Source organism: Pan paniscus, chromosome 15 (genome assembly GCF_029289425.2).
Source record: "Pan paniscus chromosome 15, NHGRI_mPanPan1-v2.0_pri, whole genome shotgun sequence".
Lineage (NCBI taxonomy): Eukaryota > Metazoa > Chordata > Mammalia > Primates > Hominidae > Pan > Pan paniscus.
The window spans coordinates 64457544-64695123 of record NC_073264.2 but is presented as its reverse complement, the minus strand read 5'-3'; the positions used below and the strand labels follow the sequence as shown (position 1 = coordinate 64695123).

General features: G+C 41.1%; 2 protein-coding genes and 2 non-coding genes across 10 annotated transcripts; 1 reads left to right on the top strand and 3 right to left on the bottom strand.

Moving 5' to 3' along the window:
• Window positions 1–44022: 44022 nt before the first annotated feature.
• On the bottom strand, window positions 44023–46718 carry LOC130540784 (loricrin-like). Its single transcript, XM_063596233.1, has one exon. The coding sequence runs from the start codon at window positions 46699–46701 to the stop codon at window positions 46285–46287; it is 417 nt and encodes a 138-aa protein (XP_063452303.1). The 5' UTR covers window positions 46702–46718; the 3' UTR covers window positions 44023–46284.
• On the top strand, window positions 46536–217350 carry PPP2R5E (protein phosphatase 2 regulatory subunit B'epsilon). Of its 7 annotated transcripts, none has more exons than XM_003831620.6 (14): window positions 46536–46729; window positions 49832–49992; window positions 133836–134032; window positions 165566–165667; window positions 172107–172199; window positions 192004–192134; window positions 193429–193488; window positions 194782–194890; window positions 196684–196737; window positions 196842–196892; window positions 198977–199096; window positions 204136–204263; window positions 206548–206649; window positions 212600–217350. In XM_003831620.6, exons 2-14 carry the CDS (start codon window positions 49836–49838, stop codon window positions 212697–212699), a joined length of 1404 nt encoding a protein of 467 aa, XP_003831668.1. In that variant the 5' UTR covers window positions 46536–46729; window positions 49832–49835; the 3' UTR covers window positions 212700–217350. The 7 variants fall into 7 exon arrangements, with proteins under 7 accessions (XP_003831668.1, XP_008955223.1, XP_057155701.1 ...); XM_008956975.5 differs by having other exon boundaries at window positions 49829–49992; XM_057299718.2 differs by lacking the exon at window positions 46536–46729 and having other exon boundaries at window positions 49833–49992; window positions 206548–206634.
• Window positions 108321–108462, bottom strand: LOC112437109 (small Cajal body-specific RNA 20). The gene has a single exon (XR_003025771.1). It is a non-coding gene; the product is annotated as a small Cajal body-specific RNA 20 (non-coding RNA).
• LOC112437030 (U6 spliceosomal RNA) lies at window positions 109865–109971 on the bottom strand. The gene has a single exon (XR_003025703.1). It is a non-coding gene; the product is annotated as a U6 spliceosomal RNA (small nuclear RNA).
• Window positions 217351–237580: the final 20230 nt, after the last annotated feature.

Below are 237580 nucleotides of genomic sequence, written 5' to 3'. Positions count from 1 at the left end.
GAATCCAAATTCGTACCTTTTTTCTTTTTGGGGAGTTGGGGTCTCACTGTGTTGCCCAGGCTGGTCTTCAACTCCTGGGCCTGGGGGATCTTCCCACTTCAGCTTTCCAAGTAGCTGGGACTACAGATGACTGCCACCCCACCCAGCTCTCCATTTTTTTGTTCTGCAAATCTTCAGCTTGTCAGCTAGTTACCTTCAAGTTCATAAGATGACTGTAATAGTGCCAGTGATCATGTCCACATTCAACAACATCCAGTGGAAGAGGGTCTGTTTCTTTGCCTATGATTCTTGTTTTTTTTTTTTTTAGACAGAGTCTCATTCTGTTGCCCAGGCTGGAGTACAGTGGCACAATTAGCTCACTGCAGCCTCGAACTCCTGGGCTCAAGTGATCCTCCTGCTTCAGCCTCCCAAAGTGTTGGTTTACAGGTGTGAGCCAATGTGCCCAACCAGGAGAAAATCTTGTACCTCTTGTGAACTCACTTTCAACACTGCTTTAGTCCAACTACCACCACAATTACCACTGAGCCTCAAACTCTTTCCCCAACTGGTCTCAAGTGGCCCCAACAACTCATGTCCTTGCCTAATTAGCGAGCCTGTATTTCTGTATGCACACCTGTGCATCACTGCTCCCTTGCTCTCTTTAAGTGAGAAAATTCAGAAAGAAGCTGAAAACAAGGTCTACAAAATAGCAAGAATTAAAGGTAACTCTGATGTAGATAACATTATCTTGGCAGGGCACAGTGGCTCATGCCTGTAATCCCAGTACTTTGGGAGGCGAAGGCAGGCAGATCGCTTGACCCCAGGAGTTTGAGACCAGCCTGGGCAAAACAGCAAAACCTCGTCTCTCTCTCTCTCTCTCTCTCTCTCTCTCTCTCTCTGTCTATATATATATATATATATGCACAAAAATTAGCCTGGTGTGGTGGCGCACACCTGTAGCCCCAGCTACTTGGGAGGCTAAGGTGGGAGGATGGCTTAAGCCCAGGAGGCAGAGGCTGCAGGCAGCTGAGATCATGCCACTGCACTCCAGCCTGGGTGACAGAGCCAGATCCTGTCCCAAAAACAAAAACAAAGATAACATGATCTTGAGCTGTGGAAATTATTAGATTGCATATTCTATTGGACAGTGGCACCTAGGTATTATTTGTTGTTTTTGTATTTGTTGCTATTTTTATTTACTTGAAATCTGCCTCTTTTTTCTTCTCTGATACTACTTTTATGAGTTTATACTATTAATTTGTTTTCTCTTTAAAGATCTGATCACGGCCGGGCACAGTGGCTCACGCCTGTAATCCCAGCACTTTGGGAGGTGGAGGCAGGCATATCACGAGGTCAAGAGTTCGAGACCAGCCTGACCAACATGCTGAAACTCTGTCTCTACTAAAATTACAAAAATTAGCCAGGCGTGGCAGCACGTGCCTGTAGTCCCAGCTACTCGGGAGGCTGATGCAGGAGAATCACTTGAACAAGGGAGGCGGAGGTTGCAGTGAGCTGAGATCGTGCCACTGGACTCCAGCCTGGGCAACAGAGCAAGACTCTGTCTCAGAAAAATAAATAAATAAAAGGCCGGGCGTGGTGGCTCATGCCTGTGATCCCAGCACTTTGGGAGGCCGAGGTGGGCGGATCACAAGGTCAGGAGTTCGAGACCAGTCTGCCCAGCATGGTGAAACCCCATCTCTACTACTAATACAAAAAATTAGCCGGACATGGTGGTGTGTGCTTGTAGTCCCAGCTACTGAGGAGGCCGAGGCAGGAGAATTGCTTGAACCTGGCAGGTGGAGGTTGCAATGAGCCAAGATTGTGCCACTGCACTCCAGCCTAGGTGACAGAGCGAGACTCTGTCTCAAAAAAAAAAAAAAAAAAAAAAAAAAAAAGATCTGATCACTGGAAAACCCTACCTTCCTTTAAAAAACTTGAAGTTCAGGGCTGGGCGCAGTGGATCACACATGTAATTCCAGCACTTTGGAAGGCCAATGCCGGCAGATTGCTTGAGCTCAGGAGTTTGAGACGACTAGCCTGGGAAATATAGTGAGACCCCATCTCTACAAAAAACAGAAAACTAGCCAGGTGTAGTGGTGTACATCTGTGGTTCCAGCTACTCAAGAGACCGAGGTGGTTGGATCACTTGACCTGGGAGGTTGAGGCTGCAGAGCACCGTGATCACACCACTGCGCTCCAGCCTGGGTGACAGGGAGAGACGTTGTCTCAAAACAAAACCAAAAAAAAAAAAAAAAAAACAATATCTGGAAGTTCAGCCATTGCTCTAAAGGAGTAACATATTCATCCAACTTTATTAGGTGACTTCCCCAATAAGTTATTGAAAGCAATAGTGTAAATATTAGTTGGTCCACTGTTATTTCACCATTATTGTACTAGCAGACTGGTCCACATGAAAACATAGAGAAATAAGAAATGAAATAAATAGGCTGGGCGCTGTGGCTCATGCCTGTAATCCCAGCACTTTGGGAGGCTGAGGCAGGCGGATCACGAGCTCAGGAGATTGAGACCATCCTGGCTAACACGGTGAAACCTCGTCTCTACTAAAAAAAATACAAAAAAATTAGCCGGGTGTGGTGGCGGGCGCCTGTAGTCCCAGCTACCTGGGAGGCTAAGGCAGGAGAATGGCGTAAACCCAGGAGGCAGAGCTTGCAGTGAGCCGAGATCGCACCACTGCACTCCAGCCTGGGCAACACAGTGAGACTTTGTCTCAAAAAAAAAAAAAAAAGAAAAGAAAAGAAAAAAGAAATAAATACATATTACATACATATTTGCTTTCAACTGCCTCTTACCAGCTGGATTACAAAGAAAACCAAAGCCAAGTATTTTCCTTCCTTCCTTCCTTCCTTCTTTCCTTCCTTCCTTCCTCCTTTTAAGACAGTGTTTTACTCTGTCATTCAGGCTGGAGTGCAGTGACACCATTTACAGGCAGGCATCACCATGCCCAGATAATTTTTGTATTTTTTGTAGAGACGGTTTCAACATGTTGCCAAGGCTAGTCTCGAACTCCTGATCTCAAGCAATCCACCCGCCTAGGCCTTCCAAAGTACTAGGATTACAGGCATGAGTCAAGCTCCGCTCCTAAGTATTTCAAGAGAAAATTGCACTAAAAATAATTGAGGCCAGGCGCGGTGGTTCACGCCTGTAAACCTAGCACTTTGAAAGGCCAAGGCAGGCGAATCACAAAGTCAGGAGTTCGAGACTAGCCTGGCCAATATGGTGAAACCCCATCTCTACTAAAAATACAAAAAAAAAAAAAAAATTAGCCGGGCGTGGTGGCGCACGCCTGTAGTCCCAGCTGTAGTCCCAGCTACTCGGAAGGCTGAGGCAGAATAATTGCTTGAACCCGGGAGGCGGAGGTTGCAGTGAGCTGAGATCTCACCACTGCACTCCAGCCTGGGCGACAGAACGAGACTCCGTCTCAAAATAATAATAATAATAATAATTCAAATAACAGCTTTTTGGTTTGGAATTTGGTATTCTAGTTGAATTACACTAACAGATCGTCAGGTTGTAGTTGTTTTGTTTGCTTTGTGTTTTACTGCTAAATTTTATTTGAACTGTTTTCTGTGACGAAAATGCTGAAGAAAAGTTTGTAGCCCCAAATCTGACATTGGATCAAATGCCTTTTTTAAGCTGAATTGTTTATTGTCAACTTGGCATCACAAACACCCCCATTTTAAGGGTTTCTCTGCATTGCAGAGAATCTAGGAACTGCGTTTCTCAGAACCTCTTTCCTATCCAGTTTAGTCTGGCACATCTACTAATAAGAGGCATTCATGTGAGTATTGAAAGGTCAAAAAGAAATGAGGCTATTATAGGCCGGGTGCAGTGGCTCACGCCTGTAATACTAGCACTTAGGGAGGCCTAGGTGGACGGATCACCTGAGGTCGGGAGTTCGGGATCAGCCTGACCAACATGGAGAAACCTCGTCTCTACTAAAAATACAAAAAAAAAATTAGCCCGGCGTGGTGGCGCATGCCTGTAATCCTAGCTACTCCAGAGGCTGAGGCGGGAGAATAGCTTGAACCCGGGAGGCGGGGGTTGCGGTGAGCCAAGATGGCGCCATTGTACTCCAGCCTGGGCAACAAGAGCAAAACTCCATCTCAAAAAATAAATAAATAAATAAATAATAAATGAGGCCATTATTATATAAAGACAAGTAAAGGCAGATAACTGGGCATATATGAATTTTAAGACAGCTTCTAGTTGAGCTTCTAGAGAACTATTTTTTATGCTGCTACAGATTATGATTTCGTAGAAGTCTGTGAGATTTACCACAAATTCAGGAGAAGGTCTTAAGAACTTAACAACTACCTACTCCAGTGCTGTAGGTCTGATATTTGATATTCTAGGAATTACAATGTTTATGTAAGCCTTTAATTGATTGTATTAAAATTATTCATGAAGGGGCTGGGCATGTGGTGCAAGCCTATAGTCCCAGCTACTCAGGAGGCTGAGATCGGAGGATCGCTTGAGGCCTGGAGTTCAAGGTTGTAGTGTGATGTGACTGCACCTGTAATAACCACTGCACTTCAGCCTGAGCAACATAGCAATATCTCATCTCTAAAAAATATGAAATTAATTAAAGAAAAATCATGAAAGGAGGAATCATCTTTGGGGAAAAATAATATCATCTGGGCCACGTGTGTGTGCACACATACACACAAATGTCTGACATTCAATACTAAATAGGCATGCAAAAAGACAAAACCGGCCGGGCGTGGTGGCTCACGCCTGTAATCCCAGCACTTTGGGATGCTGAAGCAGACGGATCACCTGAGGTCGGGAGTTCGAGACCAGCCTGACCAACATGGAGAAAGCCCATCTCTACTAAAAATACAAAATTAGCTGGGCATGGTGGCACATGCCTGTAATCCCAGCTACTCGGGAGGCTGAGGCAGGAGAATTGCTTGAACCCAGGAGGCGGAGGTTGCAGTGAGCTGAGATCGTGCCATTGCACTCCAGCCTGGGCAACAAGAGCAAAACTCTGTCTCAAAAAAAAAAAAAAAAAAAGACAAAACCATAGACTGATAATCTAGAGGGAAAAACATACAATAAAAGGAGATCCAGATATTAGCATTTGCAGAAAAAGGCTTAAAATAATAATTTAGGAACTTCCTGAATGAAAAAAAATTTAAAAATAATTACTGATTAACATGAAACATTTAAAAAGACGAAAAGGTGGATAATTTCAACAGTAACATTAACATATCTATAAAAATTCAAACGGACATTCTGTCACTAAGTTAACTCAATGGATGAATTTAACATCTAATCAGATGCAGCGGAAGACTAAGACAGGTCAATTAAAAATATTCAGAAAAGGTGGGGCACAGTGGCTCACGTCTGTAATCCCAGCACTTTGGGAGGCCGAGGCGGGTGGATCATGAGGTCAGGAGTTCAAGACCAGCCTGGCCAAGATGGTGAAACCCCGTCTTTACTAAAAACACAAAAATTAGCTGGGTGTGGTGGCAGCTGCCTGTAATCCCAGCTACTCAGGAGGCTGAGGCAGGAGAATCGCTTGAACTCGAGAGGCAGAGCTTGCAGTGAGCCGAGATGGTGCCACTGTACTCCAGCCTGGGTGACACAGCAAGACACTGTCTCAAAAAACAAACAAACAAAAACCAGAAAAGACATACAACCATGCATCACTTAATGATGGGAATACATTTTGAGAAATGCATCATTAGGCAATTTTGTTGTAAGAACATGATAGAGTATACTTACACCACCTAGATGGTATAGCTTACTGCACACCTAGGCTATATGGTATATCCAGTTGCTCCTAGGCTGCAAACCTGCACAGCATGTTACTGCACTGAATACTGTAGGCAATTGTAACACAATAGTAAGTATCTGTGTATCTAAACATACAGAAGGGGCCGGGCTCGGTGGCTAATGCCTGTAATCCCAGCATTTTGGGAGGCCGAGGCAGGTGGATCACCTGAGGTCAGGAGTTTGAGACCGGCCTGGCCAACATGGTGAAACCCCAACTCTACCAAAAATACAAAAATTAGCCAGGCATGGTGGCAGGCGCCTGTAATCCCAGCTACTCGGGAGGCCGAGGCAGGAGAATCACTTGAACTCGGGAGGCGGAAGTTGTAGTGAGCCAAGATCGCACCACTGCATACAGAAGGTGCAGTAAAAATACCCATTATGATCTTACGGGACTTCCATATATGTGATCTGTCATTGAAATGTCATTATGTGGCACATGACTGCAGAAGCATGGTGTGTATAAACCTTCCTAGCTTTTTGGGAAGCTTTGCTTTTAGGAGACAATATTTGAACTGAGACCTGAAAGATAAGGAGTTAAAAAGTTGAAGGCAGCACATTCTTGGCAGAGGAAACGGCAAGTATACAAACCCGAGGTAGAATTTAAAAGACTTGGATATATTCATGGAAGATGATACATTGTAACCATTCCCACCCTCATTTTTCTTTGAGAGGCTAAACAATATTAGCAAATAAGCTACATTTTTTATTTTTATTTTTTTGTTGTTGAGACAGTCTTGATCTGTCGCCCAGGCTAGAGTACAGTGGCATGATCCCAGTTCACTGTAGCCTTAAATTCCTAGGCTCAAGTGATCCTCCTGCCTCAGCCTCCTGAGCAGCTAGGACTACAGGAGCATACCACCATGCTGGCTACTCTTTTTTATTTTTATTTTTTGTGTAGAGACAGGGTCTCTCTGTATTGTTCAGGCTGGTCTCAAACTCCTAGTCTCAAGTGATCCTCCAGCCTCAGCTTCCACAATGGTAGGATTACAGGTGTGTGAGCCACCACACCCTGTCTGATATTGCATTATTGTCTAAGGAGCCCCTGCCTTTGAAGTCATCCTCCATTACACTGCTCTGATTATTTCCTTCCTAGCAATGATCACAGTCTATACTTTTGCTTACTTGTTTAATACCTGTCTCACTTGCTAAAATGATTGGGTCTTTGAGGGCAATGATCTTGTCCACTGTTTATTACTGTATCTGTTAGCCAATGCTTGACACTAATGAATACTTGTAGGGTGACTGAATCTTACAAAATCTATTCTTTCAGATTTGAAATTAATTAGCAGATTGAACAGCAAGAATAGTTTGTATATTTGTATTTGCTGTACACTAGAAGAAACTGTCCCTCTAAATTAAATAGTATGATATTGGAGAGAGGGGCCAAAGGAGAAACAAAGTCAAATGTTAGCAGTTAAACTTTTTTTTTTTTTTTTTTGAGATGGAGTCTCACTCTGTCACCTGGGCTGGAATGCAGTGGCTCATTCTCGGCTCACTGCAACCTCTGCCTCCCGGGTTCAAGCGATTCTCCTGCCTCAGCCTCCAGAGTAGCTGGGATTACAGCCACCCACCACTACGCCCAGCTAATTTTTTGTATTTTTAGTAGAGACGGGGTTTCACAATATTGGCCAGGCTGGTCTTAAACTCCTGACCTCGTGATTCGCCTGCCTCGGCCTCCCAAGCCTGCTGGGATTACAGGCTTGAGCCACCATGCCCGGCCAGCAGTTAAACTTGATAAACTAACCTGACGCCCTGATGTTGAGAAAGTAGGACAGACGGAAAAGTGAAGAAGCTGGAGCTGATGCCCCAATGCCCCACCATGCCAAGATATGGCCAGACATGACAGTGGGGAAGCCAAGTTATAGAGAAATCCATCGTTATCACCATGCCTTCCTTTTGAATCATGCTTTAGTGTTGGCAATCCTGCACACACATCATTGCATTTAACCCTTGCAAAACTCTTTGCAGTAGGAGGCATGATCTTCATTTTACCAGTAAGGACACGGAGGCTTAGAGGTTAAATGTAAGCCCGAGGTCACACAGCTAGGAATTAGCAGTGCCAGGTCTGCAACCTTGACCTTCTAATTGACTCCACTTCACCACCCTTTCTACCATACCCACAGCTGCTTCCGTATTAACTATGTTGACTTTTCTTTCTTTCTTTCTTTTTTTTTTTTTTTGAGATGGAGTTTCGCTCTTGTTGCCCAGGCTGGAGTGCAGTGACGCGATCTTGGCTCACTGCAACCTCCGTCTCCCGGGTTTAAGTGATTCTCCTGCCTCAGCCTCCCGAGTGGCTGGGATTACAGGCACGAGCCACCATGCCCAGCTAATTTTTTATTTTTAGGAGAGATGGGGTTTCTCCATGTTGGTCAGGCTGGTCTCGATCTCCGATCTCAGGTGATCCGCCTGCTCCAGCCTCCCAAAGTGCTCGGATTACAGGCATGAGCCACTGCGCACGGCCTGACTTTTCTTAAGAGACAGGGTCTTGTTATGTTGCCCAAGCTGGCTTTGAACTCTTGGGCTCAAGCAATCCACCTGCCTCAGTCTCCTGAGCATGTTAACTTTCATTTTTGTGTGTGTATGTGACAAGGTCTTGCTATATTGCCCAGGCTGATCATGAACTCCAGGCTTCAAGTAATCTTCCTGAATAGCTGGGATAACAGGCTCTAGCCACTGTACTGGAGTTAAAGTATGTTTTAAAAATTTATTTTTAATTGTGGGCTGGGCACGGTGGCTCACGCCTGTAATCCCAGCACTTTGGGAGGCTGAGGCGGGCAGATCGCTTGAGGCCAGGAGTTCAAGACCAGCCTGACCAACATGATGAAACATTTATCTACTAAAAATACAAAAATTAGCCCCAGGTATGGTGGCATGTGCCTGTAATCCTGGCTACTTGGGAGGCTGCGGCAGGAGAATGGCTTGAACCCAAGAGTCTGAGGTTGCGGTGAGCCAAGATCACGCCACTGCACTCAGGCCTGGGCAACAGAGTGAGACTCTGTCTCAAAAAAAAAAGAAAAAGAAAAAAAGAGAAAGAAAAAAAATTGTGGCAAACACATGTAATATAAAATTCACTCACTTCACCATTTTTAAAATGTAGAACCAGGTAATGTTAACTGTATTCACATTGTTGTGTAACAGATCTCTGGAATTTTTCATCCTGCAAAACTGAAACTCTGTACCCATCAAACAACTCCTTAGTTCCCCTTCTTGCCAGCGCCAGGGAACCATCACTCTACTTTCTCTGTCCATGATTTCGACTCTAGATATTTCACATAAGTGGAATCCTACAGAATCTGTCCTTTTATAACTGGCTTATTCATTCAGCATAATATTTGTAAGGTTCCTCCATGTTGTAGCATGTGGCAGGATGTCCTTCTGTTTCTAAGGCTGAATAATATTCCATTGTACGTATATGCCACATTCTCTTTAACTTTTCATGTGTTCACAGACATTTGGGCTCCTTCTACCTCTTGCCAGTTGGGAGTAATACTACAGTGAACATGAGTGTACAAATATCTCGTCAAGATCCTGCTTTCAGTTCTTTTGGATATATACTCAGAAGTGGAATTGCTGGATCATATGGTAATTCTATTTTTAGTTTTTTGAAGAATCATGTTAACTTTTAAACAAATAGCCCCATTCTCACGGACTGTAGTGCAATATGTGAAGAGGTGGCATATTGCCTTCCCTCTAATTAAATTGAAAATAGCAATCATGCTCATATATAACCATTAAAATATGTTTAAACTTCTTACTTAAGATGCATCAATTACACTGTTGGCAACTGTAGACGCTTTCATTTCCTCCCAGTCTCAGTCAACAAGCTGTTCTTTACTTTTAACAACGCCCTCCCCCAATATCAGGGTCACTAGAGCAGAAGATTCCTGATGGAAGGACCTGTGTTGTTCAAACTGTGCCCCAAGTAACTAGCACAGTAGTTGGCATAGAATAAGCACTCAAAAAGAATGGATACATGAACCAGTGAGTGCATAAATAAGAAGACCATGTTGCTAGGAATAGTGTAAAAAATTGAACCTAGCCCCAGGAGTGAGAGAAAAGTACCTCTTGTTCCAGCAAGCAGGAAGTGGAACACAGATGGCAAAGAGACATTTGATGACATGAATTTTGCCAGAATGATGATACCATCCCTAGGATGAATTCAGAGTAAAGCTCTGATGATCACATAGGATCATACCAGCCATGAAGATTTGAGGAGTTGGGAAACCCATGGAATGCTAATGATAAGGTCCTTTCAGATTAATGGGATTGTGTTCTAGGAAAAAAAAAAACCCCAAGGGAGTGCTAATAGTGCAGGACCTGCTTCCCCTTCTCTTCTGCCACACAGCATGGACTCTGGGGTTTGGGTGGGTGGGGCGAGGAGCATTGGAAGCAAAAGCATCGTCACACCCTAAGTGGAAGATTCCCTGCTGGCTAGCTTGCTGCACACGAGGCTCACTGAAGCCCTCTGATGGGGACTGGAGTGTGAAGTAAAGAGGGGATTCAACACACCAAGAGTAGTTATCGAGCTCTCCTGCTAAAGGCTGCTGTCTTTACATCTTTGCACTTGATACATAATCTTAGGAAATTAACTGGAGAAAATGGGATTACACTGTATCAATAGAAATTAAACTTAGAACAAAAATTGCATAATTTATAAAGGGTATATAGGCCCTGGAGCAAATTGTTCAGTGGAAATGATGCTGTCACATATCTGAAGCATTAATGAATTGTAAGTTCACTTCCATTCAAATGAAGAGATGAAATTCAAGAGAAAAATACCTTTTAACAGGCATATCCCCCCAAAGGGATAAAAGACAAGGTTGGGTTGCTTAGTGATTACATGAAATAGTTTCTTATTCCCTTAGTCAAGAGTTTAAATTTTACTAACAAATCAATACAGTGAATAGTGGAATCTTTTATTTATTGCTTTACAGAAGAGTCAACGTGGCTTAATAGAAAACTCACTAAACTTGGGCTCAGAAGATCTGCATTCAGATATTAGTATTGCCTGGACCACATTAGCCTTTTAGAGAATGATCAGTTTCCATCACACACACTGCCAACAGTGTGAGACAAATCTGACCATGTTTCTCCCCAACATAAAATTCTTCATGGGGATAATTTTATGCCTATAGGGCAAATTCTGAACATCTCTGTATAGTACATTCTTTCATTATTTGACTCCTTCTTACCCAAGCAGCCTTAACTTACATCATTTACCCCTCACTTCATGTCAAGCAATACTGAACAGTAGGTAGTTCTTTCGGGATACACCATGCTCATTCATGCTTACTCTGCTTGAAATTCTCTCTTCACTTATTTGGCAAACTTTTACTCATTTTTTTCTGTCTCTGCTTAACTGCCACTTCTGTACTGGCGTGGTGGCTCACACCCGTAACCCCAGAACTTTGGGAGGCCAAGGCAGGCAGATCGCTTGAGCTCAGGAGTTTGAGACCAGTCTGGGCAGCATGGCGAAACTCTTGTCTCTTTAAAAAAATACAGAAAAACTAGCTGGGTGTGGTGGTGCACACCTGTAGTCTCAGCTACTTGGGAGGCTGAGGTGAGAGGATTGCTTGGGCCCGGGAGGTGGAGGTTGCAAGTAGCCGAGATTGGGCCACCGTACTCCAGCCTGGTCAACGGAACAAAATCCATCTAAAAAAAAAAAAAAATTCAAACGAAGTGTAAAAAGTAAAAGTAAAACGTCCCTTAGAAACATACTCCCGACATGGGTGGCTCATGCCTGTAATCCCAGCACTTTGGGAGGTGGAGGTGGGTGGATCACTTGAGGTCAGGAGTTCGAGACGAGCCTGACCAACATGGTGAAACTCCGTCTCTACCAAAAATACAAAAATTAGCGGGCATGGTGGCAGGCGCAGGTAATCTCAGCTACTGGGAGGCTGAGGCAGGAGAATTGCTTGAATCTGGGAGGCGGAGGTTGCAGTGAGCCGAGATGGCACCACTGCACTCCAGCCTGGCTGTCTTAAATAACAACAACACCACATACTCCCAAAGATAGCTTTTGTTAATGTAAGAATAGGGACCATAAGTTCCCATCTTTGAATGTTCAGGACATAGCAATGCCTGGTGCATAAGAGTCTTGAATAAATAATGTTGAATGAATGAATTTATAAAACGGAGATGGTATAATTGACTGTACTAGCCAAGAGCGTTGTAGTGATGGAATCACGTAAGATAATGAATATGAAAGTTCTCTGAATGCTGGAAAGCATTATGTAAGTACAAAATTGTGTGATAATGGGCCCGACATGGTGGCTCATGCCTGTAATCCTAGCACTTTGGGAGGCAGAGGCGGGTGAATCACCTGAGATCAGGAGTTTGAGACCAGCCTGACCAACATGGTGAAACCCCATCTCTACTAAAAAATACAAAAATTAGCCGGGTGTGGTGGCGCACGCCTGTAATCCCAGCTACTTGAGGGGCTGAGGCAGGAGAATCGCTTGAACCTGGGAGGTGGAGGTTGCAGTGAGCTGAGATCATGCCACTGCCCTCCAGCCTGGCAACTAGTGAGACTCCATCTCGAAAAAAAAAAAAAAGGTGTGATAAGTGACTAATACCTCTGCACCTCATTTTATTTGACTCTTACTACCAGGCAAACTTAGTTTCAATAATGATGATGATAATGATGATGGCTTACGTTTATTGAGTACTTCTTATATCCAGAGCTTTATATTAAATATTTCACCCATATTAAATCATTTAATTCTTATAACAAAGGGTAAGGGATAGTCATTTCCACATTTTTTTCATATGAGGAAACAAAGGCCCAAAGAAGTTGTAACTTGCCCCCGCAAATCACAGAGGTAGTAAGTAATACAGCCAGAACTTCAACTCAGGCAATCTGGCATCTGAGTCAGCACTGTTAACCAATTCATATTACTGCCTCTTACACAAAGTCCTGAGGATGAGCCCTGGAGCTCATTCTTTCCCATCCCTACATTGCTTCTTGCTCCAATTTTGGAATCCTAATCAACTTTACTTCTGTAAACCTCTGTTTTCTTATATATAAAATGGACATATTAGTGGTTCTTATCTCACAAAGTTGTTTGCAAGGATTATCTCTAACACTGCCTGTCTAAGTTCATTTTGTGTTGTTATAATACAACAAACGGGGTAATTTATAAAAAAAAAAAAATTAGACCGGGCATGGTGGCTCACACCTGTAATCCTAGCACTTTGGGAGGCTGAGGCGGGCAGATCGTGACATCAGGAGTTTGAGACCAGCCTGGCCAACATGGTGAAACCCCGTCTCTACTAAAAATACAAAAATTAGCCGGGCATGGTGGTGTGCACCTGTAGTCCCAGCACTTTGGGAGACTGAGGCAGGTGGATCACCTGAGGTCAGGAGTTTGAGACTAGCCTGACCAATATGGTGGAACCCCATCTCTACTAAAATTACAAAAAATTTGGCCGGCCATGGTGCCGTGTGCCTGTAGTTGCAGCTACTTGGGAGGCTGATACAGGAGTTTGAACCCAGGAGGCGGAGACTGCAGTGAACCGAGATCATGCCACTGCACTCCAGCCTGGGTGACAGACAGAGACTCTGCCTCAAAAAAAAAGAAAGAAAAAAATTTTGCCGGGCACAGTGGCTCACACCTGTAATCCCAGCACTTTGGGCGGCTGAGGCAGGCAGATCACGAGGTCAGGAGTTCAAGACCAGCCTGGTCAACATAGTGAAACCCCATCTCTACTAAAAATACAAAAATTAGCTGGGCGTGGTGGTGTGCTTCTGTAGTCCCAGCTACTCAGGAGGCTAAGGCAGGAGAATTGCTTGAACCCTGTTCAAGTGAGGTTGCAGTGAGTCAGGACTGCGCCATTGCACTCCAGCCTGGGTGACAGAACAAGACTCCATCTCAAAAAAAAAAAAAAAAAAGGAACAAAATTATTTTGTTCATGCCTCTGAAGGCTAGGAAGTTTGGGAGCATGGTGTCAGCATCTGCTCAACATTATGTAAGGGCCTTCTAGCCCATTATCCCATGGCAGAAGGCTGAAAGGAAAAAGGGCACTCACATGTGCAAGAGAGAAATTGAACTCACAGCCTCAAGCCTTTTTATAATTGACATGAATCCATTCATGAGGGTGAAGCCCTTACCTAAACACCTCTTCTTAGCCCTCAACTCCCAACACTGTTGCATTGGGGATTCAGTTTCCAACACATGCTTTTGGGGGACACATTCAAACCATAGCACAGCCTCAGGTAGCAACGCCGAGAAGGCAATCAAACCTAGAGCCCAGAGTTAGTGATTGTTTATTATTATTATTGTTTATTATTATTATTATTATTATTTTATTTTTAGTAGAGATGGGATTTCAGCATGTTGGTCAGGCTGGTCTCGAACTCCTGACCTTGTGATCCGCCCACCTCGGCCTCACAAAGTGCTGGGATTACAGGCGTGAGCCACCGCGCCCGGCCGTGATTTTTTGTTGTTGTTGTTTTCTGTTTGTTTTTGTTTTGTTTTGTTTTTGTTTTTGTTTTTGAGATGGAGTTTCACTCTTGCTTGTCACCCAGGTTGGAGTACAATAGTGCAATCTCGGCTCACTGCAACCTCTGCCTCCCGGGTTCAAGTGATTCACCTGCCTCAGCCTGCTGAGTAGCTGGGATTACAGGCACCCACCACCACGCCTGGCTAATTTTTGTGTTTTTGGTAGAGATGGGGTTTCACCATGTTGGCCAGGCTGGTCTCGAACTCCTGACCTCAGGTGATCAGCCTGCCTCGGCCTCCCAAAATGCTGGGATTACAGGTGTGAGCCACCATGCCCGGCAGTGATTGTTTGCTTTGCAACAGATGCAGCAGCAAAGAGAAGCAAAAGGACCACACTGCTGCAAAAAACAAGCAATCCTAATCTAAAAGGAACAATTAATTAAAGATCTATTAATGAATACATTTGCATGGCCAGATTAATGTCAAGGTTCAGCACTCTAACTCGGTCCTTATCAGTCATGGCCAAGTAATGAGGCTCCTGTTAGAAAAAAAACATCCATATTGACAAGATGGGACACTTACTTCTTATTAATTCAATTATTTGGCTTTGGTCAATGCTAATGATGGTAATGGTTGATGGCTACATACACTAGGGAACCGTCAGAAATGGAAATAAAAATCTACAGCATGTCATACATGTAACTGCAGAAGAGTGAGTAAAGAGCAATGGAAACTGAGAGAAAATAGCACTTCCAGGTGCCTACAGGTGGCATTCAGATCCAGAATAGCCATCCAGGCTTACAGAAAACTCAATCCAACTTTAAAAGGAATTACCAGGCAGAGTGTTGCAGCTCTATCCAGCCACTTATACACTGTGTATAAGTGTATACACAGTTTTATAAATTCATTCATTCAACATTATTTATTGAAGACTCTTATACACTTATACACTGATTATAAATTAGCCTAGCCACTGTGGAGAGCAATTTGAAGATTTCTGAAAGAGCTAAGTTATGAGCTGGGCACGGTGGCTCATGCCTGTAATCCCAGCACTTTGGGAGGCTGAGGCGGGTGGATCACGAGATCAGGAGATAGAGGCCAGCCTGGCCAATATGGTGAAACCCCGTCTCTACTAAAAATACAAAAATTAGCCAGGTGTGATGGTGCACGCCTGTAGTCCCAGCTACTCGGGAGGCTGAGGCAGGAGAATCACTTGAATCCGGGAAGTGGAGGTTGCAGTGAGCTGAGATTGTGCCACTGCACTCCAGCCTGGCAACAGAGGGAGACTCCGTCTAAAAAAAAAAAAAAAAGAACTAAGTGATGAACTACCATTCAACCCAGCAATACCACTTCTGGTTATATACCCAGAGGAAAATAAATTTTTCTACCAAAAGGACTCATATGTTCATGACAGCTCTGTTCACAATAGCAAAAACATGGAATCAACCCAGGTGTCCATCAGTGGTGCACTGGATAAAGAAAATGTGGTACATGTACATCATGGAATACTATGCAGCCATAGAAAAAGAATGAAATCATGTCCTTTACAGCAACATGGATAAACTAAAGGCCATTATCCTAAGCCAATTAAGACAGAAACAGAGGCCAGGCGTGATGGCTCACGCCTGTAATCCCAGCACTTTGGGAGGCTGAGGTGGATGGATCACTTGAGGTCAGGAGTTTGAGACCAGCCTGACCAACATTGCGAAACCCCATCTCTACTAAAAATACAAAAATTAGCCAGGCATGGTGGCGGACACCTATAGTCCCAGCTACTCGGCAGGCTGAGGCAGGAGAATCTCTTGAACCTGGGAGGCAGAGTTTGCAGTGAGCCGAGACCGTGCCACTGCACTCCAGCCCGGCCAACAAGAGTGAAACTCCGTCTCAAAAAAAAAAAAAAAGAAAGAAACAGAAAACCAAATATTGCCTGTTCTCTCATAAGTGGGAGCTAAACACTGAGTCCACATGAACACAAGATGGGAACGGTAGACACTGGGGACTACTAGAGAAGGGAGAGAAGGAGTGGGGCAAGGGCTGAAAAACTACCTGTTGGCTATGATGCTCACTACCTGGATGATGGGTTCAGTCATACCCCAAACCTCAGTACCATGCAAAATACCTTTGTAACAACCTGCAGATGTACCCCCAATTCTAAAATATAAGTTGAAAAAGAAATAAATTGTTTACCACAATATAAAGATTGAAATTGCTCTAAAAATTTTACTTTTCTTTTTTATTTATTTATTTTTTTGAGATGGAGTCTTGCTCTGTTTCCCAGTCTGGAATACTGAGGCATGATCTTTGCTCACTGCAACCTCCACCTCCCGGGTTCAAGTGATTCTCATGCCTCAGCCTCCCAAGTAGCTGGAATTACAGGCATGCACCACCACACCCAGCTAATTTTAGTAGAGACAGGGTTTTGCCTTGTTGGCCAGGCTGGTCTCGAACTCCCAACCGCAGGTGATCCACCCACCTTAGCCTCACGAAGTCCTAGGATTACAGGCAGGAGCCACCGCAGAAAAAAGGCAGAGGAAAGAAGAACTCCCCCTCTTCCCCTTCAACGGAAACACCCATCTTTTCTTGCCCTTGCACATCAGAACCCCATGTTGTCCAGTCTTTGGACTGTAGAACTTGCACCAGCAGACCCCTATGTTCTCAGGTCTTTGGCCTTGGACTGAGAGTTACACCACTGACTCCCCTGGTTCTCAAGCCTCTGGACTTGGACTGAGCCACCCTACCTGCTTCCCTGGTCCTCCGCCTTTAGACAGCATGTCATGAGGCCTCAGCTTCCATAACTGCATGAGCCAATTCTCCTAATAAATCTCCTCTCATCTATCTGTCTGTCTGTCTGTCTACCTATCTATCTATTTTCCCATCCATCCATCCTATTAGTTCTGTTTCTCTAGGCAACCTAGACCAATACTTCAAGCAAACTGTCAGGCAGAGGGAACAGCTTTTACAAAGCAAGCAGTTTCCACTGCTTGGAGCAGAGACCTAAAATAACAGTGAGGCTGGGCACAGTGGCTCACACCTGTAATCCCAGGACTCGGGAGGCCAAGGCAAGCGGATTACTCGAGGTCAGGAGTTTGAGACCAGCCTGGCCAACATAGTGAAACCCTGTCTCTTCTAACAATACAAAAATTAGCCAGGCAAGATAGCGCACACCTACTGAAGTCCCAGCTACCTGGGAGGCTGAGGCAGGAGAATTGCTTGAACCCAGAGGCAGAGGTTGCAGTGAGCTGAGATCACGCCATTGCACTCCAGCCTGGGCTACCAGAATGGAACTCGGTCTCAAAAATACAAACAAACAAAACAAAACAAAAATTAAGATATGGCTTGTGTGCTATTCAAATTGCTCAAGGACTCAATAATTTGATCAATTCTGTAAAATGAGTTTTTGGATTTTCTGAAATAGAAAGGAGACCCGGGATAGCAGTGATGATGCCATGTTACTGCCTACCTGTGGGAAAGAACTGTCTCTCTGTTCCTCCTACTTCCTACCCCTTAAATGCAAAGAAATGGCAGCAAGAAAGAAGCTGAGGAAAGGACTACTAATTTAATCAATATTCATTGAAATAAATTTGTACTAAGCACTTGCTTAGTACAAATGCTTGTACAAGCATTTGTGTATGTGGCCCAAATCCAATCCATGTGATCATAACAGTCTATCAAAGCAGCAATGACACTGTTTCAGTAAAGAAAGTGTTTTTACGGCCGGGTGCAGTGGCTCACGCCTGTAATCCCAGCACTTTGGGAGGCTGAGGTGGGTGGATCACCTGAGGTCAGGAGTTTGAGACCAGCCTGGTCAACATGGTGAAACCCTGTCTCTACTAAAAATACAAAAAATTAGCCAGGTGTGGTGGCAGGTGCCTGTGAGCCCAGCTACTCAGGAGGCTGAAGCAGGAGAATCTCTTAAACCTGGGAGGTGGAGGTTGCAGTGAGCTGAGATTGCACCACTGTACTCCAGCCTGGGCAACACAGTGAGACTCCGTCTCAAACAAACAAAAAAAAAGAAGCATTTTTAGGCCAGGCAAAGTGGCTCACACCTGTAATCCCAGCACTTTGGGAAGCTGAGGTGGGCAGATTGCTTGACCTCAGGAGTTCAAGACCAGCCTGGGCAACATGGTAAAACCCTGTCTTTACTAAAAATACAAAAAAAAAAAAAAAATTAGCCAGGTGTGATGGCATGCGCCTTTAGTCCCAGCTAGTTGGGGGCTGAGGTGGGAGGATCACTTGAACCTGGGAGGCAGGGTTTCAGTGAACCGAGATTGTGCCACTGCTGCACTCCAGCCTGAGCCACAGAGTGAGACACTGTCAAAAAAGAAAAAAAAAAAAAGCATAGGTTGAGAAATAGAAAGTATTTCTGTTTGTTTGTTTTATAAGTTCATTTGATGTATTTGACAATCAGTGGTTAGTTCTCATCCACATTGACTGTAGATTTTTGAAAACGGTAACACGTACATGGGTAACCAAAGTATAGAGCTTGTTTTTTTTTTTTTTTTTTTTTTTGAGACGGAGTCTCGCTCTGTGGCCCAGGCTGGAGTGCAGTGGCGCGATCTCGGCTCACTGCAAGCTCCGCCTCCCGGGTTCACGCCATTCTCCTGCCTCAGCCTCCCGAGTAGCTGGGACTACAGGTGCCCGCTACCACGCCCGGCTAATTTTTTGTATTTTTAGTAGAGACGGGGTTTCACCGTGTTAGCCAGGATGAAGAGCTTGTTTGTTGAATTTTCATCCTCATTACGTTTTCTGGACAACCACACAGGGATACGGTATGGGACAATCTTTATTCCTTTGGCCCAAACAGCTTTGTTGAGCCTAGTATCAATGTGCACATCTGGAGTGCCCATCTCCTTCATGGCAAATTTTTGGATCTCTTCGAGTGCCCGAGGGGCACACTTCTTGAAGCCCACACCATGGATGCACTTGTGAATGCTGATGGCAGAAAGGCTCTTCTTCTTGCCATCCTTCTTTGCAAGAGCGATCCTGCCGGGCCCAAGTTGGAAAGCAAGAGAACTACAGATTGTGGGAGAAAGAAAGCAGCGGTTCCCTGAAGGTATTTCTTGAAACACTGGAGGAGAATGGAGCTAGCTCAAATGGGAATAGATGAGATTTATAGTCACTCCCCCATCCCTGCAACATATCTACTTTAAATTCTTGGTTATGTTAATTTGTAGGTCTTAAGGCATTACATCAAGACATCATAAATTACATTGGGAGCTAAGGTGAGGAGTTTAGCAAGATCTCATAACCTATCTGGTTCTCTTACCTATTAAATGAGAGGTCAAGACAAACTGAGTTATCAGGGACTTTTGTTTTTTTGAGACAGAGTTTCACTCTTATTGTCCAGGCTGGAGTGCTGGAGTGCAATGGCGCAATCTCGCCTCACCACAGCCTCCGCCTCCTGGGTTCAAGCAATTCTCCTGCCTCAGCCTCCCGAGTAGCTGGGATTACAGGTATGCGCCACCACACCCGGCTAATTTTGTATTTTTAGTAGAGACGGGATTTCTCCATGTTGGTCAGGCTGGTCTCGAACTCCCAACCTCAGGTAATCCACCTGCCTCAGCCTCCCAAAGTGCTGGGATTACAGGCATGAGCCACCATGCCGGGTCTATCCAGGTCTTTTCTGCTCAAACATTCCAGAAAGGAAAAGGCAGAGATAACTAATGATGTCAATGATAATACAGCAGTCTCTTCCCAAACACACTCCCAAGGTTTTTTTATCGTTGTTGTTGAGACAGAGTCTTAATCACCCAGGCTGAGTGTAGTGGCACCATCTCGGCTCACCAAAATCTCCACCTCTCCACCTCCCAGGTTCAAGCAATTCTCATGCCTCAGCCTCTCAAGTAGCTGGAATTACAGGCGCGTGCTACCATGCCTGGCTAATTTTTGTATTTTTAGTAGAGACGGGTTTCACCATGTTGGCCAGGCTGGTCTCAAACTCCTCAAGTGATCTGCCCACCTTGGCCTCCAAAGAGCTGGGATTACAGGCATGAGCCACCGCACCTGGCCTCAAGCTTTTGTAACGAACGGGTATAGCAAGCTAGAGGTTACTGTTGAGCACCTCTAGAGAGTTTTTCATTTCAGTTATACTTTCAACTCCAAAATTTCTATTTGGTTATATGTAGAGAAATAAGTATTTCTATTTCTTCATGTTTTCATTGAGATTTGCTATCTTTCTCATGCTTTTCTTTAGCTCTTCTTTTTTCTTTTCTTTTTTCTTTTTTTTTTTTTTTTTTGTGAGACAGGCTCCTGTCCTGTCACCCAGGCTGAAATGCAGTGGTATGAACATGGCTCACTGCAGCCTTGTACTTCTGAGCTCAAGTGATCCTCCCACCTCAGCCTTCTGAGTAGCTGGGAATACAGGCATGCATCACCACACCTAGGTAATTTATTATTTATTGATTGATTGATTGAGACGGAGTCTCGCTCTGTTGCCCAGGCTGAAGTGCAATGGCGTGATCTCGGCTCACTGCAACCTCCGCCTCCCGGGTTCAAGCAATTCTCCTGCCTCAGCTTCCTGAGTAGCTGGAACTACAGGCGCCCACCACCACGCTGGCTAATTTTTGTATTTTTAATAGAGACTGGGTTTCACCATATTGGCCAGGCTGATCTCGAACTCCTGACCTCAGGTGATCTGCCCACCTCGGCCTCCCAAAGTGCTGGGATTACAGGCATGAGCCACCATGCTTGCCGTAAAGATATTTTAAATATCTTACTTAAAGTTTAGTAAGTACAAAGTCTAGGCTTCCTCAGGGAGTTTCTATTGACTGTTTTCTCCCAGTGCCTGGGACACACTTTCTTGTTCTTTGCATGTTGTGTAATTTTTTGTTGGAAACTGGGGATTCAAAATAATATAACATGGCAATAATTGAAATTGGATTCCCTTCTCTCCCCAGGAGTTTTACTGCTGCTGTTTGTTTGTTTAGTGACTTCCTGAACCCATTTTGTAAAGTTTGTATTTTTTTTTTTTTAAAGACGAGGTCTTTCTTGGTCTTCCAGGCTGAAGCACGGTGATGCAATCAATCCTAGCTCATTGCAGCCTTCAATTCCTGGGTTCAAACAATCCTCCTGCCTCAGCCTCCTGAGTGGTTAGGACTGTAGGCATGCACCACCACATCCAGCTAGTTTTTTTCTTTTACTTTCTTCTTTAAATTATTATTTATTTTTATTTCAGTAGGTTTTTGGGGAACAGGTGGTGTTTGGTTATGAGAGAGGAGAAAGAAAAAAACCCAGTCAGGCAGGCAGTTAGGGTGGGTCCTCGGTTGAATCCTTTCAAACAAAAGAACAGCCTGCAGGCACAGGTAAGGGAACTTGCACAAGGGGGCTTGCCTAAGATATGCCCACAGTCGCACAGATAAGAAAGGTTACCCAGGTGACTTGCCCAGACGTACTTGCAATGGAAAATTCCATCCTCTGACACTTGCTTAGTAAGGGGAACAAAGCAATATGGAGTAACTCAAGCTAAGGGCTCACATGCGCACTAGGAGGATGGGGTAAGCTACCAGAAATTCACGCCTTATACAAATGAGATGCCCAGCCCGCACTGGTTTCTTATAAAAGCCTTTGCATTCAGCTGTAAAAAACGGCAGTCCTCTTCAGGTCCCCTCTCCGCAGCAGACAGCTTTCTTCTTTCCCTTATTAAACTTTTGTTCTAACCTTATCCTTGGTGTCCGTGCTCCTTAACTTTCTTGGTCGTGAGACAAAGGACTCTGTGTACTACCTCAGGCAAGGAGAGACTGCTACATTGTGGTGCATTGGCAAGACTATAACATGGATAAGTTCTTTAGTGGTGATTTCTGAGATTTTGGTGGACTCATCGCCTGAGCAGTGTACACTATACCCAGTGGCAGTCTTTTATCCCTCATCCCCCTCTCACCCTTACCCCTGAGTCCCCAAAGTCCATTATATCATTCTTATGCCTTTTTGTCTCTTTCCTTTTTTTTTTTTTTTGGAGACGGAGTCTGGCTCCGTTGCTCAGGCTGGAGTACAATGGCGTGATCTTGGCTCACTGCAACCCTCTGCCTCCCAGGTTCAAGAGATTCTCCTGCTTCAGCCTCCCAAGTAGCTGGGATTACAGGCACCCGCCACCACGCCCAGCTAATTTTTGTGTTTTTAGTGGAGACAGGGTTTCACCATGTTGGCCAGGCTGATCTCAGACTCCTGACCTAAGGTGATCCACCTGCCTCGGTCTCCCAAAGTGCTAGGATTACAGGCATGAGCCACCACTCCCAGCTGAGTCTCTTTCCTTTTTCTTTTTAAATTGTTGTAGAGATAGGTCCCACTGTGTTTTCCAGCCTGGTCTCAAATGCCTGGCCTCCCAAAGACCTGAGACTACAGGCATGAACCACTGCACCCAGCCAAGTCAGTATTCCTTTTCAAGGGTGTGGCACTGAAATCTGTTCAGTTAGCTTAGTAGTCAGCTGATTACTGGACACAGAGTTCCTCAAATTCCAGGAACCAATAAGTCTCGCAGCCTTTCCTGAGATACTGTGTGTGTGGGGGCCTGCCTTCAATGCTCAGGCAGGATTTTCACAACTCTGCCTTAGCCTTTACTTTCTGCTTGTGAAGGGCCTCAGGGTCTGACAGAAATGAGAATATAGGGACTTTCAGGCATTTTCTGGGCAAGTGCACAACTTTGCACATGCTCAAGGACTTGTAGATTCCAAGGAATGTGTTAAAGAGTTTTCCAAAGCCCCCTGTGGATATCTTATACCTCAGCTTTTGGAGTCTCGCTCTTTTGCCCAGGCTAGAGAGCAGTGGTGCGCTCTCGGCTCACTGCAACCTCCACCTCCTGGGTTCAAGTGATTCTCCTGCCTCAGCCTCCCGAGTAGCTGGGATTACAGGCATGTGCCACCATGCCTGGCTAATTTTTGTATTTTTAGTAGAGATGGAGTTTCACCATGTTGGCCAAGCTTGCTTTGAACTCCTGACCTCAGGTGATCCACCTGCCTCAGCCTCCCAAAGTGCTGAGATTACAGGCGTGAGCCACCGCACCCAGCCCCTAGATTCTCTTTTCGGGTTTTTTGATCAGCTTCTGGTTTGCTCCAGTTGTTATCATTACCATAGCAACTGTAATGTTAAATAATTGTTACTGATTGTTTTTGACCAATGCCCTGAGGGAAAAGACTTTTTGCACTGAGTTCTGAGTCAGATCAGATAAAGACAAGCCCTGTGAGTGGAGGTTTCCAGGGAACTGCCAGACAGGTCAAATAATGAGAATTCTCTGTGAATGGTGCTTTGGGGAGCTCTAAACCCATTTGGTTTTTTGTTTTGTTTTGTTTCGTTTTTTTTTTTTTTTGAGACGGAGTCTCGCTCTGTGGCCCAGGCTGGAGTGCAGTGGCGCGATCTCGGCTCACTGCAAGCTCCGCCTCCCGGGTTCACGCCATTCTCCTGCCTCAGCCTCCCGAGTAGCTGGGACTACCGGCGCCCGCTACCACGCCTGGCTAATTTTTTGTATTTTTAGTAGAGACGGGGTTTCACCGTGTTAGCCAGGATGGTCTCGATCTCCTGACCTCGTGATCTGCCCACCTCGGCCTCCCAAAGTGCTGGGATTACAGGCGTGAGCCACCGCGCCCGGCCAACCCATTTGGTTTTTTACAGTGGCTACTAGGCTGTTCGTTCGCCATGATACAGAGTAGTTGGTTTTCAAGATTACTGTGGACCTAAAAAGATGGGGATGAGAATAGGACAAGGTAAATTGTCACAAAGTTCACTGTTCTTACCAAGATTCAGCTATTTTTCTCGAATAAATGCTCCTGGACTTGCTGCAAAACGTTTGTTATTGTACAGTGTTCCAAAGAAATTGATTTTGACAATTTTTGTCAGTGTTTTCAGTGTTCTAATGAAAGAGTATATTTTCAAAAGTCTTCACTCTGTCATTCCCTCTGATGTCACTCCAGAACCTAAGGAAGATATACCTAGTGGTTTCTATATGCTTTGGATGGCTTTAGGCTCATCGCAGTTCTAGAGAATAACATGCAACCTGTTTCATCTTTCTAATATCACTAGTGTATTGTTACTCTTACTGTACATTGTGCACTGGAAATCCCTGCATCTCAGGTTTACTATTTGACAAGCTTTTCAAGTTTTAGAATACATTCCATTTATTAATTGAAACCCAACATGCTGTCTAAATTTGCATCAGTAGGGAAATTGATCTGGTTGTGGGATAGTGAAAGAAAGGGGAGCGATTCTAGATTCACATCTAATTTCAACTCCTCTTTTATGTCTTAGAAAGTTAACTTTACCCTTCTAAATCTGAGTTTTTTCATTTGTAAATAATATTACACCTACTTCCTGGGGTTATTGGAAGAACTCAGTAAGAGCCTAGCATGACTGCACAGGATAGGTGCCTAGTTAATACTGACCTCTCATTCCCTTCCACCTCTGCTAAATAAAGGGCTCGATTTCTTTAAAATTAGTTATAGTAATTAATACAGAAAAATAAAAAAGAGAAACTGAAAAATGTGTCAGATGATTTTTGTTGTTCATTTGGCAAATTGTATGTAATCTTCTGCCACTGCAATCAGCAATGTCACATTGAATCAATTTACTATTCAATTACTGAACCACTGGTAAATCAATCTCTCTGATCCATAAACCAACTCTCAATCATCTAGCTTTGAGATGACTCATACATTATGTCTCCTGCGTATTGGTGCTGCCTGGGTTTTGTGCATTTCTCTGCCCATTCACTTCTTTATCATGTAAAGTGTCAGTATTAAAACCACACAACTTTGTGGTCAACAGATTAGGAAATATGTATTTTGAAATTTAAGATCAGGCTGGGTGTGGTGGCTCATGCCTGTAATCTCAGCACTTTGGGAGGCTGAGGTGGGCGGATCACCTGAGGTCAGGAGTTCGAGACCAGCCTGACCAACATGGAGAAATCCCGTCTCTACTAAAAATACAAAATTAGCCAGGTGTGGTGGTGGTGCATGCCTGTAATCCCAGCTACTTGGGAGGCTGAGGCAGGAGAATTGCTTGAACCCAGGAGGCGGAGGTTGTGGTGAGCTGAGATTATGTCATTGCACTCCAGCCTGGGTAACAAGAATGAAACTCTGTCTCAAAAAAAAAAAAAAAAAAAAAGAAAGAAATTTAAGATCAAACTAAGTTTTAGAGCATCTTGAATGATTAGGGATTGTATACAAGCTTGAACATATACTCATTGCTGACTGTACTTTTACTTGAAAGAATGAGGATTGATTAATTCAACTAAGCCTTCCTAGTAAAGGAATATGACTTATATTGTCTTATATGCTCATTTTTCTCTGAAAGGCAAAACAGTCTTAACAAATGAGTTGATATTTGTGCAGTGGCTTATGACTGTAATCCCAGCTACTTGGGAGGCTAAGGTGGGAAGATAACTTGAGCCCAGAAAGTCGAGGCTGCAGTGAGATAAGATCGTGCCCATCTCCAAAACACAAAAACCAAAACCAAAAAACAAGTAAGTTATGTTTTTGATACTGCATTATTAATATTTAGCCTACTTTTCTCCACTAATGGATAAAACACTTCAGATTTCTGTTTGTTCAGCTTAGTTTATTGAGATGTAAAAGTAGAATGCCTGTTGCATGCAGTGGCTCATACTAGTAATCCCAACACTTTGGGAGGCTGAGGTGGGAGGATTGCTTGAGCTCAGGAGTTTGAGACCAGCCTGGGCAACATAGCAAGACCCTGTGGCTGCACAAAATTTTAAAATTAGCTGGGCATGGTGGCACACACCTGTAGTTTCAGCTTCAGTTTCTTGGGAGGCTGAGGTGGGAGGATTGCTTGAGCCCAGGAGATCAAGGCTGCAGTGAGTCATGATCGCACCACTGCACTCCAGCCTGGGAGACAGAGTGAGACCTTGTCTCAAAAAAAAAAAAAAAAAAAAGTGGAATACTTAGCGTGGCTGCTGCTCCTTTTACCAGCATCTGTTCTTACTGGCTGTCTCTCCAGGAAAGTTCCACTTACCTTCCTTTTCTTCAAATGTAAAAGTAAGCCGGGAGTGGTGGCTCATGCCTGTAATCCCAGCACTTTGGGAGGCCGAGGTGGGCAGATCACGAGGTCAGGAGATCGAGACCATCCTGGCTAACACGGTGAAACCCCGTCTCTACTAAAAATACAAAAAAAAAAAAAAAAATTAGCCGGGCGTGGTGGTGGGCACCTGTAGTCCCAGCTATGCAGGAGGCTGAGGCAGGAGAATGGCGTGAACCCAGGAAGCGGAGCTTGTAGTGAGCCGAGATCACACCACCGCACTCCAGCCTGGGCAACAGAGTGAGACTGTCTCAAAAAAAAAAAAAAGGTAAAAGTAATACATATTCCTCATAAAACTAAAGTGATATCTGTATTAATCCATTCTGGCATTGCTATAAAGAAATACCTGAGACTGGGTAATTTATTTATCTATCTATTTATTTATTTATTTTTGAGATGGAATCTCACTCTTTTTCCCAGGCTGGAGTGCAGTGGCCTGATCTTGGCTCGCCGCAACCTCTGCCTCCCGGGTTCAAGCGATTCTCCTGCCTCAGCCTCCCGAGTAGCTGGGACTACAGGCATGTGCCACCATGCCTGGCTAAGTTTTGTATTTTTAGTAGAGACAGGGTTTCAGTAAATTGGTCAGGCTGGTCTCAAACTCCTGACCTCGTGATCCACCCACCTCGGCCTCCCAAAGTGTTGGGATTACAGGCGTGAGCCACCACGCCCGGTGAGACTGGGTAATTTATAAAGAAAACAGGTTCAACTGGCTCACGGTTCTGCAGGTTGTACAGGAAGCATGGCTGGGGAAGCCTCAGGAAACTTACAATCATGTCTGAAGGTGAAGGGGAAGCAGGCACGTCTTACATGGCCAGAGCAGGAGGGAGAGAGAGGTGGGAGGTGCCACACACTTTTAAACGACCAGATTTCATGAGAACTCTGTCATGACAACAGCACTAGGGGGATGGTGTTAAACCATTAGAAGCTGCCCCCGTGATCTGGCCAGGCGCGGTGGCTCACACCCATAATCCCAGCACTTTGGGAGGCTGAGGCAGGAGGATCGCTTGAGTTCAGGAGTTTGAGACCAGCCTTGGCAACATAGTGAGACCCTGTCTCAAAAAAAATAAAATAGGCTAAGCATGGTGGCTCACGCCTGTAATCCCAGTACTTTGGGAGGCTGAGGCAGGAGGATCGCTTGAGTTCAGGAGTTTGAGACCAGCCTTGGCAACATAGTGAGACCCTGTCTCAAAAAAAATAAAATAGGCTAAGCATGGTGGCTCACGCCTGTAATCCCAGTACTTTGGGAGGCTGAGGCAGGTGGATCACCTGAGGTCAGGAGTTCGAGACCAGCCTGACCAACATGGTGAAACCCCATGTCTACTAAAAATACAAAAGATTAGCCAGGCGTGGTGGTGGGCACCTGTAATCCCAGCTACTCCGGAGGCTGAGACAGGAGAAATGCTTGAACCTGGGAGGTGGAGGTTCATCCATACTATAAAATACTAGGCAGCCATTAGATGTAAGGGAGATGTTTCGGGCCCACCCCAGAATGCCAAAAAAAAAAAAAAAAAAAAAAAAAAGAGAGAGAGAGAGAGAGAAAAGATATAAGGGAGATGCATATCATATGGAAAAGTGTCTCTGATGTCACATGAAAAAAGCCACAGCACTATAAGTAAAGTAGTATCCTATGTATACTAGGGAAAACTATGTTATATACACCCATACACATACACAAACACACACCTGTACATATCTAGAAAAGTATTGGAAGGTTATACATGGAACTGTTAGTAGTGAATATTTTTGGGCATGCACTGAGGTAGGTGATAAAGATTAAATTATACACTTGGGTAGTGATATGGTTTGGATCTGTGTCCCTACCCAAATCTCATGTTGAAACGTAATCCCCAGTGCTGGAGGTGGGGCCTGGCAGGAGCTAATGAGATCATGGGGACATTTTTTTTTTCCAATTATTATTATTATTATTATTATTATTTTGAGACAGAGTTTTGCTCTTGTTGCCCAGGCTGGAGTGCAATGGCTCGATCTCGGCTCACTGCAACCTCCGCCTCCCAGGTTCAAGCGATTCTCCTGCCTTAGCTTCCCAGGTAGCTGGGATTACAGGTGCCCACCACCACGCCCAGCTAATTTTTGCCTTTTTAGTAGAGACGGGGTTTCACCATATTGGCCAGGCTGGTCTCGAACTCCTGACCTCAAGTGATCCACTCGCCTTGTCCTCCCAAAGTGCTGGGATTACAGGCATGAGCCACCGCGCCCGGCTGTTTCTATATTTTGTCATTGAAATTCTGCAGTGAATATCCCGGGTGAACATTAGCAGTATTTTTGTAAGAAAGAGTTCTGGGGGAGGAATATTTTTTTCTTTTTTTTTGAGTTAGAGTCTTGCTCTGTCATCCAGGCTTGAGGGCAGTGGCATGATCTCAGCTCACTGCAACCTTCACCTCCTGGGATCAAGCGATCCTCCCAACTCAGCCTCCCAAGTAGCTGGAATTACAGGTGCATAGCCACCTGGCTAAGTTTGATATTTTTAGTAGAGATGAGGTTTCACCATGTTGGCCAGGATGGTCTCAAACTTCCAACCTCAAGTGATCCACCTGCCTTGGCCTCCCAAAGTGCTGGAATTATAGGCATGAGCCACAGTGCCTGGCCAGGGGGGAGGAATTTTTAAGGGAAAGACGTTCTAAGAATTTATGCTTAGTAATGAAAGAAATCTCAAAGGAGATATGGTATACTCTTGTGTCAAATCAACATATAACAAATTCATATAGATAAATCACAAAAGCACTAAAACTGTAATGGAAAAAATCAGCAAAACCCACCAATAGTCAATTTGCAGAAAAAGAAATACCAATGACTACTAAATACATGGAAAATATTTTAACTATTCTATCTCTGTAATTAACAAGATGAGAGGAGAAAGTGATGGTAATGTGGCAGAACTTTTTTTTTTTTTTTTCATTTTCATTTTTATTTTTATTGATCATTCTTGGGTGTTTCTCACAGAGGGGGATTTGGCAGGGTCATAGGACAATAGTGGAGGGAAGGTCAGCAGATAAACAGGTGAACAAAGGTCTCTGGTTTTCCTAGGCAGAGGACCCTGAGGCCCTCTGCAGTGTTTGTGTCCCTGGGTACTTGAGATTAGGGAGTGGTGATGACTCTTAACGAGCATGCTGCCTTCAAGCATCTGTTTAACAAAGCACATCTTGCACCGCCCTTAATCCATTTAACCCTGAGTGGACACAGCACATGTTTCAGAGAGCACAGGGTTGGGGGGTAAGGTCACAGATCAACAGGATCCCAAGGCAGAAGAATTTTTCTTAGTACAGAACAAAATGAAAAGTCTCCCATGTCTACTTCTTTCCACACAGACACGGCAACCATCCGATTTCTCAATCTTTTCCCCACCTTTCCCCGCTTTCTATTCCACAAAACCACCATTGTCATCATGGCCCGTTCTCAATGAGCTGTTGGGCACACCTCCCAGACGGGGTGGTGGCCGGGCAGAGGGGCTCCTCACTTCCCAGTAGGGGCGGCCGGGCAGAGGCACCCCTCACCTCCCGGACGGGGCAGCTGGCCGGGTGGGGGGCTGACCCCCCCACCTCCCTCCCGGATGGGGCGGCTGGCCGGGTTGGGGGCTGACCCCCCCACCTCCCTCCCGGACGGGGCGGCTGGCCGGGCAGAGGGGCTCCTCACTTCCCAGTAGGGGCGGCCGGGCAGAGGCACCCCTCACCTCCCGGACGAGGCGGCTGGCCGGGCGGGGGGCTGACCCCCCCACCTCCCTCCCGGACGGGGTGGCTGGCCGGGCGGGGGGCTGACCCCCCACCTCCCTCCCGGACGGGGTGGCTGGCCGGGCGGGGGGCTGACCACCCCACCTCCCTCCCGGACGGGGCGGCTGGCCGGGCAGAGGGGCTCCTCACTTCCCAGTAGGGGCAGCCGGGCAGAGGCGCCCCTCACCTCCTGGACGGGGCGGCTGGCCGGGCGGGGGGCTGACCCCCCCACCTCCCTCCCGGACGGGGCGGCTGGCCAGGTGGGGGGCTGACCCCCCCACCTCCCTCCTGGACGAGGTGGCTGGCCGGGCGGGGGGCTGACCCCCCCACCTCCCTCCCGGACTGGGCGGCTGGCTGGGCGGGGGGCTGAACCCCCCACCTCCCTCCCGGACGGGGTGGCTGGCCGGGTGGGGGGCTGAACCCCCCACCTCCCTCCCGGACGGGGTGGCTGGCCGGGCAGAGGGGCTCCTCACTTCCCAGTAGGGGCGGCTGGGCAGAGGCGCCCCTCACCTCCCGGACGGGGCGGCTGGCCGGGCGGGGGGCTGAACCCCCCACCTCCCTCCCGGATGGGGCGGCTGGCTGGGCGGGGGGCTGACCCCCCCACCTCCCTCCCGGATGGGGCGGCTGGCCTGGTGGGGGCTGACCCCCACCTGCCTCCCGGACGGGGCGGCTGCCGGGCGGAGACGCTCCTCACTTCCCAGACGGGGTGGCTGCTGGGCGGAGGGGCTCCTCCCTTCTCAGATGGGGCGGCTGGGCAGAGACGCTCCTCACCTCCCAGACGGGGTCACGGCCGAGCAGAGGCGCTCCTCACATCCCAGACGGGGCGGCGGGGCAGAGGCGCTCCCCACATCTCAGATGATGGGCGGCCGGGCAGAGACGCTCCTCACTTCCTAGATGGGATGGCGGCCGGGAAGAGGCGCTCCTCACTTCCTAGATGGGATGGCGGCCGGGCAGAGACGCTCCTCACTTTCCAGACTGGGCAGCCAGGCAGAGGGGCTCCTCACATCCCAGACGATGGGCGGCCAGGCAGAGACGCTCCTCACCTCCTAGACGGGGTGGCGGCCGGGCAGAGGCTGCACTCTGGGCACTTTGGGAGGCCAAGGCAGGCGACTGGGAGGTGGAGGTTGTAGCGAGCCGAGATCATGGATGTGGCAGAACTTTATCAAGAACTTAAAAATATGGCCAGGCACGGTGGCTCATGCCTGTAATCCCAGCACTTTAGGAGGCTGAAATGGGAGCATCACTTGAGGTCAGGAGTTCAAAACCAGCCTGGCCAACATGGTAAAACCCCATTTCTACTAAAAAAAGCAAAAAAAAAAAAAAAAAGCCCAGCGTGGTGGCCTGTGCCTGTAATCCCAGCTGCTTGGGAGGCTGAGGTCCGAGAATCGTTTGAACTCGGTAGGCGGAGGTTGCAGTGAGTTGAGATCTCATCACTGAACTCCAGGCTGGGAAGAATGAGACTCCATCTCAAAAAACAGCCACAATACAAAAAGAGCTTTAAAATATTCATATCCTGGGGCTGGGCGCAGTGGCTTAAGCCTGTAATCCCAGCACTTTGGGAGGCAGAGGCGAGCGGATCATGAGGTCAAGAGATCGAGACCATCCTGGCCAACATGGTGAAACCCTGTCTCTACTAAAAATACAAAAATCAGCTAAGCGTGGTTGCACGTGCCTGTAATTCCAGCTACTCTGGAGGCTGAGGCAGGAGAATTGCTTGAACTCAGGAGGTGGAGGTTGCAGTGAGCTGAGATTGCACCACTGCCCTCCAACCTGGCGACAGAGTGAGACTCCATCTCAAAAAAAAAAAAATTCGTATCCTTAAATCATGAATTCTACTTTCACAAATTTGAGGAAATAAAGATGTCATAAGTAGACACCCATTGGCTACATCTCAGGGCTACTGCTCCTACTCTTCTCCCCACCACCTCCAAGTGAAGAATCATCCAGCCCAAAATGTCAAGCTCCTTCTCCTCTTTTTCTCCTCCAATGCACATGGAAACAGCAGAAAGCCTCCAACACTCATTTTGTGCAGTGAGTCTCATATCCTGACCACATTTGATTGGACCAGGTGAGTGTACCTGAGCTAACCTGGGCTAGGGTCGCTTTCCCAGGAACTTTGAGTTAACACTAACGGATCCTCGCCTATGTTCTGGCTGCTCTATTAAATGGAGACAATGCAAAAATGAGAGCTTGACCTGCCATTTTGCCCAACCTAGCCTGCCCCTCAGAAAAAGTGAGAGGAGAATGACCGAAGCACAATCACAGCAAGGGACAGAGACAGAAAGGCCTGAGTGCTTTTCCATCCTACGGCTAGTCCCTGCTTGCTGAGGCTAAGTGCATCCCTGCCCAAAATCTTAATAGCAATTATCCTCCTTTGCGCGTGCCAACTCCAGTAAGTCCCTGGTAAAGCTCCTGCTGCTCCAACTCAAGAAAGAGAGCCCCAGATCCTGCTCAGTGCCTCAATATTGCAGAACAGAGGGAGTGAGGGAAATATTTAATTTCCAACTCTGAAGGTCTACCATGGAGAAGAGAGGAGTGGAAGGAAGAACTTAATACTGGTGGAGCACTTGGTAAAATGAAAATAAATATTCTTTTTTTTTTTTGAGATGGAGTTTTGCTCTTGTCGCCCAGGCTGGATTGCAATGGCACAATCTCGGCTCACTGCAACCTCTGCCTCCTGGGTTCAAGTGATTCTCCTGCCTCAGTCTCCCGAGTAGCTGGGATTACAGGCGCCCCTACCACACTCAGCTAATTTTTGTATTTTTAGAAGAGACAGTGTTTCACCACGTTGGCCAGGCTGGTCTTGAACTCCTAACCTCAGGTGATCCACCTACCTCGGCCTCCCAAAGTGCTGGGATTACAGGTGTGAGCCTCTGCGCCCGGCGAAAATAAATATTCTATGTGAACCACTTTAGACAGTTCCTGGCCCACAGTAAACAGTACTTTTTTGTTGTTGTTTTATTTTCTGAGATTGAGTCTCGCTCTGTTGCCCAGGCTGGAGTGCAGTGGCACAATCTTGGCTCAGTGCAACCTCCACCTCCCAGGTTCAAACAATTTTTCTGCCTCAGCCTCCCTAGTAGCTGGGATTACAGGTGTGTGCCACCACACTGGCTGATTTTTTGTATTTTTAGTAGAGACAGGGTTTCACCATGTTGGCCAGACTGGTCTCAAACTGCTAATCTCAAGGGATCCACCTGCCTCAGCCTCCCAAAGTGCTGGAATTACAGGCGCGAGCCACCGTGCCTGGCCTCTCATAGTAAACAATAATTTAAACAAACAAAAAGGAGGCCAAGTGTGCCAGGCCAGGCCTGAAGGAGAATTCTGAGTATAACCAGTATCACTGCCTCTTTTTCTCTTTTTATTTTTTCCATTTTTTTCCTCCTGATCATAAGATATTGCACCAAACTCTGGGCTTTCATAGTAATTAGTCCTTGTTCATAACATCTTGTAGTAGAGTAGAGTGATAGTATTTTTTTTTTTTTGAGATGGAGTCTCGCTCTGTTGCCCAGACTAGAGTGCCGTGTCACCATCTCAGCTCACTGCAACCTCCACCTCCCGGGTTCAAGCAATTCTTTGCCTCAGCCTCCTGAGTAGCTGGGATTACAGGTGCCTACCACCATGCCCGGCTAATTTTTTTTTGTATTTTTAGTAGAGATGGGGTTTCACCATCTTGGCTAGGCTGGTCTTGAACTCCTGACCTCGTGATCCACCTACCTCTGCCTCCCAAAGTGCTGGGATTACAGGTATGAGCCACCGCGCCCGGCCGAGTGATACTATTTATGTCTTTTTCATATTTGAGTTGCCCCAGAGTGCTAAGTAGGTACTCAAACGTATGGAATGTTATGTATGAGGGAATGATTAAATACAATAATGAAAGTTTGGTTAGGAAACTTCTATATGACGTGTTTGAAAGGCTTATGGAAATGTACTGATCATCATGAGATGATGAGTTCTCTTGAAGTTGAGCGTTTGCGACAGTTTGCCAATGAAGGCAGTGACTTTTAGCTAATTATAACTTGTTTCATTTTAGGGGTCAAGACAGCTGTGATTATATACTTTGAATGAGTCTCTTTGAATACTTTTTTTTTCAAAAATACTTTTTCATAAATACCCTGTTCCATTTGCCAATTGGCTTGTTAACTGGGTCATCAACCTTCCAAATCAGAATATATGCTTCCTTGACTTAGAAATGCCATCAAACAGAACATTTTCAAGTACTGGAGATGACTACTGCCTCTATCCTTGTTTTCAAAGCTCTTTAAACTGAAATTTCCTACAACATTTTCTGTTCATTAAGAAGAAAGTTGTTCTAATGCTAGGCCATGTTAAAAAGATAAAACTTAAGATACAAAAAAAGAAGCTTGATTTGGATTCACACTGAAATTTACCTCTACCTGCAAAGTGTGCTTCTCTCCAAAGATAGAATAGGGTTTCTTTATGTTTTTTGAAAAAGACTTAAATATCAAAGGAAATGAGTTGGAAAGGCATTATGTTTTCTAGATACTCTACACAGCACTATATATAGAAAAGAATGTGTCGAACAGGGGTCCCCAACCCTGGGCCACGGACCGGTATCAGTCCATGGCCTGTTAGGAACTGGGCTGGACAGCAGGAGGTGAGTGGCAGGCAAGGCGGTATTACTGCCTGAGCTCGGCCTCCTGTCAGATCAGCTGTGGCATTAGATTCTCATAGGAGCGCAAACTCTACCGTGAACTGTGCAAGCAAGGGATCTAGGTTGCGTGCTCCTTACGAGAATCTAATGCCTGATGATCTGAGGTGGAACAGTTTCATCCTGAAACCACCCACTCAAGTCCCCACACCCCAGTCAGTGGAAAAATTGTCTTCCACAAAACCAGTCCCTGGTGCCAGAAAGGTTGTGGACTGCTGGTATAGAGGATTTCTATGGGGAAAAGGTAGTAAACTAAGTTTAGAATTTCGGCACCTTTCTTCTAGTCAGAATTCCTACCCAAGCTCTGCCACTTACTAGATGTGTAACCTTGGAAAAGAAACTTAAGCGTTCTAGTCAGATGTGGTGGCACCTGCCTGTAGTTCCAACTACTTGGGAGGCTAAGTGGGGGATTGCTTGAGCCCAGGAGTTTGAGGTTACAGTGAGCTATGATTGAATCACTGCACTCCAGCCTGGGTGACAGAGACTCTGTCTCTAAAAATAATAATAAAGGCCGGGTGTGGTGGCTCATGCCTGTAATCTCAGCACTTTGGGAGGCTGAGGTGGGTGGATCACGAGGTCAGGAGATCGAGACCATCCTGGCTAACATGGTGAAACCCCGTCTCTACTAAAAATACAAAAAAATTAGCCGGGCGTGGTGGCGGGCACCTGTAGTCCCAGCTACTTGGGAGGCTGACTGAGGCAGGAGAATGGCGTGAACCCGGGAGGTGGAGCTTGCAGTGAGCTGAGATTGCGCCACTGCACTCCAGCCTGGGGGACAGAGCAAGACTCCGTCTCAAAAATAAATAAATAAATAAAATAAAAAAATATAAAAATAAAATAAAGAAACTTAAGCTTTTTGTATCTTAGTTTCTGCATCTAAAAAAGTGGAATAATAGTGCCTACATCAATAGGTTATTTTGAGGATTAAACAAGATAATACGGCCAGGCTCGGTGGCTCACGCCTGTAATCCCAGTACTTTGGGAGGCCAAGGCAGACAGATCACCTGAGGTCAGGAGTTCGAGATCAGCCTAGCCAACATGGCGAAACCCTGTCTCTACTAAAAATACAAAAATTAGCTGGGCGTGGTGGTGGGCGCCTGTAGTCCCAGCTACTCAGGAGGCTGAGGCAGGAGAATCGCTTGAACCCGGGAGATGGAGGTTGCAGTGGGCCGAGATCGTGCCACTGCACTCAAGCCTGGGTGATAGAGTAAGACTCTGTCTCAAAAAAAAAAAAAAAAACCAAAAAAACCCCAAACCAAACAAAACAAACGAAACAAAAACCAAGATAATACAAGTAAAGTGTCTGCCACAGTTCCTAGCTCATAGTGTTCAATGAATGGGAGTTATGGTGATGGAAGACTTGGACCATTGTGTCTACTTTCTTTACTTTATGATCTCATAAAAGGTCACAGTTAACCTCTGTATCTTATTAGTCTTTCCTTTGTCAGATGAAGAAAATAGTAGCCATATATTCAATTACTTGGATATATTAGTAGCAAATGACTTAAACACAGTGATAACTTGGTATATAGCATGAAAAGACCTGGCTCTTGGACAAACAGGATTCAAATTGTGGTTCCACTCATTACTAGCTGTCTGACATTGGGCAACCTCCTTGATCCTCAGTTTTCTTATTTTTGAAATGAAAATAATATGTATCTACAGAGTTAAGGCTCAAATTAAATACTGCATATGAAAATGCACTAAATTGCTATGCACATGCTTGCATTTATTTTTACCAATACCATATGAGATTTTTACAAGTACCATACTATGCATTGTCCTTATTGGTTTGTTTTGTTTCAATAACAGTGTGCTCAGATTTCAGTTTTCACCCTCTTTTGGTTGTCTTGCCCCTTAGAATGTGTTAGGTCTGATTCGTACTATGTTCATAGATTTTACCCAATTTTACTGATAGCTCAAAAACAATGTTCTCTCTCTATGATCGATAAGAAGCCTAGATGTAACACTCAACCATAGGCTGCATTTTCTAAAATATGGCCTTGGTGTATTAAGAGACTCAGTAAAAATAACCTATTGAAAAGCAGCATACAGTTTGCTAAATAAGGCTTATTTTCATGTTTAGTAGGTCATTGCACTATTCTTTCCTTGCGTTCTAGAAGGACTTAACTCTATATGCATAATTCCTTTTTAATTTTTTTTTTCCTGAGCTCCCTGTCACTTAGAAAATGCGTAGGTTTTTTTTCTTTTTTTTTTTTTGAGATGCAGTCTTGTTCTGTTACCCAGGCTGGAGTGCAGTGGCGCCATCTCGGCTCACTGCAACTTCTGCCTCCTGGGTTCAAGTGACCTTTCCACCTCAGCCTCCCGAGTTGCTGGGATTTCAGGTGTGCACTACCATGCCAGGCTAATTTTTTTGTATTTTTAATAGAGAGGGAGTTTCATCATGTTGGACAAGCTGGTCTTGAACTCCTGACCTCAAGCCATCTGCCTGCCTCAGCCTCCCAAAGTGCTGGGATTATGAGTATCAGCCACCACGTCCGGCCAAAAATGCATAATTCTTAAGAATATCTTCTTTGAGTCTAAACTTTTAAGAAAAACAGAAATCAGCCGGGTGTGGTGGCTCATACCTATAATCCCAGCACTTTGGGAAGCCGAGGTGGGTGGGTCATGAGTTCAGGAGTTCAAAATCAGCCTGACCAATATGGTGAAACCTCTCTCTACTAAAAAATACAAAAATTAGCCAGGCTTGATGACGCATGCCTATAATCCCAGCTACTCAGGAGGCTGAGGCAGGAGAATTGCTTGAACCCAGGAGGTGGAGGTTGCAGTGAGCCGAGATCACGCCACCGCACTCCAGCCTGGGTGACAGAACGAGGCTCCGTCTCAAAAAACAAACAAACAACAACAACAAAACCCAGAAATAAATTACACTTGATCAATTACATTAGGAAAGAACTCCTGGCAGGGTCACTTTAAATTATTCCCTTTCATGCTTAAGATTCATAAACGTTTCACTTAGTTCTCAACATTTAGAAAACCTCAGATTCAGGGTCTAAAAAGTAAACTGAAGCTTGAAGAGGTTAAGTGACTTGCCTGTCAGGATTCTTTTGGGTGTCCACTGTAGAAATCAAACTCTACAGTGGCTTAAACAAAAAAGGGAATTTACTGGCTCATATAACTGAAACTAGCTTAGGTATAGCTGAATCCAGCAGTTCCAACAAGGCTGATGGAACTTGGAATTTGCCAAAGTCTCTTCTAAAGGATTGGCTTCCTCTAGGATGAAGGAAGGAAAAGGGAGACAGTTATAAGTAGCTCTAATTTATATCATTTCATGGTTTCTGATCCAAGAGGAAGAGAGGCATCCCTCCTCCAGCATTCAAAAAGCAAATCTTGGGGAAGACCCAGTTGAGTCATGTACCCTTCTTGAGTCATGTACCCATCTCTCTGGGGGAGGAGGGAGGGAAGAGGGAAGCACCATGAGTAACAGTCCCATCAGAATCACATAAAGTGAGGGAGGGTGTGGGCCTCAAAGGAAAAGAAGGGGACGGTTGGGAGGCACATATTCAAAACACCAAGGCCAGACCACTATTAAAGGCAGGGCTAGGATTAGAAACTGGAATCTCAGTCCTGGTGCAGTTTTAGAGGTTACAATGAGGATGAGAAATAGATAAGCCTAGAGCAAAAATACTTGGAGCCTCTTTTATTTTTTGTGTGTTTGTTTTTTGAGATGGAGTCTCACTCTGTCGCCCAAGCTGGAGTGCAGTGGCGTGATCTCGGCTCATTGCAACTTCCACCTCCCAGGTTCAAGCAATTCTCCTGCCTCAGCCTCCAGAGTAGCTAGGTTTACAGGTGTGTGCCACCATGCCCAGCTAATTTTTGTTTTTTTTTTGTTGTTGTTGTTTGTTTTTTTGAGATGGAGTCTCTCTCTGTAGCCCGGGCTGGAGTGCAGTGGCGCGATCTCGGCTCACTGCAAGCTCCGCCTCCCGGGTTCACGCCATTCTCCCACCTCAGCCTCCTGAGTAGCTGGGACTACAGGCGCCCGCCACCACGCTGGGCTAATTTTTTTTTTTTTTTTTTTTGGTAGAGATGGAGTTTCACTGTGTTAGCCAGGATGGTCTCAATCCCTTGACCTCGTGATCCGCCCGCCTCAGCCTCCCAAAGTGCTGGGATTACAAGCAGGAGCCACTGCGCCCGGCCTAATTTTTGTATTTTTCAGTAGAGACAGGGTTTCGCTATGCTGGCCAGGCTGGTCTTGAACTCCTGGCCTCAAGTGATCTGCCCACCTTGGCCTCCCAAAGTGCTGGGATTACAGGCATGAGCCACTGTGTCTGGCCACCTCTTTTGTTGTTGTTGTTATTTTTTTTAGAGACAGGGTCTAATTCTTTTGCCCGGGCTAGAGTGCAATGGCATGATCATAGCTTACTGCAGCCTCAAACTCCTGGGCTCAAGCGCTCCTCCCATTTTAGCCACCTGAGTAGCTAGGACACATAGGGCCACCTGAGTAGCTAGGACAACATTTGTGTACTACCAGACCTGACTAACTTTTAAATTCTTTTGTAGAGATAGGGGTCTTGCTATGTTGCCCAGGCTAGTCCTGACCTCCTGGGCTCAAGCCATCCTCCCTCCTTGGTCTCCCAAAGTGCTGGGATTACAGGTATGAGCCACTGTGCCCAGCCTGAGCCTCTTTTAAAAGAATATATATTAGAATGAAGGGCCGGGTGCGGTGGCTCACGCCTGTAATCCCAGGACTTTGGGAGGCTGAGGCAGGCAGATCACTTGAGGTCAGGAGTTCAAGGCTGGCCTGGCCAACATGGTGAAACCCTGACTCTACTAAAAATACAGAAATTAGCCAGGCGACGTGGCATGTGCCTGTAATCCCAGCTACTCAGGAGGCTGAGGCAGGAGAATCACTTGAACCCGGGAGGCAGAGGTTGCAGTGAGCTGAGATGGTGCCACTGTACTCCAGCCTGGGCAACAGAGTGAGACTCCATCTCAAAAAAGAAAAAAATTAGAATGAAGCTAAAGCTCTGAAATGAAGTCAAATAACCATTTTGTTCAGTTTTAGAGGTAAACGGATGTTCTAAAATGGAAATCCCTGCTATTGCTAATGAATGCTCCCACACACACATTGTCTAATTTAGTGTGGAAGTAGATTGAGAGGCATGCCTGTGATTTCCCTGCTCCTTGTTTTCTTCCTGTCACAGGGGGTATGCCAGAAGAAAATTTTGAGGGGGAAAAAAACACTCAACAGAAAACTTCCTAAAGTTTAGTTTTTAGATGGCTAAGGAATTTTTAAAATTATTTTTTACGTTTTTATTTATTTATTTTTTTGAGACGGAGTCTCGCTCTGTCGCCCAGGCTGGAGTGCAGTGGCGCGATCTCAGCTCACTGCAAGTTCCGCCTCCCGGGTTCATGCCATTCTCCTGCCTCAGCCTCCTGAGTAGCTGAGACTACAGGCTCCAATCACCACGCCCAGCTCGGCTAATTTTTTGTATATTTAGTAGAGACGGGGTTTCACCGTGTTAGCCAGGATGGTCTCAATCTCCTGACCTCATGATCTGCCCGCCTTAGCCTCCCAAAGTGCTAGGATTACAGGCGTGAGCCACTGTGCCCGGCCTATGTATTTTTTTTTTTGAGACAGAGTCTTGCTCTGTCATCCAGGCTGGACTGGCACTATCTCGGCTCACTGCAACCTCCACCTCCCAGGTTCAAGCTATTCTCTGCCTCAGTCTCCCAAGTAGCTGGGACTAGAGGCATGCACCACCACACCCAGCTGATTTTTGTATTTTTTTGTGGAGATGGGGTTTTGCCATGTTGGCCAGGCTGGTCTCGAACTCCTGGCTTCAGTGATCCACCCGCCTCGGCCTTCCAAAGTGCTGGGATTACAGGTGTGAGCCACCACACCTGGCCAGATAAGGAGTATTAAAAATAAGAAAATAGACGACTGTTGTAATAAGTAGTATTTATCAAGCAGTTAATAGATGCAAAGCACTGTAGTAAATGCATAACATCATTTCAATTTGGTGAGTATCCTGAGTTAGGAATTGTTAGTCTGCTTATTTACAGGTGAGGAAACCAAGGCTGGAGGAAGGGGTTAATAATCTGCCCTATCTCCTGACTGTCAGAGCTAAGATAAATTTGGATTTCAGAGTGGGTTCTCACCATCATGCTCATTATTAGGTATAGCTTTAAGCTCATTTAATTGTGTAATTTGACTATTTTACAAACAAAATTATTGCTTGTGGTACATTATTTTGTATTTTATCCTGTATGAAATAAAGGGCACTTAAAATTGGCTTTCTTGCTGGGCGCGGTGGCTCACGCCTGTAATCCCAGCACTTTGGGAGGCTGAGACGGGCGGATCACGAGGTCAGGAGATCGAGACCATCCTGGCTAACACGGTGAAACCCCATCTCTACTAAAAAATACAAAAAAAATTAGCCGGGCGTGGTGGTGGGTGCCTGTAGTCCCAGCTGCTCAGGAGGCTGAGGCAGGAGAATGGCGTGAACCCGGGAGGCAGAGCTTGCAGTGAGTGGAGATCGTGCCACTGCACTCCAGCCTGGGCGACAGAGCAAGACTCTGTCTCAAAAACAAAAAAAACAAAAAAAAACTGGCTTTCTCTTCCTGTTTTTTTTTTTTCCAACTCTGCTTCCCTGTCCGTGATATAAGGTCTCTCTGTCTTGATCCGTCAGTGACAGAGGGCTCTCACTAAGGACAGCGCCAGGGTCCTCTGATAGTCATCTCTGGAATGCAGCTTAAACTGCTAACTAGGGAACTGGAACACCTAAACACTTTAAATCTCAAGCAATAATTATACATATTAATCACATGGAAAGCTACGAATAAGCCACAATCTTTGAAGCACATCTGAAAATGTAACTAGAGTATTTAAACTGTGACCCAAGAAAATGTCACTGCTGAGGATGTTTCCTGGTGGATAAATGTAACTCAAAGAAATATGACACCAAAATCCCTTGTCTGCAGTAGCCATGTGTATACTTTTTTCTTGTGTATACTCTTTTCTTTGAAAGGGCGTCTCGCTCTGTCACCCAGGATGGAGTACAGTGGCATTATCTCAGCTCACTGTAGCCTCCACTTCCCAGGTTCAAGTGATTATTGTGCCTCAGCCTCCTGAGTAGCTGGGACTACAGGTGCGAACCACCATGCTCGGCTAATTTTTGTATTTTTAGTAGAGACGGGGTTTCACCATGTTGGCCAGGCTGGCTGTGAACTCCTGTTCTCAAGTGATCTGCCTGCCTCGCCTCCCAAAGTGTTGGGATTACAGGTGTGAGCCACCGCACCTGCAGTGTATACTCTTTCTGTTTTCCTAAGAGGCAGCTACTGCCTCAGGCTTTCTCACCCTCACCGTTCTTTCCTCTCAGTCCACGACCAGCTTCATGTACCCCCCCACTCCACACACACCAAACTAGTCTACCTCTGATGATATCTAATCAGCATAGGTCTTTTCCTCCTCTACTGGTTGACAATTGTTCTGATGATGCTTCTACTTATTATTTTAGTTCTCCTTTAGTTCACCAGCCAGCCATCATTTGATAGTCAATGTCTTGGTCTCATCACGTGGCTAGCTCACTAGTAGGTTAATGATAAGCTCAGCTTTGATATCTGGGAAGTGAATGCTTTCATCTGAGAGCAATAGACTACATTTTGTCACTTGATAATGGCCTCTCAGATGGCTATAATGTTTTTCTTTTCATTTTTTTTTGTTTTTTGAGATGGAGTCTTGCTCTGTCACCCAGGCTGGAGTGCAGTGTTGGGATCTTGGCTCACTGCAACCTTCGCCTCCTGGGTTCAAGCAATTCTCCTGCCTCAGCCTCCCGAGTAGCTGGGATTATAGACAGCTGCTACCAAACCCGGCTAATTTTTGTATTTTTAATAGAGACGGGGTTTCACCATATTGGCCAGGCTGGTCTCGAACTCCTGACCTTGTGATCCACCTGCCTCGGCCTCTCAAAGTGCTGGGATTACAGGCGTGAGCCACTGCGCCCGGCCTAGAATGTTTTCATTCACAGGCTACATCATGTCACACTACAGAATCCAACTCCTGGGCTCAAGTGATCCTCCGACCTCAGCCTCTGGAGTAGTTGGGACTGCAGGCCTGTGCTATTGTGCCTGGCTTCCAAACTTCTTTTTTTTGAGACAGGTTTTCACTTTCTCTCCCAGGCTGGAATGCAGTGGCATGATCATAGCTCACTGCAGCATTGACCACCTGGGCTCAGGTGATCTTCCCACCTCAGCCTCCCAGTAGCTGGGACAACAGGAGTGTGCCACCAGGCCCGGCTGATTTTGAAATTTTTTTCGTAGATAAGGGGTTTCACGATGTTGCCCAGTCTGGTTTCAAACACCTGGGCTAAAGTGATCCACCCTCCTCAGCCTCCCAAAGTGCTAGGATTACAGGCATTAGCTGTGACATCCAGCCAAAAAAATTCTTCCAAATATATGTGTATTTGTCCATAAAGTATAGACATACGCTACCATCATTAGCTTAACTCAATCAAAATATACACTTAGAGTGAAGTTCAATTCTTAATAACAGTGGATATAGGCTGGGTGCAGTGGCTCACGCCTGTAATCCCAGCACTTTGGGAGGCCGAGGGGGGTGGATCATTTGAGGTCAGGAGTTCGAGACCAGCCTGGCCAACATGGTGAAACCCCGTCTCTACTTAAAATACAAAAATTAGCCAGGTGTACATGCCTGTAATCCCAGCTACTTGGGAGGCTGAGGCAGGAGGATTGCTTGAAACCGGGAGGTGGAGGTTGCAGTGAGTCGTTTGCGCCACTGTACTCCAGCCTGGGTGACAAAGCGAGACTCCATCTCAAACAACAACAAAAACAGTGGATGTAAATTTACATTTCAAGTAGCCTTGATTTTTTTTTCTAGTCAAAATTTGATTGAATTTATTAGATTGGTATTTTACTTTTGAAAAGTGGCTGTCAAAGATTTGATACTGGGCTGGGTGTGGTGGCTCACGCCTGTAATCCCAGCACTTTGGGAGACCGAGGCGGGTGGATCACAAGGTCAGGAGTTTGAGACCAGCCTGGCCAACATGGTGAAACCCCGTCTCTACTAAAAATACCAAAAAAAAAAAAAAAAAAAAAAAGATTTGATACTGAAGAGTCAGTTCTAACATTTTCTTCTTGTTCTCCCGTGGTTTATTTGCAAAGGACTCTTAGAGTCATTTGTCTGTTTTATGAGGGTTAGTTTAATTAAACTTAGATAACATAATCAGTAAGTCCACTTAGTTGAATCCAGAAACTGCAATAAGAAACTGCAATAAGTCATATGTTGTCAGGGGCCGATTGGGTGGGCCCACCACTGCCAACCCCTAGGAATGGGTAACTCCCACTTTTCCCTGAGGACATCTCCTATGCTGTTCTAGGCCAAGGCACCATTCCATGGACTGAGGGCAGAGCCATTCACTCTATATAAAATAGTAGTTGACCGTAATGCCTTTTAGATTAAAATTAAATGTAAATATATTTCCTAATACTTTCTTTTACTGCATCCAAAATAGATTGTCTTGCACTATTCTTGGAGTACCGAAATCCCTGGGATACATGGGAGAAATTACTGGTCCAGAGAACAATTTCTCACATAGGCAAGGATGTTTCCATTTTAAAAAACCTGCTCATTTCAGTTGCTCAGCCATTTTATAGAAAGTGAAATGACTTTGAAATGAATTGTCTTTATAGAGATCCATAATTTGCAAGCAAAATCCCCACTCTATGACATGTTCTAAGCAACAGCTGTGAGAATTTCAAACGTGCACTATGCTTTTAACAGTTCAACTGTTGCCAAGGGAAATTGAATTGGCTTCAAAATCTTCCTTGGTTTTAATTCTGAATTTACCCTCAATCAAAGATTGAAGAAAACAGGTCCTTGGCTGGGACACTGAACTTTCATGAAGACTGTACAGGATATTGAGATATGGAAATTTAAGGTTCTTGAGGGTAGGAACTAGACTGCTGGTATTCTATAGTTCATACTTAGTGGTGATGAACTTTATCACGGCAAAAGTGGGCACTAGCCATACAGTGGCCAATCATCTGGAGTCAGTAGGGGGAGACTGCTTCCATCTAAGAGTCATCTTTTCGTTTTCCATTTCAGTTCAAAGCAGGAATATTTTTATCTTTCATGGCACAAAATTATTTTTCCACTCAAGAGCCATTTCTGGGAGTGTGCAAAGAAAATTTCAAAACTCTAGTGTTTAACAACACAAACAGGAGAAATGCAAATGCATTTTTCGTTGTCACTTGTACATATGGTACATATAGTTTTATTTATATATAGCTCTATTCCCTAACCGTATCGAAAAGATGATATAATGCTGAGGGAAAAAACTAGGCTACAGATCGACACACATTATTAACATAAAAAGAAAAAATACTAAAAGGAAGTATGCAAATACTGTAAGTGGTTATCTCTGAGTTGAGAAAATACGAATGTTAATTTTTTTGTCCCCCCCCCAATTTCTAAGTTTTGAACAACTGGTACGCTGACGTTTGTAGTTAGCATTAATAATTTCTTTCTTCCTTTTTTCCTCTCAAAAAATGTATGTAGGGTGCATCCAAATACATTAATCCAAGAATATTATCTGGAAATGTACCATTTGGCCGTTTGCATTCACCAAGCATGCAAACACATCTCCAAATATCTCATCACTTGTTCTAGATAGATTTAAGTAGTCTTCTCCATTAACTCTTTCGGGTCCAACTTGCCAATTAAAATCTCGAAACTCCTAGTTTAGAGCTGGGGCTTTCCGAGCTCTGAGCAGTCGGCTGACCGGCGGGTTATTCTGAATGAATAGACTGCAAACTGTGGCGACAGCGTTCCCACCTGCATTAATTAAACGAGCGCTGGCCTCAAGGCTACAGGGGTTTGATATTCAAAACAGACGTTTAAGGAAAAGGAGATGAGGTGAGAGAGAATTCGAAGAAGGTTCAGCGGAGAGCGACTGCTGGGGGTTTCAAGGGACCCATTTACAAAAGCAGTGGCGCACGGGCGGGGGATCTTATTCCTGTCTACGCATCACAGGGTCCCGTCCAGAGTGGGACTCCCCAAACCCTGAGGGGCCACACTAGCTGCAGGGCGGGATCAAGTCTCGGGGGCTCCCCGACCCTTAGACGACCCAAGCCCTTGGAATCCTCCGGTCCAAGACGACCGCCGCCCAAAGGCTCCGCACAGCACGGAAAGCCAGCCCGCTGATCTGCTAGTCGCACACCTCCCGGAATTAAAGAGCTCCTCTCAGGCCCAGCGGCTTCTCACTTCAGCTGGCCCCACCGCCGGGCGGAAGCGGCGGCTGCACCGCCCGAGATCGCGGCTGCATCCGGGTTCCTCAAGCTTCGGCCCAATCCTCGACCTTCTCTCTTCCCACCCTCCTGTTTCTCCGCCCTCCTGCCGCCAATCCCTGATCAGGTCTCAGCCGAACATGCTGTCAGGGGAGTGAAGGCGGATACTGGCCAATGAGGCCTCGCTTCCCGTTTGAAGTCTCCAGTGGGCGGGCGCCGTAGGCGGGCGCTGCTGGCCAGAAGGTTCGGTTGCGCGTGTGCCATGGACTCAGCCGCCCGGTGATATTGACAATAGGAGAGAGAAAGGGGCATTGACTGGGACCCACCGCGGGTAGCGAAAGGTGGCTCTGGCAGCGGCGGCTCCAGCTCCTGCGGCTCCTCCTCCTTATTCTGTCCCCTTCTCTTGCTGCCGCTGCAGATCCAGTCTTCCTCCCTCCCTTCCCCCCCTCCCCACGTCGTCGCCGCCGCCGCCGGGTCCGGGGCAACGAGCTGAGGCGCCGCCCGCCAGGAATGTGAGCGAGGAGCCACCGGCGGAGCCGCAACGGGGTCGGTGCCGATTTGATGGGACGGGCCCGCGGGGGAGGATCGTGAGGCCGCCGCCGCCACCGGAACGCTGAGGTTCGGGTCCGGCCGTGAGGCCTAGAGGCTCCGCCGCCGCGGAACCGGAGGGACCCCGTACCGGACAGCCGTCGCCCCAGGCTCCCCGCAGCTGCCCGGACCTCCCCCTGCACGTCCCGGTCCCGCCGCCCGCCCCCGCTGCGGCCACCTCGCCCGTCTCCCGCCCCTCCAAGCCACAGATCATCTTCGGATTCTTCCCCAGAAGCTTCAAGGTAACTTCGTCCCTCCAGCACCGCGGCTCGCCCGCTTCCCTTCTTCCTCCCGGTCCTCCTGGGGAACCTATGGGTCACCGGCGTTGGGAAGGCCTGGCCGGGCAGGCGAGGGGTGCGGTGGGGTGGGGTGCGGGTGCGGGAGCGGGAGCGCCCGTCCCACTTGTCTGATTTACCTACAAATGCTTCTGATGATACCTCTCATTCACTCTGCCCCCTCCCCCCTTTTTCTCCACCTTCTGGGATTGGAGGCGTTTTCTTGCCCCCCTTTATCCACTGGCGGGGGCGGGGAATAAAGAGGGGTTTGGTGTGAGGAGGATTCTCTAGCAGCTTATCGTCTCCAGGGCTTGGGGTGTGGGTTAGGAGCAAAGGGAGTATGTAAGCATCCCCACAGACAAACCCCTTCCCTGTCTTTCCCTACTTCCCCTTACCCCCTTTGGATTATCCTGAGCCATGGAAATGCCCCATGCCTGCTGATTAGAGGATGATAAAGCTTCGGGAGCCCTGGCCCAGGGCGAAACCTGTTTCCCTGGGCTTTGCACGGACCCGCTGTTACCTTACGTTCAGTTTTGCAGTGCTTCAGGGTTGCGATCCTTGACGTTTATTCTGGGCCTCGGGCATAAGGGGTAAATGATTTTTTAAAAAGCTACCTATATATCGTCTGTAGAGATGAGAGATAAGGAATAAAGAAGAGACAAAAAGAGTGATGGAGGCAGAGGATTTACTGAAATTTTGTAGTGTTAGAGTTAGAATGAAGTCTAAATAATTCACGTACCCGATTGGAAAATCGGCCCCTAAATTTACAACGTACAAATAAGATGTGGAGCTTTTGGCTGATGCAGTCATTTTGATATTTTAAAGTGATCTTAACATCTATAGTCATTCATAGTTTGTGATTCTATTTTGAATCCATCACATTATATTAAGGCTAAATTAGGTAGATTTTTAAAAACTTTTTTTTTTTTTAAAGAAAACCAAAGAAGACTTCCAAATTCCAAACGTCAACATCATATGTGTGCATGTGTTTTAAAATGTTTTTGTTATTTTTACATTGTCAAAATCCACGTAATCCAGGTAACTTTTTATTCTCACGTGTTCAGGAAGAAATTCCCTTACTGTTTTATTTAGAAGTTAAAAACCACTTGTCTTGTCTATTGGAATGACAGGTGAGTAATTGCATTTCAGCATTTCCCCCATATGCATTCTTTCTATCCGAGTCTGCCATTAGTCTTGCATGAAGCCTCAGTGCCATGGAAATGATGGCATCTGTTTAATTTGGTGAATGAAATTAAGCTTAACGCTTGTTACTTTCAGGAAATAGCCTTAATTTTAATAACTCGAGAGGGTTAAACAATTCAAAAGTGGTATTCAGTTCCGTAAGTTTGATGGAATGAAAATTGGTATTTGATGATGAACTTCAAGGTCTAAACCTCAAGGGAACTCAACTTGGTTGTTTCAGTAGGCTGTGAATTTATGTTTTCAGTTCAACTTTGGTGCTTGATTTTCTCATAGTTTTTATTAAGCGTTAATAACGTAAGGTGGCTTCATTCAAAAAGAAGACATTTGAAATATTTTAATTATGCCTTTTATGTGTTTTGTTTAAAGTAATCTAGCCTGTCCTCATTTGCAGTGTGGTATAGTTTATCATAGCTAACATAGCACATCCCATTAAAAGTTATGCCTAGATAGTTTCAGTAGTAGTAAATTTCACCTTGCTGTGATACATTGGTATAGATTCTTGAAGTACACTAAGGGTTTTTCAACTCCAGAACCCATTCATAATATTAAGTATCTTGGGAAAATGTATCAATGGAAGTTTTCCAGTTACAGAATAGCTCCAAAAATTACTTGAAGATGTGAAGAGCTTTGCAGTTAGAAAATGGGCAGGCAGCATAGATTTCTTTAAGCCTAGATGAGTATCTTTAATGCTTATAATGGAGTGGCACAATACATTAGAGTTCTCATATTGTTTCCGTGATACTTAAATTATTTTCACTAAATTTTCATGTTTTCCTGTTAACATATGACTTTTCTTTTCTTTGTTTGTTTGTTTCTTTTTTTTTTTTTTTTGAGAAGGAGTTTTCCTCTTACTGCCCAGGCTGGAGTGCAATGGCACGATCTTGGCTCACCACAACTCCGCCTCCCGGGTTCAAGTGATTCTCCTGCCTCAGCCTCCCGAGTAGCTGGGATTACATGCGCCACCATGCCTGGCTAATTTTTGTATTATTATTTTTTTTTTTAGTAGAGATGGGCTTTCTCCATGTTGGTCAGGCTGGTCTTGAACTCCCAACCTGAAGTTATCTGCCCGCCTTGGGCCTCCCAAAGTCCTGGGATTACAGGTGTGTGCCACTGTGCCTGGCTTTTTTTTTTTTTTGAGATGGACTCTTGCTGTGCCCAGGCTGGAGTGCAGTGGTGCCATCTTGGCTCACCGCAACCTCCGCCTCCCAGGTTCAAGCGGTTCTCCCTTCTCAGCCTCTCGAGTAGCTGAGATTACAGGTGCATGCCACTGCGCCTGGCTAATTTTTGTATTTTTAGTAGACACAGGGTTTCACCATGTTGGCCAGGCTAGTCTCGAACTCCTGACCTCAAGTGATCCACCCACCTCGGCCTCCCAAAGTGCTGGGATTACAGGTGTGAGCCACCGGGCCCAGCCCTTTTTTTTTTTTTTTAAAGACGGAATCTCACTCTGTCACTCAGGCTGGAGTGCAATGGCGGGATCCTGGCCCACTGCAACCTCCGCCTCCCAGGTTCAAGCGATTCTTTCACCTCAGCCTCCCGGGTAGCTGAGTTTACAAGCACCTGCCATCATGCCCAGCTAATTTTTGTAATTTTGTAGAGACTGAATTTCACCATGTTGTCCAGGTTGGTCTTGAACTCCTGACCTCAAGTGATCCACCCATCTCAGCCTCCCAAAGTGCTGGGATTACAGGCGTGAGCCATTGCACCTGGCCAAGATAAGACTTTTCTTAACTGATTTTATTTTCTTTAGCACATATTCCCATTTTCATGAATATTGTATATGGGAATTTTAGAATTTGTATAACTCACATGTATGCTTCCATCTTGGGAATGTATGGGTTTATGATACTTCTTTCTCTTCAGTAGGGATATGTCCTCAGCACCAACTACTCCTCCATCAGTGGATAAAGTAGACGGATTTTCTCGGAAGTCCGTCAGAAAAGCCAGACAGAAGAGGTCGCAAAGTTCCTCACAGTTTAGGTCTCAAGGCAAGCCTATTGAGTTAACACCTCTGCCGCTGCTAAAAGGTAAGGCTCATGACCAGGTGATGCATTCTTTTTCAATTGATCTTTCTACATCTATATATAATTTCCTTTTTGTAGAGTTTTATATGTGTTGCAAATTGAAGGGATGGGATACTTCACATACATTGAAGTTACTAATGTGTGACCAAATATACCCACTCTCCTTTTTAAAGGCTCAATTTAGTCTGTCTTTGGGCAAGTTAAAAGAAACATTATCAGGAGAATATCTCACATTGATGAGTAGGTAAACTAAGTACTAGAGAAACTTTAAGATGTCTGGGTTTGTGTTTTTCATTTTTTCTTCTGTTGACGTTTAGGGATACATTATATACAATGACAACTACAGATTATGCTGTCTTAGGAAGTAGACCCTAGTAGAGAAGATGGTACCATTCATTAATTTACATATAGAAAATGGTATTTGGAAGAATTCGTTTTTAAAAATCAAGAAAAAATTGTCCATTTATAGTTGTTTACATGCACTCTTGTTTTCACATAGTACAAGTAGAAAAGATATACCTTTCTATGTACAAGTATGATGATCATACTTGTTTAGTATGATCTTTTCTTTGAAATTTGTTAATTTTTTAATTTTAATTTTTATCTTTTGAGATAGAGTCTCCCTCTGTTGCTCAGGCTGGTTCACAGCAACCTCCACCTCCTGGGTTCAGGTGATTTTCCTGCCTCAGCCTCCCGAGTAGCTGGGAGCACAGGTGCCCGCCACCATGCCCAGCTAATTTTTGTATTTTTAATAGAGACAGGGTTTCACCATGTTGGTCAGGCTGGTCTTGAACTCCTGACCCCAAGTGATCTGCCCACCTTGACCTCCCAAAGTGCTGGGATTACAGGTGTGAGCCACCGTGCCTGGCCTGAAATTTGTTAAAAACAAGTTTTTTGGTTTTTTTAATTTTCTTTTGAGACAATCTCATGCTGTCACTCTGGCTAGAGTTCAGTGGGGACAGAGTGAAAGTGCAGGTTGAGGCCGGGCGTGGTGGCTCACGCCTGTAATCCCAGCACTTTGGGAGCCCGAGGCAGGCAGATCACGAGGTCAGGAGTTTGAGACCAGCCTGGCCAACATGGTGAAACCCTGTCTCTTCTAAAAATACAAAAATTAGGCGCAGTGGTGGCACCTGTAATCCCAGCTACTCGGGAAGCCGAGGCAGGAGAATTGCTTGAACCGGGAGGCAGAGGTTGAAGTGAGCCCAGATCGTGCCATTGCATTCTAGCCTGGGTGACAGAGCAAGACTCTGTCTCGGGGGAAAAAAAAAAAAAGAAAGTGCAGGTTGGGGCTCACTGTGGCCTCTATCTCCTAGGCTCAAGTGATCCTCCCTTTCCCGAGTAGCCGGGATCAACTTCCCGAGTAGCTGGGACTACAGAAGCATGCCATCACGCCCAGCTAATTTTTCCATTTTTTTGTAGAGATGGAGTTTTGCCATGTTGCACAGGCTGGTCTCGAATTGCCATGGTGTTCCCATGCCAGGATTTAGGCGTGAGCCACCATGCCCGGCCCAACACGTTTTTAATATGAAGAATTTTTTCTAAATTAGGCATTTCAACTTTTGTTTGGGTATGTGGTTACTTTTTGTCCTTTTTAATTTTCATCATGTTTGCTTCATGTTTATGAACAGGTGTTGTTTGAAAAATATCAGAACATAGCTTTTATGGTGTGGAAACTATCAGAATTTACCTTTGAGGTGGATGTTTATGTGCTGAATACTGAAGAATGGGAGAAAGGGGATATGAACAACACAATGAGCTTTAGTGTGGCTTGGAGGAAACCAGGCAACCTGGTTTGCTAGTTCATTATTGCAGACTTATTTCTGTAACAGTTTGTGAAATCAGAAGGTATTATAAGAAAAACTGGAATGTAACCGGAAAAGATCCTCAAAATTTAGCTTAGGATATTTCAAGCTTCTATTTTTTCTATATGAATACTTTTTTTAAAAAAGGGAGAGAGATTCATAAATAAGATTCCAATGTTTATACAAAATTTTTGGAAACCGAATACTGATTACTGTAAAGATGATATATCTACCAGTCAGTAAAGATGAGCTCCTGTGAGCTTTGGGGGAGAAAATTTTGACTAGAGATTTTGCTGGTAAAAATGAAAATAGTCATTATGAGGCTTTGGAAAGAAAATGTAGGAAACACTGTAGATTGAGCTATGCTTGAAATACAAAGTTGGGAGACACTGATTTTTAGTAATCTATTTAATCTGAAGTAGATATGTAATGGGTGTTGACTTCTGTATCTGTAAAGGACTTCATTCTGAGGAAGCCAGTTAAATTTTTTTTTTTAGGATTAGAAGGAATTTAAAAACTTACACTAATTTCTTGGATCTTATGGTAAACAATTAAATTAGGACTTCACTGACCACTCATAGTCAGGGTATTGGTTTTGTGGGTAGTGAAAGAAGCATGCATGAGAAGAATTTGGACACATGCTTTAATGTATTTTTTCTTTAATGCTTTCATGTCTTTTTTCTCATTTTAAAAAATTATGGTAAAATATACATAACATGAAATTTACCATCTTAACCATGTTTAAATGTGCATTAAGTGCCTTGACATTGTCATGCAACTATCCCTACCATCCATCTCCAGAACCTTTTCATCTTCCCCAACTGAAGCTCTGTACCTATTAAACACTAACTCCCTATTTCCCCCACCAGCCCTTGGCAACCGCCATTCTGTTTTTTGTTTCTATGAATTTGACTACTCTAGGTACCTCCTATAAGTGATGCCATGCAATATTTGTCTTTTTGTGACTGGCTTATTTCACTTAGTCAAGTGTCTTCAGTGTTCATCTCTGTTGTAGCAGGTGTCAGAATTTCATTCTTTTTTAAGGCTGAATAATTTCAGTGTATATACATACCATATACTTTTTAATCCATTAATTCATTGGTGGACACTTGGGTTGCTTCCACCTTCAGGCTATTGTGAATAATGCTGCTGTGACCATGATGTACAGATACCTGTTTAAGTTCTGGCTTTCATTTCTTTTGGGTATGTACCCAGACGTGTAATTGCTGGATCATATGTTGAATTTTTCAGGAATTGCCATACATATTGCCACAGCAACTGGACCATTTTTCATTCCCATTAGCAATGCATGAGGGTTCCAGTTTTCTATATCCTCACCATCACTCATTTTCTGCTTTTTAATTTTTTGATAATAGTCATTATAATAGGTATGAAGTGGTATTTCAGTGTGATTTTGATTTGCATCGCCCTAATGATTAGTGATGTTGAGCATCTTTTCCTGTGCTTTTTGGCCATTTCTATATCCTTTTTCTCACTTTTAAAAGTGAAGTCTGCTAGTATTGCCAGTTTTCCAAGAACTCTGCTTTCCAAGAATGTGATTTTTTGAACTTGTATATTTTGCCAGTATGAGAGAATTGGAGAGTAACAGGACTATATACTCACAAACCTAATTCCAGATTGACTAACAGTGATTGTTATGTAGTAAGCACATTCTGGGTAAATACTCTGGAAAGTATTCTATAAATTAGAAATCCATCTCTGTCTGTAGAATAACATAAGGAAGTATAATCAGAAATAGACTTCAGTAATGTGTATTTGCTCTTGATTTTCTAGGAAGTAATTTATGGAATATAAAGAAAATGTAGGAGGAATTTCTTTTCTAGGATTTTATTTTTTTTGGCCATTGCCTTAAGAGAAACCAGGATAAACACTATATGCATGCTAAAGGATAGTTATTGATTTAATTTTCTATAGTATTGCTTTGACTAAATTGGGTTAATTTTATTTGGAGTACAGTATAAAATGTGGTTGAATTTTGTGAGTTGTTTTAAATAATGAAGTCAAAGAGGTGTCCTTAAGGTCTTTAATTTCAGGGGAGTTTGAATACGATAATTATACAAACAGTGATTATATAACTCATCTTTTTAATATGTCATTTTTGAATGCTCAGATATGCATTAATAACCACTCGTTTTGTGCATGCATTATCAGAATGTTTATTATATGCATCATAATCTTTGACTGATTTATAAATAATACTGCATTAATTCTTAGCGTTTTAAAGTCTGTTCACTTGCAAAACTGCAACATAATGTGAAGGGAAAGTTTTTGTTTTGCCCTATTTCTTTTCTTTTTTTTTTTTTTGAGATGGAGTTTTGCTCTTGTTGCCCAGGCTGGAGTACAGTGGTGCGATCTCAGCTCACTGCAACCTCTGCCTCTTGGTTCAAGTGATTCTCTTGCCTCAGGCTCCTGAGTAGCTGGGATTGCAGGTGCCCACCACCACACCAAGCTAATTTTTTTGTATTTTTAGTAGAGACGTGTTGAGACCAGCCAGGCTGGTCTCAAACTCCTGACCTCAGGTGATCCACCTGCCTTGGCCTCCCAAAGTGCTGGGATTACAGGCGTGAGTCACTGCGCCCAGCCTGTTTTGCCCTATGTCTAATAGGTGGGGTTGTGAAATCTGTATCACTGATGTTATTTCCTGTAGAAAGCAACACCACCTGTAATTCTGTATAAATCTACCTGGTTTTTCCGTATCTGTGTGTTAGGAAATTATAGGATGAACTTTGCAAAGATAGACATTTACATTTTCTCCATCTTTATATGCTTTTGTGAAAGTGTTTTTGGAGAGCCTTAACATTTTTGAGGCTGGGTATGGTGGCTCACACCTATAATCCCAGCACATAGGGAGACAGAGTTGGGAGACTCGCTTAAGCCCAAGAGTTTGAGACCAGCCTACACAACATAGTGAGACCTCATCTGTACAAATAATTTAAAAAATTAGCCAGGGTGGTGGTGTACACCTGTGGTCCCAGCTACTTGGGAGGCTGAGGCAGAAGGATTGCCTGAGCCCAGGAGGCTGAGGCTGCAGTGAGCTGTGATTGTTCCTCTGTGTCCAGTGTGGCTGACAGAGTGAGACCTTTGTCTCAAAATAAAAACATTTTTCTCTTTGAGTCTAAAAGATTCTTACTCATTCACTGATAGGGAAAACCTAGTAGAGGTTTAGTGCCTTACTTACTTGATAAGAAAGTAAAATCTTGGGGGAGGCCGACAGGGGGCGGGTCATTTGAGGTCAAGAGTTTGAGACCAGCCTGGCCAACAGGGTAAAACCCCGTCTCTGCTAAAAATCCAAAAATTAGTGGATGTAGTGGTGTGCATCTATAATCCCAGCTACTCAGGAGGCTGAGGCAGGAGAATCACTTGACCCCGGGAGGTGGAGGTTGCAGTGAGCTCATATTGTGCCACTATACACTCTGTCTTAAAAAAAAAAAAAGAAAGTCAAGACTTGGATACTTTCCTTACACTTACACGGCAGGACATGAAGCAAGCCTTGACTGTTATCTAGGTAAGTTGTTGAGTAAGACAGTCAAACTAAACAGTTAGGCAAACACACAAACACACACACACAAATTTATGTTAATAATAATCAGTGGTAGTAGCACCTGGCTGGGTGATTTATGTTCTCTCCTCACCCCAGCCTCCTGTGCCTCATTTCCTTGCGTTGACTTTAAGCGATTCTGTAAGTTTAGATTTGGGTGAACGTTTTCTGAAGAATACTGCCTCTTTGAAGATGGAATTATAGTGAAAGTAGCATTGTTATTTCTTTTGTTTGTTTGTTTTTTTGAGACAGAGTCTCGCTCCGTCACCCAGGCTGGAGTGCAGTGGCGCAATCTCGGCTCACTGCAACCTCTGCCTCCCAGGTTCAAGTGATTCTCCTGCCTCAGCCTGCCGAGAGTAGCTGGGATTACAGGTGTCTGCCACCACATTCGGCTGATTTTTGTATTTTTAGTAGAGACAGGGTTTCTCCATGTTGGCCAGGCTGGTCTCGAACTCCTGACCACAGGTGCGTCCGCCTGCCTAGGCCTCCCAAAGTGCTGGGATTCTTGGCATGAGCCACCGCGCCCGGCCGCCGTTGTTATTTCTTGTCTCACAATTCATTATACATTTCCGAGGCATTTTGCAGATAGTTTGTACATTCACTTTTAGATATTCTTACAACTATGATGACTAGAGGTCCCATTTAGCAGAAAGAAACCCTTTGCCTTTTTGGTGTTGATACTTTTTCTCTAGTGAAAACACTTGAAAAAAAAAACCCACCATAGTTTTAAGGTTCAGCTTACATTTTTATTTTTTAGGGTGACAATTTGTAAGAACTTTAAAAATTATAATTTGAAACTAGTTTTTGTGCCTTTTTTTTTTTTTAAAACGGAGTTTAGCTCTTGTTGCCCAGGCTGGAGTGTAATGGTGCGATCTCGGCTCACCACAGCCTCTGCCTTCCGGGTTCAAGCGATTTTCCTGCCTCAGTCTCCCGAGTAGCTGGGATTACAGGCATGCGCCTCCATGCCTGGCTAATTTTGTATTTTTAGTAGAGATGGGGTTTCTCCATGTTGGTCAGGCTGGTCATGAACTCCTGACCTCAGGTGATCTGCCTGCCTCGGCTTCCCAAAGTGCTGGGATTACAGGCGTGAGCCACCGTGCCCGGCCGTTTTCATGCCTTTTTAATGATTGCCTTTTTCGTCTATATCTGCTTTGTGTATAGTAAAGCAGGCACATGCAATATAATACCAGATTTTTATAATGAGTGAATGTGCTAAAACCTATTTAGAATAAGAATAGTCTCTTAAGAGGCCAGGTACAGTAAATAACTCACACCTTTAATCCCAGCACTTTGGCAGGTCGAGGTGGGAGGATTACTTGAGCCCAGGAGTTCAAGGCCAGCCTGTGCAACATAGCAGGCCTGTCTCTAAAAAAAAAATAAAATAAAAAATTAGCTGGGTGTGGTGGTACACGCCTGTAGTCCTAGGTACTTGGAAGGCTGAGGGAGGATAGTTCGAGCCCAGAAGATCGAGGCTGCAGTGAGCTGTGATTGTGCCACTGCACTTGAGCCTGGGCAACAGAGTGAAATGCTGTCAAAAAAGAATAGTCTTTTAAGGAATAATGTCATCTATTTTAGTGTTTACTACACTCCATGTCGTGATACAGTGTTGCATGGGTTTTGTTGGTCCTCAAGAGTCCTAGCTTACCACTAGCTGGGTTGCCTTGGACAAATGAGTTAACTGCTGAAAGCTTTGGTTTTCCTTGTCTGTAAAATGATGATGACATTAATAGTCAATAGATGTGACAGTGCCACATTCAGTAAATACTAGCTGTTGTTATTTAATGGGGGTTTCAAAAGTTAGAATATGAATAATATGAAATTTTTATGACATATTTTCCTAGTAAAAAGGTGGAAATTGGAAATTTCTCTGAAAATTATGAAGAGCATAATTTTGCAGCCACAAACGTTTTTCAACCAAAAATTTCAAAGAAGCAGTTTTTAAATATGGTGAATTTAATATAATAGCTATTCTAAACATCTTCACCTGGAGAGTTGCATCTACGGCATTAGTATCTTGCCATGTTATTTAGTGTAATGCTTTTTATTTTTAATTTATTCATTTTTTGAATAGATAATACAGCCATATGGTTCAAATTCCAAAGGTTACAAAAGGATGTGTAGTGAAAAATCTTCCTTCCATCCCTTCTCCTAGTTTCCCTTCCCAGAAGCAACCAGTCATTATACTCTTGTATAGTAGGTATAGAGATTCTTAAATCCTTGGTTGGATTTAAAATGCAATGAGCAGCCTAAAATTATGTGAACATTTTGTATGTGTGTATCTATTTTAAAAATGGGGAATCAATAGGGATTTTTCAGATTCTCAAAGGGATATCTGACTTAAAATGGGCTAAGATCTATTGATCTAGTTTGTACCTTCGACTAATGATGTATGTTCTTCAGGCATCTAAGATTCGTGTGTGTGTGTTTTGAGATGGAGGTTCACTCTTGTTGCCCAGGCTGGAGTGCAGTGGCCCCATCTCGGCTCATTGCAACCTCTGCCTCCCAGGTTCAAGCAGTTCTTCTGCCTCAGCCTCCCAAGTAGCTGGGATTACAGGTGTGCGCCACCACACCCAGTTAATTTTGTATTTTTAATAGAGATGGGGTTTCACCATGTTGGTCAGGCTGGTCTTGAACTCTTGACCTCAAGTGACCCTCCCACTTTGGCCTCCCAAAGTGCTGGGATTACAGGCATGAGCCACCGCACCTGGCCGTGTGTGTGTGTGTTTAAAAAATAACCATAAGCTTTACTTTCGAACTGAAGGAACATCTATATGTTAATAGATGTTAAAGTTCAGTTTTAGAACCTTTGAAAAAGTGTGGTAATAATTTTTTTGGGGGGAAGCAATTTTAAGATCTTGCACAAAAGCAAGTGCCAAACTATGTTATTTTTTTCTTTTTTCTTTTTAATTTTATTATTGTTATACTTCAAGTTTTAGGGTACGTGTGCACAACGTGCAGGTTTGTTACATATGTATACATCGCAAGGACAAAAAACCAAACACCGCATGTTCTCACTCATAGGTGGGAATTGAACAATGAGAACACATGGACACTGGAAGGGGAACATCATATACCAGGGACTGTTGTGGGGTCGGGGGATGGGGGACGGATAGCATTAGGAGATATACCTAATGTTAAATGACGAGTTAATGGGTGCAGCACACCAACATGGCACATGTATACATATGTTATTTTTTTCTTTCTTTCTTTCTTTGTGATGGGAGTTTCGCTCTTGTTGCCCAGGCTGGAGCGCAATGGCGCTATCTCGGCTCTCTGCAACCTCCGCCTCCCGAGTTCAGGAAATTCTCCTGTATTTTTATGTATGAAAGATTGTACCCAGTTGTAATGCAGAGATAATTTCATTCACTTTTAGGAAGGAATATATATATTTTAATATATCCTAATAGTTTGCTTCTGTAGCATAGGTAAAATTATTGTACAGAGTTTTATGTGGGCCAAAAGAAATTGGCCAGGCGCGGTGGCTCACACCTGTAATCCCAGCACTTTGGGAGGCTGAGGCGGGTGGATCACTTGAGGTCAGGAATTTGATACCAGCCAGACCAACATGGTGAAACCCCGTCTCTACTAAAAATATAAAAAAATTAGCCAGGCGTGGTGATGCGCACCTGTAATCCCAGCTACTTGGGAGACTGAGGAGAATCACTTGAACTGGGAGGCACAGGTTGCATCACTGCACTCCAGCCTGGGTGACAGAGTGAGAGTGTCTCAAAAAAAAAAAAAAAAAAAAAGAAATTGAGAGTCAGTGTACCTGATATATTCATCACTTAAAAGTAGGATAGAAGCTTGCATTCATATTCATCCCATTAAGAACTAATTACTTAATCCTGGCCAGGTGTTGTGACTTATGCCTGTAATCCTAGCACTTTGGGAGGCCGAGGCGGGCAGATCACCTGAGGTCAGAAGTTTGAGACCAGCCTGGCCAACATTGTGAAACCTCGTCTCTATTAAAAATACAAACATTAGCCAGGCATGGTGGCACGCGCCTGTAGTCCCAGCTACTCGGGAGGCTGAGGCAGGAGAATCGCTTGAATCCGGGAGGCAGAGGTTGCAGTGAGCTGAGATCACACCATTGCACTTCAGCCTGGGCAACAAGAGCGAAACTCCGTCTCAAAAAAAAAAAAAAACGGAAAAATTTCTTAACTTAGGGTTCATGGATTTCTGGTTGGGACAGTGTATATCTGGATGGGCTTCAGGGTTTCTAGACCCTCCTAAAATTATATGTAAAGTTTCTGTGTATGTTGCATTCTTTTTTGGAGGAGAGAATTGATTGCTTTCATCAGATTCTCAAAGATTCATCCCTTCCATTCACGTTCTGTCTCTATAGTTAAGAGTTTTTGGCTTAGACTAAATGGGAATTGTGTTGTTACTATTTTCTGAGTATCGTGTTAGCTGCTCTGTGTGCACATATGCATCTACCCTTACCATAAAACACTGTAAGCCATAAACAGCATTCATCATAATGTGCGTCCGTCCAGGATGTAACCTGGATATTTATATGCAAGACAGGGCATATAAATATTGAAGTGCCAAATGAATGTTCTCATAAGATGAGGTGGTCCTTTTCTACCTAGAATTTTCTTCTCCAACTTCTTATCATTCAAGTTTTAGCTCCAGTGGGACCTCCTTGGGGACTTCCTTGATGACTTTAAAAAATAGTCTTTCGGCTGGGCACGGTGGCTCACGCCTGTAATCCCAGCACTTTGGGAGGCCGAGGTTGGTGGGTCATGAGGTCAGGAGATTGAGACCATCCTGGCTAACACGGTGAAAACCCGTGTGTACTAAAAATACAAAAAACAAAACAAAACAAAACAAAAAACTAGCCGGGCGTGGTAGCAGGCGCCTGTAGTCCCAGCTACTCGGGAGGCTGAGGCAGGAGAATGGCGTGAACCTGGGAGGTGGTGCTTGCAGTGAGCCAAGATCGCGCCACTGCACTCCAGCCTGGGCGACAGAGTAAGACTCTGTGTCAAAAAAAAAAAAAAAAAGTCTTTGGGCTGGGTGCGGTGGCTCACGCCTGTAATCCCAGCACTTTGGGAGGCTGAGGTGGGCGGATCTATCTCAAAAAGAAAAGAAAAAAAAAATAGTCTTTGGCTGGGCACGGTGGCTCATGCCTGTAATCCCAGACTTTGGGAGGACGCAGGAGGATCTCCTGAGGCCAGGTGTTCAAGATCAACCTGGGCAACATAGTGAGACCCCTGTTCCTACTAGAAAATTAAAAAATTAGCTGGAAATGATAGCATGCACCTGTGTCTTGGCTACTTGGGAGGCCGAGACAGGAAGGAGGATTGCTTGCTCTAGGTGACAGCAAGACCCTTGTCTCTTGGAAAAAAAAGTGTTTGAAGTTTCTATTACTCTGTTGTTTCTTATAATCTTTAATTATTTTACTTCTCTGATATATCTCCCCTCCCCCATTAAAATATGATCTTCTTCTGTGTAGAAATCTTGTTTTTCTTATCTCTAGGGCTTAGAACAGTGCCTTGTACATAATTGGCGTTCAATAAATATTTCTTACTAAATGAATGAACATTTTTATTTCACATTTAGGTTGACTTAGTTGACTAATAAGTAATAAAGGCATTTATTTTTCCTTCATAAATATTTAAACACTTTATTTTTTTTTGCAAAACCCAGGCCAATTTTATTTTTAAAAAATAAAATTTTAATGCCAATTTTATTTTAACTTCTAATTTACACAAAATATAAACTTGTTTAATGAAAACTTTTTATTTTAAAAGGATCACATTGCTGAGTGTTCAATTAAAATCCTGAGTGGGTTTGTGCTTTGGTAATTCTGCATGTTTCAGGTTAAAAACATAAGTGGTATATTATACAGAGAGAATGGAGTGGATTTTATAGACGAAAAACTTAGAGTGATTCCTTTTACTTTGCAAATTCATCACTTTCATTTCACAAAAGTTAAAACGTTAAGTCCAGTGAAATCCCTCTGTTCTGCGTATTTGAGGACTGATTATAGCCTAATCAGATCACCAGACTTTATATAGTTTAAGAGAGAATAGCATATCTGAATATTATAATGGACTTTCAGAGCAGAGTTTTATGGGCAAATGTTCTCTGATTTGTAAAACTTACATTTTATAATAATATTGACTCATAATAGTAATTAGATTTTGTAGTGCTTGAAAAAGATCAGTAAAGTTTCTAGATATTTCGAATAGGCTAAAGTAGTTCTTTTGTTTGCAAGTGATGACATCCTCTTTTAATACTTAAAAATGGTTTCTACCTTTTGTATTTGAAGATTTTTTTTTTTGAAAACTTATATGGAATCTTATTTTTATGTTACAGTAGAATTAAGCATAGTTTCCCTCAGTAAGAATGTAGGCCCTGCGGTCATACATACCTGAGTTTGAATTCTGAGTCCACCATTAGAAGCCATTTGACTTTTTTTTTTTTTTTCCTACATTGTCGCCCGGGCTGGAGTGCAGTGACGCGATCTCTGCTCATTGCAACCTCCACCTCCCGGGTTCAAGCAATTCTTCTGCCTCAGCCTCCCGAGTAGCTGAGATTACAGGCACCCACCACCACGCCCAGCTAAGTTTTTGTATTTTTAGTATAGATGGGGTTTTGCCATGTTGGCCAGGCTGGTCTTGAACTCCTGACCGTGTGATTCGCCCGCCTCGGCCTCTCAAAGTGCTGGGATTACAGGCATTGAGCCACCACACCTGGCCAGGAGCTGACTTCTAAGCCTTGGTTTTCTTCTCTCTAAAACTGGGAGAGTAATAGAAGCCATATCATAGAGTCAGATTAAATTCCAGAAGGCAGGTAAAACATTTAGCCTAGTGCTAGATACATTGTATGAGTTGAAGAATATTGACTACTATAATTATAGGAAAAAGTACACAATGGCAAATGTTTACTAACGTCTTTTAGTTGATTTTTGTTCCTTTAACACATTACATGGATTCTTTGCATTTAAGGAAGAAAAATATGGAGTATATACAGCTGTGAGAATTATACTTTTAAAGCAAAAAGGAGAAACTAGTTCTTATGGAACAATCTCAGCATTACTGTTTAGTTAATGTCAGTTTGAGACAGATTTCTTGTTTCTGGAATCAGAATTTAAAGTGGCTAATGTAATTATTTTCAAGGGAAATTCCATTTATGGAGCATTACCAGGTAAAATTATTATTAGATAAACTTTCTTTTTTTTTGAGACGGAGTTTCCCTCTTGTTGTCCAGGCTGGAGAGCAACGGCTTGATCTTGACTCACTGCAACCCCCACCTCCTGGGTTCAAGTGATTCTCCTGCCTCAGCCTCCCGAGTAGCTGGGATTACAGGCATGTGCCACCACAACTGACTAATTTTGTATTTTTAGTAGAAATGGGGTTTCACTGTGTTGGTCAGGCTGGTCTTGAGCTGCCAACCTCAGGTGATCCGCCCGCCTTGGCCTCCCAGAGTGCTGGGATTACAGGCGTGAGCCACTGTGCCCGGCCTAGGTAAACTTAATTTGGAAGTTGTTAGGCTGGGCGCAGTAGCTCACACCTGTAATCCTTCCTAGCACTTTGGGAGGCTGAGGTGGGAGGATCGCTTGAGCCCAGGAGTTCAAGACCAGCCTGGGAAGCATGGCAAAACTCCGTCTCTACAAAAAATAGGAAAATTAGCCAGGTGTGGGGGCATGCTCCTGTCGTCCCAGCTACTCTGCAGGCTAAGGTGAGAGAATCACCTGATTCCGGGAGGTCAAGGCTGCAGCAGTGAGCCAAGATCATGCTGCTGCACTCCAGCTTGGGTGACAAAGTGAGACCCTGTCTCAAAAAGAAAAAGAGAAAGAGAGAAAGATTGAGAGAGAGAGAGAGAGAAAGAGAAAGAGAGACAGAGAGACAGAAAGAGAGAAAGATTGAGAGAGAGAGAGAAAGAGAGAGACAGAGAGACAGAAAGAGAGAAAGTTGTTTCCCAGGACAGGATCTTCAAACGTTTTTGTAATTGCTTACTTCTATCAGAGAATATAACTTCAGCACTCTTGTATTTGTCCTGTTACACAACATTAAAACATATACAAACATAGAGATGTTTAAAAAGGATGATATTGAAAAATAAGATATAGAGTTCTAATACTTTCGTGCCTCCATTTCTCTTGCCCATTCCCCAGCACACACACTGGTCTGGAACACAGCTTTGTTTTGATATTTAGATTCAAAGAGAGAACTTTCTCTTTGGGTTTTGAGCCATGTTAGTTTTGCAGCATTTTATTTTGAACCAGCGAAGGACATGAAGAGGGCCAGGCATGGTGGCTCACTCCTGTAATCCCAGCACTTTGGGAGGCTGAGGCAGGCAGATCACTTGAAGTCAGGAGTTCGAGACCATCCTGGCCAACATGGTGTAACCCCATCTCTACTAAAAATACAAAAAAAATTAGCCAGGTGTGGTGGTAGGTGCCTGTAATCTCAGCTACTTGGGAGCCTGAGGCAGGAGAATCTCTTGAACCCATGCGGCGGAGGTTGCAGTGAGCTGAGATTGCACCACTGCACTCCATCCTGGGTACAGAACAAAACTCCATCTCAAAAAAAAGACAGGAAGAATTGAATGAGAAACTTCTTTCTTAGTGTACCTTCTTGAGGTCTTTGCATAGGCTTTTAAGTTTATTGCACCTTAAGGAAACAAAATCTGAATTGAGGATTTTACCAGTTTAAAGAGTATCACAGATGGCTCTTTGTTGATGGCTCTTATCTTGTGGTCAGTGGGTGAGTTTTAGAGGGCCCTTGACCCTCTTGAAATTCCAGGGAGTATTTTGTATCTCTGTGCAGACTGACACTTTTCCGGACAAAGGTAGAGCTTTCATCAGATTCTCAAAGGAGTTTCTCCAAAGGCTAGGAACAGTTGCTTTGGGTGGTTGGCATGTTTTCTCACTCAGAGTGGAGACAGAATTTGTCATCTCTCTCTGTAGAAGGGAGCTCTCATGACTAGAGGTTTCTTCTCCTGTATGTCTTTCCTGATTTTTGATTCTTTTTGATACCAAATAGAATTTTAAAAGGTATTTGAAGGGAGAAGTTACTACATGACTGTAGTGTGTGGTTGGCTGGAAAATTTTGATCTGCATCATTTGAAAAATTAAGCTGGGTGAATAGGAATACCAGTGATAAAATTGAGTGTGCCTGTAAAGAAACATTTTTCTGGAATGGCTGTGGACCTGGGAGAATTTGGGAGGAGAAAGTCAGGTTGTTTCTGCTGGTAAAGAACTAGGTTAGCAATCAGTGAAGAAGAGCTGTCTGTTGGTTTTTCGGTGTGCCAGGCAATGTACCACATGGCATCTCATTTAAGCTGCACGCCCAATACCAAGAACAAGCGATGTTTGCTTTTAACTGAGGGCAAAGTAACTTGCCCACTCGTGCAGAGAGAGCCAGGGGTGGGACCCTAGGCCGGTCTGGCTCTAAAGCTGGTAACTTCCTTGTTGTGGCCGTTAGTCATAAATGTGTGCAGGTGAGAACAGCTAACCGCAATCTTGGTCATACTGTGCTGGGGTGATTTACTAAGACGTTTTTGCAAGTACTCTAAAAATTACGAGGAGACTGAAGGTGGTGAGAAAGCAAAGCAGAGAAGAGAAGAATGAGGGGAGCAGCCAGGCCTGCAGCAGCACTGTGGGTGGTGATGGGGAGAGGTGTGGCAGGCCGTGGGCTCTGGGCTCCTCAAGAAGGCTGGCCAGGCCAGGGAGCTGGGCACAAGGAGCGTCCCCGGGCCCCTGTGCAACTCATGCTGTGTCCTGGTGAAGGCATGTCAGTCATGTCAGTCATGGAATAGTAAGGAACAGTTCAGTAAACTGGTAGCATTCTGGCTGCGGTGTCCTTGAACACTCATCCCTCCATCTTTGGGGAACTCACTTATTGTAGGAAAGGGTCTGGGTTCAAGTCTAGGTGATAATCTTAGCTTTATGAACTGAGGTGAGTTATTTAAACGTCTTTGGAACTTCAGTTTCCCTTTTGGTAAAACGAGATTCATGCTGCCTAAGGTGGTTGTGAAGAGTAAGTGAGGCATTGTGGGTAAACTGCCTGAATAGTGGTTGGCTGCTTAATAAATATGCGTTCCCTCATCTCTCTGTTTGCCATTGATCTTTCTTGAAGTCAGCCCTGTGGACCTGGATCTTGTTTCAGAATATGCAGTGTTGTGAGAGAAGCAATCTGGCAAAAGTTCATCCGTTATGTAGGCACCATGAAAGACTTTTGTCTCACAGTGATGTTAAATTTTAATTTAATTAATTCAGGGCTGCTTGTGCCTGGAACACTGTTCAAAGTAAAATGTTAAAACATTAAAAAGAACATGTAGCAAATTGAGACTTGGCACCATTTCAGGAAAAATACTGTATTCTAATAAGGGAGATACAGACTTGAATTAACCTTTTACTGAAGTGCCCCCAGGAAACAATATCTGGCAATAGTAGGGCATACTCCTCCACCATATCTTATGAGGAAATATAGTGAGAATTCGGAGTAGGTTCAGGCTCCTAAGGGCTGTCTTCTACTAGCAGTGTAGGAATCACAGCTGTTGTGTGCCTTACACATTATAAGCACACAACACTGTTTTTGATTGAATGAAAGAATATTTATAGCAAAGGTGAAGAGTTTTTTTGAGGGTAAGAAGGCTACTTTTGATCTTTATCTCATCAAATTAATTTTTCAGGAAGATAGCCATGCATCAGAAGGAGTGGTGTTTTCCCCCAGTTTGTGAGCAAAAATCAAAAGGACTGGAAAGCAGATTGAAACAGGGGACTTTTTAAAGTAGAAGAAAGTTTCAGTATTCCCTGTTCTGTGAGGTGTTCTATACATCCATCTGCACTTGTCTCTCCAACTCCACCTACAACTGATACAACTAACTGGGCTCTTTTTTTTGAGACTGAGTCTTGCTCTGTTCACCAGACTGGAGTGCAGTGGCGTGATCTCAGCTCACTGCAACCTCTGCCTCCTGGGTTCAAGCGATTCTCCTGCCTCAGCCTCCTGAGTGGGATTACCGGCATGTGCCACCACACCTGGCTAATTTTTGTATTTTTAGTAGAGACGGGATTTCTCCATGTTGGTCAGGCTGGTCTTGAACTCCTGACCTTGTGGTCTGCCCGCCTCCGCCTCCCAAAGTGCTGGGATTACAGGCATGAGCCACTGTGCCCGGCCAACTAACTGGTGTTTTTAATAGTAACCCGTCTTCTAGAAATAATGCTCATTTCACTTTAAGAAAGTTTAAAGATATTTTAATCAAAAACAGTTTAGATGAAGTTCTGAAACTTATGTTGAATAGAGCTATATTGTATTATATTTAGATTTATGTCTTAACATTTTAAAAGGCAGTTCAAGTAACTGGGATTTATTTTAACTGTACTGGTTTAGTGAGATGTTCTAGAAATGGTATATGCTTTAGATACTCTTGGGCTTAGGAGTGGTAGACTGTATTCATACTCTTGAATTATGGCAAGATTTGAATAAAATACATTATATGCATGTGTTTTTCTTTTTCTTTTTTTTGAGACAGAGTCTCACTCTGTTGCCCAGGCTGGAGTGCAGTGGCGCGATCTTGGCTCACTGCAAGCTCTGCCTCCCTGGTTCACGCCATTCTCCTGTCTCAGCCTCCCAAGCAGCTGGAACCACAGGCACCTGCTACCATGCCCGGCTAATTGGTTTTTTTTTTTTTTTTTTGTATTTGTAGTAGAGACGAGGTTTCACCATGTTAGCCAGGATGGTCTCAATCTGCTGACCTCGTGATCCACCCGCCTCGGCCTCCCAAAGTGCTGGGATTACAGATGTGAGCCACTGCACCTGGCCACGCATGTGTTTTTCTAAACGTATATGAAGCAAACAGCTATGAAAGGAGTCCGCCTAGGACCTGGCTAACTCAGTCTCCTCCAAGGGCCTTAAATTCTCATTTTTATGATTGTTACAGTGGGCTATGCAGTTCAGTCCATTTATTCATTCATTCAACACATTTCTGTTGAGCCATATGATACACCAGACACTGTTCTGGGAATACAGTGATGAGCATAACAGGATTGGTCTCTGATTTTTGGAGAGATAGATATTAATCACCTGAACAGACAAAGATAGAATTCCAACAATGGCAAGTGCTTTTGGAGAAATAGGGTGGCCATTCAGGGAAGGTTTCTCAGAGGAAGCGATTATGCTGAGAGAAGAAGACAGGGCAGGCAGGTTGATAAGGTTCTTCTTGGCTGGGCGCGGTGGCTTACACCTGTAATCCCAGCACTTTGGGAGGCCAAGGCGGGCGGATCATGAGGTCAGAAGATCGAGACCATCCTGGCTAGCACGGTGAAACCCCATCTCTACTAAAAATGCAAAAAATTAGCTGGGCGTGGTGGCGGGTGCCAGTAGTCCCAGCTACTCCAGAGGCTGAGGCGGGAGAATGGCGTGAACCCGGGAGGCGGAGTTTGCAGTGAGCTGAGATTGCGCCACTGCACTCCAGCCTGGGCGACAGAGCGAGACTCCGTCTCAAAAAATGTTGTAGCTAGAGATCAGAGACTGGATGGGCTATTAAGGTTTTCTGGGGCCAAATCCTCAAGACTGAATTAAGAGTTTGTCCGTAGGAGCTAGGCGTGGTGGCTCACACCTGTAATCCCAGCACTTTGGGAGGCCGAGGCGGGCGGATCACGAGGTCAGGAGTTCGAGACCAGCCTGACCAACATGGTGAAACCCCATCTTTACTAAAAATACAAAAATTAGCCGGACATGGTGGCACATGCCTGTAATCCCAGCTACTTGGGAGGCTGAGGCAGGAGAATTGCTTGAATCCAAGAAGCGGAAGTTGCAGTAAGCCGAGATTGTGCCGCTGCACTCCAGCCTGGGCAACAGAGCAACTCTGTCTCAAAAAAAAAAAAAAGAGAGTTTGTCCTTAGGCCAGGCATGGTGGCTCATGCCTGTCATCCCAGCACTTTGAGAGGCCGAGGTGGGTAGATCACCTGAGGTCAGGAGTTCGAGACCCCCCTGGCCAACACGGTGAAACCCTGTCTCCACTAAAAATACAAAAAAAAAAAAAAAATTAGCTGGGCATGGTGGTATGTGCCTGTAATCCCAGCTACTCGGGGAGAGAATCCCTTGAACCCGGGAGGCAGAGGTTGCATTGAGCAGAGATCGTACCACTGCACTCCAGCCTGGGTGACAGAACAAGACTCTGTCTCAAGAGAAAAAAAAAGAGTTTGTCCTTGATCCCAAGAACATTTATACACCCTCAAATATACAACCACAGAATATATAAATCACCTCTAGATCCCCTACCCAGTCATAAGGAATAATATTTTCCCCTCATGTTTATGTATTTTTTTCTTTTTTTTTGAGACAGAGTCTCGCTCTTGTTGCCCAGCCTGGAGTGCAATGGCACGATCTTGGCTCACTGCAACCTCTGCCTCCCAGGTTCAAGCGATTCTTCTGCCTCAGCCTCCCAAGTAGCTGGGACTACAGGCATGTGCCACCACGCCTGGCTAATTTTGTATTTTTAGTAGAGACGGGGTTTCTCCATGTTAGGCTGGTCTCGAACTCCCGACCTCAGATGATCTGCCTGTCTTGGCCTCCCAAAGTGTTGGGATTACAGGCATGAGCCACTGCGCCTGGCCTCTTTTATTTTTTTTATTTTTTTATTTTTATTTTTTTAAGTGAAAGCAAGTTTATTAAGAAAGTAAAGGAATAAAAGAATGGCTACTCTGTAGGCAGAGCAGCCTGCATATTCTTATATTATACTTTTATTTTTCCATGTGATTATTTATAATAGCATTATGATGGAAGATTACTTTGAGGTAGTCTTATTGTTGGAGTTGGAATTTTAAAAAGTTCTCTTGTCATGGTAACATTGTGCTTATTGTATTTTATGATATTGTGGTTTCCATGCAGACAAGTCACTTCATTGCTTGCCTTTTAATAATATTGCTAATTTACTTTTAGACCATAAAAATGAAATGTACAACAAAAAAACATCAAGTCTCTTAAAGAAAAACTGTAAATAAAATCTGTGTGGGCACTGTGGCTCACCCCTGTAATTACAGTGATTTGGGAGGCTGAGACGGGAGGATCTCTTGAGGCCAGGAGCTTGAGACCAACCTGGGCAGCAGAGTGAGATCCCTGTCTCTACAGAAGAAAAAAAAAATTAGCCTGGCATGGTGATGTATGCCTGTAGTCCCAGCTACTCCAGAGGCTAAGGCAGGAGGATCCCTTGAACCCAGGAGTTTGAGGCTGCAGTTAACCATGATTGCACCACTGCACTCCAGACTGGGTGACAGAGTGAGACCAATAAATAAACAAAAAAAAAAATCTGGGCCAGGAATGTTGGCTTATGCTTGTAATCCCAGTGCTTTGGGAGACTGAGGCAGGAGGATTGCTTAAGGCCAGGAGTTCGAGGCTGCAGTGAGCTGTGATTGCATCACTGCAACACAGCCTGGGTGACAGAGTGAGATCCTGTCTCTAAAAAATAAAATTAATAAAATAAAATCTATATGTAGGCTCAGCTATATGTTCTATGGATGCCACTGTGTTATTAAAGTACACAATCTTAAGTTTTTATGTGTTTTAATTCCCTATTTTATGAACTACTGCTTGGAATAGTGGGGAACATAATGCAATAGAATTAATTCATTAAGAGAATAGAAGTTTAGAAGATTAGATCTAGAATTATTGTCAGTACCAACTGAAGTTCATTAAATGAGAATGCAAGCAACAGTAAAACCGCAGTTAGGTGAAGCAATTAACATCGGTGGTGTTATGGTTACTGTGAAGACTGGAAAAATAAATAATTGAAAGTATTTCAAATTTGACAAATTGAATGAAGTTAAAAATTGAATCCACCTCCTTGTCACTTTCTAATTTTAAATTTTCCTGAGCTATTATAATTTAAATTATTGAGAATTATCTGCACTGCATTTTGTGGGTGGTGAAAATTGAGTGGAGTGAGTGCTTTTCAGTACCAGTGCTTGAAGCGAAACTGGATTTGTGATGGTTTACGTAAGGAAGAAAGCATCATCCATGATTATGTCAGACTCTGACCTGACAGGGTCTAACAAAATAAATAAAGGACTGTGGAGTTTGGGGTTTTTGATAGTCAGTGCTTAAATGACCACTCTTGTACCTAAATAGTTAATGAATTTCAAAGTGTTTTTAGTCATTTCATGGCTAGTCAAGACAGTGTGCATTCCTGTGGGCCCAAATCTATATTTAATATCAAAATATTCTTGGTGAAATTATGTTTCTTCACAGTTTTACTTAATGGAATATTCTTTTTCATTTGTGTGTTAATGTAGGGCACTACACCTACATTACTTGACTAGGAGGATATCCTATTTTTATTTTTTTTTTTTTTAAGCAAGGCTGGTAATAATTATGTACTGTCATAACATAATTTCACCACCTCAGGGTGTCATAGTTAACAATTGATACTCATTTGTGCCCACAGATGCAAGGATAGTTGACCAGTTCTCTGCCTCTTAAATAATACATATTTTTTGAGTCATAAGACTTGGGTTTCAAGTGGATCCTATAAAGCTGATCTCTTTGTATGCTACGTTTAGGGAAGTGAGTGTTTGTTTCTAAAAATCTATTTAGTTCATCCGTAGACTAAATTGTTTAAGCAAAACAATATATCACTATATATTATATATTAGGTTTGCTATTGAGCTCTAAAAAGCATTCAGAAAGAATTTTTGAGTGAAGTAACATTTGGAAGCTGTCAAAGTTAGTACATTACTGAACCGAAGGATTAGCCTAGCCAAATATGAGCTGCTTTGCTCTATGACAGATGTGAAAGCATTGTGTTCACCTGTCTTCCCAGCTGGTGTGTGTTGAGATGGGGAGGTTGGAGATTGGGGAATTGGATGTGTGTGATGATCTTGGTATCTTGCCTGTGAAACATCGGGATTGGTGGTGGTTGCCAAATGTTGGAAATACATTGATGATACGTGGACAGATAGGAAATCGCTATTAACCTAACACCTTTCATTCAGTGGGAGCATCTAAAAGTCTTCTAAACAAGATCCAAAGAAGTTGCTAGGAGTTTTGTGAAAGTATCTTTGCAGCAGGTGGCTTAGAATGTGAATTTCATGTTGTGTTAAACATTTTTTCTTCATCTGTGAACTTTTACTTAAAGCTATTTTTATGAACTGAAATTATGGATTTGTTGCACGCATGCAATTTTGATTAGCAATGAAACCTATATTTAGTCTTTATTCTTAGATTTTTTTCTTTTTCTTCCTCATGGGAAGTTGTGGTTATTACAGTGTCCAAAACACTCATTTCTCATTCTTATCTCAAGATAATGAAGGTGGTCATTGACATGTCTTCAGTTTCTGTTGAGATAAGAAAATGTATTCACCCTTGTGGAATTTTCCTTTCATAAATAATTTAAATAAAATAAGTGGCTATGCCGGGTGTGGTGGCTCATGCCTGTAATCCCAGCACTTTAGGAGGCGGAGGTGGGCGGATCACAAGGTCAGGAGATCGAGACCATCCTGGCTAACATGGTGAAAGCCCATCTCTACTAAAAATACAAAAAACTAGCCAGGCGTGGTGGCGGGCGCTTGTAGTCCCAGCTACTTGGGAGGCTGAGGCAGGAGGATGGCGTGAACCTAGGAGGCAGAGCTTGCAGTGAGCCAAGATTGCACCACTGCACTCCAGCCTGGGCGACAGAGCAAGACTCTTTCTCAAAAAAAAAAAAAAAAAAGTAAAATAAAAATAAAAGAAAATAAGTGACTATTACTGGGTACAGTGGCTCACACCTGTAATCCCAGCACTTTGGGAGGCCAAGGCAGGTGGATCACGAGGTCAGGAGTTCGAGACCAGCCTGGCCAACATGGTGAAACCCCATTTCTACTAAAAATAGAAAAATTAGCCAGGCATGGTGGCAGGCACCTGTAATCCCAGCTACTCGGGAGGCTGAGGCAGGAGAATTGTTTGAATCCGGGAGGCGGAGGTTGCAGTGAGCCAAGATCACACCAGTCTGGGCTACAGAGTGAGACTCTGACTCAAAAAACAAAAAGTGTCTGTGAATGATAATGTTCACAAAAACAACATTTTGTGTATTTGAAGTAGGTATATAATGAGGGAAACCAAGGCTCCAAGAAATCACTGACAGTGCAGAATTCAGTAAGTGTGATTAAATTGGAATGTCAGTCAGAATTGTTTTCCAAGTTATCTTCTTGACTTGGTAGATGCTGAAGTTTCTATTCTACCTCGAGTTCTTACTTTTTATTCTAAATAATTTGAATAATTCTCAAAGACTCTGAAGTGAAAGCTTCAATCAGAGGAGGGTATTTCAGTTGTGTATACTGTTTGACTTCAACTTTATTGAAGCTTGAGATAGTGTCCCGTATAGTTGTTTATTTTCTCCCATCTGTTAACATTTTTGACATTTATTTTTTTCTTCTTTTTTCCCCTCTCTAAGTAGTTTTGCAGGTGGGCTTGCTTAGGGTTGTACGGAGGTATGGCCAGGTCAGAAATACAGAAGTGGCATGGGAAGCTAGGGAGACTGAAGATAAAGACACAGAGATATTGCATGTTCAGCAGGGTAGAGTTATGAAAAGAGGGATAGGTTTGGGAGCTAGGCAGAAATCTTAGAATTTTAGTGAATTTTCCTTGTGAGCTGGGTGACTTTGGACAGATGACCTCACAGCCTCTGTTTGCTTATCTGTAAAGTGGTGATAATATCGTCTACCTTGCAGGATTCATTTTAGAGGTGATATATGTGAAATGCCTAGAGTAGCAGCTAACACATGATAGGCACTTGGTAATTGACAGTTGTCATGATATTTCCATCTTTGAGGTCAGGGAAATGGTCAATATTCCATGTCCATTTACGATTGTATTCTTGCTGTCTAGGATAGTGCCCCCTCTCATCTTCGCTGCTTAGAGTACCTGCTGAGGGAAACCCTCCTTTCAGGCAGGAAAGGAATTCTTTGTGTATTTAAAACAGTGCTGATTCTTACTATAGTATCGCTTCTTACTCATTACTTTTTCTTTTCTGGTTTGCATCTTAAATATTCTTCTAGAGAGTCTCTCTCTTTTTTTTTTAATGAAGAGAGTTTTTGTGTAATGTAGTATAATAAACTGAACATAGTTTTAAAGGTAGAGATTTATGATTATGGCTTGCTGTGGTTAGCAGGAAAGGTGTTGCTTTGGACAGAGCATAGTCTGTGAAAGACCCATGAGTATCAAAGGTGGCCAAATGCTTTGAAAGACTCTGGGCATAAGGTTCCTTTTCTGGTTTTATTATCAATCTTTTCAATTGTGACTGAGAGCTGGCAGTGTCTGGCATGTAGGAGGTGTGGAATAAGTGTTTATTGAATGAATAAATATGATATTCAGATATAAAGATTTAGTGGGGTCTAAATTTATTGGGTAGTATTTATTTGATTAGATTTGGAGAGCGGAAATAGTATACAAACATTAAGTGACTTTTGGTGCAGTCTTGACAATAAAACAAACTCAGTTTCCTGTCATATCTGGGGCTTAGACTGGACAGACATTTGCTGGTTCACAAGAATTGCTGCTGGCATTAACCTGGCACTTTGCAGCTCTCCTTGAAATATGCCATAGAAAACATTGGGCTGGAGCCCAGGACCTAAAGAGCATAGTACCTTTGTGTCTGGGGGATGTGCAAGTGGAAGAGTGAGCTGTGGGAGAGAGTGTGATATTCTAGTCCTTTCTCTTACCCTGGCCCCTCTTGCCTTATAGGGATTCATATCAGCTCAGAGGCCCCAGTTCTGGCTCATCACAATTAATGAAAGATAAGCGCTATATAAGTTTCTCCTCTGGTCTTCTGTGTAGTTTCCCTTCCACTCAGATGGACACCCAGGCTCTCTTTATTTTTGTTTGATGTGTGTTCAGGAAATATAAAAAGCTTATTTTAATTCTAACTTTAAGTAAACAATTAGAAAGGAAAATTTCTGTTTGTTGTTGCAGGAACCCCTCCCCACCTCTATCCCCTGCCTCCCAAGCTCTATAATCTGTTCATTTTTTTTTAATATGCAGGAAGTGAATTTTAGGTTCTCCATGTTTTTATCCCTTCATTAGTGTGTATAATTAAGAGGTAACAGGATTTGATGTGGTTTTCCAAAGTTTTATGTAACATGAGAAGCACACTTAGTGAGTGGTTCATATTTTTGGAAGATTGTACAGTATTTGAGGGGAGATTTTCTTTTACCGGAACCTCATTTTCCAAGTTCTTCATTTTGCTGGGCATAATTTGATAAGACTTAGTCTATCCTTGTCCTTTTTACTTGAGGGCGATGCAGTGTGTATTTTGAATACACCAGTGCATGATCCTGAGGGGCCTTTCTTTGGTGAGTGTATCTTCAGAAACAGAGATAATCAGTATCCATCTTCAGGAATTTTCTTTCTTCCTGAAGACTCATTTCCACATGTCAAGTATAAACTAGGCCTATAAACTCTAGTGAGTGGTTTCATTTAACCATCCAAACAGTTTCTATTTCAGTTCCAAAAAAGGTAATTTTTTCCCCCCAGCCATTAAATAGCTGGGTTTTTTTGGTTGTTGTTGTTGTTGTTTTCTTGGTGGGGGGTAGGGGGGTGGAGAATGGGGTTTTCCACTGCTGCTGTTGGTTCTCTTTGGTGATAGGTGATGAGATGTTTCAGAAATCAAGCCATCTTCATACTAGTTGTTTAAAACTCAATATATAATACTAATGTTAGGTTTTTACAGAGTTTGGAAAGCTTGTGACAGAACATTTATAGGTAGGGAGGATTCTACTTAATTTATAGAGGTAGCTTGGAAGATATGTTTTAGTTTTCAAAATTACAGTATGTGACAATTAACTTTGTTTTTAAAATTTTTTTATTCTTTATATTACATTAGTTATTATAAGTAACAACAATTAATTTGGAAAAGAGAAATGGCCTAGAAGGAGATACGAGGAAACTTAACACTGGTCATCTTTGGGGAATAGGAATGGAAGGTTTCACTTTCTATCTTAACATTAAAAAAATTAATTAAAAACAGAAGGGTAGTTATGTGTCTCAAATCTGCCTTTCCAATTAATAGAAAGTAACAACTACTGAGAAGAAAAATGATATCTATAAACATTGGTGATCATCACATTAAGCCTTTGTATGATCACTTACAGAGTCTACCAGAGACTTTCAATACAGCATAAATGCTTTTACTCTTAAGTATTATTTGTGGTATGTATGTTTGTCCTTCTATCCTTCCATCCACCCATCATCTATCTCTACCCATCTATCTGTATCTGCTAAGGAAGAGAAGTGCAGCTTGGTTTCTTTTCTATAAGGAAAGAGCGTAACTGTTCCTCTATCTAGATGATCTTGAAAGAGCATATTATTTTTGATGTTTGGCAAGAGGGTAAAGTACTTAGTAATTTTCAAAAATAGTGTGTGGGACATTGAAAAGATAAATTGTATTGGTGTGAAATCTTTTATTTTCAGTGTTCTGAGATTCTTTTTTTTTTTTTTTTTTTACCACAGAGTCTCGCTCTGTCATCCAGGCTGGAGTGCAGTGGCACGATCTCAGCTCACTGCAACCTCTGCCTTCCAGGTTCAGGCGATTCTCCTGCCTCAGCCTCCTGAGTAGCTGGGATTACAGGGGTGCGCCACCACGCCCGGCTAATTTTTTGTATCTTAGAGATGGGGTTTCACCATGTTGGCCAGGCTGGTCTCAAACTCCTAACCTCATGTGATCCACTCACCTCGGCCTCCCAAAGTGCTGGGATTATAGACGTGAGCCACCACACCCAGCTGAGATTCTTATCTTGGTAATTTTTTGCACAGAGAACTCAGCTCTCTATCATACCACATTTTAATGAGCTACACGGTGATTTATGACTTGTGCTCTTTCCTTTTCTAATCAGCTCATCAACACCATACCCATTCTATGTCAGTTTACTTTAGAATTGAAATTTTGCCTTTTATATAATGCTGTTAGGTGGCTTGCATTGAATTTGGGGGATAAATAGATTTTGAATCAGCTTTTGCTGCTCAACAAACCACTCCAAAACTTGGTGGCTTAAAACAACAGGCATTTATTTAGTTCACCATTTTGTGGTTTGGCAATTTAAGCTGGGCTCAGCTGTGTGATGGTTCTCTTCTCCTCTGAGCTCACTCATGAACATCCCGTCAGATGGATAGTCTCACTCACATATATGACGGTTGGCAAGGGCTACAGGGATGCCTGGGCTTTGTGAGTCTCATCTTCCAGCAGGTTAGCCTGGGCTTCTCCACATGGTGGCTTGTGGGGTTCTCTAAAGCCTGGGCTTCTCCACTTGGTGGCTTCTGGGGTTCTCTAAAGCAGTAAGAGAGGGCAAATGCAAATGCTTAACAACTTTTCAAATCTCTGCATCATGTTTGCTGTTGTCCCATTGGCCAAAGTGAGTTACAAGTCCAGCTAAAATTCCAAGGATGGAGAAAGACTACCTCTTTGTGGGAGGAGCTATAAAATTATACTGCAGTGGCATGAACACAAGGAGGGAAAGAATTTGTGGCCATTTCTGCAATCTGCCATAAATGTACTTGGGACTTCCCACCTTGGTTCAATGGATACTGTCTTTATTTTGAAATATGTCTAGAATCCAACCACTTCTCACTATCTTCTCTGCCTCCTTTGCTACTTCCTAGTCCAAACCACTATCATCTTTTGCCTCCCAACAGGTTCCCTGCTGCTTCCACCTTTTCACGTGTGTTCTACACAGCAGCCAGAGCAAGCTTTTAAAAACAGAAGTCGGATTATGTCACTTCTCTGTTCAAAACCTTCCACTGGCTTCTCATTTCATTCAGAATAAAATTTAGATTACTTTCTGAGGCTACAAAACTTTACATGATGTGGCTCTTTCTTTGACCGCATCGTAACTCACTGCTCTTAGCCACACTCCCTCTTTGCTGTTTCTCAAACACACTAACAGGCCGTAGGGCTTTGCATTTGTGGTTTTCTCTACCGGATACTCAGCGTGTCTCCTTTCTTTACTTCTTTAAGGTCTCTGTTTATATGTCACCTTCTCAGAGAGGCTGTCAATGATACACTACATAAAATAACATTCTTGCTTACCAGTCTCTGGCTTGCTGTATTTTATTCCTTAGCACTTATCACCACCTGACAATTGTTTATTTTCTATCCCCTTCAGTTAGACTGCATGCTCCATGAGGGCAGTGACCTTGAGTATTTTGTTTGCTGTTTATCCCCAATGCCTAGAACAGTGCCTGGTGCAGGGTGTATGCCACCTAAGCCTCAGCAGAATCACTGTCCAGTGACATTCATCACCTGGTCTTAGTGGTGACTCTTCCCTAGAAGTGAGGTGAGGTCTGTGTCCCATTGTTGTTGGGCTGGAGGCAGCTGGTTTCCTCCTATTCGTTGATGCTCAGCTGGACCGGTGTTGTGATATTTAAGGAAAGTTTCATCCTATCCCTTTTTGCCAACAGAATTTTAATTTGATGACTTTGTGGTCATTTTTCTTTATAAATACCCATCTTCATGGATTTAAATATATAATCATTGTATGCTTATGGTTTACATAAATATGAGTATTCATATGTTTGTTTTTTTGAAGAGGGTGGCACATGGAGCAAACACTTTTTACTTAGGCATGGATGCTCAGGTAGTGGTGTTGATGCCTTCTTTGTGTACTCTTGAAATTCCTGCAAGCTCCCAACCCTTATTATACTCAGATCTACGTACCAAATTGCTCAGGTCCCAGTGGGCCAGACTTACTGCTGAGCGTTAGCTAACTCAGGGATAGAGTTGCTGTCCTTCAAGTATAATTTGTCTCTCAGATGACTTTCCCATAGCTGATTCTCAGGCTTTGAATATGGGTTCTGTTAGTCCACAGGCATTGACTCCATTTGCAGGTGTGTGTTTGTAACATATAGTCAAACCTCTAACATTTGGAATAATGAGATGAGATGAGAATGAGTAGGAGGAGGGGCAGTCTGGTGTAGTGAAATATCTGATGCACAGAATATTTAAAATTAGGCCTGGCCCAGCGACTCACGAGGCCTGTAATCCCAGCACTTTGGGAGGCCAAGGCACGAGAATCGCTTGAACCTGGAGGCAGAAGTTGCAGTGAGCCGAGATCGCGCCACTGCACTCCAGCCTGGGTGATAGAGCAAGACCCTGTTTCAAAAAAAAAAAAAAAAAAAAAGGATATTTTAAAATAAAGGTAATTCTATGATTTTTAAATTATAGCGCATGTCATAGACTAATACAACTGGGGTACGAGTCCCATAAGCAACTGTAATGGAAATATTTGCAGTCTACACAGGCCTAGAGAAGAAGTGAAGGATTTTAAGCAGCAAAGTCTGTGTAAGAGTTATTTGACTCAGACTTTGAAGGCTAAAGAACCAGATAAATCTAATTTCTTGAAACCTTTGATTTGAAAAAGTTACTGATTTTATATTAATGGACCTGAAGATGTTCAGGTGCAGATTAACTTGTACTTGATTAGAATCACATTCTTCAAGTATAAAATAGAAATTTTGCAGTGGAAAAGCTGAGACATGTGATTTCTCTGCCTGGCTTCTTCTGGACCTTAAGGTAACTTTCACTGGAGATGTCTCCCATTCCAGAAGTGGAAATTTATGTTTTGCTGCCCCAAAGCTGGTTGAATTAGAAAGCTGGAAGGCAAAGCAAGAGAGAGCTTTAAATATTTAGTGGAAAGAGGGTGCTGATAATGACAGTCAGGATTGTGGGTCTCTTCTGGACTCTGGCTTCTTACGAGAGGAAGGGTTAAGAACATCCCCTTTTGGGGAAGACAAGTTAGGACTTCAGTCCAGTTTTGCCGTTTACTATTGGAGTGATCTTAGATAAGTTATTTAATCTCTCTATACCTCAGTTTCCTTGGTGGTAAAAAGGGGAATATTGAGAGGGCTCATACCTTACAGTTGTAAGGATTCAATGCAGTGATATATGGGAAAGGCTTATTGTAGATGCTCAGGAAATGTTAGCTAATATATATAGAAGGCATATTTTCTGAAGAATTCAGGAAAATGATACCAGAAGGGCTTAAATGGGCACCCAGGACACAGTTTTATGTGCCATTGTGGTCCCTATGAAACTAGCGAATATATGCAGTTGTTTTGTGAGAGTGACAGAACAAAGAGTGACAGGCAGAGGGAGGGGGTTGCCATAGCATTGGGGTAAACAAGTGAGCCGCGTGGTCTAGAGAGGAAAGCATTTGTGTGCATAGTGGCTCCAAAGAGGTGTGTGAGGTGTGCGAGGAGGGAAGAGCACACACTTGGTAATGGGGGCCTGAGAGCTGCAGGGGCTGGAAGAGAACACTTGTGTGTGTAGAAGTGTGTGTGGGGGTGGGAAGGAGGGTGGAGTGAGGGTTTATGGGCTTGGATCAGGCTATTACATTGGATCCCAAAGGCATTAGGTGCCACTCAAGCTGGATCTCTACAAAGGGGAATCATACAAACTGAGGCTCCGGAAGGGGATTTATGATAAATCCCTAGGGTCAGGCTTCTCAAACTTATCTAATCAAGTGCCCCTAGGCATAAGAGAATTACCCTTGCTGGGGCCGGTTGCGGTGGCTCACGCCTGTAATCCCAGCACTTTGGGAGGCCGAGGTGGGCGGATCACAAGGTCAGGAGATGGAGACCAGCCTGGCTAACATGGTGAAACCCCGTCTCTACTAAAAAATACAAAAAATTGGCCGAGTGGTGGCGGGCGCCTGTAGTCCCAGATACTTGGGAGGCTGAGGCAGGAGAATGGTGTGAACCTGGGAGGCGGAGCTTGCAGTGAGCTGAGATCACGCCACTGCACTCCAGCCTGGGCGACAGAACAAGACTCCGTCTCAAAAAAAAAAAAAAAAAAAAAAAAAAAGAGAATTACCCTTGCTGCAGTTATTTTTAAGTCTTGTTTTTTTTTTTTACTTTAAAAATTCAGAGATTTTTGCATTTCATAATCTATTTGTTTCTTTTCATTCTAAACACTGGTATTTTTAGTAAAGTTAATCGTACCAAGGGAAAAGTGCCATGTTTATCTCATGGCTTCTAAAAGGAACCCACACTGCCCTTCTGAGATTAATCCAGGAGCAAGGTAATTAACAGTTAGGGTAGTTGGATGCCAGGAAAGATAGAGGTCTTTAGAAGGGGCCTTGTACTCACAGCAGGTAGGCAGTTGGTATTCCCTCATTGCTGCTTCTAGGCCTTTAAGGCCCCATATCCTTTCTGTAAGGCAACTTGTGAGTTTTTGAAGGCCCACTGATGGTCCTTTAGTGCTCACTACTTACCCAGGCTACTGAGATCCTCCCTTGTGCCCCCTGCAGCAGTGGCCTGGGATAGGAGGTAATGGGTGCATTTAATACTCTTGTCCCAGGCTGGGTGCTGTGGCTCACACCTGTAACCTCAGCACTTTGGGAGGCTGAGGTGGGGGATCACTTGAGGCCAGGTTTTCAAGGTTCCTCCATGTTGTCGCATGTGTCAGCACTTCATTCCTTTTTGTGGCTGAATAATATTCCATTGTGCCACATTTTAAAAATCCATTTATCAGTTGATGAACATTTGGGTTGTTTCTGCTTTTTGGCTATTATGGATAATGCTGTTATGAACATTCATGTACGATTTTAGTGGACATACTTTCAGTTACCTTGGGTAAATATTATACCTGGGAGTGGGATTGCTGGGTCATTTGGTAACTCTGTTTTAACTTTCTGAGATATTGCCAAACCGTTTTCCACAGCAGCTCCACCATTTTACATCCCCACTAGGAAGGTATGAGGGATTTAATTTCTCTACATCTTTGCCAACACATATTATTTTCTCTCTTTTTGATGATAGTCATCTTATTGGGTGTGATTTGCATTTCCTGGATGGCTGATGATGTTGAACATCTTTGCATGTTCTTACTGGCCATTTGTGTATCTTCTTTGGAGAAATGTCTATTCAAATCCTTTGCCTACTTTTGGATTATCTTTTTGTTATTATTATTATTACTTTTTTCTTTTTTGAGACGGAGTCTTGCTCTGTCGCCCAGGCTGGAGTGCAGTGGCGCAATCTCGGCTCACTGCAAGCTCCGCCTCCCGGGTTCACGCCATTCTCCTGCCTCAGCCTCCTGAGTAGCTGGGACTACAGGCGCCCGCCACCATGCCCGGCTAATTTTTTTGTATTTTTAGTAGAGACGGGGTTTCAGCGTGTTAGCCAGGATGGTCTCCATCTCCTGACCTTGTGATCCACCCGCCGCGGCCTCCCAAAGTGCTGGGATTACAGGCTTGAGCCACTGCGCCCGGCCAATCTTTTTGTTATTAAGGTGAAGAATTCTTTTTATATTCTGGGTATAAGTCCCTTATCAAATATATGATTTGCAAATATTTTCTCCCATTTAGTGGGTTGCCTTTTCTTAATGGTGCCCTTTGAAGCATGCAAATATTTACATGCTCAGAAAATATTTGTCAAAAATGAATGAAAGAAACACTACCTTTTATTGAAAGCCTTGCCTGACTTTACACAACGTTGTGATTTTGTCTCTTGGATACCTAGGGTGTATATATTTTTTCATATTGATTATAATACTCCCTACATTGCTTTGTAATTTATTTGTAGTATTTTCTCCCTCACCCAGTGATACCTTGGGAGGCAGGTGCTGTGTCTACTATGTTCCTAACTGAGTTTCTGGCGTGGGTAATAGGGTAGTATGTGACGGCCACTGAATGTTGCCTGAATGAATGCATGGATTTCTCTGTGGAACTCTGTCAAGTGAGAAGGGATGCAGCTGGTCCAGATTGTTGGTCTTCAATTTTTATGAAGCAGCTTAGATTCAGATTGTAGAGTGTGTGCAGAAGGCTGTGATTCTCCAGCCTGCAGTCCATACTTTATCAAGGACTGCTTGGAGGCAGACGAGCTTGAAGAACTCAGCCTCCTTGCATGGGCTTCTTAGTGTGGAGAAGGGGTGGGGAGAGCAGAGTGAATGGCGAAGTGTTCAGTGTGTGAGCAGGTTGTCATTATTAATGTATCGTAATGACCATGGTGTTTATGGGATTTCTTCAATTTTAAAGTGGTCATTACCAAGGTTAATTATCTTCTTAACCTTAGAGGTGTAAAGCTGCTTTTGGCATCTTTGGAAACTTCTTTTGGAGCTACCAGATTAGATGGTCTTAGTATTTATTTATTTATTTGACAGAGTCTCACGCTTTCCTCTAGGCTGGAGTGCAGTGGCATGATCTTGGGTCATTGCAGCCTCGGCTGCTGGGGTTCAAGCAAACATGTCCGGCTAATTTTTGTATTTTTAGTAGAGGCAGGGTTTCACCATGTTGGCCAGGCTGGTCTGGAACTCCTGACCTCAAATGATCCGCCTGTCTCGGCCTCCCAAAGTACTGGGATTACAGACATGAGCCACCACGCCCGGCCGGTCTTAGTAATACTTTAAGATTTCTTTCAGCTCTAAGATTTCATAACTCAAAACTTTGTCTTCCCCATGAAATCTTTCTTGATTACTTTAGTCCTTAATGATCCCCATCTTCTTAACCTAAGTCATGCAAGACATATTTATGTGAACAGCATGGTATCATTCATTCATTCAGCAAACATTGCATTAGGAACTTGGCTAGATGCTGGAGTGACAAAGATGACCAAGACAGCATTTTTTTTAACAGTGTTTATTGAACACATATTTTATGCTATGCCCTGGGGGTAAAGGGTGACTAAGACGTGTAAGGCGCTTGCATTCTACAGGCCATTGCTTTTCATGGGTATAGGTTTTCTCTCCCCAGTTAGACTGTAAGCCTTGTTTTTTGTATTTCATTCCCCCAAACATCTAATACGATGAGTAAATAGTTTCTCAAGCAGTACTTGATTGACTTCTTTTTCCTCTTTTTTTGAGGTGGAGTCTCACTCTGTCGCCGAGGCTGGAGTACAGTGGTGAGATCTCAGCTCACTGCAACCTCCGCCTCCTAGGTTCAAGCCATTTTCCTGCCTCAGCCTCCCAAGTAGCTGGGACTATAGGCGTGAGCCACCATGCCTGGCTAATATTTGTATTTTTAGTAGAGATGGGGTTTTGCCATGTTTGCCAGGCTGGTCTTGAACTCCTGACCTGAAGTGATCCTCCTGCCTTGGCCTCCCAAAGTGCTGGGATTGCAGGTGTGAGCCACCGTGCCTGGCCAATTGACTTCTTGGGTGGGTTTTTTTTGTTTTTGTTTTTGCTTTTTTTTTGATTGCGAAGAAAAGTTTTGCTTGCCAAGAAAATGTGAGAGGTATTTGGAACTTTGAAATTTATAATCTATACAATACGTACAGGTCTTGGGCAAGTGGCTACTCAGGTGTTATGGTGGAAATAATCTATACCTGTGCCTGATTCTTGATTGGGAAGAAAAATTTGGAAGTAGTTTAGAGAGTGATTCAAAACTTCTCATATTCCCTAGCTCTTTTAATCTATTTCATTTCTGAATAATGAAGTGGTGTATTCAAATTTTGCACTCAGAGGACACTGGCATGTGATTTTGGGACTGCATGCTTAATCAGAACTTGAAAGAGTTTTTGTTTTGCTTTGCTTTGCTTTGAAAACCAGGGCTCTGCCCTTCTTAGTAAAGCATATTTTGGGGCAGGGAGGCATACTGATTGGGATTTTTTCCAAATGGTTTTCCTCACGTCTTGCCATTGGAACCTCTTAAATAAGGGCTTTCAAGGCTCCCATGCAGTTCTGGTAGTTTCAGTATACCTAAGAGAAGACAGGTTATTAATGATTTTCAGATGTGAAATTCATTAAACTATATAGTAAATTAAAGTGCTTTTGGGGAAGGATAATAGTAGGGAGTATTGAAACAGAACATCTAAAACAACTGTCTTCCTTGCAGTGTTAACATGTGATATAAATGTGGTGTTTTTTGCCCTTACTGCTTGCCTTATGTTACCTCCTTTGCTCTGGAACAGTTGTTTTCAGACTTCAGTGTGCATAGGAATCACCTGAGAAATTGGTTGGAGTTGTTGATTTGCTTTTACCTGGGGGATATGCAGTCCAGATGGTTCAAATGCTTTTTGAGCAGACTGGATATTGCTTTGGAAGTGTCATAGTGCTTGTTTCTAACCTCTACATAGAGGCCCGTTCCTGCCTGTCACTCCACACCCCACGTTCTTCAATGGCCTCAGTGCCTTTGCTCTATTCATTCCTCCTAAGATGGAAATTCATCTTCTGTCTCCTTAGGGCTCAGCTCAAGAGGAGGCCTTCCCAAGAAGCTTTGTCTAGTCTAGCTCACTCTGATGATGCCTTTCCCAAAATCCCTCTGTACATACAGTAGTTAAAAAAAAAATGGCTGACTTTCCCTGTTTGGCTCTTGTAGTATGTAATTTTTTATTTATGGTCTGTATTGCTCATTGGACCATTCCTGTATATTGCACTGCTTTACTGGTTATCTTTCAAGGTTCCCATGTGCAACTTCAGAGTTTGTGCAGTACATAATATTAATGTGCTAGTCCTCTGTCTTTATATTTTTGTTTGTGAGATGAGGTTTCTTGCTATGTTGCCCAGGCTGGTCTCAAACTCCTGGGCACAAGTGATTTTCCTGCCTTGGCCTCGCAAAGTGCTGGGATTACAAGTGTAAGCCATTGCACCCGGCCTAGCTATTGACTATTACTATATTTCATGAGGTTTCAGACACCCTTTTCTGATAGTTTTCTACTGGTAGATTTGCTTTTATAAAATTTTATAAAATTTCAACATGGTAATATTTATCCTTCCTATAGATGGCATTTGGGTATTGTGGTGGGAGTGTTTTCTTTTTCTTTTTTATTTTTTTGAGATGGAGTCTTGCTCTGTCACCCAGACTTGAGTGCAGTGGCATGATCTCAGCTCACTGCAACTTCTGCTTCCCAGGTTCAAGCAGTTCTCCTGCCTCAGTCTCCCGAGTAGCTGGGATTACAGGCACACACCACCATGCCTGGCTAATTTTTGTATTTTTAATAGAGATAGGGTTTCACCAGGCTGGTCTCGAACTCCTGACCTCATGATTTGCCTGCCTCGGCCTCCTAAAGTGCTGGGATTACAGGCGTGAGCCATTGCATCCTGGCAAGTGGGAGTGTTTTCATTATGCCACCTTCTGTGGGGTCCTCATGGCAAGTGAGGTGTTGAGCAGGATGAATCTTGTCACCCTCAGGACTTCGAGAAGGGAAGTTAGGGGTGTCAGGAGGCCGGGCATCACCTCCTGCCTCTAAGTCTGGTGCCCTCTGCTTCATGCTATGTCGATGGTTCCATTTAAAAAAACAACTTCCAGCTGGGTGCAGTGGCTCACATCTGTAATCCCACCACTTTGGGAGACCAGGGCAGGTGGATCACTTGAGGCCAGAAATTTGAGACCAGCTTGGCCTACATGGTGAAACCGCGTCTCAACTAAAAATACAAAAATTAGCTGGGCGTGGTGGTGCGTGCCTATAATCCCAGCTACTCGGGAGGCTGAGACAGAAGAATTGCTTGAACTTTGGAGGTGGAGGCTGCAGTGAGCTGAGATCTCGCCACTGCACTCCAGCCAGGCCGACAGAATAAAACTGTGTCTCAAAAAAATAAAAAATTAACAAAAACTCTAATTTTTATTTGGAAATAATTTTAGACAAAGTAGCAAAAATAGAGAACTCAGATTGCTTCCCCTAATACTGGCAACTAACTGTCTTCTCCATTTTTTATTGCTGAGTATGGTTCCGTTTTGAATATATGTTACCACCATATTTTTTAACAGCTTTATTGAGACATAATTCACGTACTATACAGTTCACTCATCTAAAGTGTGCAATTCATTAGTTTTTAGTATGTTCACAGAGTTGTATAACCATCACCACAATCTATTTTTAGAACATTTTTATCACCTCAGAATGAAATTCTGTACCCATTAGCAGTCACTCCTCATTCCTCTCTCTACCTTCTCTCTCCAGCTGCAGGCAATCACTGATCTACTTTAATCACTAATCTACTTTATGTATCTCTGGATTTGCCTATTCTGGACATTTGATGTAAAATTTCCACCATCATTATATCTTATTAACATTTTCTTTTTTTTTTTTTTTTTTTTTTTTGAGACGGAGTCTTGCTCTGTCGCCCAGGCTGGAGTGCAGTGGCACTATATCGGCTCACTGCAAGCTCCGCCTCCCGGGTTCACGCCATTCTCCTGCCTCAGCCTCCCGAGTAGCTGAGACTACAGGCGCTCGCCACCACGCCCGGCTAATTTTTTTTTGTATTTCTTTTAGTAGAGATGGAGTTTCACTGTGTTAGCCATGATAGTCTTGATCTCCTGACCTGGTGATCTGCCCGCCTCGGCCTCCCAAAGTGCTGGGATTACAGGCATGAGCCACTGCGCCCGGCCCTTATTAACATTTTCTATGCAGATCCTGGCTCTCCCTCTTACAAGTGTCTGACTGTGGACTTGTCATTTAATTTGTCTCTACCTTGGTTTCCTGATTTGTAAAGTGGGAGATAATAATAGTATGTAGATGTAGAGTTGTAAGAATTAAATGAGTTAACATGTGGAAAGCACTTGGCTCCAATTTGTACTCTATAAATTTTAGCTGCTGTTACACTAGGATGTCATAGTTTTTCTTTTTCTTTTTTTTTTTTTTAGAGATGCGGTCTTACTCTGTCACCCAGGCTGATTGTGTAGTGGTGCAATCATAGCTTGCTGCCACCTTAAAATCCCAGGCTCAAGAGATCCTCCTGCCTCAAGCCTCCTGAGTAGTTGGGACCACAGATGCACTACCATGCCTGGCAATTTTTAAAAATTTTCTTGTAGAGACGGCAGTCTTGCTATATTGCCTATCTATGTTGCTCTATTGTCTCAAACTCTTGGCCTCAAGAGATCCTCCTGCCGTGACCTCCCAAAGCCCGCTGTGCCCACCCAGGGATCTGTCATATTTCTAATTGGTTCATTTATAGTCTTCCATATTGGTATTTACTGTTTCTGTGTCATTACCAGTTAACCATACAAGTATGTAACAATTATTCATATCAGTTTTATTATTTTGTCCTAAATCCTGAGTTTAGAATTTAGTCAATGTAAACGATTTCCTGTCACAAAGACTTAGCTGGTAAAAAGAACTGCAGCATTTGGCATTGTAAGTATGCATCTTCATTTGGCACCTTGGTGTATTTATTTGAATGAGAGGTGATGTACCCATCTGATTTAGTTAAAGTCAAAATAAATCTAGGGCGTCGGTTTCTGAAAACCAAGTTTTACTTTCATTAAAGTGAATTTCTTTCAAGAAAAGTTGCTTTTGAAACTAATTTTTTAAAAACACATTTATTTCTCATAGACTTTCAATATCAAAGGGGAGACAATATGTTCCCATAAGAAAAATTCATAGTGCCCAAAACATACCCATCACCACCCCCTCTATAGATGGGAAAACTGCTGAGGTTTAATTTGAATGATGTGCAGGATAGTTAAATGAAGCTTGAGAAATACCTGTTTACAATAGTGTAACTACACATTGTCAAAATAATTTTCAGCATAAATAATGAGTCAAATCCAGATTAGGATGTGGCAGAGGGATTGTGAAATACCAGACAAAAAACTGGAGATATTGGGCTAGGAACCAGAAGATCTGGGATCAGGACTTGCTACCAGTCAGCTGAATGACCCGGAGCAAGCCACTTAAGTTCTTTGGGCCAGTTTCCTCATCTGTAAAATGAGACAACTGGACTAGAATAGATGGTCTCTTGGGGCTTATCCAGAGCAAAAATTCCTTGGTTTCTTTTTTTTTTTTTCTGAGATAGAATCCCAGTCTGTCTTCCAGGCTGGAGTGTAGTGGTGCGATCTCAGCTCAGTACAACCTCTGCCTCCCAGGTCCAAGTGATTCTCCTGCTTCAGCCTCCCGAGTAGCTGTGATTACAGGCACGCAGCACCACCACGCCTGGCTAATTTTTGCATTTTTAGTAGAGACAGGTTTTGCCGTGTTGGCCAGGCTGGTCTCGAACTCCTGACTTCAGGTGATCCACCCACCTCGGCCTCCCAAAGTGCTGGGATTACAGGTGTGAGCCCCTGCACCCAGCCTTATTTCTCATAATAACAAGATACTACCAAATATTGATTAATTTAGAGAAATCTCTAAATTTGTGTTTTTGCTGCTCTTTTTCTCATCCTTATTACTGCCATAGCCCTTCTAGTTTCACAGTGAGGTGGCTATTTTATGATTTGTATTTTTACATTTCTGCTATCATATATATTTTTCTCTCTTTTAGGCAGCTCTGACCTGTGATATGTTCAAAATTGTATTAAGGTTTTAGTTACAGATACTCTGGTTGGGTAGTGGAGCTCAAACCAAAACCAACCTTCTCTCTTTGGTGGTGGAAATGGAAGCTGGCACATTCTGTGTTCCAGTATGTCCTGGGGCCTTTTTATGAGTAGCTGCATTTCTTAAAAATTGCCTGTGATGAAGTAAACGTGCATATATAAATGATTTTCATGACTAATTTTGATTTTAAATTTGGAAATACAGTTTTATAGGGGGAAAACATTGGTACCTGACACACAATAAATTTTCACTTACGATTCCTAATATTTACTTTAAAGAGCCATTCTGCTTGTAACTAGGCAGTTTTATATTTCATAGTCTCTGCCAGTGGTTTCTAATTTTGGGCCACGAATGCTGGAGAGGTATATGAAGTTGTTATAAGGGATTTGATTATCCAAATGAACCCCTATCTGCAGACTGATTTGTACTGGTGTTTTCTGATGTATATAGGGATTTGTGACTAATGAAGAATTATTTAAGGCTGGATCAGTGGTTCATGCCTGTGATCCTAGCACTTTGTTAAGCCAAGGTGGGAGGATTACTTGAGCTTGGGGAAGTCGCGGCTGCAGTAAGCCATGTTTGTGCCATCTCACTCCAGCCTGGGTGACAGAGTGAGACCCTGTCTGGAAAAAAAAAAAAATTACTTAAAAGTACTTCCTGAATTCATAAAAATGTTTTGTTATTGTATTTTCTTTAGTGATATTAATGAAGATCCAAGACACTTAAAAACCTTCCAAAGGTTCATACACACAAAACTTGAAAAACATCCTTTTCTAAAACCATGTCAAGCAAAGCATGATGTAGACTTAAAAAGAAAAAAAAAAAAAAAGAAAAGAAAAGAAATGATGTCAAGAGGTTAGTGAAGTGGACAGAGAGGTCAACCTGATAGTATACATTTGTTTAAAAGCATGCATATATTTTGTAGTTTCTTTTGTAAGTAGAACTTAGAGAATTTAAGCAATCTTTGCTTTTTCACTGAATAAAAACCACACTGTTTGTCTTTAGGACATTAAGTCTCAAGAAAAAAAACAAACATTTAAAAAATCCCTCAAGACTTGGTTGATACTACCTGAAAAAGCTCTCTAAATTACAAAGAAGAGATATTAAGTTCATTTCTGATAAGATGGTTAGTTTTGTTGACTGAATTGACATCATGCTCAAAATAAGACATAAGCTGTAGGAACTAAATTCAGTTATTGCCAGAAGTTCACCACATACCAAATGTATTATTCTAAGTGAATAAGAAAGTGAGATTTATTGATATTATAATAGAAATATTGAACAGTAGAGAAGTGTGATGCCAGGTGATGCCACTAACGTGAGTATGCTTCTGGCCATTAAAGGAGGATGTTGTATGACATCTTGCATCAGTCATTGATTTACCTTTCCACTTTCTGCATAAACCTTGAGCAGGTTCATGTTTTTTTTGTTGTTGTTGTTTGTTTTTTGAGATGGAGTCTCCCTCTGTCGCCCAGGCTGGAGCACACTGGTACAGTCTTGGCTCACTGCAACCTCTGCCTCCCAGTTTCAAGCGATTCTCCTGCCTCAGCCTCCTCAGTAGCTGGGATTACAGGCATGTGCCACCATGTCCGGCTAATTTTTGTGTTTTTTGTAGAGACGGGTTTCACCATGGTGACCAGGCTGGTCTCGAACTCCTGACCTCAAGTGATCCACCTCTGCCTCCCAAAGTGCTAGGATTACAGGGGGGAGCCACTGCACCTGGCCAGGTTCATGTGTTTTTATACTCATTTAGTTACCCTGTATTTTTTTAGTTATCTTTGGAGATGGAAGAGGTGTGGATAATCCAGAGATGATGCTTGTAGTCAAGAAAGAGTAATTGTGGCCTTTTGATGGGGAGCCAAGTTTTATGAAATCCCACGGAGTCAGTCTTCAGATCCAGGGTTCTAATTGGCTAGAGATCTTGCAAGTTATTTTGCCATGTTGTTTTTTGAAGGGAAAGGAAATACTGTCATATGTTTATGCATCTGTATATAAAATGGTTAGAAATGGTATCATATAGGTATTGTATGTTTGTGATCATAACTGCCTGAATAAAGGTTAAAATGTCATGGGAAAATGGGAAAACTTAAGCAGGAGGAAATAGAGATAGTTTATTTTTAGCAATTTAGAATGTTCCATTTAAAAGCAGTTAAACTGGCTAGAGCTGTGGACAGGGGGAGGGGTACTGGGGTGGTTTAAAGGCCATAGCTATTATGGTGAGTGCCTGACATTTTGATTTGAAGTGTGTCTCTGCCTGTGTATTTTAGAACCAGAAAAATTCTTGGAAAACTACCTTTTTTTTTTTTTTTAAACTGTGTACCCAGATAAAATAGTTTGTTATTCCAAATCTAGAATTGAGATTTTAATTTTTATTAATTGTTATTTCTGTCAGTCTTTCAGGCATTTGGCTTCTTTGCTTATTCTTTTAAGATTTAAGTCGGAGAAGAAAAATCACATCCATTAGTTTTGATTACTCAGATCAATAAATTGAAAAGGAAAATTAGAATCATTTAAATTTGACTGCATGAGATTCTGCTAAATTAAACTATAAATTACATGTTTATTAAGCACTTTATAAACACTTACTAAAACAATGTTCTAAACTGAACTATTTCCCTCTGTATATGTTCTTAGTTATTGATGGGTTATGGTTCAAGGGGCGAGCTGGATGAGGTTTCTTAACTCTTTGAGGTTGGTTTGGCAAATTTAATTAAGCCTTAAGTGGCTCACTCTTTTTTTTTTTCTGAGACAGAGTCTTACTCTGTTGCCCAGGCTGGAGTGTAGTGGCGTGATCTTGGCTCATTGCAATCTCCGCCTCCCAGGTTCAAGCGATTCTTGTGCCTCAGCCTGTAGAGACAGGGTTTTACCATGTTGGCCAGGCTGGTCTCTAACTGCTGACCTCAGGTGATCCGCCTGCCTTGGCCTCCCAAAGTGCTGGGATTACAGGCATGAGCCACTGTGCCTGGCCAAGTGGCTCACTCTTGAGGGCTCAAGCAGTGTTGGAATAATGTTGCTGGATAAATGGTGAACACCAATACATCCCAGTGTATGATGCAGAATAATCCACAAAGCATGATTTATAGAAGTAGTGATATTTAACAAAGAAAATCTTCAACACTTAATATGTAAAATGAACAGTGCAAATTGTTTTTAAGTCTTGGTCTTGAAAAATACTGTAGATGGCTTAAAAACCATATGCTTGGCTGGGCATGGTGGCTCACACCTGTAATCCCAGCACTTATGAAAGGCTGAGGTGGGAGGATCGCTTGAGCCCAGGAGTTGGGACCAGCTCGGGTAACATAGGGAAACGTTGTCTCTACAAAAATCAAAGAAACTAGCCGGGCAAGGTGGTACGTGCCTGTTTTCTCAGTTACTTGGGAGGCTGAGGCAGGAGGATCATTTGCACGCAGGAGGTTGAGGCTGCAATGAACCATGATTGCACCACTGCACTCCAGCCTGGGTTACAGAGAGAGATCCTCTCTTGAAAAAACAAACAAAAAAACCCCAAAAATGCTTGCCAAAAAAAAAAAAAAAGAAATTAGTATATATTCTTTTAGACTTTTTTGTCTACATATACATATATGTAGACATGTTTATTTTACTTTATTTATTTTTTTAAATGGAGCCTTGCACTGTCACCCAGGCTGAAGTGCAGTGGCACAATTTCAGCTCACTGCAACCTCTGCCTCCCGGGTTCAAGCAGTTCTCCTGCCTCAGCCTCCCTAGTTGCTGGGATTACAGGTCACCACATTGCCCAGCTAACTTTTTTTTTTTTTTTTTTGTATTTTTAGTAGAGACGGGGTTTTACCATGTAGGCCAGGCTGGTCTTTAACTCCTGACCTCAAGTGGTCTGCCCGTCTCAGCCTCCCAAAGTGCTGGGATTTCAGGCGTGAACCACCGTTCCTGGCCAGACATGTTTATTTTTATAAAAATAGTACTGTACTCTTTCTCTCTCACTATATATATTTTTATGAATTTTTGTGTGTGTGTGTCTTTGAGACAGAGTCTCACTCTGTCACCCAGGCTGGAGTGCAGTGGCGCGTTCTTGGCTCACTGCAACCTCCTCTTCCCGGGTGCAAGTGATTCTCCTGCCTCAGCCTCCCAAGTAGCTGGGATTACTGGTGCATGCCTCTGGGCCAGCTAATTTTTGTATTTTTAGTAGATACGGGGTTTCACCATGTTAGCCAGGCTGGTCTCCAACTCCTGACATCCAGTGATCTGCCTGCCTCAGCCTTCCAAAATGCTGGGATTACAGGCATGAGCCACCATGCCTGGCCTTTTTGTTTTTGCTTTTTGTTTTTTGAGATAAGGTCTGGCACTATTGCTCAGCCTGGTGTGCAGTGGCGTGATCTTGGCTCACTGCAGCCTCCGCCCCCTGGGCTCAAGCCATCCTCCCATCTCAGCCTCCCAAGTAGCTAGGTAACTACAGGCACGCACCACCATGCTTGGCTAGTTTTTGTATTTTTTGTAGAGATGGGATTTTGTCATGTTGTCCAGGCATGTCTTGAACTGGTGAGCTCAAGTAATCCACCCACCTCAGCCTCCCAAAATGCTGGGATTACAGGCATGATCCACCATGTTGGCCTCTGTGAATGTTTCATTTCCTACTGAAAAGTTTGTCATTTTTTTTTTGGTTGTCTTTTTTTTTTTTTTTTTTTTTAATGGCTGTACAGCCGGGCGCGGTGGCTCACGCTTGTAATCCCAGCACTTTGGGAGGCTAATAGGGGCAGATCACCTGAAGTCAGGAGTTCAAGACCAGGCTGGCCAACCTGGTAGGACTCTGTCTCTACTAAAAATACAAAAAATTAGCCGGGTGTGGTGGTACACACCTGTAATCCCAGCTACTCAGGAGGCTGAGGCAGGAGAATTGCTTAAACCCAGGAGGTGGAGGTTGTAGTGAGCTGAGAATGTGTCACTGCCCTCCAGCCTGGGCAGCAGAGTGAGACTCTGTCTCATAAATAAATAAATAAATAAATGGCGGTACAGTCTTCTAAGGTATGAATAAGTAGTAACTTACTTAAGACCACTTTCTTATTGATAACATCTGGAGCATTTTTATTTTACTGCTGTTGTAAACAACGCTGGTGGGGAGCTACTTAAGACATATCTCTGTGTTCACATAGGGGAGTGTGTCTATAGGATACATTCTTAAAAGTGGAATTCTGGGTAAAAACTAAAAGCCTTGTCAGGTGCTGCTAAATTGCTTTAGACGTTGCGTTTTACATTTCTAGTAGAGTATTTGAGAATACCTTCTTCCTACAGTTTAAACAGTTAAAATTTAAAGCTATAATTTTAAAAAGAACAAGTAACCCACTTTAGGAGTTGGAACATCATCTGAATACTTGACCATCATTACTGGTTAATCTTATTTTTAAAAGTTTACAAACTAAATTAGTTAGTGAGGCAGATAGCATCACTTCCACAGTGATTTAAGAATCCTGTGTCATTTGAAGCTCACCTGTTTAATATTCCTAGAGTACTTCATTATATTGTTATCCTTCATGTTTAGTAATATCAGAAATTTTGTCAGAAATATGTCTTGCCACATGTGCAAAACTAACAGCTTGAGTACAGTTTGTCACGCTGGATACAGTGTAAGCAGCCTTTATTTAGCTGCTGTCACAACTGTTTCTGGTGTTTTTGCTCTCTACCAATGATTCTCACCTAGGGGTTCTTTTGCTCCCCTCCCCCTCCCCCCACCACACACACACACGCACACGCACACACACACACACGCGGTAATTTGGCAATGTCTGGAGAGACCTGGTTGTGACACTTGAGAGAGGATTGAAGCGGGAAAGAGTAAGGACTTGCTACTGGCATCTAGTGGCAGACAGGCCAGGGATGCTGCTAAATATTCTATAGTTCACAGAAGAGCTGCTCACAATAAATAGTTATCTGATTAGCTTGGCTTGGTGGCAAGTGCCTGTAGTCCCAGCTACACAGGAGGCGGAGGCAGAGGCAGGAGGATCACTTGAGCCCAGGAGTTTGGGGTTAAAAAAAAAAAACAACCCACCAAACCAAAAAAGAGTTATCTGGGCCTGACTATCAACAGTGCTTTACACAAAGGAGTTAGGGTGCTCTATCATACAACTATCTGATGATTCTTTTGCTTAAACTGATTCTACCCCATTTCTTATGGCTGCATGCCACACTCACCTTTAGTAGATCAGAATTCCTTGCCTAGAGCGGCTGGCTACTCTTGACTTTGTGTTGCTGTTTCTAGCTTTTTCATGTTTTGCTCAGTGGTAGGGACAGGCAGGCCAATTTAGTAGAGCTTGACAAAGTGAAGCCTGGTATCTTCTATGAGGCTATAAACGTTGTCTAAAGACGCCATTTCTGGTTCTGATAAGGCTCCTGGTAATTCCTGGACTGGAAGACTTGGCTGTCATTGTTTTGCTGTTAAGTACCCCTTCCACTCAAATGCAAAAGTAAAACACACACATGCCACCATCCTTCCCAACCAAACCAAAACAAAAAAATTCAACAAACAAAAACAAAACACTTGATGATCAAGGAGAGCCTATGATAACTCTTCTTATTCCACATTTCAAGTTTGTACTTGATCTGTGCCATCATACAAGAAACCCAACTGGTATGACTGTCCTGAGTGCATTTCCAGTGAAGAGGCTGGGAGAGTCCAAAAGAATGTTTTGAGTCATCAGATCCTTTTAAAATGTCAGATTCTTTCCATGGGATTAATTTAAACCTGTTATGACCCTTTAAAAATTTTTATAAGAGGCCTCAGAGCCATAATAACATGGAATACTGCTTGTTTAGTAGAAGCCTTTCTAAAGGCCACCTTTATATTTGGTTTAATTTTTTACATTGTCAACCATCATATAAGAGAGAAACAGGAATTTTTGATTCCTTAACTGGGAAGAACAGCTGCGTGGTGCAGAAAGTCTCATGAAGTAAGTCTCCTTTTGAATAAAAAGGAAGCTCTCCTGTTAGAAAATAAAGCATTATTATTTTTTCTTCCTTTATCATGACAATTTAGGTTTAGGCTAAGCATATTAGGTGTATATAAAGGTGTAAAAAATCAGTGTGCTTTTAAGATAAACCTGTAATTCTTGTTCAGAGGTAGTAAGCTGTAGGTCGGGTTATTGAAGAACAGAGAATGATTAGGTTTCTTTTGTGAACACAGAAAGAGATTCTGGGCTCTTCCAGGGCCTAGGGAATGGAAAGTTTTCCCCTTTGTTTCTTGATGTGTTTCTTTGTCCCCTTTGTTTCCTTTATTGTCTTACTTTAGTGCTCCCCAATAAAAATAAGATACCACAAATGTAGGACACATATGTAATTTTAAATTTTCTAGTAGCCAGATTTTTAAAAAGTGAAAAACAGAAGAAATTGATTAATTAATTAATTTTTTTGAGATGGAGTTTCATTCTTGTCACCCAGACTGGAGTGCAATGGTGCAATCTCTGCTCACTGCAACCTCTGCCTCCCAGGTTTAAGCGATTCTCCTGCCTTAGCCTCCTGAGTAGCTGGGACTACAGGTGCATGCCACCATGCCTGGCTAATTTTGTATTTTTAGCAGAGACGGGGTTTTCCCATGTTGGCCAGGCTGGTGTCGATCTCCTGACCTCAGGTGATCTGCCCACCTTGGCCTCCCAAAGTGTTGCCATTATAGGCATGAGCCACCGCGCCCAGTCTGAAATTAATTTTAATAATATACTTTCTTTAACTCAGTATATCTAAAATATTATCATTTCAACATGTAACCAATATAAAAATGAGCTATTTTTAGATTCTTTTTTTCACACTACATCTTTGAAGTCTCATGTGTATTTTATATTTACAGCATATCTCAATAAGGACTGGTCATACTGCTTTTTTTTAAAAATTATAGATTCAGGGAGTCCACGTACAGGTTTGTTACATGAATATATCACTCTATGCTGAGGTTTGGTTTCGAATTGAACTTGTTATCCAAATAGTGAACATAGTATCCAGTGGGTAGTTTTTCAACCCTTGCCACCTGGCTTCCCCCTTCTAAAGTCCCCAGTGTTTATTGTTCGTATCTTTATGTTCATGTGTACCCAATGTTTAGCTCCTACTTATAAGTGAAAATATGCAGCATTTGGCTTTCTGTTCCTGTGTTAATTCAGTTAGGATAATGACCTCCAGCTGTATTCACGTTGCAAAGGACGTGATTTCATTCTTCTTATGCTGCATAGTATTCCATGGTGTATATGTTCCACATTTTTTTTTTTATCCAGTCCACTGTTGAAGGTTGATTCCATATCTTTCCTATTGTGAATAGTGCTATGATAAACATGAGAGTGCAGGTGTCTTTTTAGTTGAACAACCATTTATTTTTCTTTGGGTATATACCCGGTAATGGAATTGCTGGGTCAAATGGTAATTCTATTTTTAGTTCTTTGAGAAATCTCCAAACTGCTTAACATAGGGGCTGAACTAATTTACAATCCCATCATCAGTGTATGAGCGTTCCTTTTTCTCTGCAACCTTGCCAACGTGTTATTTTTTGACTTTTTAATAGTACTCATTCCGACTGGTGTGCGATGGTATCTCTTTGTGATTTTGATTTGCATTTCCCTGATAATTAGTGATAGTGAGCATTTTTTCATAGGCTTGTTGACTGCTCGTATGTCCTCTTTTGAGAAGTGTTTGCTCATGTCCTTTGCCCACTTTTTAATGGGTTTTTTTTTTCTTGTTGATTTGTTTGAGTTTCTTCTAGATTCTGGATATTAGTCCTTTGTCAGATGTGTAGTTTGCAGATATTTTCTCCCATTCTGTAGGTTGTCTGTTTACTCTGTTGATAATTTCTTTCACCGTGCAGAAGTGCTTTAGTTTAATTAGGTTCCACTTGTCAACTTTTGATTTTATTGCATTCCAGAATGATATTTCCTATGTTTTATTCTAGAATTTTTATAGTTTTGAGATCTTACATTTAAGTCCTTAATCCATTTTGAGTTAATTTTTGTATATGGTGAAAGGTGTAGGGGTCGAGTTTCGGTCTGCATATGGTTAGCCAGTTTTCCCAGCACAATTTATTGGCTAGGTAGGACTAGTCATATTTCAAGTGCTCAGTAGTTATATGTGGCTAGTGGCTGCTATATTGGTTAGCACAATTTTATTCGGCCTAGTTCTTCTACTCTGCAAGAATTTTACTACTTATTAGCTAGAGGTCATTCAGACTTAGGTATTCATATACTAACATATACATAAAATTTAAGGAAGAAAGTATATTTATAGTTGCTTACCTCAGCTACTTGTTTTTAAGATACTCAAAATATATCATGTTTCAGCATTGTAGTGATGATATAAATTGGCCTGGACTTCATTGGATTTGTGGCTGTGCGTGTGCCAGTTTTCTAGTTCCATGTATTCTTTAAACATTGATAATGTAGCTGAGAAAGGCATCACTCAGAGAAAAGGAAGATGACTTGTACTTGAATTAAATTCTGACATACCGTGATAGAAACGTTCTAAATCTCGGTGTCATCAGGAAGCTTGTTGATACCTAAACTTAAGAATTTTGGTATTGGCTGGGCGCGGCAGCTCATGCCTGTAATTCCTGCACTTTGGAAGGCCAGAGGGCAGATTGCTTGAACTTAGGAGTTCAAGACCAGCCTGGGCAATGTGGCAAAACCCCATCTCTACAAAAAATACAAAAATTGGCTGGACATGGTGGTCTGCACCGGTAGTCCCAGCTACTTGGGAGGCTGAGGTGGGAGGATCACTTGAGCCTGGGAGGTCAAGGCTGCAGTGAGCCATGATCGGGTCACTGCACTCCAGCCTGGGTGAGAGTGAGACTCTGTCTCAAAAAAAAAAAAAAAAAAAAAAGAAAACAACAACAACAACAACAAAAATTATGGTATTTGGTGACCAACATTGAGTATGGGGCTATATAAATCCATGAAGAAGAGTTTTGAGACAAATAGTTTGTATTGAGTGAGGGTATGTGAGAGGCAGTGGTACTTGAAAAGTGAATTAGCAGTTTTTTATGTTCATTTTTTACTTTCCAAATCTTCTTTGGTGAGCCTATACTATTTTTAAAATCAGAAATAAACTACCCCCCCAAATTAATGCAAAAAGTAATTAAAGCAAGAACAAAACCAAAAATCCAATACCACCAATAGTACACAAAAGTAAAGAGGTTCGAAGACCTGGATTCTAATTCTGGTTCTGTCGTTAACCATCTGTGTGATTTTGGATAAGTCAGTTAACGCCTCTGGGTTTCCATTTCTTCATCTGTAAAACCAGAAATTAAAGTTGCTTAGATTCTTTAGGTCTTTTTGGTCATGCAGTTGGGTAACACAGTTCCATGATAGCTTTCATGAAAGCCTTTTTGGGAATTTTTAAATTTATATTTATATTTATATTTAATTAAATTAATTTATTTATTTAAGATGGAGTCTTGCTCTGTCGCCCAGGCTGGAGTACAGTGGTGCGATCTTGGCTCGCTGTAACCTCAGCCTCCTGGGTTCAAGCAATTCCCTTGCCTCAGCCTTCCGAGTAGCTGGGACTACAGGTATGCGCCACCACGCCAGGCTAATTTTTGTATTTTTAGTAGAGATGGGGTTTTGCCATGTTGGCCACGCTGGTCTCAAATTCCTGACTTCAAGTGATCTGCCCAACTCAGCCTCCCAAAGTGCTGGGATTACAGGCATGACCCACAATGCTTGGCCCTTTTTTGGGAATTTTTTAGAAGGAATTATAGAGTCTAGGGGATTCTCCTAAAATCATTCACATGGCTGGGTACAGTGGCTCACACCTGCAATCTCAGCACTTTGGGAGGCCGAAGTGGGAGGATTGCTTGATCTCAGGAGTTTGAGACTAGTCTGGGCAACATAGCAAGACCCTGTCTCTACAAAAAGAATAAAACAAAAATGAGGTAGGCATGGTGGTGTACGCCTCTAGTCTTAGCTATTTGGGAGGCTGAGGTGGGAGGATTGCTTGGACCAAGGATTTTGAGGCTGCAGTGAGCAATGATTGTGCCACTGCACTCCACCCTGGGCAACAGAGCAAGGCCCTGTCTCAAAAAAAAAAAAAAAAAATCATTCACTGAAAGAATATTTATTAAATGCCTGCTAAGTAGCAAGCAGTGCCCTTTAGCAGGAAAGCGTTTGGAAGAAATTGTCCTAAGTAGGTGTGTGGGTGAGATGGGGTGGAAAGAAGCAAAAACATGAGAGCGAATAATAGAAATAAAATATTTATGTAATACAGTATAATGTAAAAGGTGCTTCCCAGTTTTGTGTCTCATTTCATGTCATTTTTTATTTTGGAGACATGAGGGAGAATATAAGGAAGCAGTTGAGACCATGTGAAAGACAAATAAAGAAGAGGAAGTTACTAAAACCTTGATGGTACTGTAATAAAGCAGTTGGAGTCACCTGAGAAAAGAATATTTGGACTGAATCTGAGAGGAAAATTAAGAAAAAGTGATTGTGTTGAGATGATCAATGTGAGGATGGAATCCTGAAATTAAGTGTTGTTGAGTTGTAGAAATAAGAGGAAGTATTCTTTGACAGAGGAAATACATAGAGCATACACTATTGAGATTATTACTGGGTTTAAAGATGTTTTGAAAGGTGAAACACTAATTTGTATAGAAAGGACTAAAATTACAAATTTGTTAAGACCCTCAAAACATAGATATACCTCTCAGGCTTATATAGCAGTCTCTGAATGCTTTTCAGAAATCATTAGATTGATTTCGAAATGCCTACATCGTTGGCATTGACCCCATCCATTTCCATCCATTTATCCACACTTTTCACTTCCCTTCTTTTTAACCATTCTCAAGCTTCTCCTCTCCAAGCTACTCACCTGAAGAAGCAAAACATCTGTTGGTGTTACTAGCAACAATGTTTAGGAGCATTGGAGAAAAAGACAAGAGGAATTTAAGAGGGGGGGGGGGGTGGTAAGTGATAATAGTTCTAATTCCAAATCTGATTTCCTACTGGACTATATCACATTTCTCTTATTTTATGTCTTAACAACTTGAGCTAATGTTTATTTTCACTTTCAAGTAATATGACATTATGGAAATTGAGGCAATGTGTTAAAATACTAGGATACTGGTTTTGTGTTACTTTTCTCGACAAATAACTTTCTCAGATTCTTCCTAAGGTAGGAAATATTCTTGTTAGAGGGCCTGGGTATAGATGTGGGTTTATGGACAGCAGTATTGGAAATACATTATTTGTTACAGAAGCATGTGGGTTTGAGACAGTTCAGCTGTATTCATGTTATGTGCTGGTCTCATAGGACTACAGGGATGCAAATATAATTATATATAATTCAAGAGGGCAGATATGATTGCATCATGCAGTCAAATTAAGTGCTGTAAGAGAGATGTGAATGAGGGGCCCCTGCAGCTCAAAGGATGAGAGAGATCACATCAGGTTCAGGGAATCAGCCAGGAAAGTCTTCATGAAAGAAGTGTCATTTGAGAGAACCCTCTAAGGATGGTTGGAGAGAAAGGCTGGAGTGGAAAGGGGCCTTCAAAGTTAACAGACCAGGGGTTAGACATGGGATTAGCTGAGCCACAGACTGGGACTTAGAGTTTATGCGGGATGGTGGGGAAAAAGGAGGCAGGAAAGCAGAAACAGGATAGGAAAGGAAATGGGAGGGTGGGAAACAGTGGAGTACTGTGGACCACATGTGTTTTGCAGCTTTATATTCTGGTATAACCCAAATGATGGTGTTGGTAAACACTTGTGATGGGATTTTGTATCTAGTGTGTATATAATTTAGTATACATTTCAAAGTAAGAATACTGGCCTATATACATAATAGATATTTATGTATGAATGTGTGTGTAACTTATACCAGAAAAGAGTGCTCCTTTTGGGATTTGTTAGGGAACCTACCATTTGTGCAAATGTTTCTACTTGTGAGCATCATGAAGAAAAATTGCTCCCTGGTAGAAATGTTTAAAGGATGTGTGTGTGTGTGTGTGTGTGTGTGTGTGTGTGTGTGTAATGGGGAAAGAAAGATGGGTGGGGTGGGGGGAGGAGAAATCAGGAGAGGGGAGGAGAGAAGTGGGAATTGGGAAAAGAGGACCTAGAACTTTAAAATGGGATTAGGGTACATTTTTTAGAGGAAATGCCTTTAGGGGACTTCGCCATCAAAAACGTTTGTTGTCGGCCAGTGCAGTGGCTCATGCCTATAATCCCAGCACTTTGGGAGGCCGAGGTGGGCAGATCACCTGAAATCAGGAGTTTGGGACCAGCCTGGCCAACATGGTGAAACCCTGTCTCTACTAAAAATACAAAAATTAGCTGGGCGTAGTAGCGCATGCCTGTAATCCCAGCTACTTGGGAGGTGGAGGCAGGAAAATCACTTGAACCTGGGAGGTAGAGGTTACAGTGAGCTGAGGTTGTACCACTGCACTCCAGCCTGGGTGACAGAGGGAGACTCAGTATCAAAAAAAAAAAAAAAAAGTTTGTCAGTATATGTACAATGACAAAGATAATAGTGTTAATTCTTATGAATTACTAGAAGTGAAAACACTTGCAGACTTTTATTTTTCTCTACCTTAAAAAAATCATGGCTGGCTGGGCGCGGTGTCTCATGCCTGTAATCTCAGCACTTTGGGAGGCCGAGGCGGGTGGATCACCTGAGGTTGGGAGTTCGAGACCAGCCTGACCAACATGGAGAAACCCCGTCTCTACTAAAAATACAAAATTAGCCGGACGTGGTGGCACATGCCTGTAATCCCAGCTACTCGGGAGGCCGAGGCAGGAAAATCGCTTGAACCTGGGAGGCAGAGGTTGTGGTGAGCCGAGATCGTGCTGTTGCACTCCAGCCTGGGCAAGAAGAGTGAAACTCCGTCTCAAAAAAACCCCCCAAAAAACGAACAAAAAAAAACAAACCATGGCTTAGTGCCTGTAGTCCCAGTTACTCTGGAGGCTGAGGCAGGAAAATTGCTTAAGGCCAAGAGTTCGAGACCTGCTTGAGCAACATAGTGAGACCTCTGTCTCTAAAATACATAAAATAAAATAAAATGGAAGAGGGTATTCACATATCTTAATTCATATTGTTGCCAGTATGTTTTTTTTTTTTTTTAATGAGTATAGCAGTACCAGTTCTTTTGTGAATTAGATAACAGGCTAAAATTCTGTAAAAGAAATTGATGTTTCTTTTGGATAGAACATTTACTTTTGTGAAAACAATACAAGTAAAAAAGCTGTTGAAAGAAATGACTGTTGAATTTGAATATATTAATTGCTTCAGAGGTGTTTATTTTTCTTTTCTTAAAGTGCTGAAAAACTATTTAATTTTAAAATAAGAGTGCTGTTGCATTGTTCCTTAATACAGAAGTATTGTTGAAAGTGCAACCTCTCAGGAAAGATGAGCAAACTTGTTTTTTGTGGGTAGTTCTTTGCTGCTTAAGATTCCTGTAAATTTAAAAGATACTATTGGCTTATGTGTTTTTATTGTGAATTACTAAAATATTAGGCCATAAAAATCAAACTTTGTGGTGCCCTGATAGTGTTTTTAAACCTCTCCATATCTTTTGCTAGCTTAAGGAAAGTGTGAAGGACTTTGAAAATATACTTGGCCTAGACTTAGAACTTACTGTGTCTGGCCTTCCCAATTTTTTCAGTAGGTTCAGAATACTTCTCTTTGGTTTGAATTATAATTTTGTTTCTTGTGGTTCCAAAAGTTATCTGTAATAGCCTCGTTCTTGTCATTGCCTCATTCTTAAGAAGTTGCCTTTTTTGCTTTTGAATATTTGTGGGTGTTTGACAGAGTGTATGCTTAAGACAGATGAAAAAAATACTAATAATAGTGTTCATGTGAGCAAGTTCATTCTGAAAAAGGAAATGCTTAGAAGTCCTTGGTGTTCTTCTTTACACTTGATACGATTCGTGTGTGTGTGTGTGTGTGTGTGTGTGTGTGTCAGAGAGAGAGAGAAAGAGAAAGAAAGAGATCGATCATATCCATTCTGATGCCTTCAGTTTCCCCTCTCAGGCTTTTTAGTCTGTATCTCCAGGCTAGAATTTTCTCCAGTCCAGACTTGTATTTCCAGCTACTCCTTGGTCCGGTCCCTTTCACAGGTTTCCTGCCTTTAGGGAGTGGCCCCATCATCTCTGTTGTGGCCTGAGCTTCATTGCTTTGGGCCCTTTATCTTTCTGCTTCTAACTCCTTGGGAGTTTTTTTTTTTTTGGTGGAGTCTCACTCTGTCACCAGGCCGGAGTGCAGTGGTGTGATCTCGGCTTACTGCAACCTCCGCCTCACCAGTTCAAGCGATTCTCCTGCCTCAGCCCCCCTGAGTAGCTGGGACTATAGGCGCGCGCCACCAGTCCCGTCTACTTTTTGTATTTTTAGTAGAGACAGGGTTTTACCATATTGGCCAGGCTGGTGTCGAACTCCTGACCTCGTGATCCACCCGCCTTGGCCTCCCAAAGTGCTGGGATTACAGGTGTGAACCACCATGCCTGGCCTCGGGAGCTTTTTGAGTCTGTGCTGCTCTCTCCTTCCCCCATCTCGGCTCTGCTCTTTCCTTTCTTCCTATTGTGGGAATGTCAATATGTCTCTGTCTCTAGCGTGGCCCCTGTGGACCCACCTTTCATGGAGCTGCCTGCAGGAGCTGGTAGTGTGCTCCCTTGGACCCCACAGCAGAAAATGGAAGCTCTCGGATCTGAACCTGCCCAGCTTTTCTCTAGTGGCGCCCTCTTTCCTCCTCCCAGTTCACGGGGAGCTGCCTGCCGTGAATGCGCTGTGTACGTGCACCTCTCTGTGCCCTTTCTGCACGGGCTATTTATTCTCTTGGCTGGGAGAGCCCTTCTTCCTCTTGTGATTCTGGCCAACTTCTTTTTGCTCTCTCAAGAGTTGGCTCAGATATCACTACTTCTTTGAGGGAGAACTAGGTATCTCCTCCTCATTCCCACTGACAGCCTTAATCTCCTATAGTACTTACCACACTGATGTCATAATTAGGCAAATATCTATCTTCTTTATGTCTGCGAGTGCATTCTGTTTAAAACTGTGACCCCCCCTCCCCATGTTCCTTTCCTTGCTCTGCTTATTTTTTCTCTTGCACTTGTCTGTTTTCAACATACTGTATGATTTTTTAAAAAAATTTTTATTTATATTTTTAAAGTACAGATGAGATCTTGCTATGTTGCCCAGGCTGGTCTTGAACTCCTGGGCTCAAGCAATCTGCCTGCCTCAGCTTCCCAAAGTCCTACGATGACGGGTGTGAGCCACTGGGCCTGGCCTATATTATGTTCTTATTTCTAATGTTTATTATCTGTGCATCCTGCTAGAGTGTAAACTCCAGCAGGACAGAAATCTTTGTCACTTTTGTTCACTGCGGTATTGTCAGTACCTAGAACAGTGTCTGAGCCCTAGAAAATGCTCAAAATTATTTGTTGAAGGAATGTGTACTTGTATGTTGAGGGCCCAGCTCACAGTAGGCCTTGGGTAAATTAAACTGATGATGAACAGTTTATTCTGTTAGATTTTCTAGGGGCTGTCTGACTATGCCTTGTTTTGGTACTTAAAAGTAAATATAATTAAACACTTTTTAAGATTTTTGTGCATTCAGATAAAATGTTTTGTTAACAGTCTGGTTTACTGTATTTGTTAGTTTCAGATGTCGGAGTCAGCCAGATGTGTTTCATGCCTTCTCATATTACCCCCCTTTCTTGCGTAAACCAAACCCCAACAACTAAATAAATAAAGATTTCACCAAAGGTCATGTTTTCAGAATACCATCTAAATAGAGGCTAAAATCACGCGTGACTCATGGCAACAGTTTTTTTTTGTTGTTGTTGTTTTCCAAGACGGAGTCCCACTCTGTCACCCAGGCTGGAATGCAGTGGTGCGATCTTGGCTCACTGCAACCTCTGCCTCCTGGGTTCAAGCAGTTCTTGTGCCTCAGCCTCCTGAGTAGCTGAGATTACAAGCACGCGCCACCATGCCCGGCTAATTTTGTATTTTTAGTAGAGACGGGGTTTCACCATGTTGGCCAGGCTCGAACTCCTGACCTCAGGTGATCTGCCCACCTCAGCCTCTCAAAGTGCTGGGATTACAGACATGAGTCACTGTGCTCGGCCTCCATGCCAACAGTTTTCAAACATTTTTGCTCATATAGGCTTGAAAGAATTTTGTAAAACAATGTATTTTTTGTATTGATTCTGAAAAGTTTTTTTCCTACTTGTTTACATAGTTGCATAACGTGTAATTTCTAGGATATTTTAAAATGTTGACATTTAATAATTAAACTGTTGCATTACTTTTATATATGTATTTAATGGTACTGGTGGACAGCAATTTGTTTCCTACCATCATCTTCTTAAAAATTGAATGAATTCTTTAACTGTTTGTTGAAGTTGTATTTCCATTGTACTCACTCCAGAATTTTGTCAGAATAAAAAATATTTTTAGACTCGAAAGTCTTATTAACCGATAACCCTCTCATACTTCTCATACTTTAAAAATATATCATTTTAAAATAAGGAAAGTTAAAATGTCTTGTGACCTTGAGGCTGTGTTAATTCAATTCAGAAGTAAACAGAATTTGTCATTGCCATTATCACATAATTCAAACTAATATAAAGGTATTACATTTTGATAAATGATTGTTAAAAATATTAAATAGTTATTGGAAATGTATCTCAATGAAATGCATAGGACTGTGCTTTTTTAAAATTAAATAAATGAGCTCTTCATACATGGGTGAATATTGATTATTGCCAGAATGGGGATTTAGCATCAATTTTTTTTTTTTTTTTTTTTTTTGAGATGGAGTCTTGCTCTATCGCCCAGGCTGGAGTGCAGTGGTGCGATCTCGGCTCACTGCAACCTCCGCCCCCTGGATTCAAGCAATTCCCCTGCCTCACCCTCCCTAGTAGCTGGGATTACAGGTGCACGCTACCACGCCCAGCTAATTTTTAAATTTTAAGTAGAGATGGAGTTTCAGCATGTTGGCCAGCTGGTCTCGAACTCCTGACCTCAGGTGATTCACCCGCCTCGACCTCCCAAAGTGTTGGGATTACAGGTGTGAGCCACCACACCTGGCCAATTCTATTTCATACTTTTCTTTTTTATTGTGATAGAGCACTGACAAATCCTAATTATATAAATAAGAGATAGGAATGGGAAGTGTTCTGTTATTGCAGCATCACTCAGTCCCTTGAACTGTTTCTGAGTTATGTGTCAAAAATCAATCTACCACCAAAAATTATTTTTGATGACAATTGGTTAGATCCTCCTTCAGTATTGTTGAAAGCAGATAAACTACTAGATTTGCAAAAGAATTTGTTTTCCAGTTGCTATTTTCTTAACACTCAAACCGACCCTTTGTTTGGTGACAGGGAGGGAAGTGAGCTGTGCTAAGGTTTGGGATCAGTGAGCAGGTGTGTTTCTCCTTTTAATGTGAGAGAAGGAAGATTTTGAAAGGGAAGCTGAAAAAGAAGAATTTGCAGTGCCATTGCAGACAAGATTTCAGGCTGGTGGTTTTAGGATGAAATACATAAAAAAATGGAGTCTGGCCAGGCACAGTGGCTCATACCTGTAATCCCGGCACTTTGAGAGGCTGAGAAAGGAGGATCGCTTGAGACTAGGAGTTCGAGACCAGCCTGTGCAAGAAAGTGAGTCCCTATGTCTACCAAAAATTGAAAAAATAGCAGGGCATGGTGGCTTGTGCCTGTAGTCCCAGCTTCTTGGGAGGTTGAGGTGGGAGGTTTCCTTGAGCTCAGGAGTTGGAGGCTGCATTGAACTATGATCACTCTACTGCACTTCAGCCTGGGTAACAGAGTGAGACCCCAACTGTTTTTTTTGAGACAGGGTCTCGCTCTGTTGCCTAGACTGGAGTGCAGTGGTGTGATCTCGGTTCACTGCAGCCTCTGCCTCCCAGATTCAAGCAATTCTCCCACCTCAGCCTCCCGAGTAGCTGGGATTACAGGCACACCAACACACCTGGCTAATTTTTGTATTTTTAGTAGAGACAGGGTTTCACCATGTTGGCCAGGCTGGTCCCGAACTCCTGGCCTCCCATGATCTACCCTCCTTGGCCTCCCAAAGTGCTGGGATTACAGGCATGAGCCACCACACCTGGCCGAGACCCCAACTCTTAAGAAAAAGAAAATTGAGGCTGTGGAAATGAATTTCCTTAAAATTATCTGTGGAGTAAGATTGGTAAAAGGTTGCTAATTGTTGATCCTGGGTGATGAGTATGTGAAGGTTTATTATACTGTCCTTTCTACTTTTGAGTATATTTTAATATTTATATTACAAAAAGGAAAAACAAAGCAAAAATTCTTTGTGGAAAGTTTTACTATGTACGCATTCAAATTTGAGTAGCGACCTTTGGTGACTTAACACTGTTAGTCTGAGTGTTAACAAAATAAGGCATTCTTTTAGGTTGAACCAGATGGAATTTCCAATATTTGACCATCTTGATGTATAAAACTGGCACTTGCATATGGTTTAACCTAATCTTTTATTGCATATATTAGTTCTTCCCTCTCCATCAGTTTCATTTCACTAACTGGGATTCAGTGAGAATTTTTTTTTAGGTTCTCCCATTCTCAGAGATCATCCTTTTCAGTTAAGATTTGTTGAAAAGAATTTTAGTTTGTTGTCAGTATGGTGTTAGGTGCTACATAGACTGAGTTAAACAGGCAGCCACTTCTTACCTTTATTGTACTAAAGACTTAAGTTATGTTTTGTTCAGTGTCTGTTCTAAGTGTAGACAAACAAACCAGTCAGTTTATTTAGCAAGGTGCCAAGTGAACGGAGCTAGAATATTTAGGGACAGACAGGTGAAGCTTTCACCTGAATAGTACCTGAGAAGTTGGCTTTATTTATTTATTTTTTTACTGTAAATGTGTGAGGTAGAAAAACAAGGCTGCCCAGCACGTGGCACTTCTGAGGATGATCCTTGAGGGGTGATGTCTGCCTCCAGTCTTCGCTGAGGAGAAAAGCACCCCTCCTCCCCCGCCCACAGCACCATGGGAGAGAGGCCCTGGAAGTTGACTTTATGTAGAAGTTAATCTTCCAGAGAGCTCAGAGTGTATCTCTGTGTGTTTTCATCTTTATTATGAAATCTGGGAATAACAGACTGGAGATAGGTATTGTTCTTAATGATTTTTTTCTTTCTTTCTTTTTTTGAAACAGTCTCACTCTGTCGCCCATGGTGGAGTGCAGTGGCATGATCTCAGCTCACTGCAACCTCCTTCTCCTGGGTTCAAGCATTTCTCATGCCTCAGACTCCTGAGTAGCTGGGACTACAGGCGTCCACCACCATACCTGGCTAATTTTTTTTTGCATTTTTAGTACAAGTTGGGGTTTCGCCATATTGGCCAGGCTGGTCTCGAACTCCTGGCCTCAAGTGATCTGCCTGCCTCAGGCTCCCAAAGTGCTGGGATTACAGGCATGAGCCACCGTACCCGGCCAATGATTTCTTTATTGAGAAGGAGATTGGCATCTAGAGAAGTTAAGTGACTTAATCTCCTCTCAGGGTAAGTCAGCATTGGAGCCAGGTTCTCATGGTTTCTCAGTGTGTACTTCATATCCTAGATTAGTGGTTCTCAGAGCATGCTTTGGGGATCCCCAAAGGTTCCTGAGACCTTTTCAGGGGTCTGTGAGGTCAAAACTAATTTTATAGTAATACTTAAGACATTATATGTTTTTCCCTCTCTCATGAGTATACCGTGTTTTCCAGAATCTGCATTACCTGTACTGTTGCAGGAAATTGAAGCAAAAGTGGGTTTTGAGAATCCAATTGCTTTCTATTAAGCCAGATGTTAAAGAGATGTATAAAAGTGTAAAATGGTGCCACTTTTCTCACTCATTTTTTTGAGGAAAATGTGGTTTAAAGTAGTTTAAAAAATATTTACAATTGTATTGAAATGAATTAATAAATATTAAAAATTTTCCCATTTTTAATTTTAATGTGGTAAATATTGGTAGATATAATCCATATTTTTAAAAAGCTCTTTGAGATCCTGAGTAATTGTGAAACCAAAAGTTTCATTGAGACCTCTGGGTTTCAGTTTCACCATTCTCAAAAAGAGGCCAGATGTTAGGTTGCAGAGGACCACAAGTTGTCATTCAATGTGTCCCAAGTCATTTGAAAATAGTCTGTTTTCAGTTCTACAGGATAGATATCCACATCATAAAAACCTTTATTCAATTTGCCCTTCTTTGGTTTCTTATATGTAGTTTCAGCAGGTGACCAAGTATTAACTGAAGCTAAGCTATGTCATTTTTATTTCCCCATTTGAAGTAGAAAAGCAGCCTCAAGTGAATATTTGAACGATCTCCAAGCTGAATTGTTTGTCCATGTTTTGTGTAAGAGCAATATCAATTGGACTTCATTGTTTCTCTCATGTGGATTTTTGGATTTGTAGTTTCAGTATACATTTAAAAATTTTATATATATATATTTAAATTTTTTTCTCTTAAAAGAGGTCATGCTAATCTTCTCTGTATCATTCCAGTTTTAGTATATATGCTGCTGAAGTGATAGCACTTCAGTGTACATTTTTATTAAGAGCTTTTTCAGTAAGATCCTGTATTGTATAGATAAGAGACCCTTAACCTTATGGCTGCCTTATACTTTTCTTTGAAAAGGTTTAAGGACCTTCCTTAAAATGAGTATTTGCATTTATTTGGCAATTAAGTTTTATAGGCAGTATATCTAATTTGTTTTTCCCTTTTTTTCTTATTCCCTCTTCTCCTCTCCTTCCCATCTCCTTTCTCCATTACTGCTTTTTTTCTCTCCTCCCCTCCCCTCTTTTAATTGCCAATATGACCTTGGGTGAAATACTTAGTCTCTATGTATCTTGGATTCTCCATTTGTAATGTGTGATGTTGTGAAATAATTTCTGTAAACCACATAGAACATTGCCTGGCTGACTATCAAGGATCAATAAATGTTAGCTGCAATTTTTGTTGTTGTTATCATTAAAGCAGGTTGGCAGTTCCTGGAATGTATTGAGTACTCAATAAATGGTGGTTATTTATATTATTTAATATTACTACATTGCACATTTGCTTTTAGATGGTCTATTGAGTTTGGCCGAGGCAGATGTGTAGTAGGTGTAGTAGTAGTATTATATGCTGTCTTAATTTTTTAATGAGAATGGTTTTCTTTTTTTACGAAATGGTGCAGATGCTGATACTCTATGGCTGTAATCCAAATATTTAGTAGGTATTGTGGCCTTTATAAGCCTACTCCTGAGAACAGCCCATTAATTAAATGGGAGGTGTGGAGATTTGGTCCTTGTAAATCACCATTTAGAAATGGAGATGTATTGGATTCATATTTTGTGTGTGTGTACGTTTGTAGTAAAGTCATAAAACAGACTCTACTACTCTACAGTCTAAGTGCTTCCTCTTGTTCTTAGTTTTCAGCTGTTAGTGGACACTAGTCAGGTATAATAAAGTAGCTTCTTATTCAGTTAAGTTTGTGTTAAATATATGATCCTATCTGTGAATGTCATGAATAAGTAATTTATAGATGATTTTATGATTACTAATTGTTAATGGATCTAAAGGCCTTAAAAATCTAAGGATAGAAGAACAGTGACCACCAGCAGTATAGGGTTCTCTGTGCTGGTAATACATCCATATAGTAGGGCATTGAATGCCTAAAAACTACTAATCATTGATTGATTAATAAAACTATTAGTTGGGTGGACAGTAGAGTCTGATTTAGAAGTCAGAGTATGGTATGTGATATTTGAACTGATTCAGCAGGGATTTGAAGCCTCCTTATTAAAGGATATGTTATTAATAATATAAACTTTAGCGGAAGGAGGAGTGGTCTTTTTGTAGCCTATAAGATATGTACTTGAATATAATCTCTGTTACTGAAATATACTTTTGAGCAAAGCATTTATCTTTGGTGAATTTGGGTTTTTCAATTGCAAAGTGAGTATCAAACCTAGCCAGCTTAGCTCACTGGGTTGGTAGGATCGTTAAATGAAATAACTCATTTTGATCCAGTGTTGTGCCTTCCATGAGAACAACAACAACAACAAAAAGCAAAAGGGGGGGAAAAAGAAGAAGAAATAATACATTTTGAGAAAGCTTGAAAAACTCGAGCATTATACAGGTTTAAGTTAGCATTCTTCCTACTTTCAAATGTGAGGGCATTGTTTGTGGAATATTCTGACTCCAGCTTGTGTTAATGCTTTTACTGTTTTTGTTGTCGTTTAGGTTTATCAATGACAGATAGAAGATTTAAGTATCATAATCCTCTATTTTTATGGCCATGAATTGAAATGAAGAATGTATGTATTCATGTTTGAATATATAGACATGCATACAATAGCAGTGCTGTTCATGACACTGTAGTTAAGCATTTGTCAGAGTTTCCACTGTAAACTTCCCTTTGAATGTTTTTTCATTTTAGCTTGGCTTTCCTGTGGGTTAAAATTACAGGGCCTGAATATTTTTGGATGGAAACTTTTTCCTTCTTTTTAATAGGGCATGAATGCATGCTATTTAAAAAAACTATCTTTTCTTATGTTTTTTAATATTTTATCATAAAAGTTTTAAAAGCCACTTCTAGGCAGTGTTTTTCTGTAAATCATTAAGTGTGTTAAATGTTGTGACTTCATACCTATAAACAGTTCTTCTTTGCCTTTGTAGTTTTTCCTCTAAAAATTGTCAGTCTTCAATGTATTATCTAAATGAAAGATTATAAATAATTTTTGTAAACTAATTGTAATATATAAAAAAACAGTGATATATTGAACATCTGGATACCCATCCCAAGTTAAGAAAAAGTAAACTGCCTAGAATTTATAAGCTTCCTTAGACTTTCATCACTAAAAGTGTTCATTGGTCTTTGATTTAAGTATTTGTAAAGTGTGTTGGAAACAGGCCAGGACTTAGACTGCCCCTTTATATCCAGACACCCCCTTCTAATGGATGTCATGTGGTACGTGTGTTCTGGTTTCACGTGACGGATTGGGTGACTCCGTGACCCAAGATCATCCCATCTATAGGCAAGATATAATGTGGCCCAGAGCTTCTACCCAACAGAGAAGAGAGTGAAATGCTGTTCCAGCAGAACCTTTCTCTAGGGAAGTTTGAATTTGATAAAGAGTTGACGAAGGCAGGAATAGATGCTGAAAGACCCAAGAAAAAGAAGCAAAGAAGTGATAAGCCATGTTGATAGGGCAGGGAGGGTGAGGTGTGGGTTGATCTGCCTTGATCATCGCTTCACTGAAATTACTCTTGTCAGGGCCACCTGCATGTCACATGTCTCTCAGCAACGTTGGACACTTGTCCACATTTTCCTTGTAGAAACATACTCTTCTTTGGCTTCTGTGACCCTGCTCAGGTTTTCCTTTTGCCTCTGGCTGTTTCTTCTCATTCTCTTAGCTGGCTCTTCCTCCTCTACTCAACTTGTAAGTGTTGGGTTTCTTCAGAGCTCCTTCTGCTTCACTTTCTGCACTCTTGCCGTAGGTGAGTTCATCCAGCCTATTGGCTTTAAGACCACTTATATATTACCATTTATATGTTGTTGGTGTCCACATTTCTTTTCTTCCTTTTTTTCCCCCAAATATGACATTTCTTTTGCTTTTCTTCTTCTTTTTTTTTTTTTTTTTTTTTCTGAGATGGGGTATCACTCTATTGCCCAGGCTGGAGTACAGTGGTGCAGTTGTGGTTCACTGCGGCCTCGACCTCCCTGGGCTCAAGCCATCCTCCCATCTCAGCCTCCCGAGTAGCTGGGATTATAGGAGCACACCACTGCGCCCAGCTGAGGTGCCCACATTTCTATCTCCACCTCACTCTTTTCAGACTTTGGTCTTATATATACAATACATTTCCATGTATATGTCTTATAAACATCTCTAATGTAACACATTGTCAGTGTAACACTTGATTTCCCCCACCAAACTATTTCTTCCCTCTTTTACTTGCTGACTCCTCTGTTCGCCCAGGTGCTCAAACCAGACAACCCGGCTCCCACCCACTGAACGTGGAGAAGTGGGGCAAGTGCCAAGAGTCACCTTTGATCCCTCTCTGTCCGTTAGTCACTTTTCACCTCTGTATTCTCCCCCCAGAGTAGTTTCTGTCAGCAAGCACAATTGATTCTACCAATTCTTCTTCCAGTAAATTATCTCTAATTTGTCCACTTTGTCTCCAGTCCTTACCACGATTCTGTAACAGTTGCCTCCTGTGTAGCTGTAGTCTCCTAACTGGTGTCCCTGTTTCTTATCTTGCCTCTTTTCCATTCATTCAACTCATTGTGACCAGAGTGATCTTTTTAACAATACAAATCATATGAATGTCTCTCCCTCAGGTTTTAATAATACAAACCATGTGCTCACTCCAACTTTAATACTGTTCATGACAGTATTAAAGAATCATTTCTTTACTGAATCCGGAATTAAATCCAGGTTCCTTCTCTTTACCTTTCACTATTTTCTTTTCACCTTGGCTTTTCTATTGCAATTTTTCTGACATCACTCATTAGAATTTAATGTTAAAGTCAAATGCATGTGGGTTAAAACTCCCAAGTTTCTAAAAACTTTAAGAGACTTGATTTTCTCTCTCCATGTCATCCCCTTTTCCTGTTACTCTTCTTCATTTAATAAAATCCACACCAAAACCAAATTACAATTAGCCCTGTCTCAGCCTCTTGAGTCTGATTGCATCAGACATTTCTCAGACTTCCTAGAGAGCTGTTTTGGTTGTTTCATTAGCATTTAGAGGCATTTCTTTAAAATTACGGAAGGTTTTACTCTTGTATATCTTTTGTACACTGTTAGCACTGGGAAATGTCTCAGAGCTTTACTTCTTGTTTTTGCGGGCACTTCATCATCTTGGTTCTCTGTCCCTTCCTATCCTGAGTTTTCTGCCTCATTGTTGAGTTTTCTTTAGCTTGTCTCTAGCTGCCGCATGGTTCCATTTTTAACCTTCTGTTCTTAGTTTTCCACTTACTCAGTCATTGAGCTTATCTGTTCCTTTGATTTCAACTTTCACCTTTATGGGAAAACTCTGGAATCTCTACCGTTTAATTTATAGCCCCTTGTTTCCAGTTCTATTTCAAGTCTTTTTCTCCCTTGGAGTTACCTCACATTCCATTGTTGCCACTACAGTTCATGAACTTCCTTGACTAACTTCTCTGTCTGATTGTTTCATTTTTACCAACAGTATCATCATTCTTCCAACCTGGAAACATTAGTAATCTTTGACTATCTTTCCTTTCTGTTATATCTAATGTAATTTTAAAAATCCCTTTGTTTCTTACCTTCTGGTATCTCAGTCTTCTTTTTCTTCTATTCTTCCACGGCCATCAACTTCGTATAAGCCCTCATAACTCTTCATGCTTGGTTCTGATGACATTGTTTTTGGCTAATTTGATTGCCTCCCTTCAGCCCCCGCTAAAACACTTCTCATTATGTTTGCTCCTGTCCCACATTTCTGTGTTGTCAGCCACATGAAACCCAGGTTACCCTGCAGTTTGTAAAGTCCTTTCTGGCCAGGTATGTCCTCATTCCTCCCTCTCATTTCCCACTCTTTCTAGTCACCTGTCTTCCATGCCCTAGACATGCATATCTTCTTATAATTTCTCCCATAATGTGCTCACTCTCACCTCTGTGCTGTTCTTGTCTAAAATATCTTCCACCTTTCCTTTGTTTATTCCTTGTTCTATTCATGCTTCCTTTCTGTCCCATCACTAGCTGAAAGCAATTCAACCTAACTGGCTTTCTAATTGACCTTAGGCTGTGCTGGTGATAATACAGGTTTGAACTCTCAGTTAGACTCCAAATCATATGCAAGTTCAACAAATGTCAGGTGTTCAAAACAAAATGAAACAACCAAACTTCTGTGTCATTACATTTTCCTGAACAGTAAATTAAATCCAAACAAGGTTGAAGTCTTGAAGTAAGCCAGCTTTAGTGCAAAGGAGAAGGCTGGAAGGTTAGAGAAGACTTTGAATCATCTTTCGAGAGACTTAACACTAATGTAAAGGGGTCCTTTATTTTATTTTTTTTGAGATGGAGATTCACTCTTGTCACCCAGGCTGGAGTGCAATGGCGTGATCTCAGCTCATTTCAACCTCCGCCTCCTGGGTTCAGCCGATTCTCCTGCCTCAGCCTCCCGAGTAGCTGGGATTACAGGCGCCCGTCACCATGCCCGATTAATTTTTGTATTTTTGGTAGAGATGGGGTTTCGCCATGTTGGCCAGGTTGGCCTTGAACATCTGACTCAGGTGATCCCCCTGCCTTGGCCTCCAACAGTGCTGGGATGACAGGCATGAGTCACTGTGCCCAGCCTAAGGGGGCTTTTAAATATTAACAGAAATAACAGGCCAGCTGGAGAATCTTTCTAACCCTTGGTAGTTGCATTTTGCTTGGTACAAAGAGGAGATAGATGACAGAATGCTTGTCTTCCTCAATCTATGTTAAAGAGTCTGTTAGGAAGATTAGGAAGATTAACCCTTCCAGATGGTCCCTCCAGTGTACGTTGTAGATATTAGATGAAAACAAAAATGATCAGTAGTGATAAGCCAGCTCTCATTAGTCTTTAGCAGAGGTGGGATAGTGTACAGGTGCCAGATTGTGGAGGTCTGAAGCTCAGCAGGGCCCCCTTTCCAGCTGTGTGATGGTGGGCAGGTTACTAAATATCTTTGGGCCAATTTTTATATGTAAAAATAAGGTTGGTAATACCTACCTCAGAGCATTGTAGAAAGGATTAAAGGAGTTAATACATGTAAACTCCTTAGAATAGTGACTGCCACAGAGTAAGTGCTTACTAAGTTTTTACTATTATTATGTGTACATGATATGACTGGGAAGGGATGACTCATTCAAGATTTTCAGAAACTATTTATTGTGAAACAGGAAATGGCTCTTTAGAATGCGTATCTTTTTCTAATACCTGACCTGTCTTCAGTGACTCTTGTTTATTTTGGGTTATTCATTCATTAATTAACAAGTGTATTTTGACATTGTTTATAGTCAAGATCCTGAAAGAGTGTATTGTCTGTAGGAGATCATGATATTTTCAATAGAGGATAGATTCTGAAAACTTGTGAGAGTTGTATGAATGAGGTTCTTCTGGCCCATCTGGGTCTATGAACAATCTATACATAAGACATCTGGTTTTATCAGAAATTTGAAACTTACGCATTTTTATGTGTACTCTCCATTCTCAAAGAGAGCCTGGTGCGTGTTTTTGCAGATTTATGTAATATGAGAGTTTCTGGAATCTAGATGAATGTCATTCAGAGTGGTCTCTCTTGAACTTGCCCCACTTGGCTTTTTTCAAAGAAGTGGTGTCATCTGCATGCTATGCTTGCTTTGGACTTCAGGGTGGGGTAAAAAATGGCTCAGAAGCTATTGCTTGGTCACCTTTGTAATATCAGGGTGCATTAATGGTACAAGCAAGCAATGTAGATTGTCAAAATTTCAGAATTAGACATTTTATCTTTTTTTTAGGATGCTGTAATTTTTTTTTTTTTTTTTTTTGTAGAGACGGAGGTCTTTCTGTGTTGATCTTCCCACCTCAACCTCCAAAAGTGTTGGGATTATAGGTGTGAGCCATTGTGCTCAGCCACGTTTTTTTTTTTTTAATCTGTTGATAAAGGCTTGTTTTTATGATCCTGTGAAAGTAGATTAGGTGTCAATAGAGTCTTCAGATAATTTGCTTGTTTTATGCTGGAAATTCCTATTAAAATTATGCAACTGGATGAAGCCATGTTGTTATTGTCACTATGAAGTATTTTTTAATAATATAAATATGTTCTTCCTAGAGATAACCCCTTAACCCTTTAGTAGACAGGATAATCAATCACCACATTATCAGAGGGCAAGTCGGTTTTTTTTTTTTTTTAAACTTATGGAAAGGTTATGAGTGCAGAGTGTGATTGTGGAATACTGTGTGCCTTGGGGGTTGGAACTGGGCTATAAGTAGGGAGGTAGGAGGCTGGATGCAGGGGCTCACACTTGTAATCCCAGCACTTTGGGAGGTCCAGGCGGCAAGGATCCCTTGAGCCTAGGAGTTCAAGACCACCCTGGGTAACATAGTGAAGCACTGTCTTTACAAAAACTACAAAAATTAGCTAGGTGTGGTGGTGCATGCCTGTAATCCCAGCCACTTGGGAGGCTGAAGTGGGAGGATTGCTTCAGCCAGGGAGGTTGAGGCTACAGTGTGCTGTGACTGTGCCACTGCACTCTAGCGTGGGTGACAGAGTGAGACCTTGTCTCAAAAAAAGTGGGGGGTGGTGGGGAGGTAGGAGATGAGGAGGACAAAAATCATTGTTTATTCTTTATAATCCTACTGCCACATTTATCTGTCCAAATAAATGGAGAGGAGGAAGTATTTCATTTTGGTGTAAAATTATCCCTTCTGGCTCTTTGTAGTGAAGTTGTTTTTACACGTTAGCCATTGACCCAGAATAATAAAACTGAATATCTTGCAGCCTTGGTTCTCTTACAGGTAAAATGGGAATATTAACATGTATTAGGCAGGAATTTTGTAAGATTTTAATGGGAGGATATAATGAAGGACCTAAGCTGGAGGTCCATTTCCTTGTCAGGTGCTTTTTTCTTTCCTGTCTCTCAACTTGGTCCATGAAATTCAGATACTTTGTTTTTTTTGAAACAGAGTCTTGCTCTGTCGCCCAGGCTGGAGTGCAGTGGCACGATCTCGGCTCACTGCCAGCTCCGCCTCCTGGGTTCACGCCATTCTCCTGCCTCAGCCTCCTGAGTAGCTGGGACTACAGGCGCTCGCCACCACGCCTGGCTACTTTTTTGTATTTTTTTAGTAGAGATGGGTTTTCACCGTGTTAGCCAGGATGGTCTTGATCTCCTGACCTCGTGATCAGCCCGCCTCGGCCTCCCAAAGTGCTGGGATTACAGGCGTGAGCCACCGCGCCCGGCCACTTTAATTGTATTTTTTGCCACTATTAATAGGTGCAAATCTTGCTTCCCTCTGGACTGTACTTTTTTTGAGAGTAGATCCATTTGTTTTCATTCTTTACAATATATGCCTTTATAATATCTTCTTGTACCTTTTTTTGTAATGTAAAATGTTTTAACTTTTATATTTATCTATATGGTCATTTAATTAGGGTTTCTCTCCATTTGGTCTGTAAGCTTCATGAAGGCTAAGAACATGAAGTTTGGTTTTGCTTAATAGTGTATATTTATAGCCTAGACTAGTGCCTGGCATGTAAAAAGTGTTCTGTAAATATTTGTGGAATGAATGAATGAATGATTAAGTTAAACATGGTAGATTCTAAACAAATTCGTGTTGTGGGAAGGTTGAAACCACCTATCATATCCCTTCCAGACTTAGTCTGAACCCTTCTAGGAGGCAATTAAAAGTTTGCAAAATTTTAGTTAAGTCCTTAGATCTCTAAATAACAGAGTGTGTGGGGAAAAGAAAGGTTTAGAGATACTTTGAAGTGGCTTAGTATTTTATGTTATTTTAGTGGGAGGTTAATACTGTTTGTTTTGAATATGTTGTAAAGAACTCTAAGTGTAAGTTACTATTATTACTTTTAGTTAGTATATATAAGTATTAATATTTGTGAGTATGATACTAATTTAAAATTTTGGCTCCAAGGACAAAGCTGTCAAACATTGCTTGTTTATTTATTTCCTTTGCACATTTTGCATAAACCTGATTATATCAGAAGAAGCCTTGATGTGTGAGACCCAAGTGGTGTCCTTGTTTTGGCAGTGCTCATCCAGATTGTTGCAGTCTTCATAAATTCTAGCTTCTCTGTCCCAAATGCTCTGTTTGTCATTCATTCTTCCATCCAAATGCTAACTCTCTTCACCCTTCAGGATTTTGACACGTTGCTCATGCATGTACTGATAGCTGACTCATCTCACCTATTGAGTCAGCATCTTACCTTTCCTCTAATCAAGTTACAACTTCATGTCGAAGTTATTTCACTGGGTATTATATTAGTAGCTCAATGTCAGTATTATTTTCTTCAAATATGCTTACACAACCAGACATACCAAAAAGGGAGGGGAGATCTATATGTATCAACAATTTATATTGTTCATTTTTGAAAAAAAGACTGGCATTGTGTTTCACACAATGCCTAGAATATGGAAAATATTCAATAAACATTCTGTGTCTTAAATGCTCCTGCTATCACTGTGACAAAGCTACTGTTTTTAGGCTCATTTTGTAAAAGATACTAAGGCTCAGCAGTGCTTTTTAACAACAACATTAATTTAGCAGTTAAAGTTTATTGAGCACCAAATGTGTCCCAGATACTCTTCTATGTGTTTTTATTTTTATGTACTCACTTAATTCTTAAGTAAACTCTGTGGGGTAGGTGCTGTTATTATACCCTCATTTATAGATGAGGAAACTAAGGGCCAGAGACTCACCTAAGCTTTTCCAGCTAGGAAGTGGCAAAGCTGACCTTGGACTCCAGGCAGTCTAACTCTGTAGCCCATCGTCTTAGCTGTCACACTATATGCCCAAAATTGCCCAGCTGGAGCCTGATTAGAACCCAGGTCCCCTGATTTCAAAGTCTGTGTGTTTGTGACCCCAAGGACAACCTCAGCCATCTGGAAGAATGCAGAATGGGCTTACATTTCTTTTTCAAGTTCCCAATTATGCTGAAAGAAATCAAATTCATTTGACATCTTAAACATTTCTGTGATGTTTTTCCAGAATTATAACTGACAGACTTTTGAGATAGTGGACCTAGTTGCCGAGCTTAGTTTTAACTTTATTATACTTATTAAGGTCAACTCTTATTTCTCATATGTGGTCTGGCTCCTTAAGTGGAAGATAGAGTTATATAATATGTTTTCTGAAAGGGAAAGTCATTTTCAGTATAATCTGAAGAGAAAATGTTTGTACTACCCCATGGCATGTTTAGCTAAACTCTGGGTTACAATATTAGACATAGAATGCTGAATTATATCAAAATTCAGAAAAAGGCTGTGCTTAGAATTGCACTGTAAGCATGCATATCTTTAGGTTTCAGTGACTGTCTTACCCTTGGAGACGGATGTTTTGTGGCTAGGAAACCAGCAGCATAGAAGGAACATGTTGTAAATAGTGGTTTGTTTTTTTTTTTTTTTTTTTTTGAGACGGAGTCTTGCTCTGTCACCCAGGCTGGACAGTGGCGTTATCTCGGCTCACTGCAAGCTCCGCCTCCCAGGTTCACGCCATTCTCCTGCCTCAGTTTCCCGAGTAGCTGGGACTACAGGCGCCCGCCACCATGCCCGGCTAATTTTTTGTATTTTTAGTAGAGACGGGGTTTCACCATGTTGGCCAGGATGGTCTTGATCTCCTGACCTCGTGATTTGCCTGCCTTGGCCTCCCAAAGTGCTGGGATTACAGGCGTGAGCCACTGCACCCGGCCAATAATGTTTTTAAATACTTTTCTGTTCTGAAAGTGTTAAGCTTCCCAGACACGTTCGCTGTCCTTTTTAAACTCTCTGCGTTACTTTTCTCCAAGTTTTGATTTTGGAGTCATATACTCAAAACTGTTCATACCCGTATACACACATACATACGTAAGTACACACTTGTAAGTTTCTCCGTCTTTATTGTTTTATGCTTGAATAATTCTGCATTTATACACACGAGGAAATAAAGCTTTGAAATGGGTTTCTTGTCTGTTGGCATGGTATTTCAGATTTGAATTTTGGATTTCCTTAACTGTTCTATGTGGACTTACATTTGTATTTAGCTATATTAATTAAGTAGTATCTTTTGTATGAAGCATGGGAGAGCTTCACAATTAGGGGACTGTGTACTACATGCCTGTGTACTACATGCCATCCCTGGATTTTACTGCTGAGATTATGACTTTAATTATAAATGTACACTCTTTATTACTCTTGGGATTAGAAGCTATTCCACTGTTCTCAGTCCTGTGTCAGTCTCAGGAGCTTAAGCTCTCATACTTTAAAATCCCAACAGAGGTTCAAAAATAGCATCTCTAAGCTGGCATTGCAACATTGGATTGACTCTTTTTTTTTTTTTTTTTTTTTGTATTTTTACAACTTTTTTTTTTTAAGTTTCATGATGTCTTTGATCAACTATAAATTATGAATTAACAGATAAGTGGGCTGTTAAAATAGCTGCAGGTTCATTTTATTCTGAAACAATTGGCGTTGATGTTAATCTTCAAAACAAATGGAAAATACATAGGCCATTTTATCCCCTGTAGAAGTAATCTCTTGGGGAAGGACCCTCAATTAACTGAAATGCTTGAAAATAATGTCTCCTTTTATTGCCGTTTTTTTGGCCGGGTTGTGGGGAGGGAGGGTCAATTGAATGTTACATGCTTGCTGAAAATCTTTAATTCCATTAACTTATTTCCTTACCTTATAAGCATGGCGTAAATAAAAAATAATCTTTTTTCTTGAAGATTTTTGTTTCTCATACTTTTGAACCTGACTGAAAATTGGGCTTCAGTGATGCTGACTCTCAGGCACATCCTGGAAATTTGTTCCATAATTCCTTTCTATCAAATTAGGATTTTATGATTTGCTCCTTGTCTTAAAAGACAAGTGCAGAAGAGAAGTTATGGTTATTTGAGAGTTCTAAATAGATGGCCTTTGTTTAATTCAAGTTTGGTATTACTAGAATAAAATTTTAACAAAAAATTAATGTTTCTTTAAAAAAAAATTTTTTTTTGAAACAGGGTCTTACCGTGTCACCTAGGCTGGAGCGCAGTGGTGCGATCACGGCTCACGGCAGCTTCTGCCTCTTGGGCTCAAGCCATCCTCTGACCTCAGCCTCCTAAGTAGCTGAGACTACAGGCCTGGCTAATCTTTTGTTAGTTGTTGTTTTTTTTTTTTTTTTTTTTTTTTTTGTAGAGATGGAGTTTTACCATGTTGCCCAGGCTGGTCTCGAACTCTTGGACTCCAGTGATCCTCCTGCCTCAGCCTTCCAAAGTGCTGGGATTACAGGCGTGAGCCACCATGCCCGGTCAAAAATTTAATGTTTCTAGAAATACTTCAGAATAAAATTTAAAAATTGTTTAAAACTAATTTTGAAGATGTGCCAGAAATAGCAAATATAAGTATTTCTGCACAGAAGATAGTTTTAATAAGTTATGAAATAGGAAATTGATTCCATACAGTATTTATAGATGCTTGATAAATATTTGTCAAACGAATGATGACTTTTTTGTGGAAAGCACTTTCCACCCTAGAAATGATTTTTCGTTTAATCTTTACTCAACCCTGTGAAGTACATTTTCTTTTTCTTTTCTTGTCTTTTTTTTTTCTTCTTCTTGAGACAGAGTCTCACTATGTCACCCAGGCATAGTGCAGTGGCACAATTTCGGCTCACTGCAACCTCTGCCTCCTGGGTTTGAGCGATTCTCCTGCCTCAGCCTCCCAAGTAGCTGGAACTACAGACACATGCCACCACACCTGGCTAATTTTTATATTTTTAGTAAAGACGGGGTTTCACCATGTTGGCCAGGCTGGTTTCGAACTCCTGACCTCAGGCAATCCGCCCACCTCGGCCTCCCCAAAGTGTTGGGATTACAGGCGTGAGCCACCGCGCCCGGCCAGAGTATATTTTCTTAATTTTACATGCAAGGAAACTAATGCTCAGAGAAGTAAGTGGCTTGTCCATTGTCAGTAAACAGTAAAAGTGTGATTCTAATTCAGAACCAGATTCCAGGCCAAAGTCCTCACCGTGTTTCACAAGACCCAAGATGATCTTCTGCAGCCACTTGTCCTTTCTTCTTCTGTCCTTTTCTTCCCCACTTTCCACTCCAGCTCCAGCCACATTCACTTCTTTGCTGATCATCAGATTCACCAGCATGCGCCTTCTTCCTGCCACAGTACCTTGCACTTGCCATTTCCCTCCTTGGGACACTCTTCCCCAGACAGCCTTGGCTGACTACCCCACTTCCTTCAAGTATTTGCTCAAATGTCATCTTCCAGGTGAATGCTCTGTTTAACATTGTACCCTTCAGCCCCAGCGTGCCTAGTCCCCCTTGCCCTGCACACTATTATTCCCCATAGCATACACCGTATAACATGTTTATTATTTTTAGTTTCTATTATTTGTCTCTTCCTGCTAGAATGTAAAGCTCAGGACTTTTGTCTCCTCTTCATTATGTTATCACAGTAGTCCCTGGCTGTTGGTGGGTGTTCAATGAATATTTGGCGAATCAGTGAATGATAGAGTGAGTGAATGAATAGAGGAGCCCATTCCCTTTGCACTAGACCTTCTCATTTTTCATTTATAAATAATAAATGACAAAATTTTCAGGTTATTTTGCTATAGAGGGCATTTCCAAATTATGCTACTTAATGTTGTATACTCATCTTCATTTTGAATTTTTTCCCTATTTTTCTCTTATCCTTGAATATAAACCATTCTGTTTATTTTAAAAAGTCAATTCGGCCGGGCGCGATGGCTCACGCCTGTAATCCCATCACTTTGGGAGGCCGAGGCAGGCGGATCACGAGGTCAGGAGATCCAGACCATCCTGGCGAACACGGTGAAACCCCGTCTCTACTAAAAATACCAAAAAGTAGCCGGGCATGGTGGCGGGCGCCTGTATTCCCAGCTACTCGGGAGGCTGAGGCAGGAGAATGGCATGAACCCGGGAGGCGGAGCTTGTAGTGAGCCGAGATCGTGCCACTGCACTGCAGCCTGGGTGACAGAGTGAGACTCCGTATCAAAAAAAAAAAAAAGCCAATTCGAGTTTTAAATAAGTTGTTAAAAAAAAATAAGGCATTACCTTACTGGATATTAATAGGGGAACATAGTTCAGGGAACTGAGGAACTAATGCATTTTTTTTTGGTTAGGTTCTTTCAGATAAGCTGGCTCTTTTCACTCCTTCTTATATTTATACATGTTGGGTCATTAAAACTGTCTTGCCTGTAATCCCAGCACTTTGTGAGGCCGAGGTGGGCGATCACGAGGCCAGGAGTTCGATACCATCCTGGCCAACATGGTGAAACCCTGTCTCTACTAAAAGATACAAAAAATTAGCTGGGTGTGGTGGTGCGTGCCTGTAATCCCAGCTACTCGGGAGGCTGAGGCAGGAGAATCACTTGAACCCAGTAGGCGGAGGTTGCAGTGAGCAGAGATTGTGCCATTGCCTCCAGCCTGGGTGACAGGGCGAGACTCTGCCTAAAAACAAAAACAAAAACAAAAACAAAAAAACCATCTTAGTTTTTTTTTTTTTTGAGATGGAGTTTTGCTCTTGTTGCCCAGGCTGGAGTGCAATGGCGCCATCTCGGCTCACCACAACCTCCGCCTCCCAGGTTCAAGCAATTCTCCTGCCTCAGCCTCCCTAGTAGTTGGGATTACAGGCATGCGCCACCACACCTGGCTAATTTTGTATTTTTAGTAGAGATAGAGTTTCTCTATGTTGGTCAGGCTGGTCTCGAACTCCCGACCTCAGGTGATCTGCCCACCTTGGCCTCCCAAAGTGCTGGGATTACAGGCATGAGCCACTGTGCCCAGCCATAAAACCATCTTACTTTTAAAATTTGCATTTCATGACTTGATATTATTAATATACTAGGAAATAATTTATTTTATTAAATACATTATATCAAGCCTTTTCCTCTATTCTTTAGTCTAATTTTATTTCTGGAGGAATAAAGTTATAATTTAAAAATGAAAACATGGGGAAATAACATGCAAATATGTAGAATTTACTTAACTAACATTACGTAGCTACTATATTCTAAAACTTCTGATACGAACAGTTTATTAAAACGTGCAAGGCAGATGTAGTGCTGGTTAAAAAAAAAGTTGCAGTATAATGTAGCAAGTGCTTGAATGGAGGTATGTGCAGTTTCATGGGAATTTTGTGTTAAGAATTTTAAGGACTGACATGGCTGCTCTTCCTTTACAATTGCAGAACATATGATTTATCTTCTCAGCTTTTATGATGATCTACAGTTGAAGGCTGGGTGCACTGGCTCGCACCTGTAATCCTAGCACTTTGGGAGGCCGAGGTGGGCGGATCATGAAGTCAGGAGATTGAGACCATCCTGGCTAACACGGTGAAACTCCATCTCTACTAAAAATACAAAAAATTAGCCGGGCAAGGTGGCGGGTGCCTGTAGTCCCAGCTACTCGGGAAGCTGAAGCAGGAGAATGGCGTGAACCCAGGAGGCAGAGCTTGCAGTGAGCCGAGATTGCACCACTGCACTTCATCCTGGGCAACAGAGCGAGACTCTGTCTAAAAAAAAAAAAAAATACAGTTGAAATCGGTACTGTCACTACAGCTAGAATTCTGTTGTCCGTGCTTCTAGAAAAGTGTTGGAAGAAAGGAATAATGTGGCTCAGAGATCCCCAAATACAGGCCCTTGGAAAAGTTGTTGGCAGTACTGGGAAAAGTGAAAAATAAGAAGAGAAAGGAAGGTCAAGAGAGAGAATATACCACTCTATGTGTGTATGTGTGCACATGCATGTGTGTGTGTGTGTGTGTGTGTATGTGTGAGGGGTAATTGCCAACCCTCCTTTTTATTTTTATTTATATCTTTTTGAGACAAGGTCTCACACTATTATCTAGGGTGGAGTACAGTAGCACGCTTATAGCTCACTGCAGCCTGGGCTGAAGTGATCCTCCCACCTCAGCCTCCCAAGTACCTGGGACTACAGACACACGCCACCAAGCCCAGCAATTTTTTTTTTTTTTTTAATTTTGTAGCGACGCGATCTCGCTGTGTTGCCTAGGCTAGTCTCAAACACCTGGCTTTTAAACGATCCTCCCACCTTGGCCTCCCAAAGTGCTGGGATTTTGGGTGGGAGCCAACGTGCCCAGCACCAACCCTCCTTTTTAAAGGAAGTATTGTCTTTTATTCTATGATCGTTCTTTATCTTTTTTTGTTATTATAAAGGTGCTTTATTTTTATGAAATTATAGTGAAAATAAATGGTGGCTATGTTTTTAATGCCTTTACCTGAAGAAAAATTGACAAACTGCTTTTTTTTTTTTGTAATTTTACTGGCACATAACATCCTCAAAAGAGGGAACCACTGAAATGCAAACTGTAGAATACTGTATATAATTCTTGCAGCTCTTTTTTAGTATAGCCTATCAAGCTCCAGGAATTCCTCATATTCAAAAGGCCTCGGTTCTTTCCCTCCTGGCATTACTGCCCTGGAAATAAGCCCTTAGGAAATGAATTACTAATAAAGACATTGACTTTGTCAGAACCTTTGGTGGCATCTGTCCTGTGGTGAGTTTGGTGGCAGGAAAATAATTAAACTTCTAATTAGGAGTTGATCAGTTTAAAAATATTTTTTCATGTGTTGACAAGTTTCAGTAACCAACTTGGCATTAGAAGATAAAGCATGAGGGATAACATGCAGTGTTGGAAACACTGTGTCATTTATCACTGTGTGCATTTATCACTGTGTGTCATTTATCAGTGTGCATGTGTGTATGTGTGCGTGTGAGTATATTTTCTATTTCTTCTGATTAGATCATAGTGTCAAAATAACATGAAAGCCCTGAATCATGTAATTTTGCTGCTTGAAGCCATACTAGTCTGTACTAGTGGTGGTGACCTTTGGTTTTTATTTGTAAATTGGAGAGCATATTGTTAGCTTTTGGGAAAGGGAAACTGGAGAGCTTCATGACACAATAATAATAAATACATGTTCGTTGTCTCATTTGGGAAGAATAATTAATATGTTATTATTATCTAAAACTTAAACCTACCTGCCTATACTTGTTCACTAGCTTAAGGCTGATTTTATACTGTTGTAAGTTTTAAAACGTGAATATTTGTATTTAATAGAAAAGTCAACCAATTTTTCTTTTAGATTGCAACTTCTCTTAAACAAATAACTAACCATAGCAATGGAAGTATATCTACAACTCTAATGGGGGTTAGTTGCTGTTATTTAGCATGATCATCACCATTATCATCATTGTTATTGGTATGCCCCTTCCCTCCTCCGCAGCAAGACTGTTGGGGCAGTAAGACTACTGGGGTTCAGATACTAGCTGCAGCCCTTCCTAGTGTGTCATGTTGGACAAATGACTTAGCCTTTCTGGGTGTCAGTTTCCTCATTTGAAAAACTGGGATATTAATAGTGGCTACACCTAAGATATTCTGAGGATTAAAAGGGATAATGTGTGTCAGGAGCTTAGTACAGTGCTTTATGGTTGTAAGTGTTCATGATTGTTATTGTCTCTATTCTTTTTACCTGGAAATTTCAGTCAATACCCACACCTTCATCTCATCCTTTTGACAGTATTCTATCTGTGCTAGTCATTCTATGACACATGTTTTGAATCTTTAAAAAACGTGTATGCTAATAATCAGCAAAGTGTTTCTCAAGCTCCCTAACAGATTGGCAAGATTTCTAAAAGCAGCCAACTCCACATTCACCTATTATAGCCAAGGCCAAGAAAGAACGCTTTCACTGTTGTAAATGTTTCCAGGGACCTTCCTTAGCTTGGAAACTAAAAGTTTTCACTGCTAGCTTTAAATAATGGAGAGAAAGAATTTCAAAGGAGGAGGGGATGAAAGAAGGATTTTAGAGTGCTTACTTTAAAAACAGTGGTTTTTAACCATAGCGACATACTGAAATCACTGGAGTCACTTTTATAAAATACAAATGCTTAGCAGTGAAATATCACATCACCACCACCACCACCATCACCACCATCATCAACAACAAACATCTTTGAACTCACTTCTTTGAATACAATAATAAAGTAATTGGATTGGTCAAGTATTTAATGCTTATTTTAGTTAACAGATTGGTTCTGGGTTAGTTTTTTATTTGCTTATGTGCATTGAAATATCCTGTGTAATCAACATGTTATATTTGGCTCCAGTTCATAGGACATGAAGTCTATTATTTGATTTATTATAAAGGCTTATAGTTGTCTCCTCGTTTTGAGGAAATATTGTTGGTTATATCTGTGATTTACTGGTGTCAAAAGCAATTCCTATAATGGAAGCTTAGTTCTACTAATAAAATAGGATTATTTCTAGGTTTCTTGAAATATGTGCTATGAAAAGGTAGAGGTAAAATTGGTGGCAATGATTTGGACAGACTACATGGGCAGGTAATTAGGCATTTTACCGCATATGCTAGTGTACCTAGCTTCAGTCTATCACGGCTCAATCTGCTTAATAATGTTTTATTTATGTTAATGTTTTAGTATTAAGCATCTCCTTAGAACTATGAGACACTATTAGTTTTCTGTAAATATAGACTCATATGTCTTATGCAAGTAAAATTCTCAGTGATTTTGTTGAAGTTTATGGAGAGTTGCCCGTGAAGGACAGAGTATACATGGATGAGGATTTGTACATCTTAAGAGAAAGTTCTGTGGGATCAGAGGCCATACTTACTATTCTCATTGTGTGCTGGTCCTGTTATTTTTTGTGAAAGTTGGAGAAATAGAAGTAAAAGGGCTAAGTGAGTAATACCTTAGGACATTTTCAGGTAAAAAGTATTGTTAATTTAGAAGAATTTTATTTTAGATCTTTTGAATGGAAATATAAATATAATTTATAGGTATTCATTGAATGATACTATAAATATTGTTCATTAGGAGCTCAAGCAACGTTATAGTTTAGCTTCCAATGCAAACATATGAGCATTTTATAGAAATACTTATTCACTCTATTTCCACATACATTTCAATAGTTTATGTGTAAATAATTTACCAGTCCACATTTTCTTTATTAACTTATTTTTTAAAAGCAATTTACCTTATTTTTATGATATGATGGGTAATAAATATAATGATGTAGGCCTCCTTTATTTACTTGGCTGGCATATTTGCAAATGTGAATTTAACGTTCTGATTTTTAACAACTTTTGTTGATTGGAGTCCCAGAGTACCAAACTCAAGAGACTGGGCACATATTTTATTTCTTCTACCCTTGTTACTTTTTGCTTTGCAAAGTGCTGAATGAGGCAGGCCTGAAGAAAATGTGAGGTGATATTGGATCCATGATTATGTGCCCCAAACATTAGATAGGGTGGAATGATGGAAGTGGACTGGTAGGGAAGAATGAGCTGCTTCTGCAAATTGTAAACAACCTTCCCTTTAAATCATGATTAGGATGAGGGGAGTGCCCCCCAGCAAGAGCTAAACTGTATATAGATCCTGTTGACTTCTTTAGATACAAAGAGAATCTTTGTCTTAATCTGAGATTGCATCCTCACTCTGTGTTGAATTTTATGTCCATTTTCCCATTGCATGTCACACTCGTAAATTTAAAAAATATTCAGATGTAATGAACACCTTGGAGGTAGGCGTAGTCATTTTCCCCTGCTTATTGATGAAAATTGATAGGTGGATACTGGAAGATGGTGATATAAAGACATAAGGGGGAGAATGACTACTGCTAAAAAGTAAAGAGAAGTCCAGTGCAGTGAGAAGTACAGTTTAGCTGGTCATTGCATTCTTTTCTTGGTGGAGAAACATATTCTGGAAACCAACCTAATTTTAAGAATTCTTCTAGAGCAGTGGAATCTGACCTTATGGGATCTTACCAAGCTGTGATAATGGGATCAATTATTCTCTCTTTTGAACACATACAACCTTGGATGGAGGAGTCATTGTGCCAGTGACCTTCACGGTATTACATAACCGCTTATTGATTGCTCATTATTTATGGCCGTGCTTCTGTGGGATCCCTTTCCTGGGAGCAGGGATGGCCTCTGCTGGCCAGAGGTTTTCACTGGAAGATAGATGACAGAAGCATCCACTGCCTGGTCTGCTTTGGGATTCTAAGATGACCTTTAATTTTCCTAATTCACATTTATTTCTTAATGACTGTAATTTGTTTTTTTCTTCAGTCTTGACTTCTGAAGTTTTTAGATTTCCAAGTGACTTGGATTTTGGAGGTGGGTAGCTTTGAGTTGTTAAAATCTAGTGTTACTGTACTGTGGTCAGAATTCATTGCCTTTATGATTTTTATGAGATTCTCTTTATGGCTTCTTAAGTGATCCTTTTAATAAATGTTTCTTTAAAAAGAATATTTGGATCTACTTCGGGGACTGCTTACATAGACACTAAACTTTTCTTATATAGTGGAAACCTTCTGGACTACTCAGAGATTGTTCCTTCTCTGATCTCTGGCCTGTCCTGCCTTCTCACATTCTACCTTTTCACATCCACCTGGGACTAGGTAGATGAGAGAGGAGATTGGGAGCAGTATTAGCTATATGGGACTGTCTGAGGGCCAGACATTATATGAAGAACCTCTTGTTTGGACTGGTCATCCTTCAACATGTATAAAACTTTCCTAAATTGTTACCATAAAGGGATTGTCTCTTTAAGAACCCCCTTTTGGTTCATCTTGACTGTGCAAGTTTTTTAATTTAGTGAAGGTAGGTCATTTTAGAAAGAATTTAGTTTATGATAAAGGACAAATCGCTTTTGCTTTTGCTCTGTGTTAATTCTTGGGGCATGGGCTAGAGGAGAGATAGAGAAGGGGTTTAGCATGATACTTTATGAATGGGGAGTCATTTGTTCATTTTGTCTGCTTTCTTCCTCCTCTTCTGTGTTTGCACACACCCTGTGTTCTGGAATAGGGTATCACTCTGGTCTTTCACTGTGTTTCGTGTTGCATTGCACAGTGGTGAAGGGTCCAGGCTTTGGAGCCAATCCACTTGGGTTTGAATCCTGTCTCCACTGCTTATTAACTGTGTGACTATGGGCAAGTCACTGACTCTGTGTTTTGGTTTACTCATTTGTTAAGTTAGAAATAGTACCTACTGCAGAAGGCCATTGAAGGGATTAAAGGAGATATAATATGTATAAGTGCTTAGATAAAGTGCCCAATAAATGTACCCAATATATTCAATAAATATAAGTTATTATCCTTATTCCACTGGACAGGTGGATAGCCTGTTTCACATTTGTCTATGACATTATATCACTTTGCACAAATAAAGGATAAATTTCAACTGCCTAACATTAAAAAACAGGACTAAGTGTTAACTGCCTAAATTTTTTGAACTGCTAAGTATATGAATCTCTTGAGTACTATTGCAGTGACCACAAATGTTAATTGTTGTTGTCACTGCTTAAATGATGATGTACTTTAGGAGGAAAGGCTACAATTCATCGATGCTTTTATAAGTTATATATGCTATGTTAAGGAGTTCACCATGTAGATAGTCTGATTTTTAGACTTTATTAAAATCACTATATCAAAAATGGAATTAACTAAAATTTCCCTAAAGATTTTGACCTGTAACGAATGTTACATTAATAAGCTTTTTCTTGGCCAGGGCGGTGGCTCATGCCTGTAATCCCAACACTTTGGGAGGCCGAGGTGGGCAGATCACCTGAGGTCAGGAGTTTGAGACCAGCCTGGCCAACATGGCAAAACCCTGTCTTTACTAAAAATACAAAAATTAGCTGGGTGTGGTGGTGGATGCCTGTAAGCCCAGCTACTCAGAAGGCTGAGGCAGGAGAATTGCTTGAACAAGACTTCATCTCAAACTAAAAAAAAAAAAGCTTTTTCTTGCCCCCTTTGCAGCATCAGTATTCCCATTCGGCTGCCAGGTCTGGGGTCTGATTTCGATCTCGAAAGATTTTAGTAATTAACTGTGATGGTCCTGTGCATGAATTAGTCATTGGTTAAGGATATAGTCATGCTCATAAGCAGCCTTATTTCATTTTTATTTATTTATTTTAAACGCCCAAAGCAGGTAGCACTTAGAGAGTTTGGTCTGACTGAATTTAGTTCTTATAGTCTAAGGCTAAATATTTTAAAACCGATTAAATCCAAGGGGGCATAGGATAAGACCTATATCATGACTGCAAGACACATTGTGCTTTTGGGGACCTAGGAGTGATGGGGGAAGGGAAACTCACTGGTTAATAATTTCTAAATTCAATACTTGTTTTTGCTGAGAGTAGCAGTGATGCTATACATTCAAAGATATGGACTGCTTCTTGTTCTCTAATGTCTGGTAGAGAAAGCCTATGTATTTAGGTGTCCTATCCACTCTCATCTAGGTTTACTTAGCTGGCAGTGTTTTGCGAGAATTGCCTGTGAGGTCCCAGGTAGCTATGCTGGCATTTGGGTTGTGGGGTGTAAGGTGGGGTAGAAGGTTGTAGAGAGGAGCCTGGTGGGTCCTGTGAAAATGAGGCTGGCCTTCACTTCCTGCTGCTGGTGGCTGTAAGGGGGGGTGCTGTATGCTGTCGCCCTCCTCTCCAGGGAGCAGGCAGCCCAAGCCAGGAGGCCATTGTAAAGCATGTACCACAAGGCTGGCAACTGAGGATGACTGCAAGTGACTACGCACTGTTAAGGTCCTTCTTGCTTAGTACAGAAGGAACATGGGAGTGTGGTTAGAGACCTGGGCACTTTGCCCAGCTCTGTAACCCATTCATTGTGGGACCTCAATGATTGTCTCTATTTTGTGTGTGTGTGAAAAATGGAGAAGAATAATGCCACCTGCTTCTTTCTAAGGATGTTCTGAGGATTAATGAGTTAATCACCTTGGATGAAGGCAGCAGAGCCTACCCTGGTTATAATTTTCATTGCTTCTCCAGGGAAGCTCCAGTTTAGGGGAATGAAATATTGGAAAGAAGATAGGAGGGGATAGGCTGTCTACAGCTTAGTCGGTATATTTGAAGTCCAACTGTAGATCAGGCTCCTTTCTAGCTGAGGAATTTCAACTAACCTAAAATTTCTACATATTTTTTAGAAACAACGCCAAGCCAAATGTCTGACCTGCTGTTTGCGGGAAAAGAGCAGATGTCCATTCTGGGAACATATTAATATAAGATGTTAGTGGTTTTCTCTCACAGTACAAGAAGATGGATAAAAAGAGAATGTAGATTTATATGGCATTTACTCTTATTTTCTTATTACTGGTGTGCTCTTTTTGAGAGAGTTGGTATTGTTTCATTTAGTAGATTTTTCAGGTTTCTTTCAGAAAGAAACTTCATACAGATCAAGCCAAAACAAAACAAAAAATTATAAACACACAACAATAGCTTTAAATACCAAGGATGTCAGCATGAAATTAAAATAAATCAACTGACATTTCTGCTTTGAAATTTTTTAGTAAAACTAATTTAAACCACAGCGAAAGCTTTCTTATAAGGGAAAGTTTGACCTTTTTCAGTGTTTTTAATTTAAAGGTATTGACATTGGGGTGTTTTTGGTTAAAATTTGCTTCAACCTTCTAAAGTCTTTTGGGATTTTGGTCAAACCTTGGTTGTGGAATAGCAAATACAGTCAATTTTGTTGGTACAATGTAGTTTTCAAAGACAAGGTCTCTGAAGTAGTAGATACGGTATCCCCTCCCACCCATGTGTAACTGTGAAAAAGAACACTGTTGTCATGTGAATTCTTTTTTTTTTTTAGCTTGCCTTTGAAGTAACTTTCACAGAGAATTCCTGTTACCTGGAAATTGATGACAGACTTACACCATTTCCTTTTTTTTTCTTAGACGTTCCATCCTCAGAGCAGCCTGAACTGTTCCTAAAGAAACTTCAGCAGTGCTGTGTCATTTTTGACTTCATGGACACGCTATCTGATCTTAAAATGAAAGAATACAAGCGCTCCACTCTTAATGAACTGGTGGACTACATTACAATAAGCAGAGGCTGTTTGACAGAGCAGACTTACCCTGAAGTAGTTAGAATGGTGAGTTTCTTTTTTTCTCCGCGGACACTTTTAAGCATCTTCCATAGTGACTCACAGGTGTATATATTGCAAGAGTGAGGTCATTGGAGGTCAACTCCACAAATGAGAGCCAACCTTTGGAGAGCTAAGCAAATGTAGTCGGCACAGTGCTAGAATTTGAAGAACATGATTTCATGAGAACGAAATCCAGAACTTTAACTATGACAGTGCTGAAGCAATCAATGACTTCAAAATATGAAGCCAAGATTGCCAGGGTATTACTGGATTTCTGGCTTTGGCAAAAGAAAAGACACAGGAAAATAACAAAAGTCTTAGATCCGTGTTTGAAAAATATTCAAGCCTGTTGGATGTCTTTTTTTTTTTAATCTTATTCATTGTGGTATATTAGAAATGGCTTAATGCTTTAATAAAATTGTGATTTGTAGAATCTAGTTAAGGCCTCTCCTGGGCTTTATAACTAACGCTTCTCTTTATAATCTCCTTGAAGTCAGGGTTGATACCTTTTATGATTTTTGAATAGTGTCTTAGATTTTGTGTGGTCATTAGGAGTTATGAGGAAAAACATTATTAACATAATGTGAGTAATTACGTTCTTACTGTGTGAACAATTATTTTAGTTTTTCAAAAGCTGAGCCAAAATGTGGTTTTCTGATAGATTTCTGTGGGAGAGTTGCCTTTCTTGGCATCCCAGAAGATCTTGGAGCTGGAGAGTGCACGCTATTTGGGGATGGGCTTTGCAGGGTGGGGAAGCTGGTCTACTGACTGGTGAAATAGCCTCAGAGATCCTTAAGGTCAGTGCATCGTTGAGGAGTCCATTGCAGGATCTGGCACACTCTCTGTGTACTGCTGAACATCTGCCTGGCTTTTGTATTTAGTTCCTTATCATTTGTATTCAACCAATGCAGAAAAGAGACTTTTGTGGTGGAGTAGATATGTTTAAAAATGATAGTTCAGATTTGCAAAGGCACTTGAGTGATCTCAGCGTGAGACTGTGACTGAGATATGAAGGTCATCTGAAAACGATGCCCAATATATTCCTCAGTTCTATATCTGAATGTATATTGGATTTGTTGTTAATTTACAGGAATGTAGCACTAGAATGTTTTGTAGGTTAAAGATGACCGTGTGGCTCTTGAGCAGTGCTTCTCAACCAGGTGTGATTTTACCTTACAGGGGAGATTTGTCAGTGTCTAGAGACATTTTTGGTAGTCACAACTAGATGTGAGAGGAGAGTACTACCAGCATCTAGTGGGAGAGGCCAGAGATACTGCTAAACATTTTACAATGTACAGGGTGGCCCCCACAATAAAGAATTATCTGGCCCCAGATGTCACAAGTGCCACTGTTGAGAAACCTTGCTCTTGAGTTTGCATGCTATCTAAACCTCTTAATGTGATGCAGAGGATCTTCTCTAGTCTACCTGCCTTCTGCAGAGCACAGTCCCTGGTTTTAGCCTACCTGTATCATCAGCCAACAGAGGTATCGGTTATGACCTTCTTCTGTATCTTCCCATGGATAGTTCATGAATATATAAGTATATGCAAACATATGTATAAATATATTTTTTTGTAAGCACACAAATGGTGGCACACTATGTATTTTCTGTACCTTGCTTTTTTCACTTAGCAATATATATTTCAGTACATATAAAGTTGCCATATTCTTTTTATAGCTGCATAATATTTATTGTGTGAATGTACCATATTTAAGCAGTACTCTGTGAATATCCTTATACACACATCAGTTTGCCTTTGTATGAGGACATCTGTATATTTATTTTTGAAAATTTAATTTTTTAAGAGCAGTTTTAGGTTCACAGCACAATTGAGAGGAAAGTACAGAGATTTCTCATATGCCCCTGTCCCTGCACAAGCACAGCCTCCCCCATTATCAACACCTCCCCCCTCACTCCCACCAGAGCAGTACATTTGTTACAATTGATGATCCTACATTGACGCATCATTATCACCCAGAATTCATAGTTCACATTAGGGCTCATTCTTGGTGTTGGACATTCTGAGTTTAGACAAATGTGTAATGACATGTATCCACCATTATAGTACCATACATACCATACATCACTGCCCTGAAAATCCTCTGTGCTCCACTTCTTCATCACCCACCACCTTCAACTCCCTGGCAACCACTGATCTTTTTACTGTCTCCATAATTTTGCTTTTTCCAGACCGTCATATAGTTGGAATCATACAGCATGTACTCTTTTCAGATGGGCTTCTTTGACTTAGTTATATGCACTTAAGTTTCCTTCATGTCTTTTCAAGACTTGATAGCTCATTTATTTTAGTGTTGAATAACATTTTATTGGTTGGATGTACCATAGTTTATCCATTCACCTACTGAAGGACATTTTAGTTGCTTCCTAATTTTGGCAATTATGAATAAAGCTAATATAAATATCTGTGTACAAGTTTTTTTTGTGAACATAAGATTTCAGCTCCTTTGGGTAAATACCAAGGAGTGTAATTGCTGTATGTATTGTATGGTAAGAGTATGTTTAGTTTTTTTTTTAATTTGCATTTACTTTTATTACTTGTTATAAGTAATGAGTGTGTTTAGTTTTATAAGAAACTGCCAAACTGTCTTCCAGAGTAGTGGTACTATTTTGCATTCCTACCAGGAGTGAATGAGAATTTCTACTGCTCCACATCCTCACCAGCATTTGGTATTGATTTGATTTAAATAGCCTTTATTTCCTTGTTTCTGGACTTTCACGTATTCCCCACTCCCTCACCTCTAGTTCTAATTCTCATTTTCCCTTCAAGGGCTGACTTAAAGTGCTACTATTGTTTTCCTGAAAAAACACAGTGCTTTTTCCTTCCTTCAGTTCCTCTGCTTCTTTGCAACTCACCATTTTGGGAATTTGTTCATTTGCTCCTTTTTTTTTTTGTCTTTTCACATATTTATCTGATTTTTCTAATTAGGTGTAAGCACTCCTAAGAAGGAACTGTGTCCTGCACATCTCTGTGGCATCCATAATACCTCCTACCTAGTCCAGGTCTTCTTGAAATTTGTTGAATGAATGAATTCCTCCTTAAAATGTAGGCATTTCAGTCTCTCAAATTATGATTAAGATATTGGATGTCATTGGATTATACTCAGATTTTAAACTGAGTGTTTAGCATAATCCAAAAATTCTGTCATCCATATGGACCAGCTTGGTCTTAAACCAGCTTTGGTCTCCTAAGGGAGACCGTTTTCTCCCTCTTTTCCTCCCCATTCTCCAGCTAAAAAAAGAGACTCCTATCATTTGTATGTGTTTTAAAATACACTGGAGCTTTATCTTAGGAGGCATTGAGTCTGTTAGTGTACATGCTGTTCTAGGGCATTAGAAAATTCTAGATGGTAGTTTCGGCTTCTTAGAAGTATAACTTATTTTTCATATTTGGTGATTTCTGAAATTGTTAGCTACTAATTATATACGGTACTTAGACACTCTGGAGCATTTACAGAAAGGGGATATTATGATAGAGTAGAAAGAGACAAGGCTCTGGGCGCGGTGGCTCACGCCTGTAATCCTAGCACTTTGGGAGGCTGAGACGCATGGATCACTTGAGGCCAGGAGTTTGAGACTAGCCTGTCCAACGTGGTGGAAGCCCATCTGTATTAAAAATACAAAAATTAGCCCGGCGTGGTGGCACATGCCTGTAATCCCAGCTACTTGGGAGGCTGAGGCAGGAGAATCGCTTGAACCTGGGTGATGGAGGTTGCGGTGAGCTGAGATTGTGCCACTGTACTCCTGCCTGGGTGACAGAGCAAGACTCCATCTCAAAAAAAAAAAAAAAAAAGGAAAAGAAAAGAAAAGACAAGGCTTTGGAACCATATAGACCTGGGTTCAAATGCCAGCTCTGGCCATACTTTCTACATCAATGTGAGCAAGTTACTTTAACTTTGGGGTTCTCCATTTTTGTGTGGTGCTAAGAGGTACATAGGGTGGGGGGAGGGTAGCCATAGTTTTCCCAATCCCTCCATAAATATTCCACCTAAGTAACGTGCTTGTGCTTTTGTTTGCATATCAGGGTACTCAACACCATACATACATATACAGTCCATAGAACGTGTGCTTACTGTTCTGTAAGGAAAACTGGAACCACGTCCCACTTGGTGCCCTCATTCCCTCTAAGCCCATTGTATATATATATCCTGGTGCTGGTCACTTTCCTAATTTGTGTAATACCTGTCTTTGGGGGATTTTGTGAGGACTAGAGACAATATTTGTAAAAGTTTTAGAACAGTCTCTAACATGTGGCAAGTATTCAGTAAATACTATTTTTACATTTCAATGATTTTATTAGATACTTGATTTTACGATCATTGGTGGAACCCACTGTTACCTCTTTGTACTTAAAATACTCCGTCACTGAGATGTGTTTTATTCCATTGCCACAGTGGTTCTTAAGTTCTCTAATTCCAAGATGATCCTGCCTGTTGGGTAATCACTGTCCCCGCTGATTTCTCTTTCGTGTTACTGTAAAACAAAATCACTTCACTAGAATTAGTGAGGGAAATGATAGTGTTTTTTATGAAATACTAATGAAGCGATAGATGGGTTTTGCAAACCAGGATGAGTAATGATGTATAATGGCATGTTACAGTATCAGCATTAGTACCGAGAGCTTTTGATCCAACTTGATGGGACTTGTACTTTGAGAACTGGTATTCCTGTTAGGGGAAGAAAAGAGTAAGAGATAAAAGTAATCTATGTGTTGTGGAAACCATTTTTAACAATTAAATGAAGTCTGGATACCACCTACAGACTTCTAGAATTGGGAAAGCAAAGCAGCTCTTATGGGTATAAACAAATCACATGCACACCTCATTTTATTGCACTTCATAGATATTGGGGGTTGCTTTTTTTTTTTGGACGAAGTCTTGTTCTGTCACCCAGGCTGGAGTGCGATGGCATGATCTTGGCTCACTGCAACCTCCCGCCTCCCGGGTTTAAGCAATTCTCCTGCCTCAGCCTCCTGAGTAGCTGGCATTATACACAGGAGCCACCACGCCTGGCTAATTTTTGTATTTTTAGTAGAGACAGGGTCTCACCATGTTGGTCAGGCTAGTCTCGAACTCCTGACCTCATGATACCCACCTCAGCCTCCCAAAGTGCTGGGATTACAGGCGTGAGCCACTGTGCCCAAACAAATTGAAGGTTTGTGGCAACCTTGTGTGGAACAAAACTGTTGGTACCATTTTTTCCAACAGCATATGCCCCTTTCATATCTTTGTGTCACATATTGATAATTCTTGCAATATTGCAAACCTTTGCATTGTTGCTATATCTGTTATAGTGATCTGTGATGAGAGATCTTTGAAGTTACTTTTTAAAAATTATTTATTTATTTATTTATTTATTTTTGAGATGGAGTCCTGCTCTGTCGCCCAGGCTGGAGTGCAGTGGCTCTGTCTCGGCTCATTGCAAGCTCTGCCTCTGGGGTTCACACCAGTCTCCTGCCTCATCCTCCTGAGTAGCTGGGACTACAGGCGCCTGCCACCACGCCTGGCTAATTTTTTGTATTTTTAGTAGAGACAGGGTTTCACCATGTTAGCCAGAATGGTCTCTATCTCCTGACCTTGTGATCCACCCGCCTTGGCCTCCCAAAGTGCTGGGATTACAGGCGTGAGCCACCGCGCCCGACCTGAAGTTACTATTTTAATTGCTTTGGGACACCATGAAATGTGCCCCTACAGCAAACTTAATCGATAAATGTTGTATGTGTTCTGACTGCTCTGCTGATCGGTTGTTCCTCAGCCTCTGTCCCTCTTCTCAGGCCTCCCTATTCCCCGAGACGCAACAGTATTGAAATTAGGCCAATTAATAACCCTATAATGGCCTTTAAGTGTTCCAATGAAAGGAAGAGTCACATGTCTCTCATTTTAAATCAAAAGCTAGAAGTGATTTAGCTTAGTGAGGAAGGCATGTCAAAAGCTGAAACAGACCAAAAGCTAGGCCTCTTGCATCAGACAATTAGACAAGTTGTGAATTTAAAGGTAAAGTTCTTGAAGGAAATTAAAACTACTACTCCAGTAAACACGTGAATGATAAGAAAGTAAAACAACCTTATTGCTGATAATTGAGAAAGTTTCAGTGGTCTGGATAGAATATCAAACCAGCCACAACATTCCTTATGCCAAAGCCTAACCCAGAGCAAGGCCTTGGCTCTCTTCAGTTGTATAAAGGCTGAGAGAGTTGAGGAAGCTGCAGAAGAAAAGTTGGACAGTAACAGAGGTTGGCTGGCTTATGAGGTTTAAGGAAAATAGCCATCTCTCTAACATAAAAGTGCAAGGTGAAGCACTAAATGCTGTTGTAGAAGCTGAAGCTGCAGCAAGTTGTCCAGAAGACTTAGCTGAGACATTGATGAAGGTGGCTACACCAAACAACAGAGTTTCAATGTAGATGAAACAACCATCTATTAGAAGATGTTACCATCTGTGACTTTTACAGCTGCAGAGGAGAAATCAGTGCCAAAGCTTGGGCCAGGCTGACTCTCTTGTTAGGAACTAATGCCACTGGTGACTTAAGTTGAAGCCAGTGCTCATTTACCATTCTGAAAATCTTAGGGCGTCTAACAACCATGCTAAATCTACCCTGCCTATGCTCTGTAAATGGAACAGCAAAGCCTAGATGACAACACTTCTGTTTACACATGGTCCACCAAATATTCTGAATTCACTGTTGAGGCCCACTGCTTAGAAAAACGTTTTGTTTTTCTTTTCCCCCAAAGTATTACTACTCGTTAACTATCCACCTGGTTACCCAAGAGCTCTAATGGAGATATACAAGGAGATGAATGTTGTTTTCTTTCTTTCTTTTTTTTTTTTTTTTTTTTTTGAGATGGAGTCTCACTCTGTCCCCCAGGCTGGAGTGCAGTGGCTCTATCTCGGCTCACTGCAAGCTCTGCCTCCTGGGTTCACGCCATTCTCCTGCCTCAGCCTCCCGAGTAGCTGAGACTACAGGCGCCTGCCACTGCGCCCGGCTAATTTTTTGTATTTTTAGTAGAGACGGGGTTTCACCATGTTAGCCAGGATGGTCTCGATCTCCTGATCTCGTGGTCTGCCCACCTCGGCCTCCCAAAGTGCTGGAATTACAGGCGTGAGCCACCGTGCCCGGCCGAATGTTGTTTTCATGCCTGCTGACATACCATCCAATCTTCAGCTCATGGATCAAGGAGTAATTTTGATTTTCAAGTCTTATTATTTAAGAAATTAATTTCTTAAGGCTGTAGCTGCCGTAGATAGTAATTCCTCTGATGGATCTGGCAAAACAAATCGAAAACCTTCTGAAAAGGATTCACCATTCTAGATGCCATTTAGAACATTTGTGATTCACAGGAGGAAGTCGAAATATCAGCATTAACAGGAGTTTGGAAGGGGTTGATTCCAACCCTCATGGATGACCTTGAGAGGTTCGACTTCAATAGAGAGAGTAGCTGCAGATGTGATGGGAATAGCAAGATAACTAGAATGAGAAGTAGAGCCTGAAGATTTGACTGAATTGCTGCAATCTCATGATCAAACTTCAACAAATGAGGAGTTGCTTCTTATGGATGAGCAAAGAAAGTGGTTTCTTGAGAGGGAATCAACTCCTGAAAATGTTGTGAACATTGTTGAAATGACAACAAAGGATTTAGAACATTATATAAACTTGGTTGATCAAGCAGTGGCAGGGTTTGGGAGGATTGACTCCAATTTGAAAAGAAGTTCCATTGTGGATAAAATGCTATCAGATAGCATCACATGCTACAGAGAAATCTTTCATGAAAGGAAGAGTCAATTGAAGCCACAAACCTCATTGTCATCTTTTTTTTTTTTTTTTTTTTTTTGAGACGGAGTCTCACTCTATTGCCCAGGCTGGAGTGCAATGGCACAATCTCCGCTCACTGCAACCTCTGCCTCCTGGGTTCAAGTGATTCTTCTGCCTCAGCCTCCCGAGTAGCTGGGATTACAGGCGCTCACCACCACGCTTAGCTAATTTTTGTGTTTTAGTAGAGACGGGGTGTCACCATGTTAGCCAGGCTGGTCTTGAACTCCTGACCCTGTGATCTGCCCGCCTCGGCTTCCCAAAGTGCTGGGATTACAGGCGTGAGGCCACCACACCTGGCCTCATTGTCATCTTATTTTAAGAAAGTGCCACAGCCACCTCAGCCTTCAGCTACCACCGCTATGATGAGTCAGCAGCCATCAACATGAAGGCAAAACCCTCCACCAGCAAAAAAGATTACAACTTGCTAAAGGCTCAGATGATTGTTAGCATTTTTTAGCAATAAAGTATTTTTAAATTAAGGTATGTCCATTTTTGTTTTTTAGACATAAAGCTATTTTGCACTTTATAGACTACGGTGTATTGTAAACACAACTTTTACATGCACCAGGAAACCAAAAATGTGTGTGACTACTTTATTGAGATATTTGCTTTATTGTGGTGGCCTGAAACTGATCCTATAATGTATGTGAGGTATGCCTGTAAAGCAAAATAGCCCATAAAGAGTCCCAGACAGAGAACATGGAAGCCATTGTCTTCATTTCTCATCTTCCACTTAACTAGTGGTAAGAACTTGGGTAAGTAATTTTCTCTCTAAGCCTCAGTTTCTTCTGTTATAAATAGAGGGAGTTGATGATGAATCCCTTACATCTTTCATTTCTGAAAACTAACACCTCTTTTGATCAACACAGTCTAAGAAATTTTGAATGGATTATGCCTTTCTTAAAGTTTACAGGCCATTGTGCAAAGTAGTTCCTTCAGAAAGTGGTTTGTGTCATGTATTTCTCTTGGGGTCTCCTGGAATCATATCTGATGAAAAAATGAGAATCAGGACTTTCAGCTCGTTTAGGCTTTGCTCCATTCTGCTTCACATCATCTCAAGTGTCAGGTGTCTGTCCCTGAGGCATATTTTTTGTAACCACATTATGCTAATGCCTTTTTGGTTTTGTTGTTATGTAGCCATTTGAAAGATTTCTTAGAATTTCTGGCTTTCCAAATCACCTTGTGTAAATTTTTATTTACCTGAGCTTGAACTCTGTGTATTTTATATTGTTTATATTTGCACATCTTTTTTTTTTCTCAAAAATGTGTTTTTGAGGATACTTCAAATGTGAGATGAAATCTCATGGGTGAAGACAGTGTTTTAGTTAATTCTTAATGTTTATTTAAATGACTCAGTGTCACACTTTTACATTTTGCTAATAAAAAAGACAGGGCTTCACTTTGCCAGTGAGCTGACAATCTGGTAGAGGGAATACTCACGTGAACAGTAACAAGATAATGTCATATATATAGTAATAAAGTCTGTACAAGGCAAGGAAGGAGTAAAGGGCCATGAAGGTAGATAGAAGGGTGGTTAAGGAAGGCTTGACAGAATGATTATAGCCTCAGTAGGGTATTAAAAGATGAATGTGGCTGAACTTAAAGAGAATTATGTGATGCAAAGGAATTCCCAAACCACATGGTATATACAGGGAAACACAGTCATGCTATGTTGTTACAGTGTTATGTGTATATGTGTGTTGGAGAGTGGGAGGAGGTGAATGGTGGCAGCTGAAGATGTGGATGTGGGCCAGAGTCTGAAAGAACCTGACAGACAATGGATGGATAAGTGTTGAAAGGTTCTGTGTGGCAGAGTGACATGGTCAGATTTGTATTTCAGTGACAGTGGGACAGAGAGATTGGAGGAGGCTGAGATTGAAGGCAGAGAGGAATCAGTTAGGAGACTGTTTTATTGGAGAAATTGTGGAGGGCCTAAGCGAACTGCAGGCATGGAAGTAGAGAAGGAGAGGAAAGGAGCATTTGAGATTCACCTAGGAGGTAAAATTGATGCTGCTTGTTAGCATTTATGTGAACTTTTGGAGTGTGAGAGAGGAAGGAGTCTCGGATAGCTTTGGCAGTTGGGTAGTTTGTGGTGTGGTGCTGCTGTTGGGGAAAGGTACAGCAGTAGGGAGAGCAGGCTTTGGATGGAAGCTAAGGAGTTGGTTTTCGATGAGTTAATGTTGAGGTTCTTATGGGAGACCTAGATGTGGAAAGCAGGAGGTGGAAATCCGTAGTTATCAGAATGGGAGTAGGGCAGGGGAGGGAGAGAACAATGATGGAACTCTAGATGATACCAGTGAATCATTGTTTCAGTGCAGTGGTACAGGTGGGAGCTCTAGTGGGTTGAAGAGTGGATTAAAAAATCAAGAGGTTGACATGACGGCTGTAGATAATTGCTCGCACCTTGGGTGTACTGTCTTCATTAGAGTAAAATCCTGTCACTTCTCTCCTACAAAAAGTGTTCAACCTTGTCACACTGATCATTTGCTGTTATTTTTATTTTGTCTCTAGGACTTGGCTTTTCTTGGTTTCAAAGTCTGCTTCAATTCTCAATCTCTGCTTATACCTCAAATGGTAGAATATGTAATTTTCCAAAGTTAATTTAGTTTTAAGATAAAATATATTCACTGGTTTTTCCTTCCTTGCTGTTGAGGTCTTTCTTTGAGTTCGTTACGTTGTTTCTTGGCCACTATTAGCTTTGTTTTTTCCTACTCTCAAATTATAACCTGTCACTTGGTTATCTAAGTGCTTTTTTTTTTTTTATACATTCTTTGATTTAACTGGAAAACCAGAGCTCTGGTTAGCCTCTTAATACAATAATATGACATTGTAGAAAATTATGAAGTTGCAATTAAATCTCTCAGAGTCTGCCGACATGTACTCTTAGTAGTGCTTGGTTAACCTCGCTACATTATTAGCTGAAGGGCAGAGAGTTTCTTTTAATAAAAGAACAACTATCTAAAAGTAGCTTTGGAATGATAACTGCCGGGAGGAAATATGAAATTTCCATTTTTCATCTTCCTGCATCTGATAAAGAATATAACCATGATAGTCCCCCCTTAACCATGGGGATATGTTCCAAGACCCCCAGGGATGCCTGAAACTGTGGATAGTACTGAATCCCATACGTATATCCTATGTTTTCCCCTGTACATACATACCTATGATAAAGTTTAATTTATAAATTAGTCACAGTAAGAGATTAACAATAACAGTAAAATAGAATAGTTATAACAATATACTGTAGTAAAAGTTACGTAAATGTGGTCTCCCTCTTCCTTCTCTCTGTGTCTCTCTCTCTGTCTCTCTCTCAAAATGTCTTATTGTACTTATTCCATGGGTGACTGAAACCATGGGAAGTCAAACCACAGATAAGACGGGGAGTACTGTATACATCCTGGCCAGAATTTGCCTTGGAGGTGACTCTTTAGATCCAAAGGAGATAAGATTTGTAGATATGCATTAATAGCAAAAGAGCCATTGGGGGTGGGTGGGTGAGGGTGGACTGTTTATAATATTAGAATTATACATAATGGAAGAGAATTGAGTGATATCTGAGAAGCACACTTAATAACTGAAGCTGGTGGGAAATTTGAAGGATAGGATAAGCGTAAAAGAAGACCTGAGAATTAGATTAGAAATTAAAGAATTCCTTGGTACAAAGGAAAAAATTTAAGGATATGATAATGAGATCTCCCAAAGACATTTGTAGAATGAAATCAGGAGGAACTTACTGCTCAAGGTTGGGAAAAGTTTGTTAGCATTCGTAATTTTTCAAAGGGTAGGGAAACTGGTCTGTACTTCCTCAATTCCCACAATTTAACTGTGCTAATCCAGTTAAAGCTTACTTAACAATATTGATTTAGCAGCTTGGGGTGCCCATAGATGGATTTCTTGGGGTCACTGAACCCTCTTAGGTTAACTGCAAAATTTTGTGTGTTCTGTGTATTTTTTTTTTTTTTAGACGGAGTCTTGCTCTGTGGCCCAGGCTGGAGTGCAGTGGCGTGATCTTGGCTCACTGCAAGCTCCACCTCCCAGGTTCATGCCATTCTCCTGCCTCAGCCTCCCGAGTAGCTGGGACTACAGGCGCCCGCCACCACGCCCGACTAATTTTTTGTATTTTAGTAGAGACGGTGTTTCACCATGTTAGCCAGGATGGTCTCGATCTCCTGACCTCATGATCTGCCCGCCTCGGCCTCCCAAATTGCTGGGATTACAGGCATGAGCCACCGCGCCCTGCCGTGTTCTGTGTATTTTTATAGGAGAAAATAACTTGCTTTTGCTTAAATTTTCAAAGGTACATGTAACTCAAAAATGGTTTAAGCGCGATTTTACCCTGTGTGCACTAAATATCTATGCTGGATGCTGCTCACTTGGAGAATACAAGATTGGAAAGGAATGGGGTCCCCCCATTTCTGGCAGTAACTAAAGATGAAAAATGAAGTTGTTAGAATGATTTCACCAGTGAAACCATTTGGGCTAGAGTTTCTCTGTGGGAAGGCTTTTGGTAGTGAACTCAGTATCTTAAATACATGTCTGACTGTTCAGATTTTTTGTTTTATGTGGTGTGAATTTAGGTAGGTTGTTGTAAAGTTACACAATTTAGACTTGTGGCCATATACTTAATCCTTAGAGTCTCTTCACAAAGGTGTGTACTAATGAAAGAAGATGGCCAGCACCCGTATGCCTTCTATTGTTACCTGCATAAAAATCTGCAGGAACAATATATGAGTTAATTCAATCTTCACATTGAATGAGAACCACCTGTGACATAGGTAGTATCTAATAGATACCATTTTGTAGATAAGGTAAAGGAAGAGAGAGGTTAAGAAACTTGTCCAAAGCCACTCACCTGGGTGATTGAGATTTGAACCTTGGTGATCTGGTTCCAGAACCCATACTCTTTTTTTTTTTTTTTTGAGACAGAGTCTCGCTCTGTTGCCCAGGCTGGAGTGCAGTGGCGCGATCTCGGCTCACTACAAGCTCCGCCTCCCGGGATCACGCCATTCTCCTGCCTCAGCCTCCCGAGTAGCTGGGACTACAGGTGCCTGCCACCACGCCCAGCTAATTTTTTTTTTTTTTTTTTTGTATTTTTCAGTAGAGACGGGGTTTCACCGTGTCAGCCAGGATGGTCTCGATCCCCTGAGCTCATGATGCGCCTGCCTTGGCCTCCCAAAGTGCTGGGATTACGGGTGTGAGCCACTGCGCCCGGCCCAGAACCCATGCTCTTAGATGCTAAGCCATAATGCTTTCCTGGAATTATTCTTTCCAATAGGAATGAGGACTAAAACCCCTAAAAGTTGGAGTCTTGCCTCTGTGCTATGTTTGTTTCTTGAGCTCTTCTAAAAAAGTAAAAAAGCCTTTGATTTAAGCCCTTCCCTGTATTTTGCTCCTCCTGACAAGGCCAGGCCACATAGTATGCTCTGGGGTTAAATGTTCATTTTTTTTTTTTTGCTTAAGAACAGTTTCTTCTTCACTCCCTCTCTCCTACCACTTCTGCTGCCCTATATAATAGCTTTACACTCCCTTTGTGTTATTCTTGAATTGTTAACGCTGCTTCTCAATTTTTCTCTCTACCCTACCACTTATTCCCAGTCTGGAAAAGTAAATAGTGATTGAGGAGGTGAGGAGGAGCCCAGGAGGAAGGCTGTGTATTTCAGAACACCCCTCTCTCTCTTCCACCCAGATAGCAGTCCCCTGAGTTCATGTGCTTTCCCACTCCACTTCTCTCTCTGCCCCACCCTTAGAAGTTCCAAAAATCAGGCTCCTCTGCCCGTTGGTGCTCCTTATGTGGTAACATTGGCGTGGCGATACCTTACCTGTGCATCATAGAGGGGCCCCACCTTGCAGCCCTGTTTGTGTTGAATTGGTAGGACCCACAGAAAACGTATATGGAAATTGAAAGTGCCAATGTATGAATTCAGAGTGAGAAGGGCACTGCTCCGTGGATAGCTGTTTGTGTGTATTTGAACTGTGCCTTCTCTCCCTGCAGGCAAGCTATGCGAGTTGCCAAGGAATCCTTAGGTTGGTTGGTTAGCCTGGATTCAGAGCAAGGGGAGTTAATTAGATGATTCAAACATCCCTCCATCTCCATGATGGACATCCTAATCCTTGGAAGCACTTATGTGTGTACAGCCTGCTTTTCCTTTTTACTGTCCTTCCTGGGTCAGTGTCATAGACAAACAGACCAGAACCCGGCTGGGCGCAGTGGCTCACGCCTGTAATCCCAGCACTTTGGGAGGCCGAGGAGGGTGGATCACCTGAGGTCCGGAGTTCGAGACCAGCCTGACCAACACGGAGAAACCCCGTCTCTACTAAAAATACAAAATTAGCCAGGCGTGATGGCGCATGCCTGTAATCCCAGCTACTGTGGAGGCTGAGGCAGGAGAATGGCTTGAACCTGGGAGGTGGAGGTTGTTGTGAGCTGAGATCGTGCCATTGCACTCTAGCCTGGGCAACAAGAGCAAAACTCCATCTCAAAAAACAAAAACAAAAACAAAAACAAAAAAAAAAACAGACCAGGACCCAGTCTGGCCACTTACTGAACTATGTGATCCCAGGTGAGTCTCATCCCTCTAAGCTTGTTATTATACTATAACTCTATAAGGTTGTTTTGAAAATTAATTTATGAACAGTGCTTAGCACTGTGGTAAGCATTGTTAAAGTCACCATATCATTATTATCATTATTCATGGTACCATCTCTAGGACCCCAGTAGACTTAACCTGTCTATATTGGTTAATACATTTTTCTGGTTATAATGAAGTCTTGCTAACCTGAAAGCTTTTTTTTGTCTCTTTCAGATGACTTTCCATATCTTTTGTCTGACTATTGATTTCAAACTCTCTATGAAGTTTTATTTTCATACCTTTTTTTTTTTTGGGAGAACTGCCTGTGAAACTGCATATGCCCCTGTGTTTATAGTTATATATACTGCCCTAAGTTCATCTAAATGAATTCCTGATGTACTTGCATATTCACGTCCCCAACTCTAGTAATTATTTAGCATTTCTCTCCGCAAGCATTCTCTCTTAAGGAATCTGACAAGGATTTTAAAGTGTTTAGTTTTAATTTAAATGTGCTAAAGAGAGGGTTTTTACTCAGGAAGCCACTGAGCTACTCGAGATTGCTATTTGTTTCATTTACAAGCTGTAGTCCTTCTGGCTTAACTGCTTTAAAGGTTGTTCAGAGTTTTTAATATACTTAAAATTGTTTGACAGCTGTGACTTGTCTAGCACTGATATATCCAATAATATCTCACTGTAATGAGAATACTCCCCCTGTCTCTACCCCTCCCCCCAGTGGCTGGCAGCAGAATTTTGCAGGATAAGTTACAGTACTGCATTCAAGTTTTGGTTTCTCTTTTCTCCCACCTTTTAATTTAACCTTGAAGCTGAAAATGTGGTTTAAAGGTATAAGCAATGCTTCTGGGAAATCTATTAAGCACATGGATGACAAAGTGTGAAATCTTGCTTGTGGCATGTGCAAGTGGGTCTTGGATAATCCCAGCTCTTGGTGTTAGTTTGTATGATTTGGCTGTCTCTCTACTGAGGAGACACAGAAATGAAAGAGAGGGATTTATTGGCTGATTCTTTGGAGGAAGCTGGTTACACCACAGTGGTACATGATGAGCAGGAAAAAGCTGAGAAAATGAGTGTCCTCAATGTGGAATTCACAGAGACAGGAGTGCCTGAGGCAAGAATCTGGCAAGCAGACAATGAGCAGGTCATTTCCAGGAGGCAGTTGGCTGCTGACCAGTATTTAAAGCCAAACTTGATCTGTAGGAAAACAAGAAGAAATATGCTATTCAGTGACTTCTCAGGAGCAAGTTGCCTCTGAAAAATGGTGCAAAGACACTAGACTATAGAGTAGAAATGCCATTTCTGTGATAAGTAGAGAGAGGTGAGGGTTGGCCGAGTAGTGGAGAGGGAAAGCTGGTGGGGTCATGATGAGGAGGGTCAGGAGTGGCACACACAAGGAAAGACATTTCTCAGTAAAAATCAGGCTGGTTATAATTATTTGCTAAGTTGGAGAGCAAGTGTATTTTTTTGACGAAATGGACAAGGAAGTTCTATTGGAAAATATGATGTTTCTATACTTTTCAGAAAGGTAGGGAGTGGGGTCTTGGGAGGATAATGTTAGGTGCTAAATGGGCTACTTTGAAATACTGTGGAATTGGCCTTCCTGCAGAAGGTAAGGGCTTTATGAGAATAGGATAGACCACTCTCTGGAATAAGGCAGGCCACTTCATTTTCAGAGATTTCTGGCTTTTTTCTCTTAGATAGATTAAAAAAAAATTGTAGACAATAGGGAAACTGTTGGAAAATTAAGTTTTGTATTCGTGCTGCCCTTAATAACAACGTGCAAAATGTGTTATATCCTATTCTGTAAAGTGAGAGTAGTTGTGTTACCGGATACCGGAAAGGGGTCCTGACCCAGACCCCAAGAGAGGGTTCTTGGATCTCATGTAAGAAAGAATTTGGGGTGAGTCCATAGAGTAAAGTGAAAGCAAGTTTATTAAGAAAGCAAAGGAATAAAAGAAGGGCTAGTCCATAGGCATAAAAATAGTTATCCATTTTTATGGTTACTTCTTGATTATATTCTAAATAAGGGGTGGATTATTCATGAGTTTTCTGGGAAAGGGATGGGTAGTTCCCCGAACTGAGGGTTCCTCTCCCTTTTAGACCATATAGGGTAACTTCTTGACATTGCCATGGCATTTGTAAACTGCCATGGCATTGGTATGTGGTACCGTGTAGTACCATGGTGTAGCGGTGAGGACGACCAGAGGTCACTCTCCTTGCCATCTTGGTTTTGGTGGGTTTTGGTTGCCTTCTTTATGCATCCTGTTTTATCAGTAAGGTCTTTATGACCTGTATCTTGTGCTGACTTCCTATTTCATCCTGTGACTAAAAATACCTTAACTTACTGGGAATGCAGCCCAGCAGGTCTCAGCCTTATTTTACCCAGCCCCTGTTCAAGATGGAGTTGCTCAGGTTCAAATGCCTCTGACAGTTGTTTCAGCAGTAAAATAATCAGAAGGCAGTGGTGTTTAAAGCACATTTAAAATGTAAGCTTACAGGGTTGGTGGTCAGTTCCTGCCCCTAGAGCCTTCTCTTGGTTTCCTTCAGAGGAACTAAGATGAAGCCAGCTATGTGTCACTGTCAACAGGCAGGGCTGGCTGTCCTGTCTTCCCCTGGAGTGGCATATCACACTTAATTCATTATGAAGCAGTAGTTTTGGGATAAGGAGGAATGTTAATTTATGGACAGAACCTATGGTTATATGTGCTAAATATGGTTATATGGTTATGGTTATATGTAGGTCAGGTGTGTTTTAATTACTCACCAACTAGCTCAGGGCTTTGTTTTGCTAATGAAAGGTCACAGACACACACAGAGACGTGCACATAGACACAGAGTATAAGAGACAGTGACAGTTAGTTTTGGCTGTGTTTCTTGTTTATTTTTTGTGATTTCAATTAATAACACATACCTAGTAGTCAGAAACACACATCAGGAGCCTCAAATGTTTTGTGTATGCTTTTTAAAAAATTTGCAATTCAAGAGGCTTAATTTTTGTTTGAGCATTAGCTGATTTGGAACCATGAAGTCCTCATAGCAGATGTTTAGAATTTGTGTTCTCAAAAAAGCCTTATGTTGATATTGTTTTATCAACTTGTGCACTGTGGCTTTTACAGAAAACACTTAATTCAGTTTTAGTAACCTTCTAGGACTTAGGACCCACAGTCCCCAGATGGTGAAATGCAGCAAAGCCTTGGTATCACATGGTTAGCCTGTGTGGGGCGGGAGTGCTTGAGGCCAAACCAGGCGGTACGAGGGCCTGCACTGATTTATACACAGTAAGCACTATGACTATTGCAATGTTTACACCTCTATTTTTGGATTCTAAGATTTAATATCAACAATCTTCACTTTTGGACTCACTGCTACATTTCCAATTTTGGAGCGAGTGCAATACAGTCATCTCTGTGTGAAATATTTCCCTGTGATGGTTTTGTGTGAGGATAACAGACTCTAGAGATAATTATTTTAACATTGCTGTCACCATTTCAGCAGGTAAAAAGTTGCTTCCTATTTTGAGCAAAGTTTGATCTTGAAATAGGAGCCGAATGGAAGCGGAGGGTTCATGGTCAGAATTTGTGGGCAGTAAGGTGGAGAGAGGCAGGGATGAGTTTAGATTAGCGAGGGTGTGGCAAATTAAGCAGAGGAGGTTAGACTTAATCTTGTAGATGGCGAGCAGGGAGTTGTAAGGATTTTTGAACAGGAGGTGAAATGAAACTATATTCTTACTTTTCTTTCTCCAGACCCTATGAAGAAAGCCTGTGCTCCTTTAAGGAAGATTAGGCTGGCACATATAACCCAGGATGGCCTGTGGCAGAGGGCTGTTGTCTTAGGTTTGTCAGATGATTGCAGAGGAAGAGGAAATTAAGAATATGTAAAGAACTCACCATCTTCTGTTTTTTTTCTCCACCCTTATCAAAGAAAAGAATCACCCATAGTTTCGGTATTTAAATTCAATCATTACGCACATTTTGGCCAGTCTGCTCCTAGTCTGCTTTTTTTTTTAAATATGACTTTTTTCCCTTTAAAAAATTTAGATATACTTAACTTGTAATAAAATTTGAAGAACAGATCTTAGGCAATGAACGTTCAATGAATTTAGCAATTATATATACTTGTATAGTCATCACTGCAAATGAGATCTGGAACATTGTCATCTCCCCAGAAAATTCCCCTTTTGCTCTTTCCTGTTTTTCCTTGTTAAACCTTTTTTTCTAATCTTACTATATATACATTATCATTATGATGTAAACATGCTCTCCTGTAATTAAATAATCTTTTAAAAGCATAATTCTGATGGTTCCTGACACTCCATTATGTGGATGTACCATTGTTTACTTAACTGATTTTCCAATTTGGGATATTTAAACAGTTTCCAAATTTCCACTATTAAAAGTAATACCATCATGAGCACCAAAGAGACATTTTGAAGTAATAAATAAAATGACTTGTTGACAAATTGTATATAGCAGATAAAGGAGAAGAGTTAACAAAAACTCCAGAGGGTTAAAAAAATAGTGAACTTCTTGAAAGAATGGGGAGGTGGGAGGAGAATTCTCTTTGAGAGATAAATGGAGTCCAATGAGAGTGAAATTGGTTTTGACCAGCCTGAATTTGAGATGATAGTGAGATGTCAAAACTGCTGTATATGTAACTGGAAGTAAAGAAATTAAGGATATCCATGTGCCCTGGACACAGAGGTCATAGTGGAAAAGGTGATAGGGGACTGAGTATTGAGAGGAGAGCAGCATACTAAGGGCTGAGACTTGTTCTACCTCTAGTGCTGACCTTTATTTTTCTTTTTGGGGAGGTTGTGTACTTCTTCACTGGATGAAATCATGACTTGGAGGCGTTCATTTGAATTTTGCATTCAGTAATCCCAGATCCTGAACATGCTTTATTTTTCTATTTTATTTTATACTAAGACCCACTAATGTAGTTGGTGCTAATTCTGAGAAAGAAAACTGTTGTGAAGATCTCTCAGTTTATTTTGGCTAAGATTAGAGTATCTGCCATTTTTTGTTTGTTTGTTTTTTTGCTGTTGTACTGGACTCTTCCCCACTAAAAAGAGACTGATTTTTTTTTGCATAAGCAAATTAAATTACTTGAATTAGCAGAAGTTACTGGAGAATGGAAGAAATAACTTAATAGGAAATAATCAATAACTTTTGAGTAAATAGGGTATATTGAACCCATGCATATGTTTACTTTTATTCCCTAAAATCTCCCCACAATCACTGAAATGAAAAAGTTATTACTGAAAAGAAATAAAACCCACAAGAACAAAGCAAAATAGATCTCAAAATTAACATTTTGGAAGCTAGAAAGCAAATGAACAGTGGTTACTACCTTGGTCGATCAGAGAAAGCTGAACCCAAAGCAGCAGCAAGGAAAGTCAAGACAGGGCAAGTCACATGCACAACTCCGAGGAACTTCAGAAAGATAACCTCTCAAAGGAAGGGTGCATGGGGGCGAAACAGGAGATTCGCTGGAAAGTCTGTATAAGAAGTAGCCAGAATTCCTTTTCTCCCATTCTCCCAAAACCAGGTAGCCATGTAACTGCTCTCTCAAATCCCAGCAGAACACTGAAGCTTTACTCTCTGGAGAGGCTAAACTAGAGGGAATCTGGACTTGGGGACATTACGCACAGCTGAGAGCAGTGCGCACCTTTCTGAAAGTAGGACACTATGTTGAATTGAGACTAAACCCACTCAGTTCCCAGATACCTTATGCACTCTAGCCAGGAGATTAGATGATTCTTCTCTGGAGAATCAGGCAAGCCCAAGAGAAAAGACCTAAAGACAAAACTTAAAAGGGAGTTCTGGAGGGAGGGGCATGAACAGGTGGTAAGGAATTAGCCCAGCCAGTCTCACTATAGGCAAGCCCACTAGTCAACTGGTGCCATGTTGTACCCACAGAGCCCCTATTTTAAATATGACTGTAGACAGTGGCTCACCCCTGTAGTCCCAATGCTATGGGAGGCCGAGGCAGGTGGATTGCCTGTGCTCAGGAGTTTGAGATCAGCCTGAGCAACATGGTGAAATCCCATCTCTACTAAAAATATAAAAATTAGCAGGGTGTGGTGGCACATGCCTGTAGTCCCAGCTACTTGCGGGGCTGAGGTGGGAGGATCACTTGTGTCCAGGAGGTTGAGGCTGCGGTGAGCTGTAATCGCACCACTGCACTCCAGCCTGGGTGACACAGTGAGACCCTGTCTCAAAAAAACAAAACAAAACAAAACAAAAAACAAAACTATGTGGCACTGTGGTTAAGAGCTTTGTATAAGGCCCTGTGGTTAAGACTTTTTAGGTTTGAGTCCTCTCTCCTGACATTAATACTTAATTAAAACTTAGTTTGACTTAGTTTGGTCTAATTTAGAACTTTATATGAAAGGAATTAAACAGCTTATATATGTTTGGGGGGTTTGGTTATGACTGCTTATCCTTTTTACTGTTTGATGAACGTTTAGGTTGTTTCCAGTTTGCAGCTATTATAAATTCTGCTTCTGTTAACTTGATTATACTAGTTTGGCATTAGTGATCACTGCATAGAGGGGGCCAGCTCAAATGTCTTTCTTTTTCCCTTGAATCTTTCTTTCTTTCTTCCCTCCCCTTCCCCCAGTCTCTTCTCTTTTCCTGTCTTTGTGGCACCTCTGTCTTCTGATGAACATGCCACAGGTCAAGGAGAGTGGAAACAAAAGACAAAATCCTTTCTTTCACTCAGTTTTTCCCTGTTGTCCCCTTCTAACGAAGTGTTGACATAGTCTTCCAAACCATGCCTGTATTTACATTTGATCTGTATTCAAATTCTATTGTTTCTCTATTCTTGATATCTCATGGACAGATTCCTTTCTTTCATACAGTTGGCAATGCTCCGATCTTCTAGAGACTCCGTGTCTAAGGGGACCAAATTATTTGTAGAAGCAATCACCGTATGTTAAATCTAGTTATACCAATTCATCATAACAATTATCAGCTAAATACTCCGACTGCTTCTAACAGCAGTAAGCAGCAATAACAATGAAAACAGTGTTTGTTTTTTGGTCTGTGTAAATCTGTAGTGTATACCCAGTAGAGTAAAAAATAAATACTTGATGCAGGAAATATAAATAAAAATGATGTCTTCCTTGTGTGTTATGAAAATAGTACATGGCCAAGACTTCTATTAATTTAATACTGCCTTTTGAATATTGGCTATATTTAAAAATTCTAATTGGGTATTATAAGTTTTAAGCTTTTTTTTTTTGATATTCCCTTTCTTCAATTGCCTGTTAAACTTCTGATCGTTTTAATATGTTCTTTCTGCCTCATTTCAGGAATCATATTTAGTAGAATAGTTGTTACGTCCTAGAAAGCCCTGCTAATACAGATTTAAGTATGACATTAAATGTGTAACAATAATTACTAATTATTCCTAAAGTATATTTGAATAATTACTAATTATTTCTAAATGTGTAACAATAATTACTAATTATTTCTAAAGTAATTACTCACTTTAGAAATCTCCTTTTAAATCCTCTTCCGGATTTCTAGATGTTGTAAAACAAACCTCACAACTGTCACAAGTGCATGTTTCTTAGTCACATGTAAACAATGCACCCTGTCATTGGTTCAGTGAATGTCTTCACAAAAGTATAGAGCTTTGTCCGCAAATGCAGTTTTATGATAAAGATATGGACAGGCTTGCTGGAGTGGCTTGATCATACCTACTTGTTACAGTATTTCAGATAGTTCTTATCATGCAACCGAGATCTACACTTGTGATAAACAAGGATATTGAGGAGATTATTTTGACTCAAGGAATCATATGTAACTCAAATGAACATGTTTGGAATAATAATGTCTGAAAATTATTATTATTGATGACATTACATAGCAAATACAGTTAAATATTTAATATGTTAGGCAATAAAGCTAGACCTGCAGTGGATGGCTTATTCTAGGAAATTGTCAGACTGACTTAAATTTAAATTTCTGGTCCTTAGAATTAGGTGTTAAGGACATGCCTTTTTTTTTTTTTTTTTTGATAGAGTCTAGCTCTGTCGCCAGGCTGGAGTGCAGTGGCGTGATCTTGGCTCACTGCAACCTCTGCCTCCTGGGTTCAAGCAATTCTCCTGCCTCAGTCTCCTGAGTAGCTGGGACTACAGGCACGCGCCCCTATGCCCAGCTAATTTTTGTATTTTTAGTACAGATGGGGTTTCACCATGTTGGCCAGGATGGTCTCGATTTCTTGATCTTGTGATCTGCCTGCCTTGGCCTCCCAAAGTGCTGGGATTACAGGGGTGAGCCACCATGCCTGGCCAGGACATGCCTTTATAGTATAATAACAGATTTGAATGGTTTCTTAAATTCAGATAACTTTTAAGTAGCTGTGTTAATTCATATAGATGACAAGGTTTTAAAAAAGACTTTATACCTAGTCTGAAGTGGAAACTACAGTAGATTTATTGTGGTAATTAAGATACATAGTTTGGCTTTAGAAACAAATTATTTGATTGAACAAATTACCAGTGAATTAAATTAAGTGGTAATTGAAAGCTTACAAATTTTGCCATTTGTTTCCTAATTAAAGCATCGGCTTAAAAGATATTTGTCTGCTCTGATTCTAAGTCCCTCAAGCATAATTACAAATGCCTTGAGATCTTTCTATGTTTATTTATCAATAATTATCTATAATTAATTTAAAGGAGCTGACATTTAAAAATGTCAGATTTGAGAGGTTCTTTATTATTGAGACCATTAACAACTCTTAAATTTGGTGTTACCAAAAGTAACTTGACGTTATATATGTGTTATTATTTATTATTTTTATGTTAGAAAATTTGGTTAGAATTTTAGTTCTTATTCTTACAATTGAATATGTATGTATGTATGTATGTATGTATGTATACATGGGTTTTCTCCATTGTGGCCACTCTGGTCTCCAACTCCTAGCCGCAAGTGATCCTCCCGCCTCGGCCTCCCAAAGTGCTGGGATTACAGGCATGAGCCACTGTGCCTGGTGTTAGGGTTGAATATTTAATATAAATTCTAGTATGTTTGAAAATAGTCTTAGGTGTTTAAATGTCTGATTTAGAGATTTAAAGTAAGTCTTGCTTATATTCATATTTTTGTTTCAGATTTAATTGTTTTCTAAAAATGACATTCATGGTAAATATTGATGATTTGCCTATTTTCGTTCAAGGTTCAATTTCACTGTATCTACTTAGATTCATCTTTTGTGCTAACATAAAATATTATGAAAATAATACGGCCGGGTGCAGGGGCTCACGCCTGTAATCCCGGCACTTTGTTTGGGAGGCCGAGGCGGGTGGATCGCCTGAGGTCAGGAGTTTGAGACTAGCCTGGCCAACATAGTGAAACCCCATCTCTACTAAAAATACAAAAAATTAGCTGGGCGTGGTGGCGGGTACCTCTAATCCAGCTTCTAGGGAAGCTGAGGCAGGAGAATCACTTGAATCGGGGAGGTGGAGGTTGCAGTGAGCCAAGATGGTGCCATTGCACTCCAGCCTGGGCAACAAGCATGAAACTCTGTCTCAAAAAAAACAAAAAACAAAAACAAACAAATAAAAAAAAACCATGATGACCTAAGTGACAGCATTGCATTTACTAGCCCCTCCTGGTTGTAAATGATTAAATCATTTTGGTTTCTTTCTAATGCATAATGAATTATTGAATGAATGAATACATAAACTGGATGAGAAAACTCAGGGATATCATTGAAATTGTTACTTGCATGATGAGGTCTTAATGTGAATAGTGCTGGAGAAATAGTGGCAACTTTAAATTTCCTGGAATGTTTTCTGTTTAGCATCATTCATATAGTCTTTTTGGTTAGAAAATTTACCTTTTAGATGTAATCTTAAAATTCACTTTATAGCCATGATAACATTCTTTTTGTATTTATAGTTGATATGCTTGCAATATTGTATAATTGTATGAACTTACAGTTTCACAGATGAAAGGGGGAAAATATCTTTGAGGTCAGCTAGTTCATCTGCTTTTATTCAAGAAAGATGATACTCAACCATCTAGAAAATATATTCTAAATCACAAAGATGATTTAAATTGACTCGTTATACTGTGGTACAAGTGGTCCCCTGATCACATTACATGCCCAGTGTACCAGAGCCTCAAATCTTAACAAAAATATAACTACAGGAAATTCAAAGTATTCATGAATTTAAAAAAAGCACTCATTGTATTGTCCTTATCTTTCGTGTGTATTTTTTTATTAATATTGGCAGATATTTAATGAGTAGCTATTAGGTGCTAGCCACACTCTGTTCTATTATAATATTTTCCTTAACAACAAAATGCCAATCAAAATCATAGTGTAAAATTAGTAATTTCTATGGAAATGGATTAGGAATGGTGATTTTTTTTCTGCAGTAATTTAAATAACTATTTAGAAATATAACAGTTGTATTTTGCTCTTGCAAGTCAAAAAGTAGTAAGTTTAATAAAAAACTGATAAAAATATGCCTAAATGCTTCTTCCTCTTTTGTTTATGAGGCCATGAACTTGGAAACTTTGTAGTCTCTTCTTTCACATTTGGCCAAGAATTTGACTTTTTTTGTTTTTGTTGCAGCACCATACTTAACAATAGTCAGCAGTAAACTAATGTACTGAAAAATAATAGAGCAGCCGGGCCCTGAAAGCAAGCAGTTATGAGGTCCTTGACCTTGCCCTTCAGTAGAGGTTCTTAATATTAGTGTTATTTTAGGGTTGTCAGATTTAGTAAGTAAAAATACAAGGCATCTAATTAAATTTGAATTTCAGATAAGTAGTGAATAATTTTTTAGTATAAGACTGTCCCAAATATTGCATGGGACGAACTTATACTAAAAAATTATTTGTCATTTATCTGAAAGTCAGATTTCACCAGTGTCCTGAGTTCTATTTGGCACCTCTAGTTATTTTCATTTATTGTATATTAGGTGCCAGACATTCTGAGATGAATAAAGAGTCCTTGAGTGCTTCAAAATCTAATTGGGGGAGACAAAAAGAAGGGATGTGAGGAAGAGAGTACCGGAAAGGAAACTGCAGTAATCAAGATGTTTGCTGCTGGAGGTCTGAACCGGCAGTGGGGATGAGAGATCGTTATAGTTCTTTGTTAATGCTGAGCGAAGTCATCCTTTGAGTGGCACTGGCAGGCAAAAAAACTCAGAAGGAGCTGATGAGAAAGGAGAGATGAGAAAATGAGAGTAGTAAAAATGTTAAAAAGAAATGGGAGTAGGGAAGATGAGAGGAAAAAGAGAGAAATAAAGAAGTCAGGTCCATCCACGGTCTTCAGGGGTCGGGGTGGAAGTGGTGTATCAGAAGGAACCCTGGGAACTTTCTCTGTGTTTCATGGTAATTTGTTACCCTGAAAAACTTGCAAGCTCTTTGCACCACAGTTTCCTAAGATGAAGGGGCTGGATAAGATAATTTCTAACCTGATCTGATTCTAAAAGCTCGTTAGTGGAGGTTTTCTGTCTTTGAAGAGGGGTTGTCCAGGTTTTGACATCCTTTCCTCCCATCCCTTCAGCCTTGCTTTGTCCTTATAGCCACTTTTTGGAGGCCAGGCCAGTGACTTCAAGCCTCCTTTTTTTCTTTCTTTCTTTTTTTAATAGAGAGATGGGGGTCTTGCTATGTCACCAGGGCTGGTCTTAAACTCCTGGCCTCAAGTGATCCTCCTGCCTCAGCCTCCCAGGCATGAGTCACTGCTCCCAGCCCCTTCAAGCCTTTAGTTTGATCCTAACATCCAATGTGTATTCTAATATCTTTGGTATGAAAAGGAATTAGACTACCTCAGAGGCATTTATTTCTTAAAGTTTTTTTTTACTTTGCACTGACACCAGTGTAGTTTAAAATACAATATTTGAAAAAAAAATGTATCTAATATACTTTAAAATTTCCTTTTGTTCATTTTTGATAGTCCACTTTTGAATGAATAAAATAGGAGGTATAGGGCTAGAACTTCATATATTTTAATATAATAGAGACCGTTTGTGACTTTGGAAATACCTGAATGCATTTTAATCTAGCCGCATAGGCTCTTCACAAAACTGTTGCATGGTGGGGAGTGATGTTGGTGCTTACTCATGGCTGTGATACATTTGCATAAGCATGCAAGTGCCATTACCTATTTAATAATCCATTTAACCGTAAACTATAAATTAAAAGTGACTGCCAGTGATAAAGGAAGATTTAATGGAAGCAAATTTACTATTTAGGACCTTGGTTTTTAACCATTTTTAGATCTTGGAAGTCTTTTGAAAATCTGATGAAGGCAACTGGCCTTTTCCCAAATTGGACTAACATACAAACTGTTGCAGATAAATCAGGGGATTTAGAGACACGCCTCCCCGCTTCCTCCCCCGTGCCCCAATGGAAGCCCATCCACGGATGACCTGATTTTAAATTTATGATTTTGGAGCTCAACTGTACAGTTAAACTGGTTCATTCATTTAATTCTTAAATCATTCATTCATGAGCCAAGCTCTCTGGTATTGTGGGAGGCTGTGATTTTTTTTTTTTTCCTGATAAGCCTTTGGCACTCCTGGAGGCTGTGATTCTTAACTCTCGCTTGACAGCGGTAGTCTTATATAAACAAGTTCAAGACCCATTTTCATCTTGCAATGGAAGGTGTAACTCACAGTGTATATCTTTAATGTATGCTTTAGGACTGTGTTTATCATTCATAGTCCTCTTGCTTTAATACAGCTTTTAATTTCCATTTAGTTAACCATTTACATTCTTATCCTTATAATCACACAATTTTCAATTGCCTTTCCGTCCAAATCTTTATTTATAAACTTTTTTTTTTTTTGGTGCTCCCATATAGCCATCATCTTTAATGCTGCACAGTATTCCACTGAGTTGATAAACCTCTCTGATGCCGGACATAAAGGTTATTTCCAGTTTTACAGTTTTTGGAGAATGTTGCAAGTGACAGCTTTAAGTAGCTTTTTCACTCTTATCTTGGATTAGTTTCTCAGGGCAAATTCTCAAGGATGGGAGTAATGGCTCATTTATAACATTTTTATTAATTACCTAGTATATTCCAGGCTGGGTCAGAGGTTTGGCTGTTTCTATGACACTTGATATGCTTTGCCATTCTTTCCCATTGTGGTAGAGAACTACTTCACCAATCCAGTCAACTCTGAATTGTCCAACCCAGCAGACATGTGCTTTCTCATTCCTCATTTGGTGAATGTTTAGAAGTAAACTAAATAAAGCATGACAGAAAGATAAATCTGAAGAAATAACAGTGTGTAGCTAAATGAAATGTATATACTTATAGAACTACCTGCCTTTTGGATTATTTACCCAACTTGGCCTTCTTTTGCTGTGTTAACTGAGAGATGAAGTTTTGACTAAGTCAGAAGATTAGAACACAATATAGGGATAAACATCCTTAGAAATAACTTACATTTATTCAAGTCACCTAGAAAATGTTGAAATTTGTTTAAAGCAAAACCACAATACCCAGCTTTGTTAATATATCCAAACTTCTATTTTGTGAATATTTATTAAATGCTTAGTATATGCTGGGAAGACAAATGTGTTGTATATTCCTGATTAGTTATTAGTAGGGAGAGACAAATACCTAAACAGATAGTTGCTGCAGCGTGCAGTGGACACTGTAAGAGAGTTTATATGCCCAGGAGTACAAAGGAAGAGAAGTTTCTGTTTCTTTACCCAGATTTTTTACTATAGAGAAGCCGCCTTTTCCCCCCTTTCATGGTTTACTTTCTTGTCTTGGGAGAGGAAAAACACTTGTTAAAAAGTGTAGTACATATAAATGACTCAGTTGGGATGAAGACTCAGTTTTTGAATTACATGTATAGTTTAATGAAGATTCAAAGTTGAGTAATTAAAGAACCTTTGCCCTGTCAATTACATTATAGCTGGCTGGTTGAAGGGAAGTCGTAGGTTGATAGTTATCTGAAAAGTCACTTATTTCTTCATAAAAATAATTTCTAGTAATCACTGGAAGGGACAAAAATATAATAATAGAACTGTGTGTGGTGTCATTAGCGATAGCAAAAGCATATTCTCACATGATCATTTTTTTCTGTCATCTAGGCTAACGAATAAGAAAGTTGGTCTACCTTTTCTTCTAGAAAGAACACTGGGGATCCTGACAGCCTGGGTCCAGTTATAACTCTGCTGGTTACTAATTGTAACCTTAGAGCTTAACAACACCCATGCTTCTGTTTCCTCAATGGTAAATCAGGGATCGTAATAGTGTACACTTCATAGGACCACCAAGTCCAATAGATACTGCTCTATGCTCATCTTAGCCTCTGAACAGCATTTGCTGCTCTTGACCTCTTCCTTAAAACACTATTCTCTCTTAGCTTCTGAGACCCCAAACTCTAGTTCTTTTCTATTATCCCCTGCTTCTTTTCATTTGCTCTTCTTCTTCTACCCAATTTCTAAATACTGGGTGCCCAAGGACCCTTTCTGTCTTTTTTTTTTTTTTGAGATGGAGCCTGGCTCTGTTGCCCAGGCTGGAGTGCGGTGGTGAGATCTCGGCTCGCTGCAAGCTCCGCCTCCCGGGTTCACGCCATTCTCCTGCCTCAGCCTCCCGAGTAGCTGGGACTACAGGCGCCCGCCACCACACCCGGCTAATTTTTTGTATTTTTAGTAGAGACGGGGTTTCACCGTGTTAGCCAGGATGGTCTCAATCTCCTAACCTCGTGATCCGCCCGCCTCGGCCTCTCAAAGTGCTGGGATTACAGGCGTGAGCCACCGGGCCCGGCCGACCCTTTCTCGTCTTTTTGTTTACTCCTTTCCAAGGTGATCCCTTTGGTCCGGTGGCTTTAAGTATTATCTATATGCTGCTGAGTCTTATATGTCTCTGGTTCTGACCTGTCCAGCTCAGAGGTCCAACTTCATATTTCTAATTGCCTCCTAGATACTGCTCCCTTAATATGTCTCTAACTAGGTCCCTGGATCTCTCCGCTAAAATAAGCAAGTAAAGAAATAAACTTTTCCCTTTTCCAGTAATCTCCATCTTCGGTTAATGGCCTCAGATCTATGTCTTGTCCTTAATTAGTTCTTTCACATCATATATCCAAGCCAGCAGCAAAGCACTACCTTTTTGAATCAATCTATTTCTGTCTTCCCTACCATCCTTGCCAAGCCAGCGTCATTCCTTGTCACATTCACAGCCTTCTAACTTGTCCTCTTCCTGCCTATTCTATACATAGCTGTTGGAGTGATTTTTTTTTTTAAGCAAAAATCAGATCATGCCACTTCTCTGTTTTAAGATCCACTAATGGCCTCTCATTGCACTAAAATAAAATTGAATCTCCTTCCCGTAGCTTACCCATCTGAGCTCAGTTTCCATAGCTAGGAAATGGGGATAATTGTGGCTTTAACTAGAATATAGTAAGTTCCATGAGGGCATGGATTTTTATCTGCTTTGTTCACTACTGTTTTCCTAGTGCCTAGAACAGTGTGTACACGTAATAGGCACTTAATAATTATTTACTGGATGAATAAACACATTCAGATTATGTGGATACCCCAAAGCCTTTCTTCTTTCCTCTTTCAGAGCAGTATATTATGTAGCTCAGTATTTTCTGCATTACATAGGAAGGCCAGCAAAGGCTTCTGATGCAATATCTCCTTTCTTTTTCCCTTCTCACTTTTTACGCATGTTCTCCTGTCCCTCCCTGTCTTATGTTTGGGTCATTAGGAGGATATGTTTGGGTCATTAGGAGAAAGATGAGTGGGTGAGTGGGGCAAGAAACAGAAACCAGAAAGGAATCCTGAGACTAGTACCAACAACATTTAAAACATAAACATTTTACTATAGAAATCTTGTAATAGGCCAGGTGTGGTGTCTCACGCCTGTAATCCCTGCACTTCGGGAGGCTGAAGTGGGCAGGTCACTTGAGGTCAGGAGTTCGAGACTAGCCTGACCAACATGGTGAAACCTGGTTTCTACTTAAAAATACAAAAATTAGCCGGGTGTGGTGGCATGCGCCTGTAATCCCAGCTGCTTGGGAGGCTGAGGCAGGAGAGTCACTTGAACCTGGGAGGCAGGAGGTTGCAGTGAGCCAAGATTGCGTCACTGCACTCCAGCGTGGGTGACAGAGCGAGACTCCGTCTCAGAAAAACAAAAGGAAATATTGTAACATATACAGAAGTAATAGATAGTATAATGAATCCTTATCTCTTCATCACCCAGTTTCAACAGTTATCAACTCATGGCCATGTTTTGAACAACCATTGTTTAATTTGGATCTTGCCTATAGTTAAGGAATGCCTAGTTTATAGAGGTTTATATCACAGATAGAATTTTACTCTGGGTCTCATTACTATTTTGTAAATCAACTTGTTGAGGACAGATAAGGAATATTTTTAAGGTTATTAGAAAAGCCTGAAATTTCACTGTTATTTCAACCATAAGTTTGCAAATAGTGAATAAGCCTGATAAGGGAAGCACATGAAGCCCATTACCAGTTTTTTTTTGTTTTTGTTTTTGTTTTTTTTTTAATAGACGGAGTCTCGCTCTTTCACCCAGGCTGGAGTGCAGTGGCGCGATCTCGGCTTACTGCAGGCTCCGTCCCCTGGGGTTCACGCCATTCTCCTGCCTCAGCCTCCCGCATAGCTGGGACTACAGGCGCCTGCCACCTCGCCCGGCTAATTTTTTGTATTTTTAGTAGAGACGGGGTTTCACTGTGTTAGCCAGGATGGTCTCGATCCTCCTGACCTCGTGATCCCCCCACCTTGGCCTCCCAAAGTGCTGGGATTACAGGCATGAGCCACCGCGCCCGGCCAGCAGTTATTTATTTCTTATGTCAGTTGGTTAATCAGAAACATGCTTGACTGGTAAGTAACCAAGAGCAGGCTTTGATGGGAGGTATGAAATCATGGGGACCTAGGGAGGGAAGGGTTAAATAAGGACGATTAATAGTGTTCAAGAGAGTAGGATGGTGCTGCTTTGCTACTTTCCAGCTTGCCTGGAGGTGGTCCCCACCTCAGAGCCTATAGAAAGAGGTCCTTATTCTAGTTTGGTGATGTTCCTTGTGCATTGTTATCTGGGTTCCCCTCAGCTTGGCTCCAAGGACCTTGTGTAAAACTGTGCAGAAGGTGCTTCCCGTTAACTCTGCTGCTTGTTTATTTTTAGGTATCTTGCAATATATTCAGAACTCTCCCTCCTAGTGACAGCAATGAATTTGATCCAGAAGAAGATGAACCTACCCTTGAGGCATCGTGGCCGCACTTACAGGTACTTTGAAATACCATTTGTTATAAAAGAAAACTCCATTAACTCATTAGCTGATTAGCATGGGAATTCCTTGAAGGGCTTTATTCACCAAAAAATCAAATTAGAGTACACTAATGGAAAGTTAGAGAATGTTTTTTATGTTTCTTATTCTTGATAATTAGAATGCCAAAAGAATAAAATAGTGTCAGTGTGATGCTTTAGTGTCCCCCCACCCCACGTTGCAGGTACAGCCAGCAGTTCTTATTTCTCTATTAGAGCTTCTTTATGATCCTGCCCTCTAGAGCCTCCAACAAAGCACAGAATTATTTTCACATTAGCATTAGTTGGATGTGATTAGCTCACAGAGTATATATCTCATTTTTAGCGGTATGTACCCTGGGAACTTTGTATGTCTGTCATCACGTTAACTACAAATGTGTTTCTTTAGTTAGAAGGACAAAACCAAACTGTAATAGCTATTTCGTTCACAGTACTGTAAGGAAGAGTAACAGCTGAGAGAAAGCTTGGGTAAAGGCCAATTCTGTTCTCTTGCACTGAGAAGGCCATGTTTTCCAATCACACTTATGTGCCAGGACGGATCAGGGGCATCACTGCATCTCTGTTTCCAGCATTAGAGCCATCTGTATTGTATTAACTTGTATAATACATACTGGTAATTTTCCAGCTCGTTCCTTCCTTGTGCTGCCTTCTCTGAAGGCCAAAATTTCTCAAAAGAATAGAGCAAGGAAATTTGTACATGTTGAACCCCAAAGTCACCCTTCCATTGAGTCAGAATATCCTTAGGTTGCTCGACAAATAGCAAGGGGGAAGGGGTGGAAGAAAATGAACAATACCTTGTACATCTTCACCCCTAGGCAGAAGCTGCTGCATTTTCGTAGAAATGTATTCATGGTTCAGGTTGACTTTTTGAAGAGCAAACAAACTGTGCAGCAGAGAGAGAAGGCCTAGAGATATTCTAAGAGTTTTTTCCCCCTACTTCAGAATTTCTGACACAAATTTGCAAGTCTGTCTGTCCTGCTTTGACAACTCAAAGTTTCTGCAAGTACACACGTGTGCTATTTCCCGTTTTTACGTAGAGAGCTTTTGGGGGCTCTGTTTGCTCAGCTCTTACTCAGGCGTGTTATGCATATGTATTCCTGCCTCCAATGCTAAGACTGGGTAAATTAGTTAAAACACGGTAATTGATTTACTATCTTAGATGTTTGATTTTTTTTTTTTAAAGGTCCCAGACATATTGTCTGCAATCTAAGAAACTTGTAAAACTATTTGTGCTTTTCATAGGTATATCCCAGATTGTGACACAATCCAAAAAAGAATTACTTTTTTGAATGGGTGAATTGTCATGTCTTACTCTTAATGTTTGGTGACAGTTCATTGAATTACAGTTTAGTCTGGAAGAAACTTAACAACAACAAAAAGACGATCTCCTCAGTAGTCTCACATCTTATGGTGGAAAAGACAAGGAAAGAGATGTCTTCAAAGCCTCAGCATATTGTCTTCTCTGTATTCCAAAGAAGACATTGGGACCACTCTTGCCATTTGCAAGAGCTTTTTGAATATTCTACGTCATGATAACCATAGACATAAATTTCCCCTAAAGTACAATAAACTTTTACTCATTATTACAGTTAATCCTTCCCGTACTTAATGACTCTGTAAAATACAGGACCAAATTAATTTCTGAAACTCTTTAATTCTGCCACAAAAAACCACTCTAGCTTACACTGTCATTACCGCAGGAATATTAACCATTAGTTCATCTGAAATCCTAAAACCAAAGAAACAGTGAAGAATGGTAATGAGACCTGTGCCCTTTTGGATATAAAGGCAGAAACGGTATTATAATATGGGCTGGTTTCATGTGTGTTGACATCCTGTTCAAGGTTATTATCCTTTGGTCCTTTCTTTAGCTCAAGAGGAAATATGACCTACTAATGCTGGATCAGGTGAAGGAACCTTTTAAAATTCGTAAATCAACCTTCATTCATAGTAAAGTTTAGGTCACTAGGCACACTGTTGCCTTCACCATCTGTTGCTTTTGGACCAAGGCTCCTGACTTGGTCTCAAGAATCTTGTGTTTCCTTTGTATATTCTTATAGCACAAATTAGTCACCTTTCCATTTTCAGTGTTAGGTGGTTTTAGCACTAATGAGGGCACTCACTGAATGTATAAGAAGTCTCTTTTTCTTTTCATGATAGGTCATTCATGTCATAGTCACCTATCATGAAGTTTAACATTTTACTTTTTAGTTGATCCAACTGTCTATTTTTCTGACCAAAACACAGCATAGTTTTAGACCTTTTCACTTTTTATTAACTTCATAATTAGCAGTATGCTTCCTTTTCTGGAACACATTTTGCAAGGAAGAAAGTATAAATACCTGACGGGAGGAGGTCAAAACAACAAAATGACATTGAGATGTGGTTGTTGAGTGGTTGGCTGTGCTCATTGCCCAGCTAATTGACTGCTCCTGCATACCTTTTTGATTTAAATTTGTGGCGTACACAGAATTACCGATTGGCCAGACGTAGTGGCCCATACCTGTAATCCTAACACTTTGGAAGGCCAAGGCGGGTGGATCACTTGAAGCCAGGAGTTTGAGAGCAGCCTGGCTAACATAGTGAAACCTCGCCTCTATGAAAAATACAAAAATTAGACAGGCGTGGCAGCACACGCCTGTAATCCCAGCTACTTGGGAGGCTGAGGCACGAGAATTGCTTGAACCTGGGAGGCGGAGGCTGCAGTGAGCCAAGATTGCGCCACTGCACTCCTGCCTGGGCAACAGAGCGAGACCATCTCACCAAAAAAAAAAAAAAAAAAAAAAATTAAAAAAATTACTGATTATAACAAATTGTGGATCTTTTGGGATCTTTAAAAATAGACAAAAGAATAATTTTTTGTTCAAATATGTCAAAGGGGTCTACTCTGTATGTTATTCAACCTTTTCAATTATCCAAAATAGTATCTTGTTTATGTATTTTCTGAAATTAGGTGTGTCTTCAGTAGAATACAATTTTATAGGACTTTCATTTACAATTAAGAATTTGTTTTTAGTGCTTTCCGCTTGAGACTGACAAACAGGAATGCTAGTCTTCTTACTAAAGTTCCTTGGAGAATTCATTTATGTAACCTTGAAAAGTAATTTGTCCTCCCCAGCCCCCAGTCTTTCTTTTTAGAAACTTAAGGGAGATTTTTGATTTTGACGTAGAATCTTTCTCTTAAGTGCAGAGAACACTTATGCTTATTAATAAATATGTCTGAAGTGTTTCCACCAAACATTTTAGACCATAACTGCTTTCAAGTGACCAGAGAGGAGAGAGCACTTTGCCAGTCTTGCTGGAAAGCCTTGCCAGTCCACAGGCCAGCTTAGAAGATGAGAATCTCCCCTCTTTGTGGCAATCGAAAGAGGGCTAAAACCCACTTGATGGGGTCATTTGAATAAGGCTGACATTCTGTGTGTAAAACTGAGAGTTGACAGATGAGTGTATTAGAAAAGGAACAATTCTCTGAGGTCTTAGGACTTGGGCATTATTTTGACTAGCAAAATAACATGTGAAACTTGGCAACGTCCGGATCATTAGGAAAGAAATTTTTCTGAATTCAGAGAGTTCCAAGGAGAAAAACATAGTTTTATAAGGAAGTAAAATGCTAACGTGAATCCCTAATTTAAGTCTTAAATTAGAGTCTGACGTGAGAAGAAACATTTAAATCAGTGGTATCTGTGGACCCTTAGAGGGGCTCTGAGACCTGATTTTCCATGTCCTGCAAGGTCAAAACTACCTTTATAACAGTGCTATATATATGATTTGTCCTTTCACTGTGTTGACATTTGTACTATTCATTGCAAAAGTGGCGGTGGTTAAAATTGCTGCTACCTTAGCGAGAATCAAGGCACTTGTGCCAAACTGGTCGAGTATTCTTCACTGCCATGTACTTGTAATTAAAAGTGTAAAAAAGCCGATTTCACTTGAGAACATCTTTGAAGAAACAGTGAAAATTAATAATTTTATTACATTTTGACCCTCAAGCACACATTTAAAAATATTCTACATGACACAATGGGAAGTATGCATAGTAATATCCACTGCATACTGAAATATAATGGTTATCTTATGGAAAAGCATTTGTGTAATAGTTTTTGAGCTGTAACCCAAACTAGCCTTTTTTTTTTTTTTTTCCTCCTCATGAAACATCATTTTTACTTGAAGGAATGACTAACAAACTATGATTATTCAGACTTGGGTATTTGGCGGATATTTTCTCTGAAACAAACAAGAAAACCATTTGACAATATTTGTTACCACTGACAAAATTAGAGCATTAACGCAGAATTTAGAATTAGAATTTTAGAAAACTTGTATCTGCCTTGCATCTGTCACCTTGAGCTTGCAGCTTCCCAAAGCTTAAAGACTTTTTAAAAATAAAATTGAGATAATAAAGAATGTGATTTTTTAGATACTGTATAATAAAACATGTCAACATTTAAAAGAGCTGCGTAACTCAATGAACCAATATTTTCCAGTTGGCAAATGATGTTAGGAAAGCATGCATGGATAAAGATCCATTCAAGTGCAAGACAGATGATTGGATTTTAGTGTAACAAAGTATGAAAAGTTCATTGATATCATTTCAGATTCTGTGTTGCAACTAATCTTTAAGAAATGACAATTTGTTGAATTTAGTGTAGCATCAAAGAAGAATATCTACAATTATGTGGGAGAAAAAGAAACTAGTAAAATACTCTCCCTTTTTTGATGGAGATCTCCCTAGATCTCCGTCAGCCTTGATTTTCTTTGTATACTTAAACCAAAATGACATATCACAACAGATTGGATATAGAAGCAGATGAAAATCTGTCTTACATTAAGCCACATATTAAAGAGATTTATAAAACTATAAAACAATGGCTTTCTTCTCAATTCTTTTGGAAAGTAAAGTTTTTTTTTTCTTTTTTTTTTTCAGGAACATAATTATGTTAACATATAATGCACCTTGTTTTTAAATGAAACAGTGAAATTTTAAAGTTTTTTTCATTTTTTTATTTCTGATTAGATATTATATATATCATATATATCTCATATAAACAAAAGCTTTGGGGTCCTTTTTAATTTTTAAGTGTAAAGGAGTGAGACCAAAAAGTTAGCAAATGTTATTTTAGGAATAGTGATGATGATACATGTTAGTCATTGTGCAGAGGGCTTTATGTGTGTATTTTCACATTTAATCTTAGAGACTATCCATCTCCATTATAAAATCGAAGACACAAAGTTTCAGAGAAATTAACTTGCTCAGGGTTACACAGTTAGTAAGGAAAAGAGGCATTCAACCCAGTATTCATGACTTAAAAAGTTCTGGATTATATATATATTTTTTAGAGAAACAGAGTCTTGTTCTCTTGCCCAGGCTTGACTCAAACTCCTGGGCTGAAGCAGTCCTCCCTCCTCAGCCTTCTGAGTAGCTGAGACTGCAGGCGCAGGCAGTTGTACCAGTTAAAGGTTCTGGTTTTGATACACTGTTGCATACCTCGTCAGGATCTGATGTAGCCTTTGACATAGGCTTATTATGCAAAGAGAATACGCAGTGATTCCCCACTGTTTATCAGAACAATTATTTGAGGCTGACTTTTTGCAGATGGGTATATTGTGCCACACCATCTTATGATCCGATGAGTAGAAATTGCCATAAACTTTCTGAAAAGAAATTTGTCAGTGAGTATCAAAAATTCTGAATGTTTGGATATCTTGTGATCTAGCAATTCCACATTTAGAAATATTTCCTCATGACATAATTGAACAAGTACATACTGATGTATGTTATGTGATGCACGTTGTCGCAGAATGATGGAGAAATAATTCAGAAACTACTTAAATGTCTAAGCCTGGGAGGTTGGTTAAATTAATTATGAATAATGGAATTATTCATTATAAATTATAATGGACTACTTACAGCTACTAAGAATGATAGTTGAGATATTATTGATGTAAATTGTTCATAATACATTGTTTAAATGGTAAAAGTCTGTAAAACTGTAAAAATATATTTATATGGTACGTTAAATGAAGTATGAAGTATATACATAATATATTGTTTAAATGGTACAAGTAGTTTGCAAAACTGGAATAATATATTTATAGTACATTAGTATGTTGTAGAAGGAAATATATACATTGAAATGTTAACAGTGGTTGTCTCTGAATGGCAAGATTATGGGAAATTTTTCTTTGCTTTGTTTAGTTGTATTTTCTAATTTAAAAATTTTAAAAGTTGAAAGCATAACAGCAACTGTGAGCCACAAGAAAGGCTGGCCTGGTTTGTTGATTGATACTAAAATCAATTTTCTAAGCCCTGTCACTTTTAGTGTTTACAGGCTTTTGGTGGTTTTTAGTACTGTTCTCAGTGAATCATAATTTGAAATTAATTATAATCTGTTTGTTGCAGCTTGTATATGAATTTTTCATACGATTTTTGGAAAGCCAAGAATTCCAACCCAGCATTGCCAAAAAATATATAGATCAGAAATTTGTATTACAGGTAAGCAAATTATTGTGGTTGTGTGTATTTGTCATCCAGTTAACACTTTATCTCATTTTCTCTTCATGTTTGTTAAAAAAGTTTTGCAATGACAGTTATATCACCCACAAAATATATATATATATAAACATAAGTTAATTTCCATTACTGCCTATTAAAAGTAATAGGTACATTTAAGTTTATTTATGGTAGAAATCAATTACATTTTAAATAGCCAGGAATGCTAATGCCTAAGTCCCTACAGTTTTCTCTAAAAATTTAATTATAAAGGAATTTCATTTATATAACCTTGGTTTGTGGGAATCGTTATATAGCTTAAAGACTTACATTTGCATAAGGATTCTTAAAGAAGTGTGGTGTAGATCTGTTAAAACTGAGTAGGCAAGCTCAGACTTCAAAGCATAAGTAACCTGTAATAAATAATCAAAGTCAGGGTACTGATGAGATTTCACTGCTAGAAAATAGCATAGCTTAACATTCTAAAATTTCCCTAAAGGGATTAACTCTCATCTCTCCATTTGGAACATCTCCAGGAACACTTTTTTCCTGACTCCTCACTGTGTATGTTATAACGATGGATCTTCCTTTTTACCTGGAACTTGGGTGCTTTCATGGCACTGAAGTTTTAGGTAACACTTCCTTGCTCCTGTTGTTGATATATTCATCTCTAAAAATGGGTGCTTGAGCCAAACTGGTGTAGCTCTCTTCTGAGTGACATATGGGGCATCTAATGTAGGAAAGAATAAATGTTTATCTCCTAGTAAGCCGGTAAGGAGAATTTCAAATTTAAAACATTAATTTGATCTAGCCTGGGCAAAAGAGCAAGACCCTGTCTCTAAAAATAAAATAAAAAGTAAAACATTAATTTGGCAGGAAATTGGTCTCCTGTGCCTTACTGGGATGGGGCTGATAACCTTTGTGATCTCATTTCCCTCCTTAATTAAATTAATACATTTGGAATTTAGGATATATAGGTTGAACCATAGCCAATTTTTTGACTGTTTTTAACACTCAAAACAGCAGTTTCATAGGGTTCAATCCAACAGGGTCAGGCAAGCTTCCAGAGAGCTGAGGGGCATGGAGGCCTCTCCACATCCTAAGTAAGGCTAAGTGGAATTAAACCCAAAGTTCAGATGTCAGCTCAGAGCTGAAAGGAGCTTTGGTGCCTTGCCTGTGCGGCTCATTAGTACCTGTACACCCTATTCCCCTAGGTACATGGGGCTGATCCTTGAGCAATACTTCACATTTAGAGTACTTTGGTACCACACTGGTGAATCCTGGCTCACACTTTAACATGAGAGGGTTTGGAAAAGTGAGGTCTGAAATAGAGATGGAAAGGTAGGTAAATAGATGGATACGTGGATCATGGGGTAAATAGGTAAATTGGTATGGATTGTTATGCCAGGGAAGCATAACTTATTTCAAAAAAAATGTAAGTGATACATAGTAGATCTACATTTTGTATTGGAAAGCCTTGCATGTATATAGTGCTGTCTAATTGTCAGAGCACCTTTGCCTGCGTTAGTTGATTTGTACAACAGTCTTGTAAAGTAGTCATGACTAAATTTTTATGCCCTCCCTCACCCTCCGCCCCATTTTATAGATGCATAAACTGAGGTCTAGAAAGATTATCAAGTTTGCTCAAGCACATTTCCTATTCTGGATTTCTGTCCATCATGCCATGATGCCTTCTTGTGATTCCCTCACTGTAACTTGGAGTGACTTCAAGGGAGAAGTAGCCCTCACATCTGAAGACTAATGAAATAATAGGGTTCTCCTATTTTTTGTGAATTAATGTGCCTAAGAGGATCAGGTAGTAATTCTCTATTAGAGCCTGTATTTAGTTGACATGGAATCAGTAAATCCTATGGTCTTACTATGAAGCCAGTGCTTTTCTTACACAAAAACATCCAGGGCTCAGCCCAGTGTGCTGTCCATGGTAGACAGTACTGAAGATAATGAAACTTATAATATGAAAACATCAGAGAAACCCAGATTTGGAAAGGACATTTTGGGTTATGTATTCTAGTTCTTTAGCAAATTAGTCTCCTTTGAGACCCTTTTTCAGTGAAGAAAAGCCATATACACAGGTAGCTTGTTCCATTTTTGTTAGGAAGTTCTTTTTTTATGTTGAACCTCTCTATGCCTTGTACCCTTTGTCCGTATTCTCCCCAGAATAATTTCTTAGTATATCTGTAGCCCAGACATAACCTTTCAGGTCTTAGAACACAGCTTTTGTGTTCACCCTTTGACTCTTTTTCTCTGTAACAGTGGTTGCAATTCAAATGCTCATAGCCTCATACATAGTAAGTCTGAAAGCCAGGGGTCAGACAATAGGATGTAGACTGGTTCCTATTAAATGGGGCTTTGGCTACCCCTCTTCATTCAGTTATCCCCAGACTTTTCTCCTTGCCAATCCCCAAGATAAATAGAAATCCAGATTCTTCTGTGAAGTTTTCTGGTGTTACTAAAATCTTGTACAGAATGAACTAGCCCATTTGCCTTCTGGATCTAGCCTACCAGCTGTCAGTATGCATTTTCTCCTCCAGACCGAGTTCTTCGTTCTGTCAACCTTCTCTCATTTGTTAGTTTTGAAGCCTTCAGTATCCTGGTTGTGTCCATTTGTCCTCTAATATGACATCTATATCTGAACAGAATGCCCTGAGCCTGGTCAGCCCAGTGCGGCTTAGAGTTGGCTTTTTCATTCCCTTGTCGTGACTTTAGGTTTCTTAAAGGAAAAGTCTCATGAGCATTTCTTGCTGTAGCATGACATTGCCAACTTATGTTAAGCTTCTGGTTATAGCTGGCTTCTAATTGAGCTTTCTGCATATTGCTGCATGTTTCTCTTCTTTTCCCTTTTTTAAACAAACAGGGTCTTGCTATGTTGCCCAGATTGGGCTCAAGTGATCCATCTCAGTCTTCCAAGTAGCTGAAACTGCAGGTGTGCACCACCATGCCTGGCTTATTGTTGGTTGTTACACAGTTTGCTTTTTTATCTAAGTGTAGTACTTGGCATATGTTCCTGTGGAATCATTTATCCCTTATTCATTCTACCTTATTCACTGTGTCTTCCATCTTTATGACATCTGTAACCTAAGTATGCTATCGGCCTCATCTAAGTCATTGATTAAAATTGTTTAACTAGGATAAAACACTACCTATTGGGTACAGTGCACACTATTGTATATGGGTACGCTAAAAGCCCAGACTTCACTGCCATGCTTCTAGTAGTCTATTTTGTGTTGCTGTAAAGGAATTCTTGTGGCTGGGTAATTTATGAAGAAAAGAGGTGTATTTGGTTCATTGTTCTTCAGACTGTACAGGAAGCACGGCACTAGCATCTGCTTCTGGTGAGGGCCTCAGGAAGCTTATAATCATGGTGGAAAGCAAAGGGGGAGCATGTGTGTCACGTGGTGAGAGAGGAGCAAGACAGAGGGGGCAGAGGTGTCAGGCTTTTTTTTTTTTTTTTTTTTTTTAACAACCACATCTCACGGTAGCTAATAGAGTGAGAACTCACTCATTACTTCAAGGACAGCACCAAGCCATTCATGAGGGACCCACCTCCATACCTCCATGATCCGGATACCTCTCACTAGGCCCCACCTCCAACACTGGGGATCACATTTCAACACGAGATTTGGAGGGAACAAAAACCAAACTATATCAATGCAATATATCCATGTAACACAACTGCACTTGTACTCCCAAAACTATAAAAATAAAAATAATTTAAAAAAAAAGAAAAAGTTGTTAAACTAGCCAGGGTTGAGATAGGAGCCTTTAGAAATTCCCTATATTACACAGCTTCATCATTAATCAGTAATCTTTGAGTTTTATCCTTGATCCAGAAATTTACTAGTATATTATCATCCTTCCTGCATTTCTTAATTTTGGTTGTATGGAGAACATAGAGACTATTAGATGCTATGGTAAAAGCCAGGACTCTGTGTTTATAGCATTACTGTCATCTATAGGCCTTGTAACTTTATCATGAAAAGGAATGCCATTTATCTGCCATGTGGTATTAGTGAACGTCTAGAGCTAGTGCTGTTTACTGATGATCCTGCCCTAAGTGCTTGCAAACCATGGGTTTGTTCATCTGTCCTAAAATTTTGCCAGAGACAAGAAATAAAGTGTCAGTGGTGAAGTTCATTTATATACTTTATGTTTTCAGCCCCTTCCTCATTTTTCCAATTGTTGCCTTCTTTCCATCTGCTGGATCTGTTATAAATTTGACCTTCACACCAGGGCTCACCCCAGTTCCTGAATGAATTGTGAAAGTGGCAAGCAGGGGTATTGGCAGAATCAGCACCACCATTGAGAGCTTGAATGAAATCATCTGACTAATCAGTGCATTAACTGCCATGTGGGAATAAGCCCTGGGCACCTGTTAGTTCCCATTTTCCAGAATACCCTGCTCATTCATGTTGGTAATCTGTAAGTTGGCCTCCTGTCCTTTTCCTTACCCTTTAGTCTGCTGATGACTTACCTTCGCTCCCAGTGCCTTCTAAGAGGGGGCCTTAATTTCTTAACTGGTTCTCCTGAGATCCCTTCCTGGCCAGCTTGGTTCTGCTGGGGAGTGGGTGGGCCTTTGGGGCTTGAGGGATTGATGCTGATATTTTACCCCATTATCCCCCGTCTCACTCATTCCTCCTCCTCTTTCCCACCGTGACTTAACTGTCCTTGAATTGACAGGTCCTTCTAACCTCTGCACTCGGTAGTCAGGTCTTTTTCACACCCCTGCTTGTCCTTCCATTTTTCTGAACTCCATCGTCTCCCATGGTGCCACCTGTTCCTAGTGTGTTTCTCTTATGACATGGAAACCTACATCCTTTTCCTTTTGACAAATCAGGATGACGTTTACCCTGTTTCTTTTCTTTGGGCAGATTTCTATTTTCTGTGGGTTTTCAGTGGTCTCAAAAAAGAATCTTGGTAATCTCAGCTTAAAATTTCTTTCTTCAGTTACACAGAATTTATTGTATCCATGAGATTTCAACTTATTTTCTGTAGCAGCTGAATATGTTCTTTGCAGTCAGTCTTCTGACTGTCATTCCTCTGTCAGTGAATACAAAAGCAAAATAGGAATTGAGCTATTTTACTATGACGTAGTGGAAAGTTAGGAAGCTTTGGGTTTGAATCTTGACTTCCCTATATATTGTAAGTATATTTTAGGAGCTGAGAATGTGAGCTTTGGTCAGAAGAAACTGCATACAAACTCTGGCTTCTCTGCCTACTTGCAGTATGACTTTCAGCAAGTTTGTATACCTGTTGTCCAAGCCTGAATTTCCTGATTCATGACATGGGATAACAGGATAAATGAGATACTGTTGAGTAAAATAGGAGACACGTCAAAATCGACAGTTGTCAAATCTGCTTAGTTCACTTGGCAGTGTGGATACAAAGACAGGATCCCTGCCTTCAATCTTAAACAGGTGACTGTAAACCTTGGGCAGATTATTGACCACTTGGAGCCTCAGTGTCGTTTTCTATAAAATGACATTAAGATCACCTATCACAACAAGTCACAGCAAGTAGGCTTGTTATGAGATAAAATGAGATGACTTGTGAAAATGTCTACTGGTATCACCTATGGGGCATGGTAGTTGCTCATTAAATATTAATTCATCTTTTCACAACCCCCTCATATGTTATCTGCCTGCATTGATAGAATGTATTATTTTTCTTGATTCCAATAATTTTAGTTTTATTTATTTATTTTGAGACAGAGTCTTGCTCTGTTGCCCAGGCTGGAGTGCAGAGGTGTAATTTCAGCTCACTGCAACCTCCACCTCCGGGTTCAAGTGATTTTCATGCCTCAGCCACCTGAGTAGCTGGGATTACAGACGTGCACCACCAAACTCAGCTATTTTTTGTTTATTTGATTGTTTTTTTGAGACCGAGTCTTGCTCTGTCACCCAGGCTGGAGTGCAGTGGTACAGTCTCAGCTCACTGCAACCTCCACCTCCTGGGTTCAAGCAATTCTCCTGCCTCGGCCTCCTGAGTAGCTGGGATTACAGGCACTCGCCACTACGGCTGGCTAATTTTTTGTATTTTTAGTAGTAACGGGGTTTCTCCATGTTGGTCAGGCTGGTCTTAAACTCCCAACCTCAGGTGATCCACCTGCCTCGGCCTCCCAAAGTGCTGGAATTACAGGCATGAGCCACCAAGCCCGGCCCTAATTTTTGTATTTTTGGTAGAGACGTGGTTTCACCATGTTGGCCAGGCTGCTCTTGAACTCCTGGACTCAAGTGATCTGCCCACCTTGGCCTCCCAAAGTGCTGGCAATACAGGCGAGTCACTGTGCCTGGCTTCCAGTATTAATTTTAAAATCTTCATTTTTTGAAATAGAATTTTAAAAATATATATGAAACTTGAAGAAGGCTTGAATAAATGCAGAAATGTAGCATATTGCTAGATGGAAAGACTCACCATCAGAAAGATGTCTATGTAATCTCCAAATTATTTAAACATTAGTGCAGTTCTAATTAAAATTAGTTTTTTAAAATCTTGAAACGTTTAGAGTTATGAAATAAATTTTTGAAAAAGATGACTAATGATATGGTACTTATTAAATAATATACTACAAAGGAAAAGGTAAGTTAATTAAAACAGTATGGCTTTGGAACAGTAGAATGGAACATAATAGCGCCTTAGGTGGAGATGACCCTGCTGAGCGTGCCATGAAACCCATAAGAAGATGTACCAAATAAATGAATGAATAAATATATGAATAGATGGCTATATACACATATACGTTAAATTGGCATAATTGTCCTGAAGAGAAAACCGATAGTATTCTATCAACTTAAATTTAGACCCAACAATTCTGTGAGAAATAATCAGATATGTACAAAAGATATATATATACAAAGGTATTGAATGCACCATTGCTAATAATTATTAGAAAATTGGAAAATAACTTCAAAGTTCCTTAGTAGGAGGTAATTGAACTGTGGACATTCATATAGTGAAATATTCATCAGTTTGTAAAAAGAATGTGATAGACCTACTCAATGATCTGTTTTAGGTGAAACATGCATTGTTATAGAACAGTATAATTTTTGAGCCTGTATCTGTTATTTTAGGGAAAAATAATGTTAGTATTTTTGTCTTAGTTCTTTTGTGCTGCTTTAACAAAATGCCTCAGACTGGGTAATTTATAAAGAACAGAAGTTTATTTCTTACAGTTCTGGAGGCTGGGAAGTCCAAGATCGAGGTGCTGGCATCTAACGAGTGTCATCTTTCTGGGTGTGCCCTCACATGGTGGAAGGCAGAAGGATGAGAGAGAGTGAACCCATGTCCCAAATCCCCTTTCATAGTAGCATTAATCTATTTATGAGGGCAGAGCCCTTATGACCTCAACACCAAAAGGCCTTACTTCCCAACACTGTTTCATTGGGGATTAAATTTTTATCACATGAATTTTGGGGGATACATTCAGACTATAGCAATATGCATTAACAATTTTGAAAGGAGTTCTACCAAATTGTTGTTAATTGGCTGGAAGGGGGTGATTATGTGTGATGATCTTCACTTCCTATTTTTTAGATATCTCTTTTATATAAAAAAATAAGCTTATATGTTATAATCAATAAGAATAATAAAAAATTTCATCTGCAAGTACATTCTCATTTTATTGCCTTGCATTTTTCATAAACCTCAGCTGATTTTGTGCATTAGCCTTCCTAAGACTATTTTTGTATGATAGCACCATTCTTTTATGCCCAGTATTCGTTGCTTCCTTCCTTTCACCATTTGTATCTGCCCTTTGAAAATCTAAAGCTCAAATGAAAGCTTCCTGTGTTGCCTCAAGTGCCTTTTTCAATACCTTGAATTTTTCTTCCTTATCAGGAAGCAGTATAGATTGGTGGTTAAGTGTACAGACTGATTTGAATTCGGGCTCTGCCATTTTTTTTGTATTCAACCTTGGACAAGTGACATAACTACTGTGTGCCTCAGTTTCCTCATCTAGAAAGTAGATGCAAAATATCATAATCACATTGTAAGGTTGTTGTGGAGATTTAACAACTAAATACCTATACAAACTCTCAGAAGTATTCCCAACACATGGTTCATATTCAGTAAACGTTATGCTGGTGGTGTCACTAATATTTTTATTAGGATTCTTGTTTTGAGAACTTTCTTAAGCTCTGTTTTCTTTAATAGCTTCAGTCCATGAAATCATATAGTGTTAGCCTGTCATGTCTTACCTAGCATGTTATGAATTATTTGAAATCCAACTCTTATTCTAAAAATCATTGGTATCCATTCAACTCTACGTATATGGTTCTTCACAGGCTGTTGGGTTCTCTTAAGATGTTACATGGGTTTCCTGTGTCTCTGGATTCTCTTCAGTTCCACTTTGCCAACTGATTTCCTCCAATCAGTGTTGAACATAAATGTTTATTAGTGCCAGGAACGTATAATTTATAATGCATGAAAACCAGTGATAGCCCATTTAAATCTTTACAGAGGACAGACAAATGGTACATGATTAAGTAGTGTGGGTATGACCAAAGGAGTGATGGAAACTGTGGCGATTTAGAGAGCTTGGATCCTGTTGCCAATCCACTCCCAGTAACGGTTGGTCTCTAGGTAAGTGAGCCAAGTATTGCTAGATCTTTTGGCTTTTCAAGAGAAGCTGGAAAGCCATATTTTGGTAGAGCCAGACAAAACAGTCTGTTGTTTTTCTTTCTTTTTTTTTTTTTTTTTTTTTTTTTTGAGATGAAGTCTAGCTCTATCACCCAGGCTGGATTGCAGTAGCTCGATCTCGGCTCACTGCAACCTCCGCCTCCCGGGTTCAAGTGATTCTTCTGTCTCAGTCTTCTGAATAGGTGGGACTACAAGCATGCACCAGTATGCCTGGCTAATTTTTGTATTTTTAGTAGAGATGAGGTTTCACCATGTTGGGCAGGCTGGTCTTGAACTCCTGACCTCGTGATCCGCCCGCCTCGGCCTCCCAAAGTGCTGGGATTACAGGCGTGAGTCACTGCGCCTGGCCAACAGTCTGTCGTTTTTCATTCAAGGGTTTTGAATGTTTTTGTTTGAAGGGTTTTATTGTTTTTTATTCTAGAATAGTATGACTGGCTCACTTGAATTTCAGTGTGATTTTTATTAAATCTAGATTTACATAACCTGTAGCATTTTTTGTGTACTCACTTAAGTGTTTGGACAAGAAAGCTGTTAGAGATTTATCAAAGATAGTCCATTCATTGCATAGTGCACTTTTGTCTGTGGTAATGTTGATTTCAGACTTAAGTAACTTGGTTAACTGCCTTCTAGAGCTATGACTATGTAGACTTGCCTAGGCTTTATGGAACAATTTTGTCTATTCTTAATAAAGATAATTTTCATCTGTATTGGGATGGTTGGGAAAATGGTTTCTTTATGATCCCCCAACCCCTTCTTTAGACCCAAATGAATTGGCAAACCTTCGATTATTTCATTGGGTGGATTATTGTGGCAAGAGTTTAGCAACATATTTCTAAAGATTACTTTCAACTACTCTGCAAATCTGAAAAACAGTCAGTGGTAGGGCCGGGCAGGGGGCTGACCCCCCCACCTCCCTACCGGATGGGGCCGGTAGGGGCACCTCTGCCCGGCCGCCCCTACCGGGAAGTGAGGAGCCCCTCTGCCCGGCCAGCCGCCTCGTCCGGGAGGGAGGTGGGGGGGTCAGCCCCCCGCCTGGCCAGCCGCCCCGTCCGGGAGGCGAGGGGTGCCTCTGCCCGGCCGCCCCTACTGGGAAGTGAGGAGCCCCTCTGCCCGGCCAGCCGCCCCGTCCGGGAGGGAGGTGGGGGGGGGTCAGCCCCCCGCCCGGCCAGCCGCCCCATCCGGGAGGGAGGTGGGGGGGTCAGCCCCCCGCCCGGCCAGCCGCCCCGTCCGGGAGGGAGGTGGGGGGATCAGCCCCCCGCCTGGCCAGCCGCCCCGTCCGGGAGGGAGGTGGGGGGATCAGCCCCCCGCCCGGCCAGCCGCCCTGTCCAGGAGGTGGGGGGGCGCCTCTGCCCGGCCGCCCCTACTGGGAAGTGAGGAGCCCCTCTGCCCGGCGAGCCGCTCTGTCTGGGAGGGAAGTGGGGGGGTCAGCCCCCGGCCCGGCCAGCCGCCCCGTCCGGGAGGGAGGTGGGGGGGTTAGCCCCCCGCCTGGCCAGCCGCCCCGTCCGGGAGGTGAGGGGCGCCTCTGCCCGGCCGCCCCTTCTGGGAAGTGAGGAGCCCCTCTGCCCGGCCAGCCGCTCTGTCCGGGAGGGAGGTGGGGGGGTCAGCCCCCCGCCCGGCCAGCCGCCCCGTCCGGGAGGTGAGGGGCGCTTCTGCCGGGCCGCCCCTACTGGGAAGTGAGGAGCCCCTCTGCCAGGCCACCACCCCATCTGGGAGGTGTACTCAACAGCTCATTGAGAACGGGCCATGAAGACAATGGCGGTTTTGTGGAATAGAAAGGGGGGAAAGGTGGGGAAAAGATTGAGAAATCGGATGGTTGCCGTGTCTGTGTAGAAAGAGGTAGACATGGGAGACTTTTCATTTTGTTCTGTACTAAGAAAAATTCTTCTGCCTTGGGATCCTGTTGATCTGTGACCTTACCCGCAACCCTGTGCTCTCTGAAACATGTGCTGTATCCACTCAGGGTTGAATGGATTAAGGGCGGTGCAAGATGTGCTTTGTTAAACAGATGCTTGAAGGCAGCATGTTCGTTAAAAGTCATCACCACTCCCTAATCTCAAGTACCCAGGGACACAAACACTGCGGAAGGCCGCAGGGTCCTCTGCCTAGGAAAACCAGAGAACTTTGTTCACTTGTTTATCTGCTGACCTTCCCTCCACTATTGTCCTGTGACCCTGCCAAATCCCCCTCTGCGAGAAACACCCAAGAATGATCAATAAAAAAGAAAAAAAAAAAAAAAAAGATTACTTTCAACTACTCTGCAAATCTGAAAAACAGTCAGTGGTTGCTGAGAGACATACTATTCAAGTATCCCCGTAAACATGTACTGCTGGAGATTGCTATTTAGTAATTTGTACTTCACATTTGCTGTTATATTTAGCTGAAAGGTACTGTAATTATCATGTAAATTATGCAAATCATGCAAATCATTCAGCCTGTCCTTAAAAGTGACCTTTTGTTATCGTGTTTTTAAAAACTCAAGACAAATTGGACATGACACAAACCAACCTATTAAAAAAATTTTAGTTCTAAACTGAAATAAATTCCACAAGGCCTTGAATCTCAGCTCCAATACAAAGAACTATTTTCCAAACGAGTTCCTTGAATATGTCAAAATGTTTACATTTCTCTCTCACAGCCTATAGCAAGTAAGTGTTGGGAGCATTTATTTCTACCTGGAATTTTATGAGATAGCCATTACCAATTACCAGTTAACATCACTTCATCCTGTCCTGTCCAGTGTGTAACTCAAAAATCTTGTAAAAAGGGCTTTATTGCTCTGACTCCTGCATTCAGAGCCAGCTTCCTGGTTGTATAATTTGTGCAGTTGTGCTGGGCCCTGTGCTTAGAAGGGCCCTGTGCTTGGTTTAGTGCTCTGCTCTTGCTGTCTTGAAACTCTTAATACTTTTTGAGCAGGGACCACCGCATGTTCATTTTGCACTAGGCCCCACAAATTATGTAGCTAGTCCCTGCCTGCTTCCCACTAAGTGCATCATTATTTAGCACAATAGCTCTTTCTTGAATTGCTGACCAAATTGGTTGTCTTAAAAATTTAAATCACAAGGTTGTCTTGAAATAGATAGAATGCTCAAGGGGAAAAAAATGGACTTCTTTGGTTTGTGGAAAGAATGCTTGAAATTAAATGGAGGAAAATAAAAGCGTGTGACTTGGTGGAGTTGTTCATATTTGTACGCCTTACGCTTTCGAAAGTTTTGTATTGAATTTCCATAGGAGTCTTGGAGTCAGAATTGCCAGAAGCTTGTGATCGCAACCTTTTGATGCCTTGTCCCCATTGTCCTTTCTCAGTATTTGCCCCATAGGTTGCTTCATTTTATACAGTGCATCCCTTGAGTCGTTCTGATTCACTGGAGTCAGACTACCTTTGGCTCTGGTTTCTTTGTTCTGGGCTGTTTTCTCTGTATTTGGCCAAGGTGAAAGTATGAGGAAGATAGTTTTCAGGTAGTAGGAGAAAGTTGCAAACAAAGCCAGAAATGTGGACATCTGATTTTAGTGCTCAGTGGCACTTTGGAAGAAAACATTTAGAATGCCAATTTTATCGGTTATCTATTTGAAGATTTCTGATGTTCTCTAAAATCTTACTTTACATGGAATAGGGCAGGGTAATTCTTTATTATAGCAGAGAGCAACTGGGTTGTTTTGCTCGAAATCTTTTGCTCTTAATGACTTTTAAAAATAGTTTTGATAATGCCTACTTTTAAAATTCCGATATGTTTATATGATTTTTAATGAAAAATAGCAGTCTCTTGCCTCATCTTTCTCCAAACCAGAGTCCTATTTCCTGGAAGTAACCACACTTAAGTCTTCCAGTTGTTTCTGTATATTTATTTCCATATTTCTAAACAGCATGCTTATACTGCTATTTTTTAACTTGTGATTTTAGATTTTATTTATGTCTATTGACTTCCTACTGTAAGCCATTATGTATCTCCCACTATAACTCCCTCTCTACATTTGTTATATCACAAAATTTGAATGAATCACATGATAGATGAGTACTATTGTATACTTGTTGTTCATTCCAAGGCACATAATTACATTTGTTTTCTTGTAGAGCTTTTTTTTTTCTTTTTTTAACCCTGGAAAATAGGTGCCTTATTTTTTTACTTGCTTTCCTGTGTATTCATCACTAGTGTGTGCTTTAATTCTGTGAGAGTAACCATACAGCCCTTCTCAGTATGGCCCACATATCAACTAGTCTATCAGTTCCTTTTTTTTTCTTTCTTGGAGACCTTCTTCCTGGAGCCCTGGTCATCCTGCTCTAATTGGCACTCTGGGCCATCCACACAGTCATCCCAGCACTTCCCTTTGGTGCCCTTCTAGACTGTGTCTTTGCTTGTTTAACTTCTTCTTTGGTGGAGCATATCTTCTAGAGTCTTCCTAAGAAAGCATGAATGGGATGTAAGTGTTCTGAGATCACTTGTCTGAAAACGTCTTTATTCTGCCTACATTTTTTTTTTTTTTTTTTTAGACAGACTCTCGCTTTGTCGCCCAGGCTGGAGTGTAGTGGCACGATCTTGGCTCACTGCAACTTCCAGCTGCTGGGATTACAGGTGTATGCCACCACGCCAGACTAATTTTTGTATTTTCAGTAGAGACAGGGTTTCATCATGTTAGCCCATGTTGGTCTGAAATTTCTGACCTCAAGTGATCAGCCCGCCTTCGTCTTCCAAAGTGCTGGGATTACAGGCGTGAGCCACTGTGCCCTGCCTGCCTACATACTTTATTGACATTTTGGCTAAGTGTAAATTTGGAACTTTCCCAAATGTTTTAAGGAATTGATCCATTGTTTTCCAGCTTCCAGTGTGGGTATTAAGAAGGCCTGCACCAGGTGAATGCCTTATCCTTTATAATGACCTGTCTTCTTTGTATCTTCTTTGAGATCTTCTCTTTGTCTCCACATCCAGAAAGTGATGTGCTTTGGTGTGGATCTTTGTTCATTTATTGTGCAGAACACTTAATGGACCATATCTATATTGACATTGATGACTTTTTTTTTTTGTTGGAAATTGAATTGAATTATTCTTCAGATAATTTCCTTCTCTTCATTTTCTGTTTTTCTGTCTCCATGTCTTTCTGGATTGCTATTATGTATTGGATCTTCTGGTTTTTAAAATCTTCTTCTTTATATTATCTCTGTTTTTTGGTTATATGCTCTGGGGTAGAGTTGCTCATTTTAATGTTCTAGTGCTTCTGCTAAAATTTTTATTTATTATATGTTGAACTTCTAAAAGCTTTTAAAAAATTTCCTGAATATCCACCTGAATAATAGCACTGTTTTATTTCAAGGATCCAGCATATTTGTTTATCTTTGAAGATGTTAATAGTTTCCTTCTTGCAATTTTTTTTGGTACTCCTAGCATTGTGCCTGTTTCCTCTGAGTTCCTTATAATTGTTTGTTGTGGTCTTTTATGTTAAAATATCTGGTGATCTTTGACTTCATAGTCATAATTACATGTTAGTCTACCGAAAAGTTGCTTAGAACTTGTGTATGTTACCGTGTGCACGTGTGTGTTTATATTTGCATGGTGACACTTGGCAACTGGTGACTTTGAATGGCATAACTGGTCAGGGACCTCGCCATTTCATTAGGAAACCCTCAGCTGTTAGCATATCTGTAGGTCTTTCCTCTTGAGGCTGTCAGTTTCTTCCAAAAGGGACTTTCTGATCTTCTGACTTATACAGAATTGGGAGCCTGGTCAGGGAAGAAATCTGGCAAATATGTCACTTTTAGGTATGCAGAGTTTTATTTCATCCCATTATTTCCAATAAGTGCTTTACTTAACGTGTGTGATGTCTCCAAGATTAGATACTTACTCATTCTCTCCAGACTTACATTGTAAATCATCAGTACACCACATGGGATAGGGATCTGGGGGGTCTTCTACAGACTTTCAACCAGTCCTCCTGTTTTTAGCTATTTCTCACACCCTTACCATCAAATATATCTGGTGCCTTTAGTTTTTAAGCCTTTTAAGGGTTCTGTGGTGTGAACTGGCCTGCTTCTCGTTGGCTTTCTTCCCTGCTTGCAGAATGGAAAAACACTTAGCAGACTGGAGAAAGAGGAAACTTAAGATAGTTACCTCTTGTCATCCACTTCCATCTTTGAGAAGTCTACAAATAAGTCTAAATTTTCTCTCCAGTCCTGTCTATGCCAAGGCTTTCTTCTATTCTTATTCTTTCACTGTCATTTTAGGGAGGATTCAAGAGGAGAGAGGTTCAATCCCCCTGCCTAGCTGGAAGACCCTTACAGCCCTTTTTCATTTCACTCTTCTCATTTCATTGTAGATTTATGAAGTTCAAAGAAAGGTTATTTGGCTAAATCACTATGTAGTTTAACCCTATTTGTGAGCTTCAAGAAGGCTGGTTTTTGTAAACCTGGAGTTAGTATGTTGACAGGTCTGTCTTTGCTCTGTAATCGCCTTGGAAACGCTCCAGCTTCTTAACTTCTTTTCTTTGACTACAAGCTACCTGTTATATTAGGGATGGCACAGTCCACTTAGGCATTTACAGGTGTGGGATTATATTTCTTTTTTGTGTGGGAGTGATTGGGACTATAGATATGACTAAGCACACTCATATTATTTTGTTTTGGAAATCAGAGCTCATCAGAGTTCATCCTACCCCCCCTTGTTTTGGCCTGTGCACTATTATATTTCTCTCTCATACATCATAAAATCATCAAAAGCATGTTCTCTACAGAGAAGCAGAAAAATAGTTTAATACTGCAATTCATCTTTCTCATAGAACATGATACATTTAATATTTGTGGCTTTGTAAATATCTAAAGTTAGGCACTTGGCAATGCATTTTGTTGAGAGCCTAATGAAAACATCAAACATTTCTTGCTTAATTATTGTGTATTCATTAAACTCAAGATTAACAGTATACAAGGAAGGTTGATTCAAGTTTTGCTAATACTACACACCCTCAAACCTTCTCTTATGTTGGTTACAAGTTATTCATTAAAGCCTTTTGAAACACTTAAAAGTAGAAACGAAATTTAAAAAATAAAACTTACAAGGTTAATTATTTCTATTAACCTTGGAATGGGAATGGGTGGATGGGTGGATTGGGTAGGTGGATTAGAGGTCTTATGTCATTTGGAACATGTTATAGATAAAGAGATACTGAGTCTATATGGGGCCTTTTTTTTTTTTTTTTTTTTTTTTTTTTTTTGCTAGTTGGGGCCACATGCCTTTCTTTCCTAGATAGAATGTTTTCCTGTGGAAATGTATTAACTTGCCCATTACCTCCCCTGATGGGCTCCAAAATTGTTCAACAATGTGTATGTCCAGCAATGAGGACCATCGCTGGCACATAGAGAGAACTCAGTACGTATGTATTTATTGTATTGCTGAATGGGCAGAGAGCTGTAGTTAACAACATCTTCTGTTTGGATAGGCTGCTAGGAAAAGCATGTACTATTGAACCTGTGAGGAGCACTCATATCCCACTTCTAACTCCTCATTTCTTCATCGGTCAGCCTGGATGTCTCTTCCTTTAGAAGCCTTCGCTGATCACTCCACTTCTTCCAAATACAGTAGATGTGTCTGCTGTGTATTTATACAACATCCTGAACTACTTAACATGCTGTTTATTTACTTGTTTGTATTCCCCATTAGAATAGGCTCTGAGAAAGCAAAGACTGTATCTGTCTTGCTTATCATTGTATCCCTGACAGCTCGCCCACTGGCTGGCTTTTAATAAGCACACCATAAATGTTTACTTGAAATACTCATTTTTAAAATGAACAGATGAATGAATGATAGATGGATGGTGGATGGCATTATTTAGCTGAAAATTGTGTCCTGTCTCTACCTATTTTTGAAGACCATCCTTTAGTTTGCGTTTCCTGCCATGTTTGAGGGGCCTTTTTTTTTTGTCCATAACTCTTGTCTTTTATTCAAAGTAAAACACCGAACACAAGCACATTCGATTATTGACCATGAGGTTTTTATTCTGCTGTCAGTGTCAACCTCATGTCTAAATCACCTGAGGTCAAACTTAAATATATCTGGATGGCCTTTTTGATGACGATGGTAGTCTAATTTGTGTGTTATGTGCTCTTGAAATGTTTTGCTGTAAAGACACTAGAACTGAATTTTGCTTTATTGCAATGATGATGAATGTTAAAAAAAACAACTCAGTAACATTCAAACCAATTTCCAAGTTTGTTCTTCAGCCAGAGGAACTTGCACACTGACTTTTTGTAAAGGTAGCAGATTTATTGTGTTGTAATTCATACACCATAAAATTCACCATTTTAAAGTTTCCAATTTAGTGGTTTTTAGTATGTTTACAGAGTCATGCAACCATCACCACAGTATCATTGCAGGATGTTTTTATCATCCCTCAAAGAAATCCAGACCCACAGGAGGCTGAAGCAGGAGAATCGCTTGAACCCGGAAGGTGGAGGTTTCAGTAAGCCGAGATAGCGCCACTGCACTCCAGCCTAGTGACAGAGCAAGACTCTGTCTCAAAAAAAAAAAAAAAAAAAAAGAAATCCAGACCTATTAGTAGCCACTCCCCATTCTACTTTCTGTCACTATGGATTTGCCTATTCTGCTTATTTCACATAAATGGAGTCATACATTGTGTGGCCTTCTGTGTCTGGTTTCTTTTACTTACTTAGCATGATGTTTGAAAGATTCATTCATGTTGTAACATGTATCAGTTACTTTGTTCCTTTTTATGGCTGAATAATATTCCATGGCATCCCATTTTGTTTATCAGTTGACAGATATTTGGGTTGTTTCAGTTTTTAGCTATTATGAATATTGCTCCCATGAACATCTGTGTACAAGTTTTTGTGTGGACATGTGTTTTCGGTTCTGCTGGATATATACATGAAAGTGGAATCGCTTAGTCATATAGTAACTCTGTGGGAGATTTAAGGAACTGCCAAACTGTTTTCTGAAATAGCTGCACCATTTTACATTCTTACCAACAATGTATGAGGGTTCCAGTTTCTCCATATCCTCGCCAACACTTTTTATTATCCCTCTTTTTCATTATAGCCATCCAATGAGTATCTCTTTGTTGGTTGGGTTTTCTTTTCTTTTCTTTTTTTCTGAGATGGAGTCTTCCTCTGTTGCCTAGGCTGTAGTGCAGCAGCACGATCTCGGCTCACTGCAAACTCCACCTCCCAGGTTCAAGCAATTCTTCTGCCTCAGCCTCCCCAATACCTGGGATTACAGGCATGTGCCAGCACGCCTGGCTAATTTTTGTATTTTTAGTGGAGACAGGATTTCACCATGTTGGCCAGGCTGATCTCAAACCCCTGACCTCGTGATCTACCCCCTCGGCCTCCAAAAGTGCTAGGATTACAGGCGTGAGCCAGGGTTTGCTTTTCTGTAATGATCAATAAAATAGAGCACTTTTCATGTGTTTATTGACCATTCTTGTTGAAAATCAGTTGACCATAAATGTGAGGGCTTACTTTTGGGCTCTTAATTCTATTCCATTAATCTGTATGTCTGTCTTTATGCCAGTACCACACTGTCTTTGATTACTGTATTTTGGACTAAGTTTTGAAATAGAGAAGTGTGAATCTTTCAAGTTTTGTTTCCCTCAAGAGTATTTTGGCTCTTCTGGTTCTCTTGCATTTCCATATGAATTTTAGGATCAACTTGTCAATGATACAAAAACAAAGCAGCTAGAACTTTTGATAGAGATTGAGTTGAATCTGTTGTGCTCACTGGCATTTGGCTGAAACTTTAGCTTGTTACCTCTTTTGGACTAGTTGTGTGGACCTCATTTTGAGCATGTAGATGTGATGTTATCAGGATTTGGTTTTAACTTTAGATTACAAATGTTTGGGAACTTAAACATGTTATTCACAGCCAGGCGTGGTGGCTCACACCTCTAATCCCAGCACTTTGGGAGGCTGAGGTGGGTGGATCACCTGAGTTCTGGAGTTTGAGACTAGCCTGACCAATATGGTGAAACCCTGTCTCTGCTAAAAATACAAAAAATTAGCTGGGCACGGTGGTAGGTGCCTTTAGTCCCAGCTACTCAGGGGGCTGAGACAGGAGAATTGCTTGCTTGAACACAGGAGGCGGAGGTTGCAGTGAGCTGAGATCGTGCCACTGCACTCCAGCCTGGGCAACAGAGCAATACTCCATCTCAAAAAAAAAAAAAAAAGTTATTCACATATAACATACAACAGAAATAATCAATGTTCACTTCGTTGACTATTTACAGAGTGAGCACACCTACATAACAAGAGTCTGGATCTAAAAAGGACCATTGCCAGTATCATTGAGACTTTTTGATGTTTGTTTTGATTCAGGTTTTTTCATTTTCCTAGATGTTCTAGTAGAGCTGAAGGCTTATCCTTTTTTTTTTTAAAGACCGAATCTTGCTCTATGGCCCAGGCTGGAGTGCAATGGCACGATCGCAGCTCACTGTAACCTCTGCCTCCCGGGTTCAAGTGATTCTCCTGCCTCAGCCTTCTGAGTAGCTGGGATTACAGGTGCCCGCCACCACACCTGGCTAATTTTTGTATTTTTACTAGAGACGGGGTTTCACCATGTTGGCCAGGCTGGTCTTAAACTCCTGACCTCAGGTGATGCGCCTGCCTTGGCTTCCCCAGGTGCTGGGATTACAGGCATGAGTCACCACGGGCAGTCAGCTTATTTTAACTGCATATTTGGAATATCAGTAGGTAGCATAGTGCAGTGGTTGAGCTACGGACTTTTGGCCTCAACTGCTGGGGTTCAAATTCTCGCTTTACCACCTATTAGCTGTGAGACCGTGGGCACGTTACTTAACCCTATGTGCCCCAGTTTCCTCTTCTGTAAAAGGGGGACAAAACTATCTCATTGGGAGGATTAATATGTAGATTGCTTGGAAAATTGCCTGATGATCACAGTAAGTGCCATATGTGTATTAGCTATTATTCATATTGTTACTTTTATTGTTGTTATTTTGTATTTGTATTTCTTTAGTGGAATATAAGCTCCTTGTCTGACTTGTTTATCATGATATGCCCAAAGACTAGCACTGTGCCTGGCACATAATAGATATTCAACACATTTTTTGAGGAAGGAAGGAGGGGATTTTAAATAATAGAATTCCTAAATCCTTTTCTGAAACCGCCTTTGACAGCTATAATGTCCTTCATTTACAACAGCTTCTGGAGCTATTTGACAGCGAAGACCCTCGGGAACGGGACTACTTAAAAACAGTCTTACACAGAATTTATGGCAAGTTTCTTGGTCTTAGAGCATTTATCCGAAAACAGATTAACAATATTTTTCTAAGGTAAGTGGAGTGTGATGGGGGAAGAAGGAGAAGCAAAGTTGGTGTTTTTATGAGTATTAAGTAAATCTCAAATATCTGAAAACAGTGTACTGACTTCTCTTTCTCCCTTTCTGCCTGCCTTCCTTCATTCTACTGACTCTCCTGCCTCTCCCTCTACCCCCTCCCCCCTCCTCTCCTCCCCCATCTTCTCCTCTCCTCCCCCATCTTCTCCTCTCCTCCCCCATCTTCTCCTCTCCTCCCCCATCTTCTCCTCCCACCCTCCTCTTCCTCCTCTTTTCCTCTTCCTCTCCCTCCTCCCCCCACTGCTTCTTCTCTGTCCCTCCTCTCCCCCTACTTTCCCCCTCCTCTTCCCTCTCCCCTGCTTTTCTCCTCCCCCTTCTCCTCCTCCCCCATCTCCTCCTCCTCTCCTCCTTTCCCCTCCTCTCTCCTCCTCCTCCTCTATCCCCTGTCCTCCTCCTTTCTCCCTCCCTCTCCTCCTCTCCTCCCCGCTCTCCTCCTCTCCTGCCCCCTCCCCCTTCTCCTCTTTTCCTCCCTCTCCTCCTCTCTTCCCCCACCTCTCCCTCCCCCATCTTCCCCCTCCCCTCCTCTCTTCCCCCCTTCTCCTCTCCTCCCCCCGTCTCTTCCCTCCTTTTCTCCCCCTCCCCCTTCTCCTCCTCTTCTCCTCCCTGTCCTCCTCTCTTCCCCCACCTCTCCCTCCCCCATCTTCCCGCTCCCCTCCTCTCTTCCCCCCTTCTCCTCTCCTCCCCCACTCCTCTCTTCCCTCCTTTTCTCCCCCTCCCCCTTCTCCTCCTCTTCTCCTCCCTCTCCTCCTCTCTTCCCCCCATCTCTCCCCCGTCTCCTCCTCTCTTTCCCCCTCCTCCTCCCTTTTCCCTCTGCTCCTCCTCCCTTCCACCCTCTCCTCCTCTCCTTCCCCCTCTTCTCCCCTCTCTCCTCCTCTCTTCCCTCCTCTCCTGCCCCTCTCTCCCCATCTTCTCCTCCCTCTCCTCTCTTCCCCCATCTCTCCCCCATCTCCTCTCTTCCCTCCTCTCCTCCTCTCTTCCCTCCTCTCCTCCTCTCTTCCCTCCTCTGCTCCTCTCTTCCCTCCTCTCCTCCTCCTCTCTTCCCCCTCCTCCTCCTCCTTCTCTCTTCCCCCTTGTCCTCCCTCTCCTCCTCTCTTCCCCGCTCTCCTCCTCCTCTTCTCCTCCTCCTCCCCCTTCTCCTCCTCCTCTTCTCCTCCCCCTCCTCCTCCTCTTTTTATCCCTTCCTTCTCCTCCTCCTCTCCTCCTTTCTCCTCCGTTTTCTCCTCTTCTCTCAGGTTTGTTTATGAAACAGAACACTTCAATGGTGTAGCTGAACTGCTGGAAATATTAGGAAGGTGAGCACGGTTTTTCTAATTGCTAATCTCAGATGAATATTATTTTAAAAATTAGGTTCAGGTGGTACCAAGAGATGCTCACCTCTTGCTGTATGTACATTGGGTCTCTCTCATTTGTGCCTATTAGCATATTTTCTACCTGACTCTACAAGACACAATTTCCTGTTCCCCTTGTTCCACAAGTATGCATTGCCATTTCCACTGGAATGACTGAAAGAGCTGACAGTTCATTCATTACTAGAAAGATGGTACATCTAATTGTGGTCAGGCTAGTTACTCCAAAACATCTTATTCTCATTAGTTTTTAGGCTATCTAGTCCTTTGCCTTATCTGTTGAAAGCAAGTTTGTAATAAATCGGAAAGATTGCCATTTTCAAAGGAGTTGTGTATCCAGGTATAGTCCTTGAACAGCTGCAGCCTGGAGTAGTGGAATGAATTGGAAAGAGCTGTGGTGTAAGTTTCTACACACAAGGGAGGATAATGTAGCTGGACAATATGATTACTTAATCTTTTCTCCTAATATGAAGAGAAAAAGAAGGTGGAGTCACATGGCTTTCTCTCAGTGATTTCCCTAGGCTGGGCAGAGGTTTCAGGAATGAGAAGGAATGATGTCTGGAAATGGAAAAGGTCATATTTAAGGCGGAAACAAGCAAGGCGGGCCATTATTTGGAGAAGGAAAAGGGAGGGAAAATAAAGGGTTTTGATAAAGAGCTTTTGGAAACCATCTGACTCATTTTAGGAGCACAGGAGCCTTTGTTGGGTGACCAGAAGCAAATTTTCTTCTCTTAAATTTCCTTCCAACTTTTTGTATTCCTTGAAGTCATTAAGAAATCCTGGCTGGGTGTGGTGGCTCACGCCTATTATCCCAGCACTTTGGGAGGCCAAGGTGGGCAGATCACTTGCAGTTAAGAGTTCTAGACCAGTCTGGACAATATGGTGAAACTCCTTCTCTACTAAAAATACAAAAAAATTAGCCAGGCATGGTGGTGGGTGCCTGTAATCCCAGCTACTTGGGAGGCCTGAGGCATAGGAATTTTCGCTTGAATCCCGGAGGCGGAGGTTGCAGTGAGCTGAGATTGGGCCACTGCACTCCAGCCTGGGCAATAGAGCAAGATGACTCTGTCTCAAAAAAAAAAAAAAAAAAAAAAAAAGGAAATTCTGAATGCCACTGGGGTGGGTATTATGTTGTTTTGTACAAACAAACTGATTAAGTTTAATTAATATCACAAGAACAGTTTGTCTCAGTTCAACTTGTGGTAACATTGCTAATTTGTGTCTCTTTTTTCTCCCTAGTATTATCAATGGCTTTGCTTTACCTCTTAAGGCAGAACACAAACAGTTTCTGGTGAAAGTATTGATCCCTTTACACACTGTCAGGAGCTTATCACTCTTCCATGCACAGGTAGGAGGATTTTGTACAACTACTTTTAGAAGCAAAATAAAAAGTTTGCAAACTCGTGTTTTTGATATTGATATAACCTTCATTTTGTTTTTTTGGTTTTTTTTTTTGAGACAGAGTCTTGCTCTGTCACCCAGGCTGGAGTGCAGTGGCACAGTCTTGGCTCACTGCAGCCTCCACCTCCCGGGTTCAAGCAATTCTTCTGCCTCAGCCTCCCGAGTAGCTGTGACTACAAGCGCACGCCACCATGCCCAGCTAATTTTTGTATTTTTAGTAGAGACGGGGTTTTACCATGTTGGCCAAGATGGTCTGGGTCTTCTGACCTCATGATCCGCCCACCTTGGCCTCCCAAAGTGCTGGGATTACAGAGGTGTGAGCCACGGCGCCGGGCCTATCGCCTTCATTCCTAAAGGAAAGAGACTTACTTAAGTTTAAAATACTCCCCAAGGGAAATAAAAATGTATGCATTTTTTTTCTATGCACAGTAGAATCATGGAAATATTTTTAAAGTGGGAGGAGCCCTTGTTTGGTCATTTTATTTTACAGAGAACTTTTATGACTTTCCCAAGTGCACACAATAACATACTGAACCTATTACATATAATAAAATGCACAGGAGCTTAGCAGATGTAGATCTTTGGACTATGTAATCATGTTTTAATGTTCTTGAATATTTTGTTCCATCCTACTTTGCGTTAGTCTATCAGTTGCCCTTTTTGCCTCCTGTTCTGGGTCACTCACCATGTCTTTATCACTTTCTACACACAAGCACTCTCACAAGTAAACAAATCAATCAGTATTTTCACATTTTTTTTTTCCTTTAAGCCTTCATCACTTTAAAAAGCATACCCTGTCTTATCCCCATTCTAATTTTTGTGCTAACACTGCCTTGCATGGTCACCATGTCACGGGGGGTACATAAATTATTGGGTAGTATTTTAAATTTTGGATAGGAAGATTTTAAATACTGCCAGACTCTGACTCCCTCTTCCCCCCATTGGGAAGGTTTTGAGTTTGCATAAAAACGTGACACATTTTTCTAAGCACTGTTCCTCTTTAAATGTGAAATTCTGTATTTCGAGGAAAAATTAATCCATATGTTTCTAATTTAGAACACCATCAAAATGTTCTTTTGCGAGGGTGGTTTTCTTGTCCAAGAATCTTTACAAGCCCTTTTACAAATCTTGCCTTTGATTTTTGAAATGGGATATCATATTTCATGATTATTATTTTAAACAATCTTACTTAGATGTGTTAGTACCAGATGTAGAACTATTCTTACATTTCTCCAGGTTCTGACTGGCAGGTACAACCTTTTATCTCCTCGTGAAACTGCTTTAGTTTGCATGTGCCATTTCAGGCAATTGGCAAAGTTTTTATTAAGTGCTTACTTCCCATAGAGGACTCTTGTGGAACTACAGTAAAACTCAGTACTGTTGATATTAGCAAAGAGAGAAAGGAAGCCCCTGAGATGTAGCTCAAAGTGTATGTAGGTGAGATAATTCCACAATATGCTGAGTGTGATGTCTCACCTCTGCTTTTCATTAGCTGCATATTTCATGTCCTAATACTCTTTTTTAAAGAAAAGTTCCCTGGAGCCTTGTTAATATTAGTCTTTGGCTTGAAAAAGTAGTTTCTTATTTTACTTTATATAGATTTTATGATAATTAAAATGAATTGAATGTGAAGTTATTAAAAGCAGTCTGGAAACCTTTTAGGAAGTTTTAATAGTGTATCTTTTGAGCCCTTACTGTATAGAATTTAAAATTTTGCCTTTTATTTTATTTTTTACTCAGCTGGCATATTGTATAGTACAGTTTCTGGAGAAAGATCCTTCACTCACAGAACCAGTAAGTCTTTTTTCCATAATTTCAAAAACTTAAGAAAAATTACCTTTCCCAGAAGTATATATGAAAAAATTAAATGCCATTTGTTTTTCTCCTTTTCATTTTAGGTTATTAGGGGGTTAATGAAATTTTGGCCTAAAACATGTAGTCAAAAAGAGGTAAGTGCTTACTGTCAGAGAGTGTTCATAGCTTACTGAATATTTTGCTGAGTGCCAAGGATTGGGCTAAGCATGTATAAAACCGCATCATCAGGGCTGGGCGCAGTGGCTCATGCCTGTAATCCCAGCACTTTGGGAGGCCGAGGCGGGCAGATCACCTGAGGTCAGGAGTTCGAGACCAGCCTGACCAACATGGAGAAACCCCATCTCTACTAAAAATACAAAATTAGCCAGGCGTGGTGGTGCATGCCTGTAATCCCAGCTACCCAGGAGGCTGAGGCAGGAGAATCGCTTGAACCCGGGAGGCAGAAGTTTGCAGTGAGCCGAGATGGTGCCATTGCACTCCAGCCTGGGCAACAAGAGTGAACTCTGTCTCAAAAACAAAACAAAACAAAACAAAACAAAACAAAACAAAACTGCATCATCTCATTTAAACCTCATTGTAACTCTATAAGGCAGGGCTGTCAAAACTCTTGTTTTACTAGTTATGAAACTGTAGAGAGGTTAAATAGCCAGCCCCAGTACACTAAGTAAGTACAGATGATTAGGCCAGAACTCGCCTCCTTGACTCCTAAACCCTGTCTTTTTATTCACTGTGCTCTTCAGCCTCGCTAAGCCCAGGCCAGGCCCCAATCAGGTGTCCAGGTGTCCAGTTGTCTAGCTTTGTTGATGTTCCCTTCCGAGTGGCCCCCTTCGTAATATGAAGGTTTTGCTGTCACTTTACATAGATGCTAGAGCAGCCTGCCCAAATACTCATTTTAAAGCAAGGTATAGGTGGATCTTGCTGTGTCATCTTAGAATAGACAACAGACCTTTAGTTTCAGCCATTCACAAATGACCCTGGGGGGTTCAGGCCTACAATCATTTGTACCTTTGCTGAGAATTCACCAGGCATGTACTACTTTGTGAGGTTGTTATGGGGTAGTGCATGAGTTTCTTAGCTGGAGTTGAGCCTAACTGAGCACCAGATCTGCAGCCATTCTTCTGGAAGGTTAGCAACCATGTGGAAAATGGCTCAGAGAAAAAGATCAGCTGTTAGTTTTATATTTGGTTAAAACTTTGGGAGAAATTCCATATACATATTAACAAATGGCAAGGGTCTACTATATTTTACTTTTAGCAGAAACGCCTTCCTTCTCAAATCAGCTTCAATTCTCCAAACTCTATTTTAATTTCAGAAAGTCATTTAATTTCTTAAAATCTGTTAGATAAAATTGAACTGTGCATTGCTACCCAGATACATCTCAAAATATGAAGGCATTGTTATTTTTCATATTTTGATTGCTCACTTTATTTTTTCAAAGTAATTATTTTTTCATAGCTAAATACGTAAACTGGTTTTTATTTATCTGTCATTTTCCCATTATATTGAAAACAATTGACTCTACTGCAGATTTGGCTCCATATTGTGATCTAAAAACTCTGTTTCTTGCGGCACCCGGTGCTGAGTTCCCAAGATTCACTGTGCTTTATAGAGAGCAAGCGTGTGTGTGTGTGTGTGTGTGTGTGTGTGTGTGTGTCGAGAATGCGTCAGTGCATGCTTATGGGTTTGAAGTGGCACCTGCATGTGAGTGAGTCTGCTCATTTGTGTTTCTTGAACTTTTTGTTGTATTAATGAGTGCGTTCTAGAGCATTGAGCATGTAGCAGGGGCTATACGTATTTGGCAAATAACCACATTTGAACTTTTGCTCTTCCATTTAGGAGGGCCACCTTCTCATTGTTTTTTTTTTAAAAAAAAAGTGTTGTGGAAAGAGAGCTGGATTACTAATAATAGAGAGGAAGGCCCTACGGGGTCAGTTTTGCTTCTCAGGGGCCGGTGCAGTGTGTGAGTGTCCCTCGTTCTATGTAATATATATACCAAGTAGAGTATTTTTTCCAAGTATGTAGAATTTTTCCAAGTACCCTATGGTGAATTCTTTGTGGAACGAACATCTTCTAACATGGGATAATGACTGGTTCATGTATGTTTGGTTTTATGTGTAAATTTTTCTTAAAATAGTCCAAACTCTCATTAATCCTCCTTGTTCTTATGGATTTTTTTTCATGATGTGCCTCACATCTTGTATTTTGCTTGTACTTACAGGTCATGTTCCTTGGGGAACTGGAAGAAATATTGGATGTGATTGAACCTTCACAATTTGTTAAAATCCAAGAACCTTTGTTTAAACAAATCGCCAAGTGTGTATCTAGCCCCCATTTTCAGGTTAGTAGTAAAGAGGACATGAGCCAGGGAGCATGAGTTAGTTTGGTTAAATTTTATTTGTTTCAAAAGCAATGTAATGGACCCTAGCTACCTATTGTTTATTTGCTATCCCCTCACATGATGATAATTTTAATAGTGGCCAGCTTATCTTGAGCACTTGCTGCCTAACAGCCATAGTAATGGTGCTTTCTCTCCAGTAACTTTAATTCTCCTAACACCCTGCAAGGAGGGCATTATGTTTTTTTTAAAGACATACAGATGTGAACACTGAAGCTCAAAGTGGTCAAAAGTATTTCAGATAATTTCTAAATAAGTGGGCTGGTGAGGTTTCTCTAGTGTGTAAGAGAGAATGCTAAATAATGTTTAAGAGGAAAAGGAGAAAACCTAATATTCCTTACTATGCTAGATACTTTAGGTACATTATTTATAAATGTCCCATTATCCTCTGAAGCTTTTCTAGATGAAAAAAAGAAAAAATGAGGCTCGGAGAACAATTTACTATAGGTCCCAAGTTAATAGAGAGTAGAGTCAAATTTTGATCTTTGGTGTAGCTGCTTGCTAAAGCCAGTGACCTTCCCATAGCACTGCTCTGCCTCCTCGTGGCCACTCGGGGCAACGCTTTTCTTTCTTGGGGCCATGGCTGCAGTGCTGTGGAACCCACACAGGAGGGAAGAAGGGTAAACTGGGGGAGCACACGTTAGGTTTGATTCTTTGGCTGTCTCACCTAAGGCCCGTTTCATAAACCTAGACTCTGCCTATTGATTGGAAGAGATTGTTCAGACTGTGGTTCTTAGCGCAGAACCAGACCTCTAACGGTGTCATTTGATGGCGGACTTTTTCCCTAAGCTGTCAACTATGCTGTATAGTTAGAGACACTAGCTGCTGCTGTTGTTTTGATTTCTGACCAAAAGACATGTTAATATGTTAAAGCAGTGACTTTATGGCAGTCTAGCAGTTGTACCGCAAAGCAAGAAAAAAGAAGATAGAAATCATAAGCCTGAATAAAAATGGAAAAATTACAGAACAGTATATAGATATTTTGATACCACTCAGGGCCTTTAGTGCTCACACATCTGGATTGTTTACCTTATTTTTTTCAGTTTTCAGCAGGATGTTTGGCATTATGGAGGTCAAGGAACAAGTATTTTTTAAAAAATGAGCATCATTGGCTGGGCGCAGTGGCTCATGCCTGTGATCCCAGCACTTTGGGAGGCCGAGGCGGGTGGATCATGAATGAGGTCAGGAGTTCGCGACCAGCCTGGCCACCATGGTGAAACCCTGTCTCTATTAAAAATACAAAAATTAGCTGGACGTGGTGGCGGGCGCCTGTAATCCCAACTACTCGGGAAGCTGAGGCAGGAGAATCGCTTGAAACTGGAAGACAGAGATTGCAGTGAGCCGAGATCGTGCCATTGTACTCCAGCCTGGGCAACAAGAGCAAAACTCCATCTAAAAAACAAAAAAAGAAAGAAAAAAGAAAGGAAAAAAAAAAAAAAGAGCATCACCAGAAAGGCCTAAGCGATACTCAGAAGCTTAGAAAAGAGAGGCCATGTCTTGGTCAGCTTGGGCTGCCATAACAAGACTGGCGACTTAAACGACATTTATTTTCTCACAGCCCTGGAGGCCAGAAGTTTGAGATCAGGATGACAGCATGGTTGGTTTCTGGTGAGATCCTGCTTTCTGGCACGCAGATGGCCTTCTTCTTGCTGTATGCTCACGTGGCCTTTCCTGGCATGTGCATACAGAGAGAGGCAATCTCACTCTCTTCCTCTTCTTATAAGGCCCCTGTATTATCTGGTTAGGACCCCACCCTTATGAGCTCATGTAACCTTAATTACCTTCTAAAAGTCTTGTGTCCAAATATAGTCACGTTGGGGATTAGGACTTCAACATATGAATTGTGGAGGGGACACAATTCAATTTGTCGAAGAAAGAAAAAAGGATTTTAAATTATTTGGCAGAAGTAAAATTGAGAACAAAGGGAAGAGGCTCTTATTTATTAAGTGTTCATTAATAAATGTTTGCTGGTTCATCCACAAACATTTATTAATGAATTTGCTGGTTCATCCATTTATTGAGTGGCCGCCCTATGTAGCCAGGCACTTATCATTGCTTGCTTCAGGTATGGCATTAGGATCTGAGGTCTGCACGCTGGTGACACTGCCTCTGTGTGTGCAGAAGGACAGTGGATCCCAGGAAAGTAGTGGCTCTGTCCTGTTGTCAGACACAGTAATTTTTAACTTTGCATAAACAATACCTTTCCTCTTTAAGGGGCTGGATACATACTTTTATTAGTGGGTTTACATATTAAAATGGATATATAAGAGATTAAGGAAGTTGTTAGAGTTAAATGGCAGGTAAATATTGGATTCTGGAGGAATGTCCAAAGAGACCACGGGAGGATGCCAGTAAAGAAGGAGGCACCTAGGATTTTCCTCTAACCAGTTAGAATGTTCAGAACAGCCTCATTCTTACTCCTTTTTTTCTCCCTCTCCTTGCCTCCTGCTTTATCTGTGTCAGCTACGTCATTTGCTTTGATGATTCCCAAACACATTGTCCTCGTCCATGCCTCTGTCCTCCTTTCCTTAATGCCCTCTACCTGGAATGCCCTTTCCTTCATCCTTCGAAGCCGAGCTTAAATGCCACTTGCCTATGTTACATTTCTTTCTTCTTTTTTTTTTTTTTTTGAGATGGAGTCTTGCTGTGTTGCCCAGGCTGCAGTGCAGTGGTACAGTCACAGTTCACTGCAGCATCTGCCTCCCGGGTTCAAGCGATTCTTGTGCCTCAGCCTCCCGAGTAGCTGGGACTACAGGCATGCCCCACCATGCCCAGCTAATCTTTATGTTTTTAGTAGAGATGGGGGTTTTACCATGTTGGCCAGACTGGTCTCGAACTCCTGACCTCAAATGATCCACCCACCTTGGCCTCCCAAAGTGCTGAGATTACAGGCATGAGCCACCACACCCAGCCCCAACTATGTTACATTTCTGCCACCCTTCTGTTTCCCAAGTCATCTGGATTGTTGATTCTGCTCTTTTCCCCTCCTTCCCCTGACACTTTGTTCATGTATCTGATATAGCATCTGTCACAGTTTACATTGGATAGGCTTGTAGATGCCCCTTCTCCCACCAGTGTGCGAACTCTTTAGGGATAACAGAGTAAAGAGGTTAAGAATAGAGACTTTGGAATCTGCCACTTACTAGCCATGTGACCTTGAGCCAATGGCTTCTCTGAATCTCAGATTCTTCATCCACAAAATAGAAAAGTAATGGTACCAACTCTGTTGGTTGTGAGGAAATGAGATATTATATATGTGGGACACTTAGCACAGTGCCTGGCATATAGTGAACATGCAGTAATGATTGTTTTCTTTGTACTCTCAGGGTCGGTGCCTAATGAGTCTCAGGGTTTTGTTTTGTTTTTTGAACCAAGCTGAATAATGTAAATGGAAAAATTCTGATTTCTCAGTGTCTTTCAGTAGATACATCTTATACCATTTTGTTCTCTTCTAAAACACAGCTTCTTAATCTGTATAAATGAAGGAAGCCACCCCTTTTTCCCTTTTCCCCTGTAACTACCCTTTTTAGAGATTTTAGGTTTTGTTTTTGAGATGTTCTTTTGAATTCATGAAATCCAAGATGAGCCAGTCAGGCCCAGCAGACCAAATTAGAGCCAGTTGATAGCATGGTGGGCAGAGAAAAGGGATCTAAGAGAGCAGAGAGGGTAGGTGCAGCCAGTGTCCCTGAGACCAGAAACTGAGCAGACATCTCCTGGCTTGCACAGGAAGGGACCAGAAACAAACTCTGGAAGAAGCCCTAGAAGTGAGGCCCCAGTCTTTACCATTTATTGTCAGTGTAACCTTGCCTACATTACTCAGTCTCCCTGATTCTCTGTGTCCTCATCTGTAAAATGAGCACAATGGTATCTCCTTCTGGGATGGTGGTAAGGATGATACATTCTACTTGCTGTGTAGGCACAGTGCCTGCCCATAGGAGGTACTTAGTAAATATTGGCCGCTCTACAGGGATGAGCAACTGTGGGTGTTCCTCAGTAGCTGTGACTGAATGCTAACCATATGCTGGGCCCTGGGTTCGATCTAAGTGTGTGTGATGAAAAACATAAGAAAGGGGACCAGTGAGATGTGCTAAAGTGATGTCAGGAAAGTGTGGAATCAGATGACATGGGCAGAATTAGAGAATAATATAAATTAACAGGAAAACTTCTTTTCCTTCCCTGAGTCGATGAACCACTTGAACCACTCTGGACTTTTTTTTGGTGGGAGGAGAAGACACGGTCTTGCTCTGTCACCCAAGCTGGAGTTCAGTGGCATGATCTCCACTCACTGCAACCTCCGCCTCCCAGGCTCAAGCAGTCCTCCCACCTCAGCCTCCCAAGTAGGTGGGACTATAGGCACATGCCACCAATCCCGGCTAATTTTTGTGTTTTTGTAGAGGCGAGGTCTCCCCATGTTGCCCAGGCTGGTCTCAGACTCTTGGGCTCAAGTGATCTGCCTGCCTTGGCCTCCCAAAGTGCTGGGATTATAGGTGTGAGCCACCGTGCCTGGCCCACTTTGGAATTTTCCAAGAGATTAAAAATCCACAAACATTTAAAATGTGGGCCAGGCGCGGTGGTTCACGCCTGTAATCCCAACACTTTTGGGAGGCTGAGGTGGGCGGATCACGAGGTCAGGAGATCGAGACCATCCTGGCCAACGTGGTGAAACCCCGTCTCTACTAAAAATACAAACATTAGCTAGGCATAGTGGCGCGTGCCTGTAATCCCAGTTACTCGGGAGGCTGAGGCAGGAGAATCGCTTGAACCCGAGAGGCGGAGGTTGCAGAGAGCCGAGATCGCGCCACTAGCGAGACTCCCATCTCAAAAAATATATATATATTAAAATGTGATTAATATTTAATTTTACTTTTAATCGAATGATTTACAAATAGCCTTTTGAAATACTTTTGTTTGGAAAGATTTATAATTTTGTTTTATCTTTGTCTCTTTCTCTCTCTTAACATTTTATTTTTCTTTTCCCAAAGGTGGCAGAAAGAGCACTCTATTATTGGAATAATGAATACATCATGAGTTTGATAGAAGAAAACTCTAACGTCATCCTTCCCATCATGTTTTCCAGCCTTTATAGGATTTCAAAAGAACATTGGAATCCGTAGGTTTTCAGTTTCTTTCCTCCGTTCTCTTCCTCCCTTCCTCTCTTTCTTTCCCTTCAGCCTTATTATGTGCCAGATGCTGTCCTTGTTGCTGAAGACGTATGTGAAAAGATAAAATCCTTACCTTCTGGGGATTCACTGACTGGAGAAAATAAACAGATACTTTAACAAAATACCGGTTAAAGTATCTGTTTACTAGACAGGCTTCTTGATCTGTCTATGAAGGTAGCAGATCTTTTGGGGAGGCACTGCAGCTGAGAGGAGAGGTGTGTAGATACTGACAGCATGGCCATGCTTAGACTGAATCTGAAAGGAATTTGGCAGGTGGATGGCATAGGGAGAGCCCTTTCAGACAGTGGGTCCATCCATCATGTTAAAAGGCACAAAGATGTAAAAAGCAGCTGTCAGTTTCTGAGACCTGTGAGTTTGGGAGGGCTGAGGCACAAGGTCTTTTGGGGAGGGTGCTAGAGGATGTGGCTAGAAAAGACTGTGGGACTCGTGTGAGCCTTCACCAAGTAGATGATGAGGAAGTACTGAAGGGTTGTAAGTGGGGAAGTGGTCTGACTAGGTTTTCATTTTAGTGTGATCTATTTAACAGCCAACTCAGTCGCTATATGTATCTCTTGGAAAGGAAGAAGTTTAAAATCATCAAGGGAAGTTTAACATCCAGCCCTATGAAAGTTAAAGCATTCTGAATTTGAATGCCTTTACATTTTTCTCTGTGGAATAGAAGGAAAATTTAATGTGGTATTTAAAAATTGGGAGATACAATTCAATATATTCATAATATGTTTATCTTTAAAAATTTTGCATGTAATTATAAAATATCACATTTCTAATTTTTCAAATTTGCCTAATTATATTAATAGAACTTGTAAAAATAAGGAGCTGATAAACAGTTAAGTCCCTTTATACAGATAGTCTCTTGAGGACCTAGAGAATGGTTCTAGCAAGTGTCTGTAACTACTCAGTATACTACATTTGGTGCTTTCCCATCACTGCCCTTGGGAGGAAGGTCATTCTGGAACCTTAACAGAAAAGAACTTAAATTTTCCTTTTAATGGCACAAGGCAGAAGCTACACAGCAAGTGTACTTTCTTGTAAATGTTTTGGAAACATCAGACTCATGGTTTATTTAATATATGGCTAATTTTTACCAATGCATTTTTCAGTGGTATTAGGAGCATGTTTGTTGCAAAACGGAAGCAACGGATATTTTTGCAAAAGGAAAAGCTATTTAGACTCTAGTCTGAAGCTATCAAGCCCATCATAACCTTGTCCTCACATTGCCCAAGAGCTAATTCTTGTTAAGTATGGGCTACCATTTTGGCTGTTTAGCTGTATAGTGTCCCATAGCTAATAGCAACCATCCCAGCTTGCCAGTTATCAGCATATATTTTGGGTCAGCAGGACTGGTGCAGATCAGAGCTAGACAGATAATTCATATTGAACCACCCAACCTACATGAGGGCTTGATTTCATTTCTTTGGATAAGAATAATTTATATATATACACATATATATATAACATTTGTTTCTATGGAAGTAGCTTCTGATTTTGATGAATTATGTGTTATTTAGAAAATAGAATTCTATGCAAATTCAGATGTCTAAGGTTAGTGCTATCACAGATCCTTATTTTAGGGTGAAGTTGCTTTACTATTATACTTGCCTTTTTATTAAATGAAATTATCAAATGCCCACAGGCAGCTCTATTCTGGGTGCCAATAATTAGAAGGGCAGGCCAGGTGTGGTGGCTCACGCCTATAATCCCAGCACTTTGGGAGGCCGAGGCAGGCAGATCACCTGAGGTTGGGAGTTCGAGACCAGCCTGACCAACATGGAGAAACCTCGTCTCTACTAAAAATACAAAATTAGCCAGGTGTGGTGGCTCGCTTCTGTAATCCCAGCTACCCAGGAGACTGAGGCAGGAGAATTGCTTGAACCCAAGAGGCGGAGGTTGCGGTGAGCCAAGATGGTGCCATTGCACTCCAGCCTGGGCAACGAGCGAAACTCCGTTGCAAAAAAAAAAAAAAAAGAAATTAGAAGGGCAAAGTTAGATTTTTTTTCTAGTTCTACCACCCCTCAGAAAATTATCTTGCCTTGAAATCTCTTGATGTGGAAATGAACTGTAGGTCATTTTCAGTTGTTCCAACTAAAAAAGGATACAGACAATGTGCAGTACGAGAAATCATTCAAACAAAAGTTGTGCTTTTGCTTTCTTCATTCAGTATCCCATTTTATAAGACTAACTAACACACTCCTTTTTTTCTGTGCTTTCCAGGGCTATTGTGGCGTTGGTGTACAATGTGTTGAAGGCATTTATGGAAATGAACAGCACCATGTTTGACGAGCTGACAGCCACATACAAGTCAGATCGTCAGCGGTAACTTTTTAAAGCTTTTTTGTCAGCTGTGCATAAAGCTATTGAGTTTTTTCCTTGCTCTTTGCTGAAGTTGCCTAATTGTACCCCAAATCTTAAGCAGCACAATTTTGTTTACAGTCATGCATTGCTTAACAACCAGTGTATGTTCTGAGAAATGCATCCTTAGGCAATTGTATTGTGTGAACATCATAAGTATACAGTAATTACACAAACCTAGATGGTGTAGCCTACTATGACACACCTGAACTATGTAGTATTGCCTGTTCTTCCCAGGCTACAAACCTGTGGTGAATACCGTAGCCAATTGTAACACAAATCACTAGGCAGTAGGCCTTTTTCAACCCTGTTAAAATTTTATGGGACCACCGTGGTATATGTGGTCTGTGTTGACCGAAATGTTGTTATTTGGCACATGACTGTATTTATATATTCATTTTTGCACGCTTATTAACTGTGTCTTTATTTATTACTGTGCCACTGAGTAACAAAGCTTCGTGACACTGTCATTTTGATGAAGCCCGCTTTCTTTCCTTTCTTTAATAATATTTCAGTTCTGCCTCAGGGTTAAGAGCCCAGCATTTAACTGGTATTTTAGGTTCACTTAAAGGGACCATCAGGTAGTTTGCTCTCTGGGATTCACTCCCACTCTGAACTTACTTGAAGTATAATTGGGCAGATCTTGTACTTCACTCCAATAGCAGGGGGAATGAGGCACCATTTATCTAGCTCTTGGGCCCAGGACTTACTAGAACCCAACAAATTTATTACAATTTAAAGATCAGTGAAAAGAACATGAAGGTTAATAGTCTGGTATTAACCAGAAATGTTTGAGACCATATGGGAGAACAAACCAGTGGAACTCTTTGCAATAAATGCTTATGGCTTAGTAAAAATCTTGTCCAATGCATTCTACTTTCCAAAAGATGTACTTGGAGAGATTATAGAAGTCTAGAGAGCTCTTAGTAGTTGAGCCTGTGGTTTGGCTTTGATCACCCATGAGCAGATGTCAGCTTTGTATACCATAAAGCTATGGACCTTAGAGGACCCAGAGATGTGTGCGAGTGTTCATACCCAGGGTCTTGCTGAACCTCTCTGGTTCCCTTGGTGCTTTGCTTTGTCTCATTTTTAGTCTGTCAACTTGCATTTTATTGATAAAAAGAGCAATGAGGGGAAAGGTTTGATGGCAGAGGGACCATTGCAATGATTTTTTTGTTTTAAGTTACCAGGGATGTGGTTTATGAAAACCAACTTAATTATGGAATGTGGTGAGTATTTAGCTGAGAATCTGAGAAGAGGCTGGGATTTTTTACCCAGAATATTGGGATTATTATCAATTATGGGATATGTTATTCCATACTCACAGTTTAAACAACTTTTTTTTTTTTGTTTTTTGAGATGGAGTCTTGCTCTGTTGCCCAGGCTGGAGTGCAGTGGTGCGATCTCAGCTCACTGCAAGCTCCGCCTCCCAGGTTCATGCCATTCTCCTGCCTCAGCCTCCTAAGTAGCTGGGACTACAAGCGCCCGCCACCACGCCTGGCTAATTTTTTGTATTTTTACTAGAGACAGGGTTTCACTGTGCTAGTCAGGATGGTCTCGATCTCCTGACCTCATGATCCACCTGCCTCGGCCTCCCAAAGTGCTGGGATTACAGGCATAAGCCACCACGCCCAGCCCTAAACAACTTTTAATTCAGTATATTAGCGATTGTTGCAAATTATAAATTTATGGTAACCCTTCTTGCCCCAAACTTAAAATCTTTAAAGGATGTTACTTAAAAAAACGGCCAAGGGTACATTTTAATACTGTGTTGCATCATTAAAGGTGCTTTGTGCATAACATCTTCTCTGAAAGCACATTATTATTATCCTAGTTGAACCAGGATTAAATCCGTAGAATCTCATCAAGAATATTGAAGAACTTGGCTGGGCACGGTAGCTCACGCCTGTAATCCCAGCACTTTGGGAGGCTGAGGCGGGCGGGTCATCTGAGGTCAGGAGTTCGAGACCATCCTGGCCAACATGGTGAAACCCTGTCTCTACTAAAAGTATAAAAATTAGCCAGGCACGGTGGCATGTGCTTGTGGTCCCAGCTACTAGGGAGACTGAGTTGGGAGGGCCACTTGAACCCGGGAGGTGGAGGTTGCAGTGAGCTAAGATCATGCCACTGTACTCCAGCTTGGACATTGGAGTGAGACTCTGTCTCAAAAAAAAAAAAAAAAAAGAGAGAGAGAGAATATTGAAGAACTTATTTCCACTCAAATTATTTGGTTTGTATTTAGTGAACTTCAATAATAAAACTATTTTCTGATTATTATCTAAACTAAATAGACTAAACCCTTGAAAAAGATGAGAATTAACTAAGGGGACCAGGAATAGATAAAACTATTATTTTATCCCTGGTTGAGGTTGATTATGATATTCTGGCATATTACAGTTATTTATAATGAGTGTACTTTCTTAATGAGAAAATGGGGGCCAGGCGTAGTGGCTCACGCCTGTAATCCCAGCACTTTGGGAGGCCAAGGCAGGCGGATCACCTGAGGTTGGGAATTTGCGACCAGCCTGACCAACATGGAGAAACTCCATCTCTACTAAAAAATACAAAATTAGCCGGGTGTGGAGGCACATGCCTGTAATCCCAGCTACTCAGGAGGCTGAGGCAGGAGAATCACTTGAACCCGGGAAGGGGAGGTTGCCATGAGCAGAGATTGCATCATTGTACTCCAGCCTGGGCAACAAGAGGAATCCCAGCTCTTTGGGAGGCCGAGGCGGGCGGATCACGAGGTTAGGAGATCGAGACCATCCTGGCTAACATGGTGAAACCCCGTCTCTACTAAAACTACAAAAAATTAGCAGGGCGTGGTGGCGGGTGCCGGTAGTCCCAGCTACTCGGGAGGGTGAGGCAGGAGAATGGCGTGAACCCAGGAGGCAGAGCTTGCAGTGAGCCGAGATTACACCACTGCACTCCAGCCTGGGCGACAGAGCGAGACTCCGTCTCGAAAAAAAAAAAAAAAAAAAAAGAGAAAATGGGTTTTTTAAAAGCAAGAATAATAATTTGTCAAATGAGCAATAGAAGGGTGTACTGACAGATGGAAACATTGGTTTCTCCATAGGTGTGGGAATAGGACAAGGGAATGAAGAAATTTAGTTGGTACTGTCAGAGAATAACTGAATGGACAATTTTACTTCAGGATGGCAAGAAGTTAATGGTTTCAGTTCAGATCAAATTTTGAAATATTACAAATCTGAAAATGGTGGGTGGAATAAGTACTTAACACTGTTAGATACATATGCCAACATTAGTGCTATGTAAAATTGAAATTAGAAGAGAATTTGACAATATCCCCTGCATGACAGTGTGGTTAAGCGTTAAAATTTCCACCTACAGGGAGAGAGAAAAGTGGGAAAGATTGGGGGTGACAATAACTGTATCAGCAATATTTAGGATTTTTAAAGATAAAGTTGTCAGTATGAAAGCCGTGTGATAACTGAGCATAATGCTCAGTTGGAGGAAAAGCCCAACAGGATAAATTGCATTGAGTGCCATACATCTCTTGATCAAAAACATGAAACACTTTAGTAACAAGATGATGAATGTTTTAATGATGTCAACACTTAATTAACCAATTTATGCCTAGTGTTCCATTATTGGAACGCTAAGCTTGTGGGAGTTATTTCTATCCCACTGCTCAAGGTCATCATCAAGGTCTGATTTTTCACAAGAAAGTTTTACAACCTCTGGCATAAATGGGTTAAAACTGCAAATTAGGGCAATGTGAACCTGAAATACATTGAAATGTTTTTTAGTTGAGTAAAATTCCAAGCCCTTGCTTACCAACCCCTTATCTCTCCAAATAAAAAGGTCATATTCATCGAAAGTCAGCAGGATCTATACAATTGATTTATATATACCCAAATTGTGTTTTTTGCTCACATTGATTTAGACCTCATAATTATTCCCAGACTGTACTGAGAAACAAAAAGTGATAATTTGTCAAACAGCTTGATTATGTTTAGAATCTGGAATGCACCAGGAGTGGTGGTGCACACCTGTAGTCCCAGCCACTCAGGAGGCTGAGGCAAGAGGATTGCTTGAGCCCAGGTGATTGAGGCTACAGTGAGCTATGATTGTGCCACTGCACTTTAGCCTGAGCAACAGAATGAGACCCTGACTCTAAGAAAAAAACAAAAGCAAAAGCAAAAAAGCCAGAAGAAGATTGGAGGATTATCTAATCTTGCCCTTATTGTCCTATAAGTGCAATTTTTTCAGGGTCAAAATTAACAAATAGGTAATTATATGAAAACTAGTCTGCTTACTGAAATTTATATTGTGCAGATTTGTATTTGAGATAGCTGAAACTAATTATGGTAAACAAGGCCTAAGTTATGAAAATATTACCTATTAGATCATGATATTAATTACCATATGGCTTTACTAAGCCATAAACATTTATTGTAAAGAGTTCCACTGGTTTGTGCTCCCATATGGTCTTAAACATTTCTGGTTAATACCAGACTATTATGGCATTATAATTCAACATTTCCTCAAGTCTCTAGTGGAATAAGAATATAAAATTACTTAGGTTTTTCTTGAGTTTTTTGGGAGTTGGAGGGGTTGAAGATTAATCTCTATTGCTCTAGATATTAATATAACTTTTAAAAAACATTGGTTATAATGTTTTTAAAAAAATGAGGCATTGGAATTACATACAAATTTCACTCAACCCATGTGGATTTCCCTGCGTAGAAATTGTACTGTGGCTGAAGTTTTTAAATCCTTGCTAAATGAGGTAGTGCATGGATTACATCCCCATGCCTGAGATGGTGGAGCCCCCATTTTCAGGAATTATCTGAATTCCTGGATTTATGAATGTTAATCTGGATCAGCCTTTTTTTTTTTTTTTTTGGAGACGGAGTCTTGCTCTGTCCCCCAGACTGGAGTGCAGTGGTGTGATCTCGGCTCGCTGCAATCTCCGTCCACCACAATCTCCGCCCCCCGGGTTCAAGCGATTCTCCTGACTCAGCCTCCCAAGTAGCTGGGACTCCAGGCATACGCCACCATGCCCGGCTAATTTTTGTATTTTTAGTAGAGACGGGGTCTCACCGGTGATCCACCCGCCTCGGCCTCCCAAAGTGCTAGGATTACAGGCGTGAGCCACTGCGCCCAGCCTGGGTCTGCTTTTTATTGGTTCGCTGCAACATGGAAAAAAACCAGAGACAGTGTAGTGAATTATTTTTAATAAATGTGAATTTATTTAACTTACAATATAGTCTTATATTCCTGCATCATGTACTTCCTACTTGGTTGATGTTAAAAATCCTTTTTTTGTAAAAATGTAATTTTAAAATGTCCTTGGCAAAATATAAAGTTTGTCGATTCTAATTTGGACATCTAATTTTTGGGGGAAGTTTTACCAAATAGTGAAATCTCAAAGTCTGAAAATCACTAAATTTAAAATCAGTGAAATTGATATTGAACCCAATTTGAAGGCTTGATGCGTTAAAATTTAATACATAATAATATCAACCAAGTTCTTTTCAGATCATTAAAAGTGAAATCACAAGTTTTCAGTTTCTTCTAAACTACTGAAGAATTTAAATATGCATGAGGTGGGAAAAATAGATAGGAATAAAGGAGCAGATATATTTTCTTGACCTACTATATTCTCTGTATCAGTGTCATCTCCAGCATCCTTTTTGAGAAACTATTTGGAGATAAAGAAAAATTAAGATTCTTACTAAGCTGCAAGTGAAAATCACTAATATGCCCTTGATTTTACAATAACTGATGCATATAAGTCATTCCCATTTTTGTTTCTTAGTAATTTTAAAGTTAATTTTCTCAATTAAGCTAAGTATAAAGGAGTGTTAAGGTGAAATTGTAAAATATTCATTGTTGCATAATCTCATTAAACCTCAGCTGTTTACATTGTATTCTGTTTCTTCCTCAGTGAGAAAAAGAAAGAAAAGGAGCGTGAAGAATTGTGGAAAAAATTGGAGGATCTGGAGTTAAAGAGAGGTCTTAGACGTGATGGAATAATTCCAACTTAACAAAAACAATGACAACAACATTACTAACCTGTGGAGTCACACGTTTATGTAGTAGAAGATGGAGCAACAGTTTTCTGTATTGTGCAACTTTACAGTAGATTTCACATTTGTTTCATTATTACAGCAGCACTGTATATACCTGTCTCTAAGTAAAGGAAAAAACAAAATAAGGACTTCAATCCAAAGTTTGGACAGTAGATGGACTTCTCAGTACTTTGCAAACATAATCATTGTTCTAACCCTCTTTTAAAAAAAAAAAATCGGTCTTCAAAGATCTGTTGATGAAATTGCTATGTTAAAATTCCATTATCGGGAGTTCCTTATTTATCACTAGCAGAGAGTAAGAAACAATTTTCAAATGTGAACAATCTTAAATTTAGCTTGTCTTTCTGCTAAGCTGTTAAATGTATTTATAGTAAAGGAAGAAAAAAAGACTGTCATTTCCTTATAAGTTTGTATAACATCCTCCTCTGGATAACTTGACTGTAATTTGACATCTTTTTCTTTTGCACATCTTCCTGAGTTGAATGTCCACGTGGAATGGGGTCATGAATTATAAAAGTCCCTGATAAAAGTTTTGTTTACTGGGGTGAACATCTTTCCAGTAACCAGGTAGTCCTGGTACTCCTTTAGTTTTAAAATTAGGAGTTAAGAGAGAAGAGGTGATAAACATAGTAGGGAAGGGAATATCGGATTCATGCATCAGTTTATGGTGAATCCAAATCAATGTCTTGAATCCTTTGAAAACAGGCACTGGGACATCACAGGCTTCAGTACCTGACCAGTATTAGTTGCATATATTGAACACACATACCAGAGATGTTTTAGAAATGCGAGAAAAACATCCTTTTGGACCATTTGAAATAAGAAAGACAAACACTAAACAATACAACCATGAAATTGATCGCCGGGATTGCAAATCTAATTGGGAAAAGAGTTGAGCAAACAGCTTGGACTGTTTGGAGTTGTTGCCTTACTTTTTAATATGTATTTATAAAGTATTCCAGCAAAAGAGGATGTAGCCTCTGGGAAAAAACAAACATGTTACAGTGTTTTTTGTAGATTCTCGTTCTATATCTCATCACAGCGCCAGCCCTGTTTTTAGCCGGAAAGGATTCAGGATAAACATTATTATGCATTCTGAATTGGATGCATATTCCTAACTACTGTATTTGTTACCAAAAGTGGTTCTACAAATGCTACTGAAAAAAATCTGGAAATTCCTAATGTCCTGAGTATTAATAATAAAGTTTAAAAATGCTTTTATATCAAAGGTGCATCGTGACCAAATTGTTTAAGGAAAAAAAACAAAAAAACAAAATCTAGGGCTGTATTATATATATATATATATATATATATATATATATATATATATATATATATCTTATTGGCTCTCTGCTTTGTATTTAAATGAAGAATCTTACATCTTGGGTAGGTAAACTGCTGATAAAATTTGTGTACAGTATGTACTTACCTAATGCAGTTGCATTATTATGTACTGAAAGATATGTGTTTGGAGGTTTATTTCCAGGATGCATTTGCTTGTTATGGTCATGGCAGCAGTGAGCTGGTAATCCTAAACCATCACTTCCAGCAGTATTCATGGTATAGAGCTGATCTGTGTTCATATGTTGAATTGTGATAGTAGCAAACATGAACATATGAACTATTGTTGCTCTTAACAGAAATACAGTATGAATATGGGCTTGTATATTTTCTCCCTTACATTTAAATATAAAGTAGAATACGCAGTTTTATTATTTTCAAGAAAAAGAAAGAAAAGCTGCTGACCTTTCTCCCCCATAAAGTTTTTCAGGATGATCAGGTCACAGTGTGTACGTAAGAGTCAGCTAATTATGGATGTTGTCATCTCGGTAACTTTGTAAAAAAACAAACAAAACTGGCATTGTTAATTCCAAAAAAAAAAAAAAAAGCAGTAAAAAAAAAAAGTCATATGCGACACCAGACGCAACATGGTTTAATGGAATTAATAGTTTTTTTTTTTTTTTTTTAAAGAACATTGATGGGGATTCACTGTAAAGTTGGCAGAGGCTGCCAAAGACGAAACAACTGACTTTAAAAATGCTGGAACAAAGTGATAAAAAATAAATTTGTAACAAATCTACTCCTTTTTAGCCCTTGTCATTTTAGCCCTTTAGTTTCAACTCTGCATTATATTTAGTTTATGTAGTGTAAACTTTTGTTTGCCATTAATTCATCTTTTTAGGTAGAAGACATTAAAATCACAGGTTTATGAAGAATCTCTGCCCATTGGAATGAAATGCAGTCATTTGAAATGAGAAAGGCCAGGATCCTTTTTTGCACCTTACCCTGTCTTCAAGAGTAAAGGTGAACACTTACAGCTATCCTCCTTGATGTCAATTTTGTATGTTGATCATTCCAAACTGAGAAGAATAAAGCCACATTTTAGACATATTTATAGAATCAATTAAATCTATATGTCTAAAATTCGTAGGGCAACTTCTGAGAAGAAACACTGTCTTTTTCTTTTTTAATGGAAAGTGACAATGTGACATTAGTCATGTTGTGTGCGGTGACGCAGAGTAACTGAGGTAATCTGACTGTTGCACTATGTGACATATTTCAGGACGTACTTGCTGCATTTGCAGCAGCCCTCTCTCTCTGTCCCTTCCCACAATTCTGCTGTTGCTGCAACTTGAGTTAATTGTGACAAATGCATCTTTGTGTTATATTTTGTTTGCTTCATAATTTCCAGAACTATATATAAATATATTTTTTAAATAGCAAATATTGTAGTTAGTGAGTGATGATCACTCCAACCTTATCCTTACCATATTGGTTTCAGGGATAGGATTAAGAGTGTCTTTGGAAGAGAAAAATATACACAACCCTGTGGTTTAGAATGACGCTGAGGCCTTAGGCTGTGGGCCTAGAACAACTATGTGAGTGAATTCACCCATCTCATACTTTGAATCAAGCATGCATTCCTTTTTCTCATTGTGAAGTATCCCCAGTTGTTTTCCTTCAGTGTTGAGTTTTTGTCCTTTTAAATTTTATTTTATTTTGCTCTCCCTAACATTTGACTGTTTTTTATAAAAGAAAAGAAAAAAAAGAAATAAATAATACCCTCGATGCCGCTGGATACTCACAAGCAGGGTTATGCTCCTTCATCTTGGGCTTGTTTGCCTAAATGAAAGGGTTTAATTTATTTTGTACCTCCTATGCGTGGGATAGTCCAGGGTACAGAGCCAGGACTTGCTTGTAATTGCACCTGCTATACTTAAATGTATAGCCCTAGGCTCAATCACACTATGGAAAGAAACAAAAAAAGTATATTTAGAGCTTTAAAAGCTTTTTTATTTTTTTGTGGGGATGAGGGTGGGATGGGAAAGGGATGTATGGATGTTATTGGCATTTTTAAGTGTTTAGAGTTTTTTGGGGTTTGGGGTGGTTTTTTTTCCTTGTTTTCCTTTTTTCCTTTTAATTGGATGCACTGACCTGGCCCAGGAAATGAAGAGATTCTCTTTTGATGCTATTACCAATGTTATCATAAAGTGACAGTCACCTGTAACAAAAAGGTGGCACCAGACATGATCACTGATGTTTTATTTGCACATCAATATTTTTATTTTTGTATTCTGGCTCAGCTGCTTCTCTGAGTGGAGTTAAGGAATGAGCCACAAAGATTTTTGTAGTAGGTATATTGGCATTGCATTTTATATTCCTCTATATTTAATTTTGAAAACCTCAAAGAAGGATTGTGCATCTTGAGAGAAAGTTGAGCAAATTGTGATCTAGCGGAATGTTAATTTGTGCTGCTTCTTGTGCACGATAGCAGCAGTAGTATCTCTCTTGGAAATAAACATCCCATATTATGATGTCTATGAATATAGGTTTCCTTTTCTTCCTTCCCTCCCTCCTTCCCCCACCTTTCTCTTTTTTTTTCTCTCTCAGCTTCTCTTTTCCTCCTTCCCTCTTCCCTTCCTCTTTCTTTACTTTTTTTGAAATCACTTATTGTAAATAAGTTGTAATCCAAACCTCATGTATCAATGGGGAATTTTCAAATATAAATATTACCAATGCATTTTCTGGTTGTCTGATTTTTGATTGAAGTATAATGAGAATGACATGTCTGTTGCTTTTGGTTTGAGGACTTCGCTTTAGCTTCATAAATCTTTTGGTATTTTAGTATTTCATTGTTTTAGCAGGAGAGGGCAGCAAAAGTTCATTTTCCCTGTTAGTAATGCTGTGGTTCATGATCGGTTTTAAATTTAGCTGTGTGTGTGTGTGTTTTTAAACAGCATCTCTTTGTGAGTAGAGGTAAAAATGAAACATTTTTGATATGAAAAGTTGCATATGAAAATTATAGACTGGTTCAACCAGACAGTGAAGACTTCTGATCCACATCAAACTTAAAATGCCACAAAACAATCTTCCACCTCTGGCTAAAACATGCTACTTCCTTTTCAAACACCACAAAATACAAGCTGAGTCTTAAAACACTTGGAATTTAAAATGTTTTTCTTTGGAAATGATTTGCTTTCTTCAAAGTGGTAACAGAAACAAAAATGAAGGTGCTCCCCAAAAAGAAATGTAACCTTCCCCTTTCACAGATGTGTGAGAGGTTCTGTACTGTGGGTGCATCATAATAAAGAAGCAGTGAAGAGTTTTCAGGTGCCTGGCTGTTTTTGTTTGTTTGTTTCTGAACTCCGTGGCCTTTTGAACCATACAAATATTAGATTTGATTAACTTAGCTTTGAGGCAGTGGGGTTGGTATGTTCAGGCTTTCATTTTGAGAAGTCAGTTTATGATTATGAGTATGTAATATTGGGAAATGGTCCAGTATCGGTTGCTGTATAACATACTACTCCAAAAGTAGAGGCTTAGAAAAACAACAATTTATTCTCATCACAGATCTATAGTTTGGGAAGGACTTGGCAAGAACATCGTGTCTCTGATCCTCAAGTGTCAACCAGGGTGTCACAGGTGGGGCAGGAAACTTCACTTTCAACATGGCTCACTTACATGGTTGACAAGTTAGTGCTGACATTTGGCTTGGAGTTAAACCAGGGGTCTCAGTTCTTCCTCACAGTACTTTCTTCTTGGGCTTCCTCACAGCATGGCAGCTGGGTTCTAGGAGGCAGGAAGTGGAAACTGCCTCTTCTTTGAGGCCTGGGCCCAGAAACTATCATGGCATCACCTCCATCATATTCTATTGGTCAGGCGGTCACAGAGCCTGCTCAGATTCAAGTGGAGGGGGCATAGTCCTCACTGTGAATCAATGAGAAGTATTTTCAGTGATTTGCAGTTATCTTTAAGCTACCATGGGATATATATATATTTTTTTGTAAAGTATTTGATTTAGGTGTGATCTACGCCCTTAGCTAATTAAGTTACATCAAATTGGAACCATGTGGAATTAACCAATTAAAATTTCATATTAAAATTAATCTGGGTTTGGAAGGGAAAAGCCCTTGTAAATGTCAGCAATTTTGTATTTCAAAGCATAACCACTTGTAGCACCTGAAGATCAACCTCTTGGTAAGTTAGAAAGAAGAAACTTGTAACAGAAAATTTTAGGGTTCAAGAGACTTAAGAGATGATTTTAAGAAAATATTTAATTCTTTGCATAATGTTGCTTCCTGTCTATAAGTAAATATTTACAAGAATGGATGCAAAGTAAATGTACACTAAAGATACAGATTTTTGTATAAGTAGTATGTCTATTAGATAAGTAATGTTTCTGTTGAAGTTTACATTATACTTTTAAAGTTTTTTAAGGGAGACCGAAGTATGTGATTGTTAAAGGGGAATTAGTTTGACTTTTTTTAAATGATTTTTTTTGGAGAAAGTATTGCTTTTTTATTATTAGGCACATACTTTTTGTGGACCACTGGAAACAAGAGTAGATAAACATTTATTGCGTATCAGCCAAATGAGAGAACCTCTGGATAGATTCTCAATTTTATTATTACAAAAAAAAAATCAATGAGATTATTAGCCTTATTAAACACATGGGGAAATTGAGACTCACAAATTAAATAATGGGTCTAAATGTACATGATTGATTCTTCTATGATGCGTGTTCATTATACAATACACATTCTCGGAAAGGCAGAATTATTTGCTTTTATGATTGTTTTTTGTGACCTAAGAAACGGTTCTTCCCCCATTTTCCTATCCCAGGCCAAAAAATATTCTCTCACGTTTTTCTGTAAGAGCTTTATAAGTTCAGCTTTTATATTGAGGTCTGTGATTCATCTTGGATTATTATGTGTAGGTTGTAAAATAGGAATCTAGGTCCAGTTTTTCCATGTGGATATTCAGTTATTGTGGGGCCAATTGTTGAAAAGTCTCCCCAAAGAACTGCTTTCTTATCAGAAAGATAAGATATATTAAAAGTGTATATCTAAGTCTGGGTTCTCTTTTCTGTTCTAATGGTTGATATTTTTATCCTTATGCCAGAACCACACTGTCATGATTGCTGTAGCTTTATAATAGTCTTGAATCAAGTTGTCTTTCAGTTTTGTATTTTTCAAAATTGCTTTCGGTATTCTAAGTCCTTTGCATTTCTACATAAAATTTAGAAGCAGCATGTCTACCAAAGGGGAAAAAAAAGCCTGGGTGGGATTATGATTGGGGTTACATGAGTGCTGTGCTCTCATGAATGTATTGATGCCATTACTGGGAGACTGGGGGTGGGTTTGTTATTACAGGGAGTGGATTCATTTTATTTAATAAATGGGTGAGTTTGGTTCTGTCTCTCTCTCTTTCTCCCTCTCTCTTGCTCCCTCCCTCCCTCCCTCTCCAGTCCTCCCCCTTTTACCTCCACATCTTGCCTTCCATCTTGGGATGACAAGCAGGAAGGTCCTTGCCAGATGCCAGCACCTTGATATTGGACTTCCCAGCCTCCAGAACTGTGAGATTCTTTTCTTTGTAAGTTACCTAGTCCCTGGTATTCTGTTACAACAGCACAAAATGGACTAAGACATAATCCATAAACATGGTATTGCTCTTCATTTATTTAATCTTAATTAAATGTGTTGTTAGCCGTAGGTTTTTCCTAGATGCCTTTTATCAGATTGAGGAGGTACCTTTTTATTTCTAGTTTGCTGAGACTTTTTATCATGAGGAATGTTATTTGTTAAATACTTTTTAAATATATTAAAATGATATGATTGTTTTATTGTGCTTAATTACATTAAATTTCTGGGATAAACATCTGTGTAGGTTGTAAGAAAGGAATCTAGATCTCTCTGTGTGTGTGCGTGTGTGTGTGTGTGTGTGTATCATTGAACTTAAATCTCTAAATTTATAATCTTTCATGATGTTTTTGGTAAGTTTCTAGTCAAATATTTGAAATAATTATTTTTCAAATATTCTCTCTGCCCCATTCTTTCTATTGCCTTCTTCTGTGACACTAATTATGTATTAACTTTTTGGTATTGTACTATAGGTCACAGAGGTACTGTTGATTAAAAATTTGTTTTAATTGAGATGAGATTCACAATAGTAAATAGTAAAAGTAGCCATGTTATGGTGTATGATTTATTGGCATTTGATATATTCACAATATTATGCAACCATCATTTCTTTCTAGTTCAAAATATTTTCTTCCCCCTAAAAGGAAACATAGTACCCGTGAAGCAGTCACTTCCTATTCCTGCCTCAGCCCCTGGCAACCACTAATATGCTTTCTGCCTTTATGGATTTACCTATTCTGGATATTTCATATCAATGGAATCATACAGTATGTGACCTTTTGTGTCTGACTTCTTTCACTTAGCATGTTTTTGAGGTTCATTTATGTTGTAGCATATACGAGTACTTCATTCTTTTTAATGGCTGAATAATATTCTGTCATGGATATACCATATTCTGTCATGGGTATACCATCTATTTATTCATTTATCAGTTTATGTGCATTTAGGTTATTTTTACTGTATGGCTTTTATAAATAGTGCTTCTAGGAACATTCGTTTTAAGTTATTGTTTGAATACCTATTTTTAATTCTTTTGGATATGTTGGTAATTGTAGAATTGCTGTTTCACTTTTTGAGAAACTGTCAAACTTTTTCACAGCAGCTGCACTATTTTACATTCTTGCCAGCAGAGGGTTCTAATTGCTCCACATCCATGCCAGGACTCATTTTCTCATTATTATTGTTGTTGTTGTCATCTTAGTGAGTGTGCCATGTTCTTTTTTAAAGAGTGTCTTTTTTTTTTTCAGTGTTCTTTAAATTGGATAACTTATTGATTTATCTTTAAGTTCACTGGTTGTTTCCTGTCATCTTTATTTGCTGTTAAGCCCATACAGTATATTTTTTCTTTTAGATATTGCATTTTTTACCTTAGAATTTCTACTTGGTTCATTTTTATAGTTTCTCTTTCTCTGTTGAGATTGCCTGTCTCATCATTCACTATTTCTTAACATCACTGAGCATAATTAGAATATTAGTCATAAATTTCTTGTTTGCAAATTCCAACATCAGGGTCATCTCAGGATCTGTTTTTAAGTCTTTTTCTTGAGAATTTGTCACATTTTCCTGGTTTTTCATAGGTCAAGCAATGTTGGATCCTGTCCTGGCTATTTTGAATATTATGTTATGGGAACTTTGTATTCTGTAGTATTCCTCTGAAGAGTTTTGATTATTTTGTTTTAGCAAACAATTAACTTGGAAGAACTCAAACTGCCACCTCCTCTGGGGCAGCAGCTGAAGCTCAAATCTCAGTTCTATTGTTTTGTCCTTTCCTGGAGTTTGTTCCAGGCATGCAAGGGCCGGGTTAGCCGTAGATTTGGGCTAAGTTATATGCAGGATTTCGTTTGCTCTTTTCTGATTCTCTCTTTTGTGGGGTATACCCTCACTCCCAGTGTCTGTGGTTGCTCCGAACTCTCTCCTCTGGTTCTTCAGGCCGGAAAGACAGTTTTTCTGTTGGTGTTCTACCTCACGTAGTGCTAACTCTCAGCCTCAAACTCATAAACATGGAAAGCTTACCCAGTATCATCCTTTTCTTCCCGAGTTGACTTCCCTCCAGAATATGCTTTTCAGGGCTTTCTAGTTGCCTTCCTTCCTTTGTATTTTGCACTTTGTTCTTCGTATTTTGGCTAGATTTTATCATGTTTATCTGCAAGAGGAGGTTTATTAGGATTTTAATCAGATATTCTGAAAGCAGATCTTCCCTCAAAGGTTATGTTATGAAGAACCATAGTTTTTTCCCCTGACACATATCTATTCTGCATATCAGGCATCGTGCTAAGTCAAGATTATTATAGGTTCCCACACATCAGCCATTTACATATCACTGTCACGAATTTTGCCATACACAGTTGACTCTTCAACAACATGGGTGTTAGGGGCACTGACTCCCCTCACAGTCGAAAATCTTTTGACTCCCCAAGAGCTTAACTGCTAATAGCCTACTGACCAGAAGCTTTACCAGTAACATAAAAAGTCAGCTAACATATGTTGTATGTTTGCATGTTTTGTATGTTATATGTATTATATATTGTATTCTTAAGCTATAGAAAAGAAAATGTTATTTAGAAAATCATAAGGAGAATATGTTTACTGTTCACTAAGTAGAAATGGATTAGCATAAAGGCCTTCATCTTTGTCATCTTCACGTTGAGTAGGCTGAGGAGGAGGAGGAAGAGGAGGGGTTGGTCTTGCTGTCTCAGGGGTGGCAGGGGCAGAAGTAAATCCGTGTATAAGTGCTATTCAAACCCATGTTGTTCAATGGTTCATGTTGTTCTGTGCTGTTATACTTGTAACTTAGCTTATTTAAAATGACTCATTTTAATTCAAATTTGTTTTTGAAACTTTTTATTTTTAGATAATTTTTGACTTAGGAAAGTGTTGAAAAATAGTACCAGAAATTCCTGAGTACCCTACTTTCTCCTCAGCTTCCCCTTGTGTTAACATCTTCTATAACCGTAGAACATTTATCCTTGGTACAATTGTCTTAGATACAGTACTATTAACTAAAATACAGAACTTATTCCAGTTTCACCAGTCTTTCCTTTAATGCCCTTTTTGTCTTTCAGAATTCAATCCAGACTCCGCATTATATTGAATTGTTATGTCTCCTTGGTCTTTTCCAATCTGTGACAGTTCCACAGTCTTTCCCTAAATTCCACAACTGATACTTTTGTACTTCTCCAGTCGCTTTTCAGAAAGTCTCTCAATTTGGGTTTTTCTGATATCTTCTCATGATTAGATTGCAGTGAATACATTGTTTGGAAAGGCATTTCAGAGATGATATGCCTCTTTCAGTGCATGATATCGGGGGTACATGTTGTCAGTGTGTATTGCTGGTGATGTTAACCTTGATCATTTGGCTATGGTTCTGTTTAGAAGGACTTTGCACCATAAAATTACTATTTTTCTTTTTATAATTACTAAATACTTTGGAGGAAATACTTAGAGACTATGTAAATGTCTATTTCTGCTTAAACTCTTGTCTGCTAATTTTTAGTACAGTGTTCTAATGGCAGTTTTCTATTTTCTGTCATTCCTAATAAATTTACGAATTGAAATTCTTCTGTAAGGAAGAGTAGTTGCTTCTTCCCCGTTTATTTATTTCTTCACATATTTATATCTATGTGGACTTGTGGATTTAATTTTATCCTTTGGGTTATAATCCAGTACTATTATTATTTTGTTTAAGTTGTTCCATTGGGAGCTTTTTCAGGTTGGCTCCTATGACCTTTTGATGTGTGCACCCCACCCCATACACACACCCCTCTTTTTTAAAGCACTGTCTTTCTTTCTGGCACCATCACATGCTTCAGGTTTATTTTATATTTTTCCTGCCCTAGCCCCAGGAACAACCAGTTCTCTAGTGAATCTTGCTTTCTTTTATTAGAGAATGGTATTTAGAAACCAAGATCTGGATGCTAGATGTGTTCATTGCTGCTGTTTCTAGCCCCTCCCAGTAGAGATTTCTAGGATATTTATGTTTGTACACTACTGCATACACACATCTGTGTTTCCATATTTATCTGCCTATATTTTTAAAAACATGAATACATTGTTAAAACCTCCAACTCTAATCCAGCACCACAGAGTTCATTCTAGCCTCTCCCTTTCCTTATTAGTAACTCCCTTCTCCAACAGTGATAAAACTGGTAATATGATCTGTAATATATTTACTTATTTGTTCAACTTTAATATACAAGTAAGGTAGTTTCAGAGTTCTTAACCAACACCTATAATAAGAAACAAATTTACCAACTATAGTACAGCATTTGTATACAGTTCTTTTTGTCTTTAGCTTCACAGTGTTCATTTAAAGCACTGCTTTCCACAGCAATTTAGGTCAACTCCTTCCCCATCCACTTCAGTGTGGTTATTATAATTAATTTGTAATAAAGTTAGTCATTTGTCATAGTCTCCTTTTCATCTTTTCCTCCACATCTTGGTTGATTTAAAAAAAATTTAAATATAGCACAATTTATTTCTTTGTTTTATACAGTCCTATGGTTTGGACAAATGCATAGAACCTGGTATCTACTACCACAGTTCCATGTGGAAGAGTTCCATTGCCCCTCAAAACTTCCTCATGCTCCTCCTTTACAGGCAATTCCTCTTGTCAGCCCAAGTCATAGGAACCACTAATCTATTTTCCTCCCTATAGTTTTGCCTTTCCAGAGTGCCATATAAATGGGATCATACAATATGTAGCCATACAAATGGACCTATCTTATTTCACTTAGCAAAATGCATTTAAGATTCATCCCTGTTGTGTGAATCAATAGTTTATTCCTTTATTGCTGAATATGTTCCATTGTTTCTTTGTCTACTTGCCAGTTAAAGGACGTCTGGGTTGTTTCCAATTTTTGGTAAATAATTTTGAATAAAGTTACTATAATCATTTGTGTGCAGGCGTTTGATAACAAGTTTTCATTTCTCTTTGGTATATACCTAGGATTACCCAGATTCAGATTTATAGGGTCCACTGGGTGCCCATCAAAATGAGTGAAAAAGACTCTCGTCAAGGTACATACTTCTGAAATTTTCGCAACATATGAAGAATAAAGAGTAGACAGATTCTAAAAGCTCCCAATAGGGGGAAAACATTTAGAGAATCAAGAATCAGAATGATGGATCTCCTCAAAAGTATCACTGGGTGAAAAAGACAATGGGACAATGCTTTTACATTTTTAAGGAAAAGTGATTTTCAACCTAGACTTCCATATGCAGCCACTCAATTGTGAGGGTTGAGGTTTTAGACATGCTGTATTCAGAAAATTTACGTCTCATGCATTTTACTTAGGTTCAAAACTACTTGAGGATGTACTCCAGCAAAACAAAGAGAGTAAAACAAGAAGGCAGAAGACAGGATCCAGGAAACAGTGGATCCCTCCTAGGGGGGCACCAATGGGAAATACGATAGTTATACAGCAGGCCTAGAAAGCAACCATTGTAGATTGAAGCATGGGGGTGAAAGACTGCAAGCAACAAAAAAAGGGGCAGGGGAGGGTTGAAGGAAGGACTTTGTAGAAAAACTGATACAATAATTGGAAAGGATTAATGAAATGTAAATGGCAGACAGGATAAGAGAATAAGATAGGCAATTAGAGACTCTATGGGAAAAAGCTTTCTAAGAGGAAAAGTAATCATAGTATATTACTGGGCTGGCAGAGAATATTTACAGTCATATTAGTCACAAGCTTTGATTATTGATTTAATTAACAATGATGCTATAACTATTAGGGTGGGAGCGAAGAGGTATAGGTGGAAACGAGAGCTGAATCCTTAATGTCTGTAGAGTTGCTAAAACAAGAAAGAGCAGTATAAGCAAATTGGAAATGTGGAAGCAATTACTGACAGTTTAAGAAGTGAAAATTAGTTAAAAGTAGTCAAAAAAGGAGAGAAGAGAGTGTTCATGCAGGAGGCATAACCATGTTTTAGTAAAGTCTCAGTGCCTGAAAAATGGGTCAAATAAATAGCCTGCATTCTTTTTTCAAAAGCTCAGTGTCACAAACCTGAGACAGCCTCAGCAGATTGAGACAGGCCTATTGGTATAAAGGGGCTTTCTTTGAGGCCAGTGTGATTACATATATAAAGATAAAGCAGATCCACATCAAGCGTTAGGAAGGAACAGGTTGCCTGATACCTCCCCAGATACATTTTTTTTTTTTTTTTTTTTTAGCTTTTGAGAATGCAGGGGTCAGGAATTGATTTGTGCCACTGTTTATTGTATCCCAGATTAGAAAGAAACCTGGCACAAATAGCCTCCTAGTTTGCTTGAATGAGGAAATGTGAACATCAGATGGTGTTAATGAGTTAGGCGTTTACAGGCTATTTCACTGACACAAAAAGGATATTATCACTGTTCCCCATTGCACTTCAGCACCTGGAGCGTCTCAGACAATAGCGAATTCACATAATGAGCAATCTGAAGTGTCAAGTGATGATGACTGAACAAATCAAGCTTGTGGATTTGCAAAGGAAGGCCAATTTCTTTGTGAGAACTCCGGAACAACATTGTCTCTTTAGAAAGCCCAGTGCTGGCTACAGGAGGTCTGGCTGGCTGGGAAGGGGCCACACGGAGGGACCTGAGAGAAGGCCATCGGCAAGAGAGGGAGAGGAACTTTATTGCTTCCGCAGACTGTAAATCTCAGGGCCGAAGGTCACCAGGCATCCTTGTGGGGGCTGTAGTTTCATATCCTTCTTATTGGTAATTTGATGAGGAATTATCACAGAGAGAAACCTCTGAAGATCCATAAATGCTGGCTGAAAGGACAATTTAGCTAAATTACAGCAGATGGGGGAGAGAAGGGATGTGCTAGGGAGAATCATTTTAAAGGCTTATGAATAAAAAACACATCAATGGGAGGCTTTATTTTCATGAAGAAATTACATGCATCCTTTCATTTTTACTGTTTATCAAAGTGTAATATCCTTGCAGAAAAGTGCGTGTGTCATACATGAGTGGCTTGCTGAATTTTTACTGGTTTCTTTTTAAAGACAAAAACAAGAAACTGGAGTGAGAGACAGAAGATAGGTTGGGAGAGACTGTATTCTGCTCTGTCACCATCTAGTGATGGAGTTTCGCTCTGTCACCCAGGCTGGAGTGCAGTGGCATGATCTCGGCTCACTGCAACCTCTGCCTTCTGGTTTCAAGCGATTCCCCTGCCTCAGCCTCCTGAGTAGCTGGGATTACAGGTGCCCACCACCACGCCTGGCTAATTTTTGTATTTTTAGTAGAGACGGGGTCTCACCATGTTGACCAGGCTGGTCTCTAACCCCTGACCTTGTGATCCACCTGCCTTGGCCTCCCAAAGTGCTGGGATTACAGGTGTGAGCCACCACGTCCGGCCAGCTTGTTTTCTGTAAGTAGGATTTTGGGAGTCCAAATGCATCTCTACATTTTGTACTATCTCTATTCCTTTCAGTCCAATTTGGCAGTGGTTTTGCTGAAATAACTTCCTTGAAAACTTTGCAGGTCTTCCACAGATTTCATTGGGGTTCGTGTCATTCAACAAAAGCCACACTTACAGATCTTTTTGAGATAGCCCTTCTCTACCTTGGCCTCTTGCTGAGAAGACTGAGGGAGAAGAGTTTTAAGCTTCCCAGGTCCCTCTGATTTGATTAAAGCATCTGTGAGGTATACCTTTAATGTGTTGAAAGAGCCCTTTGAGTAACTGAAAACTATTCTGATCCTCTGATCTGTCTTAGATTCTAATAAAAGGCTGTATAGTCACACTCTTGGCCTTTTCTCCATGCCATATTTTCCTGACAGTGCTAAGAAGCGATTTCTTAATTTTAACATATTTTGCTATCTAGGAAATCTAATACTTTTCCAAATGATTAAGTCCTGGTTCTTTGTTGTTTAACGGTTTTCCTTCAGTTTATCTGTATCCTTGTGCAATTTACTATAAGCAGCAAGAAGCAGCCAGGTAGTTCTTTCCTCATCTTGCTTGGAAATCCCTTTAGTTACATAACCAAGGTCATTCCTTAATGTTTTGCTTTCCATATACCACAGGAAACAACTTTGCTCAGCTTTCTGCCACTCCAAGCATCTCCCTTCCTCTGGTTTCTAATAACATGTTATTTCCTTCTGCACCTTCATCAGCAGCCATCCTCAAAATCCCATCTACTTACTGCCTATTTGAGCCAATTTATGTTTTCTCTACCATTCATCCAATCTCTGCCCAATTCCAAAGCCACTTTTACATTTTTAGGTATTTGTCACAGTAGCACCCCACTTCCATGTGTCAAAATTTCTATTGATATGCTTTGTGTAAGCCTTTCATCAAGCAGAGTTAAAGGAGGTTGACAGTTGATTCACTTGCATTCCAGAAGTGCTGAGCAAGGTTTACCATTCTTCAGCAGGGTTATAGATGTAAGAAAAGCTATTGGATGACAGTTAGGTTTTTTGGGCAAGGATGATACTGTTGTCCTGGCCCTGTTATTTCATCATCATAGACAGATTTATTTTCTCTGCACATTTATATGCCTTTAGGGTTCACTATCTCTGTGCTTCGTGAGTAGGACAAATCCTCTTGAAGCTAAGTTATTGGTATAGATTCTGGGGTTCTTGGGAAATATTAGCATCAAGGAGGACACAACTGGGTGAGAGTGGCTTAAAGGGGAATTAGGGATGGGACATTTGGAGATGGCTTTGCGCTTTGTGATTCTTAATCCACCTGAAAAGACATGGACTACCCGGCAGGCCCTTGGGTCACTGCCCACATATTTCCTCCAGCAGACTGACCTTCGTGTAGGATGAGCAGCTCTCATGATGACTGTCCCCTCGAGTGGCAGTCAGGGCACCTCAAGCTTCCTGACACATGATAAAAAGGCTTCAGGCTGGAAAAACCATATTCTGCTTCTAACAAGCCAAGTTGTCATGGCACGCCATGGCCGATGTCCACTCCTGGGGATACACCCTGAAGGTGAGCCTCGGGATACCAGCTGGGGGCCTCCCGCAGCTCAGGAGTGCTGCTTGGCGTTGATGGTTGGTCCCTACTAATCTCGAATGTTTCTCTGTAGCAGATCAAAGTGACAAATCTCCAGACATTTGAGTGCCCTAAGGATCATGCCTGTCTAACTTGGTATGTATCTCATGAGCTTAATTCAGCATGATGTCTTGAATGTCATGGACATGTCCTTCCATCGGCGTCCTTACATCACGGTTGACCAAGTACATCATTCTTCTGCATGGCAAATTGCTACTGCATGAGCAGCAGCATCCTTACAGATGTTTCCATTTCATCCAGATTGATGTAATCCTTAGTCCTAGTGAGGATCCTATTCTCTACGGTTATGTAAATATATTATCTTTCTCTTTTGGAAGATTCATTTTTACCCCTCACTATTAGGAAGGCTCCTTCGACGGTGGCTGGCCCTACCTTATATTTACCCCTGATAGTGTTTGTCCAACCTCCCAACCAACTTTAATTAAAACTCACAATCTGACCATCCTGGCTAACATGGTGAAACCCCATCTCTACTAAAAGTAAAAAAATTAGCCAGGCCTGGTGGCAGGCGCCTGTAGTCCCAGCTACTTGGGAGACTGAGGCAGGAGAATCGCTTGAACCCGGGAGGCAGAGGTTGCAGTGAGCCAAGATTGTGCCACTGCACTCCAGCCTGGGCAACAGGGCAAGACTCTGTCTCAAACAAAACAAAACAAAAAAAACAACAACAAAAAACTCACAGTCTGTTTCCCTTTTTGGATGGAGATGGGGCTCCCAAGGACAGGTCATATAGGTAATGATCATTTTAGTTGATGTGATATATAGGCAGTTTTAGAGTCTCTTGCTAAGTAGAAAATGCTAATTCTTTAAAAAAAAGATAATTCTTATTAACTCTTAAAAAGTAGTTTCCAATTTACGTCAAGTTGTGTCACATTATGTCTCACCATCAAGCCTGGAGTGTGACCTGTCCAGAGACGGAGGACAGGCTGGCTGAGTAGAGCCTCCTTACCATTTCTCCACCCCTGCCTGTCTCCTCTTAAGAGCAGCTGGGCTTTCCTATATTCTCTTCTCTTGAGTGTAGTGAGTTGAATAGTGCCCCTCCAAAAGATACGTCCACCAGGAACTATGAATGTGACCTTACTTGGAATGGGGTCTTTGCAAATATAATCAAGTTAATGATCTTGAGATGTGATCATTCTGGATTTAGGGTGGGCCCTAAACCCAATGACAGGTGCCCCTATAAAAGAGAGAGACAGAAACACAGACACACAGAGGAGAAGGTAATATAAAGACAGAGGCAAAGATTGCAGTTATGTAGCCCCAAGCCAAGGACTGCTGGCAGCCCTCAGAAGCTAGGAGAGAGGGATGGAATGGGCTCTCTCTCAGGGCTTTCAGAAGGAACCAACCCTGCCCACACCTTGCTTTTGGACTTCTGGCCATGAGAAGGGTGAAAGAGTAAGTTACCACTTGGTGGTGATTTATTACAGCACCTAGGATGCTAATGAATAAGGTATGTGGCAGAAATATGAGACATTACTGCTTGCAGCATTATCTGGTATGGGGGATAATCTGTATTATCTTCAAGAGAAAGAGCTAAGCATCAGAGGAAGTTATTTGGAGCTGGTGTCAAGGGTCTAGGATGGCTACTGCAAGGTCTTCAAAACCAAAGGAGGCCAAGATGGGGTAGAGGCTACTTTGGCTCAATCACACCAGGTATTTGGCTGAAGGAATAGCTCAGAAGAGTGTACTTCTGTCATATCAGACCAGCCCATGCTTTCTAGCTGGAAAATTAACACTTACTTGGACAGGATTTATTTGCATGCAAAGAATTTTAGAGGAAAATGACCACAGCCATTGCCAGTGGAGAGACTGAATTGGAATTGGAAACTCATTTTCCTGTCACTCAGCAGAACACCCTTCTCCCTTTGGAGCCATAAAAAATCTGTGCTTAGGAAAATGTTCATTCGCATCTGGCTTATGCAGATGCTAGACATTGCCAGATATGAATAAGGGCAGAAGCTACAGCCTCATTTTTCATGTGGTGAGGAGTGGAGTTTCCTGGAGGGTGAGAGGACACCAGTTTGGAATGAGAGGGTCTATGTGTGTATGTGTGTGTGTGTGTGTGTGTGTGTGCAGGGAAGAAGGGACATCACCTACTTCCCAAGCAAGGATTTGCCCTTTGTGGTCTGGCATGTTGAGGGGCTGCAGGTCAGCCTAGCACTCCTCAAGCATAAGGAGATGTCTATAGATTGTCCCCTTCTAGGCCAGTACTATCAAGAGTCACAAAAGAGGTACCCAGGCCCATTCTGAGTATATTTGGATTAAGAAACATTGCCCTGATGCCTTGGCAGAGTCCCTTCTAGCCCTGAGTTGCTACAACTTTATGGATAGAAGTTGAAAGCTGGTTTATTTGACATTTTATCAGCCAGGCATCTCTACAAATGCTGGCACATCTAGATTCCTACAGGGTAACAATAACTGGAAATAATCTAAATAGAGAAGAGGGAAATAATTGGCTGTTCTCCATTCTTGATCAGCCATAATGGCAAATCTATGGACTTTCATGAATGACAGCATTGCAGCCGGTGGAGGAGCCGGAGGATCTGAGTTCTAGCCAGTTCTAGCCTTGTCTTCATTGAGATAGAACAACTTACTACAGCAGAGGGGAGAGAGGCCAGACTCATGACCATGAGATGTGGGTTCCAGTTGCAGCTGTGCTACTAATTTGGTACTCATTTTTTTGGGTTTTCAACTGCCAAACACCTGAATCTCTTTCCTACTCTTGAGAAAATCTGGAGCTCAACTCCCACTCCTTTTCGGAGTTGTAGAATCTAGAGTAATGCCTCTAAAAGAGGCGTCACTTCATTGTGTCATGAGGAGAGTTCCACTGGAAGCCTCCGATGTCTGGTAGGGGAGGCACAGCAGAACTGTTTAGTGCCAGAGGGCGGGAGTACCAGTGATGGCTTGTACTGTCCAGGGCCATCCCATGTCAGCCTGACTGGGGCAGTCCTGCCGTGCTAATGTCTGAGCCTGTTCTCCAGACTTTTTTCTCATTTCTTTTTTCTTTTTTTTTTTTTAGACGGAATCTTGCTCTGTCACCCAGGCTGGAGTGCAGTGGTGCAATCTCAGCTCACTGCAACCTCTGCCTCCTGGTTCAAGTGATTCTTGTGCCTCAGCCTCCTGAGTAGCTGGGATTACAGGCATGTGTCACCACACCCAGCTAATTTTTTAATATTTTTTAGTAGAGATGAGGTCTCACTGTGTTGGCCAGGCTGGTCTCGAACTCCTGACCTCAAGTGATCTGCCTGCTTTAGCCTCCCAAAATGCTGGGATTACAGGTGTGAGCCACTGCGCCTGGCCTTTTCTTATTTATTTTAAGTTCACTAGAGTTGGTTTCTCTTGTTTGCACAGTTGTGTAATTTAAATTAAGCTTTCTGGAATTCTGTTTAAAATGAAGCTCTTTGGAGCTCTAGAATGAAAAATTGGAAGCTAACAGGATCAAGGGGCTGGCTGAGGGATTAGAATACAAGCATGCTTATACTTTCCTCCTGATGAGGAGGTGAAAGACTAGGTTTAAAAAACAGTCATAATGTGTTCAGTTATTCATTGCAGCATGGTTTGTGGTAGCAGAACATTAGAGACAATGAAGCAATAGGGAACTGATGAAATATCCTTTGCCATAGCATGTAGCGAAAAATAAAGGATGAGGAGCTCTCTATGAACTGGTAAGGTGAGATCTCAAAGAGGTATCATTTTGTGAAAAAAAAAATTTCTGAAGAGTTTAGAGTATGCATTTTTTTGTAAAAAAAAAAAAAGAGGCAAATATAAGGATTTTTTTGGTTATTTCCTTGTATTTGCCTAAGAAAACACTGGAAACATAAGTAAGAAATTAATATACATGTTGTCTGAGGGCAGAACAGGATAAAAGGGGTCAGAGTGGTAGCAGGACTGTTAATATTGGTTGCTTTAAAAGTCATATAAATGTATCTTTTTAAGAAAAGGATTTATAAGATTTCGTTTCTCTAAACATAACGTGTTAAGTGATATATACTATATGTAAAATCTATCTCTTTCTTCTTTCTGTCATTTATCTAACTAGAATTTTAAAAATTCAGCGTGATATTTAGTCTTTTGCTTGGAGTGAAGGCCTTGAGAAGACAGATGTTCCGAGTGGAGAGAGAGCAGGAGCCAGGCTGGAGAAGCAGGCAGGGGCTAGATCACACACGACTTCCAAGGTCATGACATAGGGTTTGGATTTTATCCCAAGAGCAATCTAAAGTTACTGAAAGGGCTTAAACGGGGGAAGAACTGAGTCCAATTTCCATATATTGACTTTTTGCTGCTCAATTTTTTGGTCATTTCACTTACATAGAGGAAGTGTAAGTTGTTTGCAACTCCCAATACCATATCTGAAATTCAACTTTGTTAATGGATTAATTGTCTAATATAAAGGCCCTTCTGTGATTAAAGCAGCTTTTCCTAAAAACCGTAGGAATTTGATTTTGAAATCTTTGGTAATCAGTGCGAGTCAATGGGTTGCTAACCTCATGACTATTAGTCGAAGTTGGCGATTACCTTTTGGAAAATGTATTGAGATTTTATTTGTTTTAGTTCTACCATGAGTAAGGTTAGGTTAAAAAAAAACCCAGTGAATTCTAGAAACAAATGAGCAAAAAATCATCTCTCCCTCTCTTTCTCTCTTTCTCTCCCTCTCTTCCCCTTTCCCTCTTTCTAGTTTTAGTCTATATCTTCTGTAGGGCCATGGTTCTTAAAGTGTGGTCTTCAGACCCTGGGACTTTTTCAGGAGGTTTGCAAGGTAAAAACTGTTTAAGGAATAATATTAAGATGTCATTTATTCTTTTAGATGTATTGACATTTGCTCTGGTGGCATAAAAGCAGTGGAGGACAAAAGTGCTGGTGCTTTAGCGTGAATTAAGGCAGCAACACCAAACAGTAAAAGTAGTCATTAAAATTTTTACCACCACATGGTTGGGTGCAGTGGCTCATGCCTGGAATCCCAGCACTTTGGGAGACCAAGGCGGGTGGATCACCTGAGGTCAGGAGTTCGAGAACAGCCTGGCCAGCATGGTGAAAACTCTGTCTCTACTAAAAATACAAAAACTAGCCGAGTGTGGTTGTGCACGCCTGTAATCCCAGCTAGTCAGGAGGCTGATTCTCCTGAGGCTCAGGAGAATCACCTTGAGCCTGGGAGGCAGAGGTTGCAGTGAGCCACAGTCACACCACTGCACTTCAGCCTGGGCAACAGAGTGAGACTCTGTCTCAAAGGAAAAAAAAAAAAAATCACCACCACACATTCTCAGTTAAAAAAAAAAATGCTAGTTTCACTTATGAAAATTCTTGATAAAGCAGTAAAAAGTATTAATTTTACTAAATTTCCATCCTTGGAAAGGATGATTCAAGGATTCCATCCTTGAATCATCTTAATATTTTGTGTGATGATGCTATGAGAGGTTTACATAATGTGAGTGTGCTGCATTTTGAACTATATTATCTTGAGGAAAAGTGTTTGCGTGATTGAGAGCTGGATTAACTGACTTTACCACCCCTCCATGGAACACCATTTTTACTTGAAAGAATGACAGGCAAACTGTGATTATTTAGAATTGGATACTTGGCAGATATCTTCTAGAAAATGAAGCAAGTGACCTGTCACTTCAAGGAAAATAACTGACAGTATTTATTGTCAACAATACAATTGGAGATTTCAAGGACAAAATTAGAATTGTGGAAAACATATTTCTGCTACTGTGAGCTTGACAGCTTCCAAAAACTTCAAGACTTTTCTGATGAGAATGCTGGTAATATTAATTAATGTATTTCTTTTTAATTTTGTATGAGAAAATATGAGAACACTTGGAAGGTTTGCCCAAGTCAGTGAACTAGTGTTTTCTAAGTGATTGATGCAGGATATTACAAACTCCTGCCTGGGTAAGAGATCCATTCAAAGTGCAAGATAGACCAACATATTTTAAGCTAATTCAGTATAAAAAGTTTATTGATAATGGTTTCAGATTCTACATTACCACTAACCTTTAAGACACTACCACTTGAGAAAAGTGGTCATTAAAATTTTTACCACCACACATTCTCAGTTAAAAAATAGTACTAGTTGACTGGCCGTGGTGGCTCATGCCTGTAATCCCAGCACTTTGGGAGGCCGAGGCGGGCAGATCACCTGAGGTCAGGAGTTCGAGACCAGCTTGACCAACATGGAGAAACCCCGTCTCTACTAAAAATACAAAATTAGCCGGGTGTGGCGATGCATGCCTGTAATCCCAGCTACTCGGGAGGCTGAGGCAGGAGAATCGCTGGAACCCAGGAGGTGGAGGTTGTAGTGAGCTGAGATCATGTCATTGCACTCCAGCCTGGGCAACAAGAGTGAAACTCTGTCTCAAAAAAAAATATATATATATAGTACTAGTTTCACTTAAGAATGTCTTTGATAAAGCAGCAAAAAGTATTAATTTTACTAAATTTCAGTACTTGAATCAGTTTAATATCTGGGATGATGATATAAGAATGCTTAATGCACTTCTTCTGCATATTGAAATGTAAGTTTTGGTTGAGTTTTGGTTTAGTATCAAAGAGTATCCACAGTTATCTAAAAAGAGTATTAAAAGATTCCTCTTGTTTCTGACTATGTATCATTGTAAGGCTAGATTTTCTTCATAAATCAGCTAAAAAATAACACAATAGATTGAATATAAATATACCCATGAGAATCTAGACGTTTCTATATGTCAGACATTAAAGTGATTTGTAAATGTCTGAAAGAAAGCAGTGTTCCTTAGTGTTTTTTTGACAACATGGTTATTTTTTCCACAAAATGTGGCATTTATGTTAAAATGCAATGAGTTTATTATTGTTATTTTAAAATTAATAGGTAGATTTTAAAAAATTACTGAGTTTTAATTTTTACTGTGGTAGATATTGATGGATAGAACCAACATAAACAAAAGCTCTTGGGAGACCTCAATAATCTTTAAGAAAATAAAGGGATCTTGAGACCAACAAGTTTGGGAACCAGTGATCTAGACAAAGCTTTTGTCTATTCATATGTACATCCAGTATTACACTTGTGTTCAATGATTTCATGTGATTAAGTCTTTTTTGTTTAAAAAATTTTTTTAAAGAGACAGGTCTTGCTCTGTCGCCAAGGCTGGAGTGCAGTGGTGCAGTCTTGGCTCATTACAGCCTTGAGCTCCCGGGCTCAAGCAATCCCCCCTGCTTCAGCCTCCTGAGTAGCTAGGACTACAGGTAGGCACGACCGTGTCTGGCTAATTTTTAAATTTTCTTTATAGATGAGGTCTCGCTGTGTCACCCAGTCTGGAATCCAATGGTGTGTCATAGTTTATGTAACCTCAAACTCTTGGCCTCAAACGGTCCTCCTGCCTCAGCCTCCCAAAGTGCTGGGATTACAGGCATGGGCTGCTGGGCTCAGCCTAAAGTTTTTATTTCTAAATTCTCTGTTGAAGTGAAACACATACAAATACATGTGTAGGACAGGGAATGATTGAGTCAACAAGTTTTAAACATCACTTTTGATAGTTTATTATTCTCTTTTCCTGTAAAATGGGGTTAATATCACCAAACTCATAGGGTGGTTGCTGGATTAGATAATACATGTAAAATACATGCTGGATTAGATAATACATGTAAAATGCATGACACAATTCTACTGGTTTCTCAATGTTTTTTTTCTTTTCTTAGTACATTTATAAATATGCTTTAATATGTGGAATTACCTGAGTGGTACATTTCTCTCTGGCAGCTTTACTAGCACATTTCTGTGTGGTATATATATTTCTATAGATTTCTCCCTCATCGCCAAATGGAAGTTTTATACAAGGAGTAGTTTAGATATTTTTCTTCATGAGGAGAGTGAGTGCAAGTAGTAACCTCTGAGTAACAATTGTTGTTGCTTTTCTTCAAAGAAAAAGCTGAAGTCTGCTACAGAATACTTACAGAGAGCTAGAAAACCCAGTATGACACCACATTATCCTAAAGCTATCCTGGAACCTCAATGAATTTGAGTGACAAGTTCCTAAGAGAAGAGATTACAGAATTCCTTTAGTGCATTAAAAAAAATCTCTACTTACAACCTTTTTCCTCCATTTGACAGACTATTTCTAAAAAGCATTACCATTACTGCTATTTTCTGTTTCTTCAGATTTACCTACAATCCCTCTCAAAAATTTTTGGCTGTGATGTCTGAGATTTGAGAACAATCACAGTCATTCTTGTGACTAGAAACCAGATAATGAAATTTGTGTTTGGCTTAACTACCAGGGAAAAAAGTATGGAGAAATAAGCCACATGTATTCTTCTTTGATCAAATGTCATGGTTATAAATAATAGAAATTGTGGTTTACTTGGAGAGTTGTCTAAATGGTATGGAGTTACTATGTTACTCTAAAGTAAACCAACATATATCTTTGTTTTCTTTGTAAGATGGGTTTTTAAAAGTTTTATATTTTAATGATATGGCTTTCATTACCATTGGTGACATGTAATTGGTGGCTTATGAACATGAAAAGAAGATTAATTATCTAGGAGAAACTTTGAAAATGGCTGGAGAATGTTTCAGTAATATGTGGGTATCCTTTCTGAAAGAAACTTTCCCCAGATCTAGTCATGGAAGGAGTGAGGTAGAAATCCACTTAGAGCCCATTAAAGAGAAATTGGATAATGGAATTGGAAGAGATATGTAAAAGTTAACTTTTCCAAATTATCTTATTCTAAATTCTGAATAAGTTGGCTTTATTTGCCTACACACTGATTAGGTTTATTGTTAACACTTGATTACTGGGGTCTCTTGCATTTTGGTGTTCTTTCTCTCATTTCCTGATAATTGCATATTATATTACTTATTAACATTAACACCAAAGGGTAAGGATTATAACAGAGAAGAAACTTGCCGCAAGATGGGAGTCTGATGGTTACTTTCAGCTTG

What these genes read in the sequence shown, in the direction of transcription:
- LOC130540784 (XM_063596233.1), bottom strand. Translation starts at nt 46,701, where the DNA reads ATGATCTGTGGCTTGGAGGGGCGGGAGACGGGCGAGGTGGCCGCAGCG.
- PPP2R5E (XM_003831620.6), top strand. Translation starts at nt 49,836, where the DNA reads ATGTCCTCAGCACCAACTACTCCTCCATCAGTGGATAAAGTAGACGGA. An exon ending in ACCTCTGCCGCTGCTAAAAG is followed by an intron (nt 49,993 to 133,835) that starts GTAAGGCTCATG and finishes TTTTTTTCTTAG; the next exon opens with ACGTTCCATCCTCAGAGCAG. An exon ending in CATCGTGGCCGCACTTACAG is followed by an intron (nt 165,668 to 172,106) that starts GTACTTTGAAAT and finishes TGTTTGTTGCAG; the next exon opens with CTTGTATATGAATTTTTCAT.